The sequence below is a fragment of the Artibeus jamaicensis genome, unplaced genomic scaffold (assembly GCF_021234435.1).
Source record: "Artibeus jamaicensis isolate MK-2021 breed Jamaican fruit bat unplaced genomic scaffold, CSHL_Jam_final contig_2259, whole genome shotgun sequence".
Taxonomy (NCBI): domain Eukaryota; kingdom Metazoa; phylum Chordata; class Mammalia; order Chiroptera; family Phyllostomidae; genus Artibeus; species Artibeus jamaicensis.
In genome coordinates, this window is record NW_026521468.1 from 3,832,609 (window position 1) to 4,110,218 (window position 277,610).

Consider the following 277,610-nt stretch of genomic DNA (forward strand, 5'->3'; position numbering starts at 1 on the left):
TGCCCATGTGTCCTTTTTCCTTTTTCCTTTTTGCTCAATCCCTCCATCCCTAGCCTCCCTCACCCCCACCCCCCAGCTGTCATCTGCTCTCCACCTATGAGTGTGTCTCTATTTTGCTTGTTAGTTCAGTTTGTTCACTAGATTCCACATAGGAGTGAAATCATATGGTATTTGTCTTTCTCTGACTGGCTTATTTCACTTAGCATAATATTCTCCAGGTAAAATTTCCTTTTTCTTTTTCATAGCTGAATAGTATTCCATTGTGTAAACGTCCCATGGTTGTTTTATGCACTCATCTACTGATGGACATTTGGGCTGCTTCTGTATCTTGGCAATTGTAGATGATGCTGCAGTGAACCTAGGGGTGCTTTTGTTCTTTGGAATTAGACTTAAATGTTAGACCCAAAACCATAAAAATTCTAAACGAAAACATAGGCAGCAAAACCTCAGACATAACTCGTGGCAATATTTTATCAGGTGTGTCTCCCCAGGCAAGGGAAACAGAAAAAATAAACAAAAATAAACAGAAAAACTTTAAAACTGAAAAGTTTTTGCACAGTAAAGGAAAACATCAACAAACTAAAAAGACAACCCACAGAATAGGAGAACATATTCACCAATAAATCTGATAAAGGGTTAATATCCAAAATTTATAAAGAACTTACAAAACTCAGCCCTGGCTGGTGTAGTTCAGTGGATTGAGCGTGGGCCTGAGAACCAGAGGATCCCGGTTCAATTCCCACTCAGGGCACATGCCTGGGTTGCAGGCCAGTTCCCAGTAGGGGACGCATGAGAGGCAAATATACATTGATGTTTCTCTCCCTCTCCCCTTCTCCTCTAAAGATAAATAAATAAAATCTTTAAAAAAAAACCTTACAAAACTCGACACCAAAAAAACCCCACAAGCAACTCAATTTAAAAATGGGCAAACGACCTGAATAGACACTTCTGTGAAGAGAACATACAGAGGCCCACAGACATATGAAAAGATATTCAGCATCACTAATCATCAGAGAGATGCAAAGTGAAACCACAGTGAGACATCACCTCGCACCTGCCAGAGGGACCATCACCAGCAAATCAACAGACAAGAAGTCTGGTGAGGGTGTGTGGGGGGGGTGCTTCTGCACTGTTGGTGGAATGCAGACTGGTGCAGCCACTGTGGGAAACGGGATGTAGATACCCCAACAGTTTAAAAATGCATCTGCCTTTTGATCCAGCCACCCCACTTCTTAGAATATTTCCAAAGGAACCCAAAACACTAACTCAAAAGAATGGAACACTTCTCACCCAGCAACAAGCCCAGCCAATAGGAACTAGTGCGACTCAGCCAATGAGAAGCCCTCACCACCCTCCGCTCTCACTTTCCACCACAAGCCTTTCCTCCAGAGCACCCACCCACCCCCTCCCTTCCCTCTGTGAAGTAACCTTCCTCTTCTCCGTTGAGTGGGTTTGCCCATAGGTTTGGCTATGCCATGCTTGGCCCGAATCACAATTCTCTGCTTTTCCTGAATAAGCCTGTTTTTTTTTTTTTGGCTGGTGAAAATAAAAATAGCTCTCACAATACAGTTCCAGAATCCAAGGCCCATGCAACAGGACTTAGTATTCAAGTATAAACTTGTTGAGTGTTTGGCATTTTGTGAACTCACCATACTACAACTTTAAAAATACGGTTGCTTTGGGATTAGCTTCAAATTCTTTGGAAACTTTGTAAGTGAAATGCAGTGGTACGTTAGAACAGAAGTTTAGTGGAAAACTGGTTCGGAATATTATGTATCCACGTAAACCATGGATATTCGTGGGGCTTTTTTTGAGGCCTCGAGTGGTGCACCATTTGCATTCTTCTTAAATCTACCTTGTTACCAACCATCACCACTATTTTGTCCTAGAATGACTAGGTAGCATTTGGGGCCAACTGGTCAACCATGGCGGGAGTCTCCCCGCAAAGACAAGGAGTACCACTCCAGCAGGAAGTGACTCAGCTGATACAAAATTTCCAGGTTTACTTTCAAATGGGATCTGTAAGAGCTAAACAGCTTGCTCGGTAGAAAGGTCGCAGTCCTAGGAGTCCGGCTGTGGCACTGGGAAGCTGTGGGGAAGTCGTGTGACTTCAAACTTCACTTTCTTTGACATAAACAGTACAGACCCTTTGGTTCACAGGCTGGCACTCAATCCACTGGGCCACACCAGCTGGGGCTGAAGTACTCATTTTTAAATGACTTTCAAAAAGCGAAATCAAACGAACTTGATTAAATATCCGGTTGGACTGAGGGTGACTAAAGCTTTAACTTATTAAGTACTTCAGGGAGAAGAAAATAATCCCAAGGTGGCACCGAATTTGCACCAGCAATGGCTGGGAGTCTGTGAACAAAAGGGACCGAGCCTGTGAAGGGGCACAAAGAGGTTTGGTTTCAAACGCACCCACCCTCCCTTGGTCCTCTCTGCTCTGAGCTCACAGAATCCCTTTTATGCTGAGGTTCCGAAACAAAAACGAAACGTGGTCAGTCTCCGCAACAGCTAAAGCAGCTTTCGAATTCTTTCTGAAAAGGCAGCCGACTTTCCTAACTCACGACTTCCAGTACCTGTTAAAGATCCACGAACAACCTCAGAGGGTAGTTAGGGCTGCCCCACGTAGGATGCTGCTCTAATGGTGCGCACATGTCATTCAACCCTCGTCCGCACCCACAGACTGTGCAGCACCAAGAGTGGACCCTGATGTGAGTGACGGGCTTTGGGCTGCACTAATGTGCGGGTTTGTTCCCTGTCATGGACCTAACGCTCTGGTGCAGAGAGGTGCGTCTGTGTGGGGGGCGGGGACGGGAGGTGTGTGATAACCCTGTTTTCTGCTCAGTTTTGCTAGGAACTTAAAACAGCTCTCAGAACAACAAAACAAGCAAGCAAGCAAAATACAAACAAAGACACTGAAACAGAGAACAGGGGGACAGCGACCAGAGGGGAGAGGGGAGGAAATTTAAAGGGAAAAAGGGGAGGGATTTAGAGGAACAAGTATAAAGGACACAGGGACAATAACTAAGGGGGGTGGAAATGGGAGGGAGGTGGGGAGCATGGGGGGGGTGGGCTGGGATGGGAAAAATAGACAAAAAACTGTACTTGAAAAAAGAAATAAGGTTACTCAACTAATGTGAGGCACATACTTAAAATAACAACAGGAAACTGACTTCGCCTAACCAATGCACTTTCTTTTCTGCCGACCCAGTAAAGACCGAGCCCTGACCTTGGTGGCACCACGTTCAACCGTGGCGTTTGCTCCTGTTAGTGGCGAGGCAAATGTATCACAGTGCTCGGACACGTGGCCTTTATTTATTTTGGTATCTGTGGGGTCTGTGTAAATCATTCGTGTGTTTTATTTAAAAATGCAGGTTCTACCCCGGCTGATGTGGCTCAGTGGGTTGAGAACCAGCCTGCAACCCAGAGGGTCGCTGGTTCAGTTCCCAGTCAGGGCACATGCCTGGGTTGTGGTCCAGGTCCCCGGTTGGGGGCACACAAGAGGCAACCACACATGAATGTTTCTCTCCCTCTCTTTCTTCCTCCCTTCCTATCTATCTAAAAATAAATAAATAAGATCTTTTCTAAAATGCAGGTTTTGATTCAGTTGTTTGGGAGTTGGGTCTGAGATTCTGCCTTTCTGACCAGCTCCCCAGTGGTGCTTGGAGAAGTAGGAGGACGCTGGGCAAACACGCGTCCCCTTGCTTACCTGGACCGCCACTGGACCGCAGTGTGCCCAGAGACTCGCTGTAAAGGGCGGTTCTTGTGGATCTCGAACACACTCCTCTGCTCAGTGTGATTCTCCTTTCTCCAAGTCTCATTAGTGCTCTGCTTGAGGTCCTCGTGGAACTTGGCTCGTTCCGTTGTTATACTGACCTGTGGATGTGTCTTAGTCCCCCTGCCCCTCTCTGCCTCCACCCTCCCTCCTATAACGCGTTCTCATAGAGCCTGACTGGGCCTCACCCTGCAAGGTGAAAGGTCACTGCTTTGGCCTGAGGTCGCCCCCAGCCTGTCAGGGCTCAGTCCCTGGGTTGGGGTGCTGGCAGGGTTCCCCTGTCAGGGTGTAGCCCTCCTTCCATCAGGGCATTGTCGGGGCACAGTGCCCCCAGTCAGGGTGGTCCGGGGTCAGTCCAGATGCACATGGGAAATATATGGGTTTCTCTCCCTCTCTTTCTCCCTCCCTTTCTCTCCCACTCTCTTTTAAAGATTTTATTTATTTCTTTTTAGAGGGAAAGTAAGGGAAGGAGAAAGAGAGGGAGAGAACCATCATTGTGTGGTCGTCCTTCACACACCCTCTACGGGGGACCTGGCCCCTATGGGGGACCAGTCCCAGGCATGTGCCCTGACTGGGAATCGAACTGGCAACCCCTTGGTTCACAGCTCGTGCTCAATCCACGGAGTCCCTCTCAGTCTTAAAAAATATATTAAAATATATTTTTTAGAGACAGGGGAGGGGAGGGAGAAAGAGAGGGAGAGAAACATCCATGTGTGGTGGCCTCTCATGCGCCCCCTACTGAGGACCTAGCCCACAACCCGGGCATGTGCCCTGACTGGGAATTGAACCGGCGACCTTGGTTCACAGCCTGCGCTCAATCCGCTGAGCTACACCAGCCAGGGCCCTTCTCATTTGTCCACAGTCTCCCTGGGTGAACTCTTCCATTCCCATTTTTCCAGGCTGATGATATCTATCTATGTCTGTGTCCCCATCCTAGGTCTTTCTCTTGAACTCTTGCCACGTATAATCGATGTCTCCCTGTCCCTCTTTTACCACATCCAGTCTATAGGTATCTTGTTCATGTTTTTATTGTAAAAACGTGTAACCTGAAAGTTACCGTTTTAAGGGTACAGTTCTGTAGTGTTAAGTATAGTCACATTTACCTATGAAACAGGCCGCAGCTGTTTATATATATATATAAAATTTTTAAAGCTGAAATCAAATATGTAGATTTCAAAAAGTTCTCATGGATTCCTGTACTTTTCATTAAGGACTCTCATAACAATTCTGATTAAAGAATTCTTTTTATCATTGCTGACATGAGTGTCTCCCCTACTAAATCAAAGCCTCCATGAGGCCAGGTATCACATTTATATTGTGAGATACTGTATCTCCATCATTGCTGCCGTATCTGGGACAATATCTGTTGAATAAATGAACGAATTATAAGATTCTTGGAAAGAGGGGAGAGGGGAGGGAATTTCATGGGAAAAGGGGAAGGATTCACAGGAACAAGTATAAAAGACACACGGACAAAAACTAACAGGGGTGGAAATGGGAGGGAGGTGAGGAGCCCGGGGGGGAGGGGCTGGGGTGGGAGTAAAAGACAGAAAACTGTACTTGGACAATAATTAAATTTTTTTAAAAAGATTCTCGGAAAGAGAAACTCTGTCTCCCTTGGAGAACCCTGCCTTGGACCCGGCACACAGTGACTTAGTAAATAATTGTTGGCTTAATGACCATAATCTCAGGAACGCTCACCAAACATTTTCTCCTGTTCATAGTAGCGCTATGCACCGGAGCTGGGAGGGGGAAGCCACGTGGAATATTATTCAGCTTGAAAACAGAGGAAAATGCCGTCACATCCTGCACGGTGCATGAACCTTGCGAGCATTAGGCCAAGGGAAATGAGTCACTCACAGAAAAAGACAAATAATGTATGATTCCACTTATACGAGGGACCTGGTACGGTTCAAAATCCTAGAAAACGGAAGTAGAAAGGTGCTGTTCAGGGGCCAGGGGAGGAAGAGTGAGGAGTCGTTGTCTAATGGGTATGAAGTTTTCGTTCTGCAAGACAAAAACAGCTGCGGCCTGTTTCATAGGTAAATGTGACTATACTTAACACTACAGAACTGTACCCTTAAAACGGTAACTTTCAGGTTACACGTTTTTACAATAAAAACATGAACAAGATACCTATAGACTGGATGTGGTAAAAGAGGGACAGGGAGACATCGATTATACGTGGCAAGAGTTCAAGAGAAAGACCTAGGATGGGGACACAGACATAGATAGATATCATCAGCCTGGAAAAATGGGAATGGAAGAGTTCACCCAGGGAGACTGTGGACAAATGAGAAGGGCCCTGGCTGGTGTAGCTCAGCGGATTGAGCGCAGGCTGTGAACCAAGGTCGCCGGTTCAATCCCCAGTCAGGGCATATGCCCGGGTTGTGGGCTAGGTCCCCAGTAGGGGGCGCATGAGAGGCCACCACACATGGACGTTTCTCTCCCTCTCTTTCTCCCTCCCTTCCCGTCTCTAAAAAAATAAACAAATAAAATCTTTGAAAAAAGAAAAATGAGACAAGAACATCCTGTTGAGAACAAAGGCTGAGGAATATCTCCACTAGGGCAGAGGAAAATGAAGCGGAAACACGCACGAGTCATGCGGTTGGTGACGGCGAACGCAGCCAGGCCCCAGATCAGCAGCTCTCTGCACTCTGGCCGTCAGCATCCTCTCCCTGCTTCCCACAAGCAAACAGGGCCCTGACTTCCATCAGCACAAGCTACGTTTTGTCTGGTTTTGAACCTCTACGAATGGAATCGCTCCCTCTAAGGTATAATCTGTTAGGTCCAGCTTCTTTCACTGAGTATTGTGCTGATAAGTTGCCTTCACAGCGTGTATAGAAGTAATTTGTTTTCTATGGGCATTGGGGTTATTGATGAAAACTTTGTCGTATATGTTTTTGGGTGCAGGTAAGTGTATGTTCCCGTTGGCTGTGTACCCAGGAGATGCTGATGTTCATTGTCAGTGCGTACTACCGAACACTTAGGGGTTACTGCCACACACGTTTTCCTGAGTGGCTGTAGCAATTCACATTTCCACGTGCAACGTGTAAGTTTCGGTTACTCTGCACACTCACCAGCACTTGGATTTTCTCAGTGTTTTTAGTATCTGTCATTCTGATGAATCTATACCGGCTTCTCATAATCATTTTATTTTCCATTTTCCTGATGACAAGTAAGGTTGAGCCTCTTTGATGTACTTATGGCCTCTTTTATGAAGTATCTTTTCAAGTCGTTTGCTCCAATTTCACTTTTCAATTTGGGCAGTACTAGGCCCTAACTGGGTAGCTCGGTTGGCTAGAGCGTCATTCTGACCCTCTAAGGTTTTGAGTTCAGTCTCCAGGCATGGCATTTACAAGAGGCAAACACTAAATGCATAAATAAGTGGAATAACAAGTCAATCTAGGGGTAGAATTCGTGATGGAAAGGGAGAGTTTCTCTCTCCAAAATCAAATAAAAAAAAAACGTTACTATTCTCAACTCTTTTATTTCCAGATACATTTCAGAAACAACTTAGTCTCTGTCCCCCGAAGTCCCAGAGTCTGACTGGTCTTCCGTGGAGTCTCTAGGTCAATTTGGGGAGAATTCACATCTCTACAGCGCTGAGTCATCCAGTCCATGAGCATGGTGCTATCTCTCATTTATGGGGGCTTCCTTTTATTTCTCTCCATAATACTTTAAGTTTTCTATGTAAAGCCCTTCCAAATCTTTCACATGACTTATCCCCAGACATTTGATGCATTCTGTTATTATCAATGGTAATTAAAATTTTAATTTCCTAATTGTTTGTTACAGGTATACAGAAACACAGTTGATTTTTATAAATTGACCTTTGATCTAAACTCATTTGCTATTTCTAACAGTTTCTCTGTAGATTTTTTTCAGATCGTATACATGGATGAGCAATCCTGCTTTGTGAATAATTTGAGTTTTAGTTCTTGGTTTTCAATCTTCACGCTTTTCATTTCCTTTTCTATATTCCTGCACTAGCTAGAACCCCTGGTACAAAGCCGAATAGAATTGATAGTAGCAAGTATCATTTCATTCTTAGTCTCAGGGGGATCCTGAAATACGGTGTCGACTATAGATCTTAATACAGATAATGTTTAACCAACCAAGGATGTCTCCTATTTTTAGTTCAGGGAAACATTTGATCATGAGTCCCCTAATTTTACCAAATGTTTCCCTGAATCTATTGGCATAATCATATTGTTCTTTCTTCTTTATTCTGTCAGTGCGATAAACTGAAATGTGAGGGAAGCGTCACTTGAGTGTCATCGCTGGGGACTGTGCTGGGCTGAGTGTGGCCTTCTCTCTCCGCTTTCACACCATGAACCACGCAGTAACTAGGTGAGCCCGGAGCTTCTCTCCTGCTGCGGGCAGAGCGCCTGCAAGAATGTGAGGTCACCCCAGAGGAAGTCAAAGCCCAGATACGGGGAGAGGGGACGAGAGAGAGAGAGAAAGACACCCGCACAGAAAATAATGTTGGTGACAACGTCTGAACCCTCATCTAGCAATACCTGAACTTTCCCTGGATAGACAAGATCTACGAACCAATGAAATGAAATTTTTTTTATTCAAGTACTTTGCGTTGATTTCATTTATATTCAGCATTGCCCATCTTGCTTGGAAGATTTTCCCAAGCCGGTTGCACAGATCCTGTCACACTGTTGAACAGGGGCTGCATTTCCATCCCAGTTGAGTGAGGGGATGGGACACGGGACTGGGACCGGGCACTGAGCTGGGACATGCAGCCCGAAGCAGCCTCAGCCAGGCGGTCAGACGGGAGAGCGGGCGTGGAGACCACACAGGCCCACGTCCAGGCACTGACCTCTAAATCCACGCACCTGCGGGCTCTTACCTTACTACACGAGTCAGTTCCCCAGATATAAAGACCTTCAGCCCTTTATCCTGGCCTTTGGGATGGGTACAGAATTATCCAACCTGCCCTCCAAATTACAGATAAAAATTACTCTAGGAACTTCTAGACGATGGCAGGTGTGGGGAGACAGGGAGCAAGAGAGCCAGTGACACAGACAAACTTGGGGCAAAGAGGAAGATTCACGACTCAAGAAAAACCAAGGTTTTTTTCCTAATTTTATGGAGATGCCATCGTCACTGCTATGATCCCTAGATGGACTGACGCCTCGGGAGTTCCCGGCCCGGGGTCGGCCCCGCATGCCCGTGGGCCCCTGCCTAAGACACTGGTTTAATGAAGCCGTAGTCCATGCACTTGACGAGACATTCCCGGGCTGTCTGAACCACCGCCGCCTTCTTCTCATCCGGCTCCTGCTTGCCCACCACGGTCAGGATCTCCAGCAGCTCGCTCTCCACCAGCTTCTTGGCCAGCTCCGCGTCGGCCGCCAGCAGGTTGTAGGCGACGACTAGGCCCCGGTGTTGGATGCGGAGCTGGTCGTGCAGGCAAAGCCTCTGTAGGATCTCCAACCACTGAGTTGTCTGGAGCGGGGACGGCGGTTGGAGGAATCAGTGAGGGGACAGAGAGAGGAGATTTTGGACAAGACGAACAGAAGGCATCGGCCAGGCCCAGATTCTGGGCTCTGAAAGGGCAAGCACAACCGTGGTCGTGTGTGTATCCGGGACTCAGCGTGTACCTACGTGGGTCCCTTGGGTCCCTGGAGCCCAGGAAGTGGGGGAGTCGCAGAGCGCCCTGCGGGGGACGGGTGGTAGGAGTGTGCGACCAGTTGCTGCAGCAGAGGCTGCTGAGGGTAGCCGTCAGCACCCCCCACCCCCAATTCCGAATCAGAATATCTGGGGGAAGTGTTTTAACCAGCCCCTGCCCTCCCGTGACTCTTGCACGCCCTGCAGGGTCGACACGCTTGTCTCAGGGAAAGTGCTGAAGCCCAGGGACCAAGCAGGACGAGCCGGGTCTGGCAGGGACACCCCTCCCCTGGGGCCAGGGCAGCACCAGCACTGTGGACCTCAGGGAACACCCCCACCACATGCACCCCTACGTTAAACTGGGTATCCGAAAGAGCCTGCCTTGAACGCAGACTCGATTTGAATACGTTTGGATCGAGGTGTTTACATTTTTCTCCTCCAGCAGAGACGACGGTGGTGAACTCGGTTCAGTTTGGAGAAATAAAGTTCCCTTTTGCACCCCCATGCTGGTGACCATCAATATCCCTTTCATTACACCCTGCTGCGATGGCCACAGCGCCACCAAAGGAACTGGACACTGCGTCCACTTCAGAGAGCTCCCCCTGGAGTCCCAGCCACGCCCACGCTTCTCCCGGGGAGCCTGAGGCTCCACCGCAGTGCTTGGCGTTGGGGCTGCTAATGCGGTTAGTCTTTCATCACGAGCCCCAAGCGCCACCAAAGGCAGCGGGTGAAGCCGCAGCGGAAGAGACTTGACCTGGAAAACTCGGAGAGTTCAAATAATGAACACAAGGGGCCACAGGGTGTAGACTCTCCTCTCCGTGGGTGGTAGGAACAGCTGGGCTGAGAGTGGTTCCCCCGCAGGGAAGGACCATGCAGAGCGCGTGGTCTGGGCACACAGAGGTTCCCTAGAGCCCACCCCTCCCAGCCCCCAGGGCCCTCTCTCACCACTTGGGTCATCTTGAGGCACAGTTTCTGCTGGGCTGCCGTCAGCATGGCCAGGGCCCCCGCGGCTGCGTTCTGCACCTTTTCGTCGTCCTCCCCGCAAAGCAGCACCAGCAGCTTCAGCCGGTCGTTCCCATCAGCCAGGAACCTCTCCTGCACCTATGGGAGGGGGGGCACGCGGCTCAGAGGAAAGTGCCTTCGCCTGCCAGCCCGGGGAAGGAAAGATGCACCTGAGGCCACGTTTTCTGACCCAGGATCTCTCGGACCTTTCCTTAGAAAAACTCACTCCACCTCCCCCAGGAAGTCTTCCCTGATTAGCTGGATGAAGGGGGTATAGTATGGTCCAACTAGAAGGTTAGAGAAAACAAGGGATTTCCCAGACAGTGTGTGCCACCATCTCTGTCTGCATTTGGCCAGCCACTGGGGAAAGAGGCCGACACAGACTCTTCAAGGGTAGATGTGCCCCGAAGAGCGTGGCCCCCTTCCATCTGCGGAAGCCTGGAGTGTTTCTCTCATAGCAGCTGGGCCTTCGGGGTCTGCCCTGCAATGACTGCGGAGCCCCCAATGGCACCGGGGTGTGGCAGGAGCGGGGGGATGGTGGGTAGTTTATCTGGTATTAAAGAGACGAGGCTTTCCAAGGATCCAAAAGAAGGAGAGGAGCCCCTGGGGCCCAGGGCCCTGACACAGCCCACTGACCCCTCTATCCCTCCGCTCTACAGTGATATGTGATTGGTCAAGTTTAAGGGCATTTCATAGGGTCAGGTGTCCTAGAAGTGGAGCTCCAAAAGGAGTCCGAGATCAGCGCTGCCCAGGTTACGAGACCCTCCCCACCCCGTGTCTCCCTGGAGCTGGATCGGGGTCCCCAGAAGTGCGAGTGTGGCAGCGAAGGTCAGTGCGGTCCCTCCTCATGGGACACAGCTGTGAACGGGAAGCAGCGGCCCCACAGGAGTGTGTTCCCCCACGCCTCGCACCTACAGGTGTCATGACCGGTCTCAGCAATGGGTCGAGAGTGGGAGCGATGTGTGTCACTCCCAGGCCACCAGGGTGAGCCCTGCAGGTGCCCCTCGCAGGGTCCCTCTCCCCGTCCGCCGTCTGAATAGAGGTCACTCCCAAAGGGAGGCAGAGGGAGGCGGTTCTCCGTGATCAGAGAAGCCTGGACCCGTGAGTCACTGCTTGGACCTGAGCTGCCCAGTCCAAACACAAGTGAGAAACGATGCCTGAAAAAGGAGTCCTCCTGTCGGGCAGCGGCACAGCTAGGTTTCGCTTGTCGTGGCAGCTGGTGCTCCCCCGGGAAGGCTCCCTGCCGCCCCTTCCCAGTGCGTCCCCCTCCCCTGCGCTGGGACCCACGGACTTCAGGTGAAGAGGGCAGGGTGTGCCTCACGCTGGGCCCCTTGGCCTGGCCCCCACATCTGAGAAGAAGGAGACTTGGAGGATGGACACCCTGCCGTTACCTCCGAGAAGCAAACAGGCAGAGCAAACGCCTCTACTGGGGGGGGGGAGGACGTGCATTCACACATGGCTGCACTGGTCCCATTGCTGGACCATGAGGCCGCCGACCCGTTCCGAACTCACTGTATATTACAAGGCCCGCGATCACTCTGTGCAGAGCACAGTTACAGTGCCGCGCAGTTCCTACGGCAACGGCAAGGGTTTATTCACGTTAACATCGAAAACATTCTAAAACTGTTGTGCTTGCTTCGGCAGCACACAGACTGAAATTGTAACTGCTTTTGCATTTCTTCCATGCACAGAATGCATGTGGAATAATATACAGGATGTATTATATATGTGGAGCTTCAGTAAATGCAACTGGCTGGGCCTCTCCTGACCTCTAAGAGGCCCTGGTCTCATAACCTGCTTTGCTCTCAGGTCATTCAGACCAAAATACTGCAGGTAAATAAATGGTCTACCTCATCCAGTGCAAGCTCTGGGGTCGAAGCCCCAGCTGGGGGTAACCCTACTTTGCTTTCTTTCGCCTCCTTTGTGCCTGTATTCCCCTCAGGGCCCCTCAGGATGGAGGCTGCCATCCAGGAAAGATTTAGGGTTCCTGGTTCTCTGGCAGAAACGTCACTGTAACGCCGTGATGACAGCCCAGCCTCGCGCCAGGCCCAGGCCTGAGGCCCGACTCCCGGCCCCCTTCGCCCCTGCCCCGTGCCGTCCCCGCACCTCCTTGTTCAGCACCATGTTGCACATGCACTCGGTGGCTGCCTGCCGCAGCTGGTCGTGGTTCTCGAACATGTAGTTCTCGATGTCTGGCAGGGCCCTCTCCTTAAAGATCTTCTGCCTGGGGCGGGAGGGGCGGAGGAAGGGAGGCCACTGAGTTCTCTGTGGTGAACAGTTGGGGTGTGGGGCCACCCGGGTGCCCTCTCTGCACCCTGGTGGTGTCCCTCCCACGTCCTCGGCCGGCCTGGCTTCTGTGGCCTCGATACTGCACCCAGCTCCGGGAGGGGCGCCAGTGGGCATGAACCAGATGTCATGGCGCAGCATCCTGGCCACAGTGACGGGTTCCAGGATGACAATGTTACCCAGCTGGAGGTTTTTTTCTGTTATTTCTGGGGAAGAGAAAGTCTCTTCCTCTCCCTTTCCTGCTGGGTACGAAGCCAAGAAGAAGATGAAGCCATGTCCTGCTGGATGTGAAGGTGAAGCCCCGTGACTGTGGGGGAGGGGGAAGACCCCCACCCCCCGCCCCTGGAGACCCCAGAGAGCAGAGAACCAGGCCCAGGTCAGCTCTGTAACCCCTGCATGAAGCCACACCCCAGACTTCTTATCTCCATGAGCCACTAACTTCCCTTTATGCTTAAACTGGTCATAGTTGAGAGTTCTGCCACTTGGCGCCAAATGAATCTCAACCCAACACAGCCGCCCCTGCTCCTGAGAAGGAGCACACTTTCTCCCACCTGTCCCCCGGGGTATCTGTTTACAACTTCAGAAGGAAGTCTTTTCATAGTCTCCTGTGGAGGGTGAGCTCAAATCCCTCCCACTGGGTTCTCTTCCCACTGCCTTTGACCCTGGTCTTGGAGCAGAGTGGCTTCCCCACAGGGTAGGGAAATCCAACCGAACCCTCCCTGGGACACGGGTCTTCGCCTCTGCCCCCTCCGCGCCCCGCTCACCGCAGCTTCTCGCTCCGCCCGGACAGGTTGGTGAGGCCGAGCAGGGCCTCGTAGTTCTGCAGCCCGTCCCTCTGTGTGTCCAGGAGGCTCACGAGGGGCCGCACCACCTCGTACACCTGAGGGGCGGGGTGAGCAGTGGGTCAGGTGGAGACCAAGATCCCTGTTTCTGACGTTTACAGGTGTCCAGCTTTAGAATGTCTAAAGCACTGGTCCACCCATTGTCTGATTCGACCTCGACAATGACCCTGAAAGGCAGGGTCATTTCCTTTACTTTGCAGACGAGATGGGTTCCAAAAGGACAGCCCCGTTCGTTAGTCACAGGCAGAGCTAACTCTGGAGTCTGGAGCCTCCAATTCACGGCCCCCTCTGTGCCAGCACCATGCCCCCTCCCAAGCCAGAAGCAGGGGACAAGAAGAAAGGCCCCTCGGGGCAGAGAAGACTCCTCCCAACGCCCCACCCCACCCACCCAGACACCCACCCGCTCCCCGGGGAAGGCCAAGTCCGGGTTGGAGACCGCAGCGATCTTTGCCAGGGCATGGGCTGCCTTCACCTTGCCCACGTCAGTGCCCTCCAGAGCCAGGGGGATCAGGGCCTGCGAGAAAGGGTACAGTCACTCCTGGGCCACAGACACCCTGAGGCCCCCTCCCCATCCTCCAGCTGCTGCCTGTCTGTCCGATCCATCAGAAGTTCAGCAGGACTCTGCCATATAATCAACGCTCGGGCATCACGGAGAACAATGAACCACGTAGTCACAGATTCACCCCACCCCTGGGTCCCAGTGCACATCGAGGACTCATCCTCACTCTCCCGACCATCCATATGCTTATTCAGCTTTGGGAAAAGCAACTAGATCGGTACACTGATGTTTCACTTTCTGCCTAAGTCAAACCTAACCACAGCAGCCACCATTTCTTGAGCACCTACTTTAAGTGTATTTCCTCTAACCCTTGTGACAGTTTGCAGAGTGAGTGTGTGATTCCCCAGATGAGGACACTGTGGATCAGGGAGATTGAGTAATTCGCCCAAGACTGAGCAACTAACTAGGGGACGAGCAAAGACTCAGTGGCCAGCCTTCCGCAACCAAGTCCACGGTCTTTGTATCTGCACTGTGCTTCCTTCCAGGGGGTGGCCAGGGGGACAGGGGGACAGCAGGTCCCAGGACACGTCACAGAATCAGGCAGAGGTTGGACTGGGGCAATGCACACAGACAGCACAGTGACCTGAATGGCCATATTCCAGGAGGTCGGGTTGGGGCAGGGGGTACATTATTCTTGAGCCAGGCCAACAGTGTGCATGCTTGTGTGCCAGTGTGGGTGTGCGTGCACACACACACCAGGTGTGCTCCTCCCCAGCACAGCTCCTTCTGGGATGGCAAAAACCCTGTCTCGCCCACTTACCTTGCCACCACCTTGAGCCACAATGGTGCCTCGGTCCTTTGGGTTGTCACACAGTGCCAGGAATACCCTGCAGAGTAAGGACACAGGGCATGTCATGCACCAGCAAGTTCCCTCCCAGGCACCAGCCGCCAGCCAGTGGGAGCCAGGGAAGCTCAGGAAGGTGCTGCCACTGTGCATCGTGGGAAGATACTACCGAGAACATCAGTGGCTGGGGAGGAGGTGAGCCAAGTGAGGCTGCAAAGAGCCACCTCATGGTGGGTGTCACTTAGGGAGACAATGAGTGGCTCCTCGCTGCCCGCCAACCACGAGAAGCACGTCAACAAAGAGGCACCCCAGGACCTCTGTGACCAGGCCCTGTCTCCCTCTCTGGTTTTTCCTAGCACTGCTCCCTCCTACACACACTCCAAGCTACTGCAGGGGAACCCCGAGCCCACTCGTTCTTCCTCCATCCTTGGTGTCTTTGCAGGCCCGTTCCGGCCACCTGGAAGCCTTCCCTCCCCTGCAGCTGAGTGGCTCCTTCTGTTCCTTTGGGGCTCCCCGGAGCTGTCACACCCACCAGGAGGCCTTCCTGGCTGCCCACCCTCATTCCATTGCGTCGTAACTGTGACCCTGTCCGCCTCCCTGTCCCCTGCCCCAGGCTGCACTCACACGGTGCTCTTCATCTCCGAAATAGCAGGGGGTCCCACACAAAGGCTGGAACCAGGTCACCAGTCAGAGAGTGACCTCTTTCCTCCTGATGCGAACTTCCACTCGTGATCCCTGGTGCCCCATGTCACTTTTCTGTGACGGTCCCCTTTAGGCTCCTCGGAGGCCCCTCAGCGGCCCATTTCCTTATTTACTCCCTGCCCCTTCTACCTGGTGTTCCCAGACCCCAGCCCGGCCCACCGAGGCCGCACCTGGCCAGCAGCTCTTTGGTCTGGTCGGTAAGGATGGCGCTGTCCACTTTCACCATGCAGGCCAGCGCAGAGATGACGCCGGCCTTCAGGAGCCGCTTCACCCGCATTTCTATGAAGTCTTTCTTGTCCTGGGGGCACAAAAGGGCAGCAGTGGACAAGGGCCCTGGGCGCCAGGCCAATCGGTACTGGGACGAAGATGGTGCATTTCTGACACCTTGTGGTGCCCAGAATGATACCCCCCAAAAGGTGTCCGTGTGCTAATCCGCAGAACCTGGGAACCCATTACCTTACCTGGCACAAGGGACTTCGCAGACATGATTAAGTGAAGGGCCCTGAGCTGGGGAGATAACCCTGGGTTATCTGGTCAGGTCCAGAATAATCACCAGGGGCCTTATCAGAGGGAGGCGAGAGGTCAGAGGTGGAAGCAGGACAGGTGACAGCAGGAGCAGAGGTGGAAGGGATTCAAGGTCAAAGGCCAAGGCCGGTGGCCTTCAGAAGTTGAAAGAGACAAGAAAAGGTCATGCCCTCAGAGCCTCCAGAACCCGCCCTACCGATTCCTTGACTTTGACCCAATGAAGCCACTTTGGGTTTCTGACCTTCAGAACTGGAAGATAGTAAGTTCGTGTTATTGGGGGCGATGACATTTGTGGCGATTTGCTGCAACAGTAATAGGAAACTGATACACTCCTCTGGATTCCCATCGCCCACACCACAGCCCAGGGGGTTACAGCAGCACATTCTGCCCTTGTGAACCTCGGAGCCACGCCTCCTCCTCCTGGCCCCGCCCCCGGCACACAGCCGGAGTAGCTGGTACGGTCAGGAAATCGATTCCCAAGCCTCTTCATTCACAGAGGAGTGGAATAAAAGAACGGTAATTCCAAACACTAGATGACCCATAGGGTAGTTTTTAGGGATTTTGGTTTTTGTGTTTTTTGCAAATGGTTAACTTTCCATTAGGGTCTGTAGCGGGTGTAGGCAGAGTAAGGGGGAGAGGGTGCAGCTGAAGCTCACACAACAACGGACTGGGTTTTGCTGGAAACCCAAAGTCAGCCCCAGGGTTGAATAGTCTTTATAGGTCATCCTCAGAGTAGCTGGTGCAGACTGCCAGTCACAGGCCATCTCGAGAAGCCACATTTGAACTTGACATCAGCAGCACGCACTATAAGCTCTTGCCTGCCTGAAATACTACGCAGCTTTGGAAAATAATTCGGAGAACGACATCGCCATGAGAAAGCACATAACGTATTTTCCCAAATTGGGTACAAACTGATAAGTATGTTCTGATTATAACTATGTAAAGAAAAAAGATGCACAGAAAAAAAAACCTCTCTGGCAGGGACAGTAACATGCCCAGGTGCTGAGGGCGGTAGAGGGAGGGACGTCATTGTGAGCAGTCAGTCTCCTTTCTCCACCCTCCGCCTTTCTGTTTGTGTTGCAACATGGTTACTTTGGTCACTTTAAAAACCTCCGTGTTTTACTGGCTGGAAATACGATGCACGTACAATACATTCGCATGCAAACCACGTACAAAGTGTACCTGTGTGTGCAGGGCATCCTTGCGGGGGGGGTGGGGTGGGCAAGGGATTTGTGACATCTTGGCCACTGCTGATCTATGTCCCTTCTCCTCTCATTTTTCCTACTTAGCACTCATATCCCTAAATCCAGGCATCCCAGAAAATAAAATGTTTATGTGTTGGGAACATAAAATGCAACTGTCTGATGTCCAGGAAAACAACAACAGAAACGGCAAAGTGTTCAGCATGGCCCTGTTTTCTCCGACTACAAATTGTTGGGTTCCTTACCCACCCCCAACCCCCAAGCCCCACCCCTCACCCCCACCCTGTCAGCCAGTAGACCATTAAAACTAAGAAAAACCTCAGCATCACCTAGTGGGCGAAGTTTGCCATTATCGTCTTCAGTTCACCTTGAGCCAAATTCTCCCAAACACACCCACACAGCACCCTGACCTTTCTTTCCTTTCCAACTCTCTGGAAGTCTGGAGGCACAGACCCCCCTCCCGGGCTGTCCCCATCCGCACCTTGGGGTGCTCCTCGGGCACATGCTGCTTGGAGAACTTGGCCAGCTGTACGAGCTCGGGGATGACCTCCTTGACATCATAGCTGTTGGTGCAGTTCACCAGGGTGGTGGCCACCGAGTACAGGATGGTCTTGTCAGAGGTCTGCGGGTGGGGCACAGGGTAGGCGATCGGGGAAAACAGGCAGAAATGAAACTTTAGAACAAAGTTCTGCGTCCAAGACGGCTCCCTCCACAGGCCCACGAGTTGGTCTGGGCGGAGCATGTGGCCGATGCCGCTCAGTTCAGGGCAAATCCATGCCGCACGGAGGGTGGGGAACTGGCTCTGCTGCCACAGGCTGCACCCCTGACGGCACGCGTGGGAGTCCTCTGAGGGCACCCGCTGCTTCCTGCCTCTTTGAAAAGTTCAGACGGCCCTGGCTAGGGAGCTCAGTTGGTTAGAGTGTGTCCCCACACACCAAGGTTGTGGGTTTGATCCCTGGTCAGGGCACATACAAGAGTCAACCAACGAATGCATGGATAAGTGGAACAACAGATCAATGTTTCTTTCTCTCTCTCTCTCTCTCTAAAAAAATCAATGAATAAAAAAGAAAGGAAAGAAGGAAGAAAGAAAAGTCCAGGCTGACGCACCTCCACATTCCTGCCTGCCTCCCCTGGGGACCGGGTGGGTGCTGGACACCCTCTGGTCGGGCCCTGGGGGAAACCCCCCATACTTCCTCCTTTCCATGGTGAAAATGAGGAGAGGCGCTCCAGAGGGGCTCAGGAGGGGCCCCCAAGAGGTCTGGTGCTGCCTCCTGGTGCTCCGGGTCTCACTTCCTGAGGGTCTCAGGGCAAAATTAATATCCTCTTGTCCATCCTCCTGCTGCTGCCCAGAAGGCACGAAGCGTTGTGAGCCCAGTTTGCAGTCAGGTAAAGTGAGGGTGGGAGAGAGGGACCCGGGTTCCCACGGGGAGCAGCCGCAGAGCCAGGGTGAGGACACAGGGTCCGATTTCCCGGGCGGTGCGCACGCAAGGCCCTGGGAGCCGGACTCCGGGGGATTTTCCCCGAGGCCTCCGGTCAGGGCCGCACTCACCTTGGCCAGCTCAAACATGGCCTGCAGGGCAGGGAGGTCCTGCACAAATTCGTCCTTCACGTCGGCGTCCAGCGTGAGGTAGGCCATGCCCTCCACGGCCCATCGCCGGGTCCGGGTGTCTATGGAGGGATTGCACAGCCACCTGGAATTGAGGGGGGAGAGGCGCTGGGGGAGGGCTCTGGGCCCAGGTGGGGACGGTGACGCCCTTGCTGGGCAGCGGGGCCTTCCAGGATCTGGAGGGGAGGTGGCGCACTCAGGGAAACAGGACCCCTTACTTGCGACACTGTTTGGCCAGCTTCTCCGTGGACCCTTCAGCAAACTGCCTGAGACCATAGTCTGTGCCGCCAGCAGAACCAAGCTTGCAGAGTCCCTGTGAAGGAGGGTGACAGAGGGCATTGGAAAGATCAGAGAGGTCGGGTTTGGGGACAATGCCTTGCTGAAGCCGGTCCCTGAGGCTAGAACACTTTGCCCCTTTCTCTTTGCCTGGATGAACCTCTCTGGGAACTCCAACACTCAGCTCCAGGGCCACCTCTTCCGAGATGCCTTTCCTGAGGCTTCCGGGTGCAGACAGATGCCCGCACTAGAGGTGCTTACCTTAACCCCTTCCCCACCCCCTGACCCCACAGATGTGTTGTGTCTCCACGTTGAAACATCAAGATAATAGTAACCGTGTCTGAAACTGCAAAGCTGAAACTGTCAGACCACAGAAACTGGCCGGGGGATTCTGTCTTTTGCGTGGCAAACTCAGGGGGCACAGAACTGTACCCAGGAGCTTTGGACCGTCGTTAGGAAAAACGTTATCCCGAAGAGAAAACTTACAACAGCAGAAGCTGAAATTCATTTGTGAAAAATTGATACAAACACACAAAAAAATAACTCAAAGCCTCACTAGAACTGTTTACAAGGAAAAGGTGAGTGAAAATAATTTCTGTAAAATGAAGGTGGAAGAAATGAAGCAGTTGGACTGTGCCATGCAGAAACTGATCAACGAAACCAACTGACTTTGGAGTTTGCTCTAAAAATATTTGCTGGGTAAAGCTCATCGGGGTTAGTGCCATCCAAAAGCATGGAGGAGGTGAAAAAGGTGAAATAATTAATAACAATAAGAAGAAGAAGAAGAAACCTCAACATATAATAATCACCAGAGGGAAAGGAGGGGGGGAGGTGGGAAGGGTTAAAAGCACAGAGGTGCCGGTGTCGGAGGTAAAACACAGGGCCCACCATTCTGAACCTAGTTCCCACAACCTCCTGCATGTCAGCCTGCTCGGCAGGGGCCTGCGGTGCCCTCAGGAGCGACTATCTCACTCACCCCGATGTCCCCGCTGCCTGGCCTGGTGTCTGGTCCCCAGCCCACTCACCACCAGCGTGCGGATCTTGATCTTCTCGTTTTTGGTGGTCTTGTAGATCTGTTTGAGCAGCGACACGCCGTTGGTGATGATGAACGTGGCCCGGCTGAGCTTGGTGGAGGCGTGAATGAGGGCCTCCACGGCCACCAGCTGGTCTGCCTCCCGGTCCGAGCCACACAGTGCTACCATCATCTCCATGACCCCTTTCAGCCCCAGCAGCTGATTGCCCAGGTCAAAGGGGCCCTGCAGGATCCCCGACACTGTCTGGATGGCAATCACATTCTTGTCCATGTCCTGGGGGTCAAACTTGCCCCTAAAAGAGAAAGCAGGGGTGGTCAAGAGAACTGGCCCTGTGGGGAGGGGTGGTGGTTGGAAAGGGTGTGAGATTGGGGGGCAGACAGATTTGAATTTGCATTCTGGATGTACCACCCACGTGCTGTGTGACCTTGGGCAATTCACTGAACCTCTCTGAGTCTCAGCTTCTTGATCTGGAAACTAAGAATAGAACTGCTACTTGGATGAGTTACGATGAGGGCAAGTGACATAACCGATGTGCCAGGGGTTGTGTTCCGCCAGAAGCACAGTCTGAGACCACAATTGACATGCAGGGAGTTTATTGGACGAGCTCTTGAGATCGAGGCCTTCTGGGAAAAGGAAGCAAGCAGGACGGGACAGAGGGAGGCCCTGGCTGCATGCAGTCACGACAAAGCCCCGGCCTGTGAAGAGTTCTGGAGCTGAGACCCCCTCAAAGCCGTTCCACCTTGGGGTGGGGACGAGTCACTGGATGCCAGCTGCCCTGGAAGGGGGGACAGGCGAGGGCTGAGGACTGTCAGCCAACAGGCCTCCCAGCAGCTGGGGTGTCAGTGGGGGGTGGGGGGTATGACAGCCACAGCAACAGAAAAGGGGCATGGGGGGTCTGAGCCAGTCACTCCCCCTCTGGTCCCAGGCCCGCCCCCCGTCAGGTGAGGGTGTGGCCTGGACGAGCCAGAAGGTTCTGCTTTGTTCTCAGAACTCACTACAGTATCATCTGTTCTATGGGAAAGTCTTCCTTTGGGGCCGGCAGAGGTGACACCCCTTCTGAACCTCCCATGACCATGACCAGGACCACGACCACGACCATGACCTGCCCAGGCTGGTTCAGAATGGGGAAGCCGGGCAGCTGCGCACCAAGGAAATGCAGATGTGGGTAAAGGAAAGAGGGCAGCGCGGACCAGTCAGAACTCCACGCCCGGGGCTGCAGACCTGGGCCCCCGTCCCACACCTGCCTCTGGATGGCTTGGGGATCTGGGCAAGTCCCTCTGGGGGAAAGGGTCAGCTTTGGAAGCTCTGAGAACCCCTCCAGTTCTGACACTCCAGGTCCTGCCCTTCTCCCCGCCCAGTGCCAGGAACCCTAGAGTCTTCAGAACTAGTGGGCTCCTGCCCTTTAAGCTGGTTCCTCACGCCAGCAGGTGCTCGAACTCCCCCCAGCTCCTGGCCCCTGAGGAAGCAGGGTGGGGACAGCCTCAGGTGCCATTTGTTGGAGGCAGTGACCCCACCCACTGAGCCTCAGGTGACAGACCTGGGGGCGGGGCCTGTGCAGAGGCCACATTCCACCTGCTGACTGGGAGGGGCCTCAATCAAACCCTCAGTCCAAACGCAGACTAGCTGGGTGGCAGTTACCCAAACTCAGTTTGGGACCTCATGAGAGACTCTGAGAAGTTGGCCACAGAACCCAAGGCCGAGGGGGAAAAAGGCTGGAAGAGCCCCAAGAAACTCCAGTGAGACGCCAGGGGCCAGGAAAAGCAGTGGGCAGTATGGGGGGCTGCGGACTTTGGGCCCAATCTGGGGAGCTGAGGAAATGAGCTTTCACATTTTAAAGGTTTTGGGTTTTTTCTTTAATGTGCAGTAGAGACCCCACAAAACTGAACATACGTACTCCCTGGCCCTTCACCAGAAAAGTGTGCAAACCCGGACTGGAGAGAGGAAAAGCGGAGCGAAGGCACAGTCTTCACCTTCCCAAGACTCACGTGGGTGCCTTTTCTTTTTAAAAAAGATTTTATTTATTTATTTTTGGAGAACGGGAAGGGAGGAAGAAAGAGAGGGAAAGAAACCTCAAAGTGCGAGAGGAACATGGACTGGCTGCCTCCTGCCCACGGCCAACAGGGGCCGGAACCCGCAACCCAGGGCCTGGGCCCTGACTGGGAATCGAATCAGCGACCTTTCCGTTTGCAGGAAGATGCCCAACCCACTGAGCCACACCAGTCAGGCGACTGGGTGCTTTCAAACACGCCCCAGCCTGCCAAGTCAATGGTGGGCCCCAGAACCTGAGTCGTGCACAGGTCCGAGGGTCATTGGGATAAAAGAGAAAGGCCCTGCAGCAGCCGGAGGAGAGGACACACAGAGGAACGGAGACTCGGAGAGAGCATGTGCGTCACCAGGGCGATGGAGGGACATGAGAAGACCCAGGAATTCCAGCTGTCACGTTCTTAAGGTCTTGACAGAGCCACACCCCCTCCCTGACAAGCCGAGGTTTGTTTCTTTCAACTGCAGGAAACTGTCGTGGGGCTTGTGTATGTCCAACTGTATTTTGACAGTCCTCCCCGAGAAAGGTGGAGCCTAATTCTTTCCTCTTAAACACAGACCAGACTTACTGACTCCCTTCTAATGGACGGAATGACTTCTGAAGCTAGGTTATAGAAGACATCGTTGTGTCCACCTTGCTCTCTCGGAGCACCCACTCTAGGGGAAGCCAGCGGCGGAGAGGGGAGGTCCGCACGAGAGAATCGAGGCCTCCCACCTACAGCCAGCACCGGTGTGCCAGCCGCGTGAGCTCGCCATCATGGAAGCAGGTCTTCCTGCCCCAGTCAAGCCTTCAGAGGGCTGCGGCCCAGGCCAACATGGACCTGTAACTACAAGAGGACCCCAGAGCCAGAACCACCGGCCGAGCCGCTCCCAAATGGCTGTCGTATTATAATAAAGGATCACTGTTGTTCTGAACTGCTGAGCCTGGGAGTAACTTGTTACCCATCACTGATAACTAACTAATACCGAGGCCGACCCCAAGGCCTCCAGGGAACTCACGTGATGTACTCCTCGCAGATCTTGCGGAAGTGATCGCGTTCTGGGTCACAGCGCAGGTCATCGTAGAGCTTGTTGATGAGGATGGAGGCCAGCATGCGGGTGTTGTCGGTCAGGGGCAGGCAGGACGGCAGGTCTGGGACCTGCCCCACGACCTTCAGGACCTTCCGCAGGCCTACGGGACAGACGGCAGCAGCGATGCGTGTTAAGACCCCTGCTGGACTCTGTCCCCACACACACGGCCCCTCCACGCCCAGTCACGTCTTACCACCAGTCACTCTCCAGCCCGCCTCTGGGAGCACCTGGCTGATCCAGGGCGAAGGGCGCTGCAGTGCGGCCAAGACCCAGGCTCTGCACCTGACCCCGCTCCTACCTGAGCTCCTCGCCTCCCCACCACGGGCCTGTCTGTTCACATTTACAAAATCAAGAAGAACTGACCTCAGAGGACTCTATCAGTGCTCACATTCTATAGGGTGATGTATCACCTTCTTCAAAGATTATTTTATGTTCTCTCTTCTCCAGGCCTCGCTTTCTTTATCTGGAAAATGGGAACAGCACTACCTCCCTCACAGAGTTCGAGGACTCGATGAGGAAATCTAGGGGAAACTGCCCACTGCCAGGCCAGACACATCATAATCACCCAGTGAATATGTATTATTTATTTAGAAGACTGTCTTTACTATTTACTGTTATTTCCCTTGCTCTTCTGTTGAAGACTCTCTGGCGGCTTCCTACTACACATCAGGCTAATTTAATCGTCGTGTACTTGTTGGATAAACGAGTGAATGAGTGAAGAAATAAAGGACTGCCTTCTAGGCACAGAAATAAAACAAATGACCCTCGCCTCAAAGGGGTCGCAACACCGCAGGGAAGACGGACGCGCACAGTGTGACAGGCGCACAGTGGTAGCCCCACGGATGGGGCGATTCGCGCCAACAAGGTAAGAGTTGTGAGTCATTTTGAGCACTTACTCCAAGAGCTTTTTACCCGCGACCTCATCCAGTCCCCACAATAATCCAGCTGGTCTGGAATCATTGTTCCCCTCTTTCACAGCAGAACTCCAGGATTTGAAGAAGTCAAGGAAGTTACCACGCAGCTGGCAAGCGACACAGTGAGGACGCTTCCCCAGCAACGTGTGGTTTCACAGCCCATGATGTTCGCTGTGATGCTGCGCTGTCTCCGGGGTGACAGCTTGCCTCCAGAGCCAGGTTCCAGAGGTGGCAGGAGTCAGCCACAGCTTAGGTGGCAGGTGGAAGTGGGAGGAGGAGCATTCGGATGTTGGGAGGCATGAAACCGAGTGGCGAGGCTGAACTAACAGGGCTCAACGGTGAATTTCACACTGTGTGCATTTTACTACGTGTACAAAAGCACCAGCAGGGCTGGGGAGGCTCAGGGAGGGAGGGGCCTCGTGCACCAGCCCCGTGCCCCCCAGCCCAGCTGGGCAAGACCACCAAAGCATGCACCTGCTGCACCTGCTGCACCTGCTCCACCTCCCACCACCTTCCCGACCTCGTCTCCCACCGTTCCCTGCCCTCACTTGGAGCATCTCTCATTCACATTCTGCTGGAACGCTCTGCACCTTCTCTCCGTCCCCCTCTGCCCCTCTCCGGATCCCAAGTCGCCCAGCCCAGGCTGCAAAACACACAACCTCCACACGGCAGCTTGTCATTAGTACAGAGTTCGAAGTCCATATTATTTTTACCCAAACGCTATTCATTTGGATGCCTAGAATAATAAATATGGCTCCGCACCGCCCTCCACCATGAACCGCGTGCTGGGCCTCCATCCTCGTGCAGAGAGGCCTGCTGTCGAGCGGTGTGCAGCACAGGCAGAGGCCGGAGCTGGGCAAACGCGTCGGGGGCAAGTCCTACGCACTAGAGTCATTTGTTAACGGCCCTTTGCTGAGACCTGTGAACGCCAGACCCGAGAAGTGTGATATCAGGAGAGAGTGGATTTCAAGCTGGTAAAGCTGACCCGAACCTTTTAGAGCAGTGAGTGGTCTAAACGCCATTAGCCTCATGAGAGAATTCACCGTAGCAGACTACAGAGCCGCAGGCGTGACGCCTGACCAATGGAAGGAGTTGGTTTAGGAGACAGTTAAGACCTTGGAGCTGACAGACTCGGTGGAACGGCCTTGCGGTGCTTCGTGTACAGGGCTCTCCGTGCCATTGCTCCCTTCTGCAAGGCCCAGGAAGCACTTTGCCAACCACGGGACTTCAGGAACGTGACCCCACGGTGGGTGGAGTCTTGTTTGTTCTCTGACACTTACCTCCATTTGTTAGGAAACACCACCCCGATGTTTTGGGGATGCTTGGGCATTTCTGGGTATGGTCAGGCCCTTAATTCAGACTTGACCTACACCTTTGCCAGCCCACTGGTGGATCCTAATACCCTAATGCTTTTTCCTGCCTTTTCTATTGGGACAGATGACGAGGGCCACGCCCCTTCCACTTTCTGCCCCGAGCAAGGCATCCAGCGCCCACTGGAAAGGCTAAAGGGAGCCCCAGGCCCAACCACCGCCTTGCCTCACCGTTATCCACCACGTAGATGGTGCGTGAGTTGTCGTGGACGGACAGGTCCTTCCTGGGGACGTTCTTATTGAGCAGGTTCAGGGCCTGGTCCCTGCCCAGGCCTGACACCTTCTTGCTGACCAGCATGTCAAGCAGGTGATTGGTGATCTGCTTCAGGTCCTTCTTGGTGTCTGAGGAAGGAGAGGACAGGTGTGAGTAGGGAGGACTCCGCAGCCTTGGGTGTTTCGGGCCAGAAATAGAAGGGGCTTCCGGGACTCTGGAACTGTCACATCCGCCGCTTCCGGGATGCTGGAATTCCCCCATGAGAACATCATAGTGTCCATCCCGCCCCCCCAAAAGCGGGGACATCCCTAGACAACACTTGCAGGAGTCCTCCTCCTCTTCAAGCACTGACCTCCACACAGCCTGTTCCAGCCTTGCACAGCCCTGGGTCCTGGAAGGTTCTCCATTCCAGGCAATGACTGGCAGGGGTCCAGGGATGCTTTGTGTCATTTTTAATAAACTGGTTTGATAAGAATCTTTTCCAGAAAGGAAATTTACACTGCTCACAGACGTCTTATTCCTTGCCAACTCAGGCAGGCTCCATGCAAGCCTTTGTCCGGGATTGCCAGGTCCCCCCTGCCCACCGGAAATCTTAATAAGCAAACGCTCCGTCCCGCTTTGCCTGGTCCGGCCTCTCTGGGACTTGGAGACTCTGTTCTCCTTCCAGGTCGGAGCCCAAAGGCAGGCAAGGCAGACAGACAGCCAGGCAGAAAGCAAGGCTTTCCAGCCGTATCACAGAATCAGTGATGAAGGGTTAAGGCTGCCTCAGCAGAGAAGCGGAGACAGAAGCAGGCAGGGCAGCCTGTTTCCAGATAAAGATGTCCCAAGGGTGAGGTGACAGACCGACTCTGAGGCCACAGGGGACAGAACTGGGGCCAGAGGTGGGCAGACGCCACAGGGAGCTCGATCGGAAACCGACGTTTAGAATCTCTGAGCAGAGATGGGACAGCTCACTACCTCGCAAGGAAATCCCGGGCCCCAGCAACATTCACGCTCCAGGGCAGCCCCCTGCCGCCTGGGCATCGTCGGTCCTGTGACCCAAGCAACCAGGGGCTTGAGTGGCACTTGCACACCTGGGCCTGTGCATGGAGAATCAGTTACTTGAAAGCCCGGTGGCCCGCTAGAGAGGCCACAAGGAGGGAAACCGAGGCGCCCTGGCCAGCATCTCCGGTTAGCCACCAGCCACAGGTGTGAGGCCAGTTTGGACCCTCCGGTGATTCTAGTGCAGGGAAGGCACCGGACCTGCTGGCCACTAGGCCGGTAGGTCAGAGCCACGTCACTTCCCCGGAAGTTGGTATCTCTAATCTACAAAGAGCTCTCCTGGGTCAGTAAGGAAGCTCTGGAAAAACAGGCACCAGTCTGAGCAAGCCATTCGAAGACAAAGAAATCCAAATGGCTGACACAGATAAAGAAAAAATGATTCATCTCGCTAGTAGTTTTTTTAAATTCACACAAGACAATTTTTCTGACAAGGAAAAGATGTCTTTAAGAATGATCGTGTTCGAGGCTGGCGAGGATGATTTGAGGCCTAAACTCTTATCTTCACTTGGTGAGAGCACAAATGGAAGCACATCTCAGAAAGGAATTGGAAAGGGGGGGAGAGCACATTCGTTACGTCACGGCTTTCACCTAGCACTCCCGGGTCCCAGAATTCGTCCCAAGAAAATAATGACAAACGCAAACAGAGATTTGTCTAAAGAATGGTTACGGCAGTGTTTTACCAGCATGCAATCAGAAACGGTGTACATCTCCAGTAATATACAGCTGGCTGATGAATTATGGTACAGCCATACAATGAAACATAATAAAATTATGTATTTATTGTTTTAATTTATTTTTTAGAGAGAGGGGAAGGGAGGGAGAAAGAGAGGGAGAGAAACATCACTGTGCCGTTGCCTCTCACACGCCCGCCCGCCCCCCCCCCCACTGGGGACCTGGCCCACAACCCAGGCATGTGTGTGACCTATACTGGGAATTGAACCAGTGACCAGTACTCAATACACTGAGCCATACCAGGCAGGGCTGAAACTTTAAAAAATTATTTAGAATCAAGTTTCTTTCAGGTGAGCTGCTTCTGTGACCCTCCCGGGCAGAGCAGGAACTCCCAAAATGATGCCTAGGACCCGGGATGTGCAGGATGAAGCAGGACTGTGTGCCGTGTGTTCAGGAAGGAAACAGATGTGAAATTAATCACCATCAAAGTCAAAACGAATGTTTTTGAAGAATATTCAGTGGTGTGCCATATTAACCTAACGCTCAGGGAAGAAAAAACACAAAACTATCCATAGTCAAATTCCAATTTTGTGAAACAGAAATTTCTATGGATGGCTAGGGAAAAAAAGTTATCTGGAAGGGTAATTACAAGGTATTTTTTTCATTGTTACATATTTCTAAACTTTTCCAAATTTCTCCAATAGGCCTCTGATACTTTCTTTTTTTTTTAAGATTTTATTTATTTATCTTTAGAGGTAAAGGGAAGGAGAGAGGGAGAGAAATATCAATGTGTGGTTGCCTCTTGTGTGTCCCCTGCTGGGAACTGGCCCGCAACCCAGGCATGTGCCCTGACTGGGGATCGAACCATGATCCTCTGGTTCACAGGCCCACACTCAATCCACTGAGCCACACCAGCCAGGGCTGATACTTTCTTAAATTGTGGTAAAATATACGTAAATGCGCTTTTCATTTTAACCGTTTTTGAGCGTGCAGCTCAGTGGCTCACTGTGGTTCAACCATCACCACCACCCATCTCCAGAACGTCTTCATCTCCCAAACTGGAAACTCCTACCCAGTGAATAGCTCTTCCTGTCCTCCCACCCACCCCGGCAACTGCCACTGCACTTTCTGTTTCTATGAGTCCAGCAGCTTCGGACACCGCAGTACGTGGGATCGCACCGCGTCTGCTGTCTGTGGCTGGTTTATTTCATCTAGCACAACATCCTCAAGGTTCATCCATGTCACAGCCTGCATCAGAGTTTCCCTCCTTTTTAAAGGGGAGTAAATATTCCACAGCGTGTGAAGGACATTTTGTTCATCCATTCATCCATCGATGGACATTTGATTTGCTTCTGCCTTTAAATTACCGCACGTGATGCTGCTGCGCATCTGTTATTTTTATCATCGTAAAGTACGTGTGAATCCTGACTGGTGTGGCTCGGTGTGTTGGGCGTCAACCCGCAAACCAGTCACCAGCTCAGCTCCTGGTCAGGGCACAGGCCTGGGTTGAGGGCTAGGTCCCCGGCTGGGGGCGTGGGAGAGGCAACCAATGTCTCTCTCACACACAGTCTCACACACGTTTCTCTCTCTTTCTCCCCCCCTTGCCCTCTCCGTAAAAATAAATAAATAAATAAATAAATTTTAAAGAAAATCAGACCACCTCCACACAGAGGGAGTCCCCGTCTGAGGTGGCACCTGACCCTCCCTTGCCCGCAGCCCCTGAACGGACACTGGTCCTACCTAGAACCAGGGCCTCCTCCTTCCCACGATGCTCCCGCTTGTCCTCCCCGGTCAGAGAGTCGATGACAGCCTGGAGCAGGTTGCAGACGGCCAGAGACATCTCCTCGTTCCCCACCGCCATGAGGCTGCAGACTCGGTCTATCCGGACCGCGTGGAGAATCGCCGTGGCCTGGAGCCCCAGCAAACCGCTGTCAGCCGTGTGCTGCTCCCTTCCAGCCGCCACGCGGGGTCAGGAGTGGGAGATACCCCCCGCCACGCAGCAGGGAGCCAGTGTCTTCAGGCCCAGGGCTCAGGAGCACCCTTGACACAAAGCCATGCCCCTTCCCAGAGCTTTAGAGCCACTGGCCACACGGAGTCACCCAGCACCTGCCCTTTGGCGAGTTCACACTGAGATGGGCAGCACCTATGAAATACCCACCGGAGTTTGGAGACTTGGTGTGAAAAGGGGTAAACTGTCGAAGGCTTTGCATTGGGCTCTTCCTCCGAAACGACCTTCAACTCTGAAGGTCAGTTGTGTGGACCCATTTCCAGCTCAGAGTTAAAACACAGGAGCAATCCGGGACCACACAACCCGAGTTGGGGGGGCACTTTAGACTTTGTATCAGAGTCTGTTGATGCCAGCCACACCCCGCCTACACGTCACCCCCCAGTCCTCAGCCAAGCACCTCACACCCAGGCCCTCACCCTGGCCTGGTGGCCACTGCACATGCCCGACAGGGTGCGCACGGCCGCCAGCACCAGCTCCGGCCGCTTGGTGTCCATCAGCTGCAGAAGCAGGGCCACTCCATTGTTCTGGAAGATCCTTTCTGCCCCTGCTTCCTCACGGCCCAGAACAATGAGGTTGTTGGCAGCCTGAGAGAGAGGAGGGACAGTGAGAGTGGGAAGGAAGTCTGGCTGCCAAGGCCTCGGTCCTGGGCCAGGGGCAGGGTCCGGTTCGAGAAATGGGTCTTCCAGTCATCTTTATATTCTTTTGCCCTATGATCTTACTCCTGGAAACACAGCCCAAGAATATAAGAGTCACAAGAAAGACACAATAACTTGCATAAAGACCAGCTTCATGAAAACACAATCAGAACCCGTAGGTTCAACTCTGAACTTACGTTAACATAAAGCTGTATATATATACACTTAGGGATACGGACTTTAAAAAGGTAGAAAGTGTTAAATTAATTAAACAAGGAGGGCACTAGACCGAAGTGGCTTTAATGCCTTGGCAGCTAACCTAAGCAAACGGTGCCCAGCTAAGCCTGTAAGGCCTCAAGGTTAAGAAGTCCAAACTCAGGAACAATGAATCACAGCCCACTAGGCTTTCCCAAAAGGTGAACGGCTCGAGCTACAGCCAATCACATAATTTCCCCACTTTGCTTCCACCAGTTTCCTGTAAGTCCTTCCCCAGCTCCAGTCCCGCGCCTGACCACTTCCTGTTTTGACACTGTTTGATTCAAATTGATTTTGCCCAAACAAACGCTTAAAATTTTCAACAGGCCTCAGCTTATCTTTTAATAGAAGAGTTTTTATGTGAAGAATTATTTTCCTTGAATATGGTTTTGGCATTTTGTTTGCTGGTTTGTTTACCTGTTCAGGCTAATCTGAAGTTGCGAGAGTTTCTGCTCAGGAAGGTGGTGGGCAGAGAGAGCACAAGACCAGTCTTGAAAGCCCTGGGTATGAGTTTTGATTCTGCTACGTGCTAGCTGTGTGACCTCGGGCAAGTCATAGAACCTCTCTGGGCCCTAGATCCCAGTGTGTAAAATTAGGCAGTTGAGCTGGAAGGTTCCCAAGTGTCTTCCCACCCTAAAGCCTTCCAACTGGAGGATACATGAACCTTCCAAGGCCCAGATCAGAAGAGAAGGCGTTGAGGGGGACCCGAGACCTTCGGGTGGCGGCGGGGGAGGGGGCAAGTACTCATGAAGCAGAAGGAAGAGGAGGAGGAGAGAGGGGCAAAGAGATGGGGAGCGGGTGGATGGGAGGGGGCTGACTAGAGAATCCCAGGAGGGCAAGACTGGAAACATCACCACTCTGCCAGTCACCGGCTTTGAATTTTACCAAGTGCTTTTATCTGCAACAACTCATCAGTCTTCACAAGAGTTTGTTATAAAAGATATTTGCATATTGTATGGCCTTACCGACTACAAAGCTAACAAAAATTCCCCGGGCATTGTTTGCCGAGTCCTTACAACATTTAGAGGTTCATTTGTTTTTCCCTCTGAAAAAGGACTAGAAGGGAAAAGGGGAGAAAATGCAATACATTTGGCTAAGAGGATTAGTATTTTCATATTTCAGAATGAATTTTTGCAATGTTTTGTAATAATATAAAACATTACATCATTTTTCTCATGGCGAGGCAAGTGAGACACTCGAAATATCAAAATCAATGCGAGGAAAAAAATCTAATGAACAAAACATCAAAAATGTAAATATATGCAAGCCACCCCTGCTACATAACTGGCCTCACCCTAAACCCCGCCCTTCTTACAGTTCACATTGTTTTCTGAAGTGCTTGACCCTTGGCCTATTTTTGTCGCCGTTCTCCCAGGAGACGCCCCCACCACCCCATTCCTGCCCATCAAACTGTGCAGAGTGGAGCTGGGCCTGAATTGCAAGTAGTTCCTCCGTGGGTCCAACAGCGCCCCCTGCTGGTCCGCTGCTCGTCCTGCACTCACCTTCTCCCGTTTACCAGCTTCACTGTGTTCGTCCAGGAGGATCTCAAACATCTTCTGTACCCTCGAGTCTGTGGAGAACTGCACACGGAGCTGAGGAAGGAGGAGGGAGTGGAGAGGGAAGCAGGCAGAGGCCCATGTTCCGGTCAGCTCCTCATGAGGTTCATCTCAGTGAATATCAGGGTATCTACTTGGGCCCTGCACTGTCGTTAATTCATGCACTTATTCAATGAAAGTTTACTGAACAACTACTAGGTGCCAGACACCGTTGTGGATGTTTAGATGCTGGGCCTAGATCGTCAAACAAAATCAGGTCCTTGCCCTACAAAGCTTACAGTTTGGTCATGGCAAGTCTCAGAAGGCAAGGAATCATCACCCCAACTTTAAGTCTTGTAAACAGTTAGCTATGACACATTTAAATATGGGCTAAAACAGAAATAAGCATCCAAGATCAGAAACCGGAAGCGGTTTCGAAGCAGCTCCTTAAGCAATTACAAGTACTCTTTTAGATGTCTCACCCCAGAGTCCCACCCCAGCCTCTGTGCCCCAAAGCTTTCATAAAATGACCAAACCTATCACAGCCCCACCTCCCCAGCTCCTTCTGCACCTCCCACTACTTCCTGGTGCCGGTCCACACGCCCTCCTACATCCTTCCTGGCCTTCAGGGAAGGGAGGGGTCTCTCACACACCGCCCCTCCTCCCACCTTCCTTAGTTTGTGCTCCTTCAGCCCTGAGTCTCCCCTGTGAACAGTGGTCCCCCCATGGGGCTGCCCCAGGCACAGAGGAGTTACTGAGTCTTGGAGCCAGGAGCTGAGCGATCAGTACCCCCTCCTGCTCCAACAGAGAGGAAACTGACACCCCAGGGGGCTCCTCAGAAAATTGGCAGCTAAGGCAGGCCCAGGATGCAGAATTCCTCACCTCTGGTCCCAGTTCTCCCCACTTCACTCCATTTTCCTAGAAAAGATTTCCTCTTCCTCCTGGCTCCTGACCCTCCTCTGTCCACTACCCCACCAATACACCCTCCCTGTCCTGCCCACTCTTAGGTAACTCATGCTCCTTTAAGCTCCTAGAAAGAAAGGAATAGTTGCAGACATACTAAGTTGCAATTAAAAAACACACGCACAACCCTCCATTTGGAACATAAAAGACCCATGCTCTCGTCTGGCTGGCTCCAACACTTAACCCAGCTCGGCAGTGTCTATGGCTGCTCAAAGATGGGCGACCTGCTCAGCTGTTCTGTGGCGCCTGCCCGTGCCATGTGCTCACTCCATCCAAGGGTACGGAGGTAGGACTAGCCTCGCCCTCATGTCCTGCATCTCTGACATGCCCTTGCTAGGAATGGGCGGAGGTCGCCGACGCTTGTGGGAAGCAGTCCGGCTCACCTTCTCCTGGATGCTTGTGTTGAGCCTCCGCAATGTCTCCTGGAAGTTCTGGTTCTGCGGCTGGAGGGTGGCACAGCGCTGCACGTCCTTGAAGGCCTGGTCCAGCTTCCCCAGGTGCTCCAGGGCCTGGCATCGCCGATACAGGGCCTTGATGTCCGAGGAGTTGATGTCGATGGCTAGCGAGGGCGACAGAGGGCCTCAGGGGCCCGGGCTGCAGACCACTTCCCTCTTCCCTTGCCACGGCCCCCAGTCTCTTCCTTGGAGATTACCACCCCCCCATCTCTTGTGGACTATCTGGCCCAAGGCTCCCCTTTGTTAGGGAAAAGCTAAAAATCGTACTCTCAAGGTTGGGATGGAGTTTAAGGGTCACCTTGACCAGTCGCAGATCCCTAGAGTCTGCTGCGTGATGATCCCTGCCAAGCGTTCATCCCACCGGCGCTTGCATACCTCAAGCAGCGGGGAGCTTGCTCCTTCTCAGGCAGCCAGGCAGCTCCATCATAAAGCCCTTCCTTCCCCTTCCTGAAACATATCTCTCTGCCCTTTCATCCCAATCCAACCCTGGAACCCCCATGATGAAATTCAATCTTTCTTCCTTGTGACCGTTTTTTGCTTTTCAGGGATTTGAAGGCAGCGTTCCTCCGTCCCACCTGGGAATTGCCTTCTTTGAGCTAATTACTTCCCCTGACAGGGTGCGTTTCCAGGCCCCTCTCCAGCGGGTCCCCCCCCCCCACTGAACACATTCCAGGTTCTCTGTTTCTCCAAAAAGAGTGGCGGCAACCAGATCAAAACCCAACACAGGCCTGCAGCCAAAGAAGTCTTTCCATTTTAATCACACCCTTTAGTCCATGTTGACTCACATTTATTTTTTATGTTTATTTCTTCTAGTGTCCGTGGGCCAGGCTGGTGCCTCCCGCTTCCCCAGAAAAGCCCAGCCCCCACGGAGCCGACTGGGCTAATGGACCTGATCCTGGGAATCCCCCGGGAGAATATCCGAATTGACGACAAAGGGGGCGGGGTGTCATGACTATGACAAAGGTCTTCAGAGGCCATGTCTGAAGAAAAGAAACCGCTTCGACATATTTAACGTGTAACTCCACTTGCAAAGATGCGACTTAGGGATGAATGGCGCATCTGAAGCCCCGCCTACAACACCTAGGTTGGCCTTGACACCGTTTGTAACTCATCCAGGTGTCAAGAGCCTCTTGGACAGAACAGGGATGCTGAGGGGGTGGGGACAGGGAGGAGGGGGATGGCTCACCTCTGGAGGCGTCTGAAGCCGCCTGAACGTAGCTCCCCTGAGAAAGAGGAGGAGGAGGAGACTTAGTTCAGCCAAGTCCATTGCAGAGACAGCCTGAGAGGGTCCCCACGGGGGGTGGGGGGAAGGGGGCCTGCTGGGAGCTGCCAGCTGTCTATCCGGTTGTGGAAAAGTGGGCAAGGTTTGGAGTTGAATCGGAGCCCTGCTGCTAACAACCTGGGAGATCTTGGACAAGTCTTCAAACGCTCTGAGCCTTGAGATGCTTATCTGCCGTAGGAGCATAACAGCGGCTGCCTCAGCAGGCTGTCCTTAAAAAACACTACGCCATAACCTATGAAAAGCCCCTGGCTTGATGCCGGGCTCTGTTATGCTGGCTCCCTCTGGGGGGGCTTCTGTCTCCCCGAGGAGTGGGTCTAGGAAAGCAGTAAGAGGCACCTGTCTCCACCTGAGGGTCCAGGTGAGACGCCAGGACGCTAGAAGATGGGCAAAGCCTATCAGGACGGAGAGGCTGCCTGCCTCTGCACCCCTGCACCCCAGCCCGGCCCACAGCCCCCGGCCCTGCCCCAGACCGTTTTCAGGCCACAGGCCGCCCGGTTCCGATAGAGAGTGGCCTTCAGAGACTTATCCTTGGTCAGCTTCAGGGCCTGGCCGTAGCTCTTTGTCGCGGCCTTGTAGTCCTGGAGCTGGAAGAGCCGGTTCCCCTCCTCCTTCAGCTGCACGGCCTCCGCCTCCGCCTCCGCCATCTGTCGGGACAGGGCAGCCCCGTCTGGCCAGCCACTCACTCCAGCCCCAGGGCCGGGCTGCTGGCGTGAGGTCTGGAGCTCCAGGGCGAAGGGGAGGATTCTCCCTGGAAGGGCCCTACGCCCAGCACCCCTCCAAAATCTGTTACCCAGAAGAACATTAGAGCATTTGCTTGGAGTACAGCCCGAGTTGAGAGGGGCCTCAGAGTCCCCGTGCCTCCCTCTCTGTCCCTCCCAGCTGGGCAGACGAGGCCACCATGCCAAAGGCCTGAACTCTCCTTACAGGCCTTACAAGTTCTTGTTGATGCCCCTTCTTCCGCCCGGTCCCTAGGGAGGTCTGACGGGCTCACCTCCTCACCACAACAGTGCTCTTGGTCTGTTCTCCCGTGACAATGTTCTCCTCTCCTGTGACAAGGCTCCTCCGAGCCGGCCGGCCTCTGTCTGCCCCTCCCAGCCCCAACTCGGGAGACTTTATCACCCCTGCCAGTGGCCCCAGACCATATTTGGCCACAGGGGCAGGTGTCCCTGGAGTCTGTCATTGATACTCAGGGCCCTCCCCCTCCCCAGACTGGACAGTTGGTACCACGTGGAGATGGCGACTAACGTCTGGCCCAGCACCCTGCTCAGGGGCAGTTCTGGGGCTCAGGCACTCACACCACGAAGAGTGAGAGAAAAATCCAGAAGGTACGGGAACCCCCAGCAGACCTCCTTCCCCAGGCACGGCTATTGCGCCCTCCATCCGGGGGGCACAGCCTCCTGTCCCTCCTCCAAACAGCTATTTTGGGAGCGGAGCGACAGCTGAGAGGCTGACAGACTGGATGCACAGGGCAGCTGCCCAGGTCCCGGAGGAGCTGGAGGCCTCCAGAAATGCCCTTCTGGAGGGAGGAGGGGAGAAGAGGAGGAATGTTCTTTCCCTCTTCTGCTTGTCCACAGCTTTCCTATCCCTCTGGCATTCGCTTGTTGAAAATGCCCTTGCTTTCCAGAGAGACGGGGAGACTCGTTAACTCAGTTTAATGTAAGTGGTTCGGTTTCGGTCTGCACGTCTCCTACTTCTCCCCACTCAGCCCACCTCTGCTGTCTGGCCGGGAACTCCCACCAGACCGAAGTCTCCTCTCCAAGAGCTGGGTCAGCCCGGCCATCCCCTGGAAACCAAGGCCTGCCTGTACCCTCTGTCTGCCTGGGAACTCTCCTGGCACCAGCCGAGCCTCCCACATCAGAAGGGGGTCTTCCTGGGAGAACTGTGTGCCCACCCCTAGAGAGGACACCTAGGGTGGGGCAGGACTTGTTTCTCCCCATCCAACTGAGGGCTCCCGAGGCAAACGTGGGGCGTTGTCCCCAGGTTGACTCAGAGCTCTCTTGCCTTTCAAGGACACTCAGTGTCTCCAAGCCTGGACTCTGGGTCTCCTCTCCTCAGCATCTCATGCAGTGGGACTTCCCCTGGGCAGAGCCTGGCGAGGTCAGTGCCCAGTGTGGATTTCCTGCCTGGATGCACAGATGAATGGAAGGTGTCCACACGCGGATGCTTTGGTTCACTTTCCACCATTGTGCCCCCCGCCCGTGCACCATTAGACTTAGCCGACCGGGGCGAGAAGGACACTGAAGAAAAGGCAAAGGAGGGTTACCCACACTGGGTCCTGCCCCTGGCTCCGTGACCTTGAACACACAGCTATGACTTTGGACAAGTTCTACTGCATGCTGGACACAAGGCCCATCCCTGCTGCATGTTTGTCCAGTGTCAGTTGTAAAAGAAAGGATGGATGGATGGGTGCATCCCTGAGCTCAGGGTGTCCCCAGTCCTGGGCCCCTTTGTGGGGCAAGTTTTGTGTAGCAAAGAGGTAATATGACAAAGGATTCCGCCACCAGCAGAGAACTGCAGTCCTGTGTCTTTACATCCAGCGAATCCCAGGTATAAAGCCTGATCCAGTCGTTCATTCCACAAGCATTTCTGAAGCATCCACTACGGGCCAGGAACTATGAATGGTCACAAAAATGAAGAACACTCCTGAGGACAAGGACCTGTGTCTGTTCTGTTCACCCACATACCCCAAGTGAGTGCCTCTAGTAGTATGTGGCATAGATAGTAGGTGTTCAACAATATTTATTGAATAAACAAATAAAATAATTCCATAAATCTGCCACTTTAAATATGAGGAATTCCTGGATGTTTTGAAGACATGTAAAGGGACCGACACCGCTTTGGAGGATGTTTCCCCGCGTGATTACAGGAGTTAATATACAGGGAGCTCCTAGAACAAGGCCTGCTGGACAGTGAGGCTCAACACACTTGCAGAATGAATGAATGAATGAACGAATGAATGAATGAATGTTTAAGGATCGACCTACAGTGTGAGAAACTGGTATCAGTTTGCTAGAGCTGCCATAACAAAACACCAGACTGGGCAGCTTAAACATCACATCTCTGGAAGCTGGAAGTGTTCAGATCGAGGTGCCATCGGGTTGGTTTCTGATGGGACTTCTCTTCCCGGCTTGTAGCCAGCCAGCTTCTGTCCGTGTCTTTGCCTGGCCGCTTCTCTGTGCGAACGCAGGGAGAGCGAGCTCTGGCATCTCTGCCTCTTCCCGGAAGGACACCAGTCCTGCGGGGTCAGGGTCCCAGCCTTATGACCTCCCTTAACCTTTACGACTTCCTTACAAGCCTTGTCTCCAAATACAGTGACACCAGAGGGCAGGGCTTCCACACACGAATTGGGAGTTTGGGGGGACACAGTTCAGAACATAACATTTCCAGACAGAGAAAGCCACAGGCGAGAAAGCGCTGATGCCGGAAGGGGCATGCCTTGGAGGGACTAACAGAAAGCCAGAAGATTGGATCTTAAAGAGAGAGGCATGGCTGAGGGGGTAAGTAAGGCTGGATGGACCCTCATAAGGAGTTTGAATTTTTCCCTGGATGTCATGGGAGCCACTGCAGGGTTTGGCCGGGGGGGGGGCAGAAACAGACCGGATTTTGGGTTTGAAATCATCACCCTGGTTGCAGTGCGGAGATCGCATAGGAGGAGGCGAAAATAAAAACAGGGAGGCAAGTGAAGAGAGGGCTTGGGAAACCAGAGGACTCAGAGCCAAGTGTGGCCGTGGCGGTGCAGAGAAGAGAGCCGGCGGCTGACCCGGGACTCGGGGGCCGAGGGGCGGGGCAGGGGAAGGCGGAAAGGGAAAACCCAGGTTTCCTCGGGCAGCACCCCTGTTCTCCGTTCTCCGCCTCGGGCCCTCGGTTCTCTGTGACTGGGGGAAAGGGCTGCTGTGAGCGGTAGGGGGCGTTGTAAAGCACTCAGAACGATGCTCCACACGTCGTGGTCACTGTCACTGTTGCTATTGCTTTACGGTGTCGAGAACCGTAGGCATTTTCTGCCTTTGTAGTCATCAGATGTTTTTAATCGATTTAATCCATTTTAAAAAGGGAGATAAGGGGAAAAGGGTAGGGGGAGGCTGAAGAGGTTAGAGGAGGTCCACTATACGGTGACGGAAGGAGACTGAACTCTGGGTGACCAGCGCACGATGCAACATACAGATGATAATATCGGACACTTGAAACTTACATAATCTTAGTAACCAATGTCACCCCAATAAATTTAATTTTTTTAAACAGTGACCTATTTCCAGGCAGGTAAAGTTACAGGGGTTTTTATTCTACGCAAATATTCTATTTTTGTGTATTCTAATTTTTCTAAATAAACATGTACAATACAAATGTAATAAAAGTAACTTTTTCAAATTAAAAAAAAAACATTTCTGCCTTCCACCCAATAGCCCTCAGTTTGTTTGTAAGTCATCCCCTACAGAGCGCTGGTGCCTGGAGCCTGTTTAGTCTGCCATTTCTGTGGTCTCCGGGAAAACCAACCGCTCAGAACCTCGATTTCCCCATCTGTAAAGTGGGGCAAGAATCCCCGTGCTGAAGAGTCAAAAGGCCGTTTGCATCTCTCAAGGCGCTCGGAGAAGATCGACCGTGGCGTCAGCGAGCTGTCCAACGGGAGGTGGGTACTAAAGTGAGTCCGTTCCGAAGGCTGGAGGCCTGGCGCGGCGCGACACTTTCCCTCCAAAACACCAGAGGGCAATGTCTCCGTCTGGGGCACCACCCGACCACGGGGGCGGCGCTCTGTCCCCCAGAGTCTTTCTCCTCCACGTGGGGACGCGGGATGGCGGCGGCGGTGGCGGTGGGTGTGCGTGAATGCTGGCGGGGCCGTGGCGGCCGGGCTTTGGAGCCCCAGGCCCACGATGCGGGAGGGAGGCGGAAGCGGGGACCCTTCTGTCCCAGCCGTGTGGCTGACGCCTGCTGCGCTTGTTGGCGCAGGACGAGGCGGCGGCGCGCGACGTGCAGCGGCTGCTAGTGCAGTTCCAGGATGAGGGCGGGCAGCTGCTGGGATCCCCGTTCGACGTGCCGGTGGACATCACCCCGGACAAGCTGCAGCTCATATGCAACGCGCTGCTGGCCCAGGTGAGCGGGGGCCGGTGCCGGCCGGGTCGGGCCCACAGGGCTCAGGAGACCCAAGGGCCGCCCACCATTCGTCCAGCCGGCGTTACACCCGGGGCGAGTCCCTGGAGTGTCACTTACCCGGGGGAGGGTCGGAAAGATGCCTGGGTGTGAGAGCGCTTTACATACCGACCATCGCGGTCCACGAGCATTGTCAAATGATTCCTCGGCCCCGCCCCTGATTAATTATCACCATGTTACAGTGCGCCTGGAGGCATTAAGTTATTCGCAAGATGCTACGCAGTCGATGTTGGATTTGGAATTGGAACCCTAAAATGTCAGACTCCAAGCCCTGTTTTTTAAAGTTCCAAACCAATGTTTTTAAAAGGTTGCCCTTTGTAGGAGTGGGAGGTGCTTAAAATTGCTATACTTGGACTCCACCCCTGACTTACTACACCAGACCCCGGGGCGAAGCAGAGTATGCGTTTCCAAACAGGTTTTTGCCTGCTTTTAAACACATTGTACAGCATGGTGTGGTGGCTTGGAAAACACCGCATAAGGGTCTATAGTGGTCTTGGACTTAGTGCTCTTCTTAAAGAACACTGAAGAATCTGAACTAGTCATTAGCAATAGGATGTTGGGCTGATTACTTAGTTGCTCAGAGCCTCAGGTTTTTTTCCTCTATCAGGTGGGAACATGAATGACTGCTCCCAGGGCTGGTAGGCTGCAGATAAAGGATTTTAAAGTGCTTTATAAGCACTTCACAGTTGCTCTTCAAGGATTAAAAAGGTCGACCTCCATGGGGAATGATGGGGGGACAGTGACTCCAGCAGTATGGCTGAAAAGAGGGAAGCTGGACCTCCCCATAGCTCACTGGGCAGAGCCTCCCTGGTGCGATGGCTCCTGCCCAGCTTTTGATGGGGGAGTTGCCCTTTGCCGTTGCCCTCCAGGAGGATCCCCTGCCACTGGCTTTCTACGTCCACGATGCGGAGATTGTCTCCTCGTTGGGGAGAACGTTGGAGTCGCAGGCGGTGGAGACAGAGAAGGTTCTGGACATCATTTACCAGCCACAGGCTATCTTCAAGGTCCGTGCAGTGACCCGCTGCACCAGCTCCTTGGAGGGTCACAGCGAGGCAGTCATTTCTGTGGCCTTCAGCCCCACTGGAAAGTAAGGACAGCTTCGAGATTGTGGAGGGGAGTGTGGAGGTTCAAGTTATGATCCATGAGACCCAAGCTCTTGGCTCAGGTTGCAAGTAAGGAACTTCCCCAGTGAGGTTCAGTCCACCAAGACCAAGGGCACCTGCCTTGCAAGAGTTCTTCCTGGGCTTGATCTCAAAGAGATCTGAGCTGCAAGTTCAGCTCTGCCCCTTCTAGCCATGTATCCTGGGCAAGTCACTCAACCTTCCTGAGTTTTTCTTCATCATCTGTGAAACTGGGTTGTTGTTTTCTTTGTTTGTTTTTTAGATTTTATTTATTTATTTTTAGAGAAAGGGGAAGGGAAGGAGAGAAGCATCCTCTCTCATGACCTCAAACGGGACCTGGCCCCCAACCTAGGCATGTGCCCTGATCAGGAATCAAGCCAGCGACCTCTTGGTTTGTGGGATGATGCCCAAATGAGCATCCAGCCCTCTGGGGAAGATGAGAAGCTTTACCTCTGGTGACAGCTGTGGCCATTCCTTTTAGGAAGGAAGAGAAGAGGAATGGCCTCCTGGGTCTTCTCCCAGATCGCATCCATGTTATGCTTCTCCTTGTCAGGGGAGAGAGAAAAGTCCAGTCCCAGATTCTATTCTCAGAAGACAATTGAAAGACAGTAGAGGCAGTTTTGGCCCTGTTCCCACTGCAGAGGTCAGGCAGCGTCTCTTTCTCCACAGGTACTTGGCCAGTGGTTCTGGAGACACCACTGTGCGCTTCTGGGACCTGAGCACGGAGACACCACACTTCACATGCCAGGGTAAGTATGCAGTCAGCCATTTACTGAGTCTTAATGGTGGGCGGGGGACTCAGCACTTTAATTGGTGAGGAGGCCAGGAGGAGGTTCCAACTCCTTCACATCCATTTACTGACTGACTGCCTAGGCAGAGACTGTCCTCAGGGGCCCAGCCAGCCCCTTATAAACAAGCAGACCAAACTGAAGCGTGAGCGTGGAGTTGTGGGATGGGGCTGACTGGCTAGTAGCAAGAAGAATCTGGCTTAAATCCAGCCTCTGCCATAGTGGCTCTCAAACTTGCACATGCATCGGAATCACGTGGGGGGCTTGTTAAACTGCAGACTGCTGGGTCCCGCCCCCAGAGTTTTTGTCTCTTGGTCTGGGGTGCGGCCTGAGGATTTGCTTTTGGAGTTCCTGGGGGGTGCCTGGACTGGGGACCATGCACTGGCTGGGCAAGGACCTTGTGCGGGGGTGCCTACTCCCTTTCTAAGCTTCTGCGCTTTCTCTTCTGGAAATTCGAGCTGATAATTCTTGCTTGGCTTCTTACCTTCGAGCTGTTATGAGATTTCAAGGGGTGACAGAAAACACTTGGTGCCACGTGAGGGATTATTGGAAAGAGGCAGTGTTAGCCGTGCAGCAAGATGCGTGGCTTTAGCACGTGGGCTGTGTGCTCCCTCTGCCTCGGAAGCCTCATCTCTTCTTTTGTTCGGTTGTTCGTTTTCTCGAGCAGCAACTGGTTTAGGGCTACTCACTGTGTGCCAGGCACTGCTGGGAATCGGGGATTAAAAACAGACATTCCTCCTTTCTCCCTCCCCTTCCTTCTTAGGACACAGACACTGGGTCCTTAGTATATCCTGGTCTCCAGACGGCAAGAAGCTGGCCTCAGGCTGCAAGAATGGCCAGGTAGGTGGCAGACCAGGTGACTGGACAGGGACTCTGGGGTTACCTTCCTGGAGCTGGGTCAGAGCCAGGCTCTTGGTCTTCAGGGAGGGTGGGCAGTGCAGCGGAAGGTTGGGAGGGTTATTCTGTGAATGTCCATCTTTCAGATTCTCCTGTGGGACCCAAGCACGGGGAAGCAGGTGGGCAGGACTCTCACTGGCCACAGCAAGTGGATCACAGGCCTGAGCTGGGAGCCGCTCCACACGTAAGAGACACTGACAGCTGGGGAGATGAGGAACAAGGGGTTCGGAGCTGTCCCCCACTCCACTTAATGCAGAGGGGACAAGGTGGGCAGCCTGACAGTGACCGTGAGGCAGGAAGTGGGGAAGGTCTTCTGTACCTGCATCACCGCTGGGGGTGGGGGCCACTGTTCATCCCGGGGCCTGAGAGCCACCTGGAGGTGTATCTGGACCTTGAGGTCAGGAGCTGCCTAGACATTGACCCTGACCCTGAAGTGGCGACGGGGAGGTGCCACGGGAAGACAGGCATCGCCAGGTTGGAAGCAAGGTCACATCTCCCACCCCCACCCCCCAGGAACCCCGAGTGCCGCTATGTGGCCAGCAGCTCCAAGGACGGCAGCGTGCGGGTCTGGGACACGACCTTGGGCCGCTGCGAGCGCATCCTCACGGGGCACACCCAGTCGGTCACCTGTCTCCGGTGGGGAGGAGACGGGCTGCTCTACTCTGCCTCACAGGACCGCACCCTCAAAGTCTGGAGGGCTCATGACGTAAGACCTGGGGGCGTCGGGAAGCCGGTCTGGGGAGGCCAGGCTGGGGCAGGCCAGTGCCAGAGGGCACATCGACCAGTGTTTCCGGGGCGTGTTCCGGGAGCCAGGTCGGGGAGGCACGTGGGGCACCGGGGTGCTGCACTATGGAGAGGCTCCGATGTCCGTCAGGGTGGGGGGGCTCTGGAGGTTCCTGCTGCAGCAGCCGCTTTAGCTTCTTTACCGAACCTGCCGTATCCCAAACCCACCTGACTGGAGCCCTGGTGTTCCGATGTACTTCCTTCCGGGAAACGTATTTTCAGAAACGTTGCCTTGAGCTCAAGCCCTCTTTCTACAAACGAGGGGAGACGTGAGGCCCCAAGGGTGCTGTGATTCAGATCACACTGAACGAGGGTCCTGGTTCTGAGTCTCCTGGGACTAATCTCAGGGTGCAGGTTCCCCAGGGGTGAGAGTGGTGTGTGCTTCTCCCGTAGGGCGTGCTGTGCCGGACTCTGCAGGGCCACGGCCACTGGGTGAATACCATGGCCCTCAGCACGGACTACGCCCTGCGCACAGGGGCCTTTGAGCCAGCCGAGGCCTCGGTTAACCCCCAAGATGTCCAGGGGTCCTGTGAGTGAACGGGAGAAGGAGAGGAGGGAGATGCCTGGTAAAGAGCCCGTTCTCTAGCTTAATGCGTGAGAGTCGGACCCAGGCCGGGGTGTTTGCTGCTTGTGTTGGGTGTCCTGATCAGCCTCGTTCCTCCTCTCCTTCTCTCCCCTCCGGTGCGTGGCGGCCACAGTGCAGGACTTAAAGGAGAGGGCGCTGAACCGGTACAACCTGGTGCGGGTGAGTAAGTGCTGGCACGTCCAGCCCTGGGCTCTCGCGCTCCCAGCCCCCCGGACTGCAGACGCTCAGCCCCTCTGCCTCCAGCCCCACCCAGAAAGTGCCTTTTCTGGAAAGTGGTTCCTACAAACCCTGGTTTATACCCCTGGGATCCTGATGTGCGGGGGAATCACTGTATTTCACTTTGTTTTTGTTGCTTCTCTGTTTCGTTCCCAAGGTACCTCTGATTTTGTTAGTTTAAGTAACACATTCATGGGAGCTAAGGTTCAGAGAACACAACAGGGTGGGTAGGAGACAACCTCTCATTTCCGTCACACGTTCGATCCTTCCCTCTGGAGGCATCTTGTGCCACGAGTGTCTTGTTTCTCCTTCCAGAGACCTCGTGTGTACGTGTGCGTGTGTGTCTGTACACTGTACGGTGTGGTCACGTGCTGCGTGGTGACGTTTTGGGCAGCGGAGGGCCACACACACAACAGGGGCCCCATAGGACGATAATGGAAAGTTCCTGATGACTAGGGATGTGGCTGGCCTAACGGCCGTCGTGATACATTATTATCATTAGAGGGCACTGTTGATAAGTTGGCTGTGAATGGTGTGCCCTGTGGTGGCAGTGGCCTCGTGTCTCGCGTGTCTGCACCATTTTCTCGTGTGCTCGATTTACTCTGGGGTGGTTTTGTGCGGTGACGCCGTGCAGGCGTCTTGCTTTGGAGCGGTAGGCTGTGTGTGCCACCGCGGTCGTGTGGTGCCTCTGTGACGGTCGCACGGTGACACAACTGCCAAACGCAGCATTTCCCAGAACGCATCCCTGTCATTGAGTCGCACAGACCCTCGTGGGAAACCCTCCCCCATTGTAACACAACACCCAGGCCCTGCTTTTTCGTGTAATTACTCACCTTAGAAATCGTCCTGCGTTCACACGGTTTCCTTTGGGGGGAAGCGACTCGTGTGAGTTAGTGGCCGGCCCGGCCTCATCGCCGGTGTTGAGTGACCGGCGTCGAGTTAGTAGCCGAGGCCGGGTTCTCCCGCCCGAGACCAAATCCGACTCCATGTGCTCTCTGCCTCCCCTAGGGCCAGGGCCCAGAGAGGCTGGTGTCTGGCTCAGACGACTTCACCTTATTCCTGTGGTCCCCAGCAGAGGACAAGAAGCCCCTCGCACGGATGACGGGACACCAGGCCCTCATCAACCAGGTGCTCTTCTCCCCGGACTCCCGTGTGGTCGCCAGCGCCTCCTTCGACAAGTCCATCAAGCTGTGGGATGGCAGGATGGGCAAGTGAGTGGGTGCTGGGGAGGGAGGCGGCGGCCACTGTTGCTCTGGAAGGGGCGTGGCTTTTTCTGAACCTCTGTTTCTTGTTACAGAAGAGGAATAAGAGCGAGGTGGTTTATTTATTTATTTATTTTAAATATTTTATTTATCTCTAGATGGAAGAAAAGGAGAAAGAGAGGGAGAGAAACATCAATGTGTGGTTGCCTCTTGCGTACCCTCTACTGGGGACCTGGCCCACAACCCCCAGGCATGTGCCCTGACTGGGAATCGAACCAGCGACCCTTTGGTTCACAGGCAGTGCTCAGTCCACTGAGCCACACCAGCCAGGGCGAGATGGCATATTTAGCAGCAGCATTGAGTGGGCGCTGAGAACGCTAGTTCGTCTCCCATCTGAGGAGAGGCGATCTTGACACTGGCCTTCCTCAGTGTGGTTTGCAGGTGGGTGGTGGTGGCTGCAGCGTCTGGGGGTTTGATAGAGATCAGAACCCCGGGACCCACTCAGAGCTTGTGAGTCAGAATCTGCACTTAAAATTTTTTAAAAATTCTTTTCCAATTATAGTTGACGTGCAGTATTAGCTCCAGGTGCACAGCAGAGGGACTAGACATGTAGACACCTGACAAAGTGGCCACCCCGGTGAGGCCAGTGCCGGTCTGACCCCGTACGTGGTGGTTACGGTGGTGTTCGCTCTGTTCCCATCGCTGCACTTGACCTCCCCGTGACTGTCGTGACTGCCGATCTGTGCGCTTCTTAATCCCTTCACCTTTTTCACTCTTCCCGCCAGCCCTCCTTCAGAATCGACTTACTCTCCATATGTAGGACTTTGTTTTTATTGTTTGTTCGTGATTTTGATTTTTAGATTCCACATATAAGTGAAATCGTACGGTATTTGTCTTTGTCTGTCTTAGTTCACTTAGCACAGTGCCCTCCAGGCCCATCCGTGGGGTCACAGACGGCAAGGTTTCGTTCTTTTACGAGGCTGAGGAATATTCCGTTGCGCCTGTGCCGCACCTTCTTCATCCGTCCACCCGTCAGTGGACACTTAGGTCACTTCCATATTTCGGCTGCCGGAACTAGGGCAGCGGTGCACATGGAGATGCGTGTTGCCTTTTGAATTAGTGTTCTGGGTCTCTTCGGATATACACCCAGAGTGGAAATGCCGGGTCACGCGGCAGTTTTATTTTTAGTTTTTATGAGGGACGCCCATATTGTCTTCCACGGTGGTTACACCGATTTGCGTCCCCACCGACAGTGCGTGAGGGTTCCCTCCTCTCCACATGCTCACCAGCACTCGTTGCTTGTCGATTTATTGATAACCCCGGAATCTGCAGTTTGATGAGATCACCAGGTGGTTCTGCTTGTCCCTCCGTCCCAGAAGCCCCGGTGTGGTGAGGCACCGCGCCGTCGGGGTTAATCAGGTTGGAGGGGAAGCACGGAGGAGCAAGGGAAGCCCTGGCACCTGTGCGTCCATTCAGTTTCTCTCTAAGGTCAGACAGCTGCACGTCAGATGCCTCACGACTCGTCCCCGTAGACGCGGCCAATCTGTCTGGATCAGGTGGTCTGGCCTCGTGCTACTCTGTGCCCCCTGTGAACAGGCGACTTCATATGGGGGGGAGTGTCAGGCAGATGGGCCGAGCAGACGCCTGCGTTGGGTGCTAAGGCGTGCAAAGCAGAGTCGGCGTGGAGTGCTGGCAAGAGGCAGCCTAGAAATAGCTCACCTGGCGGAGTCTTACAGACGCATCACGGGCAGGGATGACGCCGTTGTCCTGGGGTGGGGCCAGGCAGTGGGAGTCTGTGTAAGTTCCCAGGTGATTCGAACCCGCAGCCAGGGTTGGAGACCACTGCCGTGGGCGCAGAGAGGACCCCTCAGATGTGTTTGCGGATCTTCATTGTCTCCTTCCCGTGGCCCAGGTACCTGGCTTCCCTGCGTGGCCATGTGGCTGCCGTGTACCAGATCGCGTGGTCGGCCGACAGCCGGCTCCTGGTCAGTGGCAGCAGTGACAGCACTCTGAAGGTGTGGGACACGAAGGCCCAGAAGCTGGCCACTGACCTGCCAGGCCATGCGGATGAGGTATGGCCGCCACCTGTGGACCCAGGGTGGGTGAGGGGCTAGAGCCGGGCCCTGCTCCTTCACCCTCCTCATCGCCCCACCTCCCCTCTTCCTCCTCTGCCCCGGTTTAGGTGTATGCCGTCGACTGGAGCCCAGATGGCCAGCGTGTGGCAAGCGGTGGGAAGGACAAGTGCCTCCGGATGTGAGTTTGGGGAAGTGGGGCTTGGTGTGCTCCTCTCTGCTGACCTCTTGGGGGCCACTCCTGGTGACTTTCCCCGTGGTGTAGAATTCGGGGGGCTCGCTAGGGCCCCAGACTGCCCCGGGAGGGTGTGCAGAGCCAGGTTCTCAGTGGGCTGTGGGAGGGCTGGGGAAATGGCAGGCACTGTGGCAGCCCCCGCCAGTGCTGAGGCCCCTCTCCCCGGGGGCGGGCCCAGGGTCACTGCGGTGCCAGGCGGGACTTCCTTGTTAGCGCCTTGTTAGTGCTGAACTGGGAGGTCCTGAGACCTAGTTCAGATCCTGGTCCTGCCTTTACTGTGCCGTCTGGGACAGCTCAGTTAACCTGTCTCGGGGGTTGTCATGCTTCAGTAGACAGGAAGATCAGAGCTAGGAGGTGACACACCCTGGGACCTAAGGCACTGCGTCCTTGTACAGGACTGTCACTGTCTCTCATGGGACAGCTTTGGTGGGCTCCCCAGGAGGCCGGGCCCCGGTTTGAGGCCATGGCGAGGCAGCAGCCAGGCTCTGGTTGGCCGAGGGAAACCACAGCCTCCCTTTCCCGCGGAGGACCCCCATCCCGTCCCCTCCCCTTCTGCACAGATGGAGGAGATGAGAAGCCCCACAGCGCTCTGACCCACAGCTGGACCTGGCCTGTGGCAGCCACCTAGCAGCCGGGTGGTGACCTGGAGAACAGGTGTGGCCTGCTGGCCGTGCACGGACCCCAACGGGGCTCCTCCCCAGCACCGGAGTTTGCAGGTCACAGCAGGCTACCTCGGAGCTCAGCCCTTGGCCGTCACTCTGGGTCTCCCTAGTCCCATCAGAGTTGGCAGGAGGCCAGGCAGTGCCTGGGCCTCGTTTCCCTGATGTTAGCCCCAGGTAGGGGCAGACCCCAGATTCTGTGACCAAATAAATAACTTATATTTTGTGTGTCTGCGTGATAGTCCCTTGTCTAGAATCCACACTCAGCCAAGGTCTACACCAAGTCCTCTGTTCAGCTCCCTCTGCACTGGGCTACCCCCAAACCACACAGGCCACCCTGTGCTGCCAAGAGGGAGGCCGGCTGCGGGGGAGGGGGGCTGGCTGAAGCCCCGCCCTGGTGGCCAGAGGATAGTGTGTGAGGCCCTGGTGTCTGATGCGGCGGTTTGCATTAGCCAGCTCTGCGTGCAGTTACTGGTGCCGTCCTCAGTCACACCGGCTCCAGGAGAGCAGGACAGACAACACTGTCGTCGGCACAGGGAGTGCTGCCGGGTGCCTCCCTCAGCGCCCCCCCCCAACACACTTCTCGAGGCCTTGCCGTGTGCCCCCGGCTCAGAGCCAGGCCCCCAGGATTCAGGAAGGACCACTGATGGGGCGTGCAGTGACGAGCTGCAGCAGCAGTGGGTGTGGCGTGACGAGGGGGGTGGTTCTCTGTCCCCCAGGACTTCCTGTCGGGAAGACTCCCCACCGGGATCTTGCCCTCTGGACCTCCAAGCTAGCCGGCAGGGCCAGGATGAACTTCTAAACTCAGGGCCACAGCATTTCCAGTCTCGTGGAACACCCTCCCCCACGCTCACCCCCGTTTTTACAATTTCGCACGTCCCTAGCTGCGGGGGGCAAAGGGAGGCAGCAGTTGCTGAGACCCTGTCTGTGGGCACTTTTTCTGGGGGTGCTCTCACGTGACCCCGACGATAACCTGATAGCCATGCCCAGAATGGTCTCATGTTTCCATGTTTTTGATGATGAAACAGCCCAGGAAGCTTAAGCGGTTTGTGTTCTCACATCCATGAAGAGCCAGAATTAAATAGATGCCCCAAAGCTTGTGTCACTTGCACCATGTCCCGCCAGAGCCCTGCCGACAGGGTGTGGGGGGCCACCACCTGTCCCAGTTGCTGGTTTTCCTGGGGTGTGTTTAGTCTGAGTGCCAGTCTCTTCCAGGGGGAGAAAGAGGGCAGTAGGTGGTGGTGGCGGCATTGCTTTGCCCTTCTGTCCTCCCCGCCCACCTGGACTTTTGGTTCTGGCAGAAGCTAGGCAGGTGGACTCTGGCAGCGCAGCTGAGGCTGTGCACAGCAGGAAGCAGGACGTTGGGGGCCAAGCGAACCGCAGCTCTTTAATGAAGGACTCGGATGCAGCCCAGACCTGGGGAGAGGGTGCCCAGCCGCTGTGGGCGGTGGCTGCCCTGGCCTGCGGGTCCCCACCCTCGCCCTCAGTAAGGAAGTATGTTTTCCAGATCCTCCAGCCTCCGCATCTCGTCAGGCCTGATGGCCACCGTCTTCCGCTGCGGCTCCTTGCGCCGCACCGTGATCTGGATGGGGTTGTTCTCAGGGAAGCTGCTCAGGTCATTGGCGACGGTTGCAAACTGCAATCACAGGAGAAAACCCCTCAGACTTCCTTCCCAGGCCTGACCTCTCTGTCCCTGCCACCCCTGGTTTGTTTGCTAAATGGGATCTTAGCTATGTGGCCTGGCCAACCTACCTGTCAACTCCAGAAGCAGCAGGTACAAAAAGGTGTGATTCAAGCCTGTGATGTTTCCAACCACAGAGCTGTGTACGTAGGCCTCTCCCCTACCCTGTGCCCCTCCCTACCCCCAGGCTGCTCCCTTCTTTGTCCCCCTTCAGCCTCTTCCCTGTTTCCTTCAATGCCCTGGACTTCCCTCACCATTCACAATCATCAGTAAGAGTTGGAAGGTGACGGTTATAGTGATGCTGATGAGTAGAGCACGTTACTTTGCATTTCCTGTGGGCACCAGAGTGGCTTAGTCCTTAAACCTCCCAGGAGAGAGCAGCCTGCAATTGATGTGTATTTGTGTGCGTGGAAAGCAAGCAAGCAGGGAGACAGGTTGTGGGGGTAGCAGGTGGCCCCAACCTCCAAAGCCCCCGGTGCAGACTTCTCTCCCTGACCCTTGGGCGCCCTTCCCCGGGCTCACTTTGTAGGGCTTGCACCACTTCCCCACTCCAGCCGTGTTGGCGGCCCGGACGATGAGGCAGTAACTCGTGTTAGGCTTCAGCTCCATCAGCTTGACAGTGGTGCCCAAGATCTTGTGGAAGATCCACGGGCGACTCTTTGTCTTCAGATCGTTGTCATTCTGGACCACCTCCTGCAGCAGGACCTGGTAGAAACTGACTGGCTGCTTGCTCAGGGCATAGGTCCAGGAAATCTGGGAGAAGAGAACCCCGGAGGCTTCCTCAGACCCGGCCCGGCCTGCCCTCCCCTCGCCCGGGCCCCCATGGCCACGCCACATGGGTGGGGATGCCCACTTCCACCCCCTGCCCCCTCCTCCTCGTCCCCCACGCACCCCCACGGCCATTCCAGTCCCCGCTGGAGCCGGGGCAGGTATGATGGGGGCGTGAGGTAACTCCAACCGCATATGGGACGACCAGCCTGCTGCCTGCACAGCCCGACCCACCGTGCAGGGCACCTTCATTCCGTTTCTCCCAGACCGGCGATTTTTAACCGGTGTATCTCAAGAGTTTTTAAAACATGCAATACTCGATAGTAACTAGCCCACCAGTTGTGCCTCAGCACTTGCGAGTTCTAAAAATTCTTGTAGCACACCCGTTGAAAATGGCTGTTCCAGACAGTGTCAGTTGAGAGGGACCTGGGAGATTATCTTGCCCGCCTCTCTCATTGCTGGTGGGGTTAAAGGTTCAGAGAGGGTAAGTGGCTGGCCCACGGTCACACAGTAATTAAGTGACAGTCAGGGATCAAACTGACAGCTCCGGAGTCCGTGTGCCACAACAGGGGTCGCCAAGTGAGCCTGACTTCAGGTCCGAGGGAGTTTTAATAACACTGCAGATTCCTGGCTGGCCGACTCCTCTCTCCAGGCCAGAAGCTCTCAAATCGGAACACCCCAGGGGGCTTGCTGGGGTTGCTGGCCCCTGCCCTGCCACTTTCTGATGCCGGAGGCCTAAGTTAGGGGTAGGGTGAGAGGGGAACAAAACTTCAGTTGCTCCCAGGTTGCCACAGGACATTGACGGTGCTGGTGGACCAGGAAGAACCAGGGCCCCAGGCCTTCCAACAATCGGGCTTTCGGATCCATTTTCGTAAAGCTCAGCTCCGACTGCACCCATCACCAGATGAAAAGCTCTGCAAAAAGCAGTTCCCTGCTGCTTACAGGAAAATGTATTAAGTAGCCTAACATTGGAGGGCTTCCAGAAAATGACCCCAGACTAACCACCCTCCCCCAACATCACTCCAGGACGGGGCCATCAGCACCACCTGGGACTTTGTTAGCGGTACGAATTCTCAGGCCCCATCCCCCAGGCCAACTGAATCAGAACCTCTAGAGATGGGGCCAGGAGCCTTGTGTTTTAAGGAGATGATCAGATCTACGGAGACAGGAATGTGTGACAAGCCCTGGGTTGGGGCCTGGGTGCTTCCTCCCCCGCTTCCCCACCTATAGGCCTTTGCTAGTACCAGCCCCTCCAGGGAATACCGCCCCCCCCCCCAGCCTGTCTCCTGGTATTTAAATCCTACCTCTCTGCCCCAGCTCAAACGTTACCAAGAGCCACCAAACTAGTTCCTGCACCCAGAAGTAATGTTTCCTTTCCTCTGACATCCTGGTGGCGTTTGATCTGAACTCTCCCTACAGCAAGGAGCTCTTTCTAGCTTGCACTGGAGTTTACACATGGGTTAGGCTCTCTCTCCTAACCCATGAACTTGAGGTCAGGATGTAGGTGAGAGGCACCTTCACACCCCCCACAGAGCTCAGCTCAGAGCCTGGCACACTGGGGGCGGCCACTCAGCCTCCGGCAGATGCACGAGGGGGACAGAAAACGCACCACGGCGGTGTAGTCGCTCACTGTGTGTTCGCAGATGAAGGGCGCCTCTGGCACATCCGTGACCACGGAGGACTTCGAGGATGTCGAGGTGGTGTCCGTGTCCAGCTCGGGGTTGTCAAGGTCCAGCAGGCCCCCGGGGGCTGTGTGGGACTTAGAGTGGTGGAGGCAGAGGGCCAGGTCCTCCTTTTCGTTACTGGCCGCCGGGGAGGTGTTGAGTTTGTTCAGCTCACCTTCCAGCAGCCCGGCGAAGAAGCTGCTGTTGGGCTGGGTCACGGCCAGTTTGATGGGGTTCAACAAGGTGGACGAGACGGGGGAGGTGCTGGTGTCGTCGGAACTGCACTCCGACTCCTCCTCTGGCATCGGCCTCCTGGAGCGAGAGGGGAGACGGTGACCCGATGGCCGAGGGGTCCACGCCAGCCCGCCCACGGAGCCAGGGAGCTCCGGGAGGCCCGGGCGCTGGGACTGACTCACGTGGGGCCCCAGCTGCTTCTGAACAGCTCGGAACATCCTCACTGCTGGGCAGCAGTGCGTCTACCCGCCAGGGCACGCACTCGTGGAAAATGCAGATTCCTGGTGCCCGGTCCCCAGCTGGGGTGGGGCTGGGGAAGCTGCCACAGTGCATAGGATCCTCAGGTGATTCTGATGCCGGTGATTCTGAGAACCACAATTTGAGGAACACCTGCTAAAACTCTCTAAGTCCTTCCTCTAAAGTGGGGTGCAAAGGTCCCAGGGAGTGACCCCATGACCTACTGGAGGGTGGAAAAATGTTTAAAAGGAAAATAAGCTTTACTGATATGTATGCACTATTTAATTATTTATTTATTTTAAAGATTTTATTTTTAGAGAAGGGAAAAGAGAGAGAGGTAGTGGGGAGAGAAACATCAAAGTGTGGCTGCCTCTCACACACCCCAACTGGGGACCTGGCCCGCAGCCCAGGCATGTGCCCTGACTGGGAATCAAACAGGTGACCCTTTGGTTCTCAGGCTGGGGCTCAATCCACTGAGCCACACCAGCCAGGGCTTCACTATTTAATATTTAATGTGATTATTAATTTATTTAATTAGAACATATAACATTGAACAGTATTAATATACATAGCGTGTAAAATTAGCAGATGAATGTACACATGCTCAAAAACCTTTGACAAACCCTGACCAGCCCAAGCCTCCAATGCCAGCCACTGGGGGGTATTTAGAGGAGATGACTTCCCCACCAAGGTCACTTGTAGGCTGGAGAGTCTTGAGTGTTGCTGCCATTTACACTTCAAGTTGTCCTCATGAGTCTCTGTTTCAGATTCACGTTTTCAAAACACCAGGGCTGAAGCTGATGCTGGACACACGCTCTTCTGAGTTTACAGCGGTCCTGCTGGATGGGCGCTGGCCCAAGTTTCCACACGTGGGACTGAGGAGGCCCTGATCTTAATGAACTTCTCCGCAGCTGTAGAGCTAAGTGGTAGAACTTGGACTTGTAGTCCTAGGCTTTCTCAGTATAGCACGAAGTTTCCTAGAAGCATGTATCACTTCAGCCAAACCTGCCACTTGCAGGTCCCTTAGGAAGTGGGTACCCTATCTCTTTCATATAATTAGGACATAGTTTGTGGGCCCCCTTCAAAAATTATTTAGAATTTTGGCTCCAGCTGGTGTGGCTCAGTGGATTGAGCACACCCCAGGCGGGGAGCTACTTGACTGTGCTTTTCAGGCCTATGAACCAAAGGGTCACCCGTTCGATTCCCAGTCAGGGCCCGTGCCTAGGTTGTGAGCCAGGTTCCCAGTTGGTACACATGAGAGGCAACCACACATTGATGTTTCTCTCCTCTCTTTCTTCCTCCCTCCCTGCTCTCTAAAAAATAAATATATAAAATCTTAAAAATTTTTTTGAAGTGTAACTCTAGAAAGCAATAACAATATCCATATGTTCAGAAACAAATGCAAAAATTCCTTTATAATGCAAAAAACAAGTACATAAATAAATAATTGAGTTAAAAATAAAAATTAAAGTTTTTTTTTCCTGAAAGTTTGGGCCAAAAATGTGGGTTTTGCACATTATACATGGTGAAATAAGGTAGTTTTGTGAGTCTCCTTCAAAAATTATTAAGAATTTCAAGAGAGTGACTGTGAGCATTAAAGCAAATACAGGCCCTTATGACTATAAAAGTCACACGCCGTGAAAGTGCCTTGCAGATGACTCCTTCTGCCTATGTCAACCACCCCCCCTCACTGGTTCATTCCTTCCATTCCTAGGACATTCAGCTCACGTATCACCTCCTCCAAGAAGCCTCCCTTAACTGCACCTTCTCCCAAGCTATACTAAGCCTCTTCCGTTTTTTTCAAGGAGTCATATTGTATCATGGACCGTGCTGTATCATTCTTGATTCTTGACACACACCCCATTCGGGGAGCTACTTGACTGTGCTTTTCAGCTGCACATTCCAGAACTTAACCCTGGGCCAGACACCTGGCAGGAGCTCCAGGCGTTTTGTGGGATGAAGTAAAGGGAACCCAGAATCTCTGAGGAGGAGCAGTAAGCCTCGACCTGAACACAGACAGGCTACTGGGGGGACACAGGAAGGGGGCAGCACCAGAAGGAGGATGGAGAGAGGAGCCATGGGGAGAGGAAGGGGGCAGGGGTGTCTGGGGGAGCAGGGGGAGGACCCTAACTATACTAGGGATGCACAGTCAACACATCTTGGGGCAACTATAAAGGACAAATGGACAAACCAAGGGGGGGTGGAATCAGGGGAGGGAGGTGGGGATGGCTGGGGTCGTGGGGGAGCGGTGGGGGAAAAGGCAGACAAGTGTACTCGAACAATAATAAAGTAAACAACCACAACAAATCTCTGACCAATCCTGGAAGGCTTCCTGCAGTGGGAGGCCGACATGACTCCAGGAACTGATTCGAGGTCAGGAATCTATGACTCGACCTGCACACGTGCCCTTCCCAGGAAGTCCAAGGCCCAGGTTGTGACAGGTCCAGGAAGTACCTCTTTGTCAAGCCCCTCCCCACCCCCCAGCTCCTGGCTTAGAAAGGAGGAAAGGACCAGACTTGAGTCTTACGGTAGACTGCTGACATCTTCCTCCGTGAAGTTAAACAAACTGCCCCTTGAGGAAAGTGGGAATCCTTTGGTGGCCACCGTCCTGTTCATAGACTTGGGGTTCGGAAAGGGCTCCGACATTGGACTCGAAACATTGAGGGTTTCCTTTTTCATCAGGGCCTCCTCCCCGTCTCCCACTTTACAGAACACCTCTGATGCCATCTGGTTTGTTTGGGGCCACAGCGGTCACCGTGCAGGGCAACCAAGCAGACAGGAAGTGGAGAGAAACTGGAGGCAGCAGACCCACCTTCGTTTAGTTGGGCTGCGGGTGCAGTGAGCTGACTTCACAATCATCTCGGAGTGTAACAATTAGGGGCTGCTGTTGCCCGGGGCCAGGACCAGGGCGGGTGGAGTGGGGTAGAGCCAAGAAGAGGATTCCATCACCCTTCCAGCTCTAACGCTCTGCGGTTCGGCAGGCGCACTGCCCTTCTCTGAGGATCAAAATGCTTACCGCCTGTGGAGCCCTTTGGCGCTGCCCTGGGAAGGAGGGAGGGGAGGGAAGGTGGGACAAAGGCACCTGGACATGGAGGGAGTGGGAGACTGGCAGGCTGAGGCGCCTTGTCCAGAAACTGCACGCAGCAAGCCCCCGCTATGTCTGGTCTGCAGGCCCGGGGAGAGCACACACACCCAGGTTTTACTGCTGGAATTCTAAACGTGCCACACTCTGACCCCAAAGGTCCCCATGTGTTGAGTGACACAGGAGGGCAATGCAAAGGGATAGAGATGGACCAGACATTATTTCTATTCTCAAGGAGGCCCCTCCACTGCAGGAAAAAACATACACACGACCTCCGTGGTGGGAAGAGAGGCTGTTACAGCTGAACCGGCGTTGCACTTAGAGGGCACGTGTCTGACGGACTGAAGTCCAGCTCTGCCCTCGCAGGCTCTGTCCTCTGCGGCGCTGTGACCGCACCTCTGGAGCCTGAGCTTCCTCATCTATGAAACACGATAAAAACAGTGCCCACCTCATTGGATTATGAGGAGACACCCCCATAAGGTTGTTATGTTTCTTCTAGAAGATAAGGCAAAGGAAAGGACGTTTAAAAACACCAAATCTTATACTTTGTGTCCTATACACTCAGCATTTTTGTTTGTTTGTTTGTTTGTTTAAATGTTATTGGCCCTGACCCCACAGCTAGCTGGCTGTTTTCCCTCTGCACCAAGGTTGCCGGTTAGATCCCAGGTCAGGGCACATATAAGAATCTACCAATGAGCCCTGGCTGGTGTAGCTCAGTGGATTGTGTGTGGGCCTGTGAACGAGAGGACTGGGGTTCAATTCCCAGTCAGGACACATGCCTGGGTTGTGGGCCAGTTCCCAGTGCGGGATACACGAGAGGCAACCATACATTGATATTTCTCTCCCTCTCTCTTTCCCTTCCCCTCTAAAGATAAATGAATAAAATCTTGAATCTACCAATGAATGGAATCTAACAAATCTAACAACAAAAAAACCATTCTACCAAATGAGTGGAACAGCAAAACCGATCTCTCCCTCCCCGTTCCTCTCTCTCTCTAAAATCAATCAATAAAAAATGTTATTTATTAAAGATGGACAAATCAGAGAAGCAGTGCCCTCTGTGTGTTCTTGGCACCCATCACGTAGTATCCTATCCGGTTGGTTGGATTCCTCTTCGTTGCCTTGCCCACACCAGTAGGTAGGTCCCTTGAGCATGGGGACGGTCAGTCTTCTGGAACTTTCTGGCCCAGCGTTTAGAACAGAGGATCACAGGTCGGCGTGTGTGCGTGTTTGGCGCGGACTCGGAGCGCACGTGACGCCTGCAGGAGATGCATGTCCAAGTGGAAAATGCGCCCCAGTGCGTGGGGCGGTTCAGACTCGGCTTGTGTCCGCCCCAACTTGCCGCAGGAGGCCGCGCACCGCCCCTCGCGGCCAGCAGATGGCGCTGCCCGCCCGGCTTTGGAGCCAGGAAGCCGGAAGCGGCGGCCGGGCGGGACTGGCGAGCCTAGGGCGCCCGGGACCCCGCGTGGGGCTGGCTGCACCAGCCCCCCCCGCGCGGAGCGCGCCGCCTGGCCCGGGTCCAGAAAGGGGGGCCGAGGGGCGTCTGGAGAGGGCGGTGAGGGTGCCCACGGGCCGGGCGGCCCGGGGCCCCGGGGACCATGGGCGTGCTCAGGGCCGGCCTTTGCCCGGGCCTCACCCAGGACATGGTCCAGCTTCTGAGGAGCCACGGAATCAAAACAGGTGACCGCGTGCGCCTGCCACACAGCTGGGCACACCGCGGAGGTGGCCCCGCGGCCCTGGCATACCCGGGGGGAGGGGCGTCCCCTTCCTCCTCTGCTCCCCACCCTTGTGGAGAGGCTCGGGGGTAGTGGGCGTGGCCGAGCACAGCCCCTAGCAGGGCAGAACCCCTACTGTGTGCCCTGCACCACGCCTGGTCCTCTGTCAGTTCTCGCAGGCTTCCTAAGAGGGCCTGCCCCAAGGGAGAACTGTCACCCCATTTTACAGACGGGAAAAGCCAAGCATGGGAAGCCCCGCCCTTTCTGCCAATCAACCACACATTTTGTTTTCAGTGGCGGACCTGGTTTCCGCAGACCTGGAGGAGGTAGCCCAGAAATGTGGCTTGTCTTATAAGGTGAGCTGATGATCTCATTCCAGACCTGGGCATCTGCAAATATCTGTCCCCGTTCAAAGGGTTCCCAGAGATTCATGAGTGGGGAGGGGCACAAGGGACTCCGAGATGCCCCCTCCCTTGCCTGGTCATTGCTCATTCCTGAGTTCTCTGCTCTGGGTTGACGTGCCCCTGGCTCCGTCCTGAGCTGCCCCCACCTCTTCTGCAGGCCCTGGTTGCCCTGAGGCGGGTGCTGTTGGCTCAGTTCTCAGCTTTCCCCTTCAATGGCGCTGATCTCTACGAGGAACTGAAGACCTCCACTGCCATCCTGTCCACAGGCATTGGAAGGTTTGTATGTGTATTTTGAGAAGAAGGTGAGAGTCAGGAGGACATGGATGCTTCCGACTTGGCTTTTGGTGGCTGAGTCTGGAGAGAGCAGGGTTTCTCAAGCAGGGGTGAGGGCAGCATGGACCAATGGACAGGGCTTCTGAGCTGTCTTACCTTACTTACTACAGGGTTTGGCGAGCTCGCACTCCCAACATTCTGGGATGCATCATTATTTGCTGGTGGGGCAGTGGAGGGGGTGGGGGGATGTCCTGTGTGCTGCAGGGTGTTTGGCTACATTCCCAAGCCCCTCTGCCCTGGATGCCAGTAGCACCTCCCTCCTCCCCAAGTTGTGATGATCAGAAATGTGTCCAGACATTGCCGGGTGACCCCTGAGGGACAGAATCACCCCTGGTTAATAACCGCTGCTCTGTAACACAAGATGTCAGCATTTTGTTACCATTTAGCAGATCGGAGCAGCTCTTCTTTGGGCTCTCTGTCCTGTTTCACTTAAGGATCAGACAAGAAAGAGCAGGCCGGACCAGCATTTATCGAGAGCCTCGAGTCTCCCAGCCACTGAGGACAAGTTACACAATCTCTTCAGAGTGTGCGTTAATGATCATTAACTAACCCCTTGAGTTGAGCCCAGGAGGAGCAAGGGGTGGATTTGGGGATGCAGCCCTGGGATGCTTGATTCACGCCCCACACTCTGCGGTGGAAGGGGACGTGACTATGAAGGAGCAGTTACATTCCACTGTGCCCTTTGGAGAGGGGCGAGGTAGAAGACCACAGCCACTTTCTGGCTAAGGGGGTCTGACCCCTTTCCCCACCTGCTGGTGCGGAATTGGGTGAAGTCCGCCACCACAGGGGTCTTGGGGCTGCTTTGGCCCTTGCTGCTCTCACGATGCAGCCTCTCAGCATGGTCCACCCAGCGTGGTGCTCGTGGCTCCTGGTTGGGGAGCTGAGCCTGTTACCCGTCTAGCACCGGCTGACGGCCTCCTGGTTGCCAGGCCTCCTGGTTGCCAGCTACCTGCTGGCAGGCTCCTGCACTTAAAGGAGTGTGGGGTGGAGACAAGCTCCGTGAGCCCAACAGGCGGATGCATGAAGGTATGGAGGCAGCCTGCGGAGGGAGTGACGATTAACAGGAAGCAGACTCGGCCTGTGGGCTTGGGGAGCTTGTAAAACCAGCAGACTCAGAGGACTCGTTCAGGGAGCAGTCAGCTGGTACGCTGGCAGGGCTGCAGCCGCAGTGGGCCACTGCCCAGGAGGGCAGAGTGGTTCGGGAAGGTTCCGTGAAGGAGGCAGGCCTTGGCTGTTGAGGAAGGGTGGGCTGTCTCTGGGTGCTCACCAAGAACCGGGCACCATGCGTGTAGTTCATGGCCACCACTGAGCGCATCACAGTGAAAACCACCAGTCTGCAGGTGAGGCAGCGGGGACTCGGGCTCAGTGGCTTGCTCAAGGTCATGCAGCTGGTAAGTGGCAGAGTAGGCACTGAAGTCACAACTGTCACACGCCTAGGTCTAAAAACCTGACTGTGACTTGTCTGCCCTGTTTCCTCCTTTGAGGCAGGAGGAGGGCTGTATTGTGGAAGTGGAGCTACGGGCAGTGTGGTGGGGTGTGCGAGGCGGACGGGACCCGGGCGGCTGGCAGAGGAGGGGCTCAGGGGTGCTGGGGTGCGTGGGTCAGATCCAAGGCAGGTGACAGTGGGAGATGCGTTGAAGAGAAGACGCAACAGGCCCTCCTACCAGGTGGGACACAGGTGTGAAGAATCAGAGATGACTGCCCAGGTTTCTGCCTTGCTCGTGCCGGGCTTGGTCCAGGCTTGTGGTCCGGGCTTGGCGGCACTGGTACAGGCTCTGGTGGAGGAGGAGGGTCTTCAGCCTGTGCGTTGGGCAGCACGTGGAGGCCAGTTAGTTGTCTGCGTCGTGGTGGTTCAGGGGCAGATCTTGCATTAGGAATTGGCTGTGTCCTGAATTTTACCCCAAGGCTTCTGCAGCCGGAGCGCTGACGATAATAGGGACTAGACAGCACCGTCCCATCGCTCCCTTCTCTGGGCACAGTCACTGCAGGGCTCCTGGGTTCGGGCGACGTGCCTGCGTTGGGGTGTGACAGTGAGCAAGGCCCAGCTCTTGCCCCAAGGGGCTCTGGGCCGAATGGGGAGGGCAGACAAAAATAAGCAAACAGAAAATAATTCCAAACCCTGGGACTGCCAGTACTAAGTGAACTCAGCAAGGTCGCAGGGCGTAAGAGGAACGTGAAAATCAATTGTGCTTCTATACACTCAAAATGAACATGTGGAAATGAAAGTTAGAAACACAATATCATTTAAAGTTGCTTCCAAGACAATGAAATACATAGGTCTCCATCTGGCAAAACAGGGATAGGATCTGCACGCCGAACATGAAAAATTGCTGATGAAGGAAATCAAAGAGGACCCAAGTAAACGGAGGGACATTTACGGGTCGGGAGACTGAACATGGCAGAGATACCAGTTCTCCCGAAAATGATCGATAGCTTCAGTGCCGTTCCTACCAAAAACCCCAGCAAAGTTATTTTGTAGAAGTAGGCTTATTCTCATCATTTTATGGAAGAGCCAATGGCCTAGAACAGCTAAAACAATTTTGAAAAAGAAGAATAAAGGTGCAGGAATCACTCTCCCAAACAGTAAGGCCTACTGTATAGCTGCAGTAATCAAGACAAATGCGGCATTGCGGAGAGACAGACGTACAGATCGATGGAGCGGAATAGAGGACCCAGAAATAGACCCCAGGTGTGTCTGGCTGATTTTTGACAAAGGTGCAGAAACACACCAGCGGAGGAGCAATGCAGCCTTTTGAACAAAGGGTGCTGGAGCTATTGAGCATCCCAGGGAATAAATAGATGAACCTAAGATTGAAAATGGGTCATGGACTTCGATGTAAAACTTTAAGCTATTAATCTTTTAGAACAAAACAGGAGAAAATCTTTGGGACCTAGGGTGAGGCCAGGAGTTCTTAGATTTGAAACGAAAGTATGAGCAGTAAAATTCATAATTTTTTACATAAGAAAGTCAAAATTAAACACTAATCGCAAGTATGAACTTTTACTCTGCAAAAGAGGATGAAAAAACAAGCTATGAAGTAGGGAAAATATTTTAAGCCACGTAGCCAACAAAGGACTTGCATCTAGAATATATAAAAAATTCTTAAGCCTCGGCTATAATGCAATCTAATTAGAAAATGGGCAAAAGGCACGAACAGACATTCCCCAGAGGGGGCATACAGCTGGCAAATAAAAGGATGTTCAGCATCATTATTCATTAGGGAGATGAGGAGGAGATTCATTAAAACCACGAGGAGATATTGCTATACTCCTATCAGAATGGCTAAAATAATCAGTGATGATAACACCAAGTGCTGATGAGGATGCGGAGAAACTGGATCACTCATACTTTGCTAGTGGAAAAATAAAATGGCATAGCCACTCTGGGGAGTAGTGGTTTCCTATAAAATTAATATGCACTTACTTTACATCCCAGCCACATATTCTTGGGCATTTATTCCAGAGAAACAAAAACTGAGGTTTACGCAAAATCTGTACACAAATGTTCATAGCAGCTCTATTTATAATTGTGCCAAACTGGGAACAGCTGAAATGCCCTCCTCCGGTGGGTGGCCCGTTAAACGAACTTGGTGCATCCACACCATGGAGGGCCTCTCAGTGATGGCAGGGGGCAGACTAGCAACACACACAGCAGCTGGGTGGATCTCAGCGGGACGGTGCTGAGTGAAGAAGCCAATCACAGGGCTCACACGCTTTATGATTCTATGTATGCACCGTTCTTAAAGTAACAGTAGAGGTGGAGAACAGGTTGGTGGTTGCCAGGGGTGGTTGCCAGGGGTTGCTAAGCGTAGGGGAGGGATGTGGATACCACAGGGTAGCACCAGGGAGCCTGGTAGGGCTGGAAATGTTTGTGTCTTGATTGTGGTATTCGCATAATCATTCGTGGAGATGTGTGATGAAATGGCACAGAACCGTACACACAGACACACATGAAAGTAATACGGCAAAATCAGAAGAAGCTTGTGGACTCCGTCAATGTCGGTTGATGATACTGCACCGAAGTACAGTTCCTCCCATCATGCAGGCCACCGCCCTTGGGGAAGGCTAGGTGAGGGGTACGTGGGACCTCCCCCTGCATTTTTTTTGCAGCTTCCTGTGAATCTATAATTATTTCAAAGTTAAAAACATGGTAAATATTATCCAGGAAAACAACAGGGGCTGAGATGGGGAATGAAGGAAGGCCCGATGGGGCAGCAGAGACCTCTGTGGACAGATGGTTTTTAAGCCACTGTCTCAGGACACAGGCAGCGCTTGGAAGGAATGTCGTGTTTTTCTTCTTGGCTACTACTTCCCTCCCTACTCTCCAGTCCCCTGGGTTGATTCTCCTCCTTCCTCTTCTGCCATCAGCCTAGACAAACTGCTCGATGCTGGTCTCTACACCGGAGAAGTGACTGAAATTGTGGGAGTCCCGGGTAGCGGCAAAACCCAGGTAACAGGAGCAGCCGGCAGCCAGGAGGATTGGGGGAGGTAGGTGTGTGGTCCTGGACCCCTGGGGAAGCTTCAGCCAGTGGCATGTGATTTGGAGCTCGGAAGAGAGAAGGTGAGTGGTTAGGAGTTGGCCTTGAACTCCGCCCCTTCTTGTCCCCGGGATCTGAACTGGAGCTGGTGGGGAGCTCACATTCGGGGCAGTCCCTGAGGGTCTAGTTCACCCGGCGCCTTGTCTCTAACTCAGGTATGTCTTTGTGTGGCTGCAAATGTGGCCCAGGGCCTGCAGCAGAACGTCCTGTACGTTGATGCCAACGGAGGGCTGACGGCCTCCCGCATCCTCCAGCTGCTTCAGGCGAGAACCCCGGATGAGGGGGAGCAGGTAAGGGGCGGGGTGTTGGATTCCTCCGAGGCTCGGACACGAAGACCCCCATTACCCTTACATTGTAAGAAAGTTGGCCATTCAGACGAATAGCCCTTTCTGGGATCGAAAGTTGCTGCTCTATCAATACTTCCTGCATCCGTCAAGCCTCCCTGTTACGACCCCATCCCAGCTTGGATCCTACCCACACCACCCTCCTGGGGAACCCAGCTCCCTGCATACCTCAGTTCAGGCCTGGCAAACGCCCAGCATCACTCATCCTACCCTATTTATTGCCCATGGCAGACACCACTAATTTAGTCCATGCACTCTTTTCCACTGATCCCGGACTTAGCTTCACAGCTCAGCACCCAGGCAGCCACCACAGGGACAGCTGGCCCCTGAGACAAAGCCCGCTTGCCTTCCTGGACCTGAGTCCTGCCCTCCAGATGCCTGTTCCTGCTCAGCCTCAAAGTCCCCCTTCATCTTGCTCGGCCCTGCTCCCTCTAATCCAGAGCCCCCTCTTCTCTCAGGCAGCAGCTCTCCGGAGAATCCAGGTGGCGCGTGCCTTTGACGTCTTCCAGGTGTTGGATGTGCTGCAGGACCTCCGAGGTGCTGTAGCCCAGCAGGTGAGCCTGCTGCTCTGCCCCTCCCTGCTCTGGTGCTCACTGTTCACGGGCAGATGTCCTATTACAGACTCTCTGGAGATGCAGATGTGCAGTCTGGCAACTCCAGCTGTGCCTGATGGGTTCAGAGCGCCTCCTTGTTTATATGCTCCTCCTGCCCACTACATAGTAACCCCCCTGAGTACAAGGATCGTGTTGCATTCATCTCTGCAGCTCCCACGGGACCAGTTTTCAGCTGCAAATAATAGAGTGTGGCTGCCAGACACTCACGCTTCGAGGACATCTGAGGACCTCCGATGTGTCTGGGGCTCGGCAGGGCCACATCATTGGGGCTCTAGGCTGGTGTGTCTGAGTCTCTTGCTCTTTCCTCTCGTCATTGCCGAGTGGCTGCTCTTGCTCTAGCCTCGTGTTTTTATACATCCACATCCATGTTCAGGGCGGTGAGAATAGATATTGGGTTGGCCAGAAAGTCTGTTCAGTGTTTTCCGTAAGATCAAAGACACATTTTTCATTTTCACCAATAACTCTATTGAGTTGGATATTTTGAGTATGTCGGCTATCTCCTGCTATTGGCTCCTAGTGGGCAGAGGCCGGGGTTGCCGCTGAACATCTTCCAGCACATAAGACAGCCCCACAGCAGGGAATTATTCGGCCAGAATGTCTGTAGTACCAAGAAACTTCGCAAACTGTTTTGACACATTCAACCCATCACAGCACCTTCTCCGTTCACTGCACAAATCTTTTTCTGCATTTCAGTTGCGTTTTTACCTTTCTTAAGATAATAAATTATAACACCCCCAAAATGTTGCATATTTTCTTCCATCTTCAATATTAAAATGGCTGCACAAAAGCTCCCCCATTTTGACGTGTTTTTTTTTTAATGCCCGTGGAGATGACGGCTGTCACGATGCCGTCTAACACACTTGTTTCAAATGAAGTGAAAGACAACTGAGCACTTCGAGAGCCTTTGTACAAAAAATAAACTAAGCGAACTTACTGGCCAACCCAGTACTTCATAATCCCTTCACTTTTTCAACCCTTCCCCGCAGCCTCCCTCCCATGGAGTAACCATCAAAATGTTCTCTGTATCTGTGAGTCTGATTTCGGTCTCTGTGTTGTTTATTTTGTGTTTTAGATTCTACATATAGGTGAAGTCATGTGAGATTTCTCTTTCTCCGACTTAATTCCCTCAGCACAGTGCCTTCTAGGGCCGTCCGTATTACTGCAGGGGGGCAAGGTTTCACTCTGTTTTCTTTCAATGGCTGAGTCATACTTTACTGTATATGTGCACAACTTCTTTATCCACTCACCTGCTGATGGACGTTTAGATCGCTTCCCTGTCTTAGCCATCGCGAATAGTGCTGCAGTGACTGTATCCTGCATATGTCTTTTCAGTTTAGTGTTTAGTGTTTAGTTATCACTTCGGGTAAATACCTAGAAGCGGAATTGCTGGTCCTTCATCGTCTTTTGTTATAGCCTTTTTTTTTATAAATTAAATATTTTATTTATTTATTTCTAGAGAGGGGAAGGGAGGGAGAAAAAGAGGGAGAGAAACATCAGTGGGTGGTTGCCTCTCACGCACCCCCTACTGGACACCTGGGCCCCTTCCCAGTCATGTTCCCTGACTGGGAATCGAACTGGTGACCCTTTGGTTTGCAGGCCTGCGTTCAGTCCACTGAGCTACACCAGCCAGGGCCACGTGCTGTCTTATATAATATAACGTAATCACGGGAGTGATGTTCATTCCCTTCGCCATGTAACACAGCCTAATTAAGACAGTGACTCTCCAAGACCTTTGACATTTTATTAGTTAGAGGAAGTCACAGGGCTCATCCACGGTCAAGGGGTGGGGGTTGCTTATACAAGAGCCTGAGAACCCAAAGGCAGGGAATTCGGGGACCACCTTAGGGTCTCCCCACCACAGAGGACCTGATGGCGCCACAGCTACAAGCGGGGAAAGGCTTGCTGTCCCACTTCAGCCAGAGATTTCAACCTGCTCTCCCCAAAAGTGAGGCGGGCTAAGCCAGATTCAGTTCTCCCCTCTCTCTTTCTTGCCACCCCGTCTTAGATAAGCTGCTGACTGGCCAGGAGTGAGTAAGTGTGAGGTGAAGGAAGACATTCCAGAGAAAGAGCAGACAATGCGGACTATCCCAGACTCGGCTGACGCAAGGTGAAAAACAGGGTTGAGGAAGCAGAATCAGCAAATGACTTGGATGTAAGAAGTGAGGGAGCCCTGGCTGGCGTGGCTTGGTGGATTGAGCACCAGCCTGTGACCTGACGGGTCAGCAGTCCGATTCCCAGTCAGGAGGGCACGTGCCTGGGTTGCGGGCCAGGTCCCCCCGTGGGGGCGTGCAGGAGGCAACCGATCGGTGTATCTCTCCCACACTGATGTTCCTCTGCCTCTCGTTCTCCCTCCCTTCCCCTCTCTCTAAAAATAAATAAATAAAACCCTGAACAAATGAAAAGAAGAGGTAAGGGAGCAGGGAAGCATCCAAGTCAGTTTAGGTCCAGGAAACCAGGAGGATGCTAATCTTGTGTAGAGACAAAAATTGTGGCTTTTAACAGATGGCTGTCTAGATAAGTCTATATTTGGAACCATTTTCGATACGGAAGATGAGCCCTGGAGGCAGAGCTAGAAGGAGACCGTGAAGTGAAGAGAAAACTAAACTCCCAGGAAGTTAGGGATTTGGGGGGTAAGCAGGAGAGGGGAAAGAGCGGCCTGAGGAGATGGTGGGGGCCTGGCCAAGAGGACCAAGATGGCCACTAAGAAAATCCTTGACCAGGGGCCGCAACACTCTGAACAGGGAGTTCTCAAATTTCATTAGCTCAGGCTACCTGGGATGTCCTGTGATTTAAACCCTCTCTGTCCACCCAGGTATTCTGTTAGGTGTACATACGGGGTTGGAGAAAAGACATTTGCTGGAATTTGGTGACGCCTGGGGTGTGTGTGTGTGATCAGATCTTACCAGTTTGTGGGAGGAGCAAGCTTGTCCGCAGCCGGGGGGCCTCTAGGGAGCCCTCTAGAGGCCGAGTGGCTCAGCATCACCCCTGCTTCCCCCAACCCCTTAGGTGAGCGATTCTTCAGGGAATGTGAAGGTGGTCATTGTGGACTCTGTCACCGCTGTGGTCTCCCCACTTCTGGGAGGTCAGCAGAGGGAAGGTGAGTGCTCTGTGTGGCAGAGCCCAGGGTTAGGGCTGTGGTCCCGTCTCCCAGCTCTGGAGTCCAGCCTCCAGCTGGCCCCCACCCCAGCTCCCCCCTGCCCTCTGCCCTCCTCCTCTGCTTCTCCTCCTCCAGGCTTGGCCTTGATGATGCAGCTGGCCCAAGAGCTGAAGACCCTGGCCCGGGACCTTGGCGTGGCAGTGGTGGTGAGGAAGTGCGCTTGGCCAGCCGTGCTTGTCTTCCCCCTCATCGCTGGGCTCTCCCCAGGGGGAAGAGGAACAGGATTTCTACCTATAGCTAGAAATTTTTTGCCTTAAATAGAAGCTTCTTTATTTCTCTTAAACAGCACCTTCTGAACCCACAAGTGGCCCTTTAGGAAAGGGTCACAGCTCAGCTTCCCTGGGTCATCTAGAGCTCTGGACCAGGAGGGGGTCGGTCCACAAACAGCCAAGCAATCGGGGCGGTCTTGCTTCTCCTTTTACTCTCTTTAATGTAGGTGAACTCACATGGAGTGAGTGCTTCTGGTTCGAAGTTTGGCTGCAACTGTGTCCTGTCTTGTCACCCATGGCAGTCCCGTCACTGAGTGTTCGTTTCTCTCAGCCCCGAACCCCCACCCCACACAGCCACTTGTTTGGCTTCTGTCCCCCCAGTTTTTTCAGAGCTTCCTAGAAAGGGACCTTTTTGCTTTTAAAATGAGATTTTCTGCTTATGGAGTAATTTCTTACAAGTCTGCATGCTTCTCCTAGGGAGGGTAAAAAATAAATATAAGAGTCAAATCTGTACTCAGGTGCCACCTCTGCAGAAACCATATTTTTACATGTGTCCGTAGAATCTTCTTTCTCTGCATACATGCATGTGCTTTTAACCAGCTTTCCAAAAAGACTGTCACTGTGTTAAAAAATAACTGGCCATCTCATTCTGTTTCTCATGTCTTTAAAGATCCTTCCAGAATGCCATTTTTAGCAGTTACGTATATTCTTGTTTAAACCCGTGTTACAGGGTTCTCTTACCCATGACCAGCCCAGGCAGAGTAGAGCTGACCAACCAGATCAGGATCCCCTTTCCAGACGATGCCCCCTGTACACCGGTGCCCCCCTGACACGTGGTGGGACATGGTCTCAGGATGCCCATCTGCAGGGCTGGGGGTGTCGGCCTGAGCCCACCAGTGGCCTCCCTTTAGGAAGCGCAGACAGCACGTCTGCTTATTCCCAGACGCGTGCCCATCAGCTCTGTTGGTGTCAAGCCCGAGACATCGTGCTTTGGTGGAAAGAACTGTGCACAAGTCCGGAGCCCAGGGCTCTAGGTCAGGGCGGCTGTGGATGAGTTATGGAGCCTCAGGGAAGGCGTTTCTGCTCACGGGCCTCTCGATCCCACCTGTAAAATGGAGCGGTAGGAGCAGGTGTCCTCCCCACGGGCATTTTGCATCTGTAAGCCTTTGCCTCTTTCTGCTGCAGGTGACCAACCACATGACCCGAGACAGGGACAGCGGGAAGCTCAGACCCGCGCTGGGCCGCTCCTGGAGCTTCGTGCCCAGCACGCGGGTGGTCCTGGCCGGCGGCGAAGGGGCAGGGGCACCAGGCAGTCGGCGCACCATGTGTCTGACCAAGTCTCCCCGTCTGGTGAGCCGGTCCCAGGGGCAAAGAAAACTCGTAATAGTAATACTGATACACAGTAAAACTAAGCCCTGGCAGGGTAGTTCATTTGGTTGGAGTGTCAGAGTGTTGTCCTGATACTCTAAGGTTATGGGTTCTAGCCCCGGTCAGGGTACATACAAGAAGCAACCAATGAATAGACAGGTGGAACAACAAATCAGTGTTTCTCTCTCTCTCTCTCTTTTTTCTCTCGTTCTCTCACTCTCTTTCTCTGTATCACTAAAAATCAATAAATTATAATAATAAAACTAAAAAATGACCTGGGCCCTTGAGGGTGGTTTCTATGCCCATAGATATCTCACAGAGAAAATCTTGGGTGCTGAGACCTTGCAACTGAAGAGGCTTACCCACCTGGGTTGCTTAACTCAAAAACTGACCCTTCCCTCCTGCCTTTTCCCAGCCAACAGGTTTCCAGGAGACGGTGGACGTTGGGGCCTGGGGGACTCTGGAGCAGAGTCCAGCACAACAGGGACAGCAGATGTGACTGTGCTCGGTTGGGAAGGAGAGAGACCTCAAGGCCCCTGGCTGTCCTGTGCAGGAACGCTTCTGTCCGCTGCTGTGTTGGGGCCCCCGGAAAAGCTCTCGGGCTGGGCGGGGAGACACCTCAGCTTCCTCAGCTTCTCTGTCTGTGGGAACACACGGAGCCCCGGTGAGAGAGGACGCCGTGGCGGAGAAACCCGGGAGTTCCTTCTGGGGCCAAGTTCTCTCCCCCATTTCTACCATGTGTCTTTGTGGTGGGAGCCCAGTGCACCCCGGCCTGGCGACTCCCCGAAAGAGTGCACCGTTGACAGGACAGAAGACCCTGCACGTCACCACCTACCTGCCCTCCATCCTAACACGGGGTTGAACCACGGAGCTTGCCTTTGCTTCTCTCTCTCTCTCTTTTTTTTTTGCCTCTGTAAAATGAGGCTGTCTTCCCCTTAGCTCTGTCTTTGAGTTCCTGAGTTGCGGTAACCTTGTAAATGTAAAGCTCTTCTTCCACCTATGTTCTGCTCTTAAAAATGTCAGAAGGAAATTCCCTGAGCCCCAGATCCACCTAATTTACCCCAGAAGGTTGTTTTTCAGTTCCCCCCAGTGGGGCCCCAGAGAACAGTTATTTCTCTTTCACTTGCTGATTTGGTTTCACACACCTGCCTGCATTGCCAGGACTGGGCGAGTCTGGAGCTCCCTGCAGGCCCAGGGAGGTAATCTAAGGAAGGGAGGGTGCGCCCTGCTCCTGGAGAATCCAGCCACTCGTTTAATATGCACGGTGCCCCGTGGGGCCTCTCCACGGTATAGAGTAACCAGAGGTGCTGAACCATGGCCTTGCCCGTAAACAGACAGAGGAGAATTTGCTCAGTAAATAGAGCCAGCTGGGAAAATTGATGCTGGCATACATAATACATGGCAAATCTAGTCTTCATGCAGAAATTCATTGCCGGTGGCTCTGAGAGGCAATGTAATTACCCCTTTCTTCCTGCCAGCTGTACCACAGCCTCCCGCCTAGTGGATGGAACAGCCCCCCTGTCTGTTACCAGCACTGTGGCCATCCATCTGCGAGCCGTAACCCTGGTGGGAGGAGAGGAGGACCAGGGAAGGGAAAAGGCCGTGTAGAGAAACGGTCGGGCTTCCTGAACACATTTTTTTAAAGGAAGGTTGCCTGTCTCGGTTGGAGAGCCTGTTGTGTAATTAATGAGTTGAGTGCTGGCTTCAGGGAAAGGGGGAGGCAGAGCTGTAGATGGATGAGATGACATTTAAAGGTGATACACGCAGCAGGGCTACAGGTAAGAAGCACGGAGCTTTGGAAGTGCGTGGCAAGCCGGCGCAAGGGTGTCTGCCTGTGTGGGGGTGGGACTGGGGAGCCTACCTGCGGGAACCCTGGTGCAGCTACCCCCCGGAAACACGGCAGGGGAAATTAACCTTCAGTATCCTTACGCAGTGAGCGGTGGGCCTGTGGGCACATCTCTGCAGTCCCGGTAGCAAACTGTTGCACGTTAAGCCAGGCAGGGGCTATCCCTGCGCCTGAGCCCGTGAACACTCCGCCAACCAACCAAGCGTTCTTTTTTTTGTGGAGCTTGCAGTCTTCTGCGATTTTTGCCCACACCGCACCCCAGTCAGTTGGGCTTGGCATTCAGCATGGAGCTGGTGGCCGTCTCTGGCCTGCAGAGGGATCTGCTATGGTTTCAGGTGCTGAGTCCCTGACCGAGGACCCTAGAACAGTTCGATCTGAGAGGCCTGGGAAGACCCTCCAGCCCATCCTGCCACGTAACAGAGAAGGGGACTGAAGCCCAGGCCCTGGCTGGGAGGCTCCGTTGGTTAGAGCGTCGTTCCGATATATACCAAGGTCGTGTGTTCCATCTCTGGGCAGGGTACGTACAAGAAACAACCAGCAAGTGCGTGAATGAGTGAAAAACAAACTGATGCTCGCTCTCTCTCTCTCTCGAAAATCAATTAGAAAAGAAAAGGAACTGAGGCCCAAAGAGGAGGAATTGTAATCCTGGTGGAAGAACCAGGCTGGAACCCAGAACTCCTGATTCCTAGGCCTGATTCCTGACTTCCTGTCCCCATGTTGCCTTTAATTTCCAACCTGCGCAGTTCTGTTCCCCTGGCCATGGGAAGCGCCACTGCCTTCCATTCACTGCTCTGCCAGACCACCCAGTGACATTCCTGCAGGACCTGGCCCCTCACACTTGCTTCCTCCTGGGGTCTTGCTCTTAGACCAGGGCTTTATGGCCCTGCACGCTGCCACCACACACTGCTCTGGTCATGCCACTCTGGACAGTTTCCCAGGCCAGCTCTTCTACCCAAGTGCCCTTGACTCCCTCAGGTGCTGCCTCTGCCCACTGTGGCTGGTGCACCCACCCCACATCCTCCCTTTCTTATGCCTCAGTGGTGGTCCAAATGATTCAGGATCTTGTTCAAAGATCTGGGTTCAAAACCCTGTGGGCCCTTTATGGCTGAGCCACTTAAGGTAATGTCTCTCTGTCTTAGTGGTTAAAATCTATGTTGCAGGGGAATTATATTTTCCTTATTCATAAAATACATGTCTCAGGGAAATTAAGCAGATGATTGATGTAAGTGCCTTTCACAGGCACGTAGGAGGTGCTTGGTCACTGGTAATTCTGGCTCTTGCCAGAACAAACAAATATCAGGGCACCGAGACTTCTAAGCCATGCTGCTGCTAATAAAAGAAATAATGTGATTTATTTTTTTCACTACTGCTTGGGGAAAGGCATGCGCTTCATAAATATGTATTGGAAAGTACTTAGCAAATGAGTAGAAATAATAAAAATTTGTCCCAGAAAACAGCTCCTATAAATATGTCACTTGGTAGACAAATTAGTGTTTTATTACTACTAAATACTATTGCTTGCGGAAAAGGATTTCAGATTACCAGCACAATGCAGGCATTATTGACTGCCTCTGTGCAAGGGCACGATAAAGATGAAAAATAGTGATGGTGATAATGCGAAAGGTGGGGAAAGGAGGAGTGTGGGTGACCGCGGCTCCGAGGCCTCCTGCTTCGGTGATGTGCGCATTATTCAGCAGCATCCCGACGTTCTGGCTGTCACACGGGCCAGAGGGCTCAGAAAAAATGATTTCCACAGGACGTCGTGAGTCCAGACTCCAATCACTGGGCTGCACAGTGGATGACACGCACTCCCTTCAGGAAGGGAGTGCTCACCTCGTAATCTTCCATTTACAAAAAGACATCTCTCTCTGTGGCCCCAGCCCATCCTTGTTTTGGGCCTATTAACTTTCTGGGACTGTAATAGGGAGAGGCCGGGTGGAGAACACTGTGTCTTAATCACAGATCACAAATCTTTTTCAGAAATAAGAGAGGATGCCCAAGGTCTAGGCATCTCAGGGGACAGGGAACCAGAGAGGGGGGAAAAAGAGACAATAAATGCCTTCACGTGGAAAATAAAACCCTGAAGAGAAGCAGAGAGGACAGGGAATTGCATCAAGGAAAGTTACCAGAATAGCCAGGTAGGAAAAAGACGGCTACCTTTATTTCAGGTGCCGGAGGCCTCTTAGAAGGCCAGGCGTTCCTTGACTTCCTGGTAGTAGAAAGATCCAGTTTCAAATTCCAGCTCGGTCTTTTTCTGTGAGGCTTTGGGGACATACTTAATCTGCAGATCTTCATGGGTGTAATACTGCTCAGTTTGCTGAGTTGTTGAGAAGGTGAGAAATGATACTTGTAAGGTGAGTCTGCACATAAAACGATTTTTCCTTGGGTATTTCTTATTTTAAAATGCAAAAAACCAAAACAAAACAAATTGCTCACAAGAACTCTGAGAGGTCTCCGTAGGAACCTAAAGCATAAGAAAATTAAGTGTCAATAGACACCAGTCAAAAGCATTAAGATTTATATTATTTTCATGGCAAGGCGTTTTCTCAGCCCACAGTGGCTAAGGATTCCCCGTGCAACCCTGGTGCTTTTTACAGTTCACGAAACCTGGCGTGTTAGCTCCTTAGCTCTTTTACATCCTTGTACCAGCCTGCGTTTCAGGGGTGAGGAAATGAGTTCAGGAAGCGTAAGCACGCCCCGGGAAGGTACAGAGCTGATGAATGGCTTCATCAGCACCCCCTCATCACCCAGCCATGTTGGTTCTTCCACAGCCTTCCTCTGCCTGAGGGGTCCGACCTGCGGCCCAACACGAAACTGTAGATTTACTTAAAGCATTTTGAGGTGTTTTTTTTTTCTGTATTACGTGTCGCAGTGTATTTAACGTGTGGCCCAAGGCAACTCTTCTTCCAGGGTGGCCCAGAGACGCCAAAACATTGGACACCCCTGGGGGTATCAACTTCCTACTGTGAAACCAGCCAGTCCTGGGAAATGCTAGATGAGGGAGGTTCTATGGAGTGAGTGGGACAAGCCTGGGGTTTGAGATTGACAAGAGCCAAGATTCTGAAATGTTTTAAATTAAATTACCGTGGGCTGGAAAGCAGGGCAGAGCAGTTAGCCTGTTGATGGCTGCGGGCCAGGTGACAGACTGCTCACATTCCTGAATGTGTGTTGCAGCTTTGAATCAACATCCATCCAGGGGGCTCCTAGCCCATTAAGATGAGCCATCAGATCTTGCACGTGCGTGACCTTCAGGACTATTGCCTGTAACCAGTGAAAAGCAGTAAATATTTCTTTCTTATAGACAGGGCTCCTGTCATAGAACTGCCCCGTCGCTTCACCTTATCCCCCTTCTCTGTAGCCAGTGTAAATTCTTCCCAAACAACTTACATTTTTCTACCCATGTGTTATATGGAAAAGCACCCTGTCAGCTCCAGGACAGCGGGGACATGTTGTCTTCTCCACCCAGCGCTGCTGCTGCTGCTGGTTTAAATTTCATTCCCTAGGACCTGGTCCCGTAGGGCTCAATAAACCCTTTCTTTCAAAAAGGCTTTCAGCCATGGTAGTTAAGTTGGCTAACAATACCTCCCAGCTACAGGACATTGAATAGGCAAGTGAGCTCTGATGGGCCTCAGCTTCCTCCATCGTCGTTCGGGAACCCTCACCTGCGTACAGCGTGGTACGGAAGGAGGGGATAGGAAGGTGAGGCAACTTTCAAACTTTTTGTTAAGAAGCGAGTTCAGCGATGTTAAGGGACTCGCCCAAGGTCACCAAGCTGGCCGATGGCCTAGCTGAGACTCGGACCCCCGGACCCTCCACCTCCTTGCGCGGAGGTCGGACGCTCAGATACCCGCAACCCGCGCCCGGCCCCGGCTTCAGGCTCGGCCCGCCCCTCCTCCGGCGGCCTCGGCTCCGCCAGGGGGCGCGCGCGCGGGCCGCGCTGGAGCCCGCCGCCACCTCGCCTATCTCTATGGTGGCTCGAGCGCGGCGCGCGCCCGGGAGGGGGCGGGTCCCGCTGGGGGCGGGGCCACGCGAGGGGCGGGAGGGGCGGGAGCGGCCGGGCCGGCCGGCTGGGGGATGGATAGGGGGGGCCCACTTCCTGGGGCAGGCGGTGAGGATGTCGCGTCCGCCCCCCTGTACCCCTCAGCCCCGGAGACGCTGCCGCGGCGGAGCCTGGAGCCCCCTTGCCTGAGGCGTCCTCAGCCTGAATCCGGCCCCTCTCCTCCCCTCCCAGGTGCGGGCCGGACAGGCGGCCGCGGCAGGTGAGGAGGCTGCGGCGACGCCGGCCCGTGGGGCGCCTGGCCTGTGGGGGGGGGGTCCAGGGGGAGGCCGGGGCGGGGGCGCTGCTGGGCCTCGGGGCTGGCCAGGCAGTGCGGTCTGCGGGCGCCTCTTCGGTGCCGAGCGCGGCCTGGGGCTCTCACTGTCCTCCACGGGATGGGGGCCCCCGCATCGCTGGAAGTCCCCTTCATTGTAATCTGCACCTGTCCCATCAAAGTTCCCTCGAAGAAAGCATTCCCCCCGTGGGCGCAGTAACTGGGGCCGTGTAACCTCAAACATCTCCAAACGCCCTGCAGACCGGCAGGTCCAGTTAGTTTGTGCGGGGAAGACCCTGCTTTACACAGAGTAAACTGACCCAGGTACGCGGCGGCCGACCTCCCCCTTGAAAAGGACCAGAGCCGGCCCCGCTTCCCGCTGCAGCAGCCCTGCGGGCTCCCTGGGAGAGGAGGAAGGCAGCCGGAGTTGGAGGCTTGATGGAGAAGTTTGGGAGTGTGGCTCTGTCCTCAGGGTCCCCGGTTCCCTCTTTTGGGAGTTGCCCTGTGTTTGAGATAACGATGTGTGGGAGGGAGGTCGCCAGTGGCTGAGACGGAGAGGGAAGGGGGGCCGCTCTTAGCTGGCTGACCCGGAGACATTTGACCAGCCGTGGGGAGGCTGGGCTAGACGGACCAGGGAACCGGAGCCGCAGGCGTCCGGCCGCTCAGAGCTGGGTTTCAGGCTGGCCGGAGATGAAAACGGCATCGTCCCCCCTTTTCGTTGGTCTGCCGTTCGTTCTAGGAAGGACACCCTGCTTGTGTAATCAGGAGAGAGTGTACCGCGCTCCTCCCGGCCTGTCCCAGGGAAGGAATATTGTTAGCTTGGAACTAGGGCTTTACCCACGACTGTCACTTTGCACCCTGGCAAAAGGCCAGTGACGAAGTGAACAAACATCGCAGGTGCCTGTGGCCCTCTAAGAAAGCAGTCAGTCCTGTGTTCATCCATTTTACAGGTGGTTTGAGGGACAGAGGAGACTTCGGTCTCCCCTTTGGCTGCCACATCTGTTTGTAGGAGCCTGGTGTTTTTCCCAGGGACAGTTCCAGTTGCTGAAATGTGGTCAGGGCGGTCCGTGTACTGAACCTCTTTTCTAGGAGTGGAGGTAGGCAGGAGACGGGGGTGCCGGGCTGAGTCTGTATAGAGTCCTAGGGCTGGGAGCTGGCAGTGATACTTCTTTCCTGTTCAGGGGGTTTCGGGTTGAGCACCCTACTCTTTTTTTTTCCTGATTGTGTTCTCTTTCACACTCACGGAAATCGATAATGATGTGCGTTTGTGAAATTCTGTCAAATCTCCTAATCTGGACTTCAGAGTACAGTTCAAAAATTGCAGCTTATTGGGAGGTGTTAAAATGTTTGAAAATTGTGTATGGCAATTGCAGACTGATGTGGCAGGGCTAACGCATACCGTGATTGTGTCTGAAGAAAATGTGTGTAATCTAGGACACTCCCTTTTTAATGTCTGGATCTACCTGGGAGGGCCGGCTTACTGGGAGCTGCCATACCCATGAGGTGGGTATGCTGTCCCGGCCGTTTACTCTGGGCTGGAAATTCTCTACGTTGACTTAATTCAACCAGTTGCTAAAATGATACAAACAAAATGAGAGAGCCCTTCTCAGAATGCTTAAAATTAGTTTGTTTTCTTCTTCTTTTTTTTTACATGTTCTATTGTTGTTCAGGTACAGTTGTCTCCATTTTCCCTCCACCACTCCCCCCACCCCAGCCATCCCCACTTCCCACCCTCCATCCCAACCCCCGCGGTTTCGTCCATGTGTCTTTTATGCATGCTCCTGGAAACCCCTCCCCCAAATTAAGTTGTTTTTCAAACTTTCCCACAGCCCAAGCCAGTTAACATAACTCTGCTTAGCACCACCTAATAGGAATGCCTCTTTAAGGGTTTTTAAGATAGCAGTGGAAAAGGCATTTTCAGTTACCAGCATTTAGGGAGGCAAACTAACAACAATATCGAAAAAAAGACAATTTTCCCCCTAATTACATGTTTGGTGTGATGTTTGACCCAGCCAAACCCAGCCGGAAGAGTGTTGGAAACTACCCACATAAACCTGAGGTGTATTAGACTAGTGAATTCCAGCTTGATATTTTTTTTTTACCCATAATAGTATCTAATAATACTGCTATTGTTTTAGTGGCCGATTAGGGGCATCAAACTTGTACTGGGCATAATGTATGTTTTGGGAGGAAAGATGAACCTCTGCACCTTGGAATCGTGAAACCCCTGCAATACGGAGCTAAGATACAATTTAGAGTTTCATGAAAATACATGGTTTAAATTGCTGTCGAGCTGCCTCATGACCATGATTATTGTGTGGGATGGTGACTGATTATTAGTTTTGTTTGGTTACTGGTTATTGCTGGCAGTTACTTCTGTTTATGTAAGAAAGATTTTGGTGATTGTAAGGCCAGTATTTTTATGTCCTAACCCATAAACTCCCATTGATTGGCCTGGTCACTTTCTTGTTTTGACTTTGTTATTCATAGAGTTTTGAAACCCTAACACCTGTTGGGGCCCTTAATGGGATATCCTATTATGGAGTATTTCAGGTGTATTTCACATGAAAGCCCTGTGGGCGGGTAGGAACCCTCATCCTCGTGTTCAAAGACCTCAGCTGTCCCCGTTTCCAGGTTTTACCTGGTTTTGCCATGATCAGGAACGTGGCTTTACCTAATCCTGGAATGCCATTCTTAATTTAAACTCATCGTCCTCCTTTCTGGTAGTTAAGACGGTCTTGAAGTTTCTCTGCTGTCTCTTACTCGGGTTGAATATGCTCCTTTTTTGCTGCTTTTGGGCCTGCTAACATTCTGAATTTGAGCTAAGCAGTTGGTTAAGAGAGTCCTACTGTATATTTTGAAGCATTTTCCTTTTTTTTTTTTAATGCAAGCATAAAGTTTGCATTTCCTCTGGGGGAAAACTAGCTGTTTGGATTTCATAGCAAAACAAAAGCTGTTTTTTTCCCCAGCTTTCTGCCAATGTGAAATCTCAACTTTTCCTTTCCTTCTGGTTTGGTCAGCGTAGGGGTGAACCGGAGCCACTGGCAGAGCCCGGGGTCTCCTGAAGCCTTGAGAGAAGCTCACATTGTGTTCAGCAGGGCCTTAGCCTTTTAAGCATGTTTTATTGCCAGGAATTCCCAAAAGTCAGTGTTTCTTGAAAGGTTCTGTACCCAGCAGTTGGCAGCTGAGGGGCTCCCTAGAAATACAGATTTTCTGGTCCCACCTCCTGGAGGTTTTGATTGAGTAGGTAAGTGATGACCATAATCTACATTTAAAAAACCTCTCTGGCATCTGTCCCAAAAGCTCCCCAGGTGACTATGATTTGTAGTGGGTTTGGGAGCCTCTATTGTGACTGTTTTATTGCTTTGAAATTCTTTATAAATTGATAGTCCCTTTACAAGCATCATGTTATTCAGGATGTTTGATTTTTCTGGAATAGTCCATTTCCTGGTCGTGAGAGATAACAAGGAGCTTTTATAACTTTTATGTAAATTACTTCACTGAGCGGCCTCTCCCTTTGCTCTATTATCTCTAGGGTCACAAGGGAGGGTTGGTGAGAGTAGCTTCCTTTATTTCCTGAGTGGACGAATGAATGAATGATAATGTGGAAACGACTGGAAGTCCATCTGGTTATAATCCGTGTTGGGTAGGAGTGCTGCCTGGGGGTTCTCCGTATGCAGGGTTGAAAAATAAAGGCAAGTTGGCAGATCTTTCATTTCTACATAGCGGAAGTGCTTATAGAAACCATAAGACCTTGATAGTCCATCAAAGTTAGTTATAGGTATTTCGCTGTGTTCATGGAAGGAAGAAAAACTGCTAAAATACAGAGCCATCTGAGTTAAAGCAGAATTGGGGAACTAAGTATGTTAGGAAATTAAACTTGGGAAAAGCCTACCAGTTTAGGAAACAGACAGCTATGGTCTGGAATCCAGTTCCCGCACCTCCTGTAGACAGAGGTCACTTAACCTCTGTGAGCTTCGTTTTCTTTGCCTGCGAGGTGAAATGGCAGGGTTGTTACACGGATAAAAAGAGAAAAATATGTTCTTTGTGCATTGCAGGTAACTCAGTGATTGTTCTTTTCTCCCACTTTCTTTTTTTTTTTAATTTTTATTTATTTATCTTTAGAAGGGAAGGAAAGGGAAGGGAAGGAAAGGAGAGAAATACCAATGTATGGTTGCTTCTGGTGCATCCCCTGCAGGGAACTGGCCCCTGCAGGGAACTGGCCTGCAACCCAGGCATGTGCCCTGACAGGGAATTGAACCTTGATCTTTTGGTTCGTAGGCCCATGCTCAATCCACTGAGCTACACCAGCTAGGGTTCCCACTTTCTTATTCTGTAGGCATAAGGTGTCTTTCTAAATCCAGCCTTCTCTATATCTTTTCAGGAAAATCTACTCAGCTCTTTTTTTTAGTTTAAAAAACTTTTTCAATTAAAATTTACATGCAGTATTACTTTGTAGTAATTTCAGGTATGCAGCATAGTGATTAGACAATCGTAGGCCTCACAGAGTGTCCCCTGCCATGTTTCCAGTGCCCCCCGACACCATATGTAATTACAATGTTATTGTCTGTATTTCCTATGCTGTACTTGACACCCCCATGACCATTTTGTCACTTTCAATTTGTACTTCTCAATCCCATCACCTTTTTTCACCCAGTCCTCCAACCTCCTTTCCCCTCTGGCAACCATCAGGCTGTTCTCTGTCTGTATCTGAGTCTCTTTCAATTTTGTTTGTCTGTTTTGTTCTTTTGATTTCACATGCAGGTGAAATCAATGGTGTTTGTCCTTTGATCAGCTCCTTCAGAAGGTGAATGAAAGAGTGAGGACTAGAATTCAGTAGAGAATATGGCTAAGAAGAATGAGTTATACACTTAAAACAGTTTTTTTAAAAGGTGCAGCGTGCAAGCTTATATCCAGAGTGGCTGTCTGCAGGAATAACTTGGTAACACTGTGTGCGTTCTCCTTAGGTGTCCGGGTGCAGCCAGGGAGTCCAGTTCAGGCCAGGAGGTTGCGAGGGTAGCCCTATTAGGTAGCACCTGACGTCCATTTCTTTCTTTCTCTTCCTTTCTCCCTTTTGGTCTCTCTTGTTTCTTTTTCCCTTTTTCCCCCTGTCCCTCTTTCAAATTGCCCTCCTTTCAACTTGCCAGTCATGCCACAATTATCGAAGGAAGGCCAGGCCTCTGGCTAAGAGGTCGCTTGTTGCTAACACCTGTCTCCCAGCTAAATGAATGGGCTCTTTTGTGGGCAGGACGTTAAAAAAGCTGATTAGAACCATTCTGGTTTGGAGGCCTTATTAATGATGCAGCACATGCAAATTACGATGGGGTGACTTAAAGCCGTTTTAGAGGTTTGTTTCTTAGACTATATTTCTGTGTTGCCTTATGATGTTGAATTTTTACATCCGAACCATGAATCTCTTTATTGCCCAAACTGATTTCTGTCGTATTGACTGGGAATCATTTATATTCTAAAGAAGTTCTACCCTTAGGGCCTTTGTTTTGTTCCCCAATGTCTAACTATTGTGTAATACAATTAAAGGTTTGTTCTCTGTGCTGCTGACATAATTAGTTTAATTTCTGCTCCTTATATATTTTTTTGTTGGCAGCCGGGAAGTTAAAATACGAGATGTTGCCTAAAACGGCTTTTTTGAGAATGATTTTACTGTCAGTTGAAGGGATGTAGGCCCCAGGGTACATTTTTAAAGATGTCTTATTCAACTTTGCTATAATAGACTTTCTCTGTATAGAATTAATGTATTAAGACACATAATTGGCTATTTAAGCATTCAGAAGAGACAGTGTTTGGCCTTTACCCTGTGACTGTATTTTTTCCTACAGCTCTTGAGGAAGTGTGTGCACTTGGGGGAAACCCCCGAGTATATTACAGCTACTTGAGCACATGAACTTCTGCAGAGACGAGAGAATGGGGTGGTTTTCTGAGATAAGCCACGTTATTAAGTCCCTCCCTGAGTCTCGCTGCTCTGTGCTGTCTAGATCACAGCACTGGCAGACCCGATGTGCAAGTGGGAGGGCTGTGATGCCTGGCAAATCCAGTTCGCTGTGATTTTTCTGTGATACGTTTCACAGAAAGGGCTCTAGTCTTCAGGAACAGAAGTTGCTCTCAAGGAGACTTTACATTTAATTATGCTAATCCGCACTTAATTTCCTACAGGGTTTTGGAGAGATTCTCTCACCAGGCTGCTGATTTCACTGAGTTATGACCTACCCAGGTTTTCATCTGTTGAAGCTGCTAACTTTTTTTTCTCCTTTAAGGGAAAGTGACCTTGGTCGGGTAGTTTCTCCAGTGTCCTCTTACGAAAAGATAAAGCGAAACCTTGTGCTCTCAGCAGCCTTTTTCAGTGGCTGCCACTCATGGGCTGAATTTGAATTGAAAGAAAATCCGTTGAGCAGTGTTACTGATAAAATCTCTTCCTTCCAATGCTACAGGTTGGCGTAGATCTATCTCCTAGTGGAGCATTGACATGCCTTTTCTAGAACTGAATGTAAAAGTAGGGTCTTGTTATCTCTGGGCTGTGGTGTGGTCAGGCCTCCCTGGGACAGCCCGTTGTTTCTACCAGGCCGGTTCTGAGACTAGGGGAAGCCCAACCTATTGGAACCTTTTGGAGCCAGAGTGATTTGCTGAAACATTTTAACTGCCTTGATCCTCTTCAAAGAAATGCTGCCTAGTCATCCTGAAACTTCACAGGAAGTTTGGCCAACGGGAGCCTCTGCTGGCCTCTGAGTGGTTAAACGTAATTAAGTAATCAGCACCATTCCAATCAGTAACTGCTGGATTATGTTAAGAACTGGAAGGTGGGGTGGGGTGGGGGTGGGGTGGGGGAGGGAGTTTAAATACCTGGATGGTCCTTTCCCACCTGGTTCTCTGCTTCTTTCACTCCTTTCAATTTGCTTTGGAAAGTCTTTCTGGGCTCAGTCGGATCCCTCTCTCTCTCTCTTACACACACACACTTACGGCTCATGAATCAATATACTTTATCCCTAATTAGACAGGAAAGTGTGTTATCCCCCCAGTATTTTCTTTGAATCTAACTATTTTTTTATAACTTTCATAATGATTAAGATGTCTGCTTGAGAAATAACCAAACCTCCTCCTCCATCAACTACCAACTTTTTCTCAGGTCTTGAGTGAGTGGGCCCATAACCAATTCATTCTACCCTTTGTGACCAGGCTAAATTATTATTTTCCGTGGCACGGAAGTAGAATCACTAGAGCATAAGCCTTTATTTGAAAATGCTGGACAAAAGGAGTGCTCTAATTTGGGGCTTTAGCAGGAGTAGGTCAGCTACAGTTCAGTTACTTCGAAGAATCTTTGGTCAAGTATAGTTCTGAAAGAGGGAGAAATTGTTTGGGAACTGTTTTCGCAGATAATAAAGTCCAAATTGTCCAAACCGTGAAAGCTGGAGATGGACAGGAACAGTTAGGGGCTAAGATTTTGTGCAAGGGGCACAGGGTAGGAAGGAAGAACCGAGATGAGGAAGACCACCCCAACCCCCAGTGGAGAGTTCTTAGTCCTTCAGCCTGTCTCACATTTGCTTATCTGTTTCCTGGCTGTTGCAGTCAGGTACCACTCCTGCTCGTCTTCCCATGTGCTGATGGGAGAGTCTCTATAATCTTGCTGTGTCAGAGCTGAAGTTGACCCTGGTAGCCAGTGTTTGCTGCAGAGCAGGCGGGGAGAGGCCTATCAGAGAATTCCCGGAGAACTTGTAACACAGGCACGCCACGCCGCCTTCCCTCCTACCCCACTGCGCCCAAGGACCCAGCGCCCAAGGTGACTCTGAGTCATCGCGCCAACACCCACTGATCTAGCTGTGTTTCCCAACTCCGTTGGCACGGTTGCAAACCAGCAGCTGAATAGTAACAGTGAATCAGCTGATCAGTGGGGGGGTACCAGAATGGGAGCCCTGCAGTGTCACCTCCGGATGGCCCTCATCAGAGTCCTAAATTTCATTTATTTAAAAAAGCTTGCCCTGGCTGGTGTGGCTTAGTGGATTATGAGCCAGCCTGTGAACCAAAGGGTCGCCAGTTCAGATCCCATTCAGGGCACACGCCTAGGTTGCAGGCCAGGTCCCCAGTAGGGGGGTGTGGTGTAGGAGGCAGTAGATCGACATCTATCACACATCGATCTTTCCCTCCCTCCCTCCCTTCCCCTTTCTCTAAAAAGAAATAAAATCTCTAAAAAATATATATATTTTGCCTAAAATAATTTCTTTATCAGGGATTACATACAAATTGTGACCTTTTCTTTATTCCTAAAGGCATAAACAAGATTACATTTTAGTGCAATAGATGTCAAATTTTAGTGTGTGTAGGAATCTTCTGGGTGTTTAGAAGAAATTCCTGGCTCCTAGCCAAGACCTGTGGAATCAGTGTTTGGGAAGGAAGCAGGGGGTTTGATGTAGCTCTTTTGCAGACCATACTTGGAGAACGTAGTACCATGAGAAGGAACCGCATGTTAAAAACAAGAATAAGAACATTGGGTTGGCCAAAAAGTCTGTTTAGTTTTTCCTGTAAAATAGAAGACACATTTTTTCATTTTTACCAATAACTCTATGGATTTGGATATTTTGAATATGTCAGCTATCTCCCACATGGTATAACGTTGATTGTTCTCAGTATCTCGATTTGATTGCCATCGCCTTTGACTGGTCCACCTGACCATGGAGCAACGTCCAGTGAGAAATCTCTAGCATGATCATGACTTTGCAAACCACTTCTGACACAATCAGTTGGAGGATGGCACCTTCGCCATAAACTGCACAGATCTCTTTTTGCATTTCATTTGTGTTTATACCTTTCTTTTTTTTATTGATTATGCCATTACATTTGTTCTATTCCCCCCCATTCCCCTCCACCCTGCACACCCCTCGCCCACCATTCCCCCCTTTAGTTCATGAACACGTGTCTCAAGTTCTTTAGATTCTGTATTTCCCCTACTGTTTTTACCCTCCCCCTATCTATTTTCTACCTACTGTCTATGCTACTTATTTTCTGTACCTTCTCCCCCCTTCTCCTTCTCCCACTCCCCTGTTGCTAATCCTCCACATGATCTTCATTTCTATGGTTCACTCCTGATCTAGTTGTCCTCTTAATTTGCTTTTGTTTTAGGTGTGGTTGTTGATAACTGTGAGTTTGCTGTCCTTTCACTGTTCACCTTTTTTATCTTCTTTTTCTTAGGTAAGTCCCTTTAACATTTCATATAATAAGGGCTTGGTGATGATGAACTCCTTGAATTTGATCTTATCCGAGAAGCACTTTATCTGTCCTTCCATTCTAAATGAAAGCTTAGCTGGATAGATCAATCTTGGATGTAGGTCTTTGGATTTCATGACTTGGAATACCTCTTTCCAGCCCCTTCTTGCCTGTAAGAGAAATCCACTTTTGAGAAATCCACTGACAGTCTGATGGGAACTCCTTTGTAGGTGACAGTCCCCTTATCTCTTGCTGCTTCTAGGATGGTCTCCTTCATTTTAATCTTGGCTAATGTAATTATGATGTGCCTTGGTATGTTCCTTCTTGGGTCTAACTTCTTCGGGACTCTCTGAGCTTCCTGGATTTCCTGGAAGTCTATTTCCTTTGCCAGATTGGGGAAGTTCTCTTTTATTATTTGTTCAAATAAGGTTTCCACTCGCGACTGTTCTCTTCCCCTTCTGGTACCCCTATAATTCGAATGTTGGAACATTTAAAGATGTCCTGGAGGTTCCTAAGCCTCTCCTCATTTTTTTGAATTCTTGTTTCTTCATTCTTTTCTGTTTGGTCATTTTTTCCTTTCTTCTGGTCTACTCCCTTGATTTGAGTCCCGGTCTCCTTTCCATTACTATTGGTTTCCTGTGCATTACCATTCATTTCAATTAGTTTAGCCTTTATATGTTCCTCTAATTTGTGACTAAAATCAACCAGTTCTGTGAGCATCCTGATCAGCAGTGTTTTGAACTGTGCATCTGAAAGTTTGGCTATTTCTTCATCACTTAGATTTATCAGCTCTGGGGCTCTGAGTTGTTCTTGAGCCATGTTTTGATCTGTTTGTGCCTGTTACATATGAGGAGCAGAGCCTTAGTTGTTTACCAGGGGAGAGAGGGGCCACCCAGGTCTCTGGTTTGTGACGCTGTGTGTGGGGGCAGGGTCAGAGAGGGAGCAATGGCATGCTGGCCCAGTCTGTCCCACCACTCGCCCCCACCTGTTTATCTGAGTGGAAATGTGCAAGCCTGCCGCCCTGTGCCGTGGGGTCTCAATGCTCACTCACCTCTTCACTGGTTTATCTGCACGCAAATGCTCGACCGTAGCTAGCCCGCACCTGGGATCCGCGCCTTCGGCTGCTTGCGCACCACCCTGGTCGGGGATCTTTTTGGCCTACCCGCTCCGCTGCTGGCTTCGCCCCTCTTAGCAGTTTAGCTGAGCATTTCGTTGTTTTCGGACTCTGTACTGTCGATTTTCGGTGTGGTTTGGTTGTGTTTGTTGTTGTTAAAACTTTGTTGTTTTTAGATTTGGTTGTGCGAGGACGCAAGGTGTTTCCACCTACGCCTCCCTCTTGGCGGAAGTCCTACCCTTTTGTTTACCTTTCTTGACATAATGAAGCATAATATGCCAAAAATGTGTATTTTCTTCCATCTTTCATGTTAAAGTGGCTACACAAAAATTCACCAATTTTGATACTTAAAAAAATGCACACTGATATGACAGCTGTCAAAACAGTCTAACAAAATTGTTTTGAATGAAGTTAAAGCCAACTAAGTGCTACTAGAGCCCTTTTACGTGAAAACCAAATGCACTTACTGGCCAGCCCAGCAGTAGGGTCGAAAAGCATGGATGTGAGTGGCTGCCGTTATCTTGCAGACAAGAATAGAGACTCAACTAGCCCAGGGTTTCCAGCTGATTATTTGGCTCTTGCAGACAAAGCAGTGAGGTCTTTTGACCCCTAATGTAGTGCTTTTTCCATTAGGTTATGCCATGGAAACCTGTTGGCTTCTCCATATTGGTTTCTTAATTTCCTTCAAATCCGAAGCCATAGAACAGTGAGGGCAAGGGTGCTTTGATAGCTTCAGAGCAATAAATGACTGAATCGGCCCTTCATAGTGTGAAAAATTAGTGCTTCTCAAACTGCCTGTGAGAGGATCAGCTTTGTGAAGTGATCTCCCCGCTCAATCTGTTGCCTACAATGTAAAGTACAAGAAAAATAAGTTACCAGAGAAACCGTGCTCTGGAGCTCATGGCAGCGTCAAAGTGCTGTAAAAGTTTCTACGTACTTAATGTGATGTTTTTGGTGTGTATCTCAGCTTGGACCTCCCTGGAGGGTCTGCAGCTGCATACTTTGGATAGCCTTGTCCTAGGTGGCTCTGGGGGTGTCCCAGTACCAGAGGTGCTTGGTCCTTTTCTTCCTCGCGCTCCCTGTAACTGAAGCAACCAAAGGAGAATTCCCGTTCCTCCTTGGGGAGAGAAGGGCCACCACTTGGGGTTTGGTAGATCAGAACCACAATTTTACTATTGGGGATTAGGTGATAGACACTCACCTTTAATGTATTTAAGAAGAAATTGATAAAACTTGGATTTGATGCCTGAATCAGGGGGGAGATTTACCTCTTTTAACTACATTTCTTGTCCTGTAACTTTAGTCATAGTTCATAAAGGTGCTCAAAAGGGGGAGATAGAAAATAAAATACGGGGGTATGTAGTGTCAGAGGCACTTCAGTTTGTGTTTGCTTTTTAGAAGCTGGTTATAAGTAGTTTAGAATAAGCCTTAATTAGTTGGTGTGGCTATAATGTCAAAATGAAATTCGATTTGGAGCAGGGGAGAGAAATCTGTTCATGTGTGCTTTGCATCCTGGTTTCATTACTTAGTGGGTCGAAATGTTGAACTTGATACATCATTGGAGCTGTTACTTGGTAGTTAAACAATAATGAGGCCGTTTGGGTGTTTGCAGGGAACACTGCTCCCTGTGCCTGGACTTTGCTCTGGGGAGCGTTCAGTTGTTCCGAAGGCGCAGAGTTAGGAAGCGCAGCGCGGCGGCCGTGTTGCCGCTGTCCCGGCGGCCAGCTGTATGTCCGGCTTCGGACAAGCACTGCTGAACGCTTTCGGGAACGGCTTATGTTCCTGATTCCAAAGTGTCTTTGGTTGCCCCCTCAAGAGTTGGGAAGCCTAGAAATGCAGAAAGGTGTTGTACGTGTCTCGGTTATTCAAGTCAGGCCTTTTCTCTGTGAGCACCTCCAGGACAAACTTGGTCTAACGGGGGCAGGGTGGGGGGCGGGGACTGTTATGGGACTGTTGACTCCCAGAGCCTTTTCCCCCCTAATGGAGTGACAGTTCCCTCCGAGGGCACGCTGTCACGCTGTGTGCCTGCCTGCAGGGGACTCCGGTGTTTAGGACCTTGGTTAAGAAAGAAGGACGGGAAACACGAGGGCGGGTACAGGTGTTTTTGGGGAGTCCCATGCTCGCTCTGTGAAGTCTCGAATTTTACTTCGAACATTACGTTTGGTGACGGATGTTAGAAAACCATCTTTACAAAACAGTCCCCTTTCCTGTTGAAATGAGCTTGGGAAGCGTTAGGCCCCCTCAACAGGATTTATCTTGCTCATCGCGTTGCGTAAAATGGCATTTTTCTCTGAATGAAATTGTATGTGTTCTTCAGCGGGAGTTGGGGGAAGGCTCACCGGTGTAAGATGACCTACGCGTGCTTTGCCCTGGGACACTTCTCTGTTACGTTGTTGCACCTGCACAGACACTACCAGCAGTTCGAGTGCCTACCACGTGCCGGGGACTGCGCGAACCCATTCCATCCTCCCAACAGCCCTGTGGGGCGTCGGGGCTGCTCCCTGGGTTCTGCAGAGGCCAAAACGCAGTGCAGACAGAGCCCATGAGCAGTGGGCCTGAGGCCGCGGGCGGGCGTGGAACCCCCGGGGTCTGGCCGTGAGGACCCAGCTGTCAGCACCAGGCCACCGCCGCTGCTCACCTGTCAGGCCGCGCCAGGGTTGCTTTTCCAAGCAGATCTGTAGAAACAGGTGCCGTCCGTACAGCGTGGCCGTAAAGTGACCCTTTTGTACGCAGGCCTCCTGTGTGCAGTGTGATTTTAAAGTGATGTTCGCAGTGCTTGTCGCTTGGTTTGCCAGGTTTAGTTCCCTCCGCACTGAAGGTTGTTGTGCAGTTCTCCCTGAGTCCGAAACCGTAGTTCTGTCTCGTACATAAACTAGTCACCCCGAAATCGTATCGGGTTAGAGGAGAATTTATGGGTGGCTTTTGTCTTCTGTCCTTTCTTTTTTGGAGTTCCTCGCTGTTTGTCAGTATGTCAGTATGTCAGTATGTCAGTAGGCCTTCTCAGTAAGTTGGTTTCTTCGGAAGATGTAAATACACACGCCTCGCAGGGCCCTGTGCGGAGCGACAGTGAAACCGCTGGTGGGGAGACCGACTGCTTTTAGGAAGGAGCCGGATGAGTAAGCACTGAAAGCGAAACTCGGTCACCTGGGCTTGAGATGCGCGTTCTGCTTTCGGGGCGTGAGAGGCCTGTGGGGCTGCGTTGGAGAATCACAGAGGAAACATCATTTACATTTTTTCCACTGACCTCTCCCTCACATTTTGAAGACCGCTGCAGAGACTTTTGTTAAAAAAACCAAACCATTTGTAGTAAGAAGCCTGTCATGTGTGAGGCGCCCTACCTGGTAACCACGTCTGTCCCAGTTTGTTTGTCTCCTCGGTGTAGTTGTCGATGCTTTGGACTTCAAGCAGGACACTTGTGGCTGCACGCTGAGCCGAGTCGCCAGTGAGAGGTCATTCTGCAGGGCCGCTCTGCTGCCCGGCGGCTTGTCGCTCAGATGCAGGGACCTGGAGGGACAGGTGATGCCCGCAGTGTGTTTCAGGTGGTTTCGCTGATCCCTGCTCAGAGAATCCTCTTTCTCCCCCCACAGGGGGAACTGCAAAGTCACATGAAGTGTGCCTTGCTTCACAAAGTTTTCACCTCCCTCAGTTCTCCGTAGTGGTCGGGCCGTTGAACGACTCGTTGCATTTTTAGTCACGCACGTCCCTTTCCCTCAGCACCCCTCATCCAGCGATGGTGAAAGAACGGAAACAGTGCTGTCCCCACACTAGGATCCTTAAAGAAGTCTTCACCCCAGGGTATGTTTAGTGACCTGAGAGAGAGAGAGAGAGAGAGAGAGAGGCATCAGTTGGTTGCCTCCTGCAGGTGCCCTGACTGGGGATGGCAACCCCCAGCCACATGCCCTGACTAGGAATCGAACCTGCAGTCTTTTTTGGTGCACAAGAGGATGCTCCAACCAACCGAGCTACCCAGCCAGGGCCCAAACTATGAATTTTTGGTTAATTCTTAAGGAATTTGCCTCGATGAATATAGCCTTAAATATACTGAAAATTTGGCTTAGGATGGCCTTCACAACTTCTTAAATTGTTCTGTTTCATTTTATTCGTGAAGCGATCTTATGTACTTTCTGGTAATATTAATTAGCTTATACCTTCCTTATTTTAAAATACTGAGATAGTTGTCCTGATCCTTGTGGCTCAGGTGGCTGGGAGTTGTCCTGAAAAATGAGAGGTCGCCAGTTCGATTCTTGGTCAGGGCACAGGCCTGGGTTGTGGGTTTGGTCCCTCTCACATCAGTGCCTTCCTCTCGTTCTCCCTTCCTTCCCTTCTCTCTAAAAATAAATCAATAAATTCTTTAAAAAAACAAAACACTAAAGTACAAAGAATGTATATAAAGCAGAAGTGACTACTGTTGAATGCTCTGAGACATTTGAACTATATGTGTTTTTTGTATCTTTTTGTGTGTAGGAGGGGTTGGCAAAGGTGGCGGCAGTTCATTGTATGGAAAGTAATACCATAGTTGAGAAGTAATAATACAAGAGTAAACTTGGTTTTCTGCAGTCACAGCCGTAGACTGACTCAGCCCACTCCTGTACGAAAGTGTTCCCTGTACGCGTGCGCACGTGTGTGTGCGAGTTCATTCGCCTGTTCTGTGGGGCCTCCCCTTGCCTCCCAGTGGTGGTGACGTATTTATACGCATTTCTCCTTGTGATTTTTTTAAAGCACTTAATCCCTGGGACAGAGCTTGGGGTTCCTTTCTCTAACTTTTTTTTTTTATTTGTTTTCTTATAAAAGGGATGAGAGAGATACCTTTGAAAGATCTAACTGAAATATATTTTATTCCTGTTGTAGGGGTTTGGTTTGAAATAAGGTTGTAGTTTTATTTGCAAGTAAATTACTAGAATTCTGGATGTTAGTATATATCTATCCATTTGAAAAATAAGGAACACAAGTCTGATTTTATGATGTGATCTCTCACAGAACCTTGAGGGATGCAAGAACTGAACGCACTCATCTTTAGAGAATATGCAGTCCTTTGGGTGTTTTTCTGCTCATCAGCCACTCAGATGGCCTGTTTCCTAAGTGCTGCTGCAATACACAGTTGGGTCTTTATTTCGGAATCTCTCTCTCTCTGTCCTCTCTCCCTCTTCCATTACTTTGATTACCTTGATGGGACATTCAAGCTGTGCAGTCTTACCCTTTATTCCACAGCCTACAGGAGCCAGTTTGAAGATTAACTGTAGGTGGACAAGTAACCTCATCTGCCTGGCGAGGCGGCACCCGCCCAGGTGAAACACACGTCAACAAAGGCCTCCTAGACTTGAGGACCTGAATGGGGGTAACTTGATCTTGTGGCATTTTTAGTGGGAACCAGGGTGAAAATGTAGCCAGTCTGACTTGTTGGAGGCAGGACGTGGGCATGGGGTGAGGGATTAGAGACAGAAGGAGAGAAAGCGTGTGTGTGTGTGTGTGTGTGTGTGTGTGTGTGTGTGTGTGTGTTTGGGGAGGGGAAGAACCCAGAGGCACGTAGTAAAGAAGAATTAGGAATTCAGGAAATACTCTAAGTGGAATTACAGAATCCATGTTTGGAAAGGTTGTCACTGAGGAATAGGACGGGAGTGTCACCGTCACTTCATTATGAAGCAGTTGGGGGTGTGGGTGATGGAGTTTGACGACAGGGCCTTTTCCCTGCCCTTTTTCCATAGTAGCAGCTCAGGAGAAATAATGAAGAAATTGCTCCGTTTAGAAAATCACACCCATTGAATGGTTCCAAGATTTCTGTTGCCAGATGTCTGAAGTGAGCTGCCCAGGGTAGCAGTTTGGTCACATTGCCGACCTCTGTTCTCCCAGTCCTGTCGTCAGGGCCGCAGACTGCCTGACAGCCCAGATCTCTCCTTTTCCTGCAGGCGTCCGCGCTTTCTGTTCCTGACATTTGGGAACCTAGCGTGTGGCGGTGCCAGAGGTAGGCCATTGCTGTGCCCTGGGTACCGGCTGCCTTTCTGAACTCTGAAGCGTCACACACAGGGGGTCACAAAGTGCTCACACTCATGTTACGGAGCAGATGCTGGTAACACCCCGGGGGGGACAAGCCCGGGCGTGTGCCCTCGTGAAGCGCAGGGGTGGTCGTGCAGCAGAGCGCTGCGGCTGTGCCTCACACAGGGCCTGTTCCTGCATCCGAACGCGAAAGTAGCTCGTTAAAGATTAAAGGGACTGCCCGGTCCTTCTGGTCCCGAGATGGAACGATTCCTGCTGTGGCAACGGCTTTCGTCTCCCAGGAGAGGCCATTGTATACAGCAGGTTTGTGCTTCCAAGTGGTACCGCGAGCCCGCGGTGGCTGATGCTGCCGTGATAAGTTGGCATCGGGGGACTCTGAAGACACGTGAGCTGTGCGGCCTCCCCCGGTTTGCATTTGCGGGCAAGACCGCCTCCCCAGGCGTTCAGCAGCCTCCGCCCTCAGCCCCTGTCTTTGGGAGGTTTTCTCCTTTGTGTTATTTGATTATTCTGTTGAGTCAAGTGAACTTTAATCTTCGCAGCCGTAAAAATCCCACGAGCCCCTGTGCTGCGCCTCAGCTGCGAAGACGTCTCAGGATAACAGGACTGCAGGTGACCACTCAGACCCTTAATGGCTGCATAGGGGGCCCGCAGCGCATCACGCTGAGTGACATGAGCCAGTCAGAGAAAGACTGGCACCGTGGGACCGCACTCTGGTGGGAAACCCAAGGGACAGACTGAGCAAACAAGGGAAGTGGGGACAGGCTCATGGATGGAGAGCAGGGTGACAGCTGGTTGGGGGGTGGCGGGACTGAGCAAAAGGAAAAAGGACTCGTGGACAGGAGCAAGCAACAGTGGGGTGATTACAGAGGAGGAGGGTGTAGGGGACTAAATGGTAATGGAAAAATACAACAGACTTTTTTAAAAACATCAAAAAAAATCTTCGCCCTGGCTGGTGTAGCTCAGTGGATTGAGTGCGGGCCTGCGAACCACACGATCGCGGTTCGATTCCCAGTCAGGGCACATGCCTGGGTTGCAGGCCGGTTCCCTGCAGGCCAGTTCCCAGCAGGGGACGCACAAAAGGCAACCATAGATTGATGTTTCTCTCCCTCTCTCCTTCCCCCACTTCGCCTCTAAAGATAAATAAATAATAAAATATTTAAAAAAAAAAATAAAAACCTGAAAATTGTTTAAAAAAAATCCTCAAAAGTAGTTAGGATAAATGTCTCTGGAGGTCTGAAGAAAATAATGGGCCAATGAACAACAGATTCAGCCCGATTGCTCTGTTTTTTGGCCTTTTTCTCCTGTGTTAGGGGACTGACGTCTGAGACACGCTTAATGAGACTGCTGTTCAGTTTGGTGGGGTCGGGACAACAACTTTGCAAAGAGCACGTTTTGCTTCGGGAACATAGCTCTGACCTGTCTCTCAAAACACGACCCAGGGCGCAGCGGCATCACAGTCACTGGGGAGGGGAGGGGAAGATGCTCATTAAAGATGCGGACTCCGGAGGCTCCCTGCACCACGGAGAATTCAGCATCTGGGGCGGGGTGGGCCCCGGTCATCTGCAGTGAGCACCCCCTGCTGACTCCAGCACGCTTGGAGTCGATCTTGGGTACCCTAAAATTGCCTTCATTTCTCATGTTTAGTTTCTGTGATTTGCTAGATGACAGATGTTTGGTTGACATGCATGTTGTCCTTTTTGAAGAGGAGGTATACTAGTTAAAAAAAAAAAAAAGGTTAAGGGAACCCAGGACCCTAGAGATTCGAGTTTGGCGGTGTCTGATTTTCAACACGGCGAGGCAGCCACGGATTTTTGGGTTTATCAGTTCACCACCTGTGAGAAGAAGTACACGGACATATTAAGATCCATTTTGTTAAAAAGAAATGTGCAATATTATTTAGGGTGTTGTGAATGGGAGAGTAGGTAGGTGTTGAAAAAGTGCGAAGGGGACAAGATTAAGTAGTTTATAAATGGTAAAAAAAATGATAGCCCTGGCTGGTGTAGCTCAGTGGATTGAGCAGGGGCCTGTGAAGCAAAAGGTTGCCGGTTCGATTCCCAGTCAGGGCACATACCTGGGTTGCAGGCCAGGTCACCAGTAGGGGACACATGAGAGGCAACCACACATTGATGTTTCTTTCCCATTCTTTCTCCTTCCCTTCCCCCCTCTCTAGAAATAAATAAATAAGTTTAAAAAAATTGTAAAGTTCAACTGAATTTTAGTTCTTTATTTTTATTTTTTAAGATTTTATTTATTTATTTTTAAAGAGAGGGGAAAGGAGGGAGAAAGAAACATCAGTGTGTGGTTGCCTCTCACGTGGCCCCCCACTGGGGACCTGGCCTGCAACCCAGGCATGTGCCCTGACTGGGAATCGAACTGGTGATGCTTTGGTTCACAGGCTAGTGATCAATCCACTGAGCCACACCAACCAGGGCTCAATGGAGTTTTAAATTACCACATAATATTTGGATACATACTTGTTAAGAACAATTCAAATGCAGATAAAGCTAAAAATACCTTGATCTGCTCCATTTGCAGTTCCCTCTTTGGCACATGTGTCCTTTCATATCTTTATGTATTTGGTAATTTTCTATGGATTTGGAAAGCTGCAGAATTCTGAGAAGTAAATATTTTTAATTCTCTTGACAACTGCTTTATAATGTTAATAAATATTGCAGAACAAAATGTGGGGTATCAATGACATTACATACTCCTCTTCACGCAAAACAATGGGTGTGGATGTGTGCATATTTTATATACACACACACACACACCCTCTAACACATCTGTTGTGACCACCCATGCAAAGTGAACCTATGTAGCTTAGGCAGTGAATTACTTGTGTGACTTCTAAGGTAAGGCATTGAAAGACCTTAAGTGCAAGGCCACCATTATTTTTTACATTTCCCGTACATATTTTTATATTCTCATAGTTTTCATTTAACCTCATAAAACCTCAAGCAGCTGAAATTATTTCAGATTCAGCGTCTTTTTAAAGCTCTAAATGTGTAGTCCTCAGCCTTCTCAGTTTAAAGGAAGTGACTAGGATGAGCAGGGCTGTGTTTGTGGGGACCCCACACAGGGAAACGATCGTCGGTGCCGGCTTATCTCACCTGCTGAGCGGTGTTCATCGCAGCAGAGTCAGCGAGTTCCGGTGTGTCTGGCCCCTCGGTCGCTGTCCGTATAATTTACATTTATTTCCCAGGCACAGTACCTCCGGGTTTTCTCTTCCTTATTTCCTAATACGGAATGAGTCAGAAGCTCCTAACAGTACCTGTTTTCCCTTTTGGAGGTTCCATGCTCGTCTTTACTGTGTGGCCTTGTGCATTGCTTCCCGTCACAGCGCCGGGACTTATCGTCCTCTGCAGCGGTGTTGCTGGGAGTGTGGTCCGTGAGATAATGGCGGTGGCCTGTTGTAAAGGTACTTTCATCCTGTGAAAAGGACTAACTGACGGACACTGTAGGAGAACTTTAAACAGCCATTTTCTTTTTCCATGCTTAAATTAAATGAAAATTTTTATTTGCTGTATTTTTCCCCCCCAACACAGCTGTTTTCTGAAAAGGGAGACACTGAAGGGGAGGAAGTAAATGAGGGAACATAAAAAAGTAAAATAAAGTAAATAGAAGGGGGAGCATAAAGCCTTCTACAAGCTCAGTGTGGCTGTCCTACTGTAATAATGTAATTAGGGGAATTAGGTGATTGGATAAGTAACTTTTTTTAGACTGGCCCGTTGAAAAGGAATAAAATTAAGTAGCGTAGTTTTTAAAACCCAAATTATGACGGTCTACATGTATATTTTAATTGACCTAATAAAATAACATTTGTTGAATGACCACTGAGTTGGCAGCTGCGTCCAGTTTGTTGTGGGAGACCTCCCTCGGGGGGATGGGTGGAGCTCGATGTGGTGGCCTCGAGTGACTAGGCTAAGAAGTAGGTGATGGCTGTGAGGACTTTTGAGCAGGGAACAGAAGGATCTCGTGTGAACTCTGGTTTATTTTTTGTCAAATGAAAACAGAAAGTGAGGTCTTAATCTTTTGTTTTCTTTGTATAGCACCAATGCCAATTCTTGCCTGGCAGGGCAAATTCAATAATAATTAGTTGCTGTTGATGATCCAGTCATTCTAGAATTGATTTTTTAAAAGTAAGCTGGCCAGTAAGAATTAACATAAACAGAGGTTTTTTGTTTTTTTTTCAAAGTGTTCATGCAGCTTTCACAGACTATATTCCTTAAGCGTCTAGTAGGTAGGATGGTGGATAGTTCAGCTTTAGTAGAGAGAATGTGACAGCCGATGAAACCACCTCCAGTATTGGTCTTGATTGGAGAACTTGAGTTGTCGGAGGAAGTAGAGAGGCCAGAGGAGGCCTAGAGGGGAAAGAACAGTGAGTCTGGCTGGAGCTCATGAAAACTCCCTAGTGGCAGAACAGCCTGCGGTGACAGTGAGCGCCCCAGGTCCTTGGACCCAGGTGTTGTAGTTTGTACATGCAGAGAGATTTCCGTATTAGCCTCCTGGGGGTGATCTTCAGAGCTGGGGCCCAGCTCCCTCCAGGCATCTTGCTGTCCTGCGCCCCAGCTGTTCTCAGATGAAATTTCAGAAAGTGACCACTGGGGCTTTCTGGGTAAAGGTTTCAGAGTCCGAGGAGGGACCGGCATTAGGGGAATGAGGTTTACCTGTCCCCAGTAATCAGCAGTCAATTAAAAAAAACAGTGGGGCTCCTCTTTTCCAGGTTGCAGAGCACGGAGGTCGGCTCCGGCTGAGCTGTTTGGGAAGTGTGCTTGCCTGGCATGAGTCAGCACGGCCCTGGGTAAACCGCCTGCTCTGTTGCAATCTTGCTTACCAAAGATATGTCCCCAGGCGGCACCATTCACTTTGCCTGAAAGCCACTGCTGTTGGTGCCTGAGATGATCTCATCTGAATGTTGCTCCAAGGACTTCAGCCGCGGGAACTGGAGGCAGCTTGCTTTCTGTCTTGGCAATGTTTTGAAACAGGCAAAATCAGGTAACCCCCCATTCTTTCTTAGTTTTATTAGCTAGACTGAGCTGCAGTGGAAAGTCCTCAGTATGCAGAAGCGAGTCACTGCCTTATCTCGGGCTAGCTTGAAGTTAATCCTTCAGCTCTTTGGGGCTTAAGCGGGGAAAGTTTCATTCATTTGGCATCTAGATACAGTTTTAGACCTAATTAGACCGTTTATTATATAAACCTTAGAGAAGTCAAACCGATTTACAGCTTTATCCATCTTTGCTCTTGTTTTCTGTTCTTTTTTTTTTTGTCTTGTGAGAAACACTTTAGTCAAACTATTGTTTTTTTTTTTAAAATAATTTATTAACTTGAGAGAAAGAAAGAGAAACATCAATTTGCTGTTCTACTTGTTATGCATTCACTGGCTGATTCCTTTGTGTGCCGTGACTGTGGAGCAAACCTCGGCATCTCAGGATGACGCTCTAGGCAAGGGAGCTACCCGCCTGGCCGAAATGGAACTAGTGTTAAAGGAAGAGAGGGGCCCACGGATCTGCTTATCTACCTATCTACCTAATTATCATGAATACTGAATTTCAGGGAACACTCACTGTTTCCCAGTGGGTTTCCGAATTCCTTTCTGCGGTATTATGAAGAACCAACTCTGGTTCCTAATTCTGTTGAGGCTACTGCCCTCTCTCCCTCCTCCTCACGTCTGAACTTTTTAATAAGTCTTCAGCCCTGATACTGGGTAACTGCCCCCTTCAAAGTTTGCTCCTGCTCCTTGCAGTTACCCCAAACATCCATGTTCTCTTTTGCTTCGGGCCTTCGTACAAACGGGCCTTCTCTGAAACACCCTGCCCCAACTCCACCCCAGTGAGCTGGCCGGAGCGTGGGAGTCTCTTCTTTCCTGGAGTCTCCTGTCCTTCACCGAGACTGGGTTGGCCGGTGCTCAGGTGCGCCCTGGGTTTGTCTGATCGTAGGTGTATGAAAATCATCGTCTTTTATCAGAATTGTATCCAGGGTGCTCGGCACGTAATTGGTTCGCAATAAGGATAGAATGAGGCAGAGTCGATACTCCCACAGCTCTGCTCCCCTCGGCAACCCTTCCTTTTGGCTTCCGCCCCTATTACCCTTCTCATGTTTTCTTGGAGATGCCCAGTGAGCTCCCGATCACCTGACCCAGTACCTAAGCTGCTGTCCTGGTTTCAGCCTTTATTTTGCTTCATCCCTGCCAAGCACTTAGCGCTGTTGAACCGTTCTGTTCTTCCCCCAGCAACACTGCACTCGGCTGTGAGGCCTCCTTGTCCTCTCTGAACTTCCAGTGTGTTCTGTTGTTCTCTTTGAATTATCCCATAACTGTTGATGATTCAAGGTTTTGCCTTAAGTATGTTTTCATTCTTCCCCGGCCCCTTCCTCTAAGGATTTCTGATGTGCGCATAAATTCAGCTGTCTTCAGTATTTTTTACCAGCCCAGCTGTTTGTCCCAAATTTCAGATCCGTCCTCTCTCCCTCCCTCCTCCCCTTCTTCCCTCCCTCCTCATCTGAGGACATGCTTATTGATTTTAGAGAGAAAGGAAGTGGGGGGAGACCTAGAGGAACGTTGGTTGCCTCCAATATATGTCCCCAGACTGGGGATCGAACCTGCAACTAGATATGCGCTCTGACAGGGGACTGAACCCACAGCTTTCTGGTGTGTGGGACGATGATCCAACCAACTGAGCCACCCATCCAGGGCCAGATCCTTATTTCCAGCTTCAAGAATCTTGACAAACTTTGTCTAACTTGGCAAACCTACCAGTATGTTCAAAGGCCCTTCAACTCAACACGTGATAACAGCTCATTATCTCCCCTACACAGTGTCTGTTATCTGCTTGTATTGCTGTATGTTTGAACTCTGTTAATTACATCCACCAAATCTTCCTGTTTCCTCTTTTTACACCCCACGTCCTTTAAATGTGCTAAATCTATAGTGACTAAACCCTTTTGATTAGTACTGTATTGGAGCACTGTTTGATGTGTCTTTTCTTAATTCCCACTGCTATTGCCTAAGTTTACCCCAGAGGTCAAAAACTAGACATTTTGTTTAATGAGCCCCACAGCTTAAACGTTTGTGTGCGGGTCTCTTAGGCAGGGCCTGCAGCCTTCCAAGGTCGAGGGCAGCACCGTCCTCTCCCATCTCACACACTGAAGACTTTGCCTCTAGGGGCTGGAGTGTCTAACTTCGGGTTCAGTCCGTACCTCAGCTCCCCCTTCATAATGTTGCTAGTTATCTTCCTAAAGGCTACATCTAATCTTTTTATTCTCAGGTTTTCCAGAGTGGCGTTGTTTCCTTATTTCCTGCTTAACTTCATAGGTGAAGTCCTTCACAATCCAACCCTCTGCTGCCTATCTCATCTCTGTTACTATTACCATCTTATCTCCTCCTGGTCCCCCAGCCATTCCTCTCCCCCTCAGCCTCCCAGCACTTCCCATCTTCTAGTTCCCGGTCATGCAGAGTCCTCCCGGGACCCCGTCTTCTGCTAGCGGCCTCCCCTTCCCCGGTCCGCCAAGTGCTCACCCCCCAGGAGACTTAGTTCCTGTGTTACACCTTTTCTGCCTTTCTCACATAGGGTTCTTCTTCCTTTTTATTTATTAACTTACATATTGATTGATTTTCAAGCAATCAAGCGAGAAAGAGAGAGAGACTTGATTTGTTCTTTCACTCAGGTGTTCACTGGTTGATTCTTGTATGTGCCCTGACTGAGGATTGAACCCGTAACCTTAGCATAGCAGGGAGACACTCTAACCAACAGAGCTTCCTGACGAGGGCTTATTCTTTCTTATTCAGATTTCCCCAGCCTGGTGCGTCCCTTCTACTGGTCTGCTGAATTCCTTGACTGAACCTGGTCCCTGACCTCGTTCCATCAGGCAGTGGCTGACGTAGGTCTGCAAGGTCAAACCACTAGTTCAAATGTCTTTATTACTCTTAGCAGTATTGGGCAATTTATAAGCTTTTATAAGATGGCATGTTTTTGGTTCCTGTTTGATGAACTTGAGCCCATGGTGCCTAATCCCCATATAAGTCTGGAACCGTCAGGTCACCATTCAAAGTCAGTTTGAAGATTTACAGGCTTTGCTGAAACTGAGTTCCATAATGTCACCTAACACTTTTATAGTATCGGCACTTTACCAACTTATTCCCTTGTATCATTTTATTTAATACTCGCAATGCCCTTTGTTGGGTGGGCTTTATTATCCCTCTCTTACCCCCCTATTTGGAAGCTACTTCTGACATTGAAACGTACTTTCAGTTAAGACTCAGAGAGAAACCATGTTTTTACATGGCCTTCAGCAACTGGTTTGTCTCTTGCAGTTAAATAGACCTTACTGGCTTCCCCAGCGAGGGTACCTGCGCTCAGTAGGCAGTGCTGAAGGTCTTGCCTTCGATAAGGCCCCTTTATGTCTGAGGGGGAAGGAGGAGGTTCCCAGAGCCTGCCTGACAATGGAAAGACCTTGACTGAAATGACTGGTGTGCCTGCTCCGGCCTCTCTGGCTTTGCCATCATGCTTCAAATGTGTAGAGTCTGTGAAGCCCAGCGTGACAGCGGAGTGTCAGACCACGCTGCTGAGTGAGGGGGGCCGCCCCAGAATGGATGAGTCGAGTGTTGAGAGCAGGAGAGGTTTCACGGTAATTCTAGCAAGTGATCACGTTTGTAGGGTGATTCACATTTTGGGGGTGCTAATAAGCTATATTTGGGACTGAGCGGAATTGGATTGTGGGAAGATGAACCGTAAGGGCTGGGGAATAATCTCTTAGATACCGGTGTCCAGTTTTGGTCCCCACATACTTCAGAGAGGATAAAGAAGATTAAAAGTTAAAAAAAATAAGTCATCATACATTTTTTTAAGAAAGATTTCTAGCCTGGAGAAGGAAAAGCTAAGGGATGATGGATTGATTACCATCTTCAAGTACAAGACCAGTTTCTGCCAGGGGGGATCTGATTAATTGTTCTTCATGTACTTCAAAGACTTAAAAGGAAATGGGTTTAAACTGAAGGAGGAGTAATTTTAATGATTGCGAGGTAGAGTCTGATCTTCAAAGTTGAGAAGCACTTGAACGGCCCCTGAAAGTGTTGAATTTCTGTTCGACTTATCTGTCCCCGAGTCACAGATCACCCTGAAACTCTCAGTGGCCTCAGATGACAGCCATTTCATTGCTGGTCAGTCTCTGGGTGATTTGGGGAAGAGGAGTGTGTGGGTGTGCCCCGTGTGACGGTGGCTGGACTGGAGGCTGTATCACGGCGTCACCCAGACGTCTGGGGCCTCGGTGCCGGCCGCTGGCCGGGGCACCTTGGTCCTCCTCCCTTTCTCCCTCGGTCTCTCGCCTCTCACTCGTGTACGTCGGGCTCCTCTTCCATGTTGGCCGGCTTCCAGGGGCCCGCAATGGGAGCTGGAGGGCCTCTCAAGGCCCAGGCCTGAGAGTCCTACATCATCTCTTTGCCCCGTGGTTTCGGTTAAAGTGAGTCACGAGGGCGGCCCGTGTCCCATGGGAGGGGACATGGACAGGAGCAGAGTGTCAGAGTCACACTGCAGGAGGGCACGCAGTATGGTCGGGATCGTTGTCCCCGACTTTGGAAACAGTTTACCACACTGACCTTAGAGCTTTTTAATGAGAAAAATTAATACATGTTTATTGAATAGATAGTGTGAGCATATGATTTAGGACCTTGGTTGCGTGTCAGAGTCATCTGGAAGTTTTTATGAGCACGGACTCCTTAGGTACCACACATGGGACACATCCAGGTCTCCCGAGGGTGTTGGCGCACGAGAGACACCGTGCCCTTTCTCTCAGGAGCTGTCAGTAAAATGACAGTGGGGATGGGGAAGGGAAGGAGATGGGTATAACATTCGGGGCAGGACGGTGGGTACTTTAGCACAGGCGAGCCGGTCTCCTCCTTCGGGGCTGGGCCGAGCCCTCTGCCTGGCACGCCCTGCGCTCCCGGCAGCCCAGTGCGGGTAGTTCCATTTGGCCAGCACAGCATCGGAGGAGTGGGGTTTCTGGATGCTTCACTTATTTTTTCCTCATAGTTTCTAGCACTTTTTCCTCCATAGTGCTTTTTAGTTTATAATTAAGTATTTGTATGATTATGCGACTGATGTGTAATAGACAAACTATGCCTGCCCTGCTTTCCAGGATCTGACGTAGTTCCTGCCTCGTCAGAGGTACTCAGTAAGTGTTTGTTGAGTGAATAAATGGTTGATTGCATGCACGCGTGATTGAAGTGAAAGTTTAATCAGTTTTAAAGGGTGATTAGAATTTTGGACAGGTGGAGCAAATGAATGGGAAAAATCACAGTTCCGAAGCAGATTGTGTGGATTCCATCGCTCACCGCTCATAAGATGGGAGGAACTGGTTTGGGGAGGGATGAATAGCTTCGTTTTGAGTGTACTTGGCACGCTGAATTTGGGGTCAGGATATGTAGCAGGCCTTCAGAAATGAGGTACTGAAGTTGAAGGGCGAGACTGACTCCAGATGTTTAGATTTGGAGTTGTCTGAATGAAGACTATGGAATCTATTCAGTCAGCAAATACTTGCGCTTCCATCCTGTGCCAGGCAAAAATGCGTTGTAGGGAAGGTGAACTGAAGTCTGCCCAACGAGGAACCAGCTTCGTGAAAAGAGCCTTGGAGAACGTTTCGAGGAGGAAAGGAACTGCGCTCTGTAGGCTCGGGAGCGGCCAGTCATTTATTGTTTTCTGAGAAACTGAAAGGAGACCCCCCAGGGCTCTGAGTGAGATGAAGCCACAGAGAGGGCAGAGCGAGGTCATGTGAGGAAGGCAGGCAGGACCCAAAACACATGGAGCCCCTGTGGGCCACGCGGGGGCGGGGGGGGTCTGGCTCTAGGAAAAAGCATGGTGGGAGACCGCTGATGGCTTTAACGGAGAGGGTAACAAGCAGAGTATGTATTTAAAAATATTTTTATTTTTGTTTATTCCAGCTGTTCCAATTTTTACCACCAGAGTACGTGTCTATATTCGTTTAAGTCAAAGTTGACCCTGACTGCTGTGTAGAAGATAGACTGTCAAAGAGGGGACCACTAGGGCTGTGTTCGCCGTAGTTCTTGAGAAAGGAAGTGGCACATAGGCAGGGCATGGCAGCGGGCACAGTGAGCACGGGGTAGTTTCAGGACATATTCAACACACAGAGCCAGTAGAGTTCACAGAGCCACCAGAGAAGGAAAGGAAGATGGTTAGTGCTGAGCCCTGGGGGGTGTTGGGGCAAAGGAGGAACCAGGGAAGGACAGGAGGACGGCCGCTCTTTGAGGTCAAAGGGGAGTCAAGCTGCTGCCCTCTCGGTGCGAACGAGGGGAAGGAGAAGCCCGTGGGGAAGACTGGAGGAAGACGTGGGGGGGTCATTGGTGTTTGCCGGAGGTCAGGAAGGTTGAGGACTTAGGAAAAAGCCATGCGTTTGGCCATCAGCCTGTGATAGGTGACCTTGGAGAAAGGGCTTTCAGTAGCGCAGGGCGGAGTGAGTGAACAAGTGTGTGATGTGAGAGAGAAGCAGAGTGCCCGCTACTCTGTTAGGGAAGTCGGGAGTTAACAGAAAGGGAGGTGGGGCAGAGGGGTGGTCTGTGCAGAGGGGCACGGAGAAGTGTGCGTGGAGGTAGGCTTCCCCAAACCAGCACTGGCAGCACCTGCTCTGTGCCAGTCGCTGCACTAGGAGCCGCACAGAGTGAGGCTCAGTTTACCTTTGTCTTGGAACAGTTGCCCCCCCCTCCCCCCCCGTGGTTCAGTGACCTCCAGAACAAAGTCCACATTCTAGGGGGAGGTGAGACCTTCCTTTGGAGTGTGGGAAGGAAATTGTAGAACTTTTTACATATTTTTATACTTTGACATTTCTTTGTAGTGTTATATTTTAGATAGAACACAGTGTATTTTTTAGAAGATTTTATTTATTTATTTATTTACTTATTAGAGAAGGGAAGAGAAGGAGAGAAACACCAGTGTGTGGTTGCCTCTCACACGTCCCCCACTGGGGGACCTGGCCTGCAACCCAGGCATGTGCCCTGACTGGGAATTGAACCAGCGATTCTTTGGTTCCCAGCCCACACTCAATCCACTGTGCTACACCAGCCAGGGCAAAGGTGGGATCTTTGATCCCCAGAAAGGTCAGAGAAGGAGATAAAGTGCTTCATCATAGCGCATGATTGAAGGGTCTGAGAGGTGGGCGGCTGAGCAGTGTTACCATTTTGACTTGTAGATGGAGGGCAGCATTATGTAGGGCGGGCTGGTGGGTGCCCTCCAGCTTCTCAGGAAGACCTATATGGGTTTTGGTCACGATGCTTTAAGTCTGGTTCTCAGGTCATAAAATGTATTTTGTTCTGTACTTGAAAAGGATGAGTCTTTTGGAGATGGGATTCTATTAGACTTGAGTAACTCATGCTCAGAAAGGAGTGTCAGTTGATTATTTTAGAGTGAAGGATTCCTTTTCTGTTAATAGGATTCTGGATTTTGCTAGGACATTGTTTTTCCAAGAACAGGAGATCTCAGAAATGAAATTTAACGATATCAGGCTTGCTCGGTAAGCATGGAATAATTTAATAGCAGGGTTTGTGGGGAAGGATCCCGTCACACACAAAAGCTAAGATTGCTTACTATATGCCAGGTACTGTACAGAGTGCTTTGCACATAGTAGGACGTTTAACCCTCCCAGTGGGCCTCCTGAAAAGTGGGCACAATTACCTTCAATTTACCAATGAGGAAACCAAAGCTGTCTCCAAGCTGGTAAGAGACTGAACTGGGAACCCTGTCCCTCTGGTGCTGCGAGTCCACACCCCTAACTGATCCACATGCCGGTCCCGCTTGCACTTGACAGAGGAGCCTTACCCCCCGCAGAGAAGGTGGTGTGTCACCTGCCTAGGCCCAGCATTTACCTGCCTGGGGCGACTCTGAAAAGGGCCTCCTCCACATCCTCCTCCTCTCCAGTCTGTTCCTTCTAGTTTTCTTTGTTGTTGACCGAGTTCTTTGGGTAAGTACAGGATCCAGCGGAAATAACGTCTGCTTGAGTGTGGTTGGTAGGGTAGCAGTGTGGGTATAATAATTTATAGTTTTAATTTGAACGTTTCACCCAACATGCCGTATGGTGTGCTTGAGTGTGATGTTGTTATGTTACTGAATTACATGCTTATGGTTTGGTAATAAAAGGTTTGGTAATCAAAAGGGCGCTATTTGTGCCGGCCCCCACGTAACAGCGTCGTGCAAGCCATTCTGTCTCCCTGTCTTCTCACCTCTGGTTCGGAGGACAGTGTATCGCCTTAGAGGGACGTTACATGTCTGCACACATTGTTTTTGTGGTGGCTTTATTATCTTAATCTTATGCATTAAATTATGAGATTTCTCTAGCTCCTAACTTGTCAGCTGTGACCCATTCCCTACCTCCTTTTCCACGGAATTCAAATTCAACTTCTGAGTCCGATTTTGAAATACGCAGTCTGGCTGCAGTCCAGTTCATTTAGCCAGGGCTCTCTGGGTCACTAGGTAGTGTCGTTACCATCCCTCCGTTTGTGCCCTCTTCTGTCTAAATCACATCCCGTTATTCATTGCACCTTTCTGTCCTTAGGTGTCCATGGTTCTGTTGTGGTTTTGACTTTGAATGTCATTCTTTCTGTGAAGCCTCCGTGACCGATCCCCTAGTCGGGAGCGATCATGCCCTCCTCTGGGTCTTGTAGCACAGGACTCTCTCACGTCTTCTTTACGGCACAGCGCACCTTCTGCCGTCTGTTTCGGCCGTCCGTGTGCGTGCCTTTCTCTCTCACACCAGGCCATTGCCTCCTTGTGCGGGTCTGGCTGGTTGACCTTCATATTTCTTCTTGTGTCTTGTTCAGCTCCTTGCACAAACTGGGCATTCCAGACCTGTGGATGAAGGAGTGGATAAGCAACATTTCAGACTGAATTTTCTGCTCACTGCTTTAGAGTTCTTCCCCCTTCGTTGCTTTCCTTCCTTTTCTTTTAGACTCGCTGCGCTTTCTGCTGCACTGGCTCACGGAGCTTGTCTTCACCACTCCCCTTTCCTACCCAGATTTTATTTTGCCTTGTTAGTGGTCACTGTGTGGGAGAGCCACAGGCTTGCTGGCCAGATTTTCTCCATCCTTGTCTGTATGTCTGTCTGCTCTCCAGGAATCACATGACCAGCGTGACTGCAGTAAGATCCTAATGAAAAGACCGTGTGTAAACAACAGTCCTTCCGGTTTGCTAATCCACTGGTTTCAAGTGGGAAACTTTCTGGTCCCCATTTCACGGGAAAGGGAAACAGTCCTTGGGTGCCTGGGAGGTAGCAGGTCAGTGTCCGTGTTGGCGCGGCGGGATGTTAGAGGCATCGCATTTGACCGTAGACATAATGCAAGAAGCCACAGAAGCTTCTGCTGGTAGCATCAGATCCCTGAGTTTTTTCTACAGCTGGAAGAAACATTAGAGATGAGTGTAGTCCAACCCTCTTTTCCAGATGGGAAAACAGACCCGAAGAGGCTAAATGACAAATCCATAAGAAAGGGGATATTTGTTGTCCAGCTTTTAATCCCAAGGCTGGATGCGACTCGGGGAGAACTGTTAGCTCTTTGACAGCCGTGGGAGCTTCACTGGAAGTGGAGGCGTCATGTCTCTGAGACCGAAGGCTCTCGCAGGGCTGAAAAGTGGACTCAGGCTGGTAGCAGGCCGGACTGGGGACAGTGCTCAGCAGAGCAGCCTTCTCCGCTGTCACAGTCCTTCTGGGTGGTTCCCTGCTGGGACTGTCTCCTCGGTGGGGACCGGCTGACAGAAGTCTGTTCTTGCTGCATTTGAAAAGAGGCCAACATTTAATAATAAAAATATATCTAATTTTCTTGCTCTTTTTCCCAGCCCTCATATTCTAAGTTTTTTTTCAGGCTTGGTTTTTGTATATCAGCACTTTCTATGTTTCGATTGTTTACTCTAGGTTGGATGTTGGTATGAAGTGTGGGAAGTCCAGAAGCTGTCTTTGGGCCTCGTGACTAGTTCTCGATGCTATCGAGGCGACTTTTCTCCCCGACTCGTAGAACAGTGTGCCTCACTGTCACCGAGACGCTGTCCAGTGAACCAGTTGTTGGCAGACAGGAAAGTCGACCTACCTGTTTGTGGCTGGGGAGCAGCAGTGTAAAGAGAGGGCCCAGAGCAGGAAGTCAAGTGCAAACAGGATGCGCTTGTTAGTGTAACTTGTGTGCCTGCGTTTCAAAACTCGCTGTGGTTAAAAAGACTTGGAGTGTTTGAGGGGGGTTGAAGAAGTCTCAGTTTCTGGTGTGGAAAGGAGCGGAGGCAGCGAGTCCTTTCTGCCCTTGCCTGCTACAGGCGCACGCCTTCCTTTAGGGATGCGCCCTCCCTTCTCCCTGATGCATGGTGGTTTTCCTTAGCTTCCACCATGCCCATGGCCGCATGTTTTACGAAATGAAACCACTGAATTCATGGCCAATCTGGTTACTTTGGGTAGCCGTGGGATTCAGGCTGTGTTGGCTATTTTTTTAAACTAACAATAGAAGATGTTAGCCTAGCATTCACCAGCCTTTTAAATTACAGGATCCTTTTGTTGGATTCCTGGATTTCTAGCACATCTTTGGAGTGTTTTCCTAGTTCCTGAGCTCTAGGTAGTTCACAAATTATCCCAACTTCAGTCTTTGAATTGAAAATTTCCTTGAGGGTTGAAGGCCAGGTCTACTGCTGAACCGTTTTACCCCTGGGCAAGGCAGGTTTTTGGAGAAGAGATTAAACAAGTAATTAGCTTGTGGGCCTTTCAGCTGGTAAAGTTTTAGGACCCCCCCCCATTGTTTCCCCCTGAGAAATCTGCTTTATTATGTTCGTTGGGCTGGGTTGACTATGGAATAACTAACGTGTCTGTGGGGAGTGGGCGTCATCTTGGGATCTCTGTGGGTAGTTATAACTGCTTGAGTAGTTTCAGAACAGGTCCTTTCTGGTGGTCTCAAGCCGTAAGCTATGACTGTGGGCGGATAAAGGTCTGCGTCCTGTGTGGTGTGCACCTTGCATCCCTGCCACATCGCAAAGGATGCTGGCCCTGGACTCTGACATTCCAGGAGCAACCGGGGAAAGTGGTGATAGTTGCGAACCTCAGCGTTGATGAGAAGAGCATTGCTTCCTGGTATCAGCGCAGGTGTCTTTTTTTTTTTTTTAAACAGATACTTTTTTTTCTCAGGAAGAAGGGGTAGAAAAGATGAGCCAGTTTGCACTTTGTTGTGGGACCTATAGGCAGAGTAAAACCTGAAGACCGTGTCAATCAAGCACGCGTGTTCACAGGGGAGACTCTGGTGAGAGAATACAGTGCTTTTCTTTGTGATGACCAGGCAGCCGAGAAATCTCCATTTCTGCTTCTTGGGATGGGTACTGGACATCAGGCATCGTGGCAGGAGCAGAAGACATTTTAGAAAGTCGGCATAATTTTCAGATTGACATCAAACCAAGCCAAAGGTCAGTCAGTGGGAGGAAGGGGGTGGGTAGTCTGAATTTACCGGGGATTTATTACCAAATCCCATCTCACTTCAGTTCAGTGCAGGCAGTGACGGCACACCGGCAGGGGTGGGGGGAGGGAGGAATATTTGTTCTGTTCCCTGAATCTGGACGAGAGGGGCTGAGGAGCTAAGGGAGAACGTTTAAACTGGCCGGACTGTGGGGAAAGTGGCCAACCTCCTTAGCAGTGGGGTAGGATTGGGAAGCAACGTAACAGCCAGGGCTGTAGGAGGGTGGAGCACTCAGACGCTAAGAGTTCTTCAGGGATTAGCAAATGAAGAGCTGGTGGAGGCGCCTGTAGTCCTTTAGTTGTTGGAACGTCATTGGAAAACTGGACTGAGCCTGATTAGATGTATCAGCTCGTCTAACAGAAAGGTGGATAGGGGATCGAGCAGTTACAGTTTGTCACTTTAAAGAACCTTAAAGATTTTCTCGGAATTACTCTTGGCCAACTTTTATTGAGCATCTGTTATGTGCTGGGCTTCCCATACCACCAGAATCTGGAGTCTTGTTTATTCTCCACATCATAGTGTGATTGGCTACAGTAACTTTTTGCAGTCCACTCTGAGAAGGTTAAATGCCTACTTCTGATCCTGGATGGAGCGCCTGTCTCGAAGTGCTGCCTTTTCCTAGGGCGGAGGGGTGCCAGAGACCCTCTCACCGAGGCCCTGGCTTCGTGAACATTTTTTATCCTGGTTACCCGCTGGTCAGTCACCGTGATGATATCTGGTGAAAGCAGCTGCTTCAGCTGGAAGGTCCAGAAAAGCTGCTCAGGGGAGCCCTGTTTCCTGCACCGGAGAGTGTGAGGGGGTCGTCTTTTTATTCGGGATGAGCTTTGTCGTCAGCTTTGATGGAAGAAGGGTCCTGTGGTAGTTAAACTGCACGTCCATAAACTGCACGTCCATTTATTCTTTTTTCGGCATTGTTGGGAGAGTTGACTCAGAACTGTTTCCTTCCCTGATTGACTCACCCTTTGGGGCAGATGCCTGTGCTGAAATTGAACGTGTAGGTTTTCCTGCTGCAGAGTTCGGTCTGTCATCTCTCCTGAGCTTTACACTAAGAAGCAGCCGTTTAATTGGGCAGAGCCCGAGGGTGGTATTTTGGCACAGCGCCATTGGTTAGAGTTACTTTTCCCTGAACTTCATAGCAGATGCTGCGGTCCCTCTGCAGGTATTTGTCAGAGGTCAGTTGAAACCAGGGAGTTTCCGAGAACATTCATAACATTGTGATTATTATGTATGTTTTTCAGTTCACAACAGTTACCACTTCAGGGAAAGAGGTCATTTATTACTAGTGGCAGGTGAACTCGCTCCCGCCTTCTTCCCCTTCTTCCCAGTGTCACTTTGAACACTTTCCGCCCCAGGACCCTCGCTGTTCTGTTTCACACGCCCTTTGGTTGCGTTTCTCCTTCCACCTTGCTTTGTGCTGAGTGTGTCCGTGTGTGTCAGCGTGTGCCACATGTGTCCGTGTGTGCTGCGTGCGTCAGCAGCAACAGGCAGAGCTCTGCTGAGACCTGGGTGTAGCGGTTGAGGTCTGTTTCTCTGATTCTTTTCTCTGTTAATTTATTTCCCCATTTGTTTTCTGTGCAGTTTTGTTTGTGTTCTTTGCAATTCTCATCACGCGCCTTTCCGGGCCCAGGCCCAGGCCCCTTGTGGCACTGACGCCTCCCAGAAGCGTTTGGATGGAGGGAAGGGGGCCCGGCAGCTTTTATGCAGGAAAGGGGTGGAAGCCGCGGCCTTGTTCCTCTTCGAGGCTCTCCCTCTCTGGTTTTCTAATGCTGTATCAGCCGTCAGTTTTAATATTTTCTCTGTTACTTTAGAAGGTAGTTTCTTACCATTCTTATTTCTAAGTAATCTTAGCAGACATTTAAAAGTTATCTTCAGCATGGATGAGGTAGGCACTACTGTTTAGGTTTTTCTTTACAGATATTTATGTGGTTCTATGGGTTTAAACGCCTTAACTTGCTCATCATCCTGGAATCCTGATTGCGGTTTTTCAATCATGAATATGTTGCCCTCCATCCCACCCTACAAAAAAGAAAACTCTAATGCTGTTATCATTAGTAACGCTTCCACGAATACCTGGTGACCACATTTACCTGGCACTAAGGCTGGGATCAGTGGGGGGGGGGTAGACTCGCTCTTGTTTCCTGTTTCACGGGCCACGCCCTAGCCACAGTCAGGCAGTCGTTCAATGCGGTGCTACTTGAATGCTCATCTGCCCGTAACGCAGTCACCATTCAGCGCGGAGACCTCGCCTGTGTTCACTCCTCTGGGAATCTGCAGCATCTGGGAGAGGGGTGGGCCGACAGTATTGCTAAATGGACAGCCAAACGAGTGCGTGCACAGACAGGGTGGGAGGTTGCCCTGAGGAAACAGGTGCCGTGTGTGGGGTGGGGGTGGGGACCGTGGTGCAGGCTGAGGAAGCAGCTCCTGGGGGGTTCATCCAGGCCAAGTGCACTCAGTGTCGGGGGGACTGAAGGGAGCGTAGCGTGGCTGCCGCTGAGAGCAGGGAAAGGGAGGTCCTGAGCTCTAGGGGTTGGCTTTCATTGTTATGTAATAGTCACCAGTGACAGTTTTATTGAAAGGAAGGTGTAACAGCATTAGTCGTAGTTGACACAGTTAAGTCAAACCCCCTACTCAGCTTTGACTGGTGTGGCTCAGTCTTGGCAAACAAGAGGCCGTTGCCAGTTCGATTCCCAGCCAGGGCTCAGGCCGGGGTTGCTGGTTTCGTCCGTGGGCGGGGCGTGTACAAGGGGCAGCCGATCAGGGTGTCTCTCTCACACTGACGTTTCTCTCCCTCTATTTGTCCCTTCCCCTCTCTCTAAAAATAAATAAAATATATTTAAAAAAACACTTCCCATATTCAGCTGGAACAAGGCTAGGCCAGAAAAGAAACTGAAACACATCTTAAGTATTGATTAAGGGCTTTATTTTTAGAAATTTGGGGTCTCTCTCTAGCATGAGGCCCTGAAGTTTTAGTAAGTAGGAAATGCAGATAACTTAGTGGATGTAAAAATGAAAATGCCGGGTCCCCAGGGATGGCTTTCCTGTCTACCGCACCTATTACAAGGCCCTCAGGTGTTGAAGGGTTGGCTTGGCGGGTAAGTAGGTAACCCTTTTCGGTGTCTCTGGAAGAGAGTAGCAGCTGGTACTAAATATTTCCGCCCTGCCAGCCACTTTGTGTGGTCTCCGTCGTCTTATCCCACAGTCCGCCCGTTAGCCTCGCCCTCCCAGTGCGCAGGCTTTTGGGTTTCTGGTACTCAGGGCAGGGAGTGTGGGTGGTGAAAAAGGCCCCTCTTTCTGTAGGACTGTGAATTAATTAAAGAACTGGGACCGAACATCCTTTCACTCTGTGTGACCCTGGTCCAGTTACCCAGCCCTCTTCATTTACAAAATGAGCATTTAAACTCTGACGTTTGCAGGATTATTTGTAGTCAGTGAGGCAGTGGATGAAAACATAACTCACTAGGCACACGTTAGGTGTTTTGTAGTGTACTTTTCCTTAAAAAGTATAAATTTCTAGGATCATCTGAGAAGGGACTTCAGGACCCCTTGGTCTGAATAACCCCCCACTTTTCCTCTTGTCTGCCACCCGGAATGACGGTACGGACGATCCCCTCTCTCCCCTAAAGCTTCTAAAGCTTTGATCACGTTTAGTAAAGTATCACTTGGGAGGTGGAGAGAGGAGTCCGAGCCTGAGACCTGGCGTCTTTGAAACCTTTCCCAATCAGTGTGAGTAGAGGCTCTAGAAGCCAGTTTGGAGAGAGGCTGATATTTAACACTGACTGGTGTCCCTTATGATGACGCCTGCCATTTGCCGAAGCTGTGGCACTGCCTTCTCTTTCTGTAGGACCGAGAGCCTGGTAACTTGCTGAGGACTTGCCGCGTACCTTGACCAGTGAAGGTGTGCTCTCTCTTCATACTGAGCACCTGCGGAGTCTGTTCGGAAATAGCACATTGATGTCACCTGGCAGCCGAGGAGAGTGGACTGGAATGCACACACATGAACTATGATGCCTTCACGGTACTAGTCAGTGGGGGGCAGTAGGCACCATTGAGTGAGCATGTGTACTGTGTGGCTGTCACACTCAAAATGACTGAGTGAGCAGAACAGTGAATCTGCACCAGGTTTTGCATGAAGCTTGAACATTCCTCTGTGGGAACTATTGTGGTGATTCAGAAGGCCGCAGCTGAGGGCAACTGGTGATTGGCAGCTTCATCACGACAATGTGCCCGCTCATGCATCGTGTCTCATGCAGTTTTTTTGCAAAGCAACAAATCATCCAGGTGACTCAGCCCCGCTAACAGCCCAGATTTAGTGCCCTGAAACATCTGACTTTTCCCAAAACTAAAATCCCCTTTGAAAGCAAAGAGATTTCAGACCATTGATGAGATTCAGGGAAATACAACAGGACAGCTGATGGCGACTGGGAGAACTATGTGAGGTCCCAAGGTGCCTGATTTGAAGGGGACTGAGGTGTCATTGTCCTATGTACAGTGTTTCTTGTATCTTCAGTAAATGTCTCTGTTTTTCATATTATGCTGCTGGACACCCTCTGGGCAGACCTCCTACTCTGCCTCAGCCTGGAAAGCGTGTGAATGCCCCTTTCTGTCTAAGAAGCTCGGAGAGGCCGACTTCTCAAGCTCATTCAGTTCTTCTGTGTTAGAGTCAGGATTTAAGTTCAGGTCTGACGGAGTCTAAAACCAGAGTAAAACATTTATTTGGGAACTTTTCCCCCCACTGTTCTGTTTTTTAAAAACTTTACTGTAGAATGAATTTTTTTTTTAAGATTTAAAAAATTTATTTATCTTTAGAGGGGAAGGAGAGAGGGAGAGAAATATCAGTGTATGGTTGCCTCTCGTGTGTCCCCTGCTGGGAACTGTCCTGCAACCAGGCATGTGCCCTGATTGGGACTCGAACTGCAATCCTGCATGATTCGCAGGCCCGAGCTCAGTCCACTGAGCCGCACCAGCCAGGGCTAGGATGAAATTCTTATCTAGGAAATGTGCATTACCCATGACGCACATCCGGAGGACTGCCTTGGAGATTTCCAAGCCTTCCGGAACGTTCTCCTCCACTCCGTCCCAGCCTTGTGAAACATCCCGTGTTTATGTCCAGCCCGTCTGCCACTTCAGCGGGGCTGTTGATCGAATTTAGGCCTTGGGTTCCAGAGTTCCACCTTATACTCGTCTCCTCTGTGACTTAGATGTTCTGCATTCTCTATTCTCACATAAATAGCTCCGAAATGGTCCGGTATCACGGCGAACACCCTCCATCGCCCCGCCCCAGCAAGTGATACCAGTCTGTCATACAGTTTACTCCGCGGTGGCTCACTCACAAACGTGACATTTGTCCTGCTTGATGCTCACTGCGTTGTCACCAGCCCTGTGAGCCTTCCCCGTCCGAGGGGGACACCTCGGGCAGGTTCACTGGAAAATCCCCAGTACTAATTCGAAGATTCTGTTTTGAAGTCAGCCGTTTCAAGGGAGTTCAAGTTTCTTTTCAGACTGACTTATTTTTAAAAGTGAGCAGCCTTCCAAGTTGAGAGAGGATTGTAAAATTCAGGTGGGTTCTCAGAATAATGGTGATTCTTTACTGTGTGGGTGACGTGATCAGCTGGCCAGAGCCCCTATCCAACCCGAGCCCTTGGGGGCAGGGACCTCAAGCTCTGGAGGGACAGAGAGGTGGGTGTTGGGGCTTTCCACCAGCCTTCACTGTTGAATGTCTCTCTAGGTTGATGCCGGGTTAGAATCATAGCTTCTAATTTAATGGTGATTTGTTTTAGTGTGTTATCTAGGGAGCACTTACCTGTAGGTTGGGCGCTTCCTGTGTGTTCCTGCTCATCCCCGCGATTGCCTGCCGGCAGGGAGGTGTTGTCGCTCTCACGCACGTGGGGACACAGACCTAAAAAGCTTCAGTCACCTGCCCAGGGTTAGCTACCCTTTGTTTTTGATAGAGGACTTTTTCCTAGTCACTTGATGTCACTGTTCCAGAAACACAGCACAGCGCCCAGTCCCTGCCCCGCGGACTTTCTATCGGTTCCGTGGCACAGTTAACGTGCACGCAGATCGTAGTAGCCAGTGCTGAGTATCATTCGGGAGGTTAGAAAGTGACACGTAAACTGAGGGGTGAAGGACAAGAAAGAGCCGAGCATGTGATGTTCTTGAGAGGGGCGTCCAGGCAGAAAGAACAAACAGCAAGTTCCAAGGGACTAAGGAGGGAGATGTGGGGGACAGGGGGGAGGTGGTGACTTAGACCACTGTCCGGGCTGGCAGGCGGGGAGTGGAGATGGGGAGCGAAGATGGGGAGCGACTCAGGAACTTCAGGATGGCACGTACAGCCACTGGCTGGGGCCCCCGGGGGAGGGAGTGGGATGGAGAGGGGTGCCGGAGGCAGCCTCATTTGAGAACAGGGGGAGGGGGAGAACCAGCATAGAAGCTCTGAGGGAGGGGACACCGAGGGCACGAGGGCGTGGAGTTCTGGAAGCCACCAGGTGATCGGAAGCGAGTGTCTGAAGGAGGAGGGAAGAAGGGTCACTGTCCAGCACTGCCGGGAGGTCAAGCGAGATGGAGCCAGAGCTGGACCTGCCTGGCCCCGGGGACTCCCTGGGGACTCCCTGGGGACCCTGCGAGGAGACTGGGTGGAATGGACAGGTCGGGCTCCGCTGGGCGGTCTGAGGAGTGAGGCTGAGGAAGCGGAGTCGGGTGTCTGGAGAAATTCTGATGTGGAGGAGAGCAGAGATGGGGCCCTACCGAGCAGAGGGGGGCGAGGGAGGGGTCAGAGAGGTTTTCTTGGTTGCTGGTTTTTACAGATTACAAACGTCCTAGACACTTTAAAACCCTCTCTTGTGTAAACTTCTAACTGAAATGTAACTGGAGCCGTCCACAAATTGTAAGTTAGGATTTGATGAATTAATGAGCTTCCCCTTGCTTTACTGCCCATTGGCTGTGACCTTCCACAAGTCACTCCACTTCTCTAAACCTTGCCTCTGTCACCTGAGGGTGGGAGGAACCGATCCGCCTCACCAGAATTGTCGCCGGAATTGTCGTGAGGGTCACATGGAGTGACAGCAGGCAGTGCCTAGCCCAGGGCCTGGCAGGCAGATGAGCTTTCTTCCAGTGAACGGCCGCTTTCTTCCCCCTTGTTCAGCGTGTCGTTACGTGTCAGTTATTTCAGGGAGGCGTAGCTAAGCCACGTGGATGGGCTTTTCACAGCGTTTCTTTTCAAAGCCATTGCAGTTGTACTTCAGTTGCTCTTTAAAGATAATAGACAAGATGGAGCAAAGCCCGTTCTGTACTAATGATCCATTGCATGGGGTGCTTTTCTTTATGCTCTTACGGTGCAGATGCTCTTAGTAATTCTGGGAATATGGCAGTGAGCGTCTCGCTGTACCGGGGATGATTCTGTAAGTCTTGCCACCTCGCCGTTTTCTGGCGTGCCCTGTCAGAAAGGGCCTTCTTGGAGGATTAGAGGCATTTTAATTGGGTATTTTGAGAGGATTTTCGTACAGTGGGTTCACCATCAGTGTGTTAAGTCCAAGGTGTTGCCGTCCCCGCACCACGCGGAGCTCTTGCTGAGGTGCCGTGGCACACAGGCCAGGCAGTCAGACTCACAACCGGTTGGGCGGGGACCTTGGGGACTTGGCATTACTGCCGTCAGTTCCAGGGGTCGGCAAAGTGGTTTTGGAGTGGCAGTGCACACCGGCACTCATTTTACAAGGACGCTGACATTCCGACCCCTCTGTGCCACGGGTCAGACTCTCCTCCGCGGGGAAGCCCACGACGACCACGGGTCCACTAAAAATTATTTGGCGTGGTCAGGCGAACAGGGGAAGCAGGCACGTTACCTCCCCTCTTGCCTCCGACTCTGGCCGCACCCGCTCTGCCTGGCACAGTCCCTTAGCTCACCTTGCCATTAACACTGTAGCTTTCCTGCCCAGCAGGGCGCAGTCTCCCAGGAAACACCAGCATACCTGCCTAGCTGACGAAATCCCGTGTGCCAGCCGTCTGGCCTCATTGCACAGGCTTCTTCCACCGGGAACAGCGAAGTCTCCTGCTCCCCCCGCCCTGCGTCTCCCCGCCTTCCCTGCAGGCAGAGAGGAGAGGAGCGCCAGCAGCATTCAAACACTCAGTGGGAGGGCAGTCTCCAAGGACTGAGTCTCCAAGTCCCTCTTTCTGAAGAGGGTGAGGGCAATCGAGAAGGAATTTCAAGCCCTCTGTGAAGATTTAAAAAGGTTTTTTAAAATTTTAATTGTTCAAATACAGTTTTCTGTCTTTTACTCCCATCCCAGCCTACCCTCACAGCCCTCCCCGCCTCCCTCCCATTTCCACTCCCCCTAGTTTTTGTCTATGTGTCCTTAGTACTTGTTCCTGTAAACCCTTCCCCTTTTCCCCTGAAATTCCCGCCCTCCTCCGTGAAGATGTGATAACGTTCTTCCAAGATCAGAAGGAAATGTGCAGATCAGAGGGGAGTTTTTCAAAGTCGTCAACACGTAGAGAATTCTTTGTGTTCCTCACAACTGGTTCCGCTTTCATTCCTTCAGGTGACATATCAGATGCTGGGGACACGAATCTGCTTAATGAAAAAGTGCTCCCGAGAGGAAAGTGTTAGGTTGGCACTGCGACGTGAAAATGACAGACTCCTTCCTTTCACTCCCTACGAGAACCCCAAATATAATTATTTGGGCCCAGGGCTTTCCAGTTTGGCCAGAGCGTACTTTTAACTGACCACATTAGGAAATGCTTCTTTTTGGTATTTAAATATACTCGAGTCTGTTGACAGTGGTGGCCGAGCAGAGTGAGCAGGTGCGAGGGACTTCAGCAGCCGGCGTCTTTCCGCCTAGCCCTTTCCGGAGGGGCCCTTTCCCCGTGCACACGCATCCCCAGGATGAGAGTGTCCCCCCATGCATGGGGACCATGGAACAGCAGACTGGTGCACACCAGGTCTGCCCAGAGCCCAGTCCTGGCTAGATCAGCCAACCCCTGGAACGGAGGGCCGAGCGCTTCTCCTTGAGGGCTCTCCGGAGGAGGCAGCGCCGCGAGAAACACAGCTGAGAGATCGGAAGCAGTGCCTCGGAGGACGCATCGTCTGGACTCCCTGCTTTTTGTCAGGATGGCCTACAGCACCTCACTGGGCCACAGTCCCCTGGGCACAAGGACCTCGTGTCAGGTTCGCTTTTGGTCTCCCTGGTGCCCAGCGTGTGGCCAGTGCCTTCTAAGTGCGCACTGAGCACAGGAATTGAAACGACATGCAGCTGGCCAGTGTCCCAGGATTTTCCTACTGTTTGGGCCTCGCCAGGAGGGTCTACCCACTGTGGCAAAGGCCCTCTCTCTTAGGAAACAATCGCAACATGTAGAAAAGTTTGTTCTTTTCTTGTGGTTAATTGCCTCCCCCTTTCCTTTGTATTTTGTTCTTTCACGTTTCTCTGCAAATGCTGTGAGCTTGTCTGCGGTTATATCTTTCTTCACCCGTGTCCCACGGTCTGGTGAGAGGGACCACCTTTCCCCTACCCAGAAGTGGTCTGCCCAGACTCGCTCTGATCTCTGGGTGGCTTTGGCTCTCTCTACTCCTGGCCTTGCCCCATTATTTGTTGCTCGCTTCCTCCCTCCACAGTCAGTCCGTGGGCTTTCCCCTGCAGTCTTCAAATGTGTTCGCATTCCGCAGTTTCAGTGACCTGGATCCTCTTCGACTCCGCCTTCTCTCTCCCATTCACATTCAGAAGTTGCTTGAAAGAATACTTTATATCCTTAGAGTCTTGGCAAATCCTCACTTGTCATTCACTCTCCAACTTTCGGTTATTTTCCTAAACTGCTCAAGTAAAGAACATACCCACATTTTCCTAAAACTAGATCCGTGGGGCATTTTCCATTTTTTTATTGTGTTCTCTCTAGGTCATGTGATAGCATGGGTAATTTCTTGAAACTCCTAACACTCTCAGCTTCCTGCCTCTGAGCATCTTTCTTTATGTTCTGCTTGTACATTTTCCTCTGTGTGCCCTGCAGATCAGGTCTTCCCGGGGGTTCTCCCAGACCTGCCTCTCCTCTGACCTGTCAATCTCCTGCCCCGCTCCGCATTTACATTCGTGCAGAAGGCGAGGATTCCCAGGCCTTCATCTTCAGCTGAGACCAAACCCCTGTGTGCTGTGTGCACACAGTCAGCACCTCCCACAGGTACAAAACTCAGCATCTTAACCTGTGCTCCACCTTTGCACACAGACACACGCCTGCTCCTGGGGGCGTCATCCCGCTTACTGATACCACGGTCTGCTCTGTTGTGTATGTCAGAGACCCCGGGATGTATCCAGGACTGTTTTCTTCCTCCTTTCCTCCCACCTCTTCAGTTCGTCGACACAGACGGCTGATTCTGGCAGAGACCTCGGGACAAACCCGGAAAGCCAAATGGTAATTGCGGTAAAATGCCTACTTGTGCTTTTTGCCCGCGCACTCCCGGAGAAACCTCGGTGAGGGTGTTGGTGTTACGCCAGTGGCAACAACCAGTGTTTATTCAGTGCTTCGTAGCCAGGGAGGGTCCAGAGGAGGAAAATGAAGTGCAGAGAGGTTACGACTTGGTGGACGTGGGTAACATAACCTGTAAGGAGTAAAACAGGGCTTGGGAACTGTTTCACTCAGACCCTATACAGGGTCTTTGTGTTCCACACCAGTCCAGGTGCTCCTGTGGCAGATGCTGCGGCAGATGCTGCAGAATCCCTCCCTCGGGGCTGCTGCTCACCATCGTCACCTCTCTCTTACCAAGAGAGAACCCGTTTAACTGACTGACTGCCCTTTCCTTCGTCACTGCGTGTGAACTGCTAACTGCAAGTAAGGCAGATTATACCCCTGTATTCTGGAAACTTAGAGGCTTCAGTCAAGAAGACAGTAAGAGAGGAATTTTTTTAGATTTTATTTGTTTTTAGAGGGGAAGTGAAGGAGAAAGAGATATTGCTGTGCGAGCCATCCATCGCTCAGTCGCCTCTCACACGCCCCCTACTGGGGACCTGACCCTCAGCCCAGGCATGTGCCCTGACTGGGAATCAAACTGGCGACCTTTCGGTTTGCAGGCTGGTGCTTAATCCACCGAGCCTCATCAGCCAGGGCAAGAAATGTTTTTGTGCAGGAAATGTAACAGATGTGTGCTTAGTTAAGATTTCAACATTGTATGTCATTCATTCATTCATTCGTCCTTATTTCGCCACCTACCTGCTGGGTACTGTATGACTGTCGTTGTTCCTGTTCTCCAGGGGTCACAGAGGGTGGGGGGTGGGGGGGATAGGTGTTAATCGACCTGCCTCCGAAGGGAATGGGTGGTATCGCAGGTGCACGGAGACAGTACTGGGAAGCTAAAAAGGCCTCGAGTGGTCAGAGCCCTCGGTTATACCTGTGTGAGCCAGAAACTTCCTCTCTGCTCGGCCTCTTTTTTCCCCCTTTATAAAATGGTCAAGGTGAAACTGTTGGCTTCTTAGTTTCTTCAAGCTCATCACCTCTTTGAACTGTGATTTAACAAAGGCACTTCGAACAAGTCAGGAGGCAGAGCAAAAGGTATCGTTCTTTTGTGTGACCTGATTAAAGTAATAAACACGGAGTGTTCCATTTATTATCTCTGTGAACAGCAAGTTTGGGCTCAAAATGTCCACGCTGACTGCCTTGGTGTCCTGAGAAAGCACACACTTTACGACAGCAGGGTTTGGCATGTTGGTGCGCTGTCTTGCAATCTTTATTCTTACACTTGAAAGATTAGCTCCTCTTTGTTTTGTGATTTTAAAAAGTCAGCTCTGGCTGGTGTAGCTCCGTGGATTAAACATGGGCTGCAAACCAAAGGCTCCTTGGTTCGATTCCCAGTCAGGGCACATGCCTGGGTTGTGGGCCGGGTCCCCAGTAGAGGGTGTGCAAGAGGCAACTACACACTGATGTTTCTCTCCTTCCCTTCCTTGTCTCTAAATAAATAAAATCTTTAAAATGAAAATAAAAAGTCATCAGTCCCCTTGTCCCTAGTACTTGTATTTGGTGTATAAAATGGGGATAATGATCCCAAACTCTCTAGTAAAGTCACAGAAGCACTGGTTCAGCAAGGAAGCTGACTTTTATTGGCTGAGCATCTGCTTTGTGCACCACACTGCTAGGTGAGGAGCGGGTGGGAACGCAAAGTGGCCGCTGCTCTCGGGGAGCTCGTGGGTCAGTGTGGGAGACAACGGGTGAGCCGTCGGCGCAGCCGGCAGTCCGAGGCGCCGTGATGGGGGTCCACGCAGGGCTGCCGGTACAAACGTGGGGGCAGCTGGCTCTGTTGGCTGGTGGGCGGGAAACCGGCTGGGGCGTGGCCAGCAGCATGGTGTAGGGAAAAGAGCATTAGGTGTAGACTCGGAAGACCTGAGTTTTCCAAATCTCGGTTTTCTATATCATGTCAGCAGTGTGACCTGGACTTCTTTTCGCCAGGGTTGCCTCCCCTGTGTACAGGAAATAACAATACTGCCTTGCGTGGTTGGTGTGCCTGTGGAATTACGCAATGTGCGTGTGTGCATGGTACAGTTCCGTGTCTGAGCTCTAGGCACCAAGTCATGTTCCCCAGTACAGTGGGTGTTAGGCCTCTTGGGAAAGGTGGTATTTGCAGTTAGACCTCAGATTAAACCCAAACAGGGATCCGCAGCCTCTCCAAGGCAGTGTGCCCACTCCGCGGCCCGGGCTGTCCCGGCAGAGGCGTGTCTGCCGGCGCCTCCCGCGTGCACAGGCAGCCATGGCGGTGGAGGACGTGGCAGGAAACCTGCAGCCCAGCAAGTCCCCACCTTGACGGGGGTGGCGGGAAGGGTTTGCGCATCCCTGTGCACCTGTGCCCTCAGGAATGGGGGCGCAGTAGAGGTATGTCTTAACTCTGACCCTCCTTCCTCTCGTCCCTTTCACCAGATTTTATCATGTGGGCAACCTGCTGCAACTGGTTCTGCCTGGATGGACAGCCTGAGGAGGCCCCACCATCCCAGGGGGCGCGGGCGCAGGCCTATTCCAACCCCGGGTACAGCTCCTTCCCTTCTCCAACAGGCGCAGAACCAAGCTGCAAGGCCTGTGGGGCCCACTTCGCAAACATGGCCAGGAAGGTAAGCGCTGGCTCCTCGGCCGCAAGCTCAGCCCTCGGGCCACTCACTCGCCCTCCTGTTCTGCCCTCCTTGCTTCGACAATGCCCGTAACCCAGGCCCATCCCTTTCCCAAAAGCAGTAAAGGAAAGACTGACCAAGCAAAGTCAGCACATCTCGGCACAGATTTGGGGCTGGCTAGACCTGGGTTCAGATACCAGCTTTGCCACTGACTGGCTGGGTGGCGGAGCCTTTCTTGACATTCGCCTTCCCGTTTATAAAGTGGGACGTGGTGGTTGGGGCCCGTCTCTCAGCACCGTGAGAGCAGAAGGAGGCGAGCCGCAGGGGGTCCCGTGAAGTGCCACGCTGTGGTACTGACTGCGCCCGCTGCGACCACGAGGGCCCAGCTTCGGCGTCAAGGTCGTCTCGGGTCCATCAGGGTCCTGGCACCGCAGACTGGAGCTCACGCACCGTGGGGGCCGTGCTTCCCAGATCAGCGGGCAGGAAGGCAGCTTACCGGCTGGTGCTGCTGGTGGGTGTGGCCCCTCCGTCAGTTCCCAGGGGCAGCGAGCTCTCTGGCCAGACAAGGCGACCCGCAGAGGAACTCCTGCGTTCTGCACTCTCCTGTAGGATGAACGGTCCGCAGCGCAGCCTGCGGCGTTAAAGTGGTGATGATGGGAAATTTGGGAGGAGGAAGATCGTTCTCGCACCACCTGCTGTATGCCGGGGACTGTCGTAAGCAGTTTAGACCTGTTTCATTTCATCCTCACAATCACTCTGCGATGCAGGTTTTAGAGGTCCTGAACTCCCGTTTTATAAGAAACTTAAGGCTTGGAGTTTAATAGTTAAAAGGAAACTGTATGCGCCAAGTCCCTGACAAATAGCACGAGAGACTTTGAAATGCTCGCTTTCTCTTCTGTGCTCAGGTAGCACCTCAGGGGCGCAGTTACCAAATGGCAGAGCCGGCACTCGAACCCAGACTCTGCCTCTCAAGCTCTCTCTCCTACCGGACATTCAACATGTCCGAATTTCGCAGCTTGAAGTGTTCACCATGCACCCTTTCTCTCTGTGAGAGGGTGCAGGATGGGCGTTTTGCCTGCAGGCTGCATTTTGCCTACACTTGACTGCCGCGCAGCAGCGGCGGGCACGCGGCAGAGCTTGGGATTTGCTTGGCCGCCCCGGGCACTGCGAGGACTCAGCCAGAGAGGCTGCTGCGGGCGGGCAGGCGGGGGCGGCTGCTCGGGGGCAGAGGTGCCCTCCCCTTTACAGGGGGACTGAAAAGTGCAGTCTGTAGTCGACAGACTGAGACTGATGTGGAGAATAGAAGGGATTGGGTGCCACCTGGCCTCGGTCTTCTCAGTGACGGAGACGGTGGGCGGGGAGAGAGGATCTGAGACGAAATGGGAGGAGGGCTTCTGGGTACGCGGCACGTGTCTCTCACTGAGCTTGGCATTTCAGATGCCTTATCTTTGTTCAGTCCTTATAACAGCCTATGAAATCTGTACTATTATTCGTTCCCATTTTACAGATGAAGAGATTGTTCCCTTTTTTTAAAGTAGTAGTTTCAAGGACTCCTCAGGCACGTGAAGACTCTGTTGGATGGCCAGAGAACTTGGCGTTTCCACAGACAGTGAGAGATGGTCGGAGCAGCTGCTGGGAGAAGTGGCGAAGTAATTGGCAAGAAGGAGTAGGGAGCAGCCTTGTTTAAATGAGCAGCATGAATCTGTGATGGGCTTATTTGAACCTTATTTTTTTTACTCTTGTGTTGTATAACTGGTTGTTATTGAACAATTTAAAAAATTATTACAGTTATGTAAGTATACAGCTCACAGAATCAGGTTGTTCAACCAAGTGTTATAACCGGAAGGACCCCCATTTTGCTCCCGTCTGAGGCAACTACTTTCAGTTCCTTTGGTCGGTATCCATCACGTTCCTGATGGATATGGACACACAGCTGACCCCTGCACTGTCATAAATCCGTGGGCAGCCTCTGACTCCCCTGCAGCTCACCTGCGGCTTCTCAGTGTCCGCAGGGGATTGCGGACCCTCCTCCCGCCTTTAGACTATGTCCGTTACACTCTTTGCAGCGGAAATGGAGGAGGAGGAGCAGAGAGGACAGGGCTGGTGAGCTGGGTGTGGGGCCTGGCGCGTGAAGCGTATTGGAAACTTGGGGGAACAGGTGGACTAGCGGGTTCTTGGCATTTCTCAAGAGCTCATTTCTCTTCGGAGGAGAACGGGAATGAGCGAGGAGAGGACACGAGTGAGACGCGTTTCCTGCCTTCTGAGAGCTCCCGTCTCACAGAGAAGGGCAGGCTGTTGTGCTGCGGGCCACCTGTGTTGGTGGTGCCGGCCTGCAGTTCAGCGGCAGCCCTGACAGTTGTGCAGAGGGTTGGCATTCGGCCTCCTGGGTTTGGCCAGCTGGAGAAGGAGGAAGAGGAGGAGGAGGAGGAGGAGGAGGAGGAGGAGAAGTTGTTTGTGTTAGGAGGCCTGGAAGAGGTAATTCCTATCTCGGAGGGGAAAGACAGGGGTTGGTTCTCAGTACTGGTGAAAGCTCAGAGATGAGACAAAAGGGACAGAGGATAAAAGATGACTGTGTCATCCATTTGCGAGCTTACCACCTTGTGCTAAGGTTTGTGACGCTATCTCATGCAATGCTTCCAGTAGTCCTTACACCGACTGAACACCTGACTTCGCAGGTGAGGAACCTGAGGCTCTGGGAGGCTGTTCTGCACAAGTTCCCTCAGCTAGGATACGGCCAGCCAGGGCTCTCCATGTGTAATGTCCACCCATGTTTTTTGAGCACTATACACGGGATTTTTGTACCCATTATCATACCCATGGTGTGTGGTCATTATACCCATGTGCAATGCGCATCCTTAGTTTTCTCTCAAAAATTTGGGCAAGAAGTGCACATTATACATGGCAGAATACGGTAATCCTGGCGGTGTCACTCCTCTGGCTGCCCCTTTCCCCTCAGGGGGCTGCAGGAAGGATGAACAGGGGCAGGCAGGGCGAGGAAGTGGGCCTCACCTGTGCCGGGGAGTGCGGGTGGGGAGGGTTGGGAGTAGAAGGGCAGAGGCGGACGGGAAGAGGAGAGCAGCCGCCTGCCTGAGCTGCCACTGCCCGCTGCTCTGATGCCGCTCTGATGCCGGACGCGTGTGCTCCTGGCCTTTCTGCAGGCAGGACGCCCCGAGACTCCTCGTTCACGCTGCCTTGTTGCTCAGTGGGTTTGCGCCGATTGCTAGTCTGCACGCGCAGGGCTCCTCTGCTCATTCTGCCGTTTGCTGGCTGTCGACAGCCGGTTCTCCTTTCCCTTTGTTCTCTCCTGCCCCTGCAAACTGGGCCTTAGCCTTGGGCCCTGCCTTTTTCCTTTAGATGCGTTTCAGGTGCAGGCTGACTTCAGCGCTCCTGCCGGGGGAGGGGGGGCGTGGAAGCTGGGTTGCTGTCTTTGCATTCCAATCTTGCACCCAGTAAACCACATGAGTTAGAAGAAAGAGCGGGGCGTTGTTGAGCTGCGGCTGATGGAGCGACTCTGAGCTTTTCAATTGCATCAGGCGAGGCATTGTCAAACTGCTCTGGCGCAAGTGATGGTCCCTGTCAGGTCTAACAGCACTATGACATTGGAGCCTCCTCATGTCACTAGCAGTCCCCCTAAACACTTTATTTTCCAACAGAAAGGCCTCAGGTGTAAATGAGCCCCCAAGCCCCCAAACACCTGTTTCCACCCGAGTGGCGTGAGTGGCAGTTGGTCCCAGGACCGTGGTGGTGCAGTGCAGCCGTGTGCACCTGGAAGGCAGGCCCCGAGCGTTTCGTTGTCTGGTCGCAGCTGTGCAGAGTGAGGGGGCTGGGCGTGCGTCCTTCGCGGTGCCTTCTGTCAAGGTCGGGTGGGAACACCGTGCCTGTGCCCCTTTCCTGTGTGAGTGAGTGACACTTAGAACCAGGTACAACCGGCGCAGTGACACAGACCTGTGTTCCGCCCTGCACCAGGGTCCACGATTTTGACTGTGAGAATCCGAGTCTTGCCGGCATTCTCGTTGCCTTGAATAGCCTCTATACTTAGAGACAAGGGAGCAAAAATATTTAGGTTAATACCTAAGTCACTGTAGGGTGAAAAGTTTTCTGCCTCTTTAAATGGTTAGTGAGTATGCCCTCCAGGGTCATCCCAGTGTGTCCAGCATTACCTCTCTCGTGGGAGTGTGACCTGTTCCGGCTGCAGCAGGCGTGGCCAGATGTCACTGTGCTCGCCCAGCCTGTGCGGCAGGAGGCTGAGGACTGCTTCCTGTGAGTTGAGCAAGACTTGCGTCTTGTGCCCTGACTGGTGTGGCTCGGCGGGTTGGGCGGCGGCACAAACTGGACGGGCGCCGGTTCGACGCAGGCCAGGGCACATGCCGGGGTTACAGGCCAGGTGTGTCCGGTTGGGGGCATGTAAGAGGCAACCGATAGAAGCTTCTCTCTCACATCGCTGTTTCTCTTCCTCTCTTTCTCCCTCCCTTCCCCTTTCTCTAAAAATAAATAAATAAAAATCTTTAAAAGACAAAAGGCATCATGTGCTGTGTCAGCTGCAGACGCGGGTGTTGCTGGGGCCTGGCGGTGCCAGCCCGCGGCCGGGCCCTCTTGCCGCCCCTCTGAGACTCTCGGTGCTTCCACAGACAGGAGCTCCCGAAACCGCGTTCAGAGGGCCCGCTGTAGCTCTCTAAAGTTCTCCTTGGATGTGCTCTTCCGCACCGCTGAGTTCCCAGCCCTCTGAGTGGGCCTTCCTGGGGTGGGGGCGGGGGGCCGGCACCAACCTCTGGATGGGGCGCTGGGTCGGGTGTTTGGAGAAGGAGAGCCAGGCCCTTGGCTCGGGACTGAGTCGGGCGGCGTGGCCCGGCGGAGAGAGCACGACCGTGGGCATTGAGCTCCACGGGCAGACCCTGGGCGTGAGCCCAGCTCTGCTGCTCGCTGCCTGCCCGCAGCACAGTGTCCGTGACTCGGGGCCTCGGCTGTGTGTCTGCGAGGCGGGGAGGCACGTGAGTGCCCACGTGGCGGTTGTTTCGAGAATTAAGTGACAAGCCAGGCCCTGGCTGGCGTGGCTCAGTGGACCTAGCGCTGGCCTGCAAACCGAAAGGGCGCTGGTTCAATTCCCAGTCCGGGTGCATGTCTGGGTGGTGGGCCAAGTCCCCAGTTAAGGGCATGCGAGAGGCGGTTGGTCCATGTTTCTTTTGTACTTTGATGTTTCTCGTTCTCCCCCCGCCCCTTCTCTTTGCTCTAAAAATAAATAAAATCTTAAAAAGACAAGCTAGGTATCACTCTAGCCCACAGTGGCCCCTCAGTAAATTTAATTAATACTAACAACTGCCACCATGACCTTTATACATTTGCTTTCTTAATTCATCAGTGCGGTACGGAGTCACAGTCCCGGACTTGAGTCCCGCCTCTCGTCACTAGCTCACATTTGCCAGCGACAGGAGCAGTTGCACTCGCTGTGGGTGGACAGATGTGCTAACTGCACTGTCTCTTACCTTTCCTGCAGCCTGTGAGGTGGACTCTGTTATCAGCCCCGTTTTACAGATGAGGAAACTGGAGGCTAAGGTACACCAGCCTGGCCCCACAAGACAGGAGGAGGGAGACAGTAAAAACATGGGGACTCGTTATTCGAAACCCGGTAGTCTCTGTCCGTAAAAGACACGCAGCCTCACCGGGAACAGGAACGGCCGTGTGTCCCGTACAGGGACACGCAGAGGGCCTGCCTCCTCCGAGTGCCGTCTGCAGGCCGCTCGGCAGCCCCGAGCCCCCAGCCCGCCCCGGCTTGTGCTCACGGTCTCACATGCTTTCCTCTGCCTCTTGCTCTAAGCAGCAGACCTGCCTGGACTGTAAGAAAAACTTCTGCGCGACCTGTTCCAGCCAAGTGGGGACCGGGCCCCGGCTCTGCCTTCTCTGCCAGCGATTCCAAGCAACAGCCTTTCAGCGGGAGGAGCTCATGAAGATGAAGGTGAAGGACCTGAGAGACTACCTCAACCTCCATGACATCTCCACGGAGACGTGCCGGGAGAAGGAGGAGCTCGTGTTCTTGGTGCTCGGCCAGCAGCCCGTGACCCCCCAGGAGGGCAGGACTCGAGCCCCGGCCTCCCCCGGGGACTTCCCGGAGCAGCAGGCCTTCCTGGGCCAGCCCCGCTCCAGCGCGGGTCCGCCTACCTCACCCGGCCTCCCTTCTCCGCCCACACAGGCCGCCCCTGCCCCCGCGGCCCAGGCTCAGGAACACCGGCAGGTACGGCCCCTCCGCGGTCTCTGCTGGTCTCAGGGCTCGGTCCCCCCGCCTGCATCGTGGGGGTGGGCTGTGAGCGTCAGTGTGTACGTGCGCAAGCGATTATTCTCTCGACCTCACCCTCGGGTTCGGGCGTTGTTCAGAGATGACAACGCATGGTACCAGGGTTTTTTGTGCTGTTTTAAATCCTTGCCTCAGGATATGTTTATTGATTTTAGAGAGAGAGAGGAATGGGGAGACAGGGGTCAGGGGAAAGAGAGAGACATTGAAGTGAGAGAGAAACATGGATCGGTTGCCTCCTGTATGTGCCCCGACCGGGGTCTGAACCCACAACCTTTTCTGGTGCATGGGACAAGGCTCCAATCAACTGAGCCACCCAGCCAGGGCTCCGTTTGTTTTGAATACATATGTATCCCAGTCAGACATCGAAACTTTAATCTCGGTCCAGAAATATTTTTTTAAAAAGGTTTTATTTCTAGAGAGTGGGGACGGGCAGGAAAAAGAGAAAAAGAGAAACATCGATGGGTCGTCTCTCACAAGTGCCCTGACCTGAACTGAACCCGCAACCCAGGCTTGTGCCCTGACTGGGAATCGAACCAGTGACCTTCTGTGCTGCTGGATGACGCCCAACCAACTGAGCCACACCAGTCAGGACCCAGAAATATTTTGAGAAAACCCAGTTAACTCTCCAAATTTGGTTCTACTACAATTGCCCTCCCACTTACCTTTGTGGTGGTCTTTCTTAGCTAGGCAGGGCACTCGGTTGCTTAGTAACCACCCTAGGCACATAGGGTAAAAAGCAGCGTGTGGAGGAAGGGCGAGCAGGGAAGCACAGGGACCGAGACGAGGACGGACCCTGCTTCCCCTGCCAGTCCCCGGGCAGGGCAGTGGTCGGCCGGTGCTGCTCAGTAAGCTGCCTGTCGCCGTCCCGGTGGGGCCCAGAGGGGTCGGCCGCGCGCAGCGCACTGACCGGATGGTGCACCGGGCACGGAAGGGACCAGAGGAGAGAGCATAGCCTCACCCTCAGCCCCAGAGGGAAGGCAGACGCACAGACCAGCCAAGGGATGGGGCCAGGGGATTTGCGCACTGTGTGACGAGCGATGGCGTCCTGTAGGTGTGCTTACCCAAGTGCCTCGGTGGGGCTTAGGACCCGGAAGGTCCATCCAGTCTCCACATTGACTTTGTCACTGGCTCTCGGTCACTCCGGGTGCACTGCGAGCCCTCCCCAACAAAGCGAGGTTCGAATCTCAGGCCACTTTTGTACTTGCCAGGAGGTGGTGAGGGTGGCTGGAGTGACGTCAGGTCCGAAGGGCTCCGTGCTGCTCGGGGCTGGCGCAGCACTCAGGGCGGCGGTGCCCACAGACACGGACCGTTGCTGTCCCTTGTCGGTGCCGCCTCCTCTGCCAGGACCGGGCCCCGGATCCGGCTCTAATGGGCCCTGGGGCCTAAGGCCAGCGTGGCAGCCACCTTCACCTGCAGGAAACGCGTGTCCTCCCGAGCGTGCCTTCGCCCCACCTGGCGCTTACCCCGCTCCTGAGCTCTGCCTCTGTCTGCTGGACAGGTTCTTCCTCCTGCTGTGACTGCCTCCCTCTGCTTGGTTGGGCGCTCCTCTCTGTTTGTGGGGACCTAGGAGGCTAACTTGAGGAAAGTGCCTTTCCCTGAAGAACCTTCAGGTGGGTCTGCAATGAACGGAGGAGGTTTTAAGCTTCCTGTCGTTGACCAGAAGTGTTCAGACTGCGCCTGCAGGTCACAGCCCGCACTAGGTCCAGTCGGGCCCACCGCTGATCCACCGATGTTTTCAGAGGGCCTTCGGGTCCACTGGCATTCCCTGTTCTCGTGAGATCTGCGTTTTGCAAGCCAGAAAACAGACATGGGGGAAGTTAATTCAGTAACCCGTGCAAGGCCACCTGCCGGTTGCGCGAATGAGCTGCCCCCGAACGTGAATCTTCTCGCAGGGCGGGCTCTGCCAGGGCGCTGTCCTGTACCTCGGGTGTCCTGGTTGCCAGGGGAGGGAGTGTGTGGAGTAAGTGGAACTGCGGGCAGCTTCTAGTTGTAGAATTCGATTTAGCCAGTGGGCAGAGGCAACGTGCTGTGCAGCCCGAGATCCAGTTTCTCTTTCTGAGAGAAAAAGGACGCGCAGAGCCGTCTATTCAGGAGCAGGTGAGGCTCTGAAAGGTTTCTGTGAGTCCAGGTCCGCACCACACCTGCATAAAGCTGAGGGGCAGCGGGGGCGGGGGTGTGTTTCTGAAGACGTCGTTTTGGGTACTTCCCTGTACCTGTCGTGCTGTATGACGTCTCACCCGGCATTTCCAGGTGGTGGCCATTTCTGCATTTCGTGTGCACTGTGGTTGCTTGCCTCTTCTTAATTAGCTCCATATACGTACCCTAGTCTGGGAGGAGGGGCTAGGCCAGCGGGTGACTGGTTGCCTAGGCTGTCCCTGCAGTGGTGCTTCCAGAGGCTCCTGGCGAAGGCCTGTGAGCTCAGACAGCCCCTGCTCCAGGCTCACAGGAGGCCCTTTGCCTTGAGGGAGCAGTGGGTGAAGAGGGTCTGGTTAAGGGATTTGTAGCTTAAATGGTAATGGGCTTGGGAGGCTCCTGTTCTGAGCAAGCAGGAAGAGCACAGGCATGTGTCTTGTATTGTCTGAGGCTAGTAGACCCTCAGATGCTTTAAAATAAATTTTGGACCAGGTTTTAAGACAGCTCTTACTAAGAGTGGGCCCTGCTGGCTGGGCACATTTCCAGGATGAGAGCAGTGACAGGCCAGAGGGAGGGGACAGGCAGTGACGGACTGGAAACGTCGTTTCAGCCGGGCCCAGTGAGGAAGCCAGGGAGGTGGAGTGTGGAGGAAGGGAGGGCATGACGCGAGCGGTTTGGGAGAAAATAGTGGGCGTTGGTCCAAGGGGCAGGACCGAGGATGGCGGGTAGAAGTTACAGGAAGGGCATCTTGGGGTGAGTGTCGAGGAAAAAGTTCAGGGACAGAGAGGAGTCTCCTGCAGTGGACACATGACCTTCCTGTCATGTGGGGCGTTCAGGCCAAGAGTAAATTCACGGCGGGCAAGCGAGTGGATGCCATCCTGTGGGCGGCAGAATGGACGCACCCTTGCTCTGGAGTGGGGATCGTTCGAGCTGCCCCTCTGCCTGACACAGTCAGCGTTGGGGAGCCGGCCTTTGTCCCACTGTGGTGTGAGGCCCCAGCCTGCTGGGGGAGGTAGCAGGCCACTGGGGACACGGTATGAGCTCAGGAGAGGCCAGTGCTGTGCAGATCGCAGGGACGTTTCCGGATGTGATGGCACTTTCTCTTCCCACAGGCCAGCGGCCATGTGTCTCAGGATCAAGGAGAACCCGTATACCTGGAGAGCGCAGCCAGAGCGCCCGCTGAGGACGAGACCCAGGTGGGCCCTCTGTGGGTCTGTGCCTTTGCCTTGACCCTTCCACTGCTCTTCCTAGGGTTTTGTTAGGAGCCTCTGAGCAGACTCTGGAGAGAGAAGACCCAGTCTGTGCCAATAGTCGGGTGGAGTTCAGCGTTGGGTCCCTTTCAAAGCTGTTAGTGCGTCAGTGTGGAGTTGGGAGGTCACAGTGCTCACTGGGGTGCCTCGTGGCCTGTAGTGTCCAGTCTCCAGACTTTCTGGGAGCTGCCTAAGCACAGGCTCCTGGTGACGCTGTGCACGTCTCACTGTTCCACCGCTGCTGGCACACGGCAGCCGTTGTCGGGAGGAGAGGCGAGAGTGTTTCAGGCTCGGTCATGCTGGGGCCAGTCCAGTGCGGTCAGGGTTACCTGCAGGGGGTGCTTGCCCAGAAGTCTCCCCTTCGTGGGAAAGCAGAACTCACTGGAGAGAGGAAGGCCAGCAGCACACTTGCGGGTTCTTGTGCCGCCCGTGTAGTCTTCATGGGGACCCCATGTGCCCGGACTGCTGCCTCCTCCATGCAGGGGCAGACGGCTTGGAGCGGGGCGCAGCTTGCCCGGTTCTCTTGAGCATTAATCAGCGGAGGAGCTGGGGGTCAGAATCGGGGGCATTTGACTCTGGCAGGTGCCCACTGCTCGGTTTGTGGCTGGCTGTGCCCGAGCACAGGACCCAGGTCAGGAGGAGACTGGGGTCTGTTCGCAGTGCAGAGCACCCTGCCAGGGACTCCCTGCCTCCGCTCCTGCTTTGGAGGTCGGTTAACAAAAATACGGGGTGCTGGGTGGGTCGGGGTCCTCAGAGAGAGAGCGTGGGGAGTTCTGGGCTGAACCCACTGATCCCATCTTTGCCTTCTCAGTCCGTGGACTCGGAGGACAGCTCCGTCCCGGGCCGGAGGGCGTCTCTGTCTGACCTGACCGACCTGGAAGACATCGAAGGCCTGACTGTGCGGCAGCTGAAAGAGATCCTGGCTCGCAACTTCGTCAACTACAAGGGCTGCTGCGAGAAATGGGAGCTGATGGAGAGGGTCACGCGGCTGTACAAGGATCAAAAGGGCCTCCAGCACCTGGGTGAGGAGGGCCGTCTGGGTGGCAGCCCCACAGAGTCCCCAAGTGCTTGCTCTCACCCTGAAGCGGGACAGCATCTTCCAAGGGAGGAGCCACCGCACGCCTTAGCGCCCCCAGTAACAGCCGTCACTCGGAGTCGAGTGCCAGGACCGGGTTTGGCGGCGTACACTTCTGTTCAGTCCTCAGAGCGGCCCGTGGAGTAGGCACAACTCATGCCCCTTCTACTGTAGAGCCCAGACCCGAGGAGCTCCTGGTCAGGTTCATGGCCTTTCCCACTGTACGTCACCTCCACCATACTCAGGAGACGAGGGAGCGAACCTCGCACACTCCCTGTGAGGAAGAGGGTGTGTCAGGCGGTGCTCCGGCTTCTCTTCTGCTCCTTCCCTACAGCCTCCTCCGTGGCATCGTTTTCACGCGACGCCCAGTCAGACACCTGGGCCCGTGGGCAAATGAGGTCGGGGAAGAATCCTTTCAGTCGTGTCCCCCTCTGACTGATCCGTGGTGGATGCTACCCTAGTAAAGGCAGAGTCCTGCAGAAGAGAAGGGTGTTCAGCTGCTCTGAACGCAGATGTCCCTGAAACGATTTCCCTTAGAACCCTCCCCCCTCCCCTCCCCTCCCCTCCCCTCCCCTCCCCTCCCCCCTCCCCTCCCTCCCCTCCCCTCCCCCCCCTCCCCCCCCCCCCCTCCCCTCCCTCCCCTCCCCTCCCCTCCCCTCCCCTCCCCCTCCCCTCCCCTCATTTCCTCTCCTGCAGGTCAACACTTAGGCCCCTCACATGCTGACACAGAATCAGGCTCTGCCCTCCCAGTTGCTCAAATTCATCAGATAGGGGACCTCTGACTCATCACCTGGTCAGACTCACTCCTGCCTTTGGGGTCGTCCCCAGAGTGTCCCTGGCGTCCTGAGTACGTAGGGAGTAGGAGATGGCCCTGCCTGGGAGCCTCATGCAGACGCCCTGGCTGCTGGAGCACTGTTCCCTCTTCCCTACGGGAGTGCCAGCCTGAGGGCGCTGGGTGCGGTGTCCTTCCTCCTTGGCAGCCTTGGTCGTCCAGACCAGTGGGAACCTTTTCTAAGACCAGCTGGGACCCCCAGCAGGAGCTTTCTGTGGTTCTCAGCGTGGGGGGCGGGGAGGGCGGGTGTCTGTCTGGGCGCTTGGCCATCTGGTTCCCAGCAGGGACAGCCGGAGGCCAGCGATGGAGGCGGGTGGCTGGGGCTCTGCTCGCAGATTCAGACGTCTCCTCTCTCCTTCCTTTCCAGTGTGCGGTGCCGAAGACCAGAACGGTACGTAGTTGTCTCTGTTGGGAAGGGACTCAGCCTCTCTGTCCCTCTGTCCCTCCTGTCCTTCAACCCCAGTTGCTGCTGAGAGGCTAAGACTTCGGAGCCGATCGGCATCGGGACAGAGGGAGTGGGGGGCTCCCGGAGGACGGGCTTCTCGGCATCCTTGCGAATTCCCCACTCCCTCCCCGTGAAGGGAGGGAGGGGCCAGCACACCTGGGGCAGACTGGTGGGCACTTCCTGGCTTGCCCGGGCTCAGAAGCCAGCCTGTGTGAAACGTTTAACCGAGTGCATGGTGCGTGTGTCCCACTCGGTTCCTTTCCGTGCTCCCGGTGCCAAGGCGCTCCTTCCCCTGCAGTTTGCAGTCCGGTCTGGGCTGTGTGCGCCTTCAGGGCTCCTGGTGTCAACCAGAAGGAGAGGGCTTTGTCAGTACAAGGCCAGACATTGGCTGGAGCTGCTCTGGGGACAGATCGGGACAGGTGTTCCGCACGGTGCTCTCTAGATGCAAGATGCATAACCCCCTCAGCTGCCACGCTGCCCCTGTGTGTGGAAGACCGCCCCAAGCCCGTGGGAAGGCCCAGAAAGCAGGACTAGGACCGGGTCTGGGCTGCGGTCCAGCCTGCCGGGCTAGGTTAGAACTTGGCCTCAGTCGAGGCTCTGTGGTGACGCTCGTCCTCACGAGGGAGTCTTCTCAGAGGAGTGCGGGGGCCCGCAAAGGGAAATGTAATGAGTGATTTTACAACTTGGAAGACTCCCCATGTTTATATGTAGTGAACCCGCCTTTTGCTCAGAGTGGGATGGAGTCTTCTGGTGGACAGATGATGGAGAGTCGGTTCTCTTCACTTCTTCCCCCAAACCCCCCGGAGTTCCCCGCCTGCCCCTCGCCGTGACGCCGAACTCACGCCAGTCCCCTTGGTGTCCTCCTCTCTTTTTCTGGTTCCTTGGGAGATGCTGGCACCTGAGTCGACGACCGTTCCTGGGAGAAGGGATCACTGATGAAATCGGTCGGTGATTCCTGCCTCCTGGGGGTGTTCGTGTGGTCCAGCCCTTCCCGCACCTTCCCTGCGGGGCTGGCAGCCCCTCGGGGGTGAACAGGCCTCTGGACCTTTCACAGCCAGCCTGCTCCAGTGTGTCCTGAGTTCGAGCAGTCCGGGAAGCAGGGAGAGGACGTGCGTGGAGTGCGGGGAGCTCCCCTGTGGGAGGGCAGCGGTGCGCGGTGCCGTCCGGTCCCTGTGCTGGCCACCTGCTTTGGGCTTCCATTTAAGATGTGCTGGCTCGGGGCTGCGTTTCTGGACACGAAGGGGTTTCTGTTTGTGCAGCCAAACCCGGGCGCTGGCCAGGCTGGCCGTTTCTCACCACTCAGACAAGAGAGTGGACTGTTACAGGAACGCTCTACTCGGGGGGGTGAATGTCCTCTGGGTAGTCCCCGCCCTGAGGCCACTTGCCCAGAGAGCCCCTGCCTGGATTCGCCTCCTGGCTTCTCTATTTGGCAGCGTGTGCCGTGGGCAACTCTTTGACCCCAGTTGCCTTGTCTGTAAAATGGGTAGTAAGAGTAGGTAATTCACAGTTTTTGTGAGGATTCAGTGAGTTGAAACATGGAGAGCTCTGAGGGCTCGGCCTGGTGCCTGGGCGCAGTCAGTCGGTGTGAGAGGCTCACTCACCGGATGTTCAGGGAACAGCCACCACGTGGCTGGTGTTCTGGGGACTCCAAGGTGAATGTCTGACCTCGGGCACACAGCAGACGCTAAGTATGTAGTTGTAGAAATTGAAGGGGTTTGTTGAATTACAGAACTCCTAGTGTAGTGGGGGGATAAGAAGGCAAACTCAAGTGCCCCCAGCGTGGTGAGCAGGTGTGGGCCATGAGTGCCGTCTTCTGGGGGCAGCACAGAGGAGGGAGCTCAGTGTTTGGTGGGCTCTCCCACCAGGACGTTCTGAGGAAGCCCAGGGGTGGGACAGCAGAGGAGGCCCCCCGACCCTTGGCCTTACTAAATTGGGGTCAGGTTCACAGATAAGCCTTGTAACCCTCAATCACTCATTACATTTCCCTTTATATCCAAACTTTTCTGGACCATTTTGATCTTTTCAGTATGTTCTGCCTCAAGGGATAATGAGTCTCTGAATGCCATTCACTCAACATATTACAGCATCAATTGTCTGAAAATTATTCCTTTTAAGCTTTGAAGACTTTCCCTTGTTTAGTTCCCATACTCTGGGATGTATTTGATCTCCAGGTACTTGATCCTGCAAATCTGTGACCCGACCTGTAGAGGCGCAGATTAAAGCAGCACCTGGGATGGGTTCCAGGGGGACGTTTTCTTGGAGTCCTGGTGGAGGGGCCGCGTGCAGGCTGTGGGGTTCGCTCAGCGTGTCCGGGCTCTCTCCCACCCCACGCCCTTACTCTGCCCCTCTTCTGACCGTGCAGGGGGCGTGGCGCCGCCCAGCCTGGAGGAGAACCTGTGCCGGATCTGCATGGACTCGCCCATCGACTGCGTCCTGCTGGAGTGCGGCCACATGGTCACCTGTACCAAGTGCGGCAAGCGCATGAACGAGTGTCCCATCTGCCGGCAGTACGTGATCCGGGCCGTGCACGTCTTCCGGTCCTGAGGGCTCGTACTGGCTTCTTCAGTGCCTTACAGGGACACGGCGTGCAGTGTCTGGGCTCAGGGCTGGCGGGAGTATCTGCATTGTTCCCAAGGCCAGGTCAAGCAGAGAGACTGTGTCACCTCTGGGCACACCTGCCTTGCCATGGAGGTGCGCCTCTTGGCTGGTGGGGCCCGAGGCGGTGCGAACTGGTACAGATCGCTTGGGCAAGTCCCCGTTTCTCTGGTCTTGGGTGACGATGGTAACTGATGAAGAGAGAAGACTTTCCAGAACTCGGATCATATCTTCCTCCCTCCCCCCTGTACCCCACCCAGCCCCCTGAGCTGCTTGTCTGTGTTTCACCAATCAGAAGTCCTGGTAGAAATGGTTCTCTTCCTCCCCAGCACATTTGGGTTTATTTCTGGTTTCATGGGCTTTCTCGCTTTAACCGACCTTTGCTAAAGTTTCTTGCTGCGTCGCCTAAAATCCATTTGTCTCTTCAGACCAAAAAGGTGTTAGCTTGTCAGCCCCAGAACGATCCTCCCTAGGACAGAGTTTGGACCAGCCGAGTTCTCTCTGGTGAGGAATGAAACACAAATGCTATTCAAAGGCATTAAAAGTTGCTTCCTTCAGTGTTTGGGTGAGAAGCTCTCAGTCTCCTAACCTGACCTTGGGAGCCCACAAAGCCTCTGGCCCCTGACAGCTGGGAAGTCCCGTGTCTGTGCGTGAGATGGTGCGTGGCCCTCTCTGCTTGCTCCCTGGGGGCCCGCCTTAGTACCCTCCCTGATTCTAGTTCGAAAGCAAAGGAAAAGCGTTGGGTGGAAGCGATGGCTTTGTGTAATGTGGACTTCTCCAACAGGCAGGAGTTTTCAGCCACTGTCCCCTGAGGGTGGAGTCCCTGTCCCGCGGACGTGTAGACATGCTCTCACTCAGGGCCTGGCACTGAGGCAAAGGACCTGGCTCTTCTGCCAGACTCCTGAGTTCCCGGAGACCCAATGTGGGAGACACGGAGAACCTGAGACACATCGGAAGGTGCTAAATGAGTTGGTTCCAGCCCTCGAGCAGACAGCTGGAAGTCCTAATTCCCCAGGCTGGTCGGGACTCGCACTCCTCTTTCCCAGCCTGCTCGTTTGGGGCCAGGCGAGGAGGACGCACTCTCCAGGCTCTTTAGGGATGACCATGCAGCGAGCAGGTCGTGTTCCGGAGCCCGTTCGGATCTTCACACCACCGGGGAGCCAGAGGGCCAGGGAGCAGTTTGCTCGGAGGGCTTGGCCGAGCACAGTGTACATGCTGTCGGAGAGCTGCTCACGCTGCCGCTACCCGGGGACGAACTAGGCCCCCCCTAAACACCAGGGGGCCTTGGCAGGACCCCTGCCCCGACCCCATGCAGCCAAGGTCACCAGTCATGACTCTGCAAAGCAGTGGGAAGACCTCCGAGAGGACCTGTTTATCTGTACAGACGTGTTTGTGCTTTCCCTCCACTGTCAAGTCCGAGTCTCCCTTTGGGGAAACCGAATTCCATCAAGTAGTTGTCAGCTCAACCCTGGGCCACCTACCTCGCCGCCATACCAAGTGCTGGATGATTTTATTTCTTTATAGAAACGGGGAGAATCACGATTCCTGGTGAAGACGTTTTCCTGCTGGGCGGTAAATGCCGTAGTTGGTGGCGCCCACCAGGTTAGCAAAGGGTTCAGCTGCTCCTCAGTCCCACTGTGAAACAGGCCCGTGCACCTCCTTAAGATCTAGCAAGAACTTCAGGGTGGAAGCAGCTCTCTCCCCACTTCAGATCTGCTTTCTCCGTGAAGGCCTTCCCTCTCCCCACTTCCCCGTTTTCCTCCTAATCGTGAGTCAAAAGTCGTATCCTAATGGTTGGCTAGTAACCTCGGTAAGAATTAGAACCGCTACCATTTACTCATTTGGGAGAAAGAATGTGCCTTTAAGTCCTCTAACCTCTTGGTGAAGGTTTTCTTTTAAGAAAAAAGGTGTCTTAGGAACCCCGGGTGTTTTTGGGTTTTTTTTGGTATCTTCATTACACCAAAAAAGAAGTTGGAAATTCCAAGATCTCGTTTCAGTTACTATCTGACCTTAGGTAGAACACTTGATTTTTATCCTTGAATGCTCCTTCCTGCCCCTCATGGGTCTTTGATCTTTATTATCATGGAAACATCCAATTCCTCCAATTATTCCTTGGCTTTTGCTGTGATTGTCCAGAAACGTTGGTTGAGACTTTTTAACGAAGCTTGAAGAGCTGACTGTTTCGTGATGTTGGAATATTTGGATCCAAACTGGTGAGAATAAGCTGTACAGGAATTAGGGCTCCATACATGCTGTATACATTTGTTGAAATTTTTTGGGTGTGAATGTGTTACTACAGGTGGCTTATACTGATTCTCAGACGTGGGTGTTTAAACAGACCCAGATGTGTATTTTTTTGTCACACAACCCTGCTTTATAATTTTGTAATAAAGTTTCTGTGCAGATGCCTGTCGGGTGCAGCTGCTGGAGGCCTGACAGTCAGGGTCGACAGGAGCCGCCCGCTGCTGGTCGGACCCGGGCGCGCACAGCTGCGCTCTTCAGAGAAGGGTGGTTCTTAGGGACGCTCGGGCCATGTCCCGTGGGGCTTTGGTCGAGACAGCCCTGTCCAGCAGACGAGGAGACAGAAGCGGAGTGTGGAGGCTTGTTTAAGGTCTCACTGGTGTGCGCGAGAGGCCAGGGACAGCCTGGGCCGGGGTGGGGCCGGGTGGGAGGACTCACTGTCCCTCATAGGAGGGAGCACACAGTTTGGACACTGACCATGATTCGGTGACGGGTGGGCCTTGAGGACGGGTGTGGAGCGGGGCCCAAGGATAGCCAGTGGCCCCGAGAGAGGGACAGTGGCTTCGGATACAGCTGCGGTGGCCAGAGTGGGACCCGGAGGCCGGCCCAGCCCGTAGCCGACTGCTGTGTGGACACAGCCCCTGCGCACCTCCTGTTGAGCGCCCGGGGAGGGGCTCCGGGAGCAGCTGCTGGGAGAGCTCAAGTGCGCGCAGGTCTGCCCCCGGACTGCGGAGACAGACTTGTCCAAAGGGCATGCAGACTCGAGGCTGGGCCGTAGCCCTTTGTCCTCACTGTTCTGGGCCACTGACCCGTTGAGCACCCAGTGTGGCCTCTGTCTGCCGCCAAGCGACAGCTGAACGAAAGCTCGAGTTCTGTGGAAGTGCACTGAGGGATACGGGGCTGTGCCGATGGCGTCATCTCAGCAGCCAGGAGAAGCGTGCCAGAAAGCCTGGAAGGAAGCAGGCAGAACACCTGGAACAGGGAACAGAAGGCGCCACCCAGCAAAACGCCCCTGTGCTGTGAGGCTGCTCCTGGAGTGTGGGTGCACCCGTGAGGACGGGTGGGGCGGGGTCGGGCGGGCCACGGACAGGACCAGTGCCCTTTGGCAGAACATCGAGGGAGAGCTGTGTCCTGCTGCTCTGTCCAGTTGCCCTTAGGAAGCTGGAGAAGGGGTGGAAACTCAAGTAGGTCATTGCTCAGCGGGGCAGCTTTTGTCCGCGTTGACGATAAGATAGAAGAGCTGTATTATTCTCGGTACTGGAGCCAGACTGAACGGTGCCTATCAAAACCACCCAGTGTTCTGAGCTAGACACAGGGCAGCACCTCCCACTCCACCCCTTCGTCCCCACACACTGGGACCTGCAGGTGGAGACCCAGGTCAGTCAGGTTAAAGCTGGCCTCCAAGTTGCATGCCAGAGGAGCGCTGGTGGGAGGCAGAGGTCCTGTCTCAGAGGCCCAGACGCTCGCTGAGTCTCCACCTGACTCCCAGCCTGCCAGTTGGTTAAAACAGAACTGACCTTCAGGAGCCAGCATCTGACCAGATGGTCTCCTGGAGAGCTTTGTGTCTGGCTGGTGTGAGCCGTCACAGCAGCCGGAGGCCGGGGAAGTGGCCTGATGAGTCGTGGGTAGAGGCCGGGCCTCCATGGGGCAGCGCCAAGCGCTGTGCAGGACATGCAGAACTTACAGTGAGCTCACCTGCGCCTGCCTCCCAGTGACCCTGTGATGTAGGTGCAGTCAGTCCCCATCCCAGTCCCCTTGGAAGGTCTGGAGGCCTAGCTGGTAACTTGTGGAAGGTTGTGGCTGCTACATTTCAGGACTTGGCTTTGCACCAGTCTGTCCGTAGGTGCCCTATGCAGTGTGGTAGTCTGGTCACATGGAAACTCCTCGGTTGTGGGAGCCACACTTCAAAGGCTCAGCAGCCCAGCACGGCTGGCTCATCCTGTGAGGTGTACTGTGTATTTCCATTGCCACAGAAAGTTATATTGAACAGCACTCGTCTGCAGTAAATTGTTCTTTTATTCAAGTAAATCAACCTTGGGTGGCCAAGGAAGGAGCCTTTCTTTGTAAGCAGACGATTTGTCCAGTCTTATTTCCAGGGTTTTGGGGAGGCGGATCCTTTGGGAGCCTTGAATGGCCCCGACGGCCACGGGCCCCACTTGCCCCCTTCCGAGCAGACCTGCCCCGTGACAGGACAGCACGGGCGATGGCCTCATACGGAGCATTCTGTGTTCTCCCGTGTGGCTTCACTCCTGGGCAAAGGGCCAGGTGGAGTACAGGTTTGCCAAACACAAGCAGCGTTCTGAGGACAGTCTCTGCAGTACAGCTTTGACACGAGCCTGTGCGGAACGGTGACGGGGGTGGGCGAGGAGGGAGGGCAGACCGTCGTGGGGCTCGGCCTCGGGGACAGATCTCTGGTACAGCCCAGCCCTCACTTAGCTCCTTAATCACTGGGCGGGGGGGGGGGACAGGACAAAGGTAATTGCAAGGTATTTTATTTAGAAAAGGAATAAAAGCTTCTTTTTAAAGAAAACAGATGACAAAACCAGCACCCAGATCCGAAAGATCTATACAAGCAGCAGGAGAAATGGCTTCACTGGTGGCACCAGAGCACCTGACCCCTGGCAGGGAGAGACCATGCGTGGGTGGGGGCTTTGGAAGACACTGCCTGGAGGAGAAAGTCCGCCCCGACCCGTGGTGGGGCGGGGCAGGGCCCCAGGGGAGGGGAGGCAGAGGCCCTAGCAGGGAGCTACCAGCCTCCGTTTCTGGATACAAGCCCAAATCCACTCTGGGGAGACCTGCTGGGCCTCAGGGTTCTTGTCCCTGCTGCCCAGCACGTGTGTGGCTGAGGCCATGTCAAATTCCTGCACCAGGTCCCCATCGAATGCCAGGAAGTAGCGCCTGAGACGGCTGAAGTCAGGTGTGGAGGGTGGCAGGTACAGCCGCACCCCAGTGAAGATGTCCAGCAGCACCTGCCAAGCACAGGGTCAGGGTGGGGTCAGGAGTGGGGCTGATTCAGTCTGGGGGCAGGGGGGTCTCCCAGTTGATGAGCACAGGCCAGAGGGCAGGGTTAGAACAGCTGCCGGACACATGGGGAGTCTAGCTGCCGGTCAGGACACGAGCGGAGTTGACTGGAGGAAAGGCACAGGCCTAAAACCCCCATCTCCCAGCTACTTCAGAGTACGTAGGACTGCCACTTTGATCCCTGCCTAGGAGACAGGGAGAGGGGACGGTCTTGCACTGGGGGCCTGGGCAAGGGGAAAGGGTGTCTCCAAGAGCCAGTCGGGGGCTGGCAGGCAGGGACGCCACTTAATCGAGCACCCACTTGTACACAAACCGGGGGGCCGAGAGCCTAGCCCCTACTGTGGAGGGGCCTGGGGGCCTGAGCCGCAAGGCCTCTGCTTCCTCGTGGCTGGCAGGGCTGTGGGGTGGCACGGCCGCACTTCACAGTGACCCAGTGTTGGCTTCCCTATCTGCCCTTTGGCCGCCAGCTCCCCCAGGACTGGCGGCTGTAGTCAGACTGACCAGGGAGTACAGAAGGGAAAGGGCTTCTCGGGTGAGGGGACAGTCACGAAGCTAATCGGCACCCTCCCCCTCCTGGCTGGCCGGCCCTGCCCTGAGCAGGAACTCACTGCTGCACGCCCACACCAGACAGGGCTTTCTCCCCTTTAATGCAAACTGTGCCTGGGGACGGCAGTTGGGCGGGTCCCTGCAAGCCTCTCCCTGCTGGGCTGGCTGGCTACCTCCTTCCTGTCTGCTCACTGGCCCGCTGCCTCTGCAAGGCAACGAGAGGGCACAGGGGAGAGCAGCTGCAGGACGGGAGGGGGTGTAGCCATTGGTCCCCCAAACACTTTGACTCAGCTCTCAATGTTCAAGTGCAGAGCGTCAGGAACATGGGGCCGAACCGCCCTCGCATGGAGGCCTATCCTTACCCTCACCTTTGCCTGGCATGGAGTCTTGTCAGAGACCTTGCGCTTCTTTGCCTCGCACGGGGTCTCGTCAGACACCTTCACAGGAGTCTTGCCGCCTGGCCTCTCTCCCCCTTTCACAGGGGGGGGCTCCACAGTCAGCGTGTGGCCTGCAGGGAGAGCCTGGAATGAGGACCCAGAGGGAGGGGGGCAGAGGGCCAGGCCTTGCCCTGCTGTGAGCACTGGGGCAGGGGCGGGGGGTGGGGAGCGCTCAGAGGTAGCTAATGCCTAGGCCAGATGGGCTCTCCCGGTCCAGCACCAGGTTTTCGGAGCAGAGGGAGGGTGCCCAACAGAACGGCTTCTGGCCCCCGGCTGGACGCACAACAGGGACACAGTCAAGGTCGGCTGCGTGGACAGGATCCCGCGGACTGAGCGTGGACTGAGCGCTGGAGCAGGAGCTTCCGCCCACACCACACGCTCCACCCCAGCGCCCCCCTCTCCGTACCACCTCCGCTGCTGGAGTGACGCCGCTTCCTTCCGGCCTTCTTGGCACCGGCGGAGGGCTGCTCCGGAGAGGCTTTGGCCTTCTGAGTCGCGGCGGGCCCCGAGGCGCCCTCGTTCTCGCCGCTGCTGCCGCCTGTGGGGGAGCTCCCCTCATCTGCTGCCACCACGGGGAAGTCCGCCCTCTCCTTGGACACCTGGTACAGCTCCTGCGGAGGGGAGGGGATGGCAGGTGGGGTCGAGCCCTTCCCAGCCACTAACTGCAGAGGCGGTCTGTGCAGTCTGTGTTAGACACGGGTGGCAGGGGAACAAAAAGGGACGAAAGATGAAGGAGGACAAGCTGGCTTCCTTGGTGCTTTTCTAGACTTTGGCCCGGTTCCCTCGAGCAGCGGCACGGATGGCGCCTGGGGCCCGCCCGCAGCAGGCAGCTGTGAAGGCAGCAGCTCTGGTCCCTCCCTGTGCTCCCTGCCCCGTCTCAGTGGAATGGGGAAAGGAAGACAGGACCTGTGAACAGGCTGGGACAGGGGTCAAGCAGACAGGCAGCTGGCACCTTGAGTTGGGGGAGGTTAGTGGCAGATTTCCAGTCCTTGTCGTCCCGGATTCGGGTGCAGCGAGGGAAGCGGATGGAGATGCCATCGGCCGTGTGAGCCTCGGACTTGGAGAACTCGGCCCCTGTGATCTCCCACACAGCGGCTTTCTGTGGGAGCGAGCCAGGTCACTTACCAGTTGTGAAGTGCACGCCGCCCGACCAGCTAGAAGCACTATGGACGGCGGGCCCGAGGCCGCGCCGGCCACACTGTGGCTGCCGACGCTGCGTCAGCTAAGGGCAGTGTGGTCTCCCGGGGCCTGCTCCTCTTACTGCAAGGAGGGAGCAGGTCAGGCCCCCGCAGCCCCTCTGCGACTAGGGGTGGGCGGTCGTTCTCCCTGTCCACTGGAGATGCTGCCTCCGTGCTGACCGGGCCCCCAAGGGGGAACAGCCCAGACCCCCGACTGGGGGTGGACTGTCAATGAGGCTGAGATGGCAGCACTGTGGCCCCGGAGACCTTTCAGGTGGAGGGACCGCAGGCCCCCGGTTGGTACCTTTGGGTCTGGGACGATGAAGTCGGGGTAGTAGATCTTGTTGACCTTCAGCCAGCTGGGGATCTTGCTGGGGTCCTGGAGGAGGAGAGGTGCTGTCGGGCTACTCCTGAGCCCAGGCCAGACTCGGACCCTCCCTCAGTCACGGGCTGTGGGGAGAGCCGACTCGACCCAGTTCCCACCCGGTGGGTGCCCAGAGGCCGTGCAGGCCTGACGCTGCCCCCGCAGAGACGGACAGACGACACCCGTGGACCCTTGGTGGTCTCCTCACCTTGCTGATCTTCACCATGTCCAGCTCCCTCTGCAGGCGGGCCAGCGTCGCGTCGTCGTGGCCCCCCGAGCACTTGGTGACCGTGCACCACTTCTGGCTGCTCGGGTCGTAGCAGCCCATGAGGAAGATGGACATCATGCCACCTGGGAGGGGGACGCGCTAAGCTGCGGGTGCGGGGAGCCCCCTCCGCCGGCCCCACTGGACCGGCGAGAAAGGGGCGGCCTGCTGGGGCGAGAGGGGCCTGGGCGGCGGCATCTGTGCGCCGCAGCTCACGGCCTTGACTGCCTCTCGCTGGCTGTGCGGGTCTAACGTTTCTGAGCCCCTTCTTCCAGGGACTCTTCACTTCCCCTTTAGTCAGGGATAATAAGCGCACGCAGCCAGCTGGGCCCTAGTGAGGTGCGCAAGGAACCGGACAGAGCCCGGCCCACAGCAGGCTGCCTGGCAGGACTGGTCCTCAGACCCCAGCTTTCCCTCCCATCAGGCACTGGGGTTTTGCCGGCGGATCAGGCCGCCAGGCCCTGATCGCTGGTGGGCAGTTCTGCAGTGTCGGGCGAGCACAGTGCACCCCCGTCCGACCTCTCTCTGCCGTGTCTTTAGCTCTCAGGTGTCGCTGCCTGCCTGGGGTGACGGGGCCAAGTCAGGGGCCCCGATCCCAGAACTCTGGGAGTTAGAGCGGCCTTGCTGGCAGATCGAGCCAGTAAAAAGGCTAGCCTGCACCTTCAGGGGCGCCCTTCAAAGAAGTATCATCCCAGGGGCCACCCTGACCTTTGCTCCCCTGCCCGTAGAAGGCCCCAAGGACCACCAGGTCAGCTGTGTCAGCCATGGCCCCTTCATTCAAATAGTCTTTCTTCACTTTCAGCCAATGTCGCTTTCCAGGCTCATAGGTACCCTGCAGGGAAGCAAGAGAGAGACCACGCGGACCAGAATGGAAACTCCACAAGGTGGAGCGACTTCTTCACGCAGCACGCCGGGCTGCTATGGCACCCAGGCTCTCTGGGGAAGAACCCTCGGACTCCGGCGCTGCAGCGGACACACACCACCCCTCTCCAGGTCCAGCACAGAGCTGTCCAAACCCTGGAAAGATGCCCCCTCAGTGCGCATCCCTGACACCTAGGGCCACCACTGCCATCTCCTGGCCGGGGCTGGAACGGCCCAGCGGGTGGGCTGGGTCCACGGAAGAAAGCAAAGGAAGCCACCGCCTCACCTTCACGTCCTTCAGCACCAGCCCCTCCAGCCCCTCTCGGATCACCCGGTTGATCATGTCGACCAGGTCCGACGCTTTCTGAGGGGCAACAGGAGAGACGGAGAGATGGTGAGACGGGAGGGGCCGTGGGGCATGAGGGCGCTGTGGGAATGGGGCTGGCGGCTCTGTCGCGCACACCAGTGCACTGCCCACCGGGAGCCCCCTAACTGCAGACAGAGAACAAAGGGCTCGCAGAGCAGGGGCCCCCCAACCTGACCCGCTGCACTGGGAGACATAGGGACCCCTCACGGTGGGGACTAGCAGCCAACACATGCACATCAGCAGCCCCAGGAGACAGCTGGGGCGCTGCTGATGGTGGGGTCTGCACTCACGGAGACTCGCTTCATTTCTGAGAACATGATCCGGTTGGGGATTTCAACCATGTTGTCGTGAAGAAACTTCCGCCGCTCACACAGAGGCCTAAGGAAGAGGGACACACGGGCTGAGGTCGGGCCAGGGTCCCCCAGCCCCAGCTCAGAGTCCTAAGGAGGGAAGGGACATTATATTCAGTTTCACGAGGGCAACTGCCACGGCTCAGGGCCCGTGTCTAACGGTTCTGCTTGCCGAGGGCCACCAGGGCCCCATCGGGACCGAGGACAGATGCCTGTGGCTGTAGCACAGCCACTCCATCCCAGTAGCTCCTCCCTCCTTTATCCAGTCACGGGGCACCTGGCCTCTAGCCCACATGAACCATGAACCCTGGTCCCACCTGAAACATGGCTCTGACTCTTGCTTTTCGTCCCTGGCACCCAGCCCCCTCCCAGGCCCACTGGTTCTTGCGTCAGCAGGCTGGTAGGCCTCAGCACCTGAAACCCAAACCCCAACTCCTATCCCCAAATTCCTTCTCCTTTCCACTTCCTTTCCCTTCTGCACTCAGGATCTGAGCCAGTGTGGGAGGGGTGGTGGCAGGGACACACTTTCCTAGTGTGGAAGGGGCCAATACTTGTTTCCGGGCCTAAGAATTTGGAGGGGGCCAAGCCAAGACTGCTGGTTCTCCCCAGGACGGCCCTGCCCACAGGCCCCCGATAGCCAAAGCATCCTGCCATCAGCTTCTGCTAAAAGCAACACTTCTGAGTGGGAAGCCACCTGCCTTACGTCCCTGTAGGTGCCGAAACCCTACTGTGCTCACAGCCTCTTTCTGGTCAGCAGTCCGTTTGGCTGGAGCAGAGAAAGTAGTGGGGGTGGGGGTGGGGGTGACTTGAGCTCTCAGAGGTGAAAACGCGCCCCCCATCTCTTCCTCTGTCCACCTGGCAGCAAGTGTGCTGCCAGCTGGCTCCCTGCGCCACTGCCCAGCCCACCCAGCGCCTGGGTACAAGGAGGTGTGTGACCTAGACCCTTCCCCACCCTTTCCAATCCGAACCCCCCAGGAACTGAAGACAGACTCCTCACCTGTCCATCAAGCTGACATCATTGAAGTAGATACAATCGAAGACAAACAGGCAGACGTTAGCGTCCTGGAAGGCAGCTTTCTGTACGGGAAAAGGAGGCAGCAGGCGTGGGGGGGCAGAAGGGGAGGGCGTGAAACCGGGTGGTGCAGTGCCCTTCCGGAGCCCTCGGAAGCAACCCGACAGAAGGGTCCCGTCGTGCCCTGAAACCCTGGTCCAAGAGGGCACTTAGCAGACGGAGCCGAACAAAACCCGGCCCAACTACAGTCTCTTCCCAGTACAAGCTCCTTCTGATGCAAAGACGCACCTGAACTGGGTTAATTCACACGGTTCAGAAACGGAGAATACGCCACCCCTAAGCCAGTGATTCGTCGCTCCCCTTCGGACCAACAGCACACACACAGGCACACGTGCACACTCATTCTTGCACACCTGCCCGAGCCACTACCTTGTGCACTCCCAGAGTCCCGAAGGGCAGTGGCTTGCCCGTCCTGTTGTCGATCAGGAGCACCTCAGAGTCCAGGATCATGCTGTGGCCCCCCGGGAAAGCCTGAGGGATGTAGTCCTTAAAGTGGGCCACCTGCAGGCAGAAGGGGCACTTAGGTTAGGGACGAATGGGCAGCAGGGACCTGAGGCCAACCCACAGAGGGCAAACCCGGGCCCCGGAAGGGACACAGCACACCAACACGTGGAAGCCCAGCTGATGTGCAAACAGACCCAGGCCTTGGCAGCCACCTGGACAAGAGGACGACATATTGCAGAACCTCCGTCCAAACCCAGGAGGCGGCTGGCCCACGCCGGTCCCTTTCAATGGGCTGTGGAGGAAGGAGGGTTGGGAGGAAAAGGGAGAAACAGACTAGGTGGGGGCAGGCCTCCAGGAAGGGAGGGAGGAGAGGCAGGCAGAGGCCTGTGGGAAACCAGACGGGATGGGAAGGAAGAAGCGAACCCCCTTGGGAGCAGCAGGGGACCATGAGAAGCGTCTTCTCTGGGTGGGAGATCTGAACCCACAGCCATCTTCCAAATGAGCAAGAAAGGGTTCTGGAACCAGGTTTTCCTGGTCAAGGCAGAGTCCCTGGTCCCTGACAGTCCCAGACAGGGGACGTCCTGTGGTCATCCATGGCAGCCCCGCTACTCGATGCCAGCCCCGGCGTCCAGAAAGCACGACGCGGTCTGGCTCTGGCCTGGGTGAGGCATGCCGGCCGCCGCACGGGCCCGGGGCCGGGAGAGGCCTGCACCTCACCCCACTGTTTCCACCCCCTTGGGGGGGGTTCCTCAGCAGGAGCGCTTGCTTTTTAAAAAGTCTTAATTTTTTTAGAGACAGGGGAAGGGAGGGAGAAAGAGAGGGAGAGAAACATCGATGTGTGAAAGAAGCATCGATCGGTTGCTTCTTGTACTCGCCCTGACCGGGGCAGAACCTGCAGCCCAGGCGCATGCCCCGACTGGGGATCGAACCAGCAACTTTTCGCTTTGAGGGGATGATGCCCAACCAACCAAGCCGCATCGGTCAGGTCGGGGCCCTCAGCAGTTGTACTGTGCACTGCAGAGCAAGTGAGCCTGCGCTGCAGCTGCACGGGGAGCCACTGCCAAGCTGCCCCCTGGGGCACCCGAAGCAAACAACCCGACCGCTAGGTGACCCAGCAGGACAGCCAGGCCGAAGCAAGGACGAGCCACACACACCACACTGTGACCTCTGTGTCGTGTGGGCGCTGAGCTGGGAAAGGAGGGGTCGCAAGGACAGGAAGCCCACACATGCACAAGCTGCCGGGGCCAGATGTTTCTTCCTGGAAGATACGTCTCCCCGATGCCCTGAGAGTGGGGAGGGCTGAGGAGTGAGGTTCTCAACACCCCAGTGAAGGGCAGGCGCCGGGCCCCCAGCTGTCCCGAGGGGCTTTGTTTACACCGAATGGAAGCTGATCGAGGGCCGGAACTTTGTTTTTTCTTTTTCCCTGCTAGTTTTCACCACATAGAATAGTGCCTAGCACAGACTAAGCAAGCACTTGGTAAGTGTTTGTTGAACAAATTCATGAATGACAACCTAACAGCCCCTTTGGACGTGAGCCCTAGTGTGACCAGGTGGGGGGCACACAGAAAATGGAAATGCAGAAAACAAGTGCTACCATGAGGCAGGCGCCAGGTAAGCTCACTGTCCCCACGTCCCCGCGGGCAGGGAGGCAGCACTGTCCTCCGGGGCTCTGCGCTGACGGACCCAGGCCAACGTGCCTTGGCTTGGCCTCCTGAGCAAGCCATCCTGATTAGAGGGTCCAGAAATGACCGGATGAATTCACTCCCGTTGCACACCAGAGCTGGAATGGCCATGGGGCTCTGGCCCTAAGATTCGTGCCGGCAGAAGGGGAAGACGGTCCTGGCAGGAGGGAGGGGACCTTACCTTGTGAGGTAGGACGGGCTTGAGACTGCGGCTGAAGTAGCTGAAGTGGTCCCCGCTCTTGTGCACCTGGACGCGCTCCCCGTCGTACTTGATTTCGGAGAACATGCCGTTAGGGCACTTCTTCATCGCGCTCTCAACGGACTTGCAGGCCTCGGCCTGGGGTGGGGAGGGAAGGGCCCGGAGCTCTGCAGCCGGCTCAGCGGGCACGGCCCCAGGCCCTGGGCACAGCCTCCGGCAGGATGCCGAGGAGCTGGCGGGGACGGACAGCTGGGGCGGTGTCGTATCTAGGGCTGACGCAGGAGCTTGCGCTCTGAAGAATACGCATGCGGCTCACTGCACAGCTGGTCAGATTCCAGGGCTGAAAGAGCATTTCTATCTTTCCCCAGTAATTCAGGATCGCGCAGGGCCTCTGGCTTATTATTAAACATATCGGTTATGTGAGCACAGGAGGTACAGAGGTAAGACTCGAGTACAGGGAACAGTGAGGTGGCAGTGAGGTGGCAGTGATGAGGGACGAGACCCAGGAGTGCCCATCGGATGCGTGTGTTGACCCGACTCAGCCACTGTGGCCGCCCTCTGGGGGCGTGGGTGCGTGTCAGATCACACACGGAGTTTCATTCCAGCCTAGCGTGGCATCGCAGGTGACAGGTACTAGTCACCATCTTCAGTTCAGGAATGCAAAAACCAAGTTCATAGGAGTTAAGTGTTCACCTCAGATTCCACAGCCAGGAAGTGGCAGGAATGAGTCTGACTCTGGGAGCCACTCCAGAGGCTGTGTGGCTAACCGCTATGCAGTGTAACCGCGGTGCTCTTTAAGTGGGAGTCTGTAGAACAGACTGCAGCGAGAACTCCTACAAGGGTCGGAACGGCCCGTCCTGGGGTGGACATCTCACCACTTTGGTGCTGGCTGTCCCACTTTCCGGGAAGGAGCGGACACTCCCCCACCCCACAGGCAGAACCCTAAACCAGGGCTCCAGTGTCACAACACCACAGTGCCATCAAACGCACTGCACACCCCTGGGACAGCCCAGAGCCCCCCCCCCCCCCAGTAGGCGCCGCACACGGAGGAAAACCGGCACCGGAGGCCCAGGACAGCCTGGCAGCGCCGGTCTCCCCCTTAAGCCTCCTCTTCCCAGAGGAAAAGGATGCCCAGCCACACTGTCCCAGGAGGCCTGGCTCTGCCATCGGCTCTCAGAGCTACTTTGGGACAGGTCACTAAACCTCAGGAGTTACTTACACACCCACCTGTCTCCAGGAAAAGCAAGAAAAATCATTCTCTGTAGATGCCTCAGAGGGTTTCACACTCACTCCCACAGGAAAACTAAACACCAAGGGAGGCTGGGGAAGGGGTCTGAACGTCTCCAGCCGGTCGGCTGCAGAGCTGGGCCTAGAGCTCAGGTACCCCCGCTAGATCAGGCTGCCTTCTCCTTTGCCTTCACTTCCCCACTGAGAAGCGCTCTCCACCTGCCCACTCGTCCTTCCCCGGACCCCTGCGGTGAACCGGCAGGGGCTGCCAGCATTCACGCCCTCTCAGATCTCGCGTGGAGCGGGGCGCACTTGGCGGGAAGGCAGGGCCCACGCAGCATCCTTACCAGCATGGGCTGCACCGGAGTCATCAGGGAGGCCTGAACGCTCAGAGTCCGTCTCCGGCCCGGCTCCTTCTCCACCTCCTGCTCGTTGTGGAGGACCCGCTCCACCACGTCCTGCAGGTTGCGCGAGGCTTTGAAGGCTTCGTAGGCGTTGGGGTCGAGGGCGTCCAACCTGCCGGTGGAGACAGGAGCACGGAAGCGAGGACCACTGCCTTCGGCCCATGGCTTTGCAGGGCAGTCTGTCCTCACAGAGAGGGGAGGAGCTGGCACTTACACGTGTTTTGCACCTGAGTTCATCTTCAGGTCGTGTTTGATCAACCTGATGATGCATTTGAGGTCGTTGGCCGTGCACCTAGGGGCGGGGCACGTGCGGCTCGGTCTCTGAAGAGCTCTGAAGCCCTGAACCTCCCTTCCCCAGTGACTCCACTGCCCCCCCCAGGCTCCCCAGCACTGGGCAGCCCCCCGACCTGGAGGCGATGTCCTGCAGGGCCTGCTGCTGCTCGTCCTCCTTGCTGAGCCCTGAGAGCCGCAGGAGGAACTCGTCCACCTCCTGGATGGTGAGAAGGCTCTTGGCAGCGGGGGGGAACGACCTGCTCTGCTCGAAGAAGACCCTGATGGTCTCCGACACGTCACCCTGTCTCCAAAACCAAACGCCACTGCTGCAGCCCCCAGATGGCCAAGTGCACCCCAGCCCCAGGGCTTGAATCAGAGATTTTTCAGTCATTGCTCCTGTGCCCAGCTCAGGCACACCGACCTCACTCCTCAGAGAATCTACCCCACCCAGTGTCTGTGCAAGGGCAGCTCCAGCCACCAAAGGATGTGGCCACCCGCCCTGGCTGGAAAGTGGGACGAGGGCTAACCCAGGGCTGAGCCGCCTTGACTCCTGCTAGGATTTGAACGGAGGGTGAATGTGACCATCCTATGAGGGAGGTGCTCGGACAGACTTTCCCTGGTGCCAAGGCTGCTGTCGTAAGCAAACCGAAGCTGGATGGCAAGGCCAAATTGTAGGAGGAAAACAGCGACAGAAAAACAGGGTCCAGGAGGAACCCCAGGAGCGAGAGCAGGAAGGCTTGAACCCCGGCCCTCGAGAGGGAAGCTTTCGTGGCTCGGCAGCAATGCGGCTTTAAGTTCTCAGAGCCTTGCGAAAGTGGCAGCTGCGGCCTCACCTTCGGGGGCTGTCCTGATGGAGGCCCACTCAGCTGGGTTTCCCTTCCCTAACCGGCGTGTGCCCCGGCAGGGAGCGCAGGTGCCTGGCCTGGCTGACGCCGCCTGGCAGGCTGCCCCCCTCCCCTTCCTCTGACCTGCTCCAGGTCTCGAGCCATGTCATCTGGGTTGCAGTTAAAGATGCGGCTGAAAAGCTTCACAATCTGCTTATCATTCAGGTTGTAAACACTCTTAACAACACCAGGCAGCAGCAGCTTCACCGTGAGGTACACGTCACCGTGGAAACCGTCTGGAGACAGGAGTAGGGAACCCTTCTTGAGAAATGGAACTTAAACACATAAATACATAAACTCCGGAACCGAAAGAGAGGTCTTCCCGCGGCCCACACTGCTACAGTGCTCTGTGCCACCTCTGCGGCAGCATAAGTCAGTTTGGTCGCTGCGGTTTCTGTGTCTGCCCCTGCCCCCGCACCCGGCTCAGCCCCTGGATGAGCCCCCGTGGGGCACAGCCACACCCTGCACTTAGATGCAGTGACTTGTCAGATGGAGGGAGGAAGTGGAGCTGGAAGAGCCCACTGCACGCTGTGCCTGTGACTCACTCAACCTGATCACGAGTGCAGGACATTGAGTCTGCATGCAGGTCGGGTGGTGGGGCAGATTCTCCCGGCCTCCCTGGGGCAGAACAGGAAGGGGCAGAGGAAGGAAGATGCCAATGTGCCTGGAGCAGAACCGGCCACACACTTTGCGGGGGCCCAGCACAGAACAAAAATGTGGGACTCTTTTCAAAATGAAGAGTGTCGAGCCAGCAACAGCAGAGAGCATTAAGACGGGGCCAGCAATTGCAGTTCACAGGCCCAGGAGTCAGGCTAGGGCTCCGGCTCTGCACAGGGAAACGCCCCCAGGGCACGCCAGGCCCACCTCCTGCCGAGCCTTTCCGGAGGAAGTCCTGGATGATCTGGGTCTTCGTGTTGTAGCTCGGGTTCTCCGCCACCATGGCGCACAGCTTCCGAAACTCGCGCAGCAGGCAGTCCCTGTGCTTGGGGTCGCACTTGCTGGAGGACAGACTTCTCTTCGGAGTGGGGCTTGGGCAGGCTTCCCCGGAGTTGTTGGGTCTGGCTGTTGGAGACAGAGACAGGGAGACCGGACTCACTTCGCCTTCCTGAGAAGGAAGGGGAACTAACAGGCACCCGGCCTGTGCTCTGTACGCAGCTCCATCTGATCCCCGAAGAGCCCTTCGGGATGGATGTCGCACACATCTCACGGGTAAAGAAGTGTGACCCCCCCCCACTTCACAGCATTAACAGTGAGTGAGCAGAGGACCAGGTGATGGGGGTCTCTGCCTAAGCACTTCACAGGCGGACACGGGACCCTCCGTGCCCAGTGTGGTGGGGGCATCTCAGCACAGCTGTAAAGCCGGCCCACAGACGCTGGGATGAGAGAGGGGAAAGAATCAAAGTCATGGTATCATGGAGGCGGAACCGGGAGGAGCCCTGGGGGTCACCTAGCTCCGTTCTGATGGGAGGAGGAGGCCTGCGGAGGGGGCCTTTCCCAGCCCTGTGCCACCCCCCCACCTCCACCACCACCTTCTTTTCTGCCTTAGGGGTTGTCAACAAGCAGGGTTCTTCTCCAGCCACCCCCAAATAACTGCACAAGTCTTGAGTGACCCTCTCTTATGCCCCTGTGACGATTTACAAAGCAGATTTCTCTCCGCAAGCTTGCAGCAAAGCCATTAGCAAGCAGGCTGCTGATGTAAGCTGCTTCTTCGTCCGGGCTTTGTAAATTATAAACGCTGAAGAGGATTTGGGGGGCGGAATCTCTGAAGCCCTGATGTTCGGCAGGCTGCAAGAACCAGAACATCTGCTTCCCTCAACTTCTCCCCAATTCTCCCCCCCAGGGTCCTTCCGGAAAGGAAACACGTTGTCCTGACTGTCACCTGGGCTCTTCTGTATTTCTGGCTTTCACCTACCATTAAGTGAACAAACAAAAAACCAAACCTCAGACTTTTAAATGAATAAAGCCCCAACTAGCCAGGTGCCATTGTGACTGCTTCCTCTCCCACAGCCCCGTGCAGACACTGGGATCAAGAAGGCAGGTGCTGCCACCCTGCTTCAAGGTCAAGGCCACTGAGGCTGGGAGGGGAAGCGCCTCACTCCCCTGAGTGCGCGGGTCGGGCCCCAGGGCTGGAAGCAGGGCCCGGGCCTTCTGACCTCGAGTCTAGGCTTCCTTCGCGCCTATGAACCCACCACCCTAAACAGGTTCCGGGCTGTGTGTCTTCATCTTCTTTACCTGAGCGAGCTGAGCACGTTTCCACGTGAAGGCACGACAGGGGCAGCGTGAAGGAGCACAGGTGCTGGAGTTACACAGACTCCAGTGTGCATGCTACGTCCACAAGGAACCTGAACGTCAACTTTCTCATTCATAAAACAGCCCTAATGAAAGCACTTCCTGAGGTCAACTGCGGCACAAACTGCAGCCGTGAAAGCCCGCCCCCGCCCACTGCCATCGGTCACATACGGCGTGTGTGACACTGGCCTTCTCCTGCACTTTCACCTCCGGCTTGGGCAGGTTCAGGGATGCAACTTCTCAAAATCCTTTCGTCATCAAAAAAGCCCCAAGGAAGTAAAGGCCAGGTTATAATAACCTGCCCGACCCACGTAACTACTTCAAAGGGAAGCCTTGACAAACCAAACGTCGTTTTGCTACAACAGAGAATAAAGTACACAAGGAGCCCTAGCTGGGTAGCTCGGTTGGTTGAGTGCTGTCCTATACACCAAAAGGTCGTGGGTTTGATTCCCAGTCAGGCTGTGGACGGGAGGTAATTGCTTGATGGCGTTTTCTCTCTCCCTCTCTGTCTCCCACCCCTAAAATCAATAAAAACCTTACCTCAAGGGAGGACTTTTTTAAAAAAAGTATACAAAATAAAAATGCTATACAGGCGGAGCACTGAGAATTAGCCATTATCAGGCTCTGCTCGGATGGAAGCAAATCATTACTGAGACTGGAGGACAAAGACTTGTTACTCTGACCTCCAGTCCTGAACAGGACGCCGAGTCGGAAGGGTCATAATGGCCACAGCAGCCCGGCCCCAGCTTACCTGCAAAGCCAGAAAACTTCCGGGGGTGGGTACCGGGGACAGCCGAAGGCCCTTTCCCTGGAGACGCCACCTGGCCGGTGGCGGTCAGCCTCGCCTGCACGACGGCCTTCTTCCTCGGTGCGCTTCCGGACTTGGAGGACAGGTCTGTGAGCCCCGAGAGAGAGAGCACAGGCTTCAGTGGAAGGGCCCCGAGAAGGCTTCCGAAGGGTCCACCCACCGCTCTGACAGCCGGCCTGGCGAGCCAGTGCCCACATGAGTGACCCGAAGCTGGCTGCTGGCTCGGCGGAGGTGCCCGGTAACACTGTACTGGGGAGGAGAGTGTTCTGGGGACAGAGGACCCAGTCACCCTTTATTAATATCTCCAATTTTCATCGACACTCTCTACCTCCTATCTGACATAAAATAACCTCCTGATTGTTTGGGGGAAGTCAGAGATCACATCTCAATAGACAGAACTTGGGAACCCGATGGCACGGAATGAGCCGCATTTACAGACGCAGAGAAAATGAAATGAAAATGGTTAACAGAGCACGTCGCTTTGGCACAGACAGGAGCACCTCCAGCCGCCGAGGCATCTGCGTCACGAGACAGTTCCCCTCCACCCCAGATCCCCTCCTCTGAGTGAGGCGGGTCGGGAAGCAACGAAGACCGAGGCCGGCGGCTGAGGCAGGGCAGGCAGAATGGAGGGCTTGAGAAGGGAACACACGGGAAGCAGTGTTCTCTCCCGGACGTCTTCCTCCTCTCGAGAAACAAGGCCGGATGGGCCTTTTCAGAGCCACTGTTAAGAGTCCTCCTACAGTGACAAGAACTACACTTACCTGAAACATGACTCATAACGAAGACACAGCCATAAGAGACCAGTGGGATTTGGAAGTACCAGTGTAAGATTTCTCAAATAGGCACAAATGTTAATATGCACGCATGTGTGCCTATGCTCCATGCATCTGTGTATGTACGTATGTGTTCTGTGTACACACATACATGTGTGTCCTAGTCCTGGTCTGCTGAAAGGGCCTAGAAGCAACGATGGCTCATGGCAACAAGGACACGGAGCATTCAGAGTTTGGTCTCTAAGGCCCTTCCTCACTAGCAGGACCCAGGGCTTCTCAGAGAAACGGCTGATTCCAGGGCAGTGGGGGTCCATGGAAGGTAAGCCCAAGGGCACACTGCTACCCAGAGGGAAAGGACGTGCTTGAAAACACTTTAAAAAGATGGGGGTATTCAGCACATAAAAACAGGTCAAAGGGTCTCCCAACTGGCCAAGTTGGGGACACTCAAGAACCAAATAAATAAAGTATGGTACGATTATAAGCCACCAGGAAAAAAGAAGTAATCTATGAAACCAAACAGATAATAAATTAATAGATAAAATGTATCTATTGATAAATGTCCTGTTCTTCAAAAATGTCAAGGTAAAAAAAGAGAGACTACAGAAATATTCCAGAAGCTAAAGAGATATGACTACTAAGTGAAACACCTGACCTTGACATGGGGATTCTATCCTGGAGGGGGGAAAATGCTGTAAAAGATACCCTTTTATCAACTGAAAAACTGGGCCACGGATGGTAAAGTACTATATCAAAAGCAAATTTGCGGAAGTTGTTAGCTGCAGTGTGGTCACGTAAGAGAGTGTTCCTGCTCTTAAATAAAATACCCACATGGAAGCACACACAGGCAAAGCGCTGTGTGCACAGAACCTCACCGACAGTTCAGGAAAAACCCCGCGTGGGTAAGGAGTAATAGTGCACATAACCACAAACGGCGAAGCAAAGCCTGCGAAATGTTAACGACAGGTACATCGGGGTAAAAGGAGTAGAAGCATTCTTTGTACTATTGTTATTCTTGCTACTCTTGTGAGTTAAAAATTACCGCCAAATAAAAAGGTAACAGCAGAAAAGAAAGCAGGAAAAGCACTGAACTCTACTCTCCTTATCACTGCTTCTTCCCTCAGCACCAGTAAGGCAAGAAGCGGGATTCTCCACCCCACCTGCAATGTGCTGGCTTATCTGCTCCTTCTCGTTGTCTTCCAGCTCCTCCCAGCCTTCCAGCTCCGTGAGGTCTTCGATTTTTTTCGTGGTGGCCCGAGCCCGCTCCAGTTTCTCGAACATGCATTTTATGTGGTACCACTCTTTCATCTCACCCCCAGCCTCTGAGAAGGGGTTGGGCACCACTTTGCCGATCCGGCACACGCCTTTCACAATCTTTTCCTTGCACTTTTTGCAGCCAGCTGTGCTGCGCTTGGCGTAGTCCACACAGAACCGTTGCTCGGCCATTGCACAGGGCTCGCTGCAGAGTCCCACATGCAACCCTGGCGAGAAGACAAGGCAGGTGGCGCGTGGTCTCAGATGGCCGTTTTGGAATGACAGGATGGGCCTTCTCTGCTGGAGGAGGCAGCGCCCATGAAGCCGATCTGTTTCTGACCACTGGCTGAACCGTTTAATGTCCAGCCAGAGACGTCCTCGGAACAGGCACGGTTCTTTTCGGCTGAGCGCACGGAAGGCTGCCGGGAAGGGGATCTTGAAAGCCAAAGTCATGCAGCTGCACAAACAGGTGAGAGGCAGAAAAGGTGACATACAAACGAGGAGCTAGGCTTTCAGTGTCCTCAAAGGCCAAGGTCCTCTACAGTCCATGCTACCCCATCAAACCCTTCCTAAAGTAGTAACGATTTAATGCCTACACATGAAGAGTTCCAGTAGAGGAAACTTCAGTTTGCAAAAGGATGTTCAATTATCTAATGTAGACATGTATAATTAGTAAATCACAATCCGGAGAATCCAAATAACATAAAGACTTTTTTTTCCTCAGGTCATCGGCAATACCTGGTACTCAAAATGAATGATGACCCTTAAGTATTATGAGACCTCAAGTTCTTTTTAATCGCCAAGAAAAATGACATTGTCCATGCTGTGGCTCAGTGGACTGAGTGTCAGTCTGCAAACTAGAGGGTCACCAGTTTGATTCCCAGGCAGGGCACATGACTGGGTTGTAGGCTGGGTCCCTAGGAGGGGATGTGTAAGAGGCTACCACACATGTGTAAGAGGCTACGGTGTTTTTTACCCTCCCTTCCCCTGTCTAAAAATGAATAAAATCTTTTAAAAAAAGAAAAAGAAAAATGACATTATGAAGTTTTTAAAGTGCAGAATACACATATGCCATCCTCAGAAACCAATTAAGCCACTCCACAGACCTGTGACTTATTCAGAAGCCCTATTTTGAGAGGTGAGACTTTTGATTTATCCCAAATAGTCTGGAGAAGCAGCCTGCTTGGGTTCAAATCCCAGCTCATTAGCTGGGTGACCTTGATAGGCTACTTAACCTCTCCATTCCTCAATTTCCTCAACTGTAACATGTGGCTACCGACTGTACAAAACTCAAGGGGTTGTCGTTCTCAGAGAGAAGGCTCTGGAACAGAGCTGGGCACACGGCAGCAGCTGTCCATGTGCACTCAGCCTGTTCGTGCTTCAGTAACTTGACTCAGGGAACGCTGGCCGGCAAGGGTCACAGGAACCGATAAATCAGCCCCACTGGCAACAGGGGTAATTTTCTGAATGATCTCCACTGTTCTGATTTTCAGTATATTGGAAGTTATTTCGGCCTGAACGCAGCTTTGTGTGAAACTGCTGTTGGGTGACGTACAATGAAAAGCAGATTTCACTCACCGTGGTGCCACCCGATGCAGAGGGACGAAAGTGGACGGGCGAAAGGGATGGGCGTGCAGCAGTGGCCGTGCAGTTCAGGGACTATGCCCTCTGTGAAAAGCCCCTGAGCCTCAGTGTTCTTATCTCTAAACCAGGGGAAGTAATACCTACCTCACGGAATGGTTGGGGAATTAAAGCGAGTCCATGAATGGGCTGGTGTGTTGTGCGTGAGGCTCCGAACGCCCTGGAAAGGTACACAGAAGTTGCATATTCTTACACGTACAGAGTGGTCTATGAGTTTCACGAAACTGCACACAGGGCTCTGTAAGCCCCATGAATTTAAGAACCACAGAGCCGAAGCATATGGAAGTACGGTGGGCTCAGAACACACGGGGTGTCAACGACTTATAAGACACGACCCCCTCGCCCACAGTGCAGGGGTTCGACCTCAGAGCCCCTCGCTGCGCCCTGCCCCGCCGGCCCGGGCCACGAGGAAGCACAAGGCTCCTTTGAGGAAATCCGTGGGTCCAACGGTTCCCCACAGCGGCTGCTCAGCTTTTCGGCAAAGGCAGTCGAGACGGAAACCGTTGAGGTCTGCACGCAGCCCGGGCCGCCTCGGCTCAGTGAGCTGCACCGGGCCGGGAAGGGGAAGCCCTGCAGCCGCTTTTCCTGGAGGGCCTTCCCGCGGTGCTTTCGGGGCAGTGGGCAGGGGCTGCGAGCTAGGGGAGCCCACCCGGGGCGCCAGGGGGCGGCGGGGAAGCGAGTCCCCCGGATTGAGGACACAGCCTAGGGCTGGGGAAAGGGGCACGCCGGGAGAAAGGCTCCAGTGTCCCGGCCGGGGCCACACTGGGGGATCCTCCTCGGCGTAGACCCGTGGGGGTCCGAGGGAGCCGGGAGCCAGCCCCCACAGGCTCCTGGGGGGCCGCCACGTCACGGAGGGTGTGCCTCGGGGCTCCGCGGGAGGGCGGGGGAGGAGCCGAGGGGGCTGGCTCCCGGGCCGCGCCAAGCCTCGGACCCCGGGCTGCCTCCCTCCCCACGGCCTGGGCCGGCCGCGCCGCTTCTCACCTGCCTTCCCGGCTCCGGCGTACCCCGCAGGCCTCCGACCCGGCGCCCACAGGCCGAGATCAGACACCACCGTTGTACTCTGTCTCTTTAAATCCGGGTCCTTGAGCCGGCCTCAGCGCGCAGGCGCAAAGATCCAGGCCCAAGCTGCACCGCCCGTCCCCGCCCCCAGCCAGCCACGTGGGCGACGGTAAGGTACCGGCCAGTGAGGCCCAGGTCTGTCTGTTGGGGGTGGGAGGACGAGGGAGTGGTTCCCAAACCTGGACGTGGCCGGGAAAGTAGAAGTTACGGGACGTGGTGGCACCCCAGGGCGCAGCCCAGCCTGAACGTCCGAGGACTCTCTTGCTGGCTATGATGTGAGAGGTTATCCGGTCCTTCAGGTTACTGGTTGGGACACTGTATAGAAACGAGCTTGAGGAAGGCAACGATCACATCTTTCAGTCTACTTTTCTGTATTCTCTTTGTCCTGTTTGCACGCAGTGCCTGGCGCCTACGAAGTATTCTACAAATAATACTGAATTAAAAAGAGGCACTAGATAGAAAATGTAAAGGAGTGATGGAGAGATTAATCTTGATTGTTGTTTCAAGTGTATTAATCTCTTTTAAACCTCGGGTCAACTTTTTGAGAGATTAGGATGGCTGTATTTACAGCAGGCTCAGGAGGTAAGCGAACTTGTGCAGGATCGAAGAAGGGCAAACTACTGGGCATTGTTAGAGAGGTAAGCCGAGTTGAGATCCCGGACCAGTTCTGTGTTAGGAGAGAAAGAGCTCGGCCTGTGTTACCCGGGGCCTGGAGAGCCACGGAGCGCCTTAGGAAACACTAATTACTGTGGAAGCTGGGCAGGGGAAGAGACTGAGGTCAAGGAACTAATGAAGTTCCTCGGTGCTGGCTTTGGCAGCTTGTACAAATTGGAACAATGCACAGAAGATTAGGTGGCCCCTGTGCAAGGATGACATGCAAATTCGTGAAATGGTCCATAATTTTAAGGAAAAAAATTTTTCTTTCTATTATACCTGGAGGCCCAAGTACCAACTCAGGCAGTGGAATGATCCTGAGTCTCTACCAGTGCGTTTACTGTGCTGAATGGAGGTGTTGGATGCCAACTAAACTCATTGCAGTGATTATTTCACAGTTGTATGAGTCAGACCTTTATGCTGCACACCTTAAGCTTATGCAGTGATGTATTCCAGTTCCATCTCCATGGAACCCGGGGAACAAAGGTTCTTGTGACAGATGAAGCTGGCCTGAACAAGCTCATTTAGTTGGGGTGGAGAGAAAGGTGTTTCATGAACATTTAGATTTTAAATTATCTTCCAGACAAAGCGCTGACTTTGGTGAGATGAGGGTAACTTGAGTGAATAAGGTAGATGATAGTGCTGTCGACTGAAGCAGGAAATGAGAGGCGAGGAGGAGGCACCGAAGGGGAAAGGGTGAGTTTTGTTTGGATATTCTGTGTGGCCCCCACAATTACCTTGTCCTGAGTGGGGGAGAGCTTCTAATGTGTCACAGAATGAACCAGGTATTGGGATTGGAAGGCCACTGGGAGGCTCAGGTCCTGACCCGCAGTGAGTGATCCTGAACAAGTCTCTCTCGCCCCGTTTACCGTGGTGTTTGGGAAATCCCCGTGACCGTATCTTTTCCCCTGGCCCTGCGCCGTCGAGTGATGTCACCACCAGCCACATCTGGCTCCTGAGCTCTTGACACGTGGTTCCTCTGAACGGACATTTGTTGGAAGTGTGAGGTCCACACAGATTTCAAAGACGTATTACGAAATGAAACGGACTGCGAAATATCTCATCAGCAATTTATTTATTGTTGATTACATGTTGCAGTGATCATTATGGATGTGTTGGGTTAAATAAAATATATTATTAGAGTTTATTTCAATTTTATTTTTACCTTTTTGAAATGTGGTGCCTAGAACATAGGAAACTGTATACTTCTGGTTATGCTTCTATGGGGCAGCATTGCCCTGGACTGCAAACCTGTTTGCAGTAAGTGACATCTGTGTCTTGAGCACCTTCTTACCCTCGGCGCCTAGATCAGTCCTGGGCACATGGTAGGTACCCGTCACATATGTATGAATCAGTGAATGAAACCCGCGAGTGAATGGAATAAATCAACAAACCTCTGAAAGTGCTAAGCTCCCTCAGAAGAGTGTTCATCACATCGCACCTTTGACTGTGTTTGACACAAATGTGCCAAAAGACATGGGTTCTAAATGTTTGTTTTGCCTGATTAGATCTCCTAGGAACCCGAATGATTGATCTCTTTTACGCAGCCACCTGAGGCAAAACGGAAGTAGCTGGCAGTTGCATTTCCTTAGAGAAGGGGAACTGCCACAAAAGAGAACAAGCTAATGTGTGGTGGGAACCACGCAGACTTAGGTTTGAGTTACGACCCACCACTGGCTGTGTAGCCGTCATGTTTTCCTAGCTTCTCTGGGTCTCACTTTTCATGGTGAAGTGGGGATCAAAATACCTCTCAGGACTGTGCGTGGCAATTAAATGAGATGACTGACATTAACTTGCAAACTGGCACTTAGGGGTATTTCAGTAACTGTACATTCCCTCTGCTCTCCAGCCTGGACACATCCATACCATTGCAGAGTTTAATCATTCAGTTGCTCATCAGTCAGTCAATTATGTATCGAGTGCCTACTCTGTGTTAGGCACCATAACAGGAGCTGGAGAACAGCAGTGAAACAAAACGCAGAAATCCCTGCCCTCGTGAACGTAACAGGTTGGTGTGGGAGATGACATAGTGAACAGTAAGTAAAGCGCATAGTCTGTAGGGTGAGGTGGGTGCTCTGGAGGAAAAGAAGGTAGAGGAAGATAGGTCCCAGGTGGGGCAGGATGGGGTTGCAGTTTCGAATAAAGGGGCCAGGAAGGCCTCGCCGACAAAGTGATAACGGAGTAAAGACTGCAAGGAACGAGGGGGAGAGCTGCGTGGAGTCCTGGGTGGAGGGAGCAGCAAGTAAAGGCCAGGCTGTGTCTCTGTCTGGTGGGGAGACAGCAAGGGTGTGGCTAGAGTGGCTGGATGGAGGCTGAGAAAAGGAGGGGGTGCGGTCAGCAGGGTGTCCCAAGACAGGTCTTGTAGGATCTTACAAACTGCCGTAAAGGTGTGGGCTTTTATTGCAGGTGCAATGGGAAGCTGGTGGATTGCATTGAACAGAGAAGTAGCGTGATCTGACTGGTTTGGACAGAATTGCTCTCACTTTGGCTGCTGCGTAGAGAAATTGGGAGTGAGTGAGGTGGCTTCCGTAAAGATGCAGGGGAGAGCCCTGGCTGGTGGCTCAGGGTATTGAGTCCCAGCCTGCGAACCAAAGGGTCACCAGTTCGATTCCCAGTCAGGGCACAGGGCACAGAACCTAGGTTGCTGGCCAGGTCCCCAGTGGGGGGTGCACGCAAGAGGCAACCTCTCACTGATGTTTCCTTCCCTCTTTTTCCCTCTCCCTTCCTCTCTAGAAAATAAATAAAATTTTTAAACAAAAAGATACAGGACAAGATGCAGGGGAGAAATGAGGGCTACTTGAATGGTAACATCAGAGAAGTAAGAAACAACCTGAGACTCATGGACATCTTGGGGGTCTGTGGACAGGGTCTGGGGTGTCCTTGAACCTCCTGAAATTCTTATATAAATATTTGTAAGTGCGTTTTTGAAGGGAGAGTTTAATTGGATGGAGTCTCAGGATCCAAATCAAGAACCACCTTGGTGGCAAATAAGCAGGATACCTCCTGCCAGTTCCTAGTTATTCCCAGTCCCGAGGTGGTGAAGCCCTTGCCTCAGACCTTGACCCCAAGGCCTCCCTGAACCTGTCTGCATTTTAAGAATGCAGCCTGAACTGTTGGTTTGGACTCTTCAGGATTGTTACCAAAAAAAAAAAAAAAAAAATTACAGGAAAATGGGTAGATTCTGTTTATTAAAAAAAAAAAGGTTTAGCCCTGGCTGGTGTAGCTCAGTGGACTGAGCACGGGCCTGTGAACCAGACAATGGCGGTTCGATTCCCAGTCAGGGCACATGCCTGGGTTGCAGGCCGGTTCCCTGCAGGCCAGTTCCCAGCAGGGGACGCACAAAAGGCAACCATACATTGATGTTTCTCTCCCCCTCTCCTTCCCTTCCCTTCTAAAGATAAATAAATAAAGAAATAAATAAATCTTTTTAAAAAATGTTTAATTAATTTTAGAGGGAGAGGAGCAGTGGGGAAAGGAACATCCCTCAGCTGCCTCTTCCCTGCCCCCGACTGGAGACCTGGCCCCCAACCCCAGGCATCGAACCAGTGATCTTTCAGTTTGGAGGTCGGGGTTCAATCCGCTGAGCCGTGTCAGCCAGAGCAGATGCTGTTCCTCTTTTATGCTGCTCTCTACACACGCCTGGCAGCTGTGGGCAGGAAGAGGGGGAAGACCACACCTTCGGAGAGACAATTGGGGGGCACTCGAGAGGCTAGTTGCACTCAGTGGATTCCCGTTTTAATAAGCTCTGGTCTATGAATCAGCACTGAGAGCTGATTTTATGATTTGATTTGCGTAATAATCACCCGATTAAAATAAGTTGTAAAAAGGAAAAACAGCGGTGGTGTTTGCCTGCATAAATATTTAAAAGGGAACAGCTGTAGCGAGATGCAATCATTCAGATCAGTCCATGGCATTCTTAATACGGCCGTGGAGGCTGGATCTTAACCAGAGGGGTCTTGGCCTCTCGTCTGAACGTCTTTGTGCCGTGGCTGCCGGTCTGGACTAGGACAGAGCAGAGAAGAGCGGTCAGGTGTGCCTTTGGGAGTGGCTGATCTGCGACGCAGGCGTGGACTTCGAGGGGAGGGTTGAGGTCACAGACACCGAGCGAGAGGGACTCACAGTCGCTGCCATCTTCCCTGAACTTCTAGGTTGGGTTTTCTGGTGTGAAGGCCTGGCGGTCATATATTTTAGGAGGCAAGTTAATAATTTTCAAAGGGCTAATGTATTTTACAAAGAGATGAGCCTATTTGGAAAGCCAGCTTCAGTTGCGTCTGTTCCCCTGCTCCCTGGCTGGTTGATGGGTAGCCTGGATGAGTGTTGGGTTTCCAGTTCTAATGCAGTGGCAGGGTTGGAGAGCAGGTTCGTCTCTTGTTCCCCATGCCCTCTTCTGTATATACCACGGAAGCCCTGACCCTTCTTCTCTCAGTCTCTGGGAGCTTCCAGCCAGGTAGTCCGGTGTGGTCTCTCTCACCTGCCTTCAGCTCCAGGTGTGGCCAGTGTGAAGGAGAAACTCTTGTTGGCATTTCCACTACACACAACGTGCTCTGCTACTCTGACTACCACTAAACTTCTGACACCACACGGGGGGTTTCTACACCAAGCAGTTCCACGACAAGCTGGGCGTCCTGCAGCCTAATTCGGTTCGGACACGGTCTTCGTGGAGTCAGTGTCGACTGCTTGCACAACCGCCCCTTCCCACCGCCTCAGGTGATAATCAAGCCCAGGATGTGACCTGTGCTTCTGACTGGCGGGCTGCCTATCGATCAGAGGTTCCCACGGCCCCCTTCTCTGGTTCCATTAATTTGCTAGAGAAGCCCACAGAACTCAGGAAAACAGGCTACTTAGTAGATTACTGGTTTATTATGAAAGGATGTAACTCAGGCCGTCGGAAGGGATGCACATGCAAGGCATGTGGGAAGGGGTGCAGAGCACCTCCACGCGTTCACCAATCCAGACGCCCTTGAACCCCGCCCTTTGGGTTTTTATGGAGGCCCCATCACACAGATTAGTCATCACACGGTTGTTTAAATTATTAGCCGTAGGTGACAGAGCCCAGCCTCCAGCTCCCTTCCCTGCCAGAGGAGGACGGGTGGGAGGAGGGGCCGAACGTCTAACGGTCATCCTGTAGTCGGTCCCACTGGCAACCACACTTCCAGGTGTCACCTCATTAACACGAAATCCGATGCGGCTAAAAGGGGCTTGTTTTGAATAACAAATGACACCTTTATCCCTCTCAACACTAATCATCTAGGAAATTCCAACGGTGTTCGCAGCTCTGGGACAGAAACCAGAAGAAGGCCGAAATATACGCAGACATTTTTTATTGTACTTCGCCATAGCACAGTTACACACGGGCGGGGGCTTCTAAGGGAGCGTACCCAGATAGCGTGATGCCCTGAGAGGGCACAGGTGAGGCTCAGAGAATGAACCGAGTGGGCAGGTACCACATGGCTAGTGAGAGGGGAAGGTCAGATCTCAACAGGATCAGCTCTGTCTCGTAGTAAATACAGTCCTGTCCCATTTTTTGCACTGTTTACACGCCGCCAGACTGTAGTTTTCTGGAAGGTAGGGCCGTAGCTTATTCATTTCTTCAACTAGTGTTATCTGAGTATTTGTACTAAAAGGACTCACTTGCATATAACTCATTGAGTCCTCTCAGTCATCCCAGTAGAAACGATTGCTCTTCCTGTTTCGTGGCTGGGGAACGAGGGGTGAAGGAGCTTTTATCCAGGGTCACGTAACTACGTGGTGGACCACAGGGCTCAGTGTAATGGGCGTTTCCCAGTTGGAATGTCTGGGAATTGGTCTTGCTTCCATCGGAGACAACTAAGGAGTTAAATTGGTTGTCGAAAAGGGGAAAGCAAGACAGTGTGGAGAGTCTGATAAACTTCAAGAAACACAGCTTTCCAACCCAGCCGACGTCTCTGAACAGCAGCACCCTTAAACTTGACAGTGAACGTCTCTAATCTTAATTCTTGCTGTTTTGAGGGATCCTCTCCCATTTTCCACATTTTAGAATATTGGACTGGGAATCAAGTTACATCTTATTACTACTTTAGCAATGAACTTGCAGAGTGACCTTGAACAAGATGTCCAAAATGGAGGTGATAATTGTTTCACTCACCTGGGGGTGGGGAGACTTGACAGTACAAGGTAATGTTAAGTCATGATGATGATGATGATGATGATGAAGGGTGATGGGAGGGACTTTGGGACCGTTGCCCTGAGCAGGCTCCCTCATCTGGACAATGGGGCTGTACTCTCCAGGGTTGCTCTGAGGATGAGACGTGCATGTCAGGCCTTGGCATTCTGCTAGACACGTGTCGGAATCCAGTCAATGGCAACCATCATTAATAACCCAACAGCCCAGCTTAGTTGGTACTCACAGCCATGCTCTACAGACTGGCAAACAGGTACCGCGCGCGCGTGCGCGCGCACACACACACACGCACACACACACACACACAACAGTAACCACCCAGTCAGTGCGGCCCTGCAAACTCCCCTAGAGGTGACTGCTGGCTCCCTGGTGCGCACGCAGCCTGCCAAGTGCTGTTAGGAGATGGAGGTGCAGCCAGATGGAACCGCTGCCTCCTCTGAGGCTCGGGAGTGCTTCCAGTGAAGGATGGCTGGAGCAGACACACTGAATAGCTCTGACTGCCAAGTGACAGGCAGAATGAGCCAAGTGGAATGGCGATGGCAGAATGGGGGACCGAGGACTGAGAGCAGCCAGGAGGCCATGCGCACCTGCTGACTCCGATCCACCGACTCACTTTAATTCCTCCTTTTCTCCCTTTAAGATGCCTCTGGGCGATCAGGCCCACCCACTAGCTCCTGCTGACATGCGGCCAAACCGCTTTGCTGTGTGATGCCATGAAGAACGGTTTGATTGCTTTTTAAGTCCTCACCTGAGGATGTGTTTATTGATTTGAAAGAGAGAGGGAGGAGGGAGAGAGAGAACTCACCCTGATTGGGATCAAACCTGCAGCCTTGGCATGTGCCCTGACCAGGAACGGGACCTGCAGCCTTTTGGCGTACAGGATGAAGCTCCAACCGAGGCACCTGGCCAGGGCGCCACACTTTAATTTTTTAACCCCTTTTCACGTGTCCTTTGACTCACCACGCCCTGAGGTAAGTATTTGTACTAAATACTTCACAGTTTCAATCGTTTCACAGTACAGCAAACTAAAGCTCAGAGAGGTGACTTGCCCAGGGATGGCTGGCCATTGGAAATAAAAGGAGAGTGGGAACTTGAACCTGTGTCCTCTTTTCTCTTGCCAGTTTCCTTGTTCTTTTCATTACTCCATACTAATCTAGTGGTGGTTACTATTAAAGGTTTTAGGTCTAAATTGTATTCTTTTTCCTGCAATTTTAGTTCCAGTCACATTTTGTTCCTTGTAAAAAGTAGTCCTCACTCCCATCATTAAATGAAATACATGTGATAGCATCTTATAGGTTGTAAGGCACCGCACAAAGGTGCATTTGAGGGCTAATTAGGAAGTCGGAGTTTTTCTTCTCCCAGTTAGAGGAAGTGTATGAAGTTGGCAAGGGGTGAGAGGATTACCTTTGTAGCATTCACAATAATTTTAGTAGATTGTTGTCTGAATTACGGGGTTTTCTAAAAAGAGAGCAAGAGACTGGAGAAACCCTTGGGCCTAATTCTTAGCACTTGGGAATGTTGTTGGCTTTCAGTCCGATGCCGAAACCTGTTTGGCCAGCTCAGAGGTACAGGGCTCTCCAACCTGTGGCGGGCAGGGAGGACCCCCAACTCCTGATGCTGCTTATTCAGGTGTCTGACCTGGCAAGGACTCACCTGATTTGGTCCGGGCCCCATCGCTCATACTCTGTGATACAGAGCATTGGGAGATTTTTTTTTTTTTTTTAAGATTTCATTTATTTTTAGAGAGAGGGGAGGGAGAGGGTGAGAAACATCAGTTGGTTGCTTCTTGCACACCCCCAATGGGGAAGGGAATCAGACCTGTAACCTTTTGATTTGCAGGACAACGTCCAACCCACTGAGGCATGCCAGTCAGGGCTGGGAGCAGGTTTTGAGAGCTTTTTGGACTTCCTAAAAACTCAGTGGGGTTTACATGTGCAGTAACCTACGTGGCAGTACTTAATCTCTTCTTTAACTGTGTTACACGTGAGGACTCAACAACCTCAAGGCTACGCCATTGTTGAGGAAGTTCCAACCCTTTAGGGCTTGGCAGTCAGGGCCCTCCACATGGTCCGTAAGCTGTTTTTCCAGGACACCCCCCCACCTGCCCCGTTGTCAGGGATGAACAGTGTTCCAGTTATTGTTCTGCCCACTGCCTTCCAAGCCTGCTTTATTTTTCCTCTTGTGTACCTTTCTCTTTAAATCTGCACTAATAACAGTAGCCACTAGTCACAAGCGGCTAGTGAGAACTAGAAACGTGGCCAGTCTCAACTGAGGTGCTGTTAGATACAGGTTTAAAAAATGCAGAGCCCCCCCCCCCCACATGGAAAATATTTCACTAATATCTACATATTGGTTACATATTGAAACAATATTTTGGATATAATGGAATAAATTTGTTAGAAATAATTTCACATTTCTCTTTACTCTTCGTGTGGTTACCATTAAGTTTTAAAACCTGTATGCGGCTTGCAGTGCGCTTTTAAATGGACAGTGCTCCTCTGGATCATTAGCCTGGCCTCTTAACCCAACACAGAACTGAGCCTACCATTCAAGCTCATCGTTGTACTTTTTCATCTACTGAAATAATAAAACAATGAATGATGGAAAACTCTCGAGTGTGGTTTCTTCTGTACAGTTCAGGCAGGCGTGCCCACTGTGTTACAGGACCGAAGCTGCCCTCACCAATCAGCTGACAGCACAAGAAAGCAAAGACATTTTGCAGAAGGAAAGATAGCATTCTCAGTATGAGATGATTTCTTGTAGGCACCCACACTAAACCCTTCAATTCTATCTTTACCTCCTGCTTCTCTTCCACTTCTAGTCACTAAAATGTGACTGGTTTTTCCTGTGAAGTTCTTTCTCTCAATTCATCCCTAATCAAAGTCTTGGTTACCCTGTTTTTAAAATCTAGTTTCCAAGTGGCCTGCCAGCTTCCTTTCCCCCCACGTTCATTCCATTCTATAGCCTGACTATATAGTAGCCCATACTATATATAATAGTATAGTATACACTGCAACTAAAGTTGTCTTCTATAATTTTCTTGTAGCAGATAACAATTTTTTTTTGCTCAAAAACTTCTTTTTCCACATTGTCTGCAGGAGGATTTTCCATCTAGCGTTCAAGGCTTTTTCAAACCTAATCTCTTGGTACTTTCCTCCATAGAAACCTAAGCCTTAGGGAAACTAGACCGAGTCAATACAAATCACTTAGAATCTTGCCTCACCTACACTGTAAGAACTGTACATGTCCTGGTTATTATGATTACCGCTCACTTCTGGACTGTGCTGTGTGCATTTCTATCTCGGGAGCACTGCTAATTCCTTTTTCCTATTTGAATACCTGTCTCCAGAGAGAGGAGTAATGATTTAAATAAACAAAAGCACAAGCCAATTGTTACTCAAGAAAATGACATGTCCTTGAAGTTGTTGTTTGTTTTGGGAAAATGCCACAGGAATTTAACTCATTGATGTCAATTTCCTATGGTACACCAATTTCAAGATAAGTGATTTCGCTGCACTTCCAAGAACCTATCAATGACCTGAAGTGAGGACTTACTGTGTATTCTTCCTACAATAGACAAACCAGTAAACCGGGAACCCTAATTAGCCATAAAATTTAAGGTAAATAAAAGGTAGTGTTTCTTTTATACAATAACAGTGACCTATGGAATGTGTTATTCACAAAATAAAAAAAGCTTGGAAAAATATGAATGGGTTCTGGATTTTGGGCAGTGGCTCTCCAACTTTGGTGTGATTAGAATAAACTGGGGAGCTTTTGAGATTAATTCAGATACCTGGCTCCCACTCCAGATTTACTGAATTGGTTAGGGCTTGGGCACCTTAATTTTTTAAAAAGCTTCAGAGTTGATTCCTGTACATTTTTAAAAAAGCTTTGTGGGTGATCTTCATGTGCACCTACATCCAAGAATCTCTGGTTTAATCAAGAGACACTTTGGGAGAAGGAGGCTGGTCACATGTGGCATGTTTTTCACTATGTTCTCCTACTGCGTGTTTTTGAAAGAAACAGAAGACTGATTAACTCTGAATGACTTATGAAACTATGAGTAGTATTCTTGAAAACAAACACCCAAAGCTCCCCCACCCTCGAGTTTGATCGGGGGTCAGAAAAGAAAAAGGCGTATGTATCCCAATACAGTTGGTATTCATCTCAAAAGCCTGTCAGTTGGTCTTACTTCTATTGGTTTGTAAATTTCAAAAAAAAAAAAAAAAAAAAAGAATTACTAAGTGAATATGTATTTATGTACAATATTTACAACTTAGATTTTTCCAACCCCAAATTATATATTTCAATCCATAAATATATGAAAAAGTTGGCATTTTAATATTTAAAAAATTCTTAAACAACTTTACCTCAAAAATACTTTAAACCAATTTTCCAAAGTGCTATTTTCACAGGCTCACATTTGTACCACAACAACCTGGTCCAGGTATGGAGTAACCGACGTCATAGGGGGAGAGCGCACTTTTCATATAATCGCGAGGGTGTCGGAAACACCGAGTCCTTGCAAACCTATAACAAGGCCCCTTTCACCCTCCAATCCTGAGACAGCAAATCCTGTAGTTCTCCCTCATCGTCGCTGTCGACGTTCTCCTCTTCCTTTTTCTGCAGTTCTTTGATGGCCAGGACCTCTTTGAGCTTACTTTTTAATTCGTCCTGGCGATTCCGCAGCTTCTCCACCCGACGGTAGCACTCGATCTGCTCGTCGATCTCCCCAATCTGCCGGTCCAGCCGTCCCTCCTCGTCCTCCTCGGCGACTATGGCTTCGGAAATGGTGTTGACCTGCCGCATGGCTTTCTGAAACTCGTCCCACTCTTTGTCCATCTGGTCCTTTGGGGCGTCAACCTTTCGTACCCTCGCATCGATCTCAGGGTCGTCAAAAAAGCCTTCTGGTAATGCTTCTGCAGTGTTCTCTTTCCTTTCCACCACTTTTTCATGTATTTCTGCTTTCTCAATGGACCCTGAGTGCGGAACTAGAGGAGCCTTGGGGGGATTTGTATTGGAGAAGTCGCTCGGGAGCATACTACTTGTTGCCTCGCGCGAGGAGGAAAGTGAGTGTTCCTTGCCCTGCACGTCAGGCGGCTGCTTGCTGGTGTCCCCCTCTTGTCCTCCTCCTGCCTCCTCCTCCTCCTCCTCATCTTCATAATCAGGGAGTAAACCAAGTCCCGATGTCTTACCGAGGGTCGTTCTGGCGGGCTCCTTTCCTGCGTGGTCAGCGTTGGTGAGCAAGGAGGACGTGGAGGGCTGCGCCTGGGCCACCTGCGAGGACTTCGCCCTTTTAGTCTCCTGGCTCTCTGCCTCGGGCGCCTTCCTCTTGGCGGGCTGAGGCGCCGCGCTGGCGGACGGCCCCTGGCTCGCCTCCTTCGCGCCTTTCAGCTCGGCCACTTTCTCTCGGTGCAGCTTTCCCAGGACGTGAGTCTGCCACAGGAGCTCGCTCTTCACCGGGGTGTTGCACAGGGCACAGCTCAGCTGCCCCAAACGGTTGTACTTGGCGAATGGAGACTCTACGCGTTTCCTGTTGGAGCTCAGGCGCTGCTTCTCCTTCATCAGCCGCCGCAGCTCGTCCTGACTCACTACCCGCTTCCCGGCCGCAGGCCGAGCCGGGGCGGACGACGCCATCTTCGCGACCGCCCAGAGGCGTTCCTAGCTTCCGGCGCGGCGACGCCTGATAGCGTCACTTCCTCTCCGGGCGAGGATTGGCTGAGGCTGCAGAACGTGAACGTTGGCGCCGGGTTCTATCTCGGAGTGGCGGCCGGGGTTGTTTTTGCCGGTCAGGTGGCTGTTCAACTGTCCTACGATGGCTGCGATCAAGGCGGTAAACGCCAAGGCTGAGGTGGCGCGGGCTCAGGCAGCCTTGGCAGTAAATATTTGCGCCGCCCGAGGGCTGCAGGACGTGCTGCGGACCAACTTGGGTCCCAAGGGCACCATTAAAATGTGAGGCGACGGTTAGGGCGCAGGCGGTTGGTCGGGTCGGGACTGGCAAACGTTCCGCCAAGAGCCCTGTGAACACTCTTATGGGCGATTTCCCTCATTTTCACCTCTGCCCTGCAGTCATCTGTAGCCGGGTGGAGGAGGAGGAGAGAAGCCTTCCCAAGGAAAAGGACCCACCCACCCCACCCACCCACTCGACCAACTTTTCGTTAAGGCTTATGTGCAGTTATAAAGTTCATATAGTGTTTCTCATGAAACGGAAAACAGCTAACTCCCCTGCCCTTTAAGACTGTCTGCCCATATGCCCTTCGATTCAGCTTCGTTTTGGGGTGCGGTGCAGCAGAGAGGGCACGGGCTTTGAGGCCTGGCCGGCGTGGGCTCGGATCCAAGCTTCCACTCCAGCTGTCAGTCCTTAGCAAGTTACTTGGGCGCTGTGTGCCCAAGGTTTTTCCTGTCCAAGTCTTTCAGCATGTATTTATGTAGCGCCATTCTTTCCCTTAGGAGAGAGTGAGGAAAAGAGACTAGTGAGGGCAAAAAGGTGTGAGAGGAGGGATCCAGTCTCAGGAATGAGCGGAATACATTAACAGTAAAACAGGTGCTTATTAGGTACTAACGGGTACAGAGTACGCAGAGACGAGCAAGATAAAAGTTCGGTTTTGGTAGAAATGAATGTGTTGTACGTGTATGTACTATATAACATGTAGTATGTGTTTTAAAGTATGTGGCTTGCATTATACTTATAACATTGTACTGAGGTAAGGGACTAATTATTGATGGGAGAAGGAAAAGACTCAAATAACATTTGATTATTGATCATAGTCTTGAAAGTTGAGTTAGAGTTCACTAGTTGAAGAAGTGAATAAGGTCTTGTAAGATAGAGTGGTTTCAAGAACAAGAAAGCCATTTGGTGTAAATCTAACAAATAAAAACAAACATTATGTATTAAGGGAATCACAAGATTTCATTTGGTAGATGGGACATTTAAAATAGATGTAAGCTCATTGGGAAAGGTCAGCTCTGTCATTGCTAAATAGTTTGGGTTTAGCCTTGAAAATGGTGGAGAACATGAAAACCATTGAAGGATTTTTGATCGGGAAACTGACTGAAGCATTCCATCTTTTAGAAAGATAAACAAAGGGTGGATTCCAATTCAGAGCTATGTGGGTGCTAAACAGTCCAGATTGCAGATGGCAGTGATTGTGGTGGAGTTGGAGAGGAGACAGTGGTTTGAAGAGGCCTTTAGGTCATCGAGTTGACAGAATTTGATGATCTACTAAATATGAGGGATGAAGAAAAGCTAAATTGAGTGAATGAATGGTGACATTTCATCAAAGTGAAAAACCTGCAGGAAATTCCACCAACCTGTGGCTTGTAGACTTCTAGATATTCTTCTCGAGCAAACCACTGTCATCACTGGCCAAGGACTCTCATTCTTAAACGTGTAAATGCTCCACCTGGAATGAGATCGCTGTAGCAGTCATCTGGGAAGAGTGGTTCCGTGGGCTGCAGAGGGTGTTGCTGCGTGCAGGGCCTCCCGGGGTTCGGTGGACATTTTCTAGGCCCAGTGTGTGTGTGAAGGAGAACTGAGGGGCAACCCTGGGGCGTGTCCTGCTCGGCTCTTGCCGTGCGAGGTTAATAACATCTCTGTTTTCTGAACAGGCTTGTTTCTGGTGCAGGTGACATCAAACTCACCAAAGATGGCAATGTGCTGCTTCACGAGATGGTGAGCTGATGCCGCTGACTTCTATGAACCTCACTACAGCTTAACTGAGAACATAATAATCATTTGTGTATCTGTAAACCAAGGCTGTCAGCTAACTCCTGCAACCATGAGATATCCTTGCAGGCTTACATGTCAAAAAATGTTTGTTGGCTGTTTTCAAATCTTTGTGTACTTCAAATAATAGCTTAGGGATACTTCCAAATTAGTTGCATCTTTTAAAGACACTGTGTTATGTTCTTCATAATCGTGGAAAAGTAAAAAAGCCCTTTGCAATTTTAGTAAATATATTCCTCTTCAAGACTGAAGGATTTAATCTAATTTCGGAAATGTCATTGCATTCTTGAGCAAAGACTTTTATAGAATGTTCAGATCTCATTAGTTCTCAGCTGTTAACTTTTGGTCTTGACATTTATTAAGTGTTGAGGATACAAAACCTGTGAGCTTGTAGAATGAAGCTTCTTCAATTTCTTAATTTTACTGTTGCATTTAGGTTATCTTGTTTTTGGTGGACTATTTCTGCATTTTCTTCTGTCTTTTTAAATTGGTTGCTTGCTTTATCCAGCAAATCCAACACCCAACAGCTTCGCTGATCGCGAAAGCGGCCACGGCCCAGGACGATGTCACGGGAGACGGCACCACTTCCAACGTCTTGCTCATCGGGGAGCTGCTGAAGCAGGCCGATCTGTACATCTCTGAGGTACTAGGATTTCTTAGAATTCGCATTTATATGGTGCTTTATTTTGCATGGAAAGTTAACTTTTTTTACACTAGTAAAATGGTTTAGTTTTGGAGGGCAAAGGTTAATATGAAAATATTTTTGACATTATAAATGAAAATAATAATGAACTGTTTTAGCCAAACTAGTATCTTTTATTTGGAATTATATACTTTTTTTTAAAATGAAAAATTTAAGATATTTAAAAAGGTAAAAAATGAGCCATGTACCCATGACTAATGGCCTAAGAAAGAAAACATCACTGAGAAAGTTGAAGCCAAATTATGGTTTTAAAAAATAACTGGGAAAAACTTACTGTTTTTAAAATTGAGCTCACTGAGGTGAATTGTACGTTTCGGGCATGCACTTCTGTAATCCATCACCTGCCTGTTGCACTGCGTGCCCCCCGCCCCAAGCCCAGTCTCCTGGCACCAGGTATTTGACCCCCCTCCGCCCTCTCCACACTCTCCCCACCCCCTTCGCCTCTGGTGGTCACCATACCGTTGTCTACGTCTGTGAGAGTTCTTGTTTTGCTTTGTTTGTTTGTTGCTTCCTGTTTTATATCCTGCATATGAGTGGAATCATACGGTCCTTGTCCTTTTCCACTGGCTTGTTTTGCTTGGTGAGGTGCTCTCAAGGTCCACCATGGTGCTGCAAATGGCAGTAGTTCATCCTTTCTTATGGCGGAGCAGTGTTCATGGTTTGTATCTGCCACACCTTTATCCAGCCGCCTCGGGGTCATGTTCAAGTCTGGGCTGCTGTGAGTAATGCTGCAGTAAACGTAGGACCACCTGTATCTTTAAGAATGCATGTTTTCAAATGTTCTGGGTTGACACCCAGGAGGGGGATTGCTGGGTCAGATGGAAATCTATTCTTAATTGTTGGAGGGGCCTCCATATTGTTTTCCAGTGTCTGGACCAGTTTCCATTCTCACCACATCTTTTCCTCCACGTCTTTCTAACACACGTCACTTCCTGTCTCGTTAATCACAGCCGTTCTGGCAGGTGTGAGGTGACATCTCACCGTGGTTTTGATTTGCATTTTCCTTACAGCTGGCAGCGCTGAGCATCTTTTTGTGTATCTCTTGGCCGTTTTTATGTGTTCTTGGGGAAAATGTACAGGTCCTTTGCCCATTTTTAGTTGGATTGTTTGTTGTTTTGTTGTTGAGTTGTGTGAGTTCTTTATATATTTTGGGCAAAGCCCCAAAATGTATTTTATATTTGCTAATATAAAATAAAATATATTTTATATGTTTTGCTTGCCCCATATCGGAGGTCTGTTTGCAGACGTCTTCTCCCATTCGGTTGCTTGCCTTTTTGTCTTGGTGGGAATTTCTTTTCCTGAGCGGAAGCTTTTTAGTTTGATGTAGTTCTGTTTATTTATTTTTGCCTTTACTTCCCTTGCCTTCGGGGTCAGGTTCAAAAAAGCCTCTCTGAGTCCAAGGTCTGTAAGTTTAGTGCTTATGTTTTCTTCTATATGTTTTACTGTTTCAAATCTTATATTTAAGTGTTTAATCCATTTTGAGTTAACTTTTCTGCGTGGTGTCAAATAGCAATCTAGTTTTTCTTTTGCCTGTGGCTTTCCAGTTTTCCCGACACCATTTACTGAGGGCTTTGCTTTTGGAGAAAAATTGCCGAAGGCTTCCCACCTTGTGAATTTACCTGCCTTTCTAGTTTTATTTCCCTTATAGACTGTCTGCTGTAGCCAGACTCCTCCATTCTCTAGCCTCTGGAATCATTACGGGTATTTCTACCTCTTTGCCTTTGTCTGCATTCTTTCCTTGGCCTTACTTATCTGTCTTCTCCAAGGATTTGAATTGTCTTCTCTTTCAAGGAGCATTTCACAAAGCACAGCCTGGTCAAAATGTTAAAATGATTACTTCTTTGTGTTTCATGTAGTATTGGGAATTGTCTATTAATTTAGTACCTGCGGCTTAGTTCAGTAAGGATGCTTTTGCCTGTTAGCAGTAAAAACTTGACTAAAAGTCACTTAAACAATAAAGAAATTATCTGCCTTGGCAGAGTGTAGAGTGATAAGGCAGCTTCCAGGGCCAGTTGATTCAAAAATTCAGTTGGTTACCAAGTACGCAGGGCCCCTCTGTCTTTTGGCTCTCCTACTTATCCTGCTGTTTCATCAGAAGGCTCACTTTCACCCAGACTGTAAGGCTGTCTGAGGAAGTCAGGACCGCCTTCTGCCCTTAGTGACACTCAGTGGGAGAGGGAGGGGGGTGCCGTTCACCCCGCTGCGGAGCGCAAGGTCTCACTTCATGTGATTGGGCCGGCGTTGGTCTTGTGTCATCCCAGACCAGTCACAGTCTTTAGGGGAACTGACTTAATCTAATGGGGGGCCCGCTCCCCACCCCGAGTTAGGGATCGGGTCGGCTTCCTCTCGAGCACTGGAGGGAGAGGCAGACCTAAACAGATTCGGGCTGGGCTAGGAAGAGAGAAGCTCGGGAAGGGGAGGTGCCGGCAGACGTTGACGTACCTGTGAAACTGTGTGGCAGCGGAGCAGCAGAGCCAGACGTGGGGTGTCACCTGGACACTGAGGGAGGGGGGCCCTAACCTAGCCTGACGGAGTCGGGAAGCACTTTCTGGAGGAAAGAAGGCCTGGGCTCAAGCTTTCGGATGAGAAGGAGTGAGCCAGATGAAGGAGCGAGGGGCGAGGAGAATGGCATTCCAGGAGGAAGGAGCAACGTGAGCAGGGGCAGAGAGAAGAGGGGCCACACGCTGTGTGTACAGATACTGGACGTTTGGTGTCGGTGGGGTTTAAGGTGATGTGGACAGCGGTGAGTAGGCCCGAAGAGTAGGCGGGAGCCAGCTCACGGAACGCACTGAGCACACCAACCAGGGAGAGCACTGTTCGTATGAACGTACTGCTGAGTGAGGGGAGTGTTTGACAATGGTCACCACAGGCTCTGAAGTCGGGCCTGTGGGTTTAAATCCTGGCTCCTCTTCTTAACTGCCCGCTGATTCCAGGCAAATTACATTATCCCTGTAAGCCTCAACTTCCTCATCTGTGAAACGGGCATAATAATGGCAACTCCCACTTCACTGTGCTGAGAGGACTAACATAAATAATACACGTAAAGCTCTTCAGAATAGTGCCTGGCACAAACGCTCAGTAAATGTCAACTTTCAGGAATTGTTACAAGACTAATGTAAAGGAGTGGAGGTAATAAGTTAGACCTAGTTTCAGCTTCAATAATTTTGTGCATTGCTTTTCAGAATAAACAATTCTGTTTTTCAAAAAAATATTTTGTTATAATGTCCGACCTATAGAAAAGTTACAGGAATATTCCAAAGAATAATATTTTTCTCAGATAAATAAATGTATATATGTGTGTTTATACTTGTTGTAATGTACATTTTTTTAATGAATGGTATAAAAATAAGTTGCAGAGGCCCTGACTGGGTAGTTCAGTTGTTAAATCAACATGCCAAGGTTGAGGGTTCAATCCCTAGTCAGGGTACATACAGAAATCATCCAGTGAATATATTAATAAGAAGTGGAACAACAAATCAGTTGCATGCTCTCTCTCTCTCATAAAAAAATAAAATCTTAAAAGATTTTACTTATTTATTAGTAGAGAGGGGGGAAGGGAGAGAGGAAAAGAGGGAGAGAAGCATCAGTGTGTGGTTGCCTCTCACATGCCCCCCCCTCCACCCGGGGCCTGGCTCTGCAACCCAGGCACGTGCCCTGACTGGGAATCAAACCGGTGACCCTTTGATTCACAGGCCAGCACTCAGTCCACTGAGCCACACCAGTCAGGGCAATAAATAAATCTTTAAAAAAAAGAGTAAGTTAGAGATACGACAATCTAAATATTTCAGTGTATATTTCTTAAAACCAGGGAATTCTCTTATATAATTCAGTATAGTGGTCAAAAACAGGAAACTGATATTAACACTGACACACTGATGCAGATTTTATTCCGATTTCATCATTCGTCCCAATAGTGTCCTTTACAGCAGAAGGAAATGCAGGTTCAAGCATTGCATTCAGCCCTCACGTCTCTGGTCTCCTTGAAGCTGGGCCGTTGTTCGTGTTCCGCGACAGCGTTATTTTTAGAGCACAGGCCAGTTAGTTTGTGGGAAGTCCCTCCAGTCAGATTTGTTAGTTTCCTCAGAGGAGACTCAGGTGACACACTTTCAGCAGGGGTGCCGTGTAAGCACCGTAGTGTCTCTGATGCATCGTGTCTGGAGGCACGTGTCCGTTTGTCCCATTACTGTGATGCTAACCTTGAGCACTGAATGAAGGTGCTGCCTGTCGCCAGTTTCCTCCAAGGCAGTGGCGATTCTCTTCCTCTGGGATAAGAGGACTTCTGCGCCCATTCCGAAGGGCACCGCGGGACAACAGGGTCATGGTTTTCGGAATTACAAAGAACTTACGTCGTTTTCTTATACCGGACTTAGAATTTTTCTGTAAGTTTGAGATTGTTTTAAATGCGAAGCAATGAAAAATTGCTTTATAAATTATATACATACACTTATGTTTAGTGGCACTGATGTGAGTAATACTACTTTTTTTAGACATACCTACTAATAGGAGAGGATGGTTATTTTACTTTGCGTGACTTTACTTTATAATTTATAGTTTTATGTTGTTTTAATAGGGCCTGCACCCTAGAATAATAGCGGAAGGATTTGAAGCCGCAAAGAAAAAAGCACTTGAAGTTTTGGAAGAAATTAAAATGAAAAAAGAGATGAAAAGAGACTTCCTCTTAGATGTGGCTCGAACATCTCTGCAAACTAAAGTTCACGCCAAACTGGCTGATGTATTGACAGAGGTCTGTGATTAAATTGACGTGTTTAGAAAGAGTATAGCCTGACATAGATTTCTTTGCCTGTAAGATAATCAACTATTGCGTGTGGTTCTTTGGAACATAAAATAAATCGTAAAATATGTAAGATGAACACATGTTTCTAGGCTTGCTTACTGACTACATTTGATTTGTCAGAACAGTAGGTACAGTTTTTTACAAAAGTGTCACATGGGGGTGATGTGCTGGTCTCTTTAGCCTTGAGGGCCGTGTGCACCGTGCGAGGTGACATGTGAGGGAGCCGGGTGGGCTGTGTGCTGTGCGGTTAGGGGGCCGCTTCAGTGCCGCAGCGCGGTGGTCCTTTCAGCCCTCACAGCTGGGCAGTGCACGGTTGGTGCTGTTACTTCTACACGTGGAATGTGTGTGCTACAAGGACGAGATCAGGTATGTTGGGAAGCCTTCATCAGGCAGCTGTAGTCTGGCGATATCACTGCTGCCTGGCTTCGCGGTTTCTGAAACCTGAATGTATCAATGTATCAGGAGCGGTGAGTTCATAACCAAATTCTCAAGACAGTGACATATAAATTAGGGTGCCGTCATGCTCCTTTACTCTGAGAAATGTAAACACCAAGTGGGTTGGACATCTGAGCTGTTTCTGGGCAATTCTCCTTACCTGTAGGAAAACCTAGTTGGGAGATCAGGTTTTAAAATCAGGCAGTTTCTTACGGAGCAGAGTCTGATAAAGACTGCTGCATTTTCTGCTTTGGGAACACATGTATCAAGTGGCTCAGAGTCTTCACGCTCTGGTTAGAGCCTCACTCTCTTTTCGAGTGACACGAACACTGGGACTCTCAGTGTCCAATGTTTTTGTCATCATTGGGCTCCAAAACCAAATATTCTGTTACATTAAGTAAACTTTTTTAAGATCCTTTCTTTTGCTCTATTTATATTTTAGGATGGTTGTGCTATCACACTTAATTTCTGTAGTCATTTTTATATTGCTTTCTGAACTAAGTAACAGTATATTGTGTTATGCTTCTCAAATTGCTTATCCCTGGGGATATTTGGCAGAATAAGTGAGGCACATCTTTCTGGAGTGTCAGTTTTCACTTTACAATTTCTGGGGAAACGCATTTCTGTGTTAAACCGTACATGTATATATAATGGTATGACATGGAAGGTTTTCATGATAAACACAAAACTAAACTTTCATATCGTTGGAGGCAGCAAGTGTGAGCTGTACCCCCGTGTCAGGTCTCCTTCTCTTCTCCCAAGGCGTCCTTCGGTGGAGGAGTTCGGGCAGTGCTGCTGCAGCGGCGAGAACCGTGGCCTGGCAGTTCCAGAGGCCTGGGTTCCAGGTCTGGTCCTGATACTGCTGTCTAGACCTTGTTTTAAGACCGTGACTTCTTAAAGTCCTGTATTAGTTTCCTTATCTGTAAAAGAAAGGGTTTGGACCTAAAGACCTCCGAAGGCCCATGGGCTGTAATTACTAGTGTCCAGTGACCAACTGGCCTGCCTTTTTGGCCTGGCCCTGTGTTTTGGAGCCTCTTAGATGCTTCATCTAAGAGGCTCTTTATCTGCTTCGTCTGGTGGTAGATCACTTGGGCCAGTGGTTTTTTTCAGTAGCCCGAATAATTCCCTGTTCCCATTCACTTCTCTTTCAGGCCGTGGTGGACTCTGTGTTGGCTGTTAGAAGACCGGGGCACCCTATTGACCTCTTCATGGTGGAGATCATGGAGATGAAGCACAAATCAGAAACGGATACAAAGTAAGTTACATAAACTCTGGAGATAGGCAGACTCTAGAGTGTTTGGTTGTCTTCAGATATTCTTTCATTAATTTCATTAGTTATTCATTAACATATGTTAATTGAATACTTACCAGAGCCAGTCCTTGTTTTAGGTGCTAGAAGTGAAAAGTAGGCAAAACAGAATTTCTCCAAGAAGCTTACATTTCTAGTTGGAGGTAGTAAACAAACTAGTGATAACAAACGAGTGAGCTTGTGCATGGTTTCAAGTGACATGAAACTGAACCAGAGAACTAGGAAGTCTCCGAGGAAATGAGGGGGCTAGCCCTGTGAACACCGGGAAGAAGGGTCTGCTAGGCAGGGGTGACAACAGTTGCGAAGGCCCTGCCCGAGGCGGACACGTGCTGGGGTGTTACCTGTGTCCAGAGCGGAGTCAGGTGAGTGGAGGTGAGAGGTCGGGGAGGTAAGAGGGGCCGTGCGCTTGGCGTCACCTGCGTGTGCACGTGCTCAGAGGAGGCGCCTCGTGCTGCTGTGGGACTTCACTCATGTGCCACGTCCTGTCGTGGAAGGTCCGAGACACATGTAACAGTGAATAGAAGGGAAGAGTGAACTCACGTACCCCGCTCATGTTTTATCCATTTCAGTGTGTAGCGCATCTTATTTCCCCGTACATGTTCCTTTTCCTTTCCCCGTCCCAAACTTGGATTATTTTGAAGCCAGTCCAGATATCATATTTCATCAGTAAATACTTGAACTTTAATATATGTGTGTATATTTTTACTTATTTATAGGAGGTCTGTTTGGTTCTTTCTTAATTTGCCATATCACTGTTTATGGTTTCCTGTTTTCTGTGTATCTTCTCAGATACGCAGAAAATAGATATCTGCATAGATATCTTCTCAGATATGCAGAAATAAAACTTACATTTTGTTTCTTTAAGCATATAGTTCATGTCTGATAATTATAATATTTAAAGTCTGCCTTGTCTATTTATGGTGTTTGTTGTGTTTTGCTGGTTCTTACTCACCACACTTTGTTCCTGTATGTGCCATTCATCGTGTTTGGAAAAAGTCTCTGTAGAAACAATTTGCAGCCTGGGATGCAGGTGCTCTTCTGAGCAGAGAAGCTGCATCTGCTGCTGCGAGGGCTCTGAGACTTGAACCTGAGCTTTACACTAAACCCACCGCTCGAGGCTCTTCGGGGATATCCGGTTGTTGTGGCTTCTGACGGCGAGTCCATGGGGGGCTGCTTGCTTCTGGTTCGTCCTCCTGATTTCTACCCTGAGTGTGTAACCCACTGGGTTCCCACCTCACGTGAGGACGGCCTTCTACGAGACTCTGCACCTTGCATGAACTCTGACCTCTCAATTCTGTTCTCTTCTCTGTGTGAGGCCGTTGAAACCGAAGTTCAGATTTGCCCAAACTGTCAAGCAACCTTATGATGAGATCCCACAGTTCTCTAAGGGTTTCTGTTTTCTTTTCAGTTTTGAAAGGAAAATTACTTTGTAGCTCATCACTGTCTTACACCTTTCTAGCATTTTAGAGGGTTTTTGTTTTGTTTTGTTTTTTTGCTGTTAACAAGGTCTTGTTTTCTGTAGTAGGATTGGTCCAAATTGGCCCACCAGTGCCGAGGGCAGCGTGTTTCCGATTTACGTTTTGGAAGGGCCCTGTGGCTGTTGTGCAGAGAGTGCGCTGTGGGGTTGGGTGGGGGCTGCCAGGACAGAGGCCGGAAACCGGCGGGGCTGGGGGGGGGGGCTCCTCTGTGATGTATGTGAGAAATGACAATGGTTTAGGTCAGGGTGTACTTAGAAAGGAGGGCCGAGAGGATTTCTTAATGTTTTGACATAGAAAGTGACGGGAACAGAGGAGTCCGGGATGTCTCTTGGGTTTTTGCAGGAGCAGCTGGGAAGGCGGAGGTGCCGTTTCCTGGGATGGAGAAGACTGGGAGGCGCAGGGGTGGGGAGTGTTGTGTGTTAGGGATCTATGTGAAGAGGCTGGGTGGAGAGTTGGAGATGTGTGTCTGCGGTTCAGAACTGTGGTCTGGACTGGAATACATGTTTGGGAGTCAGTCGGTGAGTGGGTGACGGAAAGCTACAAGAGTTGATGAGGTCATCTGGCAGGTAAACGCAGACAGAGGAAAAAGGGATGTTAGGGACTGGGAACTTAGGGAAGCGCCACTGTCTAGAATTGGAAAAACAAGGAGCGTTCAGCAAAGGAGACTGAGGAGGGGTGGTCAATGTGGTGGAGGGAGAGGGGTGCCCTGGATGCTGAGAGAAGGAAGCATTTCAACAGGGAGAGGATAATCAGCTATGGTACACGCTGCTGAAAATTTGAGCAAATTGTTGTAAGCTGAGAATTGTTAGATTTGGAAAGCATTTGTGGTTTTTTTGGGGTAGCTTTAATGAGAGCCGATTCAGTAAAGGGGTGAGTGTGAACGTCAGATTGAAGGTGGGCTCAAGAGAGAATGGTTTGGGAAGAAGTGAGGGTGCAAATGGAGACAACTCAGGGGAGTTCAGCTATAAAAGCAGGCGGAGAACTGGGGGCGTAGCTAGAAGGGACTGTGAGGATGGGGTTGAACACAAAGAACCCTTTGTTTTAAAGATGGGAATTATTATGGCGAATGTGTATCCTGAGGAGGAGGCTCCTGTGGGCGGAAAGACCTGATGTGGGGGGACGGGCGGTGCAGGAGCGGAGGGGAATGAAGCCTGGTGGACAGAGGGGCTTGACCTTCGAGAGGAGCACGGACGGTTCATTGTCCGTTGTAGCATGTTCGGGTTCAAGTGCAGACGGATTGGCAGAGGTAGTAACGGCACAGCATTTCACTTTTTCTTAAAGACACAAGGTCATTTGCTGAGAGCGAGGAGGGGGGAAGAGTGAAGGAGACTCGAAGAGTGAAGGATCTTGAACATGTAGTCTGCTTGTTCCTAAATGAAACAGCATCAGGTTAAGTTGGGAGTTAGGAATAATCTAGTTAGATTAAAACTTCAGAAACTTCCTTATAATTATATTTAACTGTTTGGAAATTATTTCCTTAGTGCATAACAAATATTGGTTATGAAATATTCATAAGTAGAAATGACATTCCCTAGTTGGGCATAAATGAATTTTTAAAGAGTTATAAAGATATTCACTCTTGAAGGGACATTTGGAAAAGAGGAAATAAGATCCCCCAACATTATCTATATTTTTACATTCCCATTGTCTGTATTTTTACAAAACCACTCAAGCATAATCCTACTCTTTTACTTTCATATTTTTTCTTTTCACTGCCCAGGGGCTATTTTTTAAGAAACCATCACCTGAGGATATGTTTATTCTTTTAGAGAGAGAGGAAATGAGAGAGAGAGACAGACAGACAGACAGACAGATAGACACATTGATGTGAGAGAGAAACATGGATCGGTTGCCTCCTGTATTCAGTCCAACCGGGAAATGAACCCACGACCTTTTGGCATACAGGATGGTGCTCCGGCCACTTTAGGCACCTGGGAAGGGTGGCTAAAGGTGCTTGTCTTGTTTTTAAAGGATAGTTATTACCATGTTTTATGTGCAGTTTGTCATCGACTGCTTATCTGCTACCCCTGTAAATATTTTTCTGTGCTATTACGAAGTGTTCACGACTGTGAAAGAGCTGGGCCATTATTTGCTGAACAATGCTTTATTGTTGGACATTTAGCTTAACATTTTAGTTGTTTCACATAATTATTTTGAACAAATGTTCCTAAGAAACTCATTGTGTGCCTACCTTTCATTACTCGATCAGCTGTGTCATTTGTTTGAGCACATAATTTAGAGGATAATTCTGGGTTGATTTCACTGAGACTGAACAGTCACAGTGTGTTAGAGCAAGTTATCATTTCTAATTTCACTAATTATGTGTTAGGATTAAAGTTGGGGCAAGGAAACAGTATGTGCCCTGGCAGTTCTGTTGCAACTTTACAGAGTGTAATTCTAATTTTATACCAAATTTTAGAATGTATATTCAAAGAAAGAAACATTAAATGTTTTTAATAGGTTGATAAGAGGATTAGTTTTGGATCATGGTGCCCGTCATCCAGAAATGAAGAAGCGAGTAGAAGATGCATTTATCCTTACTTGCAATGTATCACTAGAATATGAAAAAACGTATGTAGGTCATTTACTCTTTATAGCTTTTGTTTTGTTGTTTTTTTAAGATTTTATTCATTTTTATAGAGGGGAAGGGAGTGAGAGAGGGAGAGAAACATCAGTGTGTGGGTGCCTTTCATACGTCCCTTCCTGGGAACCTGGCCTGCAACCCAGGCATGTGCCCTGACTGGTAATCGAACCGGTGACCCTTTGGTTGCCAGCCCAGTATTCAGTCCACTGAGCTACACCAGCCAGGGCTACTCTTTATAACTTTTGGAATTGTTTTTTTCTAAAAGTGTTTTAAAGTTTTTTCTTTCCTCCCAAATGTTCAGTATAAACATCTAACTTTTCCTGTTCCTCTCACTACCTTTACTAGCTTGTTTTTATTCATCTTTTAGAGAGGTAAGCTCTGGTTTCTTTTATAAGACTGCAGAAGAAAAAGAGACCTTGGTAAGAGCTGAAAGAAAATTTATTGATGATAAAGTACAAAAGATAATAGACCTGAAAGGCAAAGTCTGTACTCAGTCCAACAGAGGATTTGTTGTCATTAATCAAAAGGTGAGAAAAAAAATTTAGATTTTTAACTATTTGTAAATGGTTCTTCATTTTTTAAAAAAATATTTTATTTGTTAATTTTTAGACAAAGGGAAAGGGAGGAAGAGAAGCATCAATGTGTGGTTGTCTCTTGCGTGCCCCCTAGTGGGGACCTGGCCCACAACCCAGGCATGTGCCCAGACTGGGAATTGAACCAGCAGTCTTTTAGTTTGCAGGTCAGCGCCCAATCCACTGAGCCACAGCAGCCAGTGCTCTTCATTGTTTTTCAGAGTATGGTCTATGGGCCCCCAGGAGTCCTTAAGACCATTTCCGGGAGTTTATGAGGTCAAAACTATTTTCATAGTATTAACAATAACGCCTTTTCATTGTGTTGACATTTGCACTGACGATGCAGGAGCAGTGGCGGGCAGACTGGCTGGTGCCCGGCACAGGTGGAAGCAGTCGCACCGAACTGTACTGGTGGCCTCGTGCTCTTGATTGTCACTCGGGCCCACACTGGCCGTTGAAAGGGGAAAGGCAGGTTCCTTTAAGGAGGTGTTCACGCAGTGGTGAAACGTATTACTTTTATTAAGTTTTGGCCCTTAAATGATTCCGTGTGATAAAATGTGAAGTGTGCACGTGCGGTGCGTCAAAGTTCGTCTTGAAGGAAGCTCTTGTGTGGTGGAGCTTTAAGCTACACTGGCTGCTTCTTTCACGCAGTGCCGTTTTTACTTGAGTGACCGACAGACAAACTGTTTATACGTGGGTGCTTGGTAGGTTTTTCTCAAAAATGAGTACATCGTCTTGTCACTTCAAGGCAAACAACTGACAGTATTTGTTGCCAATGATAGCATTGAAGCCTTCAAACAAAATTAGAATTTTGGAAAACTCGTATCTGCCACTGTGAGTTTGCTAGCTTTCCAATATTTACAAGATTTTTCTCGTGTTATTAGTAGTGATATTAGCAAAGGTGATATTTTTTATATTGTATAACTATAAAATGTGTCAACATTTGGAAGCTCTGCCTAACTTAGTGAACCATTATTTTCTAAAGGCCTTAAAAAATGCATGATTTTACAAAATATGCACAAGTAAATAATTCAAAGTGCAAGGTGGACAAATGGATTTTAACGTGAGAGAGTGTGGAAAGGTTATTGATACGGTTCCATAGTCCACATTGAAACTAACCACTTGTTGAATTTTCCTATCAGAGAAGAATATCTGCATTCATCTGAAAAGGCTTTTAAAATATTCCTCTCTTTTCTAGTACATGTTTCTGTGAGGCCAGGTTTTCTTCTTAAACTTTAGCCAAAACAACATATTTCACCAAATCGAATGCAGAAGCAGATAGGAGACTCATGCTGTCTTCTCTTCAGACAGATATTAAAAAGATTCGAAAATGTAAAACAGTGCCACTACTCTCACTGTATTTTTTGTTTAGGAAACTACTGCAAATTTTCATTTAAAAGTGTTATTTATGTTAACATAAATGTATTTCTTACTATATTAAATGGATTGATAAATGTTAAACTCTTCCATTTTAATTTATAATATGACAAATATAGATATAGCTCATATAAACAAAAGCTCTTTGGCCTCTTTGATTTTTAAGTGTGTGAAGCAGTGCTGAGATCAAAAAGTCTTAGAACTGCTGGCTTGAAACATGCTTGTAATGTTTGCATTAATTTGATCGTAGGGGATCGATCCGTTTTCCTTGGATACGCTTGCACGACACGGCATAGTAGCTCTTCGCAGAGCAAAACGAAGGAATATGGAAAGGTAAGCTTGCAGGTAATTAGGAGTCCTAAGTTTATTAACAGTAAATGGAAATTATCCCATATGTATTCCTTTCAGCTCATATGTAAACATTGTTGAGCAAAATAGTAGCGTACAAATTTCAAATTTTGTTTTTAATTTCAGTGAATAGTGAAACTGTTAAATATCAAGATTAACCTACCTCAGACCTCTCTTGAAATACAAGGAAGGTTTTCATCTTTTTAAAACAGATTTTAAAAGCAATATAATCCAGTGACAATGTAGTCTTCCGTGCTAGGTATTTTTCCACCTTTAAGAGATTTGTCTTTGTGTTTTCGGTAACCAAAGCTATGTTGATATCTCCGCAATTTCAGACTCTCTCTTGCCTGCGGTGGGATAGCTGTGAATTCCCTGGAAGACCTGAGCATAGATTGCTTGGGCCACGCTGGGCTTGTGTATGAACACGCATTAGTGAGTATTTCTGGGGCAGTGGTTATAAAGTGAGCAGTAAAACATGTTTAAATACTCAACCTTTTAATTTAGGTTGTACATTCTGAGGTCTGAATAATCCACAGGATAGATTTTACAGTTTGTTTACCCAAATGTTTGGTAAGAGTTTAAATATGACTTAACTGCTCTTAACGTGTATTTAGTTATGTTTGACAAGAAAAAAAATCCACGTGAAGATTGGATTCTAATATTATAAACTAAAGGTCTTGACCGCCTAATGACATATTAAAGTCGTGTATTCTTGGATTATCCTTTAGGGTGAAGAGAAGTTCACTTTTATTGAGGACTGTGTCAACCCTCGCTCTGTCACCTTGTTGGTTAAGGGACCAAACAAGCACACTCTGACACAGATCAAAGACGCTGTGAGGGATGGGCTTCGTGCCGTCAAAAACGCCATCGAGGACGGTAGGTTCTCTGCTGTGATGGATACGAACCTTCCATAGTTTTTAAGTGGTAATAAATCTCTTACGGTATGTATACTACTTTCAAAGGTGTTAATGATGAGTATTCTCTCATCTCACTTTGGACAATTTATAGTTTGGATTGTGAAGGTTTTTCCCTTTGGGATAGTCTTAACAGTATGCTGTTTTTTAAATTATCTTCTGTTTATAAAGTGAAAAAGCACTCAATTTAATGCTATAGTATCAATTTTTATTTTTAAAACCATGGAAAAGCTTTTACTGCTTAGAACTTAGTCCCTCAGTTGCAATGTCTAACTGCTGTGCTAATATAAAATAATACTGAATGTAAACTGTAGTTGTCAAAGCTAAAAAAAGATTGGGGAAGAATATCAACATTTATTGTTTACTTATAATTTATAAACTGCTTCCTTCTGAAAGGAGTTAGGATAGATAATTCAATAAAGCACACATGTTTAAAGTAGAATAATAAGCACATGAAAAGATGCTCAATATCATTAGTCATTAGGGAAATGAAGATTAAAACCATAAAGAGATACCATTTCACATTAGGATGGCTGTCGTCAGAGAGCTGGACTATATGAATGTTGGAATCCTCATATACAGAGTCCCGCACAAATAACGCCCCCTTTTTATTACAAACTCTTAAGTATGTAATTCTGTAACATAACAATATTACACCCAAGCAAACCATATGACATTTTCAGTGAAGTTTTCAAATTAAAACTGTAAATTATTGCACTCATATCATTGCCCTACAAACCACACTCAGGCAGGTGTTACTTCTGCTGAACCCTGTATACAGTTGCTGGTGGGAACCGTTGGAAAACAGGCAGTTCCTCAACAAGTTAAACACAGATTTACTGTGTGACCCAGCAGACCAGCTCTCAAGTGTACACAAGAGAGTTGGAAACGTATGTCCACACAAAGAACCTGTACACTAACATTCACAATAGCACTATTCATTGTAACCAAATAGTGGAATCAATCCAAGTATCCGTTAACTGATGAACGGATGAACGAAGGGTGGTATGTCCATACAGTGGAGTATTATTCAACCACAAAAAGGAATGAATACTGATATATGGTACAGCACGATGACTTTGAAAACATTATGCTAAGAGTCTAGACACAAAAGGCTGTGTATTGTGTGACTTCATTTCTATGAAATATCCAGGAGAGGCAGAGCCATGTGGACAAAAGGTCGGTTAGTGGTTGCCAGGGCCGGGGAAGGGGGAAGTAGGGAACGAGTGCTCGTGGGTACAGAGTGGTTTTTTTTTAAGTGTTTTGGAATTAGGGGTGATGGTTGCACAACCATAGGAATATACTAAAAGCTACTGTAAACTGTAACTTTAAAAGGCTGGATTTTATTGTATGTGAATTATATCTCAAAAAAATAGAGTAGTAAACGTTATGAACAGGAGGCCAGATTTATTTGATAAGTAAAAAGATAGATGTGAAATAATGGTAAAATGAAAGCTGAAATGGAAAATTAGAACCTAGGAAAAAACAATTTAAATATTGTATAGCAAATATAATAGTCACTATAAATATTTAAGCTGGTAGAATATAAAAGGATATGATCAGTTATGTAGGTTTCATTATTGAAAAGGGGAAAACACATCAGTTCCTTTGTTGAAAAAATATGGGTTTGCTATAAGGGTCACTGCCTTTTTTTTGTAGTCATTTTTTAAAAAGCTAGCAGTATTTTTACAACAAGATCAATATACATGATTTAGGCATGTAGCCTTTGGTAGTTTACCTGATTCTTAGAATTTGCACAAAAAAAATAAATTGGCTAATTTAAAAAAATGCCTTCAAACACTTAATTTTTAATAAATATTTTTAAAGATTTATTTATTTATTTTTAGAGAGAGGGAAGGGAGGGAGAAAGAGGGAAAGAAACATCAATGTGTGGTTGCCTCTTGCGTACCCCCTAGTGGGGACCTGGCCCACAACCCAGGCATGTGCCCTGACTGGGAATCGAACGGGTGAGCATTTGGTTCGGCACTCAAGTCCACTGAGCCACACCAGCCAGGGCTCCATTCATTAAAGAGACTGTTGTTTCACCCACTGAGCTGCCTCTGCGTCTTTGTTGAAAATCAGCTGTCCGTATTGTGTGGGTTTTTTCTGAGTTCTTCACTGTTCCATTGATGTTTGTCTTTCTCAGTGTTAACATCATACTGTCTTGATTACTGTAACTTTTTAAGTTTTGAAACCAGTAATGTTAATCCTTCAATTTTATTTTTTTCAAGTTATTTTGGTTATTTTAAATCTTTTGCATTTTCATAGGAATTCTAGAATCAGCTTGCCAGTTTCTACCAGAAAGACTGCTAAGATTTTGATTGGATTTTCATTGAACCCGTAGATCGGTTTGGGAATAACTGATACCTTAACAGTGCTGAGTCATGGTATATCTGTATTTATGTGGGCCTTCTCGAACCTATCTCAGTGGTATTTTATAATTTTTAGTATATGAGTCTTACACATCTTTTTTTCAGATTTAGCCTATAGCATGATTTCTTTTGTTCTATTGTACATAGTATTTATAAAATTTCAATTTCTGATTGTTAGTTGTTAACATATAGAAACTTTGCCAATCCCTGAGGTAGGTTTTCAAGTGTAATGACATAAAGTTGCCCATAATATTCCCTTATTATTCTTATAACACCTGTAGAACCTGTAGTGAGATTACCTTTTTCATTTCTGACATTGGTCATTTTTATGTCATTGATTTCCACGCTGATCTTTACTGCTTTCTGTATATTAGGTTTAATTTGCCCTTCTTTTTCTTGGTTGGTAAGGTAGAAGCCGAGGCCATTGATTTGAGACCCTTCTTACTTGCTAACGTAGGTGTTCAGTGGTAAGACTTCCTCCTCGGGGGCTGCTTCAGCAGCATCCCCCAGACGTGGGCGTGTTGCGTTCCCACAGGAGAATGGGATCAGGAAAGCTTTCAAAGTCAGGGGCGATGTCCTAGTTCTGAAGCTGGGTGGAAGGTAGATGGGTACATTCATTTGGACATTTATTCTTTATACCTTATACATATAAATATTTTTGTGTGTATTTAATGCTTAATAAGGACCTTTTAAAAAGTGTCAGAGCGAGGATGTAGTGGCCGCTGCACAGACAACTCTTTTGAGCAGAGAAAGGGGATGGTGTGGGGTGAAGGGGAGATGTGTGTGTGTGTGTGTGTGTGTGTGTGTGTGCGTGCGCGCGTGCGTGCTGTTTTGTGTTAAAGATGGGGGATTCCAAAGCAAGTTTTTGTAAAGGGTCATGAACTTTATAAAGTCGTACAAGCAGGTATAAATGTCATATCCTGATACGAAAATGTGTTTAACTAGAGCTTTTGCCTTAGGATAATAAGAACAGCTAGTTTTTTCTCTCCCCCCTCCCCAGGGAGCAGTTTGAGTTCTGCTGCAGTACAGAGAACAAATACTTCATTGAATCCAAATGAAGTATTTGGATTCCAAATACTTCCAAAGAATTGCCTATGAAGAACAAATTGCCTACCAAAAACTGTGGTCTAATTATCTTGCCCCCCTCAATTTCCAAGTTAGATATTACATTTAGTTACCTGCCACTGTAAGTTATAAATAACTATACTTTAAATGTACTCATAAAGGAGTGTGGTGAAGGTAGAAGAAATGTCTAATTTTATTTGCCGGTGGATAAACAATGAAATCAGCTATTTGTAGCCAGTCTGTACCATGCTCAATTATTTAATGCTGTATAACTTCAGGATGCTTCATAAGACATCTGAGTAATCACTGAGCTGTGCAACTTATTTTACTTCTGTATACATTTAAATATATTTTAGATGTAGACAAGATAATAAAACACACTCGAATAGCTAGCTGCACTTTTCTCTGGTTTTTCTGTGTGGCGTATTTTGCCCATCATTTTCCCCCTCCACTAGGTTGTGTGCTTCCAGGAGCGGGTGCAGTCGAAGTGGCCATAGCTGAAGCCCTCAGTGCGTACAAGCACAGTGTGAGAGGAAGAGCTCGTCTCGGAGTCCAAGCTTTCGCTGATGCCTTACTCATTATTCCTAAGGTACAACTAACCCAATGGCCCAAGAACAGCTGGTTAGACATAAGGTGTTTAATTATAAATTGATCATACTGTCTAGCAGTTAACACAGTAGAAGACAGATTTTTATTTGCATTTCCTCATGTAGTTTTGTCTAAGATATTTTACAGCTAAAGCAGGGAAACTTTGGGACTAACAGCTGAGAACCCTTGTAGCAGTGTAATGAAATAGCCAAATTACCTCCTCGCTTTAGTCTCTGAATTCCAAAGTTGAAGTCACTCCAAAAGTTTTCTTTAAACATGCTTCTTGATTAACTAATTATAATGAAAAATTTTAGAATTTAAGATTTAATTAGATTTTGATGTAGACCTTTATTTTGTTGCTGGTATCCAAAGTATTATTACTTTAAATGGTGCAAAGCGAGAACTTCAGGCTGTTTAACACTCCTAAAGACTAGCTTGCATTTCATTATCACTGTAATTCCTAGGAAAGAAGAGCAACCAGAGTTTTTTCATATATCAGCAGAAGGACAGAGAACTACCATTTCTTTTCCTTTGCCTTAATCTGGTTGTGAACCACTTAGAAATTCAGAAAAACTGTTTCAAATATGCTATTAACCATGAATTAAAACATTACTAGTAATGCTAGTCTCTTTGATAATTACTTATCAAACTCTCTTTGATAATTACTTTAAAATTATTCATGATTTGTAGAATTTTTCTGATTCAGAAATCTGTTTTTTTCCTTTCCTTAAAGCAGCAAAGTTGATAAGTAGTGATCTTAGAGTTGACACAAACTGGTAAACCTAGTATGCATTGGTCACACCTTTTTATTCATCAGTGGTTGGTTTGGGACCACATGCAAATAAACCTGGTTCGGAGCTCAGGTTGAACCTGATGTGAAGTGCAAGTTAAACCTGGTTCAGAGAGCAGGTTGAACCCGGTGTGAAGTGCAGGTTCAACCTGGTTCAGAGAGCAGGTTCAACCTGGTTTGGAGAGCAGGTTAAACCTGGTTCAGAGCGCAGGTATCTCTGTCCCTGTCATCACAGGTTGTGACTCTCCTCATGTTGATGAAGGGCACAAAGATGCTGCAAATATTTTTTTCCTTTTGCAAGTGCCCAGAAAAAAATTGAAGACATGTGGCTAGAGGGACTAGAAGAAACAAGAATACTATTCTACTTTCTTTCATGTTTTTTTTTTTTTAAAGATTTTATTTATTTATCTTTAGAGGGGAAGGGAAGGAGAGAGGGAGAGAAACATCAATGTATGGTTGCCTTTCGTGCGTCCCCTGCTGGGAACTGGCCTGCAGGGAACCTGCCTGCAACCCTGGCATGTGCCCTGACTGGGAATCGAACCTCGATTGTCTGGTTCGCAGGCCCGCGCTCAATCCACTGAGCTACACCAGCCAGGACTTGAAAACCAAGTAACTCTTTTTTTTTTTAAAGATTTTATTTACTTATCTTTAGAGGAGAAGGGAAGGAGAGAGGGAGAGAAACATCAATGTATGGTTGCGTTTGTGCGTCCCCTGCTGGGAACTGGCCTGCAGGGAACCTGCCTGCAACCTGGGCATGTGCCCTGACTGGGAATCGAACCGTGATTATCTGGTTCGCAGGCCCACGCTCAATCCACTGAGCTACACCAGCCAGGGCAATGTTTTTTGTTTTTAAAATCTTTTGCAAGGAGGGAAGGAAATTAATTTAATGGGGTGGACATGGGGGATCTCTAATGCCCCCTTCAGGATTTACGTGATATACATAGGGAAAGTATTTAAGTAAATGTAAAAATGCTAGTATAGAAAATAATAATTTTAGATTAAGAATGAAATTCTTCAAAAGGAGATGATTAGTATATAATGAATGTGTTTTCACAAGACTAGAAAGCAGTGCCTTTTTTATATTTGGTATTCAGATGCACGTGAAGGTATTCTACATATATATTTATTGTTCTTTTCATTTCTGAAGGTTCTTGCTCAGAATTCTGGTTATGACCTGCAGGAAACACTAGTGAAAATTCAGTCTGAGCATTTGGAATCAAAACAACCCATTGGCATCAACTTGAATACAGGTAGGAAAGGGAAGACAAATTAGCTGCTTAATAAAGAAAAAGGTATAGTATAGTGACCCAGAACTTACAGGAATTGGGTGGGGACTTTGGATTTTGATATTTAAAATTTGTGTGCCTTTTAGTTTACTTTTGCTAAATGTTTGTTCATTTAAGAAGTAGTCACTGAGCACTTGTCGTTTGACTCTCGGGATTCACACAGAACAAAACAGCAGAAATCACTGCCCTTGAGAGCTCATGTTGTAGTAGGGGAGATGGGCAATAAAGAATAACCTTAATAAATAAGTTTGTTAGCATTTTTAGAAGCAATGCACTCTCTTAAATGTAAAATAACAGTGTAAGGGTGATTGTGAATGCTAGCTCAGGGGGTGGGGAAGAGGTTCCAGTTTAAAGAGGACGGTCAGGGCAGGCTACTGGGAATGATGACTGCGAACATGCCTATTGAAAAAGGAAGTTGGGGGGAGTTAGCCACCTGGGGCAATCGTGGGAAGATGCTAGGGAGAGGGAATGACCCCGTGGGAAAGTCACTGTCCGATAATTCTGAGCAGGAGGAAGGAGGTGAGGGAGGTAGCAGAAGGTCAGACCGTACCGGCGTGTGGGCCAGTCTGAGGGCTTTGGCTTTACCGTGGAGGAGAGGGGGCAATTCCAAGAGGAGGGTGACATGGACTAATTAAAGGATCACCAGCTACTCTGTGCGGAGGAGTTAGCTGAGCAACTGGAAGGTTGGAATTGCCGTCGGAGAAGACTGTGGGCAAGCACGTTTTAGTGGGGGTTGGTCATCAGCACTGAGCTTGGGCAGAGTACATGTGAAGTATCTGCAGACTTCCAAGTAAAGTAGACAGACATCTGAGTCTGGAGCTCAAGAAGGAGCTCTGGATGGGAGATCAAAACCTGAGAGCCATCAGGGTGTAGATGGTTTAGGTCGAGAGATTGGCTGGGGTCACCTATACTGAGAGTAGAGGGAGGAGTCCAGGACTGAGCAGTTAGGTACTGCAGTGGGAAGAACTCAGCAGGGAGGAGGAAGGACCAGCAAAGCAGATGGAGAAGAAGCCAGGCGAGTGCGCGGTCCCGGAAGATGAGTGGAGGAAGAATAGTTGGGAGGCCGTGATCGACTGTTAAGTGCTGCAGACAGATGAGGCCTGAGAGTCGCCCATTGGGTTTGACAGAACGGAGGTCGGTGGTGACCATGATGATGGTGGTTTTGGTGGTATATTAGCTATTGTTTGAATATACAACAAATATTAACAATATATCAACACGTAGTATTAAAGTAGTTTGTTTTTTACTTTGTAGGTGAGCCAATGGTAGCCGCAGATGCAGGAGTTTGGGATAATTATTGTGTGAAAAAACAACTACTTCACTCTTGGTAAGTTTGCATTAATAAAAGAGAAAGACTTTTGGGAAAAATTTTTTCTATTGTTTTTGCCACCTTAGAGTGGAAAAATGGTTAAATGTGGGAAAAGGCATGGTATTGAGGGTTTTTTAAAAAGATTTTATTTATTTATCTTCAGAGGGGAAGGGAAGGAGAGGGGGAGAGAAATATCAATGTGTGGTTGCCTCTCATGTGTCCCCTGCTGGGAACTGGCCTGCAACCCAGGCATGTGCCCTGACTGGGAATGGAGCTGCGGTTGTCTGGTTCGCAGGCCTGTGCTCAATTCACTGAGCTACACCAGCCAGGGCTAGTATTGAGTTACTACAACCGGCTTCTGTCATTTTACAGTCTCTTTAATGTTTTAATTCTAGGAGTATAAGCTTTAGGAAATGTTACTCTTTCTGTTTATTTGAGGGGAAGGGAAAGAAAGGGCTGTACTGAAATAGTACCACATGCATAGTGGGAAAAATCAAATGATGTGCTAAAAACGAGGTCAGTTTTGCTGGAAAATACAATCAGGCCTCCACTTTATCAGCAAAAGAAATGATAATACAAAGGTGTTGTTTGCACTTAAAATACGTGTCTCATAAAACCTCACAACATCACTGAAGAACGAAGTACCCGTGGGAGCTGGAGATCGCCGTGGGGAGGAGACGAGAGCGAGCGGGCAGGCTTCACTCACCCTGTCCTCTTCTCCTTCAGCACGGTGATTGCCGCGAACATCCTCCTGGTCGACGAAATCATGCGGGCTGGTATGTCTTCTCTCAAAGGGTGACTGAGTTCAAAATCACCTCTTCTAGAAGCTGAAATTCAGCACATCTTATATCCAACTATCATTATACAGCCTCAGCTGTTCTTAATGTTTCACAATAAATGCGGTTCATATTTGTTGGTCTCAGTAGTCTCAAAGGTATTTCATGAAGGCGTAAAGAATACAAGGATCTTTTAAAAGATTTTACCTATCTATTTTTAGAGAGAGGGGAAGGGAGGGAGAAGGAGAGGGCGAGAAGCATTAATGTGAGAGAGAAACATTGGTCGGTTGCCTCTTGCAGAGGCCCTGACTGGGGCTGGCCCGCAACCCAGGCACGTGCCCTGTCTGCTACTCGAACCAGTGACCTTTTGCTTTTTGGGGTGACACCCAACCAGCTGAGCCACACCGGTCAGGGCCACAAGAGATATTTTCACAATCAAGGAATAACAATGAAAATATTTTCCCCTAAGAGTTCTACCTTCCTACCCTTTATTGTACATGTCATATTACGATGTAATAAGATATATATTGTGTATGCCTGATGCTTCAAAAGAGAGGCCAGTAGGGAAAGGTTTGATCAATAGATCAGAGCTTTGGAGTAAGAAATGGTTTATTGATTAAGAAGGTGTAGCTCAAGGAGATGGGAGAACTAATTCTCAAATCCGTCTTAAGAGAATGGATTTGGTCATCTTTTATTGTTAAGGGAAGAGAGGAGGGGCAAGGCAAGGAGTGGATGCCGCTGTAGACAGATAGGCATGGTAAGGGATCCCAAGAAGATAGGAAATTTCTCATTCCCTTTGTTCCTGTTGGCCTGTTGACCCCTGCTGATCCAGTTATGGATCAGTCTCCCATTGGCCAGTCTCCAGTTATGGAGACTCCTGTGAATCTCTAATAAACAGTCATTACTTTGCACTTCTATGTGGACTAGGGTGCTGCTCAAGCCTCAAGCAGAACTTCTCTAGTTGGTTAGCATGTTTATACCAGGAACTATTAGCCTGCAGGCCATCAGAGAGAAGTAGCTTTTCACTGTTACGACTGGGGTTGATAGGTGCTGTCACCACGTTTTTTATTGTAATACTTGGTCTTAGTTCTCAGTTCCTGACATAAGAGCTTCTAACAGCCCAGAATCTCTGGAATTAGTAAGAGTGTCTTTTTGCATGCTAATGAGGAGACTCTAGGCGGACCCCTAGATAGCTTCAGGATGGGGGCTGGCTGCCAGAGGAACCCAGTTATGACTAGAGGGTTAGAACCGAGCCTTTCTCCAGGGAGGGGAGAGGGCCTGCAGATTGACTTGCTAATCAGTCATGCCTACATGAGGGGACCTCCATAAAAATTCCTAAACTGTGGTGTTCAGGGAGCTTCCAGGCTGGGGACCCACCCACGTGCCAGGAGGGAGCCTTCCTGGAGACAGAGGCTCCTGCACCAGGGCCCTTCTGGGCCTCAGTTTATGCACCTCTTCATCTGGCTTTTCATCTGTATCTTTCTAATATCCATTACAATAAACTTACAAATGTAAGTTTAGTGGTACCCTGAGTTCTACGAGCTGTTATCGAAAGTTATCAAATGGAGGAAAGGGGTCATGGGAACCTGATTTGCAGCCGAGTTGCCTAGAAGTATGAATAACATGGGGACTTTGAGTTGTCGTTTGAAGTGGGCAGCAGGTTAAGGGGGACTGAGCCTTGATCTGTGGGGTTCGCACTAACGCCAGGTAGTCGGGGTCACAACTGAATTGGGGCACTCCAGGTGATACCTGGAGAGCTGGACAGCCGGTTCGTGTGGGAAGACCCCCACACGTTTAGTGTCAAAGTGTCGTGAGTAGAAGAGACCGTTTTTCTTTAGGATGCTATTGAAGTTTGCGTACAACATGGTATTATACTTCTTAGGTGTTTTGGACAACTTTAACGAACAGAATAATGGAGCACAGTTGTAGAGGACCCGAGTCAGTTTCCAGTTTATTGGAGGGCGTAAATGTAGCAACAGGACAGAACGTCCTGTTCTCTCAGGATTCCCTCAGTGATGTCCTGCTGCCCTTCCCTTCTCTCATAAACACGACATCGCTTTGCGAGCACACCTCTGGGTTTCGTGGACACCTGACAGTTATTTTACATACAGTTTATTATAGTTCGCCCGGCTCTCTGGTATATGTGGGTAGCAACTTACGCTACTCTGCCGGCTTCGCCAGCTTTCTTCCTGGCTGGTTCCACAGCCAGGACTCGTGCAGAAAGGTGGGCGGTGTTGGGGCCAGCACTGGGAAATAATCGTCTTTGGCTTCGAATGCAGCAGTTCCATGTCAATATTGCAACAATATCTTTCTTATTCAAAACACTAGAATTAATCTGTTGTTCTTTTCACTATTATTAGGCTGCTTGTTTTACTATCATTAGGCTTCTTTCCATGGGTGCAGGTTGAGAAGAGATTAAATAGGGCAGGTGCATTAATGGAACTTTGGCCTGTTTAGTGCAGATAGGAGGAGATTTGTCTAACCATTTAATGCTTTAGTTGAAAAGCTATTATTTTGTAGCCTTTCCTCCCCCCACATAATGTGTTGCCAGCATCTTTTCAGGTTAATAACCATGTTTCTGAATTATAATTTTTGTGGTTATATGACATTTCATTATATGACTGTTTTGCAATGTTTTTAACTAATTCTATTTTCAGTATTTTCCATTGTAAACAAACATTTCCTCTTCTAGCCTCTCCTTATTTTAAACCAGGCATATCATGCATATTGCTGCACCTTTTTTGTGTACAGTGTTTAAATTATGAAACATTTTCAGTGCACTGAAAGGACAGAAAAATGTAATAAACACCTTTGTACCCTGCACCTACTTTAAACAAATGGTAACATTTGTTATGTTTGCTGCAGGTTTTGTTTAAAGAGATTAAAGAGAACAGATGTTGTTAAATCGCCGCCCTCCCCCAGCCAGTCCACACGTATTCTTTCCCACACTTCCTCTCCTGAGAAAAAGACCACCTGTGTGCCATCCCCATGTACTTAAAAGCACTTTTTAGTACAGATGCATATGCCTGTAAAAACATAAGAAGTATTTTTGGGGATGTTTAAAAAGTATAAAACGTATACATTTTTGCTGCTTTTATTTCCGTCTTAACATAGTTTTGAGACTTAACATTCCTTCATTTCAAGAATGTTTTCGAGTATGCCAGTATATTTCTATACTGTATTTATACATTGATGGATCTTTTGGTTATTAATTTTGCATCATTTTATTTACTTATACCATATTATTGACTGTATTACCTATGCTGTACTTTACATCCCTATAACTGTTTTGTAACTACCAATTTGTACCTCTTAATCCCTCACCTTTTTTACCCGTCTCTCCTGCTCCTCCTCCTGTCTATCCTCATGTCCTCTGTGTGAGTCTGTTTCCGTTCTGCGTGTTTGTTGGGTTTTCTGGAGTCCACACGGAGGTGATGCCAGGGCGTCCCCTCCGCCTGACCATCTCACTGGGTCAGCACAGCGCCCTCACGCCCGTCCGTGCCATTGCAGACGGCAGGGCTTCATTGTTTGGAGCAGCCATTTGGTTTGGAGCAACCATTGACAGATCTGTATATATTGCCATTGTATTATTCGTACTTTCATTTTTTTTTTGTCTTAAAGTACTAACCAAGTGTTCTCATACCCACTGTTTGTGATACCACCGCTACCACATGCTGAATTCTGCTGCATTCCACTGGGTTGATCACATTTTCTGTATTTGGGTCTGTTCTGGTTGAAATATTGTTCTGTTGGTTTGGTAGATTATTTTTAGACAGAGGGGAAGAGAGAGGGAGAGAAACATCAATGCGTGGTTGCCATTTGCACAGCCAGTCCCCGAATGGGGCCTCGTCCTGCAACCCAGGCACGTGCACTGATTGGGAATTGAACTGGTGACCCTTTGGTTTGCTGGCCGGCACTCAGTCCACTGAGCCACACCAGCTGGGGTGATACAAAATGTCTTGTTATGTGGTAGGGTGCTTCCCCCATCCCTGTTTTTATTTACTTTAAAATGATTTTGGCTACCCCATGATCTCATTTTATCTCTCTTTCATCTAAATTTTAGGATCAGCTTGTTGAGTTCTATGTTTTGTTAAGAATTGCAGTGATTTTATAAATTATTTGAGGTAGAAATGACTATATATAGATATTCTTATTTATATGTATTTATTCTTCCCACTCATAAATATTTTATATCACTTCATTTATGTCTAAGTACCTCAGTTTCTTTTTATTAGTACATGTTTTATTTTCCTAAAGCTTCAAACATTTCCTATAAAAATGCATTTTATCTTTGGTTGGATTTATTTCTGTATATTGTGATTTAGAAGCTATTATGAATAGAATTTTTAAATAAAACTTAATTTTTATTTTGTTTTTTTAAAGGTTTTATTTATTTGTTTTAGACAAAGGGGAAGGAACGGAGAAAGGGAGGGAGGGGAAACATCAGTGTGTGGTTGCCTCTTACATGCACACGACCGGGGGACCTGGCCAGCAACCAGGCATGTGCCCTGACTGGGGATTGAACCGGCCACCCTTTGGATCTCAGGCTGGTGCTCAATCCACTGAACTATATCAGCCAGGGCAAAACTTAATTTTTAGATTATATTTGTTGCTGTACTGTAGACACTCTAACGGAGTTTTATATACTGACTTTTTTTTTATTACACAGCCTTGCCGAACTCTCTTAGAGTGTAATATTTTGTCTATAGATTATTTTAGAATACTTGGGTTGATACATAGTTCATTTTTCTTATACTATTTCTACTGTTTTCCGATTTTACTGAGTTGGCTACGACTTTTTGTATAAATGGCAGTCACTTTTATCCTGTTCTTGCCTTTAAAGGGGATGTTTCTGGTATTTTACTGTTTTTTTTCGGGGGACTGAAATGTTGGCAGGTAGCTAGCTACATAAAGTTGTTTCCTCCTATTTCCATTTTGCTAAGAGTTTTTTAAAAAAGTTATGATTGTTGAGTTTTATCAAATGCTTTTCTTCATATGTTGAGATTTAGTATATCAACATATGATATATTTAGTATATCTTTCCTTAGCCTGTTAATGTGGTGACCTACTTTTATATTTTCTGGTGTTGGATTATTCTTGCCTTCCTGAGATAAACTCTATTTGGTGGTGATAGACTCAATTTGATTTTGAGATGCAGATTTTTTATATATTCTGTAATTAGAACATGTTTTATAGTCAGTGGCATCTTCTGATTGCTTTTGTTCAGATTTGGTCACTTGTCATTCCTTAGTGTTTCAGTCTACAACCATCTGAGGAAGGATTATGAATCTTGACTGTTGCCTGAAAACTTTTTATTGCTATCTTCAGGTAAGTTAGAGACAATTTCAGCATCAAAACTTTCAGAATATGTGTCAGTGGTTTAGAGGGAAATAACAGAGAGAATGGTTGAGACTCTCTTACAAACTGTTAACACGACCACTTCTTGATGGCAAGAAGGAATAGCGAAAACTCTGAGTTGAAAAGTGATTAAGAAGAGCTGGAACTATAAAAGTAAAGATCTTACTTGTTTTGCTTGTGTTTTCCTTGTTATGAATGCATGAAAATGATAGTTGATTAACAATCTGTGTGTAAGTGAGTCTAAAAAACTTGTTCAGTAACTGTAAAATAAAATAAAATAAAATGTATGAGTGGTAAGAAGGCATTATGTTACGGTTGAAGTGACAACATTTTTCTTTCTCCATGTATAAAGTAATGGTGTATCTTACAACCAGTGACATTTTCAGTTTGATAAAATATCATATTAACTTTTTATATTCACTACATTGCTGGACTTGATGCTAGTATTTATTTAGTTTTTGGCTTATGTTTGTAAGTGGGATTGGCCTTACAGTGTTCCTTGTTCCATTATCCTTGTGTAATTCTGCTGTCCGTGACTTCCTAGCTTCACAGAATGAGTTGGGGGAGGGGTTAGTCCTTTTTTCCTTTGGAACAGTTTTGAGTCCGTAAGATGAAGGGTCGTATTTCGCTTGGCAGCTTCATCTTGGCCTAGTGGTTTTTTTAAATGGGAGGGATGGAGTTTTGATAGCTACTGATTCAATTTTCTTCATTGTTTGGGTCTTGATTTTTCCTTTTTGAGTCTGTTTTGATAATTTATATATTTTCTAGAAGCCTCTATAAAATGCTGCTTCTCCCTTAAAGTCAAAGTTTTCTGATACTCTAGTGATTCTGGCTCTTTTAATGTGGTGGGGCCAATGGGGGGGGCTAAGAGGGGACAGTATGTTTTAGTATGTTTTTTTTGCATCTTTTATGTTTGTTTTTAGGTTTTACATAGATCTTTAAAAACAGTCTATAGCTAGATTTTTATTATTTAAAAAAATCCAGCAAACATTTTTTTAACTGGTAAGTTTAGTTAATTTTGTAATGATTCCTGATATAGTGAATTTACTTCTGCCATATAATTTTGATACTTTCTGTTGATCTCTCTTTTTTATGCTTCTTCTCCTTTTATTACTTTACATTGGATTGATCCAATTTTAAAATTTAGATCATTACCTTTTTTTTCCTCTGCTGGTTTGGAAATGTTATATCTTATTATTACTTTAAAATTTTTAACTTGTATACTATAGTTAATTACTCTCTGTTCCTCTCTAACAATAGTCTTTAAAACAATAGTCTTTAAATATAATCATTCCCTTTTGTTTTACATTTCCTTCAATATTTAATTTCATTTTATTTTTATATCCCCTAAATTAGTTGTAATAATAATCATTATTGTTCTATATAGCTAGTTTCTGTTTACAATTTCCATATGTTTATCCATTTGTTCATCATTCCCTCTTGCAACTGCCTTCCTCTAAGCGCGTTCGCTCTCTCTCTCCCCCCAGTGTACCTGTGGTCCTCGTCTTTAGTCTCTCAGTCCCGCTTCCCTGAAGGAGTCTTAACTGCGCCCTGCCACGGGGTCGTTTGGCCCGGGGGAGCGTTGTCTTCTGTTAGCACGTTGAAGACGCTCCTCTCTTGTCTTCTGCTGTTGTGTGTGCTTCGTTGTTTTGACAGCAGTGTTGCCACCTGCCTCTGCGTGGGGGGATGGAGAGGTGCATACCAATCTGCACTGTCATCCGTGACTTACAGAACACGGGACCCATTTTTACCTTTTTGAAAACTCAGGTAGTACATACACACTGTTTACCTGCGTCTGAGCACGGCGCAGCCTTTGGGTTTCAGCTTCTTGTAGGAGCCCGGAACAGAGCGAGTCTCCTCCGCTTCACTTGGCAGGTGGGTGGGGCTTGTCCAGCATCGTGGAGAGGCGGCTTTGCAAGGCTCCTGCGTCACTTCGGGGTCTAGTGTCAACTGCTTCCTTCCAGTGTGGCCGTTCCTGTGTGGGCGTTAAAAGCCGACAGCCAGACTAGATGGAACGTCCAGTTTCCTGTGTCCCCAGTTTTCTGCGGTTCACTTACCATTCTGTTTTGTTTGCTTCTTAAGGAAAATCTTCCTTTCTCTCTTTTAAGTTCAGCCATGTAAGTTTTTTGCCTTTTTGCTGTTTATTAGCTTATTTAAATTGTGTAAAATAGACATAATAAGATTTATCTCTGTAAGCATTTGAGGTGCACAGTGCAGTGGCCTTAGGTATGTGCGTGTTGGCGCGCAGCCATCACCACCGTCCGCCTCAAGAACCTTTTTCTTTCAAAATGGAGACTTTTACTTCTGAAGAGTAATACCCCAGTCTTCCCTCCCTGCATTTCTGTCACTGACACTCTACTTTCTGTTCCTGTGAGTTTGCCTGCTGAGGAGAATCACGTAACATTTGCCCCTTTATGATTGATCGCCTTACTGCGCTGAGCATAATGACTTCAAGACTCATCCGTGTTGTGGCAAGTGCTCGACTCTCCTTCCTTTTTTAAGAAAAAGGTAATATTCTGGGTAGTACTCCACTGTGTGTGTAAGACCCACGTTTTGTCCACCCCTTCATCTGTTGATGGGCACTTGGGTCCCTCCTACTTTTTGGCAGTTGTGAACAATGCTGCTATAGACATGTGTGTATAAATGTCTGTGTGTGTCCCTGCTCTTACTTTCTTCAGTACATGCCCAGAATTGGGACTGTTGGGTCATATGGAAATCTTGTAATGTTTAAAGAAACCATCATACAGTTTGCAGACCTATTGGAAGTCACAAAGGTTCTAATTTCCCTGCATCTTTACCAGCACTGGTTTTCTGTTTTTTATTTTTTATTTGATGATGGCTATTCCAATGAGTGTGAAGTAGTATCTCATAATGAGCCATGTAGTTTCAAATGTGCTGTATCTTATTTGGCATTTTTCTTTTTTTCCTTTATTTTAAAGCATTTTATTTTTAAAAGATTATTTGTTTATTTTTAGAGAGAGGGGAAGAGAGAGAGAAAGAGAGGAAGGGAAGCATCAGTGTGTGGTTCCTCTCATGTGCCCCCTGCTGGGGACCTGGCCTGCAACCCAGGCATGTGCCCTAGACTGGGAATTGAACCGGCGACCCTGTGCTTTGCAGTCCAGTGATCAATCCACTGAGCCACACCAGCCAGGGCTGTCTGGCATTTTTCTGCATTTGTGAATTGCGGTTGAGGTGGAGGACTGTTCATACCAGCTGAGTCTGCCATGTGCTGTAACTGCCAGACCTTTTCTATTTTTTTTATCCTCTTCCGAGGACATTTTTTCCCTTGTTCTTTGAAAGAGAGAGAAACATTGATGCGAAAGAGAGAGAGAGATATCAATTGGCTGCCTCCGTACGTTCCCAGATTGGGTATTGAACATGCTTGGACTGGGCATCGAACCCACAACCTAGGCCTGTGCCCTGACTGGGAATTGAACCTGCCACCTTTTGGTTACGGGATGATGCTCCAAACAACTGAGCCACCCTGGCAAGGGCCAGACCTATTTTTAATGTAAATCGTTTAATATTTTTTCTCTTTTGGATAATAGCCAACTTTTAAGTATGTAAAAATTTCATGACAGCTCCCTTGAAAATAAAAAAAAAAACCTATATCCTATGTTTGTTTCATAAACCTCTCCGTTTTGGTTAAAGTATCATGAGCCAAGAATCATTATCCCCCATCTGCTATTCTCCTAATAGTCGGTTTCCTACCTGCCTTTTTAAAATGGTCCTTTCCGTGACAATGACTGTTTCTGTGAGATCGCTTTATTGGTGCTGTCACTGTTGTTTTGTGTTTGGTTTTGTCTGGTGGCCGTACATCACTGCCCTGCCAGCCTCTTGCAGTACCACTGCCAGCGCAGGGTGTCGGCTCTGAACATAAGTCACTTTAATATCTCTGAGTGTTAAGACCTGGTGACCGTCCATTCACTCTTCCTTTACAGCCGCCTATATAATTGTCAGAGAGACCTGGGGGAGCGAGGATGCGGTCCTTAAGGACCTCACCGCCGACTCTGTAAATGGTCTGGCTTTCCTCATCCTGCTTTACGTGGTGGCCTTTGCGCTTATCAAGGAGGAAATCAAGTGTCTTGTGAATTACCGTATTTTGCCACCTATAATGTGCACTTTTTGGCCCAAATCTTTGAGGGAAAAATAAGGATGCGGATTATACATGGGTAGCACCTGACGTACCTTTTGTGTCTGTTCTTGTGTTTGGTAATTATTACATAAAGTTCCTTGTACCAGATAGGTTAAAAAATAGATGCTAAAATTCCTTTATAATACACAAACTAAGTGTCTAAATATAAATAGATAAAAGATTGAATTTAAAAATTAAAATGAAAGATTTTTTTCCCTGAAAGTTTGGGCCAAAAAGGTGGGTGCGCGTTATACATGGCAAAGCTCAGCAGATCTAATCTTCAGCCATACTGTTCCCCGGCCAGGTGTCGAGGCCGTTTGGGAAAAGGCACAGGGAGGAGGCACTGGAGGCTCAGGGTTTCAGTGTTTACTGCTTTGGTGAAAAACAGACATACGCTGCTAAGCTATTTATTTGTAAAGGTTGCCTTGCAACGTAAACTTGATTGTTGATTCTTCACCACACTGCTCTTTAGTTATTTCATAAATACTAGCCTTTCTCTAGGTAGAAAATCTGGGGACCTGAGTTGGAGCCTTTACTGAGGGACATATGTTTGAAGACAGAGAGAGGGGAAGCACCCAGAGACCACAGATGGTAAGAATGGTTTACCCACAGCCTGACATGCCATCTTCTCGGAGAGCATGTTCTCCGCTCAGCAGAGGCCTTGGCCCCACAGAACCGAGCTGAGCCGATGGCAGTTACAGTGAGCAGTGACCGCGGTGTCTCTCCTTCTGAGACTTTCTCCACATTTCTCAATTTCGTAGTCCAAGAATCAGCTGGCATCGCCCTAGGTCTGCTCGTCGCTCGTGCCAGGATGTAGCCAAGTGTCTTGTTGGACAATCAGCCCGTGGCCTGGATCTGGCTCCCGGCCACGCCCGGAGACCGATCTGAACGTGGGGGCTGAGGAACAGGTTTGGGCCGCATGGTCGCCTGGCAGATGCTTCACAAAATCTCAAGATTTATAAGGTAAGACCTCGAAAGCGGTGAGCTTAAAGGGGTCTTTCCTGTTGCCTCTTGCTTCTGGAGCCTTGGAGCTGTACACAAGGGCCAGTTTGTGGTGTGCTGTGGGGTGCTGTGGACCCCCGGGGAGTCAGCAGTGAGGCCCATTCGCCGTGCAGACTGCTCTGTCCATGGCGGAGTGCTTGACATCCCTGGCACCCCCAGTCCTGTGACAGCCGGGAATGCCACTGCGTCTGGAGCCGGCCTCTGGAAGATAGTACCACTGGGAGAAACTTTGTTCAGAAACGTACCCACGTGTGTAGTGTTTGTTTGTGTTACCTGGTCCTTTGTCTTCACTGCACTTCAGCCTCAAGAAGTAGTCTGTCCTGCCTCAACACCAGTCCAGGTCAGAGGGTGTGAGGGGCTCTCCGGAGGGAAGGGGACCCCATCTGCTGCGGGGTCGTCTCTGCGGAGCGCAGCTGTCTGGCCGTTAAGAATGCTGGCTCTGGGGCCCAGTACGTGGGACCATGTTCCGACTCTGCCGTGTGTTCGGCGTGTGCCCGGGGCCGCCTACACTAGAGGAGTGTTGGGAGGATGAGTCGATATGTGAAATTGCTTCACACGGTGCTTAGTCCATACCTTGTGCTTCACAAGCATTTAAGCTACCGTCTTTTTCATTACCATCAGTAGTATGCATCAGAGGTTAGGGGTACAGTCTGGGACATAAGATGAGTAAATCAACTAGTGGCAGTAACCCTGCAAGCTTCTGGCTCTAGCTGCGGAGCTGAAGAAGTGTCAGCAGGGCTTTAATGGTGGGACCAGGGTTGTGCTGCCTGGAGAGTGTGCCAGGTAAGTGTGTGTTTTCCTGTCCCCGCCTCTGACACACTCGCAGTGGTTACCCCAGACTGTGACTGATGAAACTTGTGCAGTTTTGATGGGGGGGGGGGGAGCAGCTACTGTTGCTGCAAAATCACAAGGCTTGTAAAAGCCTTGTTCTCTCTGGCGTGGGGAAAACTGGCTGGTTAAGATGGCGGCACAGGCAAACGTTGCCCACCTCCTCACTCAGCCACACTAAAATTGCAACTAAAACATAAAACCGTTATCACTCAGAACTGTCAGAAATCGAGTTGAATGGAAGTCTGACGACTACAGGATTAGAGAAACCACATCCATCCAAAGTTTTAGGAGAGGTGGAGATGTGAAATGGGCTGGTCACACATCCGCATGTGGTGGATAAAAATTTGAGAGGGGTATCGTCACTCCCAGCCCCTAAGTCCCAGCCTCATACCAGGCCACCTGGCCCAGGGTTCTAGTGCCAGGAAGATAAGTCCCCACAACTTCTGGCTGCAAAAACCAGTGGGGACTCAATCAGGGGAAGATACTTCTGTAGTCAAAAGCAGTTCCCCTTAAAGAACCCACACACAGACTGACTCAGACTCACTGTCTGTGAGCCCATCACTGGGGTAGCAGATTGAAAAGCACTAGTGGCCTCCAGGGGGAGCTGAAGTGTCTGACATCAAGGCGGGAAGCTGGGGAGCAGCTTTCTCCCAGACAGAAAGGTGGGTAGAGGCCGTTGTTCCTTTTCTGAACCCTCCCCCCAACAGAGGCTGCAGGGGGCTCTCTGAGACTCCATCAGCCTGGTTAACACACTTTGCCCCACCCTGGAGATCCCCTGAGGCTCCATTCCCCCCATCCTCTTAAAGAGACTTTTCTGTATGAATGCCTGGTCTTGGCTCATGCTGCACAACTTCCTAAGTCCTCTCAAACAAGCACAGCCGGCCCCAGTGAGCCCCAAGGTTGGCATCAGCAGCAGCCAGCCTAGAGTCACGGCTTGGCTTCACCTGGGCATCTCCAAGCCCAGCACAAGTAGCAGCCATCTCGGATTGCTTTAGAGCTTGTGCAGAGTAGCTGGAATGAACACAGGTTGGGCGTGACCTTAGCCTGTACCAGCTGGGAAACCCCAGACCCTGCGTACCCAGTGGACGGCTGCAGACCATGTCAGAGCACTGCCACCCTGATTCTGCGCAGCTGATCCTCCATGGAGAGTAGAACTTGATGGTGGTCGCAGCCAGGCCTTGCAGCTGATTGGCCCAGGTAAATCCCTCCCACTGACCTGCAAATAGCCATGAATGCTCAACTACAAGAGGAGGGTGTACTCAGCCCACACAAAGGGCACACCTCGAGTACCCAGCTTGGGTGATAGGGGAGGCTGTGCCCCTGGACCCTACAGGATACCTGCTACATTAGGCCACACTACCAGGACAGCGAGTCATAGCAGCTCTACCCAATACACAGAAACGATTCCCAGGGAGGCTGCCAAAATGAGGAGACAAGGAAACATGGCCCAAGTGAAAGCACAGATCAAAACTCCAGAAAAAGAACTAAACAAAATGGAGATAAGCCAACTGTCAAATTCAAAACACTGAACTCTGGATGTTCAAGGAACTTAGTGAGACTTCAACAGCATAAAAAAGATCCAGTCAGAAGTGAAGATTACAGTAATTATAACAACTTACAGGGAAACAACAGTACAGTGGATGAAGCCAAGAATCAAACCAATGCTATGGAACACAAAGAAGCAAAAAGCAACCAATTCGAACAAGAAGAAAAATGAATCCAAATAAACATCGTATAAGCAGCTTCTGGGACGACTTCAAGTAAGCCAACATTTGCATCATAGGGGTGTCATAAGGAGAAGAGAAAGAGCAAGAAACTAGAAATCTGTTTGAAAAAATAATGAAAGAAAAGTTCCAAACAAGGTGGATGCCAAGAGGCCCTCTCCAAGTCACATCATAATTAAAATGCCAGTGGTTAAAAATAAAGAGAGAATCTTAAAAGCAACCAGAGAAAGAGTTCTCGTAAGAAACTGCAGGCTAGAGGGGATTAGCAGGAAATATTCAAAGTCACGAGGAGCAGGGACCTACACCCGAGATTGCCCAGCAAAGCTGTCATTTAGAATTGAAGGGCAGGTAAAGAGCTTCCCAGACGAGAAAAAACTAAAGGAGTTCATCATCACCAAAGTAGTAGTATATAAAATGTTAAAAGGACTTATGTAAGAAAAAGAAGATGAAAACTATGAACAATAAAATGGCAGAAATACATATCCATCAACAATTGAATTAAAAAAAAGAGCTAAGCAAACAAGAAGAACAGAGACAGAATCATGGATATGGAGAACGTTTTGATCATTGCCAGGTGGGAAGGGGGTGTGGGAGAATGGGTGAAAGGAGAGGGGATTAAGAAGTATGAATACGTAGTTACAACTACATCCCCAAATAGCCCTGGGGATGTAAAGTACAGTACAGGAAATGGCGTAGCCAAAGAACTTACACACGTGAGCCATGGACACAGACAATGGTGTGGGGACTGCCTGAGGGAGTGGGGGTGGGTGCTGGGTGGAGGGGTGCAAAGCGGGAAAAATTGGGACAACTGTTACAGCATAATCAATAAAATATAATTGAACCCCCCCAAAATCAATATAATACACCATATTAGTATAATAAAGGATAAAAACCACACAATCATCTCAATACATACACAAAAGTCATTTACAAAAAGTATAATACAGTTCAATAAACCCAGAGTAGAGGGAAGAAGCATCCTGAACCTGATAAAAGGCAGCTATAAAAAGCCCACAGGAAGCATCGTACCTAATGGTGAAAGCCTGAATGCATTCCACGTAGTATCAGGAACAAAGCAAGGATGTTTACTCACCTCTCTGATTCAACGTAGAGTACAAGAGGTTTTAGCTAGTGCTAAAACGAGAAAATGAAATGAAAGGTATCCATGTTGGAAAGGAAGAAGTATTGTAAAACTTTATTTACAAACACCACTATCTGGCATCTAGAGAGTTCTAAGGCATGAACACAACTTTTCCCTAGAGAAGAGTATGCTGTGAAGTTTGCATGAGAGTGAGTTCCAGGGACTTTCTTCTGTGAGCCCTGAGAGAGCCTGGCACCGCGGGGCCTGGGCAGAGGAGGTGTTAAATGGTAAGTTAGACATTCTCCTGCTGCCTGCTATGTGGTTCATTTATCTACTGGCGCACATAGGCGGGAGGAAGACAGTCCGCGCTGACGTGCATCTCTAAGATAAGGAGGTGAAGATTTCGTCCGTTGTTTGTCCTCGACTGTAATGCCTCTGCCTTCTCAGGAATTACTGGGAGCGAGTGAGGCTCCTCCAAGGACTGGGAGGGACAGGAATTTGGAATTAGATTCAAGTTCAAATCCTGCTTCTTTCCCGCACTGAGCTGTGGGGTTTTGGCGACCTGTCAGCCTCAGGGTCCAGATGGAGACGATGGTAACGACGACTGTATCTGTTAACACGCGCGTTTGAATGCTGGCGACTGAGATCGGGAAAAATAAGCAATGTAGACGTTTGTCTCTTGCTCGTGTTCAGATGTAGGGAAATCAGGGCTTCCTTGGTATCATCTGGGACCCAGGAGCCTAATTTTTTTCCTGCAATTCTGAGCACACGCTTTTCATTCTCAGAGTTGCCTTTATGATCCATGATGTCTGTTTAAACTTCAGCCCTTATATCTCAGTTCCAAGCACGGGAAAGGGCCCAGAGGGCCCACCTCAGGAATCTCTTTTCCTTGTTTGCAGCTTTTCCTGAAGTCCACACAATGACTTCCTCTACGTTTTGTTAAATACAGCTTAGTCTTATGGCTACAGCTAATTGCAGTAGAGGATTTAAAATGTCTTTTAGTTAGGCACATTGGCCCTCAGGATTAAATCAGGATTCTCACGCTGAAGAGGTAGGAAATCATGACACTCGACAGGCAAAGCAGTCTCGGCCACGTGACCCTGTGGAGCTGATGGGCGGGCTCAGTCTTGCGATGCAAGAAGACGCCACGCCCGGCGCACAGGGGCTCAGCAGTGTCCTGGGCCCCTCCCACCTGCTGTCCCACAAGCTTCCATCAGGAGTGAGTGAACGTTCCTGGTGGGGCCGAGTATGGGGTGATGGTGACGGGCAGTAACCAAGGGCTCCCTCCAAGGCCAGTGACTTTCTCATGGTTTTTGTTTTTTTTTTTTTTAATTTTTACTTTTAGAGAGCAGGACAAGAAGGGAGAAAGCCGGGGACAGTAACATGGATGTGAGAGAGAAACACTGATTGTACACACCCTGACCAGGGGCCCAACCCACCACCCAGGCACGTGCCCTGACCGGGAATCGAACTGGCAACCTTTTCCTTTGTAGAATGGGGCCCAACCAACTGAGCCACACTGTTCAGGGCAACTTTCCCACATTCGAATACTTGAGTCAGTGCCTGTCGTGTCATAGTGCCCGTAAGCACTTTCTGAATGAATGGAAAACCAATGGGGACCTGCCTGGTGTGGCTCAGTGGACTGAGTGCTGGCCTGTGAACTGAAAAGTCTCCAGTTTGATTCCCAGTCAGGGCACATGCCTGGGTTGCGGGCCAGGTCCCCAGTAGGGGGACACGTGAGAGGCATTCAGTGTTTCTCTCACACATCTATCTTTCCCTCTTATTCTCCCTCCCTTCCCGTCTCTCTAGAAACAAATAAATAAATCTTTAAAAAGCAAAAAGCCTGGGATTTGGAGTGAGGCAAACCTTGTACTTGAGTCTTGTATTTGGCACTTCCTAGTAAGGTTGCTTAACCCCTTGAGTCTCGGTGTTAATGCATTGCGGACAGTGACAGTACCTACTTCACATTTGCGTGTCTAGAACAGTCCCTGGTACACGACAGGGTCCCCAGGAACTTTTGTTGATTGATCCTGGTTAATGCTGGCCTGGGGACACTTTCTCTGACATTTTTCCCTCATTGAGGCTAGCAGGTGAGGATGAACTTGGGAAGGACAGGGGAGGGGAGGCTGGGCATCGCCAGCTGGGCTTCAACAGCAAGTCTTGGGCTGCTGTTCTGGGACCTTCCCTTGGCTGGTCCCACTCTTCCCTCTCCTGGCCCCAGGTCGTCTGCTCACGTAATTAAAGAGGGTAGTTACAAAGCAACTTCATATACATTGTCTCCTTCGTTTCTCGGTGATCATACTTAATCCAGGGAGACAGAGTCCACTTTAACTCTGGTGGAGTTGATTGTAGGTAAAACTGGCCGGTTTGTGACTCTGAGAGGGAGTGAGGCCTGTGCCTTGGAGAGCAGACTGCCTCTCGGCAGGAGGGTGTTGGTAGGTGCTGAAGCCCTGGTGGTTAAATGACAGGGGCTTCATGATCCTTTCAAGCCTGCAGGTTTATGATTCTTCCATCCTTATCTTCCCCACGAGAATGCTAAGGCTCAGAGACATTGAAAGACTTGCTCAAGGTGGAGATCTGGAGGAAGGAGCGTTTGGATGTGAGACATAAAATATCCCGAAGCAAGGGCTGCAGAGGCCCTTGGCCCATCTGATCTGTACAGAGAGGCCTGCCCTTCTAGACCGCCTTTCCCGCCGGGTGGCTGCAGGGCTCGGAGTCCAGGGTACAAGCTGCCTCGTGCTGAGGGCTGGCCCGGGGCTCCCTGCCAGCCTGGCTGTGGAGGCGACCCAGGGCGAAGGCTCCCTTCTCCAGCTCAGGCAGCGAGCACCTCCTGGCCCAGGGCCGCCCAGGTCAGGCCCGCTCCACCCCTCCCCAGCCTCTACGTTTCCCTGCAGGCTAAGGGCCCCCATCTGCACGTCTCTCATTAATTAAAAATGCTACAAACCATCTGTCTGAGAGGAAGCTTCAGGGAGGGGCTGCTTGCCTGAGGCGGCATTCTTTCATACCTCTCCACTTTAATCGAAAACTTATTTTTAGAATAAAACCCAGACCCATAAACCCTTCTTGCTGCCGGTAGCAGTGAGGTTGGAGGGGCTAGGCGACCGAGGCCCTGGAATCAGGGACAGTGCTCTAGGGCAGAATTGAGGAGGGCTGCTCTAGCCAGCTTGTCGGAGAGGGTGAAGACACGGAGGCTGTGGAGCACAGGGCGAGAGAGGAGCAAACGTGGTCGGTGGCAGCGAGAGGCACAAGGTGCAGGGGGGCAGAGGTGCGGGGGGGCCCAGTGCAGAGGAAGGCGCCTTTGGCTTGGGGGTAGCCAGGAGACCCACGTTCCCTCCCAGCTGTAAGGCCTTGGTGTGGGCCAGGGTCACTTCCCCAAGTCAGTAACTCCCCCTCCTTGGGATACTGGAGTCAGGATGGGTCCTTGCTTTCCCCAATGCATGGGATGTTTTGAGATGAGAATATACTTGGGGATCCAGGCCCACTACTGAGGCCCCCCTACAGGGAGTGGGACCAACCCATGGCCTTTACCCTGGGCCTTTACCAAGGACAACCTCTGTCCTTGCCCTCCCCATATCCCTGGGAATATTTTAAAAGTTTCATGGTTCTTGTCACTTATGCGGTAGAGACAGGGTGCTGGAGATTCCAGCCAAGGCCTGGCACCCTGGATGCTCTGCCTGGTGGCTGGATTTCTCTGAGATGGTCAGGGCAGCTCCATGGCAACTGAAAAAATGGCAACTCTCCTCCCCCATCAAAAGGCCCCCAGGTTCACTAATGACATTCAGCAAGTACAGGACAGCAAGTATCATCCCCATTTCCCCGGTTTCCAGAGGAGGAAACGAGGCTAGAAATAGAAATCGATTTGCCTGTGGCCACACAGCAATTAGAGCCGGAGCTGCTTCCAGAACACAGGCTTCTGGCGCCAAGGCCAATTCTTTTTCCATTCCAGCTCGCTGCCTCTTCTGATTCTCCCTTCCTCTGGCTCTTGGAGCAGAGTGGGTGGAGGAGGCAGGGCCGTGTACTCTGAACCTGATAGCAGGCTTCCCCAGCCTGTGGCGGTGAGCCCTGCTTGCTTTCGATTTTCTTGAGGGCAGCTGTGGGCCAGCCAGAAGCAGCTATTCATATCCATCCCCACTGCCTGCTGCAAAGCCTCCTGTAGGTCCTCAATTACATGTATTAAGTGAAGAGGTGAGCAAATGAATGGAAAGAAGGAAGGAGGGAAGCTTGTCCCCTCCAAGGCAAGCCGTTCTGCCAGCTTCTGAGACTCAGAAATCAGGGCGATTCACGCCAGTGGAAACCATCCGGTGGTTCCAGATTAGCCCAACCTGCTCACTTTAGAGAAGAGCCCCAGACAAGAAGTGACAGGTCCAAGGTCACAAGCCCACTGTAGGAGCGCCAGGCCTAGGATCCAGATGGCCTGCCTTTCACTCTTCTCTTGCCCCGGGCAGGGATCAAGGACAGGAAGATCTGAGCCACTTAGAATGGGCTTCACGTCAAGTCATGCCAGCCTCTCTCTCTCCCTAATCTCCCCAAATCAATTTGCAAAACTTCCATTAATACTGTCAGGAAATCTGCAAGCTGTTTAAAGCCAGGGCCCCATAGTAACTGCCTGCATAATGGCTACCTGGGGGAAGGCAGACATTAATGGCATAATTAAAGATTAGCGTGGCCTTGGGCAGTTCAGCCAGATTTACTCTGCTCAGCAGCTGGTGGTGGGGAAGAGCCCCACGCTCTGCCCCAGTGGGCCAGGTAGTTCTGTACCTCTCTTATTAACACTCTGCTTGCCCCAGGAGTCTGAGGTCTTCTGGGGAGAGGGACAGTTGGAGCAGCAACTTGTTTGCAGGGCGGAGTAAGTCTGGTGCAAAGCAATGCTGTAGAGCAGGGCTTCTCCAACTCCAGGGGGCGCCACATCACCTGGGCGTTCTGTGCGTGCAGGTTCTCATTTAGAGAGGATGCGGCAAGGCCTGTGACTCTGCATCTCTAACAAGCTCCCCGGTGACACCTGTGCCGCTGGGTCCTAGAACACAGAAAGCAATAGAAGCAGGTCTGGAGAGGAGGACCGGGGCGGGGGCTCCAACACCAGGGGACACAGGAAGAAGGGGCCGGCCACCAGGCGGTTTTGACGGGGCTTCCAGTCAGCCTCGACAGGGAGTTCTTTCTTCCCGGGTGGGAGTTTATGGCCCAGGGGTTCAGAGAGACGGCCCTGAAGTCCCAGCTGCCCCGTCAGGGTCCTGTCTTCAGCAGAGTGCCCAGAGTGAAGATGAGAACAGTGCTTCCCAGAGTTGTAAGGACGAAGTGAGACCCTTCAGGCAGAGCATTGGCTTCGGGAATGCAGGAGGTGCGCTGTTTATTACGCACACAAAAAACATTCAGAAGATACTTTGGTTTTGAAAGGAATGTTTAATTTGGGAAAATCTAGTTCTAAAGTTTTAAGATTTACCTTATATTTTTTCCTTATATAAGTCTACCAAAACTTAGCAGTATCTTAGGGGACTTTCTGATGATGTTCCATCTACAAAGTTAATCAGATAAGTAAATGTCACTTGTAATATGTAAATGTCATTTGATAAATTTAATATATTTTATTTTAAAGTATTATGCTTTATTCCGAATGGATAAACCTTTCCAGGTAATTAAGTAATCTTATAAATCCAAGAGAATCTTAAGTTATCTTAAGTGTCCTAATACTGTGTATGAGTTTAATATGATTTTTTAACTTAAAATCACAAATCTGACTTAATTACTAAATGAACTTTTAGATTAGAACTACAGGCAAGTTGAAGACTTGCTCAAATAGGCAAATTCTTGAACATCACAAACACCCGAGGTACCGCTGTGCCCAGACCTTTAACATCCGAGTTCCTTCATCCTGCAGGTTTGAGTTTCTTTGAGGATGAAAAGTCTTCCCCAACGAAGGCGTAACTGCGTCCTCCCAAGTAGTGCCGAGGGTCACCTTCTCAGACGGTCCAGGTTGCATAATAATCAGCGCAGGGGGCCATAGTGCTGGCTGGATTCTGATCCCTGGTGTTGAGGGAACCCACTAAGCTCCATGTTTGGGTGCTCAGTCAGAGACTTTGTAAATCAGAGGAGGGGGAGTGGTCACCAGGTCTGTGCCCCAGAAGCTGAGGCCCCTCGTTGCTTAATTCTTCAGTCCACTGCGGAGACCAGCAGCCGCCTCCTGGGCCTCCACGGCACATGATGGGCCTTGCGTTTTCTGGCCTCTTGAGATACTGAACTATCCTCCTGTCTCCAGGCTCTAAAAACCGTTGACCTTGAGGAGATGCTGTCCTTCTGTTTATATTCTTTCTGTTTCTTAGAGTCCCACGTCCTAGCTATTAAAATGACTTCCATTGGAACTCTGGTTCTCTCTTGTAGTTTGCTTTAACTTTGTGGTCACGCCCTGATAAGTCAGTGTTGTCATTATTATTGACACTGATCATCGCAAAACGAACGTGAAGCGATTCTCTACAGGCTCCTGGGCATCCAGGGGGTGCCACGCAGTGACCCCCAGGCTTCCCAGGTCCTGCTGACCTCTGCTTACTCCTCCTCTGGACATTTACGGGACAAAAGAATGAGCAAGGGCTCGGATCAGGCCAGAGACCTTGGGCAAGTGGCTCCACCACTCTGAGCCTCAGTTTACTCCTCTGTATAATGGGGACTGCAGTATTTCCCGTGAGAGGGTTGTCAGAAGGAGCCGATGAGAGAGAGCACAGCATAGCACCTGGTGCGTTGTTGAGCGCTACAAAAAGTTATTTTTCTTTCAATTCATTTTAAAAACAGCAGCTGATTACTTTATCTATCTATCTATCTATCTATCTATCTATCTATCTATCTATCTATCTATCTAATCTATCTATCTCCTTAGTTACAGGGTAAGAGCAAATCTAGGCCCAAAGACTAGATTTTCTTAAAAGAACTGCCCGTCTACTGTCCCCCGTGGCTGGCTGGCTGAGTGAGGACGTCTCCCCGAGGGCAGGGGCTCTCTCAGCACAGGCCTAGCAACGTGCTCAGGTCAGCCTGGGTCTCCCGGGGTCGCAGCTCTCTGGTTTTAAGGGGTCGTAGCCATTTGTCCACAGCCTTCCTTAACCTCACCTTGGGACCAGGCTGTTGTCTCTGGGAAGAAACCGGCATCCCGGGGCCGTCTGAAGGGCATTGGTTTTAGAGTCAGACACCTGAGCTTGAACTCCAGCTCTGCCACTGTCTGGCTGTGGAGGCTCAAGCAAGCCATTTCACCTGCCCGGCCCCCACCCCTGGCCTCTGTTTCCTCATCTGCAGAATGGGTGTGCTGAGCTAATCTCTGCTCCGCAGGGAGGGCACAGGATTAGGTAACATGATGTGGGCAACAGCACCTGGCGAGAGCCCTGTCCACGTTTCCAGAAGGACCATTGCAGCGTTAGAATGTCATTATTAAAATGGCGTTTTTCCTGCTCATGTCACCTGCCTGGTGCATTTCTGAGAGGCAGGTCCAATGTCTCATCTACTGCAAAGCCTTCTGTAGCCAGAGTGACGTTTCCCCCGGTCCTTGCTTCCTTAGGGCCCAGAACTTCCCCTTCAGAGTTCAGGGATCGCTGTTGCCGGGCCCCCCGCATGGTGAGTCCTGCACGGTGTCTTCCTCTTTCCTGTCTGCCTGACACTGGGTAGGGCCTGCCTCAGCAGGGACTAGCTGAGGGAAGGAATGATGAACTCACAGAGGGCCCGGCGGAGCAAGCTGCGCCCTATTCCCCCGAGATTTTCACGTCCAGCCGTCTCCCCCTGAGCCTCTTCCTGGACTGCACTCGCCCTCCCGAGGCCCCTCCCCGGCCTTCTCCCCGCCACCACATTTCATGTATGGAACTAGATGTGGAGCTTCTGTTCCCCGCCTGAAGGATTAAATGCAGCAATGAGAAATGTGTTTTCTTATTGTTTCAGGAAGCCGAGCGGGGAGGTAGCGAGGGAGGAAGAAATTGAATCAGAGGCGACGATTTATCTTGTGCTAAAGGGACTACAAGGGTTCGGGAAGCCGTGCTCTTACTTTGCGCCCCTCCCCCCGTTGACCTCCTTTACGGGGGCGGCAGGTACCTGGGGCAGCTGGCAGCCCGCACACGCCTGCCCCTTGGACACGAGTGAGAGGACGGGGACGGTGGCCTTGCATGGAGTCCCCTGGCTCTGCTCAGGGACCTCTTGTCGCTGCACGCGCTTGCAAGGGGACTTCACCTTCCCTGCCCACACAGCCTTTGCTGGGTTTCTTAGGCGTTAAGGGGCTGCGGAGAGATGCAGTAGGGAGGAGGCGGGAGGCCCTGGTCCAGCCACTGCTGGGCGTGCCACCCGGAGCTGAGAATGAGGACGAGGAAGAAACGCGTGCCTGCCTGTGGGCTGGATGGGCCGCGTGACCCTCGTCCTGGTGTGCGGAGAGGTCTCGCCTTTGGGGCCGATGCACCCGGACAGACACATACAAGAAGCAGATGCCCACAAGCCGGGATGCGGCAGGATGGCTTGTGCCGCAGAGAGACAGCTGCCAGGCAGACGACGGCCGCCTCGGCCAGGCTGGCGCCGCCGAGCCCCAGGCCCGGATGTGGGCTCCGCCCCTCCAGTCCAGTTCTTTAAGAAAGTGGGCCTGTTCCTGAAATACGTACTAAAGTGCATTTTCCTTGACCATGTTGTTTGTCTTTTAATTAATTTATTATGTTTTTCATGTAAAATAAACAGTTTTATGTAGTTGAATTTATCCATCTTTTATGGTTTCTGGGTTTTGTGTCCTACTTGGAAAGGTATTTTCCTACTTTGGGATTAGTATTTTTTTTCTTAGTACCTGTATGGTTTCATCATTTATGTTTAGATCCGAGATCTGGCTGGAGTTTATCTTGGTGTGTGGAGTGAGGCAAAGACCTAACTTAAACATTTCCCAGGTGGCTGTTTCTCAAATACGAAACATGGAAGTCCTTCCTGTTTGAATCAAACCCCCACTAATCAGAGGCTGGGGTTTGTTCAGGGTCTTCTGGGTCCTAGGACCCTCAGTCACCCTGGGTCATCCTGACATTGGGAGGCTTTGGTGAGGGCCCAGGTCCACAGAATCCTGCGCCAGGACCTAGCCCAGGGACAGGCACTTGCCCCAGCGATTTTCCTGGGGGCAGGCAAACTATGAATCGATGTCCGGACACCCGCAGACTCTGATGACAGTGAGCGTTGACTGAGCGCTCACCCCAGGCCAGGCGGCGTTTTACGTACACAGGGGCTCTGCACTCATCCAACCCTCACATGCCACTGGGAGCTGCTGCTGTCCCCACGTTCCCGACTGAGGTCTGGAGAGGAATGGCTTCCTCCAGCCCCAGCTGCAGAGGGGCTCCCCGAATAGGGGCTGTGCTGCCTGTCATCGGGTGGGAGCAATGACAGCACCTGAGAGAGACGGAGACCCCCCCCGCCGAGCGCGGTGGCCTGAGAGGTGGAGGCCGGGGCTCCTGCAGCTGCACACCGGGGTCTTCTGGGCACGGGGAGAAGCGAGCACACGGACAGGAAGTGAGTCTTCTCTTTGGAACCCAGAAGTTCGTTTTGGAAAACAAACAAGGGAATCCTGTATCGTCTTCAGAATGCAGATCACAGGAAGGGTGTAAGATTTTAATGTTGCTTAAACACAGGCGCATGTATTTAAAAGTAGATACTAAGAGACATTGATTCAAACCCATTTGAAGATGAAAGTCTGAGGTCTGACGAGGTGCCCAGGGTCCCCGGGTGGTGGCTGGGGAGAGTGCCGGCTTTGCAGCCAGTGGGGAGAGAGGCTCAGGGTCACGCCGTCCCACTAACCGCGGCCCATTTCCATGTGCCCTTCCCTGTGAGACCCCGCTCTCCAGAGTGGGAGGGTGAGGAGTGAGCGAGATTTTGTAAATAAAGTGGCCCCGCTTGTGGTGTCCTGGGGCTCTGTCCCTTTTGTTCATGTTTATTAGAAGCAGAGCCTGCCCTTCCGCCTGTCTCAGGACTCCCAGTGGGGTGCTCTGTCTGGCCTTGGCTGAAGAGGTGTGGCCTGGCTGCCCCGATCTCTTTTCTGTCTGCTGCCCTTGCTCGGACCCTTCCCCCCTGTTAAGACCCTGCCCCCGGAGCACAGCTGGGGAGTGCCCGGCTCTCTGCAGGGGTGCAGGGCAGGGGTGCCACTGCATACGTGGGGGGTTGGTTGGGGGGGGAGCCTGCCCGGGCTCAGGAGCTGCAGCCTCTGTTTGGAAAAATAAATTGCGGCAAATTTGTCATCTCTGGAGAGAAATTGTGTTTGGCAATTTCAATGTTTTTCCCGCTTTGATGCTCCCGTCTGTTTAGGGGGAGAGGAGAGGGCTTGGAGGGAGTGGAGCTGGGCCTCCGTGAGTGGGAGTGAAGGCTGGGAGGGGAGCAGAAGAGCAACCAGGGCCCCGTGGCGGCCGTGGTGTTTTGAGAAAGGCTCCTGTCCTGGTGCTGGTGGGGCTGAGGTCTGCGGTGGGGCCGTCCTCCAGCCCTGGGTGTGGCGGGGTGGTGGCCGGGCACACCGCTGCTGTTTGCAGGACACCACTAGGCTTGGCCCAAGGGCCGCCTGGCAGAAGTCGATCCTGGTCCCCGGCTGGCGGCCTAGCCCAGGGGTGGCGGCTTAGGCCGGATGATGCGGTAAAGTAATGCATCAGGCTTTAAAGTCCTCAAGCTCAGTGGTTAATCTTCCCTCACCTGGTAGCTAAGAAACACTTCCCATAATGGCCCTTACTCTGCGCCTGGTGCTGCTTTCAGGTCTTAGGTCTATTAACTCGTTTAATTCTCACAGCAGCTCTATTAGTCCCTTCATTTTACAGGTGGGAATCCTGAGATGCAGAAAGATTAAATGACTGGCCCAGGGTCGCACGGGAAATTGGTAGCAGAGACTCCAGTCTCTTGACTCTTAGTTCTGAGTTTGTTCCCAAGGGTCACCTGTGAGGTTAGACCCGTGCGACCCTCCACATGGAGCACCTTGTCCTCCGGGTCCTGGCAATGCTGTCTAGGTTCTCCTGGCCCGGAAGTGGGTCCAGAGGACGTGCGAGGTGTGGCTGCTGGGTGAGGGCAGCTGGTGCCTGCAGGGAGGGGGTGGGGAGTGACGGAGGGCGCTGCTGAGGAGAAGGCTGTGGGCAGCTTCGGAAGGGTTCTGGAGAGATGCTTGTTGCTAGGTGACCGGCAGAGGCTGGTCAGGAGAGGTGAGCGGGACTGCTGTAGAAGAGCAGGGTCTTTTTTCCGTTAGCTTTTCCGTGGATTTCTGCCCCAGCCAGGGCCCTGTCCTCCTGCTCCCCTCGACCCTCTCTCTCTCTCCCCCGACCCAGCGCTGTCAAAGTCAAGTGCGTGCAGGGATGGGACGGAGGTCCAGGTTGTTGGCTTTGATTTTCTTCTCCTTTATCAGTATTTGCAGTAGGTGTTGTATGTGTGTATGTTTGGGCATGTTTGTACATGTGGGGTGTGTGTGCTTGTGCGCACACATGCGTGTATATGTGTGAACACAAGACGATAGCTCACAGAGGGGCGGCATGGCCACGGCTTCCCCTACGGCACACCCATCCGGGGAGCCAGGTCCGTGCTGCATTCTTCTACCCATTTCCATCATCTCCCCGAATCCTCACGGCCGCCCGTGAAGCGCCCTCGCTTCACTGAGCACAAACGGGTTCAGAGAGCTCCAGTGGGTTTGTCTGAGGGGCCCCAGCCGAGAAGCCAGAGAGTCAGGCCGTGCATTTGAGCACCAAGTAATGTTCTGTAGAGACAGGGTTCCTGCCTCGGCGAAGCCATTCCCAGCCTCAGGGGGAAGACAGGGGCAGGGGACTCAGCAGACCTGAGGTCTGTGTTCACACTGGTCACCGACGACTCACTCTGTGACCCACCCTCACCTTCGGTGGGCCTCACCGTCCTAACCCTCGAGTGGTCCTGTTGAATTGGTGCCCCACTGGCCGTCCCTTCGGAAGGGTCTGGGTCCCCAGCCATGGCCCGATTCCTGTCGACAGGGTTGGGGCGGGGGCTCAGATGGACTCTCTGAGCCAAGGTCAGGCCGCTCTGGTGGATTCCCAGGACTGAGCCTGTGACAGAGGCGGAAGCCCACCTCTCCTCTCCTTCTGGTTGTTCTCGGCTCGAGCAGGCAGATGCGGAGTGTGGCCGATGCAGGGGGCTCAGCTGGAGCCTGGAGTGAGCCCGACGCGGTGGTGAGGGGCTGAGATGCAGCCCGGGAGCGGACCGGTCCACGAGACACTCGGGGCACCACTGGGGGCCCCACCAACCCTTTGGCACATCTTCTTGCTTCTGCTTCTGATGCGGGGTCAAGGGCTCTGACCTTGGAATCCAGGGCCTGAAACGTGAGGGGTGTGGCTCTTCAGGTGGGAGGTTCACAATTGGAGGGGCCGTCACGACAGCCCCCACCTGGCTTCAGAATTCCCTCCAAAATGCCGGGGTTCCTAGTCTGGACAATGACCGGTCGTTGGCATCCGGTGACCAGTCATTCCGACTCAGTGCAGACCGGGAGCTCTTACCTGTGCCGTCTAGTCTAAGTGCGATGGTGTCCCCGTGGTGGGGGCCGCTAACCCCCACCCCCCGGACGCGGACAGGCGCAAGTGGCGAGCGGTTTTCCACGCATGGCTGGTAATTCGGCCGAGGGCTCAGGGCCCATCCAGGCCACGCCCTGCAGGCCTGACTCGTGAATGTGTCTGGAGCACCGAGCGTGAGCCTTGCTTTGTATTGGAACCTTCTGGAGCGATATCCTGTTTAAATCCTTTCAATTGCCAAGTGAGGCAAGAATCATTCTTCCTCCTTAACAGATGAAGAAACCGTGGCTCAGAAAGGGAGGGGTAGAGCTGGGGTTCAAACCCAGGCAGGGCCGAGAAGACGCTGCCTCGTGAAGGCCCTGGGCTGGCCAGCGGCCACACTGGCCGCTGCTCACGCCGGCCTTGACGTGCTGGTTAGCGGTGCTCCGCTGGCCAGGGCACGTGCTCCCTCACTACAGACATGCTCCAGTTGGGTAAACGAGCAGGGAGGATAATGTCTTTATGGAAATGGGGCTTCGGGTCGAAGGCAGCAGAGACATTTGTCTTCAGGAGACGCTCTGCTCTCTGCTTTGCTGCTCCCGGCCTGACGGCCTCCCTGGGGGCTCCCCCCACCCTGCTGGCTCCCGTTCAGTACTCGCTCTGCCCACTTCTCCACTCCAGTCAGCCCTGAGAACACGGTGCTGTGTCCACCCCCTCATCTTCCCTGCCCTGGGACAAACCAGGACTGGAGCACTTGGAGCTGGGCTTGAGTTGCAGCAGGAGGAATTCTGGCTGGACCCCAGGAAGCACTTCCAGACGATTAGGGATGGTGGGAGGGTGCATGTAGGACAGTTTTTAAGGCCCAGAGCCAGCAGTAGGGACAGTGAAAAGGGCCGATGTGGGGGGTTGGTGGTACATATCTCTGATCCTATGCTTGGGGGGGTTCCGACTCAGGTCATCTCTGCCTCCTGGTTCCATATCCATATGCTGGACTTAGAACCCCACCCCTCACCCCCCAGCAAAGAGACTCTGACTCCCCCAAACATCTCCACCCCCTTTGAGTTTATAAAGACTCAGGATTTTTGAGCAAAGTGACCTCCTCTCCTGACTGCCTGTGGGGGGCAGCCTTGCCCCACATACCCTCCGCAAGGCCCCTTGGAGCCCCGTTGCTCTAGGTTAGGTGGGAGCTCAGGGAGGAGGAGGCAGAAGAGCCCAGTCCCCCCCTTCCCTCCCCTGGGCCCGTGGGAGGGGAGAGGAGGGAAGATGGTGGCTGGAGGATGGCTGGGGGGGTACAGCCTCGGGGGGCTCTGAGGGCCGCCTCACCTGGTCCAGGGGCAAGGTCCCCATCTCCATTCCAGTGCTCTCCAGTGCGGGACTATGGCCACACTGGGCCACCTCTGCAGGGCCCTGACGGGTGCCCGGGACAGGCAGTTTGGATGTGGCAGTGGGGGAAAGAGGTGGGAGCTAGGCAGCTGGCTGCCTGGGCCGGGAGAGGTGGGAACCCTGTGGCAGGAAGTGTAAGGCAGGGAGTGACCTAGGTCCAGTCTTTGGTCACCTGGCTGCCCACCCGCCAGGGTGTCCAGAAAGGCACAGGGTGGCAGGGGCTTTGGTCTCAGGAAGACAAGGCAGGGTGGAGTGGAAGTAACAGGGAGAGGGGAATGAGGAGACAGGGTTCAAATATCCCTACTGGCCAGGAGACCTTGGGCTCTCTGCTCCTCAGTCTCCCGATGTGCCCCCAGGGCTGCGGATGGATGCCTCTCGCCTGAGGCTGCTGGATTCAGTGAGAGGCGAGGAAAGTGCTTGGCTCACAGCAGGTGCCCGCCCGGAGCGGCTCCCTCCGCCACCTCCTGATCTCCTTTGGTGCCCTCAGGCTGCGGAGGCGACTGGCCCACTGGCCAGAGCAGAGCCCGGTGCTGGACAGCCCTGCTCTGCAGGCCTGCCACAGCCACAGCCACAGCCACAGCCACGCCGTAGCCAGGCGTCCTCGAGACCTCATTTAACTCCCCGCGCCTCACTCCTCTCATCTGTCCAGTGGGGTCGTGATGGTTCCCACTTCCGCGGGCCCTCCTGAAGATACAATGAGTGAGTATACATCAAGCACCTGGAACAGTGCCTGCCATGGGGCTCACTCTGTGCCATTGTCGTTACTGTCACAGTCCCGGACATCTACCCTACCCGGGGCTCCTTCCAAAGCTTCCCCTCAAATGAGCTGCTTGGATGCGCAAAGCAGCCTCGGAGATGGGCCCAGCAGAAGTCCCACCCACCCATTTTACAGGTGAGCACGCCGAGCTCCAGAAGACGAGGTGACTTGATTTAAGGTCACACCACCTCCTTTCAAAAGCGACTCTGAAGATCTTTTCAGTGCGTGCATGGCCCCGAGTACCTCACTGCTCCGCTGTAGCCTGGGACCGCCAGCAGACCAGGCCCCGAGTCTCGGGCCAGGGAGGATGGCTCCTACTCCCCCAGGTGCCCTGGGGTGACTCCGGCAGTGCTCGTGAGTGTGGTGAGTGAAGGAGGCTGGTTCAAGGCTCCTCGTCCCTGAACCGGACTGGGGCCCTGGTAGCTGGAGCAAGGGGAGGGCAGGATAAAGTGGTACCTGCAGTCCAACCCTGCAAGTTCCAGCTGCCTCGGGGGCCCTGGGCTTCCTTTTCATTATCATTTGCAGGTGGCTGGGTGCCCAGGATAAGGCTTTCATCTAACAGGTGAGGCTTATCTCCCGGAGCTGGAGAATTGACTCGGTAATTGACCGGGATGTTCTACCTTTGATGATGTCCCCTGGTGGTTTGGATACAAGCGTGCGGGGGGCAGGGGGCCGTGCCGTCCGTCTCAGCCAAGCCTCTGGTCCTTTCAGTGGTGGACTCACACAGACCCAAACAACAAGGGGGGCTCTGAGGGGAGGAGGTGGGGTGTGAGGGCCCGAGGGGCATCGTGGTGCGGACCAGAGCCTGCCCTCCAGAGGCAGACAGGCCAGATTGGAGTGCCGGCTGTGCCACTCAGTGGCTGTGTTGCTCTGGTCAGCTTAATTAACTCCTCCCACCTTCTATTTCCCCGTCTGAAAACGGGGCTAATGGTGTCCACGGGTCCCGGTTATTGTGAGGAGCAAATAGGGGATAATGGGTGTGAAGCGCCCAGTCGAATGCTGGCTTTACTCACGGCCCGAGGACAGTGAGCTCCGAGAACCCACGCGGAGCCCGGCGCCCGGTGGAGCTGGCCCCTGGCTGGAGAGGCGGAGAGTGCCAGCGGCTCCTGCCCTCTTCCACGAGCATTCGGAAAGGGTCCCCGTACGGCGAAGGGACACATCCAGAGTTGGGTGGGGATGTCCGGGGGAGGCCCCTCTTCTTTCAGGACGCAGCAGGAGGCCAGGTTTGACAAGACCGGTGACAGGCCTGGGAAGCTTGAGAGCCGTCTCTTCTGTCTGCCGGAAGGAGGTGTATTTAAACAAAACAGAAATAGGAGGGGAGGGGAGAGGAGGAAAGAAAGACAGGTGACGGACACTCACCCCGTGTGGCAGGGGGGCACCTGCTAGCTCGAGGCTGGGAGCCCGGTGTTCAAGGGGATGAAGGACCCACTCATTGAGCTTGGAGGGCCTTTTAATTGGTTTTACAAGAGGCCTCCATCTCTGCATGTCTATCTTCACCGAGGTTTCCCGGGAAGCAAGAGGGCGGAGGGGAGATGGGAGCGGCCACTCAGAGAGTTTTCCCCTAGCCCTTGTCCCCCAGCAGTTGCCCGGCCCTGCGTTTTCTTCCTGGGGCCCCGGGACCAGGACTGTGGGGAGAGGAAGCACTGGAGGGATGCCTGCCTGTCAATGGTGGGTGCTCGGTGTTTGTGTAGAGGGGATTCTGAGTGGCAGAAAGCATGAGGACGGGGGGCCGTACACTTTCTGGTTTGGCCACTTCCCAGCTCGGGGAACCTGAGCCTGTCCATCAAGTCTCTGGGCCTCAGTATTGGAATCTGCAAAATGGGGCAGTAATGCTTACCGCCCAGAGTGTCTAGGAAAAATGTCAGATGAGGGTTGGCCTCGGAATGTTAGCTGGTGGGTGGGTCACTGGATAAGCCCATCGGCCTTTGGAGTACAAGGCTCAATTTTAAAATATGCAAGATGGGGTTAATGATAGTACTTGCCTCACAAGGCTGTTTGCAGATTAAATGAATTACATGTACCTGTTTGGCTCATAGTGCTTAATGAATATTAGCCATCATCACTGACTCTATTACTCTTGCTTAGCTATTGAGGCAAGCTCTCACACCTGAAGATTTGGTCACAGATATCAGGCTGGGGGCCTAGAATGGGACTCGGCCTCATGAGGGAGGCCGGAGGCCACAGAGACCATCCACGGACCTGGCCCCGGTGAGAGTTGGAGCCTCTGCACCGTGCAGAGGCCTGGATGGGTTGTCAGGTCTGGGGTGTGTGTGGCGCATGGATCCCTGTAACACCCTCCCCACACCCGCAGAGCTCTCCCAATGCACTTCCCGCTCACCTGGGTTTCTAGCTGCAAGGGCCAGGTTAAGGTGCCCATGCCAGGGGCACCTGCATCTGCGGCACCTCCACACTGGTCTCCCATGTGGCCAGGTGTGGAGAGGGGCAGGCAATGTCATCGCACCAGGGCTCTTGTGGTTCGCTCCCATTGGAGGCTGTTCCCTTTCTCACAGAAGGCACTGTGCTGGGTGGGCCCCTGGGGCTGCTGGTCCTGACTGGGGAGCCTCTGAGCTGTCTGGCCTGCACAGTGACGACCTTCCTTCCTTCATAATCTGTCTGCATTCGTTGGTTCATGGGTGAGTAAGATGTGGTTGGCGGGGAACCCAAACCCTTAACTCTGTCCACACCCGGGGTGACATATTCAGAGCCGGGTCTGCTGGACCCGTGGAAGACAGGAGGCTGGGGGACAGCTGGAGCCCTGAGTCATCACGGGAGGCTGACGTGGCCTGGCCGTGAGGTCCGGCTGCTGCAGCATGAGGACTGGAGAGGAAGTAGTTCTGGGAGCAGGCATGTGGCCGGTCGGTCCTCAAACCCATCTGAACCCAGGGACACTGGTGGACCGGGTGTCCCCAGAAACAAAAGAAAACTATGTGTGTGTGTGGACAGTCACCCTTCGGGGCCCAAGGAACACTGTGGTGGGACATTCTGCTGGATCCTGGTCATGAGTCAGATGCAGGGAGCCCTCCCCCGCCTGCACAAGATCGCTGAGTTCTGGGTACAGCGCCTGCTGTAAAGCGGGTGCTCAAATACACTTGGTAAAAGTAATAATAAGATTTTTTAAAAAACCTACCTCATTTAGCGAAGGGTTTTATTATAGCAAATTTGCAGAGCAACTGAGAGTGGAAACCGAGACCTACTCGTGGGTGAGAAACCCCCTGGGAGAGTGTTTGCGGAGGATTGAAACTCCCGAGCTGGCAGGCAGGTGCTTGGAGCCGGCGCTGTTCAGGTGTTGTTAGTGCCACTCACGCCCACACGCTGGTGAAGAAAGGGCTATTTCAGTGCTTCCTGAACGAAGGAACAGAGTGGTTTGTCAACAGGAGAGACGGGACCTGAGTGGATGACACGGGAGTCATTCGGCAGTGCTGGGGGAAGCCTGACTCTGACATGACGCAGGAGCTCATTAACTGCCTTCCTCTCCTCTCCTGCGAGGCTTACCGACGCACCCGCTCAAGCACGTCCACGTGGCTCTTGCTGTCTGGCGTCATGGTCCCCGGTGGGGTAGGGTCAGCAGGCCTCCCAGCGTCCAGACTACGGGAACTGTCCCTGTGGGGGACATGGCGGTCCAGACAGGCCAGAACAAGGTTATTCTCTGTCCCCATTGCTCATGCTCTGGTACCCGGTGCCTTCCTGGTCTTCCTCTCCTTTCGTAGGCCCGTGGGCACATTTCAAAGTCAGGGCTGCTGGGCACCTTGTCTCAGACTTGCCAAGGGTGAGGGCCCACCTTTTGGGTCCATCAGGTCTCAGCCCTGCCCAAGCTCTGGTCTCCCCACCTGTCCGAGCCCCTCCCTGACTTTTCCCTGCTCCCATTTCCTGTCTCACCTCAGCCCAGAGGAAGCCCATTGTCAGCAGTACCACCTCCTGGCCATGCAAGCAGGGCGGCGGGCTTTGGGGCGACTGTTGCCCAGGACCCCTGGGCTGTCCCTTCTGGTGGCAGCAGGGAGCCCACACATTTGAGAGGAGTGCCTAGGATGTGCCAAGCACCGGACAAGTGACGGCGTGAATAATCCCAGCAGCAAACCTCTGTGACGTACGCTCTGAGTGCCAGGCATTCTTCTTAGTACTTTATATGTAACATCCATGTCCAACTGCACAGTGGCCCTAGGGGACAGGGACTGGTTCCACTCTCATTTCACAGCTGGGGAGACTGGAGCTCAGAGAGGTCAAGGCCACAGTTACAAGAGCCAAGCAGGGATAGGAATACAAGCAGTCCGATGCCCTAGTCGGCACAGTGTGCCCCTCGGCTAAAGCACATCTCGTGCATTTATCCTTACAGCGGCCCCTTGTGCAGATGGGGAGACTAAGGTCTTAGAATATGCGTGACTCATTCCAAATCATGTAGCTACTGAACAGCAGAGCCCAGATTTGAATCCACTACATTCGAATTCAGAATCCATGTGCTTTGTACCACCTGCCCTGAGATGGACGGACCGGCTGACGTTCTGGACAGCCTTACGGATGAGGGATGGGAGAGATGCTTGCAGGCCCGGGAGCCTTGGCCTGCGTATTCGGGTGGGTGGGTGGATGCCGGGGCCTTGGCGTTTCCTGCGAGGGAACCTCGGGGTATGTGTCTGTGATACGGATTCCACCTAATGCCACCACTGTTTAAAGACTCAAAACTGACAAAGGAGAAAAGCATAGCCGCTTCCTATCCGAGCTGCTACTTACTATTAAGAGTTTATCTCTAAGTAGCAGAATAATCATAACACATAGCGCCCACGTGGGGCTGATTAGCTTTGCTTAAGTTTTATTTGATTACAACATGAACGCCCGTTCACGACTTGGGACGCAGCTGCATGGATGTGCACAACCGAAAAGCAGGAGTCGGGGAACCAGCAGGGCCCGGGAGCACCGGGTAATGAGGTCGGCGCTTTAAGAGCATGTGAATCAACAGAGACCATTTGTGCGGCCCCTTCTAGTGTGTAAAGCCATGCCTTTCTTCCCATGGGGGCAGTGGTCCGCAGTCTGGGGCGTCCACGGAGGGTGGGGAGTGGGGTAGACACAGTGTTTGGTTTGTACAAAAACTGCGCATATGGGGGTAGGAGGGCATGTCTTTCATTTTAAAGACAAATTAGAAAACCCGGTCTTGTCTCGTGCCTGAACCTGCGTAATAATAATCTTTGGGTTTTTTTTTTTAAGTGCTTACTAGGTGCTGGGCAATGTTCCAAGTGATTACAGAGCCACCTTATCAACTAGGGAAAATTATTTACCTCATTTTATAGGTGAGGAGAGCAAGGCTGAGCCAGGTGAAGGGAGCTGGCCCAGAGGAAAGCTGGAAAGGGCTAGAGCTCTGTTCTCTCAGCTGCATTTCCCTCATCTCTTAAGATAACGTTTCCTGACCCACCTCCAGGATGGCTGTGGGTAACTGCTTGTCTGTGGTGCAGTGCTGTTGGCCCACGCATGGATGGGGCATAGTGGGGGGCAGGGGGAGGGAAGCCCCCCAGGAAGAGGCAGGCTGGGACACAGTGGGCAGCCAGCCGCAGAGACCTGAGATGTAGCCTCAGGACCTTTGCACATGCTGATCCCACTGCTGGGAGAGCTTCCCCTTCCCATCACCCATGGCGGGGTCTTTTAAAACTCTCAGCTGTCAGCTTACATGTTACCTTTTCAGAGAGACTCTCCTCTCCCGTCCCTGGAAGACTGGCTGGCACCTCTACCTCTGTCTGCCCTGGGTGCTTTCTCTGGGTCCTTACGAGACTTAGCCTTCCCTGTGCATGAATTATGCAGGTGGAGGCTAAGGGCTTCTTATGGGGACAAATATTCCAGCAAAAGCCGTCCAGCTGGAGCAGACAGAGAGAGAGAGGAGAGTGTCTGGAAGTGGTTTCCCACGGTAATTAAATGCTCACGTGTGTGCGTGTGTGTGTGTCCGTGTGCATGTGCGTGTTGGGATGTGTATTTCGTCACTGTTCCCCTCCCTGGGCCTCATCTAGCCCATGTCACACCGAAGCCCTGGGCTAAGCAGAGCGCCATCCTCCCCTGGGTTGAGGGAGGGGGGTGGTGTCGATGGATTGTTTCGATTAAAAAAAAATAAGAAAGAGTCAAGGCCTCAATGAGGTTTCATGAGAAATGGTCAGCGCAGCAGGACCGAAGGGAGCTGATTATATAGATGTATTTAAAGTCTCAGCTGGGGACGGATGGTTTCCACAAACCCGCTGGGGCTGAGGCTCCCCCACCCCCTGCGCCGTGTTAGCTGGGGGCGGCTTCTCAAGTTCACAGAGGAAAGGGATGCCTGTCGGCTGGGGGCCTGTGGGGCGCAGGGGGTTGTGGGAGGGCCCTTCCTCCTCTGGAGCACGCGTTCAGCCTCCGCCCCATGGAGCCTGCCTCTGGGTGACACAGGCTTGGATGGATTCTAACCTGGCCTGTGCCGCAGACGCGCCCGTAGCCCTGAGCCGGGACTTGGGTCCCTCTGCGCACAGGTTTTCCGTGTGTGGAGTGCGGAGAGGGGTGGCGGTGATGACTGTGCAGCGCTGCTACTGTGCCTCGTGCCTCTGAGCTGTAAGGACATGTGGAAATGGTAAAAATGATACATTTTCAAATGTGTACTTTACCACGGTAGAAAAAAAAAAAACTCTGACAAAAATCAGGTGAATCTGAAGTTTCCTTCCAGCCTCGATGCTCTGTGGGCTGGTGATCCTGGATTCAAGACATGCCGGGAACTTGTCATTATTTCAAGAACAGGCTGTGTGACCTCTGCCAGGCCGGTTTCCCTCTCTGATTCCACCTTCTCTGGTGCCGGCAGAGTGGGTTCTCCAGACCTCGCCAGCTGCCCCCCCCCCTTCCTGTAAGTTTCCCGCCAGGTCCCTGACGTTTCTCCCCTCTCCAGAGGCTGCACCCCCGCCCCTGCCCCTCTTTGGGGCTTCCACCATCACTGGTCTTGGCCTCTGGTGGCTTCTATTAGCGGCTGAGGGTGACCTCTGCTTGGCTGTTCCCAGGCCATTGAAAATTTCATGGATGCTTTAGAAACACAAATCAAACAGAAGGCTGGACACTCTGGCTTTATGAAGACAAATGAGTCAAATTTAACAAAGTAGGAGCAGTTCAGAGTAGCAGCTCGGTGGGGCAGGGGAAGGCCTGGGTGGGGTGGGGCTGGAGAAAGTGTAGGGGCCCGGGGACGGGGCTGGTCCATGGGTCCTGCCTTGTCTGGGTACCACGGAGAAGGGAGGTAAGGGCACATTCTCCAGTTTTGGGGGCAGGGCATGAGACCCAAATTGAGAAACTTGGTTGGCCTTCCAGAGAGAGCCAGAGAGACAGACAGAGAGAAAGAGAGAGAGAGCGCGACCCTCAGTTGTCTAAGAGGCTTCTTTTTGAGCCTTTTCCGAAGGTTTTCTGGGGGCACCCTCAGTCTTCGGGTGGTGAGATGCTCCACATAAAGCCAACCCTAGAGGCCCAGAGGGACATCCCAAAGGCCATCCCTAAGGTCAAGGCCCCAGAAATGTATGCATTTCAGCCGAGCTGGGGCGGGGATCTGGCTTTGCTCCGTGGCTAACCAGGAGCGGCCGGGCCTGGCCACTTTCCCAGGATGGTTTCCCCTGGATGGTCCCGTCTTCTGTCCAGTTTCATCTGCTTGGGATAGACTCCAGGAAGTGTGTTCATGGGCGTGTGGTCTAGCAGAGATGGTCGTGCCTGAGGGTCAGGGATGGAGAGACTGGGGATGAGCCCCAGGGGTGCCTGGGAACCAGCCATATCGCCTCTTAGGGCTCAGTTTCCTCACCTGAAAAGTGGGAATAGCATTCCCCTCCCTCCGCCTCCCTTGTACCCACTCGATATCTCCCAAAGTGTTGCGTCCAGGTAGTAAATCCTTCTATTAATTATCCATGGGAATCTATTCCGATTGCTCCTCCTTCCTGGGATTTATATTTCTCACGCCTGAAATGAAGGGATTAGACGGTCAATTCTTGGTCCCTGTCCTTCCTGAACAACACCCGACGCTGTGACGATCTCGGCAGCTCAGTCTCTGATCATCGCGTTCCTAGCTGAAGACGGGGCTTCTAGGAACCAGGACTTGAGGGGGCAGGACGCTGTTCAAATAACCCCTTCATAAAGTGACTTTTAGGTGGGGTGGGAGCGGGGGCTTGCTCCTTTTTCTTAACCTTTCTAGGGCCCTCCTGAAGCTGTGGCTGGACGTGTGCATTCTAATGACCTAGGTGGGTGGGTTGTCCCTTGGAAGGTATCAGAAAGATTTCCCCAGGACTTGTGTTGTGCAATGCAAAACACCCCCATTTGGGGAGCTGAAGGGGAGGGGGTGCCAAGGGGCTTCAAGCCCGCCGAGACAGGGTCAGAGGTGTGCCATGGACTCGGAAATCCTTAGTTAGAGGCAACCAGTAGTCAGCGAGCTCATGCTACACACCGAATGCTGTTCCAGGCACGTCCGCGTTCATCATTTCCTTTGGTTCCTCAGTAACAGTGCAGGGCAGACGGTGTTACTCCCTTTTGGCAGATGAGAAAACAGAGGCTCGGGGAGGTAAAGGAACTGCTCAAGGCGACACGCCGGGAGTGGTGGGTCCGGGACACGAACCCAGGCCTGTCGGGTCTCAGAGGCAGAGCTGCCCTGAAAAGGGATTTCTCATTCCAGGCCATCAGGGCCACAGTGTCACCTCACCATCGGTCTCCATCGATTCCCCCTTTTCCTATTTCTTCACCTGTCTAGTAATTCTGCATTGCAGCCTGGCTATTGTGAATATTTGGGAGAGACTCTGGATTCTGTTATATTCCTCTAAAGAGTGTTGACTTTCAGGTTTTCATCTGGCGGAAATTGAGCTTCCAACTCCGTGTCCCCTCTGCTGGGCAGCGGCTGACATCTCAGTTCAGCTCTTTAACCTTAGCTGGGCTTTGGGGTCTTCCCCACGCAAGCACGCGTGTGGCAGGGTCGGCCAGGGGTTCGGGCGGAGCTGACACACAGAAGCTGGGGTTGGCCTCACGACTCTCTCCCTTCTGGGCTTTTCTGCCGCCACTTTCCAGCTGCTGCGTTCACCCCATTTTCTCTGATTCTTCAAGACACCAAGCTTTTGAATTTCCTTTCAATTTAGCTGTCCTGTGAGACACTGACTGTGGTCTGCATTCAGGAGAAATGCTTTAAAAACATCGACTGTACCCGCTGCAGTTTCTGCAAGTGTGAATTGCCCCCCAATTTCTGCCCAATTCTTGTTTGACCAGTGCCCCTGGGCAGTTTTAAAATCTCCTACCCAGAGTTCATAGCTGTGACCTGTGGAGGACAGGTCTGGTAGCAGCCGCTTGACCATCACCGCAGGTCCTGTCCCGTTTTGGAGCGTGTTTCCTCTTCTGGCTCGTCCGAGGCAGGGTCCGTCTTGAAGCTACACCAGGCCTCGTGGAATCTCGAGGAGTCTGGTCTCCAACTTGTAGCAGAAATCATTTGTGCCAAGATGGGGACGTGTTGTGACCTTCGAAAGGTCGTGAAGCTGTGTCCACGACAACCTTCCGAGTGGCTTTGCCTCCTGTGCATGTTCCCTCTGACGTCACTTCCCTGGGAGGGACCGCCTAGAGGTGGCGAAGGGCCGGCGTCAGGCCACCCTTTCCGTGGCGTCCCGCGGGGGGCTGGAAGGGAAGATTTGTCCTCCTGTCCAGCCCACTCTTGACAAAGTCTCCATTGGGAGGAGGGGAGGGGTTGGGGACAGAAGGGGGCCGATTCCCCGACTTGCCAATGTCATCCAAGTGTATGTCTCTTTAAAACCTGCCTGCGCAGGTTTGTCAGATGGCCCCCACCTGTCCCGTTCCCCTAGACACCTTCTGGAGCTGCAGCTGCGTGTCGGGGGCTGGGGAGAACCGGCTCCTCCCCACCGGTTCTTTCCTCCTCTGTTGGCGGCTGTATCTGAGAGACCAGAGCATGGTGGCAAAAATCCACGTGCTTTTAACAATGTTGCTGCTTTGTAGGGTTGTTTTTCTCCTCCCCTCCTCTTAGAAAATCTCTTGTGTGTCAGAGAGATGAAGCCAGGAGAGAGACGTCTCTTTGATGGCCGAGAATTATTGTTTTTAAGGCTTTATTTAAGCCACTCTCCACAGAGCTGGCACATCTGGCTTGTGGCGCCCGTGTGCCAACTTTCAGCCTGAGCGGAATGTCTGAGGCTGGCACGTGCCCAGGCCTTGGAGGCGGGGCGGGGGGAGAAGGCGAAGCCTGCTGTGGCCTGCCTGGCTGTCGCGGCTGTCCCGGCTGCACCTCTGCTGTGGGCCGGGCTGGAGGAGGAGAACCGCTTTTCTGAGTGTGTCTTAATGCTGGGGACACCCTGCTGAGGTGAGTGTCTCCACTCCCATCTCTCAGGGTTTGTGTTCTTGGGCTTGGGTGCTATTTTTCAGGGTTTCAAATCTAAGAGAGCCAGGAACTGAGCCTCAGAGAGGCAGGGTCAGGGGGAAAAGCAAAGGAGGATCGTATTGTAATCGGACACATACTTCGCGCCAGGTAGTTTCATATCCATTGTCGGGTTCAGTTCTTGTAAAAGCCTCATGAGGTGGGTGTTGATACCCTTCCATTCCAGAGAAGACGAGTGAGGCCGTAACTTGCTGAAGTTCACCCCAATGGCAAGGGGCAGAGGCAGGCGTCCTTCTCAAGGCTGGTGCCTACAGGGCAGGGGTGTCAAACTCTTGCAGCTGCCTCTAAATCCACCTGGGAAAGCTTTCTTTTCTTTTCTTTTTTTTTCCTGGAGCCTCAGTGTTTTCAGGTGTAAGATGCAGGCAAGGGGTCTGCCATGGGAGATCGGAGCGATGCAGAAGTCCCTACACGGTGCGGTGGAGGGCCTAGAAGTTCAATCAGATAAATCAGGACGTCCCTACCGTGCTTCGGCCATTTGGCCTTTCCCCCCGCGCTCCCCTTTCCCTTCTCCTCCCTCTGCTCTTCCTCCCTTTCATGGCACCTGCTGAACATCCGAGAAGACTGGTATAAAGGCCCAGCTGGGAGGCGGGGCTGGGCAGTGGAATCACTCAGGAAAGGGTGCGTACGTTCGGAGGATTCCTAGAGACTCCCAGGAACGAGGGAGGCACAGGAAAGGATGCAGAGAGACAGGGAGAAGGGAAAGGTGGCCGTTACGTCAGAGCCAGGCCCCAGGAGGGGCCGGGGGAGGGGAGGTCAGGGGGACGCTGCCTTCCCTGTGCTGAGAACCCAGCTGAACTTGGAACGGGTCCCCCTGGCCCCCACCCTGCCCCAGGGATGGGCACGTCTGTTCTTTCCATCAAAGCAAGACCCTCGGGGTCCAGGTTCGCTCCAGGGAACCCGGAGAGCAGTGGCTGCTCCAGTCCTGCCCATGGGGTCCCCCCCTGGGGCTGCGAGGTCTGGGCCCTGAGCCCGGGAAGGAGCCCGTCCTGCTGGCACCTGGCAGGAGCATTTTGTGCTGTAGGTCACAAGGCAGCCCGTCCCTGTGGGGCTCCCCTGGGTTCCTCCAGCTCCGGGGCCACCCTTCCCGTGGCACCCTGTCCCCACTGTGGGCTTTCTGGACAGCGGAGCCCAAATTCTTTATCTGAGAGAACGCACCTGGGCCCAGGCAGGTGCGGCAACATGGACCCAGTCACCGCGATGCCGGCGGCAGGGCCAGGGCCGGAGTGTGCGACCTGCTCCTCGGGAAGGCAGGTCTTTGGCGGTGACCTAATTTGTGCTGCCTTACGGGAGGCTCTTTTTTTTAATTAAAAAGATAAAATTCAAAGACAAGATGAATGTGCTCGAGGCTGGATGGGCTTTTGCACAAATGAAGGATTTGACTGGAAAATGAGCCATAAAATAATAATAATAATCAAAAGATGGGCTTGGACCCGTCCTCCTAGGCAGGCGGCCGGGTTGCCTTCCACAGCTGAGGTGCCATCATTTCGTCTCGGCAGAGGGGGCGGGACAGGGGCTGCTGTGAGGCCCACCGGTGGCGCCTGTGTTCTCGGGCTTGGGTGCTCTTTCTCTGACAAGTGAGCCCCATTCTTAGCTGGGAAACTCAAGGGTAGCCTTGAGTTTGACCCCCTCAGCTGACGTTCACTGTGTGCAGACAGAGCCTGGACGGTGGGCCCGGAGGTGGGCCCTGCCAGGTCGCCGCTGTCTCGCTGTGTCTCCCTGGCCACGTTGTAAAATGGCACCTCGCTCTCCTCATCTTCAGACCAGAAACAGTACTTTCCGCCCTTTCCTAGGATGGTGTAAAGAGAAAAAACACTTTGTCTTCCAGTTTCTCAGCTCAGAGATTTTTATTGCATAGGTGCCTGATACATATTTGTTGAAGGAATGACTGTTTATTAGAGAAAAATGAAGTGATGAATGGGAAATATTAGAGCAGAGCGTGAAGGACTTAGTAAGAATCTCTTAATGCTCTCGGGCGAGCTCCCGGCCCCTGGCGAGGTGCTGGCCCCACACCGAGAAGTTCTTCCTCATGGGCCACGCCGTGCACAAACTTTCCAGGAGGAGGGTTTCCTGCCTGCTCCTCGTGGCCCCCTGGGGCCGACTTGCCGGGCAGCGGTTCAGGTGTCTGCGTCTGTGGCAGGGCCTGGTGCTGTGGCCGTCCCGGCCTCCCACGGTCAGGGGCAGGCGTGGGCTTTCTCCCAGGGCGTGGGAGCCTGCCCTCTGCCCAAGGCAGGGCCGCAGAGACACGGGCGCCTCCGGCTCTCGGTGAAAGGAAGCAGAAGGAGGCTGCAGGGTCTGGAGGCCTGGGGTGGAGTCTCGGCTCCTTTGGTTACTGTTTCGTGTCCTCGGTGAGCTGCTGAGAACCTGCCTCGTTTCTCACCTATAAAGTGGGCTTATTACAGGCAACAACAACAAAGATAATAAACTGGATTTCATCAAAATTAAAAACTTTTTAAAGAAGATTTTCTTTATTTTTAGAGCGAGGAGAAGGGGTGGGGGGAGAGAGACAGAAACATCGATGCCAAAGAGAAACACCAATTGCTTGCCTCTCGTGAGCGCCCCGTGCGCCCTGTCCAGGGAGAGAACCTGACACCGGGCAGGTGCCTGGACCCGGAATGCAACCCTCGACCTGTCCCTCTGCAGGGTGACGCCCAGCCAACTGAGCCACGCTTTCAGGGCTCAGAATGGAAAGCCTTCATGTTTCAGAGGACAGTCGAGAAAATAAAGGACAACCAATGGAGTGGGAGAAAATATTGTCAAATTATGTAACTGATAAAGATAACGGTATGTAGAATATATAAAGAACTCTTACAACTCAATAATAAAAAATCAAGTGACCCAATTAAAAATGGGCAAAGGGTCTAAATAAACATTTCTCCAAAGTAGATGTACAAATGGCTAGTAGACACATGGAGAGATGCTCAAGGTCACTGGCTAGTGGAGAAGGACAAATAAGACCCACCACACGACACCAGTTCACCAGATGCCTGTAATCACAAAAGACAAATAATAACGAGTGTTGGTGAGGATGTGGACCAGTCGAAGCCCTCACGCACCAACGGGGAGAATGTAAAATGGTGCAGCCACTTTGGAAAGCAGTTTGGCGCTCCTTAAACAAAAGTCAAACACGCATTACCGTGTGATTCTGTTATTCCACTCGTGTGTCCCTGCATGAGAGAAGGGGAAGCGTGCGTCCCTCATGATGGCCAGACGCAGAACCACACTCAGTGGCCGTCAGCTGGTGGGAGGATGAACAAAATGTGGTGTAGCCACGCCAAGAAGTATTTTGCCGTAAAAGGAAATGAAGTGTCGCTACACGTTACAACGTGGGTCAGCCTCGGAAACGTTCAGCTGAAGAAGCCAGTCTCCAAAGACTGTGTATTGTGTGACTCCATCCAGGGAGGTGAATCTGTAGACGTACAAGGCAGGCAAGGGCGGTCTAGGGCCGGGGGCGGGGTTAGGGGAGTGGGCGTGTGACTTTTTGAGGGGTGATATGATGTTCTAAAGCTGATCGTGATGGTGGTTGTGCAAGTCCGAGAATACACCGAAAATCACGAGATCCTGCACTTGGATGAGTGAATCGTATAGTGTGAGAATTCTAATGTATCTCAGGAAAGCCGTAACCAAATAGGAGTGCGGCTGTTAATAGGTCTGCCTCTCAGTTCTCTTGTGAGGGTCAGTTAGATAAAGCAGAACATCCAGTGCGTAATGAGCTCCCAGTGAGGGATAATTATGTTGTTATTAACATTATCGCCGGGCCACTGGAGATCACAGGTGAGAAGGGACTGAAGACTAGCACGGTTCCCGACGCAGAACTGGCGGCAGCAACGTGAGGCCCATCTTGTTCCTTTACTGGTGAATCTGAGGGGCGCGGGGAGGCCGCCCTGAACCAGGAGGGATCTGGAGGGACCCCCCCCCCCCCCCCCCCCGGTGACTGGAGGGGCTCTTTGTAGCTCCGGGTGGGAGACTCGTGTACGAAGGAACCCTGGGGAAAGTTGGGTCTCGGCTCCATCACCGGCTCTATTAAAACCACAGACCTTGACGTTTCTCTGGAGAGACTCGAAGGGGCATTTGTGGTTCTCTCTCCCAGTCTGTCTGTCAGACTGTCACCGTTTGGCTCCTCCTGTCCTCTCTCCTTACTCAGATGGGGACTCAGTTCGTTCTGGGACTGCTCAGTAAGGAGATGAATTACTGTTTTTATTTATGGGTCGCCCCCAAGCATTTTCAATTTGAGTCCTTCCCTGTAGCCTAAGTCTCCCTTCCCAACTTGTCTTTACAGTGCAGATTAGCTACGTGGAAGGGTATTTTTACACAGTTTCGCTCCCGGGAGGGGTGGGGAAGACGGGGCTAAGCTGGGGTTGTGGTGGGTGGGAGGTTTTGGGGCAGTGGTGCCAGTTCCAGTGGTTTTAACTCTACCCCCCACCCCGTCGAGGGCAGACAGAGTCCTGCCACCTCCCCTCCCCCCATTCTTCAGTTCCAGATGGTAGGTGTGGGCACAGCTGGAGGGGCTGCCCGGACTCAGGGGGAATAGTGCTCTGTGGATTCCTTGATTCGCCCATAGCAAAGTCTACTATACTAGTGCAGAGAAGGGGTTTCGGGGTCCTTGTTTCAGATGGGGCATGTGCGTGTGTGCGTGCATGTGTGTGTGGAGAGAGAGAGAGACCGAGAGATCGAGGAGAGTGGATTCTGCAGTATATACTGTGCCACCAAAGTTCCCCTTCTGTGCTCAGTCATTCGTCCCCCCGGCGCAGGACTCTCAGCTGAGTCGTTCTCTGGGTTTGCTCCAGCTACCGAAGAGCTGCCTCACCCACGGCCCCGCCTCCTCCCAGACACCCCTGCGTCCAATGACTGCTCACCGTGGGGAGGGGGCCCCTCCATAGAGCAGGGCCGCCTGCTGGACGTCACTGACGCGGAGCCATTCCGGCTCCAGAGCTGTCTCTGGGATCCAGGGAAGTCTTGGTCGCCGTTGCAACACAATTCATCTCCTCCCTCCGCCCCTTTCGCCTTACTTCACCCTCTTCTCAGGGTTGACCTAGGGGAACCCCCGTCAATTTCCGGAGTGCAAATTTCTGTTTCAGAGTTTGTCTCCCCAGAGAATCAGACCGTAGATAATGAGAAGAAAGAAGACGTGAAAAGCAGGACTAATGGGGGAAGAAAACAATGGACTCTTCGAAGATACGGGTCTGTGTCTGGAACTCCAACTAGACGAGGGTAGATGACTCATCTCCCCGTTCCAGCGCAGAGGGCTCTGCGGGGAGCGGGAACGGCCCACCTAAAGGGGCAGGTGCGCCTCAGCAACCAGACGAAGGGCCGAGCTGGGGAGTGGGAACGAGGGGGAAGTGAGATAGAATGCTGGGAAATAAAAAAGATTACTGTTGAAATAAAACTCAATACAAGGATTGGAAAGCAAAGTTAAGGAACATTCTCAGAAAGTAAAGCAAACAAGGAAAAGGACAAGAAAAATGAGAGAGAGAAACAAGCGGCCCAGAGAAACATTCCAGGAAGTCTAACATCTGAGTGGCAGGAATTCCAAGACGGAGGAAAGCGAGGGGTGGAGATGATCAAGAAACAAAGCTAGATAATTTCCGCAGGCCCGAAGATCTGAAGCTGCCCAGTGGGAGGGCTACTCATCTAGGCGACTGAACAGCTATGGGAAAAGGAGTGACCACGTACCGTACGCAGACAATAGCTCGAGATGTATGTAGATCTGAATGTGGAACGTGAAATGATGAAGTTTCAAGAAAAAAAAATCCCTCAAGGTGTAGCTTCATGTCTTCCCGATGGGCAGAGATGTCTTAAATAGAATACAAAGACAACTAAGTATAAAAGAAAGTATTGCTAAGTTCCAGTTAACAACTCCTCTTCAGAAATATTGAGAGAGCGAGAAGACAAGTCAAAGACTTAGAGGAGAGTTTGGGGTACATACATCAACGAAGCAGGTGCACCTAGAGTATGTAGAGCAGTCCCACGGATCTAGAAAGTGAGAAACTTCGGCTTTTAAGAATGAGCAAAAGAGGTACAAAGTAAGTCAATAAGACAAGTCAATGAAAAAGCACAAATGATCAGTAAACATATTCAGAGGTGGTCATCGCTACTAGTCACTGGGGAAATGCTGATTAAAACCACAACAAAGTCCCGCCACGCCCCTGTTAGATGCCAGAAATATGGGGTCTGGGCGTCCTGGTGAGCACGTGGAGCGACTGGGCCCCTCAGACGTTGCCACTGGTCACCGACATTTGTGTGGCCACTTTGGAAAGTTCTAGGCCAGCATCTACAGAATCTAAATGTATATCTCCCCAGTGGGCCAACAGTTCTACCTCTAAATGTAGGTCGAAGGACCACAAGTACTTGTTTCCACCAAAAGACATATTCACGACTGTTACAGAAGCATCATTCATAATAGTTCCAAACTGGGACTATTCCAAATGTCCATCACTTTTCATATAGACCGTGATATAGGTGTACAGTGGAATATTACTAAGGAGTGAAAAAGAACCAGCAGCCTCTACATGGAAAACCACCGGTGATGGTCAGAGACATAATGTTAAGCAAAGGAAGCCAGACACAGGAAGGTACATATGGTAAAAACCCATTTACAGGAAACTCCAAAAAGGCAAAACTAGTCTACAGTGAGAGGATCTGTGTAGTTTGCAACATGTAAGTTACAAAGCGACGTGTAAGTTCCAACTTAAACGAAACAAGGAGGGGCCCATTCAGTACCCAAAACAATAAATGAAAAAGAGGCCACACCGATTGTATACCCCATCATGAGTGGGAAGAGCAACATGAGGAAAGAGTATTCTAAAGATTTCCAGAGGGCAGGAGGGTCACTTACAGAGCAACAAGAATCAGACCGGCATCCGGCTCTCACCAGCAACATCGGATAGTGTCCAAATTCCGAAAGAAAGGGTTCTCATTCTAGAATTTCTATATCCAGCCAAACCGTCAATCAAGTCGAAAGGACTCAGAAAATTGACCTCCTGTAAATCCTTTTTAAGGAAGCAACTTGGGGATATGTTACAATTTGTGAGAGAGTGAACCAGGAAAGGGGAAGGCCAGAAATGTGCTCGGCAGGCAGGGCTGAGTCCCAGGGCGAGAGCCGTGCACTGGCCCAGGGAGCAGCTGGTCAGATCGGAGCAGGAGCACGGAGGGCCCCAGAGGGCAGGGGCTGCGTGCTGGTCTTGGCTTTATGAAGACACTGAAAAAGAATTGGGAATGTAACAAAGACAACTAAGACAGAAGAACAAGAAAAGGCAACCGGAAACTTAGCTGTAATTGTAGTGTGTTCCTCGGCTCCGCAGTGGAGAGTCTTTACAGAGGCACAAATGTAAATGCTTTTCAGTGGTTTTCAGCTCTTAGAATCCCTCTGAAAGACCTCTCATGGTTGCAGAATAAGGGTAAATGTTACCAACTTGACCAGCGTGGAAGTGTGGGTGGCCCAAATTAGGAGGCGAGAGTTGAGGGAAGGGGAAAGAAGGGGCACCCATGCCTGCTTTTCCCAAAGTGCAGCTTTGGAGGGGGGACGGTCACAGAGGTAACCTGATGGAAGAACTAAAAATAGCAACACGGCAGGAGGGGGCGCAGGTGGTGTGAGGGCGATAAAGTCTCATCCGTTATGGTAGGAACTCAATAGATTGTGTCTAAAACTGATGAAACAAGAAATACCAGCAGAAACATATTATTTAGAAAAATGGAGGTAAATATAAGGAGAGACGTTTTAGAAAGTTAGACGGGGCTGCCTAGGGGGGTGGACTGGGAAGTCGGAAGCAGTGCAGCAGGACACTGCCTTTAACCTTGTGCTCATATTCCTTCCAATGAAAAACTGTATTCCTTTAAAGCAGACAGACACAGGTCAGATTAAGGGGGCCAGTCAAGGCTTCCAGGAGCCTGGGGGCAGCCCCACGTGGGATTGGGACTCGTGGTCAGGCTTTGGCACCGGGGACCAAACTCATTCCGTCTCCATAGGAACAGGGGTCTGGGAACTTTGGAGTGTCACAAATTCTTGCCAAGCCTTCTCTGTGATAAACTCCATCCCTCCCCTTCTTCCCCCCTTTTACAGAAACATAATTTTCAGTAAATAGCAAGCTCATAAATAACGCAGGGTACCGTGGCTCCTGATGAAACAGTGACAAATGTTGTATCTTCGTGAGATCGGGAGAAATAACAAAGGGGAGCACAGGGAAGGGCTTGGGGCCCCCAGAGCACGTGAGCTTTTATTAAAACTCTTTGTTTCATGTGGCCCATTAAAGTGGTTCTCCTGTGGAGTAATTAAACACCATTCGGAGACATCAACTGCTTATTAGGGTGCATGCAGTGCCTGAGTGTCCTCGGGTGAAGGGTGGGCTTCGGGGCTGCCCGAGAAAGGTGGCAGGGGGGCTGGCCTGGGTCCTCATTCTGGCCGCCCTGCTGGGTGGCTGCACCGTCTGGAGCAGCCCCGGCTGCCTCCTCGGTCTCAGTCTCTTCATCTGTAAAAGGGGAGAACTGGACTGGATCTGTGATCCTAATCTGTTTGGGGCGGTGGACAGATTTCTCTCCTTCCACGAATCGTGCAGCTACATGTACAGTTGGTGCTTCATTTCGGAGGGCTCAATGGCTCTCTGACACCTGTCTGTGCTCCTCCTCGGGGGTGTCCACACTTCCGGCGTCTCCGGGCCACACCACAGAAGAGTTGTCTCGGGCCACATATTAAATACATTGTACCACCCTGGCCGGGCCTATGAAGCTAAGGGTCACCAGTTCGATCCCCAGTCAGGGCACATGCCTAGGTTGCGGGCCAGGTCTTCAGTAGGGGGTGTGAAATAGGCAACCACACACTGATGCTTCTCTCCCTCTCTTTCTCCTTCCTTTCCCCTCTCTCTAAAAATAAATAAATAATATCTTTTAAAAAATAAATGCATTGCAGCACATAATCAGAAATAAAATCTCATCATGTTTTAAGTAGGTTTACGATTTCGAGTGGGGCTGCGTTCACAGCCATCCCGGGTCGCCCGTGGCCTGCGGGCCGCAGGGTGGGCCCTGCTAGAGTCTAAGCCGCTTTTACCGGAAACCCCAGGGCTCTGTTCCTGCCCTGCTCGGTGACTTCCAGCCTCCAACAGCCGGCTCCAGTTCTGGTCCGATAGTCCCTGTAGCCGGTGAAGCAGAGCCGCTCAGAACACCCTCGCCCTCCCCGGGACCCGCCTTTCATCAGGCACATGCTGGTGGTCGTGCCCGCTGCCCCGACTCGCAAAGGTGGCCAGTTGGCAGGCCAGCGCCAGACCCTCCGGGGGAGACCAGCTCCGCAGGGCTCCATGTTCCTCCCCTGAGCGGGGCGGCCGGGCCTTCCTCTGACGCTGTGATGTGACAGGGGCTCCGTGTGGCTCACTCTCAGGGGTCCCGGTTATTCGAGGCCCCAAACGCTCCCTGTTGCTCTTCCTCTGGAATCCAGCTCCGTAAAGAATTTCCTGCACTTCACGAGCTAATCTTTTCTCCCCCTACACTGGGAAGACCTGCGTACCTTGTCCTTTGTCCCTGCACTGTGTCCTGGTCCACCTGTCTCCCATGTCTGCCTGGCTGCTCAACAGCCCGACACCCCTCTCCCGGCCTCCCAGTCTATCAACAGCTCGCAGAGGAATAATAACCGTTCTTCCCTGAGTGCCTTCTCCGTGCTTGGTGCTGAGTTCGGTATCCCCATCCAAATGGTTCAGAGGAGGAAGCTGATACCTAGAGAGGGTAAGAGATGCGGTCAAGGACGCACCGTTTGTGATGTCTGTGGTCCTTGTGTAATCTTCTCTGCTTCACTGTGGGCTGGACTTAGTGACTTGATTCTAACCAACAGAATACGGCAAAGGTGATAGAATGTCACTGTTAGGGTTGTGTTTCCAGAGCTGTGGCTTCCTTCCTGCTGGCCGCTCCTTACCGTGCTCTCAGCTTGCACCCTCGGATGCAGCAGGTCGCCGTGCAGAAGAGGCCTACGCAGCAAGGTGTGGAGGCTCTTTGCTGTAACAGCCTGCAAGAGCCAGAATCCTGCCAACAGCTGCATGCGTGAGCTTGCAAGTAGATTCCTCCCCAGTCAGAGCATCACATGGCACTGCAGACCCTGGGCTGACACCTCGGTGGCAGCCTCGGTGTGAGGGACCACGGCTTGCAGAGGGCCCAGCTAGTCTGTACCCACAGGTCTGACCCGCAGGAACTGTGAGATGATAAATACATGTTGTTTGGAGCTGCTTGGTTTCGGGGTATTGCTGTGCAGCAATAGATAACTGACGTTGGGCCGGGCTGGGCTGGGGAGCGGGGTCCGTCCAGTGCTAAGGTTCTGGGTTGATTCCGATGTCCCAGGCTGCCCCTCTCTACCTTTGCCCTTTGGCCCCAGTGTGGAGGAGCTGTCTGCAGTTGGCAGGCCCTGAGCCCCTCAGCTTCCGATCCAGGAGTGGGGGATTATGCAGTGGGTGGGGGGTTCAGGGGGCAATGAAATAGCTCAGGCTGGGGGGGGGGGTTAGGTGGTGAGCACTGGGCCAGGAGCCAGGAGATGTGGTTTTCATCTGAGCTCAATCTTGAACTTCATGACCCGGGATAGGCCCTCCTCTCTTCTCTGTGTGTCGGTGAGGTTGGTGGATGAGGACGTCCTGGAGATTCATTCCCACCTGGCTCTTCTGAGGTAGAGGCGGGCCCTCCGGGTGCAGGAGACCCATTGGGGCACTCCCAGCTCTGGGGCGAGCTTGAGGGCTGGGCAGAGGCTGTGGGAAGCTGTTCTGTTTGCCTCTGGGGAGGGGCGGTTGTGACCTGAGTTCCTGGTGGGAGTCCTGCCTTGGCTGCTGGCATTCCTCTCTCATCGCCACTTCCTGGGGCCTTTCAGCGACCTTTGGGTGGGGGAAGCCCTTGGAGCGGAGGCTTCATTCCCAGAGCAAAGGGCAGGGCAGCGGGACTGTGCGTGTGTGTGTGGAAGGGAGCCAACTCACTGGCCTTTAATGGGGGCATTTATTATGTGCAGGGGTGTGACAGAGGGGCCGTCCTCCTCACTTTGGTCCCCGGGCCTTGGTGATTTATGCAGCCGCTCTCACGGGCCTGGGGGCCAACACAGAAGAGTTATTTAACTTCTTCTTCCTCTTCTTCCCTTGCCCTTCTTCACGTTGGGCAAGGTTTCACCGTCGCCATGGATCACAGCTGCAGGCGCCCACGCCGGCTTCTCTGCCGTCTTTGAGCTGCACGGAGTCCCAGGGGCTCAGAAGACGCCTCTCTGAACGCTCTAAAGAGGCAGAAATGCTGAGGGGAGAGGCGTGCAGGCTTGAAGGTCAACCGCTGTCCTTTGAGTCCTGGCCCCGCCACTGGTGAGCAATGTGACCTCAGGAGGGTCACTTAACCGCTCCGAGCCTCCGTTTGCATAACGAGTTGTGAGCACTGAGTGTGGCAGGGGGGGCGAGGGAAGCGGTCACTAAGTGATAGTGACCCTCCAGGCCTGGAGAGCCGACTGGCCTCCTGCCCGCTGACCTTTGCCCCTGCCTCTTTGTGTTACCAGCTGCCTCTCTGGCGGCTGCTGCCACTCCTCTGAAGGTGGCACTTTGGTTCTAATTCAACCTTGTTTTCCTGCTGCTGCTTGAACGTGTCCTTGGCAGCAGGGGGAGGGATAGGGGGAGAGAAGAGAGAACACGCTGGAACCCAGAGGGAGGAGGCCAGGCTTCTGAAGCCCATCTTCGCGTGTCTGTTTGTAATTCACCCGTAGTTCTCATTTCATCACCTCTTTTTTTTCCCATCTGTAAAAGGGGTGCATTAACCTGTGTAAGGCGTTATTCTCACTTGACAAAGAGAAAAACTAAGACTCAGAGAGGTGGAGTGACTTGCCCAGGGTCACACAGCTAGAAAGTAGAGCGGAATTCAAATCCTGCTACTTGGCCCCTTATCTAGGGCCTTTGCCATTTTCCCGGGGCTTTGGGCTCCAGGCGACCCTGGGTGAGCCCCCTCTCCGTCCCCAGGTCTCTGGCCTGGAAATGAGGCGCTGGGCCCAGATCAGCCCCGACGGCCCTGACGGCCCCGGCCTCACGCTGTGGTCGTGAGGGTCACGCAGGACCTGAGCGAGTTCCAGAATTCGTGGAGTGAAATAGTGCTGGTGTTGGGGTTCGTCTGGCCCCTTTGCCGGCTTGGTGGCCAGGCAGGGCGGGGCGTGTCGAGCGCAGCTGGAGGGCGGGCAGAGACCGCTGGTCTCATCTCAGAGGTTTTCGGGGGAGTGGGACGCTCAGCCGTCGCTCCCAGGACTCCCAGGATTTCCTCTCGTGTGGGCTCTTCGTGTCTTTGGGTCAAAATGGCAGGAATTGGCCAGCGACTGCCCAGGCCAGACCGGTGAGGAGGGAAGTGGGTGCTCACTACACGCTGCTCACCGGGCTGTGGACTTGCCGAGCCCCCCTGCTCTCCTCCCACACCTTTGTGTGGTGTGCAGTGTTTTGTCCATTTTACCGACAAAAAATGCCCTGAGGGTTAGCAGGAGTGTCACTTACACTGGGTCACACAGTGGCAAGGAGCAGAGCAAGGCTTTGAACTGGTGCGTGTGCTGCCCAGGGCCCTTTCCCGTCATCGTGGGGCATCCGTGGGAAAGCCAACCTTCCAGCTGGAAAATGGCCTACATGGCGTCCCAGAGCCGCGGCTCCCTGCGTGGACGCAGCCCTGCTTGAGTCAGCCGGTGGTCCTTGGCCGGTGGTCCTTGTCTGGGTCCCTTGTCTCTACGGGTGGCCACGGGGCAGGTCGCCGGTCTTGGAGTCAGAGCTCTAAGAGGACGGAAGGGCACCCGTGGGGCCCCGAGAGGTGGTGTGTGTGCACCACGCAGCCCGGCGCCATCACAGGCACCTCTGCCACCCGTGTTCCTCCCCAGGCCAGCGGACTCCTGGGCACACGTGGCTACTGGGCTGGGGGGTCTATCAGACGTGGCAGGACCAGGAGAGGGGGACCAGTTAGGTGGCTACTGCGTTTGTCCAGCCCAGTGGTGACAGGGGTTTGGGGAGGCTCCGCCCAGCGCCCCCCACTCATCCTTCCATGCACAGGGACCCCGTGGCTGCCGGCTGCCCCTGGCAACCCTGGGAGCCTCCGTCCCAACACTGTCCCAGGCCGCTGGAGCCGGCTCAGCATCTCCGCAGGGAGAAGGAACGACCTCCTGTAGTGACTGGCAGGAATCGGTGGATATAACCACAGTTCCTCACTGTTGTTTTTTCAAAGATTATTTATTGATTTATTTTCAGAGACAGGGAAAGGGAGGGAGAAAGGGAGGGTGAGAGACATCAGTGCAAGAGAGAAACATCAGTTGGCTGCCTCTTGCACACCCCCCAATGGGGACCTGGCCTGCAACCAACCCAGGCACATGCTCTGACCAGGAATTGAACCTGAGAGACTTGGGTTCACAGGCCAGTACTCAGTCCACTGAGCCACACCAGCCAGGGCCCTGAGGTGTGTTCTGTACGGTCCCCAGAGTCCCCAGGTCATCCACCGTGGTGGACTTTCATGACACATTCTGTACTGGCTCTGTTCCTTCCCCATTCTTCTGCTGATGCTTCCTGGGCTTACCTCCTAACTAAACATCGCACAGGCCGATCCTCGTCTCAGGGTCTGCGTCCGGGGGAGCCCAACCTAAAACACAGAGCCACGGGGGCCACGGGGGCCAGGGGGGCCATGGGGTTACGGACAGCCAGACCCGGGTTGGAGTCACATGCCACCACGAGATCTCAATGCCATCTCGGGCAAATCGCTCAGCCCTCTGAGGGTCTGCCCCTTCCTGTGAGCCGGGGGCAGTGATCATGCCTCGGGGGTTTGGGGAGCTCAATGAGAAGTGCTCCCGACTCGTGGTAGACACAGAATGAATGGGAGCTATGACTGATCTAATTGTGAAAGAACTGGAAAACCACCTGCATGTCCAGTTATGAGCTCAATGTCAGTGGGGATGGGAAGGGGCTGGTGGGGAGGGAGGAGCGGGAGTAGGAAGCTCTCTAAGACAAGTCCGATAGAGCCAGAAATGAGGGTGGAGGAAGAGGACAGCTGCTGGGACATTTGGATCCAGCTGCCACCAGCCCTGGGGGGGCGTTTGGCTGTGGGAGGCAGGTTCCTGATTTCTCAGAAATGCTGGTGAGGCTGGTGGGAGATCTGAGGTGTCCCACAGGCCGGTCATCCCTAAGGAGTTTCCCGTGACGCTGTGAGCATCCCTGGCCCCAGGGTTCTGGACCCCTGAAACTCGGGTCTGCCCAGCCCTGAGGTCACCTGCTGTGGACCCAAACCCCAGTCCTCAGTCATGGAGCCTCATCTGATGGTTGCTCACCCCCCTTCTGTGCCCAAGCTTCACTGGGAAGTATTTATTACATGTCAATGTGATAAATGAAAAGTCATATTTTATGTGAATTATCCCCAGCCCATGCAAAGCTAGATCTATAGCCTGGAGAGTTATTAAGTGCTTACCAGAAAATGCTATAAAAACCTCATCATTTTCCCCAAGGGCCTCTCCCACCAGGGAATGGGGAGGGAAGGAGACAGGGAGAGAAGGGGCAGCTGCCTCCGTTGTGGGAGGGGCCCGTGGGAATGCTCTGCTCAGGGAAGGCACCCTGGGGTGGGCTCCCGGGGTTCCTGGCTTCCTGTGTTTGGCTGGGACCTCGAGCAGGGTTCTGGGAGGCCTCAGTTTCCCCGTCTGCAGGCAAGTGGGCACGGGCAGCCATGCTTTGGAGGCTGTGAGCCACAGCCCCTCTAATACGGCTGATAACGTGAAGTTTAGTACTTCAATGAGTGTGACTCACATTTCGTGGAGCTGCCGAATTAGTTGCACGATGTAGAGAGGCCATGTCGTTTAATTTTTTTGTCCGATTAGGAAGCCCCGTGTATCAGCCGGGGTCACAGCAGGAAACAGATGGCACCCGCACATTAGGGTAATTCCAGGAGGGTTTTAATAAAGAAACGACTTACAAAGGTGCGGAAAGGGCAGGGAAACGACGGGGGGGGGGGGGGGGGCGCCTTGGAGTTAGTACCAGCTTCTCCCAGGCCAGGCCCCAGAAGGGAGGGGCAACCGGAAGTCGGTGGTGGTCGCTGGGGCTGTGTGGAGCGGGCCGCTCCCAGAGAGGCCGTGGCCTTCCGTGCAGACGTCCTGAGGCCCCCGGTGGCCCTGCAGGGTGGGAGCCTGGGAAAGGGGTACTCTGCTCTCTCCTGTGTCCCGCTAGGGCTCTGGTTGGCCAATCCAGCCAAAGGGCCGAGGGCGTTGGGGCCTATGTCGGTCCGTGCTGGCCAGCCTCCCCAGAGCGAGAGCGGGGTGAGGGTGGCGGGTGGAGTTGAGCGGCAAACAAAGGGACCCAGCCAGCCCCCCCACCGTGGCCCGTCTCTGCTGGGATGTTTCAGGACTGGGAGTTTGTCGCCTCCCAGAGCAGTGGGTCCCACTGTTGGGCAACCCCGCCCCCAGGGCCTTCTCCCTTGGAGCAAGCTGCCATCTGCTTCCCTGTCCATCCTCCCCACGTCACAACACACACGGGAGTCACCACTCCGCACATCAGAGGTGAACGGTGAACAGCCAGTGTGGCTACAGTCAGCCTCAGTTGTTCACCGTGCCTGGCACGCCTGTGTTTCTGTGCCTTCTGGAGGCTTATCTCCATTCATCTGCCTGAACCCCGAACAGCAGCGATGTTCCACTAATTCCGTGCACCGCTAAATGCTCACAGAACGCCTGTGCTGTCACCTCGCTGAGCTCACCGAGCGACTCGCAGGCTGTGCCCGAGATTTCAGCCGGCAGGGCTCCCGTGGGCTCGTGAAGGTCCGCTGCCCCGTGCATCTTCTCTCCCGGGTCCTCTGCCCAAGGGGCACACCTATTTATTTTTAGAGAGAGGAAAAAAGAGGGAGAAAGAGAGGAAGAGAAACATCGATGTGAAAGGCAGGCACTGTGCTCTCTGGATTGTGCACACGAGGAAACTGAGGCACAGGCGGCTCGGTGGCCCCGCCCAGGATCACACGGCAGCGGAGTCAGGACTAAAATCCCTGCACTCTGGTTCCACGGCCAGGACTTGCACCACCAGACCCGTCACCTCTCGTGAGACACACACATGCCAGCAGGCCTCGTATAATTCAGAAACTTGCGTAATTCAACCGAGACCCTGACAGAGGCTGGCAGGCGTTTCTGTTCACCCGCTTGGGCGGCACCACCGGGTGGTGAGCACTCAGACAGTTTACAATTCACAGGTCCTGCCCGCTTCGCCGTTCTTCATGCTTAAAAAGAGCGTCTGGGATGCACATTATTTCAAATTTTGCATATAAAGTGAGACTTTATTAATATCTTTATATCGCAGTGTCAAATTCACATAATGCAAAACCTCATAAAACAAGAAGGCACTGTACTGCCGAGTAATGTGGGTTTTCATCAGTCGGGGTGGGGGGTGCTGGGCTGCGAACCGCTCCAGGAAAGACGCACATCTGCTCATGCACGTCCTGGGGCCCAGCAGGTGCTCGGCCAAGGCTGGTATGTGAACCTGGCCTAATTCAAAGCCATGCAGTGCAGCATGCTCCCTGGGACGGGAGCTCTCTTTAAGGTCATACTTCTCAATAGTTTTGTTCATCGTGGACTTACTGCCCCTTCTTTTCCTTCCTTAAAAAAAGGAAGAAAGAGAAGAGACATTGATAATTGACCATGAAAAGGGGTGGGGCAGAGAAAGCCGAGGGTGGGCCACCGGGCAAGTGCGCCAGCCTAGGGACGGGGCTTGTGTGTCCGTCGACGTGTCCGTGTGCAGCTGTGCAAACCAACTCTGGTAACTCCACAGGAAGGGATTCAGTGTAAGGTTCGTGTGGGCTCCCCTGATCCAAATGAGGTCTGGTCTTGGGGGCAGCAGGAACCCTGGGGCTACCATGGAGCGGGCAGAGGAGGCCACTGAAGGCCTGCCTGGCCAGTTTGTTCCCCTAGAGGCGACACTCCACCTTTGTCTCCCAGTACCCACAGCTGGGGTTTCTGAGCAGGAAGGCTGGGTGCCAAAGGGAAGGAGGTGAGGGTGCTGATGCGCCAAAGAGGCTGTGTGCTCGCCGCTTGCATGCTGAATGGTCAGATGGGGCAGGTCGTGAAGGTCAGCGAGTCCCTGCTCCTTGGGACCTGGGGTCTACTTCCAAGTGGTGGCAGAAGCAGGACCCGAGCCCTCTGTCCTGGGCGTTCTCCTCCGAGGCGGGGAGCACTTTAAAGGGCCTTCAAGGTGCTGTGTCTTTGTCATGACGGGCAAAGGTCCTCACACCAATGCCCCTTCATGGGGCCCCCGTCCCTCTCACCCCAGTTCTCTCTGAACTCAGGGGGTGGCGGGCCTCCTCGGCCATAGTGACTGGGGGAGCAGCTGCCCCACGGGACTGCGTGGCCCAGTCTGTTCCTCACCGATAGAACGGGAGCTGGGGAAGGGGTTCCGGCCCCAGGCGGCTGCGCCCGGGCTGTGTCTTCCCCACCCACTCTTCCCCAGCTGCCGACCCGAGGTCCACGCCCAGCACGGCCTTGGACTCTGCGGTCGAGCGTGGCAGAGCCTCTCTGGGCAGGGCCCGTAGTCATTCATGGAGCTCCACGTGTTCTCCTCTGTCCCATCCCAGTGCCAACTTGGCCTTTCTGTGAACCAGGTGAAGCCCCGCACTGAGACCTCAGGGCTCAGCTGTCCTGGCTGCCAGTCTTGATGGACACACCCGAGGGGCAGAATGGCTTGCCCAGCACGGATGCCTCCTTTCTGACTCTCGGTGGCATCCTGTGTGACGGACTTCCTGGGTCGTCAGGACGAGGCAGGTGCCAGTTGGCTCTGCCTCCAACTTGCTGTGCAACTCAGAGGTTTCCAGGCCCCTGGGCCTCTGTTTGCCAGAATCTCTGTGACGGGGGGAGGAACTCATTCTGCTTTGCAAGGCTGGGAAAGCCTGGGATGCAGTTGCTGGGGGATGGATGAGAATTTCAGAAGGTAGAGTCTTCCCTCTTCTCATTCTTAGTCCCATTTCTTCACACAGTTAGACAATCCATTCTTCCCAGAAGTCTTTGCAGCAACAATTTGCATAACCACTCAGACAAGCACTATTCCTTCCTTTAAACTAGCTCTCAGCTCGCAGTGTCCAGCTGGCTTCGGGGCTTCCCTTTTCTGCCCCCACGGCCACACGGCTCCCTGGATGCCTTGGTTCCGTGTGTGCTCTGCTCACATCCCTCTCATTACCTACCCCAAGGCCGTGTGGCCAGAGGCCAGGGCTCAGGACAGGCCAGTTCTCAGCATCCCTTTGTGGTGAGAGGTGAGGGCTGAGGGCTTGGTGGTGAGGGACTCGGGATGTCAGAAGCAGAAGGGACCTTCGGGACATCTTATGCAACCACTGCATTTGACGGATAAGACTTAGGGACACTGGGAAACCAGGGTCACAGAGCAAGTTGGCAGCAACATGGGGCCGAGAGTCAGATGCAGAATTCTTTCTGGTCTCACTGTGGGGCATGGTCGGGAGGTGCTTTGACTTGTTATTCTAGATGGGCCCTGGGCCACCATGGCTTTGGCGCCCCATCTCTCTGGGAGAGGCCAGGCAGGTGCCAGGGTGGCAGGGGGCCAGCCAGACCCGGCACCACGCAGGGGACCAGCCAGACCCGCACCAGGGGGGCACCATGCAGGGGAATATATACATACAGGAGAAGAGTCAGAGGTGAACCAAACCGCCGAAGACTCATGCTCAGTGGAAAAACACCAGAGCAGCGAGTGCAGAACGACCTCGCCGGAAAGGGCTAGGACCTGGGGGCCTCAGAATACCTTGAATATTGGCTGAAATCTGAGAGGCTTGTGTGAAGAGGAGGGGGGAGCTCCTAGCCCGTTGAACTTGGAAATGGGCCAAGCTGAGAAAGGGCACGGAGGCAGGGAACCACTCCGTGGGCCAGCAGCTGCTTCTCCCACCTCGCTGTGGGTATGCCTTGTGCCCAGGGTAGGATCAAGGGCGCTGCTTCCCCCTGGCCTGGGCCACCAACTGGCCCTGTGGCCTCTGGCCAGCGTTTCCTCGGTCTCTGCTGTCCTAGCGGTGGCCTCCCTGAGTCTTTTATCCCCCACGTTGCCCCACAGGGTGAATGACACTAGCCCACTACTGGCCAGTTTGACTTGGCAATTTCCATGTCTTCATTTTTGGTCCTTCCCCTCCCCTAAAGTGCCTTTCATTGTGAGCTCAGAAGGCCAAACCCATTTTGATTTTGGCTTGAGTAAGGCTTAATCCCAATTTTTAAAAAATCTGTTAGTGCTGAGAAAATATCCCAGGCACCCGGGCGGAAAATGTTTCTGAATTGTTCACTTTGGGGCAGGGGTGACCTGGGTCACCAGATGGCCGGCACGAGGGCAGGAAGTCACGTGTGTCTAGTGCCTGTCTACGCCAGGCACTTCATACTGTGGTGGAATTCCTGTCTCCAGTTTATAGCCAAGGAGCCTGAAGACCAGAGAGGGGAGGCACTTCCCTGAGGTTGCACAGCCAGTATCTGGCAGAGGTGGCTTTGGAAGCCCGGCTTGGGTGGCGCCAATGTCTAGGTGCTTTTCCTACATGACACAGGCTGGCGGAGTCCCACCCCTTACCCCCAAGCTCTGCAGCTGTTGGTCTTGCCAAGAACCTCAAGGAGCTGGTAAGGGGTGGGGGGCCCCCAAGGCAGCCAGATTTGCCACCTGCAGGGGACTGGGGTGAGAGAGACACTGACACTAATTGTGGAGCAAGAGTCCTGCGCGGTGCTGTGTTTCCTGCCTCAGCTGCTTGGCCTGACAAAGGCCTTTGTCTTGGCTGTCGCGGTGACAGTCCTTTGTTGTGCTCTTCTGGCCTCGTTCAGCCTGGCTCCTCCTCAGTGCCATTGGCACTTCCCCCTACTCCCTGCCACCATTTCAGACAGCGTCACAGGCAGGAGACCTGGGGGACTGCCCAGCTAGCTACTGACTAGCAGTGTGATTGTGAGCAAGTTGCTTAACCTCTCTGGGTCTCAATTTCTCCACTTGCAAAGTGCGGGTAGAGGTTGGATGGGAAGGTTGTGAAGCTTCTGTGATGATTTCCTTCCTCTCTTGATGACAGGCATTTGGAGGCTGGTGGGAAGTGGGAAGTTAAGGTCAGGGAAGAGGCATTTCGATCCAATCACATTATTGTTAGAGGGATGTCATTTGCATATAATTTGCACTTTTCTTTTAATATCAAAATGCTCTGACACACCCACCCCAGTTTCTCCCTCCCTCTCCCACCACCTGCTCCCTCCCCGCTCCGCCTGCTCCCATCAGCCCTGGCCCAGTCTTGCCGGGTTGCCTTGCTCCAGGAAGATGACTGAGTTGGTCCAGATGGCCGTCCCTTTGCTCCGGCCCCTGCTTGCCTTTACTGTGTGGCTTGGCCTGGTAGCATCCATGGTATACCCAGGGCTGTGCAGCGTGGCCCTTGTGTTCAGCTCAGAGAGGCTGAGCAAGCTGCCCAAAACCCCACAGCGACGCGGCCGAGCCCGCCTGGCTCTGAGACTGCGCTCCCCTCACGCTGCGGGCTCTTCACCTCCGTGGTGATGTGCATGTGACAGGGCAGATCAGCGGCCTGGCCAGGGTGATGATGGTGGCAATGAAGACAAGGCTCATGACTCGGAGGCATGGGCATCTCTGGGAGCGCGTTAGAAATCACACCCATGAACCCGCATGTGCAGGGCCCCCAGGCGAGTGTATGCACACTGAAGGGGGAGAAGCGCTGCTCTGGAATACTCCAGTCTCACTGGCTGCCCGGCTCCGGAGCCACCCAGTGCTTTCTGGAGGCAGCACCACACAACGGCAGAACCAGAGAAGCCTCGGCTGTTGTTAAGGCCGGTGGCGTTATGACCCGTGCTCTGGAGCACTGGGGTTCCGGAGGTGTCCTTGTGGCTTCCCCGGAGTGGGCGGGACAACTCCAGGACACCCCTGCTCTCTTGAATACCTCCCTTCGGGTTAGGTTTATAGAATTCTCATGCAACCCAGTTTCACTGGGGTGGGGTGGATCCTTAGGGTCTGTTGACTAAAACAATCTTTTTAAACGTGTTTTGTTTCATCCTTCTGTTTTATGTGATGAAATTGATATTCAGAGATAGAGACCTACCCAAAGTCACATGGAATATGAGACTAGAATTGAACTCTATCAGTTAGGAATTTTTTGGCTGCAAGTAGCAGTGAAGTTGACTAATAGAGACTCATGCAAATAAAGAGTTTGTTTCAAGAAATAAAAAGCTCAGGCATAGACCCCTGAGGACTCGTACCACGTTCAGCCCTGTGATGCATCAGTGGTCCAGGCTCTTTCTGTTTTCTATTTTGTCATCTCCCCTATCTTCCTGCCCCAGTCAAAAAGCTGGGGCTTTTATCCTCATGGCAGAAGATGGCTGCCACTGCTCCATACCTTACATCCATGTTCCAGGCGAGAAGAAGAGGGAAGGATGAATGATGAGTGGGCAGAGGGTATTTTTTTAGTTAGTTTTTTCTTTTTATTCAAGAAAGAATGCCCTCCCCTGAGGCTTCTGCCTATCTGGGTAGGCCGTAACTGGGTTCACGGCTGCTCCTAGCTGGAAGATAGGCAGTAGAACGGCCTTGGGCCAAACTATCTTACAGGGAATGCCTTTCTGTCTACCGATCCTGTCCTGAACCCTCAGATTCTTCGGGGTCCCAGAATCTCAGCCTTTGGGACAGGTTGGGATGCCTTTGAATCAGAGAGGCACCCACTCAAGTCTTAGGGCTTGAATCCCCCACCATCACAATGGTCTTTCATGGGAACCATTTCATGTGGGGCAGGAGCTTCGCTACAGACAGACCTGCACATCTGGGGCCTTGGGAACAGGGGGATGGCCCAGAGTGCAGACCACGAGGGCTAGTTCTAATTCTCTGGCGACCTCCGCTGCTCACGGCTCCTGATGAAAACATGTATAAGAAACTTGTGGGGTTAATATTGCTGAAAGAAATTCCAATAAAGCTTCATTAGATTTTTGTGTAAAATTAATGTAATGGATGCTTAAAAGCCATGCTAATTAGGCTTTGTCATTCACCAGAATGTCAGGTGGATGGCGTCTGGCCCCCAGAGCTGACTTTCTCGGGGGGCCACCTATGGGAGATGGGCTTGTCGGTGGCGGGAGGCCCCACACCCTCTGGCCACGACGCCCCAGGTCCCAGTCATGCCTTCCAGTGTCTGTCGTCATTTAAATTCATTTGCCTGCGACTGGGATATTCTCTTTACTAAGACGACAGATAGCAAACGGTTTCTGTTGGTTTTTATTTTTACTTTTGTTTTTTCAGACATTGCCAACTTCTCCTTTTTACGAGCCATCCTCATGTCTGTGCTAGAGACACGGCTCCTAGGGGTCGCTCCCTTGCTCAGAAACCTTTGGTAGCTCCCTATTGCCTGATGGGTGAGTCCAGAGTCCCTGGCTCGGCATTCAAAGCCTGCTGGTATTTGGATGCCTTAGTCCACTTCTCTGGGTCCCCCCCGCCCCCCGCCCGGTCCTCTTCATGGGTACCAAAGGCTGGCTCCTCCCCAAACCGGGCCTTTCCAGCTCCCCTGGACTCTGGCTGTACCCCAGACCCCGTCATCTCAGCCTTCCAACACTCATGTGACTCTTCCTGTTTTGCAGACCGGGCAGCTGACCCTCAGGCTGCCAGGCCCTGATCACTCAGTCTTCTTTGCATAAAGCACCTGGCACGTTTTGGGTGATCAAACCATTCCTGTTTCCTGCTTTCTCCCTTTTCATTAACCTCTCTGCTGGGCCAGGCAGGACGTCTTCTGGGTGGACACCTGTCCTGCACCAGGGCTTGGGCATTCTCTGTTTGGGAAGGGGGAATGTCTGAAGCCAGCTCGAGCAGGAGGAGGAGGGTCTGGCCCCCGGCTCCTTGCGTCATCCTAGGCTGGCCGGGCCCAGGCTGTGTGGGGGGCACTGGAGGGGGTCTGCAGGCCTGAGGGAGACATGGAGTCCCCACCCCAGGCTCGGCTACCTGTTTATAGGGGAAAACCTAGACATCTCGGCTCCAGGCAGTCTGGATGGGGGCGCCAGCTGTTGGGAGGAGCTGGCTGTGAGTTTGCTGCCGTGAATCTGGGGCCCGTGGAAGCTGCAGGTCAGAGGTAGCTCGTAGGAAGCTGAGCCTGAGTGCCACCTGCGTGGCAAGAAAGGGGTCCCAGGTCACTTTGCAACAGTCCTCTCCCTGCAGCACAGTCCGTGCCTGCCCCAGGAGGTTCAGGGGCGCAGAGCTCTCCTCCAGGGTCACTGGCCTCTCCGGACCTGGCATCCCTCAAGCCTCCTCTTTCTCTGTTCTTTGGGGGCTTTCAATGTCTGTGTGCAACCTACAGGGTTGTCCACTCCACGGCCCCCTTTTTATTATCTATCTATCTATCTATCTATCTATCTATCTATCTATCTACCTATCCATTCTCACCTGAGGACAGGCTTGTTGATTTTAGAGAGCGGAAGGGAGGGGGAGAGAGAGCGGAAGAGAAACATTGATTGGAAAGAGAAGCATCAATTGGTTGCCTCTCACATGCTCCTGGGCTTGGGCTTGGACCCGCAACTCAGGCATGTGCCCCAACTGGGAATCGAACCTATAACTTTTTAGTTTATGAAACAATGCTCCAACTAACTGAGCCACCCTAGCCAGGAACCCCAGCCCCCTTTTTAGATTTTCCCTCTGGGGTCACCAGCCGCTGCCAGGCCCCCAGGTTTGGGGTTGACAGGAGGGTAGGGAGTGGGCTTTGTTGGAAGGGGTGAGTCCTGAGTGCCTGGGATCGGCATGAAGGGAGAGGGCACCGCCAGTGTTAGGGGTCTCATCAGTCATCTCAGTGCCAGGTTTGGGGGGAAGGGAAAGAGCCCACACTCTCCAACAGACAGCTGGAGGAGCTTGGTTCTTTCGGAAACACCCGGAGGCTTTTTGAAGGAGATCCAGCCATAATAGGGATGAGACAGCACCGGGACAGGAAGGGGGCCCTGTGGGCCAAACCACCTGACTGCGGGAAGTGCTGGCGGCTGAACAGTTTGAGCTGTTTGTTTCCATCCGGGCAGCTGAGTGAGGCTAAGGGGCCAGCGGGCACTGTGTGTGCACGCGTGTGCACGTGTGTGCACATTGTGGTGAATGCAGAGCCTCCCACTGCAGAGCAAATGGCCCGACCGGCCCAGGGTGTGGGGACAGGTCTCTCCTCTCGCACAATGGAGATTTCCCCAAGGCTGAGCCCGGCAGCAACACTGCCCGAAATGCAAACCTGCGCTGGCCATCAGCCGACAGCCCAGCTCCCAGCTCCAGCACGCTGTCAGTGGAGGCGAAGGGAGGAAGGAGAAGCAGGCTTTCTCTCGCTGCCTCCATGCACGGTCCCCTTGGCCCCCCATAACTCTTCTTCCCTAACAAAGGCCATTGTGGGATTTGCCCCTGAGCCTCTGCATGACAGGTGGCACCCAGATGGCACCTGCCTTGCCCGACACCTTCTCTGAGCCTTTTTTCAGTGCCTAGGTAACCTATCTGTCTCACAGATTCTGTCCAGATGGCAGGAAGGAAGTCCTGGAAAGTGCATGGAAGTGCATGGCCCAGATGCTTAGGGTCTAAAAAAATGGGGTGTGTGTATGTGTGTGTGTGAGAGAGAACGAGACGGAGTTAAGAGATGGGGTGTGTGGGGGGAGAGAGAGAGAGAGAGGGAAAGGCTGTCTTCTGGGGATCTGGACGCAGAGGGTTTGAGCTGGTAGCCTGGGCCAGGACGGATGCACAGGACAAGCCCTGCACCGTCTGGCCCAGGCCATCTGCACTGCCACTTCAGGTCTGGCACTCGGCACAGTTCTGAGCACCTCTCAGAGAGGGTGGCTTGTTAGTCCAGCCACTGGCTGGGGACGCTCAGGCTTCTGCTCCTCGGTGCAGAATTCACGGCCTGTGAGGCCACTGGACGTAAAGGCGAGAGGACGAGAACGAAGGAGGCAGCACTGCAGGGAGGCCCAGGAGACCCCTGCATTTCTGGGCTGGGGCGTGGGTCAGGGGGAGAGAGCACCAAAGACCGAAGGGTGTCCAGAGAGGTTTGTGCCTACGTTTGGGCGGGGCAGAGGCCAGGCCCCCGGGGCCCGAACACTTCTCCTGGGTCTTCCCACCCCAATGCAGGAAGAAGAGGAAACAGGGAGTTGAAAAGAGAGACGAGGAAGGCGGACGGCGTCTATTTCCTAGACCTCAGTGGTTAGGACTCGCCACGTGACCCATGACATAGGTATCCTACAGGTTTTGTCCATTGCCTTCCCGACGGCTGCCCACTCTCCAACTTCTTCTTGCCATCAGAACTCAGACTCCAGTGACCATGTTTTTCAGGAGAGGTTGGGACTCTCCCTGTCCCAGGTGTGAATCCTGACTAAGCCACGTGTAATAATCCTACTTCCTCTTCGGGTGACTGTTCGTGAATGGGCATGTCAAGCCATTCTGGCTGATGACAACTGAGGGGAAGACTGTTGGTGGCAAAGGGGTGCCTTCTTCGAAAGGCTGTCTGAGACCTGACAAGCTGACTTGCTGGAAGCAGCAGCTGCCCCTGCTGACCACTTCTGGGCATCGACGGTGAGGCTGTGATGCCTGAGCCGCAGCAGCCACATTGTGATCATGAGGGAAATGGTTAAGATGTTGAGGTAAGGAGACCAGAAAGATAGAAATAACCTGGGTCCCAGAGAGTAACCGGGACCCGGCTGAATTAACGAAACCTGGAACCGCCTTATGTCTGGACTTCTCCTTATAAGAAATAATAAGTTGTTTTTATTAAAAACCACTTGTGATTGATGGCTGCTGAAGGCAGCCAACCTAATCAGATTTCTGAGGTTAGGATGAAATGATTTGCTTATCTGCTGTGATTCTCTCCTGCCGGAATCTGCAGGAGAGAATCTGCCCCCTTTCCCTCAGGGCAAAATTGCTCAGGTACCTCCCACGATTGTGCCCACACTGGTAAGACTTCGTGCTGATTATTGAAACCAGCGACTGGGGTATTTTTTTTGTAAAGGGCAGAGAGTCCACACTTCAGGTTTGGAGGGTCTGTCACTGTTATAACTACTCAACTCTGTGGCTCTAGTTGGAAGGAAGACATTGATAACACACCATCAAATGGGCGTGACCGCTGTGTTCCATAACATTTTATTGACCAAAATAGGTGGCAGGCCAGATTTGGCCCACAGGTCATGGTAAATCAACTCCTGATTCAACGCAGAGTCTCAGCCTCCTCGTGAGAAAAAGGAGGCCAGTAATTTCTGTTCTCCTCGTGGGGAATGGGAGCATCACGTGAGCTGACTGCGAACTATTGCTACATGAGGAAGTGCGGCGGGTATGTGGGCCCTTCTCTGAGAGCCGCGGTCTTGGTGCTTGGTGATGGAGAAGGGCTGGATGCCACCACTCACCACGGCTGTGCGCCTGTGGGTGAGTCACCTGACTGCTCTTGAGTGTCACTTTCATCCTCTCGAAGTGCGGCTGCTCAGACGCACTTCCCGCAGGGCTGCGAGGGTTAAGTGAGTAATGTGTGGAGTGCCGTGCAGACTGCGTGCTCCGGGGTGGCTGCGAGTGCCATTAAGCCGCGAAGCCTCCCTTTCTGACCCGACAGGCTCCATCTCCTCTCATCCCACGGTGCTCTGGCAGTTGGTAAAGCTTGCTTTTCACCCCCACTTCCCGTGGGCCAGCAGCCCTTGGGGGGTGCGGACCTCCCCCTGCCAGGCACTCTCTCTCCCCCTCTGCCACCCACCCAGCATCTTCCCCCCCATCCTGACTTCCCCATTTAACAGAACGAGTAATTAACAATGTTAATTCTAATCTCATTTGCTAATGAAGGCAGTCTAATTGCACCATAATTGGCAGCGGCAGCAGCAGAAAAACACAAAATAAACCCTGCGTGTGTAATTCAGTTTAACTTCTTTATAATTACCTTGCAGGCTGGGGCTGGTGGTTGAGGTCGGGGTGGGGTGGGGAGGTCGGGGGAATGAGCGAGGGGGCCCAGGCCGGAGGGTGGGGGCAACCCACTCTCCTGTTTAGTCCATGGCCACCCGAGACAGACTTCCTTCCCTTCACTTCCTTTTCCTCCTTGGGTCTCTCACTCAGGGACTCACTAGCCCTCTATCTTTATATGCCCCAGCGGCACATCTAAGAGGCGGGAACCGAGAAGGCCTGAGACCTGGCCCAGCCTGCTTCTCCATCCTCCACTCACAGCTCTGACCTTCCGTTCCAGCCAATGGTTCTTGTTTGCCTCTTCCATTTGCAGCACCGCCTCTCCCCCCGCCTCACCCCCTGGGAAGCCCACCCTGGGAGGCTGACGCACCTCTTTTCCACGCCCACCCGTAGGAACCTGTGTTATGCCCCTCCCCCCGTTATCTTACATGTCCTGTTTACATGCTTTCTTTGTCACTAGATTGTGTCTTTTTATTGAAGTAGCCTTAGTGCCTGACATGGAGTGGGTGCTTGATTCTTCTTTTGTTTTCTGTAGAATATTGGAATGAGAGACAGGTGACCCTGGAGAAGGTTCTGGAAGCACGTGGTGAGGTCTGTGAAGAGACTCGGGTTCCGGTCTTGACTCTCCCCCCAGAACATGGGCTATTCTTTGTACAGGGAAAAGGCTTACACTCTGTGACCTCCCCATGTCCACCCGTCCTCTGTGTCTAGGACTTTTTGAATTTCCGTGATTCAAATTCTCTCTTGCTCTTCCAAAAACAGATAAATAAATGCCGCCCCCCACCCCAGAGGTAGCCAACATCCAGACACCAAGTCCAGGCCACCGCGTGAAGTTCCCACCGGAATTTCTCACGCAGCCTTCTCTGCCCTACCAGCCACCCTGGCGTTGGTGCGGATGGTTCTGAATAAATAAGTAAACATCTTCTCTGAACCCTCACGTGATGTCTGCCTCACTGCATCTAAGTACGCGGCACCTTATAGCTTTCCCTGCCCAGGTCTGGAGAGCTATGAGTGCCCAAGGTATTTGTTCTGCTTATGCATACAATCATTTCCATAGCAACCAGCTGTGATTTAGGATGCGCTACAAACCACTTCCCCTTAAGGGGTGGTAGGTGAGGCAAACTGGCATCTCTGGGTCTGAAGAAAGCGCTGTAGAAGCAGCCCCCTTCCCCTGAGCCCGGAGACCCCAACACCGTATTGCACATGCACAGATGCTCTCCGGGTGTTCAAAGACATCAAGAGGTGGTCTCTGGCTTCGCTGTTCCCGTGGAGACCTCCCTGGTGGAGCGCCGCGTCCTTCCGTGACATGCGCCGGCGTAGCGGCGACCCTGGGGCTTTTCCCCACCGTGGTGGACATCCCTTCTGCTTTTCTTTTGTCCGAATCATGTTTCTGGATCTCATACCAACCTCTTCCATCTTGGTCTGTGCTTTTATTTTGGCGACGCATGAGAGGTAAAATTTCTGAGAACGCTTATGAGAGATTTAATGCCATATAGCTTCCTGATCTTTTGTATGTGACCGGATTTTTTTCTTTCCTCTCTGCAGGCCATAGTGTCTTTTCTTCTTTCTCAGCGTTCTGAAATTTCCCGATGAAGTTCCCCGGTACCACGGGGCACATCCGTGTGGAAGGCCGTGCCCCGCGCCGCCCGGACGCTTGCTTGCCTTACTCCTGTGATAAGTGTCCCCCCTCCGGCCCCTCTCTCTTCCTGGATCACCTGGGAGTTAGGCGTTGTACCTCCTGGACTGATTTTCTGAATTTCTAAAGTCATTTTTCTCCTGTTTTTTTTATTGTTATTCTTTTTGTTCTACTTCCTAAGGATATATTTCCTCAGTGTTATCACCAGCCCTCCGGGAGAATTTCCTCTCTCTCTTTTTAATTCCGGGAGCTCTTTCTTATCTGCTGCATTTTTGTTTAGGCAGTGAATTCACTGTTCTGTGCTCACCGATCCAACACCTTCTCTCGTTTCCCCACAGATGAGGGTGACGGTAGGGCTTCCAGACACCTGCGCCCTCCCTCCGGCTTCGCTTCTGTTTGATCGGGGCCGAGGCCCCAAGGTTTCTTCTTTGGTCTCCTGCTTCTGGACTGGCTGCCCCGGCTGCGTGGAAGCTCCTCCCTCGTGCGTGGGCCTGGTGGTAGCCAGGGGACGGAGGGTGCTCGGGTGGGAAATATTTGGGCGCACTACCTCCGTCTGCTCTTGGGCTATTCTGTGCCCTCGGGAAGGAGCCCGCCCAGCTCCAGCTGGTGGCGGAAGCGGGGCCGCCAACATCCGGGAAACTGAGCGGAAGAAGCGTGCATGCAGACTCTCAGCGGCACCTCTGTTTTCCGTCCGCGCCTTGCCCTGGATCAGGCCTTGTGTTCCGGAATTTAAAGCCGTCCGGATCCACTGCTCCCCTCCTTGTGCCAGGGAGGATCAGACTGCTTTCTGCACAGACGTTCCGTCGATGCTTCCATTCTCAGCCCAACCCGAGCCCCACTCCCGAAGCAGCTGGTATCTCCAGGACGTGAGACTTCCTGGGCTTTTGCACTAGCAACTGGCCAGGTCCTGGGTGCCCCACTCCCCCCGCTGACATAGGGGTCAGCCTGCTTGGGTCTCCTAAGTCAGGTATCAGTCACCATCTGCTTCTTCGCAGTGGAAGTTTGTCTTCAGTCCTTTTCTCCTTGTCTTGTTTACGTCTTAATGAAACCCTTTTGTCAGCTCAGTGTGGTGTGGGGAGGAAGCAGGCAAAGGGACTTCCTCCTGTGTGCACGGCCCACCCCCAGGAGCCCGGGGGACTCGGCAGGCGGTAGGTTTTCTCCGCCACGTTTAACCGGGACTCTCAGTGTGACCCCTCAGGCAGCACTTACACAAAAGCGAAGAGAGTTGGAACCAGGTGAGAGGCGGGTTCCCCCGCAAACACCACTGCCCGCCCTGCCCCCCACACGGAGTGTAAGGAGAAGCGAAACGCCACTGGCAATGTGGGCCCGGTGGGAAGCAGGATTTGGAATCAGGGCTGCTAGAAACACTCGGGTCTGGGGCACCTGCGGTAAAATTGCTTTGATGTAGTAACTGATGATGTGAAAATTAAAAGTGAAAATCAAAGGCAAAGCCTGATGGCGCTGCGAGGCATGGAGGGGGGGCCGTGGGACTCGCTCCCGCTCTTCTCGGTCCTTGTTTGCTTGTCAGTTCTGTTTCTGCTTGTTGGCATGCATCCGTGTGTGAGCACACGTGTGTGCGTGAGCACATGCGTCCACGTGTGTGCATGTGTGTTGTACCCACCTGTGTCTGTGTGTTTGTGTGTTGGGTGAGCCTGACAGTCGGTGAGTTTCAACTCGGCACAGGAGGACAGCACGGGAGGTAGCTCCGGATTCCGAGATACCCGTTCCCGTATCGTCTTCGGCCGTTCCCTGGCCGGCTGTTCCCTGGCTTTCTCTGAGTCTTTGTTTTCTCATCTGTCCAATGAGGTTACGGTGTCATGTGGGGGAGGGAGCTGCCGGAGTTCTTGGAACCATGGATGGCAAGACGCTTTTGCAAAGTGTCAAGGATGATGCAAATGCCATCCACACATTTGTTTGTTCATTTGTTCTTCCTTCTTCCTAACAGGCCCCCATCCTGAGGATACGCTTTCTCTTGGGGGATGGAGAACACAGGCGCGTCTGAGACCCCGTGCGGAGAGCCAGGATGCACAGGGGGAGCACTGGCCCCGGTGAGGGGAAGAAGAGGCCCCTCGGGGATCCAGGCTGGGAGTGGGGGGCACGAGGCGTTGACGTTGGACGAACAAATGGAGGCAGGCGGGTGGGAGATCACAAGCGTGAAGATGTGGACGGGGAGAGAGCTCGCCCTGTCTCAAGAGGCCGGGGTTCGGAGCGGGATGCCTGACACTCCTGTCCACCGCCGGCCCTTTGGTAGGGGACAGTCAGGCAAGACCCGGGACGGGTCCATCTCCGTGCTCATTCTCTTCTGCACCCTTGACTTCAACAGGCATTATTATGCTCCCGTCCTGTGCAACCCCGTCAGAGGCCCTGGAGGTGCAGCAGCAGCATCCCCACTTCCCTCTCCCTGCGCCCTGCCCTGCCCCGCCCTGCCCTGCCCTGCGGAGCCCAAATCCAGGCCCATTAGCAGCCCCACCTCCAGCTACACCTTCCAGACTCAGCCTGGCTGCAGGCTTCTCCCAGAACAATGTCACTGCAGAATTTTATGCTGTTTTCTCCTCCTTCCAGAGGGAACGTCTGCCAATGGCTTTTACGATGTGAAATAAAAAGCTTTTTCCCCCCTTTAGATATTTTTATTTCACCTTTAAAGGATGTATAGTAAGGGCGAGAACATCTCGAAGCAATCTCCGCAGTAAATAACTCTTGGGTCCCTTCCTTGTGCGAGTGGAAGGGCGAAAGGACGAGGGGAGCTGGAGGTGGCCTCCTCACCGCCTCACCCCCAGAGGCCGGGAGGGGGGTCAGCGAACCCACAAGCAAGTGGGGAGGGTCTGCCCCCACTGCCATGGAGGCGGGGTGGAGGGTCCTCCCTGCGGGGCCGGGCTCCATGTGTCCTAGCCCCTCTCCCTCCTCTCCAGGGAGGGGCTGAGGGCCCTTGACACCTACTGGGGGCTAAGTGGTCACTGGAGCTGGTCTGCCTGGATTTGGCTCCTGACTCTTCCACTTGCTGGAAGATCTTGGCCAAGCCTTTTGACCCCTCTCTGCCTCAGTTTCCTCATCTTCGAAATGGGAATGACAACAGTGACTTCCGGCTAGAGTTGTGGAGTTGAATACATTGGTTTATGTAGGTGAAGCACAAAGAAGAGTGTCCGGGATACAGAAAAACGTTAAGAAGTGTTAGCTGTTTCATTACCAGTTCATCTTTCCATCAGCTGAGCTGGCACTGGCCATGTGCCCGTCTCGCCTCTCAGCTGGAGGGTGTGCAGACCCTTGTCTGAGGCTCCGGGGAAGGTGAAGCTGGCTTGTGGACGTCACCAGGGGGAGCAGTGGGGCTGTGGGAGAAGTTCCCTCCGTGAAACACAGCCCCCCTGGAGGCGTGTGCAGCCCCTGAAAGATCTACTGAGGAATCGCTCTGAGATCCTGCTCCTGGGGTTGGAAGGCAGGCCCAGAAGTGGGGGCGACTCCCCCAAGGCCCGTGTTGCCCCAGCACAGGACCGGGCTCTGCACTCAGCTTCCCCAGTGACTCCGGGTCTGCTCTCCTTCTTCCTGGGGGGATTACAAGGAGGGTGGATTCATCTGGTTGGGGGCCTCAGACTTAAGAGGTTGCCCTCGGCCCCAGACCCAGGAGGGGAGGGATCCGTGGTCATAACTTGTGGTGACCGAAACACGGGCTATTCCACGTGTTGTTGGTGGCAGGGGAGGGGACGCGGTCAAAGGGTGTGAGGTCAGTGATGACACACGCCCTCGGGCTCTGCTGGACAGAGAGGCACCGACTGCAACTGTTTTCAATGAAGCCGTCAGCAGGGCCACCTGGGCAGAGGAAGGAGACAGGGCAGAAAATCATCAGTTTGAACAGATAATGAATCAGAGGCTTGACTGGGGTGAGGCCCTGGTAGAGAGCCGGGCAGCGCTGGAGCTGCTCTGGGGGACACCACGGCACACACGGGCTCAGCTCCCGTGGCCCAGCCCCAGCCCACTCTGCTGCGTTTCGGTCAGGTCAGCAAACCCGTGCTCCGCTTCGCCTCTGTGCCAGGCACGGCGCCGGCGCCGGGAACAGAGACAGGACTGAGACACCTCCCAGCCCGAAGGTGGAGACCTACGTAGCCACTCACACACCAGGCCGTGGCACTGGCTGCCAGAGAGGCCTTGGCCCAGCTCCCTCCTGGCTTTAGGACCTGTGCAGTGACCAGTCGTTGCCTCAGTTTTCTCATCTGTAAAATGGAGCGGGCTACAATAGCGTTGTGACTATTCCTGCTGGGTAATACGTTCCCCAAACTCAGTGGCACGAAACAACCACTGTTGTGTAACGTCTCAGGTTCTGCGGTCAGAAATTCAGCAGGGCCCTTACCAGATGAAGGGGGGCCAATGGGTGGGGAGTCGTTTCACTGTAACACCAACCTGATTACTGGAGGTGGGAGGTGGGGAGTGGTCCTGGGAGGCACAGATGGTGGTTACGACCATCAGCTTTGTCCCTGAGCCGGGACAGGGGTCCATGGCCAGCCCTGGGTCTTCCCAGGGCGGTGTCTGAGCCTGCTGCCTTGCTGAAGGGTGCCTTCAGCTCACCTCTGAGTCCTTCCGAACTGACCTGGGTCACACTGCCTGGGGTCTGATTGGCTGTGCAGGTGCGGGGGCAGGAGTTGTCAAGGAGGCCCCTGCTTGAGAGCAAGGGCCATAACTTTACCCTCCATGTGCCCAAAGTTCGTGAAGCCCTTCCTCAGGGCAGAGGGGCCGGGCCTTTCCCCAGGCTGGGGGCGGTTTGGAGCACAGAGTGGCCGGGCTCCAGGATGCTGGAGTGGGAGGGCCTCCGGGGGAAGCTCCGAGTCTGGCCCTCAGCAGGATTGGGTGTGAGCCCTGGCTCTGTCTGCCTCCCGCTGGCTGTGTGGACGGGACACTGTGTAGAATGGGCGTCACACCCTGGCTTTCCCCATGGAATTGCTGAGGCGGGTTAGATGGGACCGTAGGTGGGGATGAGTTTTAAAAGTGGTGTCCCATGCCAGAGGAGAAATCCGAGGCTTCGGGAGGGAGGTGTAGTAGTTGCCTCCCTCTATCTCTCCCTAAGGAATTGGCGCACACGGCTGTGGAGGCTGGGACATTCTGGACCTGCAGTTGCAAACTGCAGACCCCGGGGGGCTGGTGGCGTAGGTCCCAGTCCAAGGACAGGAGGGGCTGACGTTGCCGCACAAGAAGCAGGCAGAGGGTGGGCTCTCCCTTACTCTGCATTTTTGTCGTCCTCCAGCCTCCAGCAGATTGCATGCGGCCCCGCCCACACTGGGGAGGGAAACCTGCTTTACTCAGTCGATCAGTGCACATCTGAACCTCATCCAGAAACACCTTCACAGATGCACCCAGAATAATGTTTAATCAAATATCCGGGCACCCAGCGGCTCAGTCAAGGTGACACAAAAAACCATTACAGAAGAGACTGCCAAGGGCCACCCCGCACATTTTTGGCGGACCCAGAACAGGCAGAACGGCAGAGGCGAGAGGGGAAGAGCGGGGATTTCTGCCAGCGTCTCTAAACCACGGCGGGAGGACAGCAGCGGCTCCCTCCGCGGAGAGAGTGCTGCGGCTGCAGCCAGTGCCCCTGGGTTCTAGTTCTGGCTCTGCCGCCCGCCGGGCCGCTAGAAGGGCCTGTGGGCACCTGCTCCTCAGGGCCCCGGTTCCTGCCTCTGTGCAAGGAAGCTGTTTCTCGATTCGGTGACTTGTTGAGTGACCGTGTGGCAGGCAGGTGAGGGCACGACAGGGGGAACCTGGGGCAGGAAATGAACATTTAGCAAAGAGTATAGCACGGGGGGTAAAGATGCAGGTGCTGCAGCGGCCATCCAAGAGCCACCAGCAGCTCTGTGACCTTGAGGGAGTTACTTACCCTCCCTATATCTTGGTTTTCTCACCAGCCAATGGGGATCCAATGAGATAATGCACTCCAAGTGCAGGGCATAGTTTGGTGCTCATTCAAACCCTCCAAAAATATTAGTCATTAATATTTGTTGAGAGTGTATACCATATACCATGCATTCGATTTACAGAAAGTCCTTGACTTACTAAATCATCATGGTAGAGGTAAGACTAGGTACCGCCCAGACCCCATTTCCTTTTGAACCTGGGCATACTTTGGACTACATTTCCCATACTGCCCTGCAGTGGGACCATGTGACTTCAGTCTGGCCAATGGTAGGTGGGAAATGTCCTGCACCCTGCCGCTCCCAGGCTGGCTCCGCAAACCTCCTCCATGAGTTTCCCTGTGTTCTTTCTCTCCTCTGCTGGCTAGCCACGGAGAGCTCAACAGTGCTCTTCCTCCCCTGGGGCACGTTGTCAATACCTAGAGACATTTTTGGTTGTCTGAACCTTGGGGAATGCTGCTGGTGTTTATGGAGAAAGGCCAGGGATGTTGCTAAACATTTCCCAATGCACAGCAGAGCTGCCACAACGAAGAATCATCCAGCCCAAGTATGAACAGTGCTGAGATTGAGAGTCTCTGGTCTAGAGGGTTCCACAGTCCTGGGGTCGCCTAGAAAGAAGAGCCTGGGTCCTCAGGTGACTGTTTGGAGCAGGCTCTCCTTGCCCCCAAGGCATAAGAGTGGAGATAGGAAGCCGGGTGTTTAAACTACAGAGCCTTTGGGGATTATTGGTTAGAACAATTGGCCTGCCTTGATTAATGCAGGTTGCTGTTGTTAAGGCCTTTTCATGAATGAGGCAACTGAGCCTCAAGGTCACAGAACTTGTACATGATGAAGTGTGGGTATAAACCCAGGTTTGCCCGGCTGTAAACCCTGTGCTTGCCTGAGTATTCGTGCGGGCGGGCTCTTTCCAGTTCTTGGTTGGAAGAAGAAGCCTCATCATCATTTCTGTTTCCACTCTCGGAATCCTCCGGGGGGTGTTGGGTGAGGGCAGCTGCAGAACAAATCGCCAAGTTGCTGCCAGGGCTCCCCTGCCTCCTGCTGTGGGGTAGAGCGGGCTGTCCCAGCACAAGCTGGCTGTGTCCTTCCTGGTCTCATCCCCAGGCGGCCCCGGGTGGCTCTGTGCGTGAGAGGGGCTGGTGCACACCTCCCAGGACATGTGCCCACTGTCCTCTGCAGGGAGCCCCTTCCCACCACATTCTCTGCTGTCCTGAGCCGTCCTCCACCTGTCTTAGGTTTGAATTTCCGGGCAGGTGTCTGGAGGCATCTCAGCTCCCTGTTAATTTCCTGACTTGGCTTCAGGAAAGGCAGAGGGCTTGGAGGTGGCTGCCTAGAGCGATGAGAAGATAGAGATGTCTGCTCTGGCTTCCTGCCTGTCTGCGGGGGCACTGCTGCCATCAGCCCACCCGAGGGCCCTTCCTCTTGCCCCCTGACACCACACAGAGGGAGCTGGGGGTGGGGGCTGGTGACCCCAGCAGCAGGTGGGCTGCAGAGTCTCATCAGGGAAAAACACGTGTGTTCATGCCTACAAGAAGTATGCGTGAGTGTGTGTGGTGGTGTGTTTACCTACACCTATCACTCTAAGAAGTGTAGGAGCCACCAACTGGTTGTTTGGCCCAGAGAATGTTTCTGTCGGTGCGTTTCCGGGAGGGAGCCCTTCCTGCATTTGCAGGGCTTACCAGGTGAGCTCCAGCCTGAACCAGCTCTCTGATGAGTAGGCAGTTCTTGCACCCGTCTTTTCCAAGCCCCTCTTGTTGCGGTCTGGGACTGTTGTCCCTATTTTGTGAAGGTAGACACAAATCTTTCTGACTCCCTGATGCAGGTCCCTCAAGCCCCCGAAAACAGAAACGAACTCCTCCCTCGAAACACTCCGCAGATCCTCGTCTGCAGACCAAGCTAATGATGCCCCCCACCTTCTCTCACAGACGGTGGCCGCCGGGAGATGTGCAGCAGGAAAAACGTGTTTGCACGTTCCCTCTCCGTTTTTGAGGTTCTTCTGTCCTCCTTTAAGAGTTCCCACGGCTGCAGAAAACACACGGACATTGGGAGTCGGGCAGTTGTGTGTTTCAGCTCCTGTGCAGTCACTGAGGAGCTGGGCAGCTTCAGCCGCGTTATGTGACCTCTCTGAGCACGGCCCAGCTGCAGCACTTTGCACAGGGCAGGTGTTTGTTTCCTTCCCCCAACTCCCTCTCTTCCTTTCTCCCTGGCAGCGCCGGGAAGCAGGCGTCCAGGCTCTCCACCCCACCTCTCTCCTGCTTTCTCTCTTGCCCTCCACTGCTGCCCCCTGAGAAAGGGTCAGGTGGGCTCATGCCCCACCCCAGACCTGACCGGCTGGGTGTGGGATGGGCATGGGCCAAGCACATAGAAAAGTCACGTAGCCACGGTGGGATCCCAGGCTCCAGCCGCAGCGTGGGTCCAGGGAGAAGGCTTTCCCTGTCTGGTCTACACGAGGAGCCCACTCTCTGCCCCTAGTCATTCAGCCATCTCTCGGCACCTCCTCCGTGGGTTTCCACCGGCCCCAGTGCCTCCACTTTTAACGCTGAGACCACAGCCCTGCCTGTCATCAGGACAAGGCGTGGCCCGGAGTCACTTGGTTCTCCTGCAGCAGGACGCCTGTTGTTTCTCAGACTCTTCGAGCGTTTTCCCGAAGGGTAGCAGGCTCAGAGTGGGCCGAGACTTGTCCAAGGCCTCCGCCACAGTGGGGTGTGACCCAGGTGTCCTGTCTCTGGACCCAGCACCATCTCCGCTGCGCTGGCTGGAAGCGGAGCCCACCTGTGACTCTTGCTCTCTGGGAGCGAGGAGATGCAAAGGCAGGCGCCTGGACGCAGTGGGCACACGGGGCCCCGTCCACAGAGCTGCCTCTTTTTCAGGAAGGCAGGGGCGCAAGCTTCCCCGCGCAAAGGGCCCTCAGGAGGATCCCACTTTTCTCGCCTCCGTCTGTGAACAGCCTTTCACGCTAGCTGCAGTCACGGCTGTCAGTGTGTCGCATTAATCCTGACAGAGACAGGCAGCAAGGGGCGGGGCAGGGAGAGGGGGACAGAGAGAGAGAGAGAGAGAGAGAGAGAGAGAGAAACTGTTGTAGGTGCCGAGGAAGACAGCAGTGAACAAACCAGCACCCCTACCACCACCTAAAAAAAAAGATTGAAAGTCTCTGCCCTCAAGGAATTTACATTCTAGAGGGAGTGACAAAAGGAAACAAAAGAAATGAAAAAAACCCGCATTAGTAATAATGATGCATGTTATGGAGGAGGAGACCTGGAGGGGAGACCAGGGTGTGGGGGTATCCCCCCCCCCACTGTCGCACGTGACAGCTGGAAAGCCCGGCCTGGCAGAGGGCACGCAAACAAAGATATGAGAGTGGGCAGGGGCCTGTGAGTGTCTGAGCAGTGCAAAGGCCCTGAGGCCGGAGCGGCCTGGCTGGGGTGGGCTTTCTCTGGTGGCCAGGTCGAGCCTCGTGTGAAGGGGGCCAGAACCGAAGCAGGGAGACAAATTTTGCAACGGGACCAAGGTTCCGTGGGGGCGCAAGGTAAAACGGTGCAGTTCCTGCTCCCAACACAGGTTGTGCTTCGCGGGCGGTGCGAGGGCCGCGGGGACAGGGGACGAGTGCCTCCTCGCTGCGCACCCCGAAGGGAAGAAAGGGCTGAACTCGCCAGGCGAGCTTCTGAGTTAGACGTGGGAGGGGCAAGAAAGGCGGTTTTGTTAAGTAGACACTAGATGCTGAGTGCTGTTCATACAGATAGGATTTAATTTAAATCATCACACCAGCTTCCCAGGTAGTTTTCTCTTTTTTGAGACAAGACCCCCGAGGGTCACTATAGTTAAGGAGCATGACTGAGCTCGTGCAGGAAGGCGGGAGCCGAGGAGTCCAAGCAGAGTGGGCCCGTCTGGAAGGCCCCGCTAGTGCCTCTGGGCCCATGCCTCGCCCAGACAGCCCCTCCCTCGGCCCCACGTCTCAGAAGCCCCGGGGCCCCAGGAAGTACCTTGGTTCCTCCACGCCTCTCTTTTGGGGAGGCGCTCCTTCGCCCCTGAGTGGATGAGTCAGGCCTTCCTGACTTCGGAGCCTCATACAAGCTGCTCCTCTACATAGAATTCTCCTGCCCGGTGGCTTTCCAGGCAAACCCTGCCCACCTTTCAGGTCCCAGACACCGAGTTACACCCCTGGTCCCCAGATGAGGTCAGCCTGCCAATCACATGCCTTGTATAGTTAGTTCCTCAGTGCTCCTCCTGGGCCAGCGCGGGAGAGATGCCCGAGAAGGGAGAAGTGGGCTGTGAGGCATCAAGGGCATGGAAGGTCAGGAGCAGGTCGCTGCCACAGCTGTGGGATGACATGGTCCAAGGCCAGCTGCACCTGGCCAGGGTCACACGTGCAGGGAGCTGGGGGTGGTGCCTGGACCTTGTCCCCTGTACGGCTGCGTGACAGTAAGCTGTCCTCGATACCTCCTGGCCCCTTCTCATCTTCTTGTCCTGCATTCGCCAGAGGGTAGGGGGAGAGATCAAGGGGAGCGGGAACCTGAGAAGTTGAGATGTCTGTGCCCGGGCTCACAGTGGGGCATGAACTTGGACAGAAACACTAGCACCCACTCCCCACTTAGACCCCTCCCACCAAACCACAGCCCTCTCCCGGTCGTAGAGCCCAGCCCAGGGAGCCCTGTCTGCCCTCCTTGCACACACTCTTCCCAGCAGCTGGAGACAGCTCCTGGTTTGCCCCTGCCCTCTCTCCTCCGTGGGCACCCACGGCTCGCAGCTCCCAGCTCTCCTGTGCGTCCGGAGGGAGGAGCCTGAGGGTCACAGGATCTGGAGGGGCTGCACTGGCTAAGATGAGGCTGATGCACCAGGGAGTGACTTTGAAGCGGTCGGGAATGGCCCACCTCTTCTCCGGGGCGGGGGGTCTCAGCCTGAAGCGGCCTTGGTAACAGAACATGGCCCTGGTTCCTGGCCCGAGGGAGGTAAGACCTTAGGGTGGGTGAAATTCCCCTTCTTCTTTTTGTGTCTTGCATCCAAAGCCCACGGGTCACCTGCCTCTCTCACTTAATGCTAGAAAGGGAGGGTGTCTGGGGGACCAGGGTGGCGACGGCTGTCTGTCGGAAACGAGGAAGGTCCACGTTGTTGAAGGCAGTTGTTTCGGCCTGGCCTCACGCACTGGGTTTTGTTTTCACTGTGTTGGGAGAAGCTCCATCTCAGGTTGTGCTTATTGTTTGTCTCTCTAGCACCTCGCTGCCTGAGCCCAGGGCAGTCCCTGCAGGCTTCTCGTAGCATGTGGGAGGGACACGGGCCTGGAGCTAGGGGGCTGGGCGTTGCCCTGAAAAGCTGTGTGACCTTAGGTCCTCACTGTGGTCTCTGGTCCCTGTGTGTGGGGCCAGGTTTCACCAGAGGACCTCAGGCCCCTGGGTGGAGCGTGGCAGACAGATAAATACGGCCAGGCCCTCTGGAAGGTAACTCTGGGGTCCCTGGGAGGTGAGGCCTCTGGCTGCCACCAGGTCCCACGTGTCTGAGGTCCTTCCGTGCTGGGGAATTCCAGGCTGGCCTCCCCTCGCCGGACTCATGTCCCTGCCTGGGCGCCCTCAGGGAGGCCCGGCCCCCACCCCTTCTCACTCCCCGATGGGCAAGTCCCCCCAGTGCGGTGGCAGCCTCCGTGCATCTCAGCTTCTCCAGGGCTGGGAACACTTCACTTACGGGCTGGGAGGGACACCATGTGTGTTTATCCTTGTGGTTGTGGATGGTGGGAAGGAGCCCCAGGGCTCAAACACAGAGCCGGTGCCGGCCCAGGTCCGATTCACTCGGAGCACCTCTCCTGCCCTCTGGGCCTCCGTCTCCTGTCTGCACTATGAGGGGTCGGACGGCGTCAGTGGCCTCAAGCGCAGGTGCCTGCATTGGGGCTCATGCAGATGCAAAGGCCGGTGCCCCCAACACCTTCAGCTTCAATGCTCCTGGGCGAGGCCTGGGACTCTGTATTTTAACCAGCTCCCCAGACAATGCTGATGCACGTGGGGTCCAATCAGGGCTGCAGCAGAGTGTGTGGTGCCGTATGTGTGGTGCCGTGAGCGTGTGTTATATCAGTGGAGTCCTGCAGGAGGCGGGGGAGTCTGGCCCAGAGGAGAGAGCGCCTGGAAGGAAACCGGCCCTTCCTCAGGAAATGCCACGGAAGAAAGGGGTGGCCTGGTTCTGTGTGACCCCGAGGCAGGTCTGGGATTGTGGGCGAGGTTGGAGGAAGGAAGTGCTTCCTCACAGACAGCGCTCCGCAGGCTGCCTTCAGTGGTGGTGAGTGCCCCGTCAGAGGGGGGGTGTAAACTGATGCGTACGCTCTGGGGAAAGTATGGTAGGAAAAGAGCCTCAAGCAGCAGGTAAATTTGAAGACATTTAGGAAGGTGTCTCTAATCAGCTGACCTGGATGTAAAGCGATGTGTGTACACCCACGTACAAATGTGCTCACACACATACAAAGCGATACTTGAGTGTGCAAACCTTCAAGCACATTGGCACACACACACATGGGGACATAGTTTTCTGCATGACACAGGCATGTTCCCTTGTGCAATAAGAGTGCACGTACTCAGGCGTGAACAACTGTGCAAACACACGGGCATGTGTGTGGCTCACAGACTGCACACGTCTGTCCTCGCTGCTTCCCTCTGGCTGTTTGTTCCCCTGCCCATCGCAGCCCGGCCTCCCTGCACGGCTTCCAGGCTGGTCTCTGGAGTCGGAGCCTTAATTTCCATTAGCGCTCTTGTTTCCAGCGCCAAATTAAAACTGTGACCAAAAGTTAATTATTCTAATTCAATTGGGCTCTAATGCGGTGCCCGTGGTGATGGAAGGCCCAGGCGGAGGGGAGGCTGGGCGTGAGCAGGACCGGAAGGCCTTGGGGTTTGACGCGTCCTCCTAGTGACTGTTCTAGGAAAACGCCTGAAGCTTTCTTCTCTGTTTCCCAGGCTGTCCCTCAGGCCGTCCTGAGAGCCCAGAAATCTCAAGGCGCTTCTGGGGGCTTGGCTCTGGGACGTATTTGAGGAGCTAGCAGGCCTCCCTTTGGAGGCCAGAGCAGAGGAGGAAGGAGGTGTGTGCATGCGTGTGTCCGTGTGTGTGTCCGCCGATGGCACACGCAGTCCAGACTCTCAGGTCACAGAGCCTCTGGAGGGCCCAGCCAAGCCTCTGTCTCGAGGACACGCCGTGGCAGCAGCGGCTGGGCTGCCCCCTTGGACGGAGTGGAGACAGGGGCGCCCCTGCTCTTGCCAACACTCTGGAGCACCCGGCCCCCTCTCCTCCGGCCCGGCTCTGCACCTGCTTTCGCTGGCCCCTCAGACTTGCTGATTCATTCCTCACCCTCTCCTGCTTAGGAATGTCGGTTTAGGGGCTTGACTCCAGCTTTCCTGGGGGACCAGGTCTTCTCCAAACACCACGTCCCATTCCCACATTGACCCGGGGCCCTTGCTGGGTGCAGGGGCCTGAGGGGCTCAGCTGGAGCCTGATGGGAATTATAGTTCATGCCCCATGGGTTTTCCAACCCCTGGGGAGAGCCAGGCCTGGCTCGGAGCGCCCCTGGACTGAGGGAGGGGGCAGTGTGTCCTCCCTGAGAACGGCAGAGCCTAAGTCACAGAATAGAAGGTCTTGAGAGACACAAGGATTCGAAGATGATGCCACGCTGCCGTTGAAGCTCGAGCAGCTTCCACACGCAGAATCCCCGACTATTCGCACTCACACCCCAGGGATGGGGGCAGGCTGCCCCTCCGACCTGGTCTTCTGTGCGTTGACCTGTGATCTGTGTTCTGGCCACTTCCCCCTGTTGGTCCCACAGCTGCCCCTGACCCCAAGCGGGGCCCGGCAGTACAGTCCGATCTGGTGTCTGAGAGGAAATGGGAATCGGCTTGGCGGAGGAGCCAGTCGCTGCCACACCATCCTTAGGTCACCCTTCGTCAAACGCGTTCCAACTTGTCTGTGCCCTCTTAAGTGTGAC

The 277,610-nt window shown here is 52.1% G+C and overlaps 8 protein-coding genes, 1 long non-coding RNA gene and 1 pseudogene across 30 annotated transcripts; 5 read left to right on the plus strand and 5 right to left on the minus strand.

Annotated features, from left to right (window-relative positions):
* Positions 1-8,341: 8,341 nt before the first annotated feature.
* UNC45B (unc-45 myosin chaperone B) lies at positions 8,342-35,753 on the minus strand. 2 transcript variants are annotated; one of them, XM_053659783.1, is made up of 20 exons: positions 35,668-35,753; positions 35,147-35,320; positions 34,581-34,617; positions 33,323-33,498; positions 31,944-32,033; positions 29,968-30,135; positions 29,284-29,452; positions 25,788-25,958; positions 23,261-23,432; positions 20,213-20,513; positions 19,130-19,224; positions 18,855-18,996; positions 17,787-17,927; positions 15,749-15,876; positions 14,853-14,919; positions 13,934-14,047; positions 13,456-13,571; positions 12,512-12,629; positions 10,349-10,504; positions 8,342-9,241 (listed from the first exon to the last, which is right to left on the minus strand). In XM_053659783.1, exons 2-20 carry the CDS (start codon positions 35,318-35,320, stop codon positions 8,981-8,983), a joined length of 2,796 nt encoding a protein of 931 aa, XP_053515758.1. In that variant the 5' UTR covers positions 35,668-35,753; the 3' UTR covers positions 8,342-8,980. The 2 variants fall into 2 exon arrangements, with proteins under 2 accessions (XP_053515758.1, XP_053515762.1); XM_053659787.1 differs by lacking the exon at positions 35,668-35,753 and adding an exon at positions 35,601-35,638.
* A 3,681-nt stretch (positions 35,754-39,434) lies between these two features.
* On the plus strand, positions 39,435-48,603 carry NLE1 (notchless homolog 1). Of its 4 annotated transcripts, none has more exons than XM_037167328.2 (13): positions 39,435-39,480; positions 39,618-39,761; positions 40,688-40,822; positions 41,609-41,688; positions 42,491-42,567; positions 42,711-42,808; positions 43,138-43,330; positions 43,801-43,936; positions 44,106-44,152; positions 45,218-45,420; positions 47,324-47,483; positions 47,594-47,664; positions 48,279-48,603. In XM_037167328.2, the coding sequence occupies exons 2-13, from the start codon at positions 39,667-39,669 to the stop codon at positions 48,289-48,291; spliced, it is 1,308 nt and encodes a 435-aa protein (XP_037023223.2). In that variant the 5' UTR covers positions 39,435-39,480; positions 39,618-39,666; the 3' UTR covers positions 48,292-48,603. The 4 variants fall into 4 exon arrangements, with proteins under 4 accessions (XP_037023223.2, XP_037023222.2, XP_037023221.2 ...); XM_037167327.2 differs by having other exon boundaries at positions 39,441-39,480; positions 40,688-40,905; XM_037167326.2 differs by having other exon boundaries at positions 39,461-39,486; positions 40,688-40,905.
* Positions 48,604-49,860: 1,257 nt separating this feature from the next.
* Positions 49,861-55,688, minus strand: FNDC8 (fibronectin type III domain containing 8). The gene is made up of 4 exons (XM_037167266.2): positions 55,489-55,688; positions 52,436-52,802; positions 50,581-50,811; positions 49,861-50,013 (listed from the first exon to the last, which is right to left on the minus strand). Exons 1-4 carry the CDS (start codon positions 55,686-55,688, stop codon positions 49,861-49,863), a joined length of 951 nt encoding a protein of 316 aa, XP_037023161.2.
* Positions 55,689-57,479: 1,791 nt separating this feature from the next.
* RAD51D (RAD51 paralog D) lies at positions 57,480-71,854 on the plus strand. Of its 4 annotated transcripts, none has more exons than XM_053661373.1 (11): positions 57,480-57,723; positions 58,053-58,114; positions 58,320-58,438; positions 62,864-62,945; positions 63,189-63,323; positions 63,836-63,931; positions 64,142-64,270; positions 66,998-67,088; positions 67,224-67,294; positions 67,585-67,673; positions 68,543-68,630. In XM_053661373.1, exons 1-10 carry the CDS (start codon positions 57,642-57,644, stop codon positions 67,669-67,671), a joined length of 954 nt encoding a protein of 317 aa, XP_053517348.1. In that variant the 5' UTR covers positions 57,480-57,641; the 3' UTR covers positions 67,672-67,673; positions 68,543-68,630. The 4 variants fall into 4 exon arrangements, with proteins under 4 accessions (XP_053517348.1, XP_037023220.2, XP_037023217.2 ...); XM_037167322.2 differs by lacking the exon at positions 67,585-67,673 and adding an exon at positions 69,141-71,854 and having other exon boundaries at positions 57,481-57,723; positions 68,543-68,707; XM_037167325.2 differs by lacking the exons at positions 67,585-67,673; positions 68,543-68,630 and adding an exon at positions 69,141-71,854.
* Positions 71,855-72,758: 904 nt separating this feature from the next.
* Positions 72,759-74,373, minus strand: LOC128626790 (uncharacterized). The gene is made up of 3 exons (XR_008390852.1): positions 74,234-74,373; positions 73,656-73,832; positions 72,759-73,035 (listed from the first exon to the last, which is right to left on the minus strand). It is a non-coding gene; the product is annotated as an uncharacterized LOC128626790 (long non-coding RNA).
* A 366-nt stretch (positions 74,374-74,739) lies between these two features.
* Positions 74,740-137,756, plus strand: RFFL (ring finger and FYVE like domain containing E3 ubiquitin protein ligase). Of its 12 annotated transcripts, none has more exons than XM_053661149.1 (11): positions 88,920-89,000; positions 90,414-90,540; positions 91,109-91,805; positions 94,486-94,614; positions 96,048-96,191; positions 120,547-120,734; positions 126,547-126,957; positions 130,263-130,346; positions 131,212-131,422; positions 132,675-132,698; positions 135,115-137,756. In XM_053661149.1, the coding sequence occupies exons 5-11, from the start codon at positions 96,095-96,097 to the stop codon at positions 135,294-135,296; spliced, it is 1,197 nt and encodes a 398-aa protein (XP_053517124.1). In that variant the 5' UTR covers positions 88,920-89,000; positions 90,414-90,540; positions 91,109-91,805; positions 94,486-94,614; positions 96,048-96,094; the 3' UTR covers positions 135,297-137,756. The 12 variants fall into 12 exon arrangements, with proteins under 12 accessions (XP_053517131.1, XP_037023142.2, XP_037023145.2 ...); XM_053661176.1 differs by having other exon boundaries at positions 120,679-120,734; XM_053661156.1 differs by lacking the exons at positions 88,920-89,000; positions 90,414-90,540; positions 91,109-91,805; positions 94,486-94,614; positions 96,048-96,191 and adding exons at positions 74,740-74,830; positions 111,506-111,679.
* Positions 137,757-139,584: 1,828 nt separating this feature from the next.
* Positions 139,585-159,023, minus strand: LIG3 (DNA ligase 3). Of its 2 annotated transcripts, none has more exons than XM_037167240.2 (21): positions 158,906-159,023; positions 158,012-158,084; positions 156,190-156,740; positions 154,203-154,346; positions 152,027-152,224; positions 151,247-151,398; positions 150,413-150,579; positions 150,220-150,297; positions 149,949-150,117; positions 148,357-148,512; positions 146,419-146,550; positions 145,975-146,054; positions 144,918-145,005; positions 144,547-144,624; positions 144,108-144,231; positions 143,343-143,485; positions 143,075-143,149; positions 142,545-142,691; positions 142,002-142,203; positions 141,524-141,663; positions 139,585-140,557 (listed from the first exon to the last, which is right to left on the minus strand). In XM_037167240.2, the coding sequence occupies exons 3-21, from the start codon at positions 156,734-156,736 to the stop codon at positions 140,324-140,326; spliced, it is 3,054 nt and encodes a 1,017-aa protein (XP_037023135.2). In that variant the 5' UTR covers positions 156,737-156,740; positions 158,012-158,084; positions 158,906-159,023; the 3' UTR covers positions 139,585-140,323. The 2 variants fall into 2 exon arrangements, with proteins under 2 accessions (XP_037023135.2, XP_037023134.2); XM_037167239.2 differs by having other exon boundaries at positions 141,999-142,203.
* A 764-nt stretch (positions 159,024-159,787) lies between these two features.
* Positions 159,788-159,887, plus strand: LOC119065336 (uncharacterized; annotated as a pseudogene).
* A 10,228-nt stretch (positions 159,888-170,115) lies between these two features.
* Positions 170,116-171,465, minus strand: ZNF830 (zinc finger protein 830). Its single transcript, XM_037167252.2, has one exon. The coding sequence runs from the start codon at positions 171,432-171,434 to the stop codon at positions 170,328-170,330; it is 1,107 nt and encodes a 368-aa protein (XP_037023147.2). The 5' UTR covers positions 171,435-171,465; the 3' UTR covers positions 170,116-170,327.
* On the plus strand, positions 171,462-196,367 carry CCT6B (chaperonin containing TCP1 subunit 6B). Of its 3 annotated transcripts, XM_037167241.2 has the most exons (14): positions 171,462-171,749; positions 173,406-173,469; positions 174,032-174,166; positions 178,797-178,970; positions 180,608-180,711; positions 184,704-184,814; positions 185,195-185,354; positions 187,027-187,109; positions 187,460-187,556; positions 187,853-188,000; positions 191,931-192,064; positions 194,001-194,103; positions 195,394-195,466; positions 196,175-196,367. In XM_037167241.2, the coding sequence occupies exons 1-14, from the start codon at positions 171,613-171,615 to the stop codon at positions 196,245-196,247; spliced, it is 1,596 nt and encodes a 531-aa protein (XP_037023136.2). In that variant the 5' UTR covers positions 171,462-171,612; the 3' UTR covers positions 196,248-196,367. The 3 variants fall into 3 exon arrangements, with proteins under 3 accessions (XP_037023136.2, XP_037023137.2, XP_053517121.1); XM_037167242.2 differs by lacking the exon at positions 184,704-184,814; XM_053661146.1 differs by lacking the exon at positions 178,797-178,970.
* The last annotated feature ends 81,243 nt before the right edge of the window (positions 196,368-277,610 follow it).

Excerpts from the sequence above, each read along its gene's own strand:
- RFFL (XM_053661149.1), top strand. The coding sequence starts at position 96,095 with ATGATCTCATCTGAATGTTGCTCCAAGGACTTCAGCCGCGGGAACTGG. Across the intron at positions 130,347-131,211 it reads CCGCTGAGGACGAGACCCAG|TCCGTGGACTCGGAGGACAG; the intron begins GTGGGCCCTCTG and ends TTGCCTTCTCAG. Across the intron at positions 132,699-135,114 it reads CGGTGCCGAAGACCAGAACG|GGGGCGTGGCGCCGCCCAGC; the intron begins GTACGTAGTTGT and ends CTGACCGTGCAG.
- LIG3 (XM_037167239.2), bottom strand. The coding sequence starts at position 156,736 with ATGACTTTGGCTTTCAAGATCCCCTTCCCGGCAGCCTTCCGTGCGCTC. Across the intron at positions 154,347-156,189 it reads GATAAGCCAGCACATTGCAG|ACCTGTCCTCCAAGTCCGGA; the intron begins GTGGGGTGGAGA and ends CGGGGCTCACAG. Across the intron at positions 150,298-150,412 it reads CTGCAGGACATCGCCTCCAG|GTGCACGGCCAACGACCTCA; the intron begins GTCGGGGGGCTG and ends CCCCGCCCCTAG.
- ZNF830 (XM_037167252.2), bottom strand. The coding sequence starts at position 171,434 with ATGGCGTCGTCCGCCCCGGCTCGGCCTGCGGCCGGGAAGCGGGTAGTG.
- CCT6B (XM_037167241.2), top strand. The coding sequence starts at position 171,613 with ATGGCTGCGATCAAGGCGGTAAACGCCAAGGCTGAGGTGGCGCGGGCT. Across the intron at positions 184,815-185,194 it reads TCACTAGAATATGAAAAAAC|AGAGGTAAGCTCTGGTTTCT; the intron begins GTATGTAGGTCA and ends TTCATCTTTTAG. Across the intron at positions 195,467-196,174 it reads AAACAACTACTTCACTCTTG|CACGGTGATTGCCGCGAACA; the intron begins GTAAGTTTGCAT and ends CTTCTCCTTCAG.
- FNDC8 (XM_037167266.2), bottom strand. The coding sequence starts at position 55,688 with ATGGCATCAGAGGTGTTCTGTAAAGTGGGAGACGGGGAGGAGGCCCTG. Across the intron at positions 52,803-55,488 it reads GAAGATGTCAGCAGTCTACC|GAGGCCGATGCCAGAGGAGG; the intron begins GTAAGACTCAAG and ends CTCTCGCTCCAG. Across the intron at positions 50,014-50,580 it reads AGTGGTGCAAGCCCTACAAA|TTTGCAACCGTCGCCAATGA; the intron begins GTGAGCCCGGGG and ends CTGTGATTGCAG.
- RAD51D (XM_037167322.2), top strand. The coding sequence starts at position 57,642 with ATGGGCGTGCTCAGGGCCGGCCTTTGCCCGGGCCTCACCCAGGACATG. Across the intron at positions 63,932-64,141 it reads GAGGTGCTGTAGCCCAGCAG|CTCCCACGGGACCAGTTTTC; the intron begins GTGAGCCTGCTG and ends TCATCTCTGCAG. Across the intron at positions 67,089-67,223 it reads GGGAGGTCAGCAGAGGGAAG|GCTTGGCCTTGATGATGCAG; the intron begins GTGAGTGCTCTG and ends CTCCTCCTCCAG.
- NLE1 (XM_037167326.2), top strand. The coding sequence starts at position 39,463 with ATGGCGGCGGCGGTGGCGGTGGGT. Across the intron at positions 39,762-40,687 it reads GCAACGCGCTGCTGGCCCAG|GAGGATCCCCTGCCACTGGC; the intron begins GTGAGCGGGGGC and ends GTTGCCCTCCAG. Across the intron at positions 41,689-42,490 it reads ACCACACTTCACATGCCAGG|GACACAGACACTGGGTCCTT; the intron begins GTAAGTATGCAG and ends CTTCCTTCTTAG.
- UNC45B (XM_053659783.1), bottom strand. The coding sequence starts at position 35,320 with ATGGCGGAGGCGGAGGCGGAGGCCGTGCAGCTGAAGGAGGAGGGGAAC. Across the intron at positions 19,225-20,212 it reads TCAAGATCCGCACGCTGGTG|GGACTCTGCAAGCTTGGTTC; the intron begins GTGAGTGGGCTG and ends CCTCCTTCACAG. Across the intron at positions 9,242-10,348 it reads GCCTCAAGATGACCCAAGTG|ACAACTCAGTGGTTGGAGAT; the intron begins GTGAGAGAGGGC and ends TCCCCGCTCCAG.